The sequence below is a fragment of the Staurois parvus genome, unplaced genomic scaffold (genome assembly GCF_062004578.1).
Source record: "Staurois parvus isolate SC_StPar_1 unplaced genomic scaffold, SC_StPar_1.0 ptg000402l, whole genome shotgun sequence".
In the NCBI taxonomy this organism is placed as follows: Eukaryota; Metazoa; Chordata; class Amphibia; order Anura; family Ranidae; genus Staurois; species Staurois parvus.
The window spans coordinates 6,689,367-6,977,724 of NW_028318198.1; the positions used below are offsets into that span (position 1 = coordinate 6,689,367).

The following is a 288,358-nucleotide window of genomic DNA, read 5'->3' on the forward strand; positions in this document are numbered from 1 at the left end:
CAGATGCAGTAGTGTAAAGCACGCTGCCACTAGACTCTAGAGCAGTGAAGCTGAGTTCTCTGGTGTGATAAATCAAGCTTCTCTGTCTGGCAATCTGATGAATGTGTCAGGGTTTGGTGGTTGCCAGGAGAATGGCATTTGCCTGACTGCATTGTGCCAAGTGTAAAGTTTGGTGGAGGGGAGATTATAGTGTGGGGTTGCTTTTCAGGGGTTGGGCTTGGCCCTTAGTTCCAACGAAGGGAACTCTTAAGGCATCAGCATACCAAGACATTTTGGACAATTTCAAGCTCCAACTTTGTGGGAACAGTTTGGAGATGGCCCTTCCTGTTCCAACATGACTGCAAAGCAAGGTCCATAAAGACATGGATGAGTGAGTTTGGGGTGAAGGAACTTGACTGGCCTGCACAGAGTCCTGACCTCAGCCCGATAGAACACCTTTGGGATAAATTAGAGCAGAGACATTCCCACAGACACACTCCTAAACTTTGTGGACAGACTTCCCAGAAGAATTGAAGCTGTTATAGCTGCAAAGCGTGGGCCAACTCAATAATGAACCCTACGGACTAAGACTGGGATGCCATTAAAGTTCATGTGTGTGTAAAGCTAGGCGTCTCAGTGCTTTTGTCAATATAGTGTGTGTGTATATATATATATATATATATATATATACACACACACACCCTGTTCCAAATTATTATGCAAATTATATTTTTCTCATTTACCTAAATAATTGATGTAAATAACTAGAGATGAGCGAATTATTCAAAAATTCGATTCGACTGATTCGGCGAATTCGTGAAAAAATTTTGATTCGAGTCGAATATATTCGCTGCGAATTTAACTTATAAAAGGGTGTTTCTAGGCTTCAGAGAGCCTTTATATTAGTGCAGAACACTGTACCTTTAATTTAAATGCCCTTGGAGTCTGCTGGGGAAGAGAAATAATACTGACAGTCAGTATGACATGCAGATGAGTGCCGTCGATCTTAGAATCACCGCACACTTCACTCATTTGGGCAGTCACGGGGCCAAAACCAGAGTGTGGAGCCACAGTGTGGCGGTGGAGGCAGCAGCAATGGGAGGCCATACAGCACCCTATGACAAAAATGGAAACCACCAGCAGTGTGAGGAGACCTGAAAGTGGCACATGGCAGAGTGTGGCGATGGAGACAGCAGCAATGGGAGGCCGTACAGGGACCCATGACACACTCTGGACCTGGCAGCAGCATGAGGAGGCGGTACAGGGGCCCATGACAGATTACGGGCCTGGCAGCAGCATGAGGAGTTGGTACGGGGCCCATGGCAGATTACGGGCCTGGCAGCAGCAATGGGAGGCCGTACAGGGACCCATGACACACTCTGGACCTGGCAGCAGCATGAGGAGGTGGAACAGGGGCCCATGACAGATTACGGGCCTGGCAGCAGCATGAGGAGTCGGTACGGGGGCCCATGACACACTCTGGACCTGGCAGCAGCATGAGGAGGCGGTACAGGGGCGCATGACAGATTACGAGCCTGGCAGCAGCAACTTGGACAGGAGGATGTTCAGCTTCTGCACCGTCGGGTGCGTGCTCGCAAACTGTTGTCTCTTGGAAACGGATTCCAAGAAAGACTGCTGACGGAATCCGTGAAGAGGAGTAGCAGGAGAAGGAGCATCTGAACGAGCGGAATATGCCAACAAGCGACAACAGGGGCCCATGACAGATTACGGGCCTGGCAACAGCATGAGGAGTCGGTACGGGGGCCCATGGCAGATTAGGGGCCTGGCAGCAGCAATGGGAGGCCCGTAATCTGCCAGCACCCTATTACAAAAAATGGAACACACCAGCAGTGTGAGGAGACCTGAAAGTGGCACATGGCAGAGTGTGGCGATGGAGACAGCAGCAATGGGAGGCGGTTCAGGGACCCATGAGACACTGTGGACCTGGCAGCAGCATGAGGAGGCGATACAGGGGCCCATGGCAGATTAAGGCCTGGCAGCAGCAATGGGAGGCCCGTAATCTGCCATCACCCTATGACAAAATGGAACCCTGGGCTGGGGCAGGCAGAACCGCCGTATCTTTATCACGGTTTTCCCAGGCCACCGAATGGCGACGCTGCATATGCTGACGCAACGCTGTAGTCCCAACATGGGCCACCTGGCCACGCTTGACTTTCTGGCCACATAGTCGACATACGGCTACGTTTACTTCCTCGGGCGGCTTGACGAAAAATTGCCACACCGCCGAGTAGGAAACTTTACCCCGGTACTCCTCACTGGCTGACTGCTACTTCCTCCGTGCACACCGGCACCACTACTGGCCGTGGTGGTAGGCTGCAGTGGAGCTGGTGCTCTACTCCGTGGCCGTTTGCCTCCACTGACACTGCTGCGACCCTGCTGCCTCCTGGCAGCAGCAATGGGAGGCCGTACAGGGACCCATGACACACTCTGGACCTGGCAGCAGCATGAAGAGGTGGTACAGGGGCCCATGGCAGATTAGGGGCCTGGCAGCAGCAATGGGAGGCCCGTAATCTGCCAGCACCCTATGACAAAAAATGTAACACACCAGCAGTGTGAGGAGACCTGAAAGTGGCACATGGCATGAGACACTGTGGACCTGGCAGCAGCATGAGGAGGCGGTACAGGGGCCCATGGCAGATTACGGGCCTGGCAGCAGCAATGGGAGGCCCGTAATCTGCCAGCACCCTATGACAAAAAATGGAACACACCAGCAGTGTGAGGAGACCTGAAAGTGGCACATGGCATGAGACACTGTGGACCTGCCAGCAGCATGAGGAGGCGGTACAGGGGCCCATGGCAGATTAGGGGCCTGGAAGCAGCTATGGGAGGCCCATAATCTGCCAGCACCCTATGACAAAAAATGGAACACACCAGCAGTGTGAGGAGACCTGAAAGCGGCACATGGCATGAGACACTGTGGACCTGGCAGCAGCATGAGGAGGCGGTACAGGGGCCCGTGGCAGATTAGGGGCCTGGCAGCAGCTATGGGAGGCCCGTAATCTGCCAGCACCCTATGACAAAAAATGGAACACACCAGCAGTGTGTGAGGAGACCTGAAAGTGGCACATGGCAGAGTGTGGCGATGGAGACAGCAGCAATGGGAGGCCGTACAGGGACCCATGAGAGACTCTGGACCTGGCAGCAGCATGAGGAGGCAGTACAGGGGCCCATGGCAGATTAGGGGCCTGGCAGCAGCAATGGGAGGCCCGTAATCTGCCAGCACCCTATGACAAAAAATGGAACACAACAGCAGTGTGAGGAGACCTGAAAGTGGCACATGGCATGAGACACTGTGGACCTGGCAGCAGCATGAGGAGGCGGTACAGGGGCCCATGGCAGATTAGGGGCCTGGCAGCAGCTATGGGAGGCCCGTAATCTGCCAGCACCCTATGACAAAAAATGGAACACACCAGCAGTGTGAGGAGACCTGAAAGTGGCACATGGCATGAGACAGTGTGGACCTGGCAGCAGCATGAGGAGGCGGTACAGGGGCCCATGGCAGATTAGGGGCCTGGCAGCAGCTATGGGAGGCCCGTAATCTGCCAGCACCCTATGACAAAAAATGGAACACACCAGCAGTGTGTGAGGAGACCTGAAAGTGGCACATGGCAGAGTGTGGCGATGGAGACAGCAGCAATGGGAGGCCGTACAGGGACCCATGACACACTCTGGACCTGGCAGCAGCATGAGGAGGCGGTACAGGGGCCCATGGCAGATTACGGGCCTGTCAGCAGCAATGGGAGGCCCGTAATCTGCCAGCACCCTATGACAAAAAATGGAACACACCAGCAGTGTGAGGAGACCTGAAAGTGGCACATGGCATGAGACACTGTGGACCTGCCAGCAGCATGAGGAGGCAGTACAGGGGCCCATGGCAAATTAGGGGCCTGGCAGCAGCAATGGGAGGCCCGTAATCTGCCAGCACCCTATGACAAAAAATGGAACACACCAGCAGTGTGAGGAGACCTGAAAGTGGCACATGGCATGAGACACTGTGGACCTGGCAGCAGCATGAGGAGGCAGTACAGGGGCCCATGGCAGATTAGGGGCCTGGCAGCAGCAATGGGAGGCCCGTAATCTGCCAGCACCCTATGACAAAAAATGGAACACACCAGCAGTGTGTGAGGAGAAATGAAAGTGGCACATGGCAGAGTGTGGCGATGGAGACAGCAGCAATGGGAGGCCGTACAGGGACCCATGAGAGACTCTGGACCTGGCAGCAGCATGAGGAGGTGGTACAGGGGCCCATGGCAGATTACGGGCCTGGCAGCAGCAATGGGAGGCCCGTAATCTGCCAGCACCCTATGACAAAAAATGGAACACAACAGCAGTGTGAGGAGACCTGAAAGTGGCACATGGCATGAGACACTGTGGACCTGGCAGCAGCATGAGGAGGCGGTACAGGGGCCCATGGCAGATTAGGGGCCTGGCAGCAGCTATGGGAGGCCCTTAATCTGTCAGCACCCTATGACAAAAAATGGAACACACCAGCAGTGTGAGGAGACCTGAAAGTGGCACATGTTTGGGGCATGATTCATGGCGGATTTAGTCAGTTGTGTCAGGAACTGGTGGTTTGAAATCCAGACTAATCCACGCCTGATTCATTTTCACAAACGTGAGTCTCTCCACACTTTGGGTGGACAGTCGTGTCCTCCGCGGAGTTACAATACCTCCTGCCGCACTAAACACGCGCTCCGATGCCACGCTACTGGCCGGGCATGACAGCCTTTCAAGGGAAAATTCAGCTAGTTGGGGCCAAAGGTCAAGTTTCGTTGCCCAGTAGTCAAGGGGATTGTCTACCTCGGTTGGCAGGGTGCTGTCCAAGTAGGCCTAAGCCTGTTGTTTGAGGTCCTGCTCCAGGTCCACCTGATGCTGCTGCTGCTGCGGCTGGTTAGTAGTTTCCTCACTGCGCTGGTGAAGAAAGCTACTCATCATCGACTGCAGACTGAGGCAGCTGCTGCTGGTGGAGCTGCCACTGCTCCTACCACCCCACCCCTCCCCTGCTGCCATGGCAGCGGAACGCGAGCGCACAGGGCCCACAGTGTCTGAGGATGGACATTGGCGCAGAAAGGCAGAGACCAGCTGACTACATAGGTGGTTTTTATAGTACGTTATTTTGGCCTCCCTCTCAGCAGGTGTGAAAAAGGCCACCATTTTTGAACGGTAGCGAGGGTCCAACAAGGTGGACAGCCAAAAGTCATCCCTCTGTCTGATGGTTATTATTCGGCTGTCGCTACGCAAGCAAGCGAGCATGCTATGGGCCATTTGTGCCAAGGAATGTGAGGGACTCCCTGCCTCCATCTCCACAGCATACTGCCACGGTGCGTCTGGGTCCTCTGTCTCCTCCTCCTCCTCCTCTACCAGATGCTCCTGCTCCTCCACTCCTGTCCGCTGAGTGGAAAAACCACCCATTTCACTCAATAATTCCTGAGCACCAATGTCCTCCTCCACCTCCTCCTCTTCTTCCTGTCCTGCCCCCACAGGGGTCATGTGGCGTTGAGATCTGTGCGCCACGTCTACCGCACCCTGACCAGCCATTGTTAACAGCATTTGTTCCAGGACGTGCAACAGAGGAATGACGTCGTTCATCCCATAGTCCTGCCGACTCACGAATAGCGTGGCCTCCTCAAAGGGCCTGAGCAAGCGCAGGTGTCACGCATGAGCTGCCAATGGCTGACATCTAAGTTACACAGGGAGTACCTTTATCCGCTTGTAACATCAGGAAATCTGTGATGGCCTTTCGCTGTTCGTAAAGGCGGTCTAACATATGTAGGGTTGAATTCCACCTTGTTGCAACGTCACAGCATGAGGAGTCGGTACGGGGGCCCATGGCAGATTACGGGCCTGGCAGCAGCAATGGGAGGCCCGTAATCTGCCAGCACCCTATGACAAAAAATGTAACACACCAGCAGTGTGAGGAGATCTGAAAGTGGCACATGGCAGAGTGTGGCGATGGAGACAGCAGCAATGGGAGGCCGTACAGGGACCCATGAGAGACTCTGGACCTGGCAGCAGCATGAGGAGGCGGTATAGGGGCCCATGGCAGATTAGGGGCCTGGCAGCAGCTATGGGAGGCCCGTAATCTGCCAGCACCCTATGACAAAAAATGGAACACACCAGCAGTGTGAGGAGACCTGAAAGTGGCACATGGCAGAGTGTGGCGATGGAGACAGCAGCAATGGGAGGCCGTACAGGGACCCATGAGAGACTCTGGACCTGGCAGCAGCATGAGGAGGCGGTATAGGGGCCCATGGCAGATTAGGGGCCTGGCAGCAGCTATGGGAGGCCCGTAATCTGCCAGCACCCTATGACAAAAAATGGAACACACCAGCAGTGTGAGGAGACCTTAAAGTGGCACATGGCATGAGACACTGTGGACCTGGCAGCAGCATGAGGAGGCGGTACAGGGGCCCATGGCAGATTACGGGCCTAGCAGCAGCAATGGGAGGTCCGTAATCTGCCAGCACCCTATGACAAAAAATGTAACACTCCAGCAGTGTGAGGAGATCTGAAAGTGGCACATGGCAGAGTGTGGCGATGGAGACAGCAGCAATGGGAGGCCGTAAAGGGACCCATGAGAGACTCTGGACCTGGCAGCAGCATGAGGAGGCGGTATAGGGGCCCATGGCAGATTAGAGGCCTGGCAGCAGCTATGGGAGGCCCGCAATCTGCCAGCACCCTATGACAAAAAATGTAACACACCAGCAGTGTGAGGAGACCTGAAAGTGGCACATGTTTGGGGCATGATTCATGGCGGATTTAGTCAGTTGTGTTAGGAACTGGTGGTTTGAAATCCAGACTAATCCACGCCTGATTCATTTTCACAAACGTCAGTCTCTCCACACTTTGGGTGGACAGTCGTGTCCTCCGCGGAGTTACAATACCTCCTGCCGCACTAAACACGCGCTCCGATGCCACGCTACTGGCCGGGCATGACAGCCTTTCATGGGAAAATTAAGCTAGTTGGGGCCAAAGGTCAAGTTTCGTTGCCCAGTAGTCAAGGGGATTGTCTACCTCGGTTGGCAGGGTGCTGTCCAAGTAGGCCCAAGCCTGTTGTTTGAGGTCCTGCTCCAGGTCCACCTGATGCTGCTGCTGCTGCTGCTGCTGCGGCTGGTTAGTAGTTTCCTCACTGCGCTGGTGAAGAAAGCTACTCATCATCGACTGCAGACTGAGGCAGCCGCTGCTGGTGGAGCTGCCACTGCTCCTACCACCCCACCCCTCCCCTGCTGCCATGGCAGCGGAACGCGAGAGCACAGGGCCCACAGTGTCTGAGGATGGACGTTGGCGCAGAAAGGCAGAGACCAACTGACTACATAGGTGGTTTTTATAGTACGTTATTTTGGCCTCCCTCTCAGCAGGTGTGAAAAAGGCCACCATTTTTGAATGGTAGCGAGGGTCCAACAAGGTGGACAGCCAAAAGTCATCCCTCTGTCTGATGGTTATTATTCGGCTGTCGCTACACAAGCAAGCGAGCATGCTATAGGCCATTTGTGCCAAGGAATGCGAGGGACTCCCTGCCTCCATCTCCACAGCATACTGCCACGGTGCGTCTGGGTCCTCTGTCTCCTCCTCCTCCTCCTCCTCTACCAGATGCTCCTGCTCCTCCACTCCTGTCCGCTGAGTGGAAAAACCACCCATTTCACTCAATAATTCCTGAGCACCAATGTCCTCCTCTACCTCCTCCTCTTCTTCCTGTCCTGCCCCCACAGGGGTCATGTGGCGTTGAGATCTGTGCGCCACGTCTACCGCACCCTGACCAGCCATTGTTAACAGCATTTGTTCCAGGACGTGCAACAGAGGAATGACGTCATTCATCCCATAGTCCTGCCGACTCACGAATAGCGTGGCCTCCTCAAAGGGCCTGAGCAAGCGGCAGGTGTCACGCATGAGCTGCCAATGGCTGACATCGAAGTTACACAGGGGAGTACCTTTATCCGCTTGTAACATCAGGAAATCGGTGATGGCCTTTCGCTGTTCGTAAAGGCGGTCTAACATGTGTGGGGTTGAATTCCACCTTGTTGCAACGTCGCAGATCAGGCGATGCTGTGGAATTCCGTTCTGCCGCTGCAGCTCAAGGAGGGTGTGCTTTGCTGTGTAGGAATGGCTGAAATGCATGCAAAGTTTACGTGACATTTTAAGGATGTCTTGCAGTGGGATGGTGGACTTTAGGAACCGCTTGACAACCAGATTGATCACGTGAGCCATGCATGGCGCATGGCACAACCTTCCTTGAAGCAGAGCAGACACCATGTTCTTTCCGTAGTCGGTCAACATGGTTCCGATTTTCAGTTTGCGCGGAGACAGCCATCTGTCGCTTTCTCTGTTCATTACACTGAGAAGTTCCTCCCCTGTGTGACTACGTTCGCCAAGGCATACCAGGTGCAGCACAGCGTGACACCGTTGCGCCCTGCACATGTGATATGCCGGTCGGGTAATGGGACTTGGCACGGGGGTGGCTGCTGAGGACACGGCGGAAGAAGAGGTGGTAGAGGCGGACATCTTTGCCGGACCAAGGACGTGCAAACGTGGAGGCAAAAGCGGCGTGACCTGTCCAAGTTGCTGGTGCGGCTGTGACGGCACCACGTTCACCCAGTGGGCCGTAAATGACATGTACTGTCCCTGACCGTAGTTACAGCTCCATACGTCGGCGCTGCCGTGCACTTTGGCAGAGACCGACATGCTCAAAGACTGGCCCACCATCTCTTCTACATGTGAATGCAGGGCTGGCACTGCCTTTTTGGCGAAGAAATGACGGCTTGGCACTCTCCACCGCGGCGCGGCACAAGCCATCATTTCTCGGAAAGGTGCTGAGTCCACCATTTGGAAAGGGAGGGACTGCAGCACCAGCAACTTGGACAGGAGGACGTTCAGCTTTTGCACCGTCGGGTGCGTGCTCGCAAACTGTTGTCTCTTAGAAACGGATTCCAAGAAAGACTGCTGACGGAATCCGTGAAGAGGAGTAGCAGGAGAAGGAGCATCAGAACAAGCAGAAGATGCCAACGAGCGACAACTCCCCTCAGCAGAGGTGTTGGAGCCTTGACTGGCTGATAGAGGGCGATTGACGTCGGGTGACGGAGCAAGTAATGGAGCGGGTGATGGAGCGGGGGCTGGGGCGGTCAGAACCGCCGTATCTTTATCACGGTTTTCCCAGGCCACCAAATGGCGACGCTGCATATGCTGCCGCAACGCTGTAGTCCCAACATGGGCCCCCTGGCCACGCTTGACTTTCTGGCCACATAGTCGACATACGGCTACGTTTACTTCCTCGGGCGGCTTGACAAAAAATTGCCACACCCCCGAGTAGGAAACTTTGCCCCCGATACTCCTCACTGGCTGACTGCTGCTTCCTCCGTGCACACCGGCACCACTACTGGCCGTGGTGGTAGGCTGCAGTGGAGCTGGTGCTCTACTCCGTGGCCGTTTGCCTCCACTGACACTGCTGCGACCCTGCTGCCTCCTGGGCAACCCACCGACTGTTTTGCTCGCTGGCAAGCTGCCACCCTCTTCTCCTGATGATGCGGAAGCAATAGCCTGATGACGACGAGGCTGCCAAGTGCGATCAGCCTCATCATCATCAATTAGGGTCTCCACCTCACTACTAGCCCCCTCGGCTGCGTGTGGGTCAGGAGACAGACCTGTCTCTAGACCGGCTACCGAGCCACTCTCCTCGCCACTACTTCTTCACCTGGCTGCTGAAGAGGCGGATGTCTCCCCCCGTTCCTGACCGCCCTCTGTTAGCTCTTCCTCACTGTACAGTGGGGCTGAGCCCACAGCATACGATACTTCGCTTGGTGACGGAACACCAAAGGACAGGGGCAGGTCGAGGACACGTGATTTCAGTGGGCTTGCTCCCGGGCCATGCTAACTAACGTTTGTGTCTGACGTACCCACCGACCGTTGGCTGTAGGTGTCAGAGGTGACCTGGGAAGAGGAAGACGACCGAGCCAACCAATCGATGACGGCAGGGTTGTCGGTGGAGACACGACCGCTGGATGACACCGGGAGCACTGGCCTCTGGCTGGAACTAGTGCTGCCTCGACCCCTTCCTCTGCTGCCACGTCTGCTCGCTCCTAAAACATTGCCTCCTCTGCCACTCCTATGCATGTTGTCTGACATACTCTTTAATTAAACGATTCTGTGTCCCTGAGTAACAATTCTGTGTCTGTCCCTGAGTAACAATTCTGTGTCCCTCAGTAACAATTCTGTGTCCCTCAGTAACAATTCTGTGTCTGTCCCTGAGTAACAATTCTGTGTCTGTCGCTGAGTAACAATTCTGTGTCCCTCAGTAACAATTCTGTGTCTGTCCCTGAGTAACAATTCTGTGTCTGTCCCTGAGTAACAATTCTGTGGCCCTCAGTAAGAATTCTGTGTCCCTCAGTAACAATTCTGTGTCTGTCCCTGAGTAACAATTCTGTGTCTGTCCCTGAGTAACAATTCTGTGTCCCTCAGTAACAATTCTGTGTCTGTCCCTGAGTAACAATTCTGTGTCTGTCCCTGAGTAACAATTCTGTGTCTGTCCCTCAGTAACAATTCTGTGTCCCTCAGTAACAATTCTGTGTCCCTCAGTAACAATTCTGTGGCCCTAAGTAACGATTCTGTGGCCCTAAGTAACGTTTCTGTAGCCCTAAGTAACGTTTCTGTAGCCCTAAGTAACGTTTCTGTGGCCCTAAGTAACAGTTCTGTGGCCCTCAGTAACAATTCTGTGTCCCTCAGTAACAATTCTGTGTCTGTCCCTGAGTAACAATTCTGTGTCCCTAAGTAACGTTTCTGTGGCCCTAAGTAACGATTCTGTGTCCCTCAGTAACAATTCTGTGTCTGTCCCTAAGTAACAATTCTGTGTCTGTCCCTGAGTAACAATTCTGTGTCCCTAAGTAAAGTTTCTGTGGCCCTAAGTAACAGTTCTGTGGCCCTCAGTAACAATTCTGTGTCCCTCAGTAACAATTCTGTGTCCCTCAGTAACAATTCTGTGTCTGTCCCTAAGTAACAATTCTGTGGCCCTAAGTAACGTTTCTGTGGCCCTAAGTAACAGTTCTGTGGCCCTCAGTAACAATTCTGTGTCTGTCCCTAAGTAACAATTCTGTGTCTGTCCCTGAGTAACAATTCTGTGTCCCTAAGTAAAGTTACTGTGGCCCTAAGTAACAGTTCTGTGGCCCTCAGTAACAATTCTGTGTCCCTCAGTAACAATTCTGTGTCTGTCCCTAAGTAACAATTCTGTGGCCCTAAGTAACGTTTCTGTGGCCCTAAGTAACAGTTCTGTGGCCCTCAATAACAATTCTGTGTCCCTCAGTAACAATTCTGTGTCTGTCCCTAAGTAACATTTCTGTGTCTGTCCCTGAGTAACAATTCTGTGTCCCTAAGTAACGTTTCTGTGGCCCTAAGTAACAGTTCTGTGGCCCTCAGTAACAATTCTGTGTCCCTCAGTAACAATTCTGTGTCTGTCCCTAAGTAACAATTCTCTGGCCCTAAGTAACGTTTCTGTGGCCCTAAGTAACAGTTCTGTGGCCCTAAGTAACAGTTCTGTGGCCCTCAGTAACAATTCTGTGTCCCTCAGTAACAATTCTGTGTCTGTCCCTAAGTAACAATTCTGTGGCCCTAAGTAACGTTTCTGTGGCCCTAAGTAACAGTTCTGTGGCCCTCAGTAACAATTCTGTGTCCCTCAGTAACAATTCTGTGTCTGTCCCTAAGTAACAATTCTGTGTCTGTCCCTGAGTAACAATTCTGTGTCCCTAAGTAAAGTTTCTGTGGCCCTAAGTAACAGTTCTGTGGCCCTCAGTAACAATTCTGTGTCCCTCAGTAACAATTCTGTGTCTGTCCCTAAGTAACAATTCTGTGGCCCTAAGTAACGTTTCTGTGGCCCTAAGTAACAGTTCTGTGGCCCTCAGTAACAATTCTGTGTCCCTCAGTAACAATTCTGTGTCTGTCCCTAAGTAACAATTCTGTGGCCCTAAGTAACGTTTCTGTGGCCCTAAGTAACAGTTCTGTGGCCCTCAGTAACAATTCTGTGTCCCTCAGTAACAATTCTGTGTCTGTCCCTAAGTAACAATTCTGTGGCCCTAAGTAACGTTTCTGTGGCCCTAAGTAACGATTCTGTGGCCCTAAGTAACGATTCTGTGGCCGTAAGTAACGTTTATGTGGCCCTAAGTAACGTTTCTGTGTCCCTAAGTAACGTTTCTGTGTCCCTAAGTAAAGTTTCTGTGTCCCTAAGTAACGTTTCTGTGGCCCTAAGTAACGTTTCTGTGTCCCTAACTAACGTTTCTATGTCCCTAAGTAACGTTTCTGTGTCCCTAACTCTCTCCCTGAATACAGCCAGGTCTTCCTCTGTTGAATGACTGGAGGCAAATGGAGAATTCTAAAATGGCCGCCATTTATAGCTCCACCATTACACAGTGCTGGCTGGCTGGCTGCTGATTGGCTAATGCGATCACATGTCATGAATGAATGCATTATGGGTCAGCGCGCCTTGTCTGCGCGCCTTCCCAGACATCCCCGCTCCGTCGCCGCACATGTCGCCTCCATTTTAGGAAAAATTTTGATTCGCGCATCCGAAGTCTGCTTATTTTCGGATTTGGCGCGAATCGAAATTTTTCTAATATTCGAAGCGAATTCCACTTCGCCTACTTCGATTCGCTCATCTCTATAAATAACAGTCAGCATAATTCTCATGTTATCAACTATTAAGAGTACAATTCAAATTTTATTGAACAAACCTCTTAATGATAACAGGATTTGTTTTAAACATAAAAAACTTACAATTCACTGTTCCAAATTTTTACGCACAGTAAGTTTCAAAACACTTTATAGGTTGTAAAGAACTGAAAATTGTCATTTGTTGTGTTTGCAGCATATTTACTGAAATCAAAAGCTATTTCAATCAAACTTTTAACAACATTTTAACTTTTTAAACATTTTAACAGGTCACATTACATTTTAACATAGAAATTCTGAAGGACCTTGTAGCTCTCCCCATTGTGTCTTTTCCCCTTTGCTAGCATTGGGTCCACAGTAGCATTTGCGTAGGCAGGGCAGAGTAGGACTGGCCATAGAGGGATTACTTTGACGCAGTTGGCCAGTTTAAGCATGTATTGCAATATGTGTGAACTAAATATCCTTATTTATTGCATAGTCTGCTTGAAAGGGTATATACCAGTGTGCAGAGGGTCCTTCAGAATTTCTAGTGTTAATATGTGGTTACACCCCTTTAACACCTGATGGATAAATGAATGCACTAGTTGTTGGGATTTGAGCCCAGGTATCTCTTGTTTGTTATATTTTAACATAAGACCCCTTATTTGATAGCAGCTTCACAAGTCTTGCATCCATTGAACTTGTGAGTTTTTGGACAGTTTCTGCTTGAATTTGTTTGCAAGATGTCAGAATAGCCTCCCAGAGCTGCTGTTTGGATGTAAACTGCCTCCCACCTTCATAGATCTTTTGCTTGAGGATGCTCCAAAGGTTCTCAATAGGATTGAGGTCAGGGGAGGATGGAGGCCACACCATGACTTTCTCTCCTTTTATCCCCATAGCAGCCATTGATGCAGAGGTATTCTTTGCAGCATGAGATGGTGCATTGTCATGCATGAAGATGATTTTATTACAGAAAGCATAGTTCTTCCTTCTGTACCAGGGAAGAAAGTGGTCAGTCATAAACTCCACATGCAGAGGTCATCTTTACACCTTTGGGGACCCTAAAGGGGCCGACCAGCTCTGTTCCCATGATTCTGGCCCAAAACATGACTCCACCACTGCCTTGCTGACGTTGCAGCCTTATTGGAACAGGGTGGCCGTCCACCAACCATCCACTACTCCATCCATCTGAACCATCCAGGGTTGCACGGCACTCATCAGTGAACAGGACTGTTTGAAAATTAGTCTTCATGTATTTTTCTGCCCAATGCAGCCATTTCTGCTCATGAGCATTGGTTAGTGGTGGCCAAATAGAAGGTTTATGCACAGTTGCAAGACTCTGGAGGACTCTACATCTTGATGTCCGTGGGACTCCAGAGGCACCAGCAGCTTCAAATATCAGTTTGCTGCTATGTAATGGTATTTTATCAGCTGCTCTCTTGATCCAATGCATGGATCTGGCAGAAATCTTCCTCAATGTGCCTTTATCTGCACAAACCTGGCTGTGCTCTGTATCAGCCACAAATCTCTTAATAGTGCGATGATCACGCTTACGTTTTCATAAAATATCTAATGTTTTCATAGCTCGTCCAAAGCATTGAACTATTTTACTCTTTTCGGCAGCAGAGAGATCCTTTTTCTTCCCCATATTGCTGGAAAATGGTGCTCTGCTTAATAATGTGGAACACCCTCCTTTAGTAGTTTTTCTTTAAATTGGGCTCACCAGCCAATCTAATTATCACAGGTGTCCAAGATTGTTTTCAGTGATCAAAAGAGCCCTGAGACACAATGCCATCCATGAGTTAAACCAAAACAAAATATTTAATCTTTGTGACACTTAAATAGAATTTGCATAATAATTTGGAACACGGTGTACATACACACACACACACACTGCTCAAAACAATTAAAGGACCACTTTGAAAACAGATCAGATCTTGATGAGGAAAAATATCATGCTGTATATCTATACTGATATGGACTGGGCAATGTATTAGGAACTAAGGATGCACCATCATTTGATTTTCGGTGTGTCTTTGAATTCAGTCCTCTGTAGGTGGATAATTTTAATTTCCTTTCCATCAAAGTGAAAAAATAATGCAGGCTGTCCATTTTGCTGAAATTTAATTGCAACAACTCAAATGGTACTCAGTAATTTGTATAGCCCCCGTGTGCTTGTATGTATGCCTGACAACGTTGACGCATGCTCCTAATGAGACAATGGATGGTACCCTGGGGTATTTCTTCACAGATCTTGACCAGGGAATCACTGGGCTCCTGGACAGTCTGAGGTGCAACCTGGTGATGTCAGACAAACTGAAACATGAAATCTCAGAGGTGTTCTATTGGATTTAGGTCAGGCGAGCATGGGGGCCATTCAAGGGTATCCATTGCTTCATCCTCCAGGAATTGCCTGCATACTCTCGCCACATGAGGCAAGGTATTGTTGTGCACCAGGAGGAACCCAGGACCCACTGCACTAGCATAGGGTCTGACAATGGGTCTAAGGAGTGCCATTGTCAAGCCTGTAGAGGTCTGTGCGTCCCTCCATGGATATGCCTCCCCACACCCTTTCATGTCTGTCACATGTGCTCAGGGTGAAAATGCTCTCATCTGTGAAAAGCACAGGGTGCCAGTGGCGGACCTGCCAATTCTGGTGTTCAATAGCAAATGTAATCAAGCTCTATGGTGCCAGGCACTAAGCACAGGGCCCACTAGAGGACATTGGGCCCTCAGGCCACCCTCATGAAGTATTTTTCTGATTGTTTGGTCAGAGACATTCACACCAGTGGCCTGCTGGAGGTCATATTGTAGGTCTCTGGCAGTCCTCATCCTGTTCCTCCTTGCACAAAGGAGCAGATATTAGTCCTGCTGATGGGTTAAGGACCTTCTACGGCCCTGCCCAGCTCTCCAACTGCTTGTCTCCTGGAATCTCCTCCATACTCTTGAGACTGTGCTGGGAGACCTAGCAAATCTTTTGGCAATGTCATGTATTGATGTACCTTGCTAGAGGAGTTGAACTGCCTGTGCAACCTCTGTAGGGTCCAGGTATCATGTCATGCTACAAGTAGTGACACTTCCCCTAGCCAAATGCAAAACTAGTGAAAAACAGTCAGAAATGATGAGTAGGGAAAAAACTGTCAGTGGCCTCCACCTGTAAAACCATTCCTGTTTTGGGGGTTGTCTCATTGTTGCCCATCTAGTGCACCTGTTGTTAATAACATTAACAACAAAGCAGCTGAAACTGATTAACAACCCCCTCTGCTACTTAACTGACTGATCAATATTCCATGGGGGTTAATTGACTTGATGCTATACTTTCATTAAAAAGTGTTTCTTTAATTTTTTTGAGCAGTATATATATTAGGAATGGGTAGAAGCAGATGGGATGTTTATTTCCACCAGAGATGGGCTTTGACTTCTGTCCCAATAGAATGTACGTTAACCATTGCCTAAAGGGGTACTTTTTCTGTAGCACATATGTTAAAATCTGCAATTATTTTTTTTGCTAGAAGTTACTGTAAAGCAGACACCATGAAGAATAGACGTGTGATTTGTTTTGTTATTGATAAAAAGTCAGACTAAATTCTTGTTATTTAGAGATTCAGATGTATCCGATTCTCCAAATCACAATAGTAATGAATTTTAATGAATCCAACAGAACCTGTGAAAACATCATTTGTTTCATTCAATTTGCAAATTCAGAGGGTTTTGTTAAATAATATGAGTCACACTCTGTATTGTTATGATTGGCCAAAGTTGCAAAACATCAGAATTGCAAGCAAGTCACATTGAAATTGCAGGCAAATGCAAGGCATCCAAGTCATATCGAAGTTGCAAGCAAGTCACAAACAAGTTGCACTGAAGTCACAAGCAAGTCGCAATGCAAAGTTGCACTGGAAACTTACCAAATTAATCTGAATCTTTCATAATAACTTCCAAAAATACAAATTAATTCAGAACAATAAATATATGAAAAGAATCCAAATATACAAAAAGAATAAATTCGGAAAAATAATACTGAATATGATGAAATGAAATGATTAGCTTAACAAATTAATCTGGAGCAAAATTAAAGCAGAGCTCCACCCAAAAGGGGAAGTTCCGCTTTAAGCCTTTGTCCCCTGCTCCCCATTAAGGACTGGCACCTTTAGAGAGCAGATACTCGCATTTGACAGGTACCTGCTCCCACTTCTGCTGCGATTGCCTAGACAATCGGAAGCGGACGTTGTCCTCCCCCCTCCCTCCCTGTAATCTTCTGGGTATACCAAACATGTAAAGTCTTAAAATTGTACACACGGTGAAATCTTAAAACACGCCGGTGGAATCACACACAAAAACAGTACCCCAAATTCTCCGTAGGCAATGCTCTAAAATCCTTAACAGGTTATCAGTTAACCATGAACTATGGCCCCATGAGTGCTGCTGGCAGGTTGTTCCTCTTGGAGAGCCCTATAAATGTGATTGGACAACTCTAGAGATCACTTATATTGGAAAGACCTTCACCAGCTCTGAAAGCCAGTACCAAGCTCACAGCTGCAGCAGCAGCTGTGAGCTTGATTTAACCACTTGTCTACTATGACATTTATAAAGGTACCTTGGTACACAAGTGGTTGAAGTTGAACTCTGGGATAAGCAATTATTTTCTAAATATGTACGCACAGTAGGCATGCATATTCTTACTTGAATCTTGGTGTGTTTTGGGTATTCCTACCTCTCACATCCCTTGATATACCATCATCCTTATCACTAGAGAATGCTGAGAGGAAAAAGGTGTATATTAATGGTAGAGGTGGAAAGTAAAGGAGCTGGAATGAGAAGGAAGTGTGTGGCCCTTCTCCTGATGACTAGCATTCTGGTGCTGTTCCTGATAAGCTCTCAATGTCTCGTCGTGCCTCTCATGTGGTGCCCAAATGGCAGATGGTCTTGAAATTCTTATTATGCTATAGACAGAGATTGTACATAACAACAGTGTGGTCTGCTGCAAATGTAATGAAAAGGCCCACATGGGTGAGTGCATGAGAGGGCAGCAATGCTCTGCACCTGTGGAGCTTTGCCATCCGATGGAACTGGGATGCTGCTCTCTTCACATTTTTGCCACCTGCCCCTGGATGACATCCTGCTTTGCTGGGGTTACGCCTTTCCCTCAGTGCCCTCCTCTCTCCTATAGGGCACCCAGGCATAGTGAGATACCTCATAGTCACCCCTTCCCTCTTCTTTTCTTGAGCCAACTCAGTAATATGTTGCAGTTGTGGGAACATAACTACCAATTGGTTTTCCATTCCTGGAGTCCCCTCTCTCTATGCTGCCATTACCCTCCTCTTCAGACTTGAATCCCATTCATTCCTGTGCATCTTCTTGCAGCAAGTAGCTAATGTGGTTCTCAAGTAATTTAGCAGACACCTCCATGACAATTAGAGGGCCAACAACAAGAGTAGCTGTGTAATGAGAAGGTGGAATAGGGTGCTTTGGCATAGGAGCTATAACATTAACAGCACAAGGAAGAGTTAATGGGATGCAATTGGGTTTAAAACAGTTCTATGTGTAAACAATAGTTCTCTTTGGCAATTCACCCGTATGAGTTAAAGGATAAGTTCACTTTGCAGGTAAAAAAAATGTGCATTTACTTTTTTTTTTTTTTAGGAGCCTGGAAAGCACTGTGCCAGCGAATAGCAGATCACTGGTGCCATGCAGGACTACTGCAGACTGTCAGTGTGAGCTGTATGGGAGTTTCCCACTAAGAGGAAGAATCAAGTTTCCCACTGAGAGGAAGAATCAATGAACTACCACAGCGCTCAACAGCACCATGGTAGCTCATTGAAAACTACAAGCCAACAGCTGCAAAGGCTGTCAGCACTTGTAATTTTCCATTCATCGAACTTTTATTTTTAAACTGACAGGTAGCAGGGAGAGAAGATCCATTGCTTGCTGTCACAATGAGTGACAGAGTCCTTTTGAATGTGCTAAAGTCTATTGTCATGAAAAAACTTAGAAAGGAAGATTGGGTCAATATAGCCAATGTATTCTGGGAGCGATGTAACTTCCCTAGTTGTGTTGGAGCAATAGATGGAAAGCATATACAAATCATCAAACCCATCGGCAGTGGAAGCAGATTTTTTAATTATAAAAAATTTTTTCATTTGTGTTGTTAGCAGTCGCTGACGCCAACTATTATTTGACCTACTGTACATACACATTGGAGCATACGGAAGCTGCTCTGATTCACGTAATTTCAGTTGCTGTTCCTTTGTTCAAAAGTTACAAGACAATGGACTTGACTTTCCCTCAACTGTGCCCTATCAGGAACTGAGGAATCTCCTTTACCCTATGTTTTCATAGCAGATGAAGCTTTTGCATTGCAGATCCTTAACCCTAATCCCCAAACCTAACCCTAATATATAACCCTGACCTCTAACCCTAATCCCTAACACTGTCCCCTAATCCCAATCCCTAACCCTAATCCTGACTCCTAATCCTGACCCCTAACCCTAATCCAAATCCTTAACCATAATCTAAATCCTTAACCCTAATCCTAATCCCCATCCCTAATCCCAATTCCAATCACTAAACCTAACCCAGACTGCTAATCCCTAATGCAAATCCCTATTCCCAATCTTTAAACCTAACCCAGACTCCTAAACCCTAACCCTAATCCCAATCCCTAATGCCAATCCCTAATCCCAATCTCTAAACCTAACCCAGACTCCTAATCCCTAACCCTAATCAAAATCCCTAATGCCAGTCCCTAATCCCAATCTTTAAACCTAACCCAGACTCCTAATCCCTAACCCTAATCAAAATCCCTAATGCCAGTCCCTAATCCCAATCTTTAAACCTAACCCAGACTCCTAATCCCTAACCCTAATCACAATCCCTAATGCCAATCCCGAACCCAGAATCCTAATCGTAATCCAGACCCCTAACCCTATTCATATAAAAGGTGAGTACTTACTTTTTTGGGATTGAACACCCGCTGGCAGACTGCTCCAGTGTTTATAATACAGTTCTACCACTTAAAGCCAGGCTGCATGTTTTTGGTAACGGTCCTTATAACTGAGATGCTTGGAGTTGAAGATAGCTAGCCTCTCCTTGACCAGCCTAAGAAGTTCCTCATTACAAAGGACTGATCTTTTTTTGGGAGCTATTTTGTGGTCACCTCTCTCTCCTCACACAACTCTGGATCATGTGAAATGTTACTATGCAGAGGGGATGTGGTGAGGGGCTGTACTTGTGACAGGGGGGAACAATGTGAGGCTCAAGCTTGCACAGGCAGAGACAGTAGGAAAAAACTAATACAAAATATCACACATGGCACATATTTAGACAAAGTTGCGATTTACAGTGCGATTTCTATTGTAGTCTATGTATGTGAAATTGCAACTGACTGCAGAAAAAAGAATGCAAGAACTACTTTAGAAATCGCACTACAGCAAATTGCAATGGTTAAAACACTCACATTCACATTCATTAGATGTGATTTCAGGTGCAATTTCAATTCCCAAATCACACCTGAAATCGCAGCGGTGTGACCGGGGTGATATTTGATCTGCAGATGAATATGCTCAGCATAGAAGTAACAATGTTACTTTGTGTCTCTTGATCTTATTTCTGAACCATATTTATAAATACGGTGTCAAATTATGTTTGTTTGTTTTTATATCAGCAGATATTACAGCTGCTGTATTTACAAAGCAACTCCTGACTGTCAATCTGACAGCTGGATATTTCCAGCAAGTGTGAGTGGGTGGGCATGGCAGAGGAGCAGAAGGACAAAACATATTATACACACCCTGTGACCATTGATGAAAAAAGCCTACAATAATAATAACAAAAAAGTAACAAAATTGTTGATTGCCCAAAATGCTTTGCAGTTCGGCAGGTTTTGCTATTCTTTTGCAGCAACTTCCAGTAAACTAACTCTAAGGCTGCTTTGTGCATCTTCTTTTATAGTGAGGGAACTGGCTTATCCAAAGACCCTTCTAAGCCTACTAGTCATAGTTAAAAAGCCATGCAGTGCATTGTGGTTTAAAAAAAATTAACTGGGTGAATCTGCACTAAATTGCCCACAGGATTCATCACAAATTCTGGGTAGTGGTGAACCCTATTCTCCTCCTTAATCATAATACAACTGCTTGGCATATTTTGACAGTAGGGAAAAAGGAACAGGAGAGTAACAGTCATCTCAGAAACCTCTGCAGTTTCTGTAAGGTTGGTGACCGAAAAAATGGAAAATGGAGTGGGATATATCCATTCATAAATGATAAGATTGCTTAGTAGGGGTGTGTAAAACTGAGTTTTATTTTCCCTTACATTCTGAAAATTTGGTGAAATTTCACCCATCAAAGTGCATTGGAGTGGGAGGCAATGTTTTGTGATTATAGGGTTCCTGTGGGATTTAAATTATTCCTAAGGGTTGCAGAAGCTGCTTTCAAATATTCTGGACCTGTTTTCGTGCCATGTAAAAAATGAAACAACAGCTAGCAAAAAATAATATAATAATGATAATAAAATGTTTAAAGGAAGAGTAAACAAATATATCTTGCAAAAGTAATGAAAAATACCCATAATGTTTGCATTGTGTATGTAATGTTAGTATCTTTTTGTTGCCTTTTGTTGGGCAAATGTAACACTGCCTTATCCTTCAATACGAAATGGAAAGAGCCATTAAGAACATTTGATTATACGAGTTCAAGAACATTCACTAATAGAGAAAACAGCTTAACAGTATAGGCCACATGCAGCTAGAATGGGAAACAATGTGAGGCCACTGCACTGTAGTTATAGAAAACAAAACAAAAAATCAAGGGTTCTCTCCCTTAAATCCATAGCAGACTCTTATTCAAGCATGCAGCCTATCTGGCTAGGAAAGAGGGAGGCAAACTTGCAGTCCCCATTTCCTGAACCATATCAAGCCACATGCTCTCAACTTTGCGGGGATTATGCCATGGAGCCCCTTGGCAAAGCACCTTGTCCCCATATTTGTGAGGGCAAGGGCCTCTTTCCCACAACCCTGGCCCAGGGGTTGTGATTGTCTGTGGGTGGGGGTTTATCAGAATCTGTAAGCTTCCTTTGACAATAAACCAGATACCGCCCTTCTACATAGTACCTCTACTCATTTACAAAAAAATCAAAAATAAATAAACAAATTCTTTATTTAAAAAAAGTCCCATGATGTAAATCACATCTTTCAGCAATATAGATCCACGTCAGTCATGAAGCATGATGAACACCAACCCATTGAAAACAAAAATGGCCTCCCTCCAACAGATCCAAACATCTCGCTTGACTGATGCTGAATTACACCTCCCTGTCCCCACTGCTAGAGTGGCTATTGGTAAAGTTCATATTTGGTCAGTGATGTCATCCAGGAGATGCTGCCCATTAGTTTGCTTTAATCGCAGGATCTCCAAGATGTAAATTGGCAGTTGTCAAACAAAGGGTTCGGACATTTCGCTGGGCAGTAGGGTTTTTTCTTTCACCGGTCATTGAGCATCATGACTGAAATAAATCATTATCACTGGATGATTTAACAGCAACTTTTTTCATGAATGACTAGAAGCACTATATATTCTGTACTCATTCCCGGGGGGGGGGGGCAGTATATGGGGCCTCCTTTATTGTTACAGAAGGCTTACAGATATCTGATAAGCCTCCACTCCACAGACCCCCACAATCACCCAGCCGGGTTTGTGTGCAAGAGGCCCTTATCCTCATCAACATTGGCTCTAAGGGTCTGGTATGGCATATGGGAGGAATCCATGTCATTTTGTTTTTAATTTCATAGGGTTCCCTCTAAAATCAAAACCAGACTTCCAGGGTCTGGTATTAATTTTATGGGGGGCATGCTATCTTTTTTTCGCACTGACCCTACCCCATTATTTACATTCACTTGTCATTCAAGAACCTTTTAGCCAGCATCCTAACAACCAGGATCTTGGAACAGGAAATGTTCAGTAGTAATACTGCTACTAAATGTCTCAGTTCCTTTTGCAGCTAGAGGTTCAGCTCAGCCAAACACCCATTCGATCCTCCCAAACAATGAATTAACCTAGGAGTTTATAAACATTGTACGCAGTGCAGAGATCTCATATTATTTGCCCTTCTGGTTAAATGTTCTTAGCCTATTGTGTTAAATTAAGGAGGGTCCTCCCCTGTGTGCTATTGTATTCTGACAGTGGGACACCACCCAAACAAGTATTTTCCAACATTTTCATTTGGGAGAAGCTGATTGTTAGATTGATTTCTTTATAGCTGGAAAGGCCATAGATGGATCAAAATTTAGCCAGTCCCTGCAGAACTGGCTGAATTTCCATCCATGACCAGTTTTAGGCTGTTTTCTCTATTGGATGACTGTTTAAAGCTTATAGTTGAATGTTTTTAAGGATTTTTTTTCTCTTAGGATGAAATGTTAATCAAGTTTCATCCATAGGCACTAAAAACTGACATTTCACACATATTACAAATGTCATGGGTATTATCCATGACTTTCGTGTGATTGCTGAGACATTCACAAAGCAAAGCTCTTGTACATAGACCCCACCATCTCTAAATAAATAGATTTAAATTAATTAAAAAAAAATAGCTCTTTTCTTTACAAACTAATTTCACCTAATCAGCTCAGTAAGCAAAATTTAAAAATGTACAGTGATTAGTACAGTGCTACATAATAAATAGTGCCTAAATTATATATAAATTACAAACATTTGTGAGCAAGTCCATAAATATACATTATATTGCTTCCATCCTTCTTTCCTTAAACAAAAACCAAATGCTCCAAACCATACAACCAGATGTCTGCTCAGCTTCAGCAGTGTGACCTTACATAATATCATGTTTGGTCTAAATGTGCTTTTTGTCCCAGTGCGGACACTGAAGTTCACTTTGATGAACCCCAAAAGACTTTCACAGCTTCATAGGTAACATTATCCATCCATCATATCACCTGTATTGACTGTATATCAAAGATAAAATGTGCACTAACATGTGGTCAGCATAAGCTCCTGTGCCCAGGATCTGCAGTCCTACGCAAATAATTTTTCCATGTCCTGCCCATGTGGCTATCAATATGTAGGATGGACCAAAAGAACATTAAAAGAACGGGTGAAGGAATATATTTATATTATAGGTAGAGATGAGCGAATCGAACCAGGCGAAGTGGAATTCGTTTCGAATTTCAGGAAAAATTCAATTCGCGTCGAATCCGAATATTTGCATACTTCGGGTGCGCGAATCGGATTTTTCCCGATCAGCCGGCAAAAGTGTCCCTGCAGAGAGCTCCGCTATTTCTGACAGTTCTCTGACAGTTCCTTCACATGTACAGCGGTTGAAACATTGTATCTATTTGTTTCCATTTAGGATACAGATGTTTTTATTCGGAAATAAATAGATACAATGTTTCAACCGCTGTAAATGTGAAGGAACTGTCAGAGAACTGTCAGAAATAGCGGAGCTCTCTGCAGATACACTTTTTGCTGTACTGGAATACTTCTTCTTTTCATTCTTCTCATTCTTCTTTTCATTCTTCTTCTCATTCTTCTTTTCATTCTTCTTCTTTTCATTCTACTTTTCATTCTTCTTTTCTTCTTCATGAAAAGAAGAATGAGAAGAATGAAAAGAAGAATGAAAAGAAGAATGAAAAGAAGAAGAAGAATGAAAAGAAGAATGAGAAGAAGAATGAGAAGAATGAAAAGAAGAATGAGAAGAATGAAAAGAAGAATGAAAAGAAGAAGAAGAAGAATGAAAAGAAGAAGAAGAATGAAAAGAAGAATGAAAAGAAGAAGAAGAAGAATCTTTTCATTCTTCTCATTCTTCTTTTCATTCTTCTTCTTCTTCTTTTCATTCTTCTTCTTCTTCTTTTCATTCTTCTTCTTCTTCTTCTTTTCATTCTTCTTCTTCTTTTCATTCTTTTCATTCTTCTTCTTTTCATTCTTCTTCTTCTTTTCATTCTTCTTCTTCTTCTTTTCATTCTTCTCATTCTTCTTCTTCTTCTCATTCTTCTTCTTTCCATTCTTCTTTTCATTCTTCTTCTTCTTTTTTTTCTTCTTCTTCTTCTTTTCATTCTTCTTTTCATTCTTCTTTTCATTCTTCTTCTCATTCTTCTTCTTTTCATTCTTCTCATTCTTCTTTTCTTCTTCATAAAAAGAAGAATGAGAAGAAGAATGAAAAGAAGAATGAAAAGAAGAAGAAGAATGAAAAGAAGAATGAAAAGAAGAATGAGAAGAATGAAAAGAAGAATGAAAAGAAGAAGAAGAATGAAAAGAAGAAGAAGAAGAGAATGAAAAGAAGAAGAAGAATGAAAAGAAGAATGAAAAGAAGAAGAAGAAGAATCTTTTCATTCTTCTTCTTTTCATTCTTCTTTTCATTCTTCTTCTCATTCTTCTTTTTATGAAGAAGAAAAGAAGAATGAGAAGAATGAAAAGAAGAAGAATGAGAAGAAGAATGAAAAGAAGAATGAAAAGAAGAAGAAGAATGAAAAGAAGAATGAAAAGAAGAAGAAGAATGAAAAGAAGAATGAAAAGAAGAATGAGAAGAATGAAAAGAAGAAGAAGAAGAATGAAAAGAAGAAGAAGAAGAAGAATGAAAAGAAGAAGAAGAATAAAAAGAAGAAGAAGAATGAAAAGAAGAATGAAAAGAAGAAGAAGAATCTTTTCATTCTTCTTCTTCTTTTCATTCTTCTTCTTCTTTTCCTTCTTCTTTTCATTCTTCTTTTCCTTCTTCTTTTCATTCTTCTTTTCATTCTTCTTTTCATTCTTCTTCTTCTTCTTTTCATTCTTCTTCTTCTTTTCATTCTTTTCATTCTTCTTCTTTTCATTCTTCTTCTTCTTTTCATTTTTCTTCTTCTTCTTTTCATTCTTCTCATTCTTCTTCTTCTTCTCATTCTTCTTCTTTCCATTCTTCTTTTCATTCTTCTTCTTCTTTTTTTTCTTCTTCTTCTTCTTTTCATTCTTCTTTTCATTCTTCTTTTCATTCTTCTTTTCATTCTTCTTTTCGTTCTTCTTCTCATTCTTCTTCTTTTCATTCTTCTCATTCTTCTTTTCTTCTTCATAAAAAGAAGAATGAGAAGAAGAATGAAAAGAAGAATGAAAAGAAGAAGAAGAATGAAAAGAAGAATGAAAAGAAGAATGAGAAGAATGAAAAGAAGAATGAGAAGAATGAAAAGAAGAATGAAAAGAAGAAGAAGAATGAAAAGAAGAAGAAGAATGAAAAGAAGAATGAAAAGAAGAAGAAGAAGAATCTTTTCATTCTTCTTCTTTTCATTCTTCTTTTCATTCTTCTTCTCATTCTTCTTTTTATGAAGAAGAAAAGAAGAATGAGAAGAATGAAAAGAAGAAGAATGAGAAGAAGAATGAAAAGAAGAATGAAAAGAAGAAGAAGAATGAAAAGAAGAATGAAAAGAAGAATGAAAAGAAGAATGAGAAGAATGAAAAGAAGAATGAGAAGAATGAAAAGAAGAATGAAAAGAAGAAGAAGAAGAATGAAAAGAAGAAGAAGAAGAAGAAGAAGAATGAAAAGAAGAAGAAGAATGAAAAGAAGAATGAAAAGAAGAAGAAGAATCTTTTCATTCTTCTTCTTCTTTTCATTCTTCTTCTTCTTTTCCTTCTTCTTTTCATTCTTCTTTTCCTGCTTCTTTTCATTCTTCTTTTCATTCTTCTTTTCATTCTTCTTCTTCTTCTTTTCATTCTTCTTCTTCTTCTTTTCATTCTTCTTCTTCTTCTTTTCATTCTTCTTTTCATTCTTTTCATTCTTCTTTTCATTCTTCTCATTCTTCTTTTCATTCTTCCTTTCATTCTTCTTCTCATTCTTCTTCTTTTCATTCTTCTTCTTTTCATTCTTCTTTTCATTCTTCTCATTCTTCTTTTCTTCTTCATGAAAAGAAGAATGAGAAGAAGAATGAAAAGAAGAATGAAAAGAAGAAGAAGAATGAAAAGAAGAATGAGAAGAAGAATGAAAAGAAGAATGAAAAGAAGAATGAGAAGAATGAAAAGAAGAATGAAAAGAAGAAGAAGAATGAAAAGAAGAATGAGAAGAAGAATGAAAAGAAGAATGAGAAGAAGAATGAAAAGAAGAATGAGAAGAAGAATGAAAAGAAGAATGAAAAGAAGAAGAAGAATGAAAAGAAGAAGAAGAATGAAAAGAAGAATGAAAAGAAGAAGAAGAATGAAAAGAAGAATGAAAAGAAGAAGAAGAAGAATCTTTTCATTCTTCTCATTCTTCTTTTCATTCTTCTTCTTCTTTTCATTCTTCCTCTTCTTTTCATTCTTCTTTTCATTCTTCTTCTTCTTCTTTTCATTCTTCTTCTTCTTCTGAGGATGAGGATGAAGAAGAAGAAGAAGAAGAAGTAGGATGAAAATAAGAAGAATTCCAAGCCGGCAAAAAGTGTATCTGCAGAGCTCCGCTAAGTGTATCTGCAGAGCTCAGCGGTTGAAACATTGTATCTATTTGTTTCCATTTATGGAAACAAATAGATACAATGTTTCAACTGCTGTAAATGTGAATGTCAGAGAACTGTCAGAAATAGAGGAGCTCTGCAGATACACTTAGCGGAGCTCTGCAGATACACTTTTTGCCGGTTTGGAATTCTTCTTATTTTCATCCTACTTCTTCTTCTTCTTCTTCATCCTCATCCTCATCCTCAGAAGAAGAGGATGAGGATGAGGATGAAGAAGAAGAAGAAGTAGGATGAAAATAAGAAGAATTCCAAGCCGGCAAAAAGTGTATCTGCAGAGCTCCTCTATTTCTGACAGTTCTCTGACATAGAACTGTCAGAAATAGAGGAGCTCTGCAGATACACTTTTTGCCGGCTTGGAATTCTTCTTATTTTCATCCTACTTCTTCTTCTTCTTCTTCATCCTCATCCTCATCCTCTTCTTCTTCTGAGGATGAGGATGAAGAAGAAGAAGAAGAAGTAGGATGAAAATAAGAAGAATTCCAAGCCGGCAAAAAGTGTATCTGCAGAGCTCCGCTAAGTGTATCTGCAGAGCTCCGCTATTTCTGACAGTTCTCTGACATTCACTCCATACAGCGGTTGAAACATTGTATCTATTTGTTTCCATTTATGGAAACAAATAGATACAATGTTTCAACCGCTGTATGGAGTGAATGTCAGAGAACTGTCAGAAATAGCGGAGCTCTGCAGATACACTTTTTGCCAGCTTGGAATTCTTCTTATTTTCATCCTACTTCTTCTTCTTCTTCCTCTTCATCCTCATCCTCATCCTCTTCTTCTTCTGAGGATGAGGATGAGGATGAAGAGGAAGAAGAAGAAGAAGAAGAAGAAGAAGAAGAAGTAGGATGAAAATAAGAAGAATTCCAAGCCGGCAAAAAGTGTATCTGCAGAGCTCCTCTAAGTGTATCTGCAGAATAGAGGAGCTCTGCAGATACACTTTTTGACGGCTTGGAATTCTTCTTATTTTCATCCTACTTCTTCTTCTTCTTCCTCTTCATCCTCATCCTCATCCTCTTCTTCTTCTTCTGAGGATGAGGATGAGGATGAAGAAGAAGAAGAAGAAGAAGTAGGATGAAAATAAGAAGAATTCCAAGCCGGCAAAAAGTGTATCTGCAGAGCTCCGCTAAGTGTATCTGCAGAGCTCCACTAAGTGTATCTGCAGAGCTCAGCGGTTGAAACTTTGTATCTATTTGTTTCCATTTATGGAAACAAATAGATACAATGTTTCAACCGCTGTAAATGTGAATGTCAGAGAACTGTCAGAAATATAGGAGCTCTGCAGATACACTTAGCGGAGCTCTGCAGATACACTTTTTGCCGGTTTGGAATTCTTCTTATTTTCATCCTACTTCTTCTTATTCTTCTTCTTCATCCTCATCCTCAGAAGAAGAAGAAGAGGATGAGGATGAAGAAGAGGAAGAAGAAGAAGAAGTAGGATGAAAATAAGAAGAATTCCAAGCCGGCAAAAAGTGTATCTGCAGAGCTCCACTAAGTGTATCTGCAGAGCTCCGCTAAGAAATAGCGGAGCTCTGCAGATACACTTTTTGCCGGCTTGGAATTCTCCTTCTCATCCTTCTTCTTCTCATCCTTCTTCTTCTCATCCTTCTTCTTCTTCTCATCCTTCTTCTTCTCATCCTTCTTCTTCTTCTCATCCTTCTCCTTCTTCTCATCCTTCTTCTGCTTCTCATCCTTCTTCTTCTTCTCATCCTTCTTCTTCTTCTCATCCTTCTCCTTCTTCTCATCCTTCTTCTTCTCATCCTTCTCCTTCTTCTCATCCTTCTTCTCATCCTTCTCCTTCTTCTCATCCTTCTCCTTCTTCTCATCCTTCTCCTTCTTCTTCTCATCCTTCTCCTTCTTCTTCTCATCCTTCTCCTTCTTCTCATCCTTCTCCTTCTTCTCATCCTTCTCCTTCTCCTTCTCCTTCTTCTCATCCTTCTCCTTCTTCTCATCCTTCTCCTTCTTCTCATCCTTCTCCTTCTTCTCATCCTTCTCCTTCTCCTTCTTCTCATCCTTCTCCTTCTCCTTCCTCATCTCCAAGGGCATTTAAATTAAAGGTACAGTGTTCTGCACTAATTTAAAGGCTCTCTGAAGCCTAGAAACCCTTTTTATAAGTTAAATTCGTAGCGAATAAATTTGCATCGAATTGAATTTCTTCCTCAAATTCGGCGAATCAGCCGAATCAAATTTTTGAATAATTCGCTCATCTCTAATTATAGGTGTGGGAAATCCTAAACATTTCTTGTTGAAACATTTTTTAGATGTACATAATAAGTATTTTTCAGGTTTGCAATTTTGGGGGATAGAATCCTATAAAAGAAATTGGAGGGGTGATAATAAGATTCGGCAGTTAAGTGAGAGGGAGTCCTTCTGGATTCATGAGCTAGAACTTTGGCCCCCAGGGGATTAAATAGGGACTTTGACTTATTGTAAACAAACCATGTGAGAGGAGATTGAGAGAAAAGAGAAAAAAAAAAAGGTTGAGAAGATACAGAGAGGGCCAAGGGGTCAAGAACCCCAGACCCCCCCAATCCAGAAAAGACAGAAAAAACAAAAAAGGAGGAAGAGAACAGAAAGAAGAAAGAGACAGACCAGCAAAGAAAAGAAGTTCACCTAAGGGGAGAGCCAAGAGACATGATCCCCACATAGAGGGATTGAAGAGGCAAATCCCAACACATCAAAGATTAGTGAGCTGTCAAGGTCCTACCTTTCCTCAGAGCTTGTGCTGCTCCATGTGCTGGCATCCATCTTAGGTTTCTGCAAAGCATTGTGGGTTCCTTTATGCTCTCAAGCCTCTGTGGCTCCTCCTCCAGGAGGTGGTGGCTTAGCACATTTAAGCCTGCTGTCTGCAGCTGCTCTTTGCATTTGTGTCCTGTCTCTTGCACAGCAACAAGCTCCTGTTTAGCTACTCATTGCTTTCCTGGATACTGACTCGGCTTTGGCTAAGACTCCTCCTGGCTTCTGACCCCAGCTCTGGTGACCATTCTTCCTGGCTCCTGATCCCGGCTCTGGTGACGATTCTTCCTGGCTCCTGATCCCGGCTCTGGTGACGATTCTTCCTGGCTCCTGATCCCGGCTCTGGCGACAATTCTTCCTGGCTCTTGATTCCGGCTTTGGCTACGATTTCTGCTGTTGGACTTGCATAGACTCTTGTCTTATATTTATATTAATAAACCTACCTTTAATTGCACCTCCTTGTGTGTCTGGCTCCTCACTCCCTGACATGAGCTTTGTGGTAAAATGAGAAACTGGATGGTAGTCCACCCAAGGTTGCCAAATTAAAAGAAACTTATTGTGATTATCCTCCAACACCGCCGTCAATTTTTTAATGATAAAGAAGCCTTGGATCCTGGACCTGACCTCCTCAAATTGTAAAGTTGGGGACTTCCAAGAGCTGGCAATAGTCTGCTTAGTAGCCATAAAAAAAAATGACCAGTGAGCGGGGTCTGTGAGATAGGCCACAAATTGGCCTAAAAAGTAAGGCTTCAATAGGGTCTTTTTTAAGGTTAATGGACGTAACTGAATAAATAAGATTATAAACCCTAGTCCACAAGTGGCGGGCCACTGGACAGGTCCACCAAATGTGGAGCATTGTACCCTCTAGAGAGCAGCCACGAAAACACCGAAAGTCATAATCTGGTATAAATTTAGCTAATCAAGATGGGGTAAATACCATCTCGAAATTACTCTATAGGAGTTCTCTAATGCGGTATGTTACGAGAGCATTGAGAAACTGCTACATAGGCCCCCAATCCTCAGCAGAAATTTCCATCTGAAGCTTCACACTCCCTTGCACACATTAAGCAGATAGAGGTTCAGCCATATGATTCTGGATTGATAAATAAACATGAGAGGGCACCTTTAGTGGAAGCTGACGACTTACAAAGTGATTCAAAACCAGAGAAGGTGCGGGAGGAATCTCATCTACAAATCAATGGTGCAACAAAATGACATAATTGCAAATAACAAAATAACTCTGAGGGAGGAATAGCATGACTCTCTCGAAGCTGCGTGAATGTACGCTTACCCCAACCCGCGATTAATGAGTGAAGAGTCATAAAACCATGGGTTATCCACCAATGAAAGGCCATCTTATCAGAGTCCCCTGGGGGAAAAAGCGGACAGTTGAATAATTGTAAAAGAGGTAAATGTGGGGAGAGTAGACCCACCGAGTACTTACATGAGTCCCAAATTTTCAAAGAATGAGCCAGGAAAGGATTCAACAGTTTAGGCCACAAGGAAGACAGGGCAAGGCAGAAGGTAAAAAGGGGATGTGTGTCCAAAGTGTCTATCAAAGCCCACAAGGGCAAGTCTCTGACAGAGAATATCTGAATAAAAGGAGTAACTTGGGCCGCAATATAGTAGTGATGGACGTTTGGGAGACCAAGACCACCCCAAATACGTGGGCGGTAAAGCAACTGTTTAGACCAGTGGTCGGCAAGCCGCGGCTCGCGAGCCACATGCGGCTCTTTACAAGCTTAAATGCGGCTCTTCTGTGTGCCGGGCGCCCGCTCCCCTCCCTCCCCTCCCTCCCCTCCCTCCTCTCGGACGGGCGTGTGCCGGGCGGCCGCCCCCTCACCTCCCCTCCCTCCTCTCGGACGGCCGCCCGCTCCCCTCCCTCCTCTCGGGCGGCCGCCCCAAAAGTCAGGACTCTGCAGCTGTCAGGATGTAGGCGGGGCAGCCAGGATGTAGGTGGGGCAGCGTGACGAACTCCTCTCCTCTCACAGTCCACCCTGAAGACCAGAACGGCGCGGGAAGCACGGCGAGAGGAACGCGCGGAGCAAAGGTAAGTGAATTGACACAGGGGGGACTTACTATATGGGGGATGAATTACTATATGGGGGACTTACTATATGGGGGGGACTTACTATATGGGGGGGGGACTTACTATATGGGGGATGAATTACTATATGGGGGACTTACTATATGGGGGGGGACTTACTATATGGGGGGGGACTTACTATATGGGGGGGGACTTACTATATGGGGGACTTACTATATGGGGGGGGACTTACTATATGGGGGATGAATTACTATATGGGGGACTTACTATATGGGGGGGGACTTACTATATGGGGGGGGACTTACTATATGGGGGGGGGACTTACTATATGGGGGACTTACTATATGGGGGACTTACTATATGCGGGATGAATTACTATATGGGAGATGAATTACTATATGGGAGATGAATTACTATATGGGGGATGAATTACTATATGGGGGATGAATTACTATATGGGGGATGAATTACTATATGGGGGATGAATTACTATGGGGGATGAATTACTATGGGGGATGAATTACTATGGGGGGGATGAATTACTATGGGGGGGATTAATTACTATATGGGGGATGAATTACTATGGCGTATGAATTACTATGGGGGGATGAATTACTATGGGGGATGAATTACTATATGGGGGATGAATTACTATGGGGGATGAATTACTATGGGGGATGAATTACTATGGGGGATGAATTACTATATGGGGAATGAATTACTATATGGGGGATGAATTACTATGGGGGATGAATTACTATATGGGGGATGAATTGCTATGGGGGATGAATTGCTATATGGGGGATGAATTGCTATATGGGGGATGAATTACTATGGGGGATGAATTACTATATGGGGGATGAATTACTCTATGGGGGATGAATTACTATGGGGGATGAATTACTATATGGGAGATGTATTTTCAGTTTTAAAAATGTGGCTCTCAAAATAAATTTCAATCGTGGTTTTGGCGAGATTTGGCTCAGTTGAAAAAAAAGGTTGCCCACCACTGGTTTAGACAAACTGGGACATCCCGAAGACCATACAAACCTCAAAACTTTACGTTGTAAAATGCGGAGTATATGAGGTGGAATCCCAACAGGGAGCACTCGAAAAGGATAAAGTAGTTTGGTAAGGCAGGTCATTTTAATCACTTGAGCCCTACCAAACCAGGATAAGATCATGGATTACCAAGAAGAGATCAACTGGGTTAGCTGAGAAAGCAGAGGAGGAATGTTTGCCCGATGCAAAAAATCATAGGAAGGTGTAAGCTTAACTCCCAAATAAGGAAAAGAGGAGGTCCATTGAAATGGAAATTGGGATCGAAGGTGTGTCACAAGAGATTATGAAAGGGTGATATTCATAGGTACTGACTTAGTAGGATTCACATGCAAACCCGAGAGATGAGCAAAATCAGTCAGACGTGACAGGAGATTAGGGAGAGAAACAAATAGAGAGATACATTAGGATATAGTCTGCAAAAAGGGCAATCTTATGATGCAATCCCACCAACTCGAGACCTGAAATGTCTGGATGAAGTCAAATACGAACAGCGAGTTGTTCTAGGGCCATGATGAAGAGAAGAGAAGACATGGGGCAACCCTGATGCATACCACCCGAAATTGGAGTCCAAGAGGATTCAACCCCATGATAGCGGACCGTAGCAGACAGAATACTATAAAGTCTATAAATCCACTGAAGAAAATCATCTCTTACACCCCATCTCTGCAAGGCCCTCTACAAATAAGTCCAGAAAGATTATCAAAGGCTTTAGTCATATCCAAAGACAAAAACATAAGATCATGGGACCCCATTTGAGCAAAATGACTGATTAAAATTGAGCTTCGGATATTGTGAGCCGCCTGGCATCGAGGCACAAAATCTACTTGATCTTTATTGATTAAGGTAGGGATTAACACGTTCAGTCTATTGGCCAGAGTTTTAGTCAGAATCTTCACATCACATTTAACAGAGAAATAGGGCGGTAGTTTGACCATGATTGCTGATCTTTCCCCGGCTTAGGAATCATCACTATCTGAGCCTTCAGCATTTCTGAAGTCAGCTGACCATCTCGCTTAAGCTGATTGAATACCTAGGGCAAAACAGGGACTACAACATCACTAAATTTTTTTATAAAAAAGAGCCGTGAAACCATATGGGCTGACATGTTTATACACCTTCAAAGAATTATTTGTTTGCCGAAGTTCGTCCTGCGTAATATCTGCACCCCATATGTCCCTGTGAACGTCTGTTATATGAGGTAAAGGAGTCTCCCAAAGGAACATATCAATGACATCTGACAGGGCATCCCCCAAGCCGGCATAAAGTTTCAAAAGATGGTGAAAAAACTCATCCACTATATGCCTAGGATTAGAGGTTCTCAAACATTTCCTTGTTTTCAGGGTATAATGATGTTGTCGAGGAGCGAACAAAATTAACTTATTAGCTAACATAGTCCCTATTTTGTTGCCATTCACATTAAATTTCTGACGAGACCAGCGCAAATGGTGCTCAGCCTCATCAGTCAAACAAAGGTTTAGATCTGTACGAAGACGATCCACCTTTCGTCGGACCTCAGCCGTTGGGGACCACTTAAACAACACCCGCTCAAGCTCACGTTCCAAAACCTGCCAATGATGATCCCGTTCCCTACACCGCCTGGAAGCCAATTGTCTTATATGACCTCTAATAAGCGCTTTATAAGCTTCCCAAAGAGTAACAGACGAGGAAACCGTACTCAATTAATTATGAAAGTAATCCAAGGAATAAATCTGAACATCCTCAACTACAGAGGAAAAAGAGAGAAGGGAATCATTAAGATACCAGGTGGGAGCCTGTGGACACTGAGAGGGAACTGAACACTGTAAAACGATAGGATCATGGTCAGACCAAGGCACCGTAGGAATCCTAACCAAGAATAAATGTGGAAGGAAAGAAGGGGCCACAAAGACGTGATGAATACGAGAATGGCTAGAATGAGTTTTTGGGAAAGAGGTATAATCTCTAGAAGTGGGATGAAATTCCCGACAGGCATTGATCAGATTATGGAACCTGAGAATATGCCCAAACTCCACAGAGAGTGGAGAAGAGTCTGCTGAGCCTGCAGAAGATTTATCTAGTTTAGGACTGAGGACTAAATTAGAGTCGCCTGAAAGCATAAGATGGCCTTTTTGATGAGCCTGAAGAACAGACAAAAGATTAGCAAAAAAAAACAGGTTTGTCTCTGATTGGGCGCATAGTACGTACAGATTGTAACCTCCACATCCTGTAGAGTCCCTACAACTAATGGGGGTTCGCAACTACTTTGTGCTCTTGAAAAGGCAAGGAGTTGTCAACCACCAAGAGGACCCCCCCTCTTCTTGAATGGAGCCTAGGCAACAAAGACCCGGGTATAGCGACCATCTAAAAAGCGCGGGGCAAAAGAGGAAGTCAAAAGTTCTGACCGCGGCCAGGAGAAGCATTCCTATGTGTTGGTTATCTTCTACTCCCCCTTCATTGCCGATTTTGTACAAACTTATTGCTGATGTAAGACAGATGGAATATTTGACTGCATTACATAGTTGTTTGTTTGCTGTGTTTGAGATGATTTGGCTCCCATGGGATACCTTCATTTCCTCTATGCCGGCCCAAATTGTAAGGCCCTGATAACTTCCACACTGTTATTATATGATTCCGCTGGTCCTGATCCTATGTAGTTTTGCCATCGATGTACCTTTCTGTTATGCTTATTTTCTTTCCTTATCCTTTTTTAAACATACTGTTTGTACTTGCATGAAAACCAATAAAAATTGTTAATACAAAAAAAAAAAAGAGGAAGTCAAGTGAGTCTCCTGCAGGCAAGCTATATCAACTTTGGAGGAACAAAGATATTTAAAAAGTTTAGTCCGTTTCTGCGGTGAGTTCAAACCTTGAACATTAAGTAAGTGACAACCAAGTGAGAGTCATGGCAACACACAAAAATCACTCGACCACAGGGGCGCCCCAAAAGCGCATCCCCCACTCCCCCCGAGGTGAACAGAAAAGAGAAAAAAAAAAAGAAAGCAAGGAAAAAGGCTACCATCAAGATGAAAGGAACCATAAAAGGAGAGAGAACTTCATACACAAATGGGAATGCCGCAAAGATGATGCATCTAATGGAACCCACGGAGCACGAAAAACTGTACTCCACATCAGGGAACAAGAGAGGGTGGCATGCATCACCCTGGGCACAACCCCCCCTCCCCCCGCTCATATCAAGCAATATACAGAATCCTCAAAGGAAGAGGAAGACAACCACATACAGAGAATCAAGGTACATGAGGATAAAATAAAAGTGCACAATGACATAATAGTAATGGTAACATCCTTTCAAGGGGGGACATGAAGTTAACAGGGGATTAGACAAAATCACCCAGGCACAGACGCACATGGCAAACAGTGTGCAAATGAATGGGTAGAGCAAAACTCTAACTCAGCAATGGTCAGGACACAAGGCCAAAAGTCGACTGACAGCATACCCAACTGGGTTCAATGCGATCACCAACTCTGGGGCCCCCAAGCAAATTAAACTAGTATAACATCACACCAAACCAACCTAATTGAGAGCTTAGACCTGAGTAGGGAGAGAGAAAAGGGAAAAAAAAAAAAAACACTGAGCAGGGGAGAGGAGCCAGGAGTGCCTGAGGAGGACGTGAGAAGATGAGGATTGGGGCTGCTCTGTGCAAAACCATTGCGCAGAGCAGGTCAGGATAACAGGTTTGTTGGTTTTAAAAAATAAGCCTTTAGTATCACTTTAAGTTAATTTTAGTTATATAAGGTTTTGATAATCTCATAGGATTCTATGTTCAGTTTTCCTAGTGGTGAAAATTTTTCTAGCTGAATGTGGAAAACCTACTGCACTCAGGTGTTGAAATAATGTTCTCAAATTCTCAGGGGACAACAGTAATGTTGCTCTTTAATTCGAAAGTGTTATTAATGGTTATTCCAATGTATAAGCGGAACTATTTCCTAAAGTAGCAGACTCCTGGTTTCATTTTTTAATTGTAGGTTGGAAGATGAAGCCAGCTGGCTGCTATGAACACAAATTCAGTTTTTGTTTTACTTCAGTTATTAGAAATCCACCCTTTTAAATTAGTAAAGCAGGCACATTTTAAATCTTTTTAAATTCCCAGTTTATGAATGCATATGTAGGCATTTAATAAGTTTTACTGCACATTGCCAATGTAATTCATTCTCAGTGTGGAATGTATGTGGTAACACTGCCAAATAAAGCATAATTTTTCTAATCAAATAACTTAATGAATTTGATATGCTAGGCTACAGTTCAAATGCTGTTGCTTTATAATTTATACACTACTGTGTTCCAGCAAGTGATATTAAAAACTACAGTTGTAATTTTGATAATATTAGAAATAAAATGTTAAAGACAAATTTTATTTCTTATTCTATTTTTGTTTGGCCATACAATTCTGTTGTTCTACTGCATAAACCCCTAAACACACACACACCACCATCCAAATAAAAAATCTTCCTTTACGGTTTGCCCTTGGCAATATTATTATACTGTCTAGGCACCTCACCTCATAGAGAAAAAAATAATAATTTGTGTCTTTCATCAGCCTGTATGGTTATCAATAGGATAATGCTGGGACTGTGTCAGCAACTGTGCTCTCATCTGCTTTGTTACCCACAACTGAAATGTGTAAAGAGAACAAACACAAACCCCTCTACTAAAATTATTCTTAATGAAACCTGTTCAGTTATGATTTTGCAACTCTCATGTATGGCTAGTTTGTGCTTCAGAAATGAGGCTGAAACATGTTTTCCCACTTCTAAGTGCCTTCATATTTCTTCCTTCATCACAGTGGATGTGCAGAAGCAGGCTGTCAGTTATTACCTCCCCCTGCCCCCAGGCCATGCACATGCCCTAGAATTAATTCCCAATGCTAACAGACAGAAATAAATATCCTTGTTTTCAAAAAGTGAATGTTATTTTCAGGGCAAAAATATAAATTGAAGTGCCACGTCACTGCTAAATGGTCCAGATAATAAAGGTCGGGGGGACATTAGTAAGAGTATCCAAAGCAATTTAGGGGTCCATCAGGGATTCAGATTGAAAACAATGAAAATAAACTAGAAGTGCCCTGGAACCAGATCACCAATAAGATAGGTCAAGCTTGACCTTATGGGTCAAGCTCTATTTTTCCACTTTCCTAAGCTTAGGATTTTCAGGATTCCAGTGAGACTTGAAAATTATGGTCGTCTGGCAAAATAAAGATCCTTCTCTTTGTGTTAGAGCTTTGTGAATTAAGCCCCCCTTAGTAAAACTGAATCTAGCTTTTTTGGCATTAGGTTTAGCAATCGTGATTATTCTCCTGTATTTAATTCACACTTGGGATTTTAAGGCAGATATAGTACAGTATACCCATGACACGCTTCTATTATTTAGCAGTTTCCATGTATAGTCACTGTGGGGCTTATTTACTAAAGTAATTAATCAACAGCAGGGATAAATCATTACTGAATGCTTACACTGAGGATCCACATGTCTGTGTGCAGATATACACAAATAGCAATTGCGATCCTTGAACCAAGCTAGATGATTGTAAACTGGTGTTCAATCTATATGGTGTTAATTTGCTGTGCACATTGATCATCTAAATAATTCTGCTTCTGTGCCTTCTGTTTCTTTACATGTTATGTCAACATTTTACTAATTTAAACAAAACACATTTGTTTAAAAAAGTAATGTAACTGACTTTCTATGAAATGCACCAAGTTAAGCGGCATAAAAAAAAAAATATCTGCTGTGCCATCCATATATATATGGATTTTTCTTCAGTTTCTTAAAAAAACAGTCATGCATAGTTGATGCGGTTTTATAGTTACACGGTATATGTCTTTAAATATGCTTACAGCAGTTAGACATAACTAACATATTAAACAAAATCATGTTTTATTTTAGAGATGCCAAAAATTGGCAATTTGCAAATTCCGTATAAACCACACTTGTTAGTAAATTCAATATACTATATAGTATACACGTGTAGCCTGTTCACCTGTGTGTTCACATTGCAGGTGCTAAACTAGCATCAATGGGCTGGTGTTTACACATTAGCTTTAGTAAATCAGGCCTGTGTGTCTCAGGAGAATTCAGCTAGCTGTGTATTGGCAGTGACTTGTGCCATACATCAAAGGACAAGAGGATGGAGAGTAAAACAGATGTGATATCTTAGGCTATATACCTCAAATGCACAAGCATTTTGCAAGTGAGTAACTAATGTCACCTCTAAATGTATATATTATTAATTTGCCACACAGCTTCAGTACAGATACACTTTAAACAGGGCTTTGACAAAGCACTAGCTTGCTCATTTATGCATTATGCTGTAAAGGTTCATATTTGTTGATGCCTGAAGACTGCATGAATGTTGTTTGGTTCTATTTAAATAAAAGATAAGACATTTTAATTGGAACCAACCCCCTATTGTGCTCACATCCTTACTTTTAGACTGAGATTCTATAAACTCAGTACATATCAAGACAACTAAACAAAAGTCTTTGGAAATCTATTATGTTCAGAAAAAACACATAATAACATTATTAGTTCTGTTAAGTATAATGCAACATAATTTTTTAACACTACATGCACTTTGGATTCTGTGAAATTAACTTTTATGAGCTTAGGCTTAATCAGATGTGAAAATCACTCTATAGTTTTCAAGGTGTCCCTTTAAACCAACAGCTTTATGTCAACAAAGTCCCTGCACAGCGACTTTGAAACCCTGGAACATTTCTACAAAAGAGATTTTCAGGGCTCTTTAGAGAAATCAAATTTCCTTTTAAGTCATGCTGTCTTATTCCTATTTTTTCTGAGTCTGTCATACTGCTTAATGCATACTTGCCTTGGAATAATAAATCAGAATGGAAAGAGAACAGTACTACATATGGCTGAACAACTTTTCAATATATAACTTGATAACTGAAGGATATTGAATAAGGTTTACAAAAAGAAGACTTGTATTTTTGGACCCTCAAAACTGTGTTTCTCTAAAACTTATGCTCTCAAGAACTAGAGATAATACCTTATCACCCAAGTTAATATCCCTGTTTATTTTTTTGTGGCCAATAAATTAAACCGTACTTGCTTTATTGGATTTGCCATGTTGCAAAACCATTACGACATATATTACTTCCTTATTATGATTTAGTGATGTCCAAATGTGGGCAGTTATGTAATAATAACCCCATAATACCATTGACACCATAATACATTGCCACTCATAACAAGTATACAATTTTGATTGATCACAGCTATTTCCTGAAAGAAGGAGCCCTTTGCTTGTTCACATAAAGTGTACAGTGTGTAGTTGTAACTTTTATTTTTATTTTGGATAATGGAGGGAGAAAAAAAAATTCTTGTCACAGAGATATAACCAGTAGAAAATTTCTATAAAATTAAAGTATAACTCAAGGTAAAACTTTTTTTTCTTTTCAGACAGAGTGGAGATGGGTTAGAACACCTGTTAGGTCTGTGCCCCCTTTAGTTAGATTAACTTCTCTGTTTGCCCTGTTCACCATTATGATGAAAGTGAAAGTAAAAGAAACCCCAAATTTTGGGGTGTCCCCAGAAAGGTAATAGAGAGGGAATTTTCCAATGGAGACACTAGTTCTGGTGACTTGCAGGTCCCCAGGGAATTCACCTAATTTTCAGAGATTTTCTCACTTCCTATTTTGTCTATGGGAAAAGACGTGAAGGTAAAACCCCCTAATGGGACACAGATGGCAAAACATTAACAGGGGTTATAACCTTCCTTACTCTATCCAAAATAATAAAAAAAAAGTTTTGCCTATAGTTCTACTTTAACAGCAAATACTGGCTTTCAAAATGATAGCTGGGAAGTGTTATGTACTATATAGCAGAAGCAGCTGTCAAAATGCAACCGCTCTTGTGTAAAATGAAACTCGCATATACTGTAGTCTGCAGATATAACTGACTAGAACAGTGTATTGTTACATTGTATGAACTATTTTATTCATATGTAGTTCAAAGGTGTGACCTTTGATTTGCATGTGATGTTTATAAAAGAAATCTTACTCCAATCAGCCCTATTTAAACACTTTGCTTCTAATAGCTATTATTTTTCTGCTAATTTGTTTATCATCAATTTTCCCTTTTTTTTTTACATTTTCCTTTGTGTGTTATGTGTTATGTACCAGTAACATAGTTTTGGTGTCATTTCAAATAGGGTAGATCATAATCATATGTTTTATTTTGTTGTAGAAAGAGGCTGTCAGAGCTCCGGGTATGACCAGAGGTGTGTGTACTGACACAGGGAAACGCAGACTTCAGATATGGTATAAATAAGACAATTTATTAAGACTAACAATACAAATATAAACGCAGTGCACCAAACCCCAAGCTAACACAAATACATACAACAAGGTGAAACAAACCCAAACCTAAACTGATATAGATACACAGGTACATACACATATAGAGCACAATGTAGTCAGGCAGGCCGGGTCGATAACTATCGGGCAGGTAGGTACAGGAGGAGCAGGCTGAGAGTAGTCAGGTCACGAGCCGGGTACAGCAACTAACGGACAGGTAGGTACAGGGGGTCAGGCAGAGAATGGTCAGGGTCACAAGCCAGGGATCAAACAGGAGAACTCAGCAGAGGTCAGGATCAGGCAGGGTCGGCAACAAGTCAAGCAGAAACAGGAACAGGAATGCAGATACAGGGGCCCATGGAAAAACACACACCAAGGCACAGACTGCAGGTCTGGCCATCCCTTAAATACACCTGCAATCAACCCCAGGTGATGGCTAATTGCCGAAGCGAACCTCTGGTTGTTGAGAGCACCCACTGGCCAGCCCTGGTACTGCAGCCCACAAGGCAGGCGAGTCCCACCACTATTGGCAAGTCCATTCCTGACAGAGGCACAAATACATTGTACAGATAGATGCCCAAAAGCTGAGCAACCAGCATATCAAAACAATATTGGTCATATCAAGGTAATACAAACAACAAGGTATCATCAGTAACATAGGTTCAGAAGTGAAAAACAGATCAGAAAAACGGTGGCTATGAGGCCAGTATGGCAAAATGGCCTTGTTGTCTAGCATCAATCCACCATTGCAGAACTGACTCCCAAGAAGAATAGAGATAAGAGAAAAAGACAGAGAGAGAAGAGAGACAAGGTAAAAGATCTCCCCCCCCCAAGGAAGAAGGGGGGGTAGGGGGGAAGTGGAAGGGTTGGAAGGAGGTAAGGGAAAGGATGGGAGGGCGGTAAGGGAAAGAAGAATGGGGTGTGAGCAGTGGGTACCCAGTTCACTAGAAGGCCTCTTACAGAGCTGCCAAGCTCGCCAAGGAAATAAATGGGTGTCTGTATGTGAGCCATGCACGCCATATTTTTAGGGGGTTGACAAGAGTATTAGTAAGAATACTAGTAGTCAGTTGTTTGTTAATAAAAATGACATCTAGGCAAGATTCAGCTTCTGAGAAATGGGTAAATCGCCTCTTGCATGCTTTAACAATTGTGAGCTTAGTGGCTAGCAGGACAAAACGACCAATTTAAACTGGCATTTAGTTATGTCTGGGGGTTTGAAATGCAGGAGGGCCAGCCAAGGGTCCTTAGTGAGTGGCATTCCTAGTAGCGCACGCAATAGTTAAAAGACTCTGGACCAAAAAATGGCCCAGCATAGGGCAGGTCCGCCATATATGTAGAACAACACCAGTGGAACAAGCTGGAATGGCCAGGGAAATAATGTGCTGATCTGGAAGGGACCATGTACCATCTAGTCATCACTTTATATACAGATTTGTGCATGGTGACATTATTGGAGCACGAGGTGGTGAAGGACAAAACAACCTGCCAATGTGGACTTGTGAGCCTTCAAAACTTCCTCCCACTGAGTCACATAGGCATGGGTTGTCGATGTGGGTAGTTAAGTTGATAATATACCAATGAGATAAGCTTATAAGCCAATGGGGTGCACTGAGAAGTATGTTCAAAGATAGTGAGCGGAGAGATCCTTATCCCACATAAGACCAGAAATTTAGCGTTTAATCTGAGTGTGTAGAAAGCTTTGACGCTGGAGCTTTAAATCATTCTCGAATGGTTTGCCAGGAGACGGTGGAGCCCTTCTCCAAAAAGGAGAGCACAGTATTGAAACTGTGTGTGGTCCACCAACAGAATGTGGATCCAAGACTTGGGTGAAGAGAGGATTGCCCATGAGAGGGAGTAAAGAGAGATAAGGGGAAAGAAAATTGTTTGAGTATGTAACACCATCCCAAACATTTAGTGTTTGTTCCATGAGAGGGCTCAATGCAGAAGTGCGCAAGAGAAGTGGCATCCATGGTAAGGATTGTAGATTCACAGGACCACACAAATTAGCCTCTAAGTGTACCCACTGGGGGGCCTCTCACATATAAGGCCATGAGGAGAGTAATCTGAGACGCTTGACACTATTTTACCAGGTTCAGGATGCCCAAGCCTCCCTGGCATTGGTGGATATACATGGTGCCATATGAAAGATTTGATATGGTTTTGAAAAGATGGCAAATAAATGGCAAAAGAGGGGATTGGGATAGGGAGGGTGCAGAATAAATACACATTTTTTGAAAGAATGGTCATTTTGACAGCATTGATCCTTCCCATCCATGAGGTGGGGTAAGTGGACCAGATGGCGATTAGGTGTGGGTTAACGTCCTGATCACCACCATATCCCATACCAGCATCCTGATCACCCCATACCAGTGTCATGATTACTGCCATACCTCATGCTAATGTTCTGATTACCGCCATACCCCATAACCCATACCAGCATCCTTATCACTGCCATATGTCATACCAGCATCTGGCATTTTAGGATCTCATCTGATCAATTTTCGAATATATATCCCATAGCTTTCACACAGACTAAATATAATACACAGTTTTGGGTTATTTTTAACACCAAAAATGTAGCAGAATACATTGTGCCCTAAATTTATGAAGAAAATGATGTATTTGCAAACTTGTATAACAAAAACTAAGCAAAATATGATTTTCTTTATTTTTCATTTATATAGCAAAAAATAACAAATCCAGAGGTAATCAAATACCACCAAAAGAAAGCTCTATATGTCTAAAAAAAAGATACAAATTTCATATGGGTAGAGTGTTGCATGACTGAGCAATTGTCAAAGTGTGATACTGCTGAACTGGAAGGGGGTGAAAGTGTCCAGACTTGAAGTGGTAAGGGAAGGAGGTAGTTGGCTTGATATATGTCTGAATAAGATGGGGTGAGGGGGATACCTAAGTAATTAAGCTGTTTAGTGGCCCAAGTAAATTTATATGATGCTTCAAAGCTATTTTGTTTAAACTAGCTCTGGTCACAATAGAAAAAAAAGTATTTTGTAATTTTTATGTTTTTTTTCTATAGAATATATTAAAAAAAATTAAATTGTCAAAAAAGCATAGCTTGTCCAAACAAAAGACTATGTATTATTTTTTTATCCTTACACATGCCATTTTAAAAACACTGATACAGCTCCGTTCAGCCTTTCCATGCAGCAATAGATTTCTGATGGTAGCCAGCAATAGAGTGCAATTAGAAGTTAGCTGTTGTTGCAAAGCTGCATGTGGTCTGGATCTGGTTTCCACCAATCAGATCCAGACCTTTCATGTTTCACAAAAGATTTATTGGGTTTTTCCAAAAATATTACAAGAAAACTGTAAAACGTTAGTTGTAGTACAGTATATCAGTACACATGAAGGACCGAAGTAAGACTTGTAAAATGTAAATTGCAGTACACTAGGAAAGGACACCAGCTAGGATGAATTATATAAAGCAGCAGAGTAGTTGTATGATGAGTAGTAGGATGAGCAACATATAAAAGTTTAGTTCAGTATACTAACCCAAAACAAGAATACTCTTTGCTAGCAATAAGGGGTGCCTTGTGAAAAGATAAAAAGAAAAAGTCCACCAGCTCTTGCAATCACCAAAGAAAAAGAGGCGGGTTTGGATAAGGAGAGATAGGTGTGCCTATCTCTGTGTGAAGGTCTATGGAAGAGTTAGAAACAGAGAAAAGTAGGCAAACTTGCCTGGGAGAAGAGGGAGGGAAGAGAGGAAGTGAGAGGGGATCCTCATGGTTCAACCAGGGGGGTCATTACTCATAATCAAAAGGGTATGCAAAGAGAGCAGGTTACAATCTATATTCATCTGAGCATTGTAATCAATCCAAGGATTCCAGACCTTGAGGTACTGGGAGTGTGTCCTCTAGCATAGATGTAAGCTTCTCATGTACCATAATGCCCATGAGTCTCTGTTTTACATCAGCAATATTAAGGAAAGACTGTTTCCAACAGCCTCCTCTGGTTCCTTTTCTGGTTCCTTTACAATATTGGCTCATGTAGCAGGGCCTCCCAGGGGTTACGAGCCAAAGAGACATCAGAAATAGACAGTATCATGGCATAGACTCACATCCAGAATAGAATCACCTTAGGGCAGGTGCACCAGATGTGAAGGAGAGTGCTCCATTCCCTGAAACCCCAAAAAACACATTGGGGATACTGAGGGGGTAAATTTGGAGATACGGTTAGGGGTCATATATCAGTGGGAAAGTAACTTGTAGACATTATCTTGGGAAAAGATATTCCAAGAATATTTAAAGGAGGAGAGCCAAATCTTTGCTCCAGTTGTGTGACCAGGGTTTCTGTTGAGGTACACAGCCCATTTGGCTGTATAAGGAAGAGAACGTGAGTTAATTGAGTCAGTGAGGGAGGTGTATAGATTGGAGACTAAGCCTCTTAGATGCAGTTTCCTTCCATCATCAGTTCTCAAAGGAAGTTAGGCATTTAGGCATGATGCCTAAGAAAACTATGGACATGATAGTGAATTTGGATATACCAAAAAACTCGACCACTGGCAGGATTCTACACCATCAAGGGCAAGGAGTTCATAAACATATTTAACATGTCTTGTACATCACAATCCAAAAGCCAATGGGTTATTATAGGCAGGAACAAATTTGGGGGTGTCTAAGATAGCAGAGAGAGGCAGGTGGGAGGAAATAAATCCACTGGAATATTTGCTAAATTCCACAGAGGTAGAGAATGCAGCATATATAATTTGCATAGTTTGTGCCAAAAGCTGGGTGGGGTCCAGAGAAGATTATAGACCGGTAATGGGGAACAGTCAATGATTGTACAGTGAACCCAAAAAGGCATTTTGGAGGTAGCATGAAATGAAACAAGAGGAGCAATTTGAGCAGCAGTGTAATAGTATTTAAGATACTGTACTGCCAAACCACCAACCAACCTGTATTGGTATCAGAGATGAACATACAGGGGTCATGGGGTCACAATTGTGACCCGACCCCATGCTCCAGAGAGCCTGTGTGGCCCCCTGTACACCTGGATATGAGGGGCGGTGGGGGGCAGCACATAGAGGGACTGATCCCCTCAATTTTCCTCTCGAAGACTTTCAGCAGCTGCAGGAGGAAAATGCAGGGGATTGGTTCCTCTACATGGAGCCCCACTGCCCCTCCTATCCACCTCCTTCTGCCTTTGGGCTTCTGTGTGGTCCCACAGTCCTCCTGGTCCTGAAAACAGGATGAGCTTTAACACTTATCACTTCTGGTACCAACATTCACATAGTAAATGTTGTTCTAGGCTGGTAGCAAAATGTTTCTCTAGGTCATGAAAGACTATATCTAGTAGAGTTCCCAACTTGACCTTTGTACTCAACCACATCCTTCGTGCAATCCAAACTTGCATCATTAGCTTGCAGGTTATTGTGCCAACTGATATGCCATAGTACCCCTTGATTATTTAAAATTAGTTGTGCAGCACCCCTCCTCTCTGGTCTCTAGTGAAATGACAGTTCCTCTTTGTCTTCTACAGATGCTTGTGGAGTAACATTGACTACATATGTACTGTGTCTTCCACTACTGCCTCCTGGTAAACAACTTTTCCTCCCACAGAACCACCTGGTTCATAATGGATACTGAATGCAAAGCACCAGTCAATCTTTACCTTAAGTCCTGATCCTTTTCCCTCACACTGCATAGTGCAGGTGAGTGTAGGATATGCACATGTATTTTTTCAGAACTATATTGGTTTCATTGTCTTTATTCACGTCTCTGTGCCAGGGACTCATCTGCCAATAGTTATTGCAAAGAACATGCTCCATCATCTCCACCTAATCATAAACAATCCCACACTGTCCAGCCACTGGATTTACTGCCAGCACAGAGTCTTACAGGCTTATCTAACTTCAGCCTGTGGGAAGCTAAGGGAAATGAGAAGGCTTAGATGTTGAGTACTTCTCTGAGAATTATCTTGTGATTCTGTGTGATGTGAAGAAAACATTAAAACATTCCCTGCCAACGTAACAAAGATACAAAGGACACGTGTATGAAAATTCTGTTTACCATTATTGTGTTATAATATTTAAACATTTTGTTTATCCATATTTCCCAATTCTGTGTTGAGTGTAAGTACAAATCAGCCTGATACACATATCCATCCATTTTACTGTTAGACAAGGTTGTCACATTGTAAATGTATTTCAGACTAAGTTGGCAAAATATTTCCTAACACTAAGAAATTTGCACAGGTCTGTCATTAAAAAATATGCAGCAATAATATTTTCTCTTGTATAAAGGTCACTAAAATTAACAAAATTACACTCATGTGAAAAATAAATTTTGCATAGAATTGCATTCACTAATGAACTGTAATCCCATACACCTTTTTTTGTATTGAATTCCGAAATGATTTTGTGAGAATATAAAGCACACACTGACATATTTGCTAAACCCCAACAAAAAAATTAACTTGTTGGTCAGGATGGTAAACTCAGTACATGGGTCTCCACATGTTTGGTAAACCCTAACAAAAAAACATTAACCTGTTGGTCGGGATTAAAAGCTCAGCACATGACCCTACATGTTTGCTAAACCCTAACAAAAAAGATGAACCTGTTGGTTGGCATAGTGGCTCTCCACAAGATATCAACAAACAACAGGAAGATAAATAATGATTTTCCAGCACTCATAATGTGCCATGAGTCTCCTAAAACTACATTAACATTTATTTGCAGTGATTGATCCTGTTAGTGACAAACTTCATGTACTAGGGAAATACTCCTTCACTGTACTTTGCTTATGAAGCAGCAGCATAGTTACCCTAAGACAGGAACTGTGTTGGTACTACAAAACAATTCCCCCTCCCTCTTCTCCATAATATAGATGGTGTTAACTAGTTCTAACATGTTTCCTGCTAAAATTGTCTAAGATATGACTGCAAAGTGCGCAAAGCACCCCCTGGTTGACTAAAAATCACTGCATGTGTAAAATACGTTTAACTGTGGATTACTATCAGTAAATATACACACATCCGTTTAGTGGTAAATGCTCCTAATCTATTAGTACGAGTTACAATTACAATTTAATATAAATGGGCACACAGCTGGTAGATTACAACACAGTCTGCTAGACTAAGCAATAATTATGTTAAATCGGCAAAAATCTGATTTTATACTCCTAACTAAAATCAGGAGGTTAACCCCTTCACACCTAAGGGTAAAACAAATCTTAAAAGCTAAGCACAATCTTGCAACTTTGACGTGTTTAAAACCCTACATATAATCACAACTATTTTGTACATCCAGGTTAATTATATCTTGTTGTTTCAGGACACATTGGGCTTTCATTTGGTGGTAAATGGTAATGGATATCTCCTGATTTCATTTTATTATTGAAGAAAACTGGGCCAATATAGTAAAAAATATATATTTTGTAAATTTAGCTGTGTGTTTCTTTTTACAAACATAACCTACCACCAAAGAACAACCCAACATAAATTTTTCAGCTCTTGATGATCGCAGCGATATCATATATGTGTATGTTATTTGTACCCACAGTACAGCCCAGAAACAAAAGTGCACATTTTGTTTTTCACCTAAAACACACTGACACTAGGGGGTTTATTTACTAAAGCTGGAGAGTCCAAAATCAGACTCCCTTCTGCATAGAAACCAATCAGCTTCCAGGTTTCATTGCCAAAGCTTCATTGAACAAGCTGAGGTTAGAAGCTGATTGGTTTCTATGCAGAAGGGAGTCTGATTTTGGACTCTCCAGCTTTAGTAAATAAACCCCTAGGTGACACTGATACCAATTAAAAAAAAAACCCTGACCTTTGACCCAAACACTTACCCTGGCACTGAACTAGATCAAAACTTGATTTAGGTATTTTTTCTTTATTTTTTACTCTATTTTATAATATTTATTTATCTTGTTTTTTCCTCTATGCAAAGAGAGAGAAAGAGATACAATGTATCTTTCTCCTACATTCATAGAGAAAAAAAAAACAAGGCGGGCAGGCTGTACAGTGACTGATCACTGTGATAGCCAATCAGAGGCTATCACAGAGATCATGTGACCCGGAATCGGAAGTCACAGGTCCCGATCGTTAGAACGGGACCCGAGGCTCTCAGTAAGACCCCTGTCTTTGTGCAAATATTCGGCCCCACGGAAAAAAGCCCAGTTCTGTGAACCCGCATATTTGTGTTACGTTGGCGTCAAGGGGTTACGTTAGTAGATCAGCAATAAATATTTGTAAACATCAAAGTGGTTGGGATATAGAGTCTCTTAAAAGGTACCTCATACTAAAAATAAATACATTTAAAAAAGTCTCAGAGCAGTAACTGTTCGGGGCAGTCTTTAGACACGACTCTTTAGCTGGCTAAACCGCTGGCAGTCAATAAGGCCTGCAGGGAGTATTAGGGCTGGTAGGTAATTGCTAATGGCTCAGTCACTAATGGTGGTAACAAGTAGCACCCACAAAGCCCTCTCACCAGACCCAGCAACACAGCAGCAGTGTCCTCTCCAATCAGGGATCTGCTCACTCGGGGTTGCCTGTGATGACTCTGGTTGGTAGCTTCATCCCTCAGTACTCGGGTCACGATCTGTATCTTCTGGCTGTCCCTCATATGGCAGTGGGGTTTGCTGACCAGGTTCTTTCTTAGGCGGAGTTTCCTTGACAATATCCTGTCACACTCAGCTTCTGTCACACTCTGAGGATAATACATTTTCTCTTCTCCTTACTGCTGATTGGTAGGTATTGCTGTTGCTAGGGGAGAGGAGAAAGAGAGTCCACACACACAGTCCTCTCTTGTTGCCAAACTCTGTACTGCTGAGAGGATGAGGGGGAACAGCGGGGAGTTACACAGACAAACTGCAGCTTACCTCTCCCTTGTCACAGTTCAGCTGGCTGTGTACACAGTAAACAGGTAGAGAGGGCAGGCAGATGAGCCATCTCATCAGAAAGTCACAACCAGATCCCAGATTTCAAGATGGTGGCACTGAGGACCTGCAGTGGTGAAAAGTATAACCTTTTGAAGACAGTGCTGGACTCCATGGACTGATAAGTACCTGATTTGTAAAGGTCATCAGCTACAGTATTTGTATCTGCAGATTTTTTTTTTTTAATAAATGGATGAACTTGCATTCCCTGCATTAAAGTTAGAAATATGTTAGTACTTGCTGTGCACCCTCCCCCCCGACACTTATCTGAGTCCTTTATCTATCTGTCCAGCTGTATCCTGCTGCATCTCTTGTCTCTTCACTCCCTGCTCCCACAAGAGACTCTGAGAGCATCAGGGGCCATTGTTTCCAACTGCTGTCAGTCAATTACTGTGAGGAGGAAGAGGGGGGCAGGCAAAGCTACACTATGTGTGTCTATGAACACACAGAAGAGGAAGAGGAGAAGTGGGGAGTACTGTCAGGGTGCCCCAGACAAGGGGATAAGGGACCATGTTGTGCAATAACATTGCACAAAGCAGGCATGTATAACATGATTTTTTTTAAAGAAAAAAATGCCTTTACAACCGCTTTATGTGAAAAGATCTGTATTGGGAAAAAGGACCAGGGATAAACAGTAACTTACCTATAATGAAGTAAGTCCGAGAAATCTTGCAGACTGATGATTCATGTAGAAATCCTCCCTTTACTGATGCTGGTCCTCTTCACAGTGGTGAACTGCCATCTTGGCTGCCTGTGTGATCCTATCCAGATACTCTGACTATGCCTTTACCTACTACCCCCTCCACTTATAGAACTCTTTGCAATATTTTCAAAGAATTCAAAACTTTCTGTGAGTGGAGGAGTGGCAGATGAATGACAGGATCCCACGCCTTCACCCAAAGTATGTTTTGCAGTCTTTGAAAAGAATGCAATGTGGTGGTTTATGTAAGGATATATATTATTTATAAAGGGCGTGTCCCTTTCCCTTAGATGAAATATTACAGTGCCTCCAGCCGTTAAAATACGGCAAATATTTAGTAAACCAATAATTTGGACACCTTGATAATTTGATCACCACTTATTATTATACCTTGAATTCTTTTAGCCAATATGATTTCGTACCATACACACAAAATTTGCCTTGTAATAGATAAATATAAGAATTTATTTATGTACAAAAATTATATATATATTAACACAAAACGTAAAAGACTGGTGATAAATGAACATTGGTACACACAATCAAAAATATATCCTACCAATGTAAGACACAATAATAAGGTTTCTAACTAATTACATCAATATCACAATTTTTAAATGATATGATTATTTATTAAATTTATTAATAATTAATAATTTCGAATATCTCAAAGGTTATATTCTCACAAGCCGTGGCCATAGGATTGCAAGAAGCAAGCCCTTGATATATGATACTCTGGTTATTAATATTCAATAAATTATGAAATATGAAAAAAATTATAATATGGCAATAAACAATTTTTAACAGTAAAACAGGATCTCTCTACATATATCTAACTACCCAATATTGTTGTGATACACTAAGATAATTTTATGATTCCACACAACGGAAAAAAAAGGTAATACAAAATCAAATAAACATCTCACCACACCCGGAATTCAGACTAGGCAACTCTCCCGTGGATTTAGCTGGCAGTGGAACGCCTTTAGACTGATATTATAGGGCAAGTGATAGATATTCAGTAGGGGAGAATGTAGGAAGTTATAAGGTTAGAGGTTTAGAAATTTAGTTAAAGTTTTAGGAAGTTTGAAAGTATGAAAGAGTAGTTATTCAGCAGAGATCTTCTTCAGATGTCAGGGTCTTCTTGTGATGAGGTCTCTTCTTGAGCTTTTTCTTGATGAGCTTTTTTTGTTAAAGGTACAAAGGCTTTTATATCCACTAATCCATTGTTCTAAGATACCTTCCCACCAGGCTTCCTGATTGGCTAGTTGAGAAATGTGTGTACATAAGCTATTTCTCACCTGCCCGCCAGGTGGCGGTCATGTATCATAGAACAATTTGAGTATTTGAGATGACTCATACCTTGGGTGGAATCTTAAGGTAATTTCAGGAATCAAATATACGTCTTTTTCCAGATATAAGTGATCATACCTATGATATTCTAAATAGGGACCATGGAATATAGGTGTATATTCAGTTATTCCTTCTTGAAATACCATCCTGTTTGTTTCCTGATAAGACATGTAACTAATGCTAGTTTATAATACATCTTACTTCCCATCATCTCAATACTCAAGTTAGTGATATATAGTTCCCATTTCTGAATATTTAGTGGTGTGTAAAATCCATAACATCTCATTTATAATATGTTTTTGTAATATATTTTTGTAATTATATACAGTCAACTTTTAGACTTTATATACAGTCAACTTTTAGACTTAAATGTCCTAAATTTCACCCCTTTGTTTTAGAATCAACATTTTCTCTGTGTAGAAAAAAAAACTTTCTGTTTGCCTGGCCCTTGTGTTGGACTCATGGTAAACAACTGTTAATGCTTTCACCCTTGGTGAACAATAGCATATTTCAGAGGTCTGTTGGTTCATCACACTCTGCACGTTTTGGTTAAGCTTTCAACCAGTTGAGTTCCCGTCTCATTATTGTTAAAATGTTTGAAAGTCGAAGTCCTATCTGGCTATTTGTTTGACTTTCTGTATCTGCATTCTTCTCAACCTCAATATACAAATAGTCCTTGATGACAGTTCAAACAGTCTTATTGTCTTGGAAAAGTCTCACTTCCCCCCTTCTCCATTTCTTAACTAGAATCCTTGATGGTTCAACCAAGACAAAATTAACTCTTAGCATCCGGCTATACTGAGCTGTTTGCCATATAATATTATGTCTTGATAAAGTCATATTTTTGAGACATAATTCAAAAGGTCCACAACAAATCCCCCTATTTTTTGGGGTACAGGCACGTGTAGAGGGGTGTCTGTATCGAAAAACATGAGTGGGACTTTTGGCTAGAGTGATCGTTCGTCTTCTCCGGTGAAGTGAATGAAATAATAAAAAAAAATAACTTTTTTTTTTTTTTTTTTTTTTTATAATAAAATGGCAGCGGTGATGCTGGTTGGTCCTCAACTTGACTCGGCGTCTTTAGATGGACACTTCCGATGACGATCCTGGTCTTGTGATGAGGCCGGCCTGGCCTGGCACATCCACCTTGGGGTCCATGGGTCCTCCGCACGACAGGTCTCTTAGACGGTCTCCTAGGCGGGTCTTTTCCTCTGGACTGGCCCTTGGTGGCCTGGGACGTCAGGTTATCGTCTCCGGATCGATCTCTGGCATCTGGTCTTTCCCACAGGACATTATAGCTTCCTTCTAGGGTCCGGTCGTTGACACCTCCGATCGCCGGTCTGGTCATAGTCTGGGCCTTCCTTTCTAAATTATTAAAATGAACAGTTTAAGTATTGGATATACATAAAATTATATTACTGGATCCTGTAAGGCAAAAGATGGATTATATGTTCAAAGGAAATTTAATAATGATCTCAATATCTCCAGATAGGAACTGGTGGGTTAGTCTTCCAACAACTGCAATTGAGACTTTGGATGGCAAGCACGTAATTGATTGATGTGCACCCATCTATCACTGATTTCACCATACCGGGTAACCTGCAATTTATATGCGACCGGAGAGATTTTATCAATGATAGAGAACGGACCTTTCCAAGATGGAAGGAATTTCCGTTCCTTGATCTGGTCTCTTGCAAAGTTGTATAGATAGACTTTGTCACCAATCTCATATTCCTTCTTGGAGGTTTTGAGATCATAGTATGTCTTAGCACTAGTTGCAGCTCTTTCCAAATTTCGCTGGGCAAAGGCAAAAGCATATTGCAGATGTTTACGTAAATCCTCTTTGTACTGGTGTGTGGTGGTAGCATTGATCAAATTTTGATCTGTAGTGCGATACAATAAGTGCTGGGGCAGTACCATCCGTCTACCTGTCATCAGTTCAAAAGATGACATTTTTGTAACTGTATTCGGAGTAGCCCTCAACGCCATCAGGACCAGCGGGAGTTTGACATCCCAATCTTTGCCTGTTTCCTTACCAAATTTCTTAAGGACGTTAACGATGGTCTGATTGTATCGTTCTACACCACCACTAGAGGCTGGCTGATAGGCGATATGCAATTTCCTTTTTACCCCCAAAATTTTCCACAATTTGGCCATCACTTCGCTAGTGAAGTGCGATCCTCTATCAGACTCTATCCTCTGTGGGAGACCAAAACGAGAAAATACATGATTTATTAGCAATGCAGCACATGTCTCGGAGCTATTATTTGGTGCTGGTATACATTCGACATACTTGGTGAATAAACATGTAACTGTTAACATATACCGATTTCCTCGTGAAGATTTTGTTACGGGCCCAATAAAATCCATTTGAAGGTCTGACCAAGGCATACATATCCCCCTCTTCTGGAGAGGTGCTCTGTGAGTTGGCTTGGTAGGTTGAAATTGGGGACATATTAGGCAACCTTGGCAGTACTCCTTCACATCACGTAACATATGAGGCCAGTAGGCATAATCCCGCAGGATCTCATACGTGATCTTTTCTCCACGATGACCGGAAGTGGGAGCATCATGGGCATGCTGTAGCATCAAACCTCTAAATTTAAGTGGGACGACCCATTGTTGTACGCCACCCTTTGAGGTTCGTATCAACAATCCCTGGTATAAAGAGAATTGGGATTTGGATTTCATTAAGATACGTAAATCCTCCTTCCCACTATATACTTCCTTATTTATGGGATTTTGGTTGGGATCTTCTATATGACTATAAAACAAGCCAATTATTGGGTCTTCTTTTTGGGCAGTAATTAAATCCTCACTAGGAGAATCGTGACTCCACTGTAATGCATTCGGATCACCAGTTGTTCTGGCCTGTTGCCTGGTGGCAGCTTCAACCTGTACGGTACCTAAAAATTGGTCAATGTCTAACAGTTCACCGGTGATTGCCCCTTCCTTGGCTAGAGAATCGGCCAGATCGTTCCCTTCTTTCTCGGCACCTAGAACCTTGGAGTGGCCTTTGGTCTTCTTGAAGTGCAGGGTGAGATCATTTGACCTTACCAGTTCATCGATGTGACAAAAGAGCTTACCATGTTTCACGGGTTTGTGATTACTCTTGTTCATGTTGTTTCGCTTCCACCTAGGGAAATACTCCACAAAACTATTCCTGACATAATTGGAATCGGTTATGATGGCACACTCTTTGATGTTGAACTCTATAGCCATCTCAACTGCTCTAAGAATTGCAGTAAGTTCAGCAACCTGACTGCTTTTTGGTCCAAGTTTGTATCCCACAGAAATTGGGGTGACACCTTGGGTCCAAACGATTCCAATACCTGCCACTAGTTGGAGCTGTTCCCCATCCTTGTGATGAAAAGCACAACCATCCACTTATACACACGGCAGCTGTTTACAGTATTCTTCATCGTAAACCTTGTAGGGAGAGAACAGTTGTTCTTCCAGAAAGTCAGTGTCCGGGCCCTCCATAGCAGGCGTAGTTGCGGAACAATCATGGAGCTCGGCTAGGCCCTGGGCTACTGGACTTTCCTTGTTCTGTTTGTACCGAATTTCAAGAGGCCACCCTTGCAAAGACAAAGTCCAAGCAGTGATGCGGCTATTAGACACATTTCCTCCCTTGATACGTTCACTCTTTAAATACTGTAAAGGCTGGTGTGCCGTTTCAACAATGATTCTCTCTCCCTGAATGTAACTGCGGAAATTCTGTAATGCCCACACGGTGGACAATAGAGCTTTTTCACAGTCACTGAACTTTACTTCAACCGGGGACAAAGTTTTACTGGCATAGGCAATCACCTTACTGACATCATCACGTTTCTGGTAAAGAACAGAACTCATACTTACCTGCGTAAACCCTGTCTCTAGATAGAAATTTTTACCCCCTTCGGGATATCCGAGACACGGGGCTTGTGTGAGACGTTCCTTTAATTCCTTCATGGCGTCCTCCTGTTTCTTACCCCACGACCATTCGACATCCTTCTTCAGTAGGTGAAGCAGTGGCTTGCTTATCTCGGCGTAATTATCAATAAACTTACGCGAGTAGTTTACCATACCTAGGAATGATCTCAATTCTTTAAGGTTAGTAGGGACTTTACAGTTCATAACCGCCTCAACTTTCTTCTTTTGTGGGTTCAAACCTTCAGCAGTAACTTCATGGCCTAGGAAGTTTACCTTCGTGCGACACCACTGGGCTTTTTGTAAGGACAGTTTAACTCCTGCTGCTTTTAATTGGCCCAGGACATGCCGAAGTTCTGTAATGTGTTTGGCCATATCTGTACTTTTGATCAGGATATCATCCACATATGCCAACGTCCCCCTTTCGAAGGCGTCTGGCATGGCCTTGTGCATGAACACAGCAAATTCATGTCCAGAATTTGTGAATCCGAAAGGCATTCGCACCCAACAATATTGTCGATTCCCAAAACTGAAGGCCAGTTTGTATTGGTCTTCCTCACTCACCTTTATGGTCCAATACCCCTGTGCACAATCCAAGGCTGTAAAAACCTGGGATCCTTGGAGCTGGGCTAGACACTGGTCTATGTATGGGACAGGCCATCCTGACATGTACACACGTTTGTTCAGCTGACGGAGGTCAGCGCACAAACGCCATTGTCCATTGGGTTTTAAAATACCCAGGATCGGGTGGTTGTAGGAGCTGTGGATGGGCCTAATTATACCCCTTTCATGTAACTTCCTGATAATCTCAGCTAGAGATTCATAGGAAGCTAATGGTAACCTATACTGTCTTACAAATACTGGTGGGGCATCTGGATCTGTTTGGATCCTGGCGATGTGTAGGTCAGTAGTCCCACAATCGTAAGAATCCTTGGCAAAGATTTCTTGGAATTCAAGGAGAAGCTCTCGGAGCAATTGTCGGTCGAGATCATTGGAACACGCATCGGCGAGGGCCACCATCTCTTCCACTAACTCCTTGAATCCAGGAAAGCTTTCCGGCTGACCTATCTCATATGCCTCTTCAAGTTTTGCGGTGAGGTCATTGGGTATGTGATGTGTGTGTGTGTTCTCCTGCCATCCAGGTTCTTTGGGGTACTCTTGTTCTTTGATTGGGTGATCAAAGACAATTGATGTCTCTTCGATTCGACAGGTGCCATCTTTAGAATCGAATGGATAAATGGACTCTATGGTGAAAATACCCTCTGGTAATGAATGGAATGTTTGTTCAATTAATTGTTCCTCCGACAAATATTCATCGGGGATGAGTCCAATCACCTGGTTAGTGACCCCAAAGGTGTAATATTCAGTCTCTACCGCTAGACCAATAAGGGTCCCTTTGGGTAAGACGATGTCCTGATTGGACAGATTATGTATGTAAATGTACATCGGGGATTGATGTGTGTTGACTAGGGGCGTGTGTGTAATGTTCAGTCCCTCCCCCTGCATTTTATGGGAGAGGCATACCAATGCATCTGACCCCTTCAGTCTATGTCCCTTTTTGACTTGGATGGGGAGTATGAAATTATTTATGCCCTTAGGAATTGTAATCTTTTGGGCTACCTGGACTTCAACAGCATAAGGCATCTGTTGCTGGGATTTTAAAGCTAAGTCCAGATTTTGGTATTTTTCGGGGTCCCCCTTTAGTCGACTCCATAAACAGTCATTAATTAGGTCGACTTGCATTGCAAAGCGATGTAATATATCGTTGCCAAAATAAATTTTAGTTTGGGGATTATCCAAGACTAGGAACACATGGGTGGCTGTTTTGTTTCCTACAGTGACGTTTAAGAGACACCTAGCCATTGAATTGTGATCATCAGAGTCATCAAGGGAGTCTGAAATCCAATGACGCTGAGGTGTGGAGAAACGGATCATTTCCATTTCGGTCAGGTGTTTTATCAGCCCATGGCTTACAAAGCTGTGTTCCTGTCTCAAATCTAGTTTGGCATATTTTGACCTATTAAGACCATTTATCCGGATGGGGATAAACAAGTCGCTGTTAACCCTTTCAATACCTGTCAAGAATTGGGTATGATCTCCCCCTTTTCTTGGTTTATCCTCCTGATGAAAAGATATCGTAAGGATGTCATCTTGGAGGGAAATATCTTTTATTTTCTCTTGGGGAATTCTAAAAATGTGTTCCTCATCTCTTCTGATAGGGTTATGGTCATCAGGTTTGATAACCGTTACATCAGGAAGTTGGCTGTTCCTGAAATGGATTTCTAATGATCCAGGCCTTTCTTCCACCAGGTGGCAGTGTTGTCGGGAATGGGGAGTTTTAAGTTTCCCATATTTAATCGGGGTATTTACCTGTGACCACAGTACTTGGTTCACACAGTCAACTATCGTGTTCAGCCTTTTTAGGAAGTCCATCCCAATTATCATGTGGTGCCGGGAGATGCTGGCAATGATGATGGGGTGTCTCAGTTCCTTATTACCCAGTTTCAGTTTAAGCCAGGCGGTACCCATGACTTGTAACGGGTCTCCACCTACACCAATCAATGAGCTGTCAAAGCTTTTAAGTCTCGGCTTGGTGGGCATGACATTCGCCACTTTATCAAAATGTTCCTGTGACATGATGGTTGCTTGGGATCCAGTGTCTATTAAACCGACAATCGAAAGATCACTGGCATCCTACACCTGTACTGTGGCATAATATCTCCCATCAGATTCAGTCAGCTCACACATGAAATTAGTGTGGTTGAAGATCTGTGGGCCCTTCAATAACATATGACTAGCTCTTATCTCACCGCATGTGGTGGACACATTACCCTTATCCTCCCTGGTGGGATTCTTGGACTGTCTCAAGACAGAAGCACAACTAGAAGTTGGTGCTCCGTCTGGCTTGTCAATCCCGACGACTTCCGATGCCGCGACTATATTAGGGGCAATAGATGGACACTGAAAAACAGGAGAATCGTTAATACCCAACAACTGGTCCCCCTTTGCCTGAGAACTAGCTTCTCCATTAGTAGGCGTGTCAGGGACGGTACACACATCTCCTGTCATTCGACTCAGTGTTCTCCCCTGTTGGTTTAAGGCTTGGTTGCCTGTTAATTCTGTGACCCTTGGTTGGTCACAAGAGCTGCTCCTAAAAAAGGATTGGATGGAAATTGAGTGACAAGCCTGTCCATTTGTTCAGCCATTTTGCTGACCTGTGCCTCTATTTGTCCAATACGCTCAGAGGAGTCATTCTGTTGATTCTCCCTTTTCCTATACTTGCGCTTGTATTTTGGACGAGACTGGTAATGAGACTCAGAGTCAGAACTACTGCTCTGGTCCCGACGCCATTGTTCTTTCTGAGGTTTTGGGGTCTCCCTGTTATTAAAGGGAGCCTGGGGTACTGTATCCCCCCTTTTAGCCTGAGGGTGTTCTTGGCGTGGAGGAAATCTTTGGAAGTCGGAGTTCTTATTAAAATTGGGATTCTTATTGTGATTATGGTTCCTGTTGAAATTGGGGTTCCCATAAAAATTCCCATGTTGGTTTTGGCGAGGATAATAGAACCTCCGAGGATACCATTGACTCCTTTGATTCTCATCACTGTACTGACCCTTACCATACTTTTTATTCTTCTCACTTCCACTACCGTAGTTTCCTGGCTTTTGTCTATCCTTTCTCACCCACTGGTTTTGGGGTGCAAAGTTATGGACCTCCTTCACTTGCTGGGTTTGAGGTACAAATCTAGGGGAACCATTGGTTTTACCCCCACGGACTACTTCCGCATATGATTTCTTTTCTGCCTGCAAATTTGGATTTGGAGGGGAAACGGTAGTGGCTGCTACTATCTTGGGGCTATTTTTAGGTTCTCTTTTCATCCCGCCCTCACTGGACTGTTGGATCGAGAATAAATAGTCACTCTCTCTCACCAACCAATCAAGAGAGCATCCCTTTCTGTAATCCTTTGCAAGTCCCAATTTTATGTAAGCAGGTAATGCTTCATAGAATAGTGTCTTGAATTCTGGCTGGTTAGGATTGGGATCCTTTTCAGCCAGGAAATAGGCATTTCTGAGGACAGCCAGAAATTCTGCAGGGCTTTGGTGAGGACCACACTTTAAATTGTAGGCCGCAGCCTTGGCAGAGGTTACAGTTTTATAAGGCCCAAATTCCATGTGGCACTTATGTTTAACCTCTCTCCAGGACTGATTGGAATAGGCCCTCAAGGTCTCAAAGAATTGCCGGTATTTCTCTTCAAACACCCATGGCAGCAATTCTATTTTGGTGTGGTCATCTCTAATGCCCAGAATCTCTAACGTCTGTTCATATGTTTTCATGTGTTCGGTGATCTCAAGGGACCCTTTCTTAGAAAACATAGGAACAGTGTCCTTCAGGAACTTAATGACCTTTGGGGTGTCATATCTCCTGAATGACCCCTGGGATTTCCCTTCCTGCCTATATGAAACCTCATATTTTTCTTCAGAGCGCTCTGGAGTGTATCTTGAAAGTTTAGGAGGTGGCCTATATTCTGACCCTGACTCACTATCAGATACTTCGCTGTGATGCGGGTATCTCCGCTCATCAGCCTCTGGCTTGACTGGGTTGGTCCGTCTTTGGACCCCAGAATTTATTTGGGCCGTCAACCTTATAATCTGCTCCTCCAGAGTTTTCTGCTCAGATTTTATCAAGGTAAGTTCTGACTGGTCATGCTTATCCCCTGGGTGAACTTTAATTTTGACAGGAGATAACCTCTCTGATCTGAAGTACTCCACCTCATCTTTTAAGTCCTGATACTTCTCTTGAAGTTGTTTTAATTCCTGAAAGTTTCTCTCATACAGGTCCTGAGCACTTCGAAAGTCTCCGACCAATTTATCATAATATTTCTCGGATTCGTCTAAACGAATACCGGCATGACCAAGCTTCCCTTTCAAAGACTCAATGTCCTGATTTTTGCTTTCTAACAAGAGGCGGGCCTCTGACAACTCTTCCCTTAGAGTCATGGTCCGCTGGGCAGCTCCAGCGGTCATGAACCATAACATGGGCCAAGCTTCTAGGAGAAGTCTGTCACGGCTTCTATCACTTTCTGCTCCAGCAAATGCTATTAAAAACCCAACAACCTGGCCCTTTTGGTTGAACAGGTCCTCAAAGGTGCTCATGGCCTGCTTTTTCTCTTCATCCACAAATTCATTATTGCTATCCCCCAGACCTAATCTCTTGCGGAGATAATCTATTACTTCACATTCAACATACTTCTGCCAAGCACCGGCAGCTTTCCGGGCTGGCTTCATAGCTTCCTGCTCAATGCCTTGAGCCGCCATATTTTCCTCGTTATGCTTGGAAGAGGTGGATCCGTGATTACTGGATGCCATTTTGATATAAAATATATGTTTGACAAAGTGTACAAATATACAATCACCAGTGCGTTTTGTGTTATGGTACGATTTCTATGGATCTCAGCAGTGCCTCCAAATTTATCCTGTGGTGGTTTATGTAAGGATATATATTATTTATAAAGGGCGTGTCCCTTTCCCTTAGATGAAATATTACAGTGCCTCCAGCCGTTAAAATACGGCAAATATTTAGTAAACCAATAATTTGGACACCTTGATAATTTGATCACCACTTATTATTATACCTTGAATTCTTTTAGCCAATATGATTTCGTACCATACACACAAAATTTGCCTTGTAATAGATAAATATAAGAATTTATTTATGTACAAAAATTATATATATATTAACACAAAACGTAAAAGACTGGTGATAAATGAACATTGGTACACACAATCAAAAATATATCCTACCAATGTAAGACACAATAATAAGGTTTCTAACTAATTACATCAATATCACAATTTTTAAATGATATGATTATTTATTAAATTTATTAATAATTAATAATTTCGAATATCTCAAAGGTTATATTCTCACAAGCCGTGGCCATAGGATTGCAAGAAGCAAGCCCTTGATATATGATACTCTGGTTATTAATATTCAATAAATTATGAAATATGAAAAAAATTATAATATGGCAATAAACAATTTTTAACAGTAAAACAGGATCTCTCTACATATATCTAACTACCCAATATTGTTGTGATACACTAAGATAATTTTATGATTCCACACAACGGAAAAAAAAGGTAATACAAAATCAAATAAACATCTCACCACACCCGGAATTCAGACTAGGCAACTCTCCCGTGGATTTAGCTGGCAGTGGAACGCCTTTAGACTGATATTATAGGGCAAGTGATAGATATTCAGTAGGGGAGAATGTAGGAAGTTATAAGGTTAGAGGTTTAGAAATTTAGTTAAAGTTTTAGGAAGTTTGAAAGTATGAAAGAGTAGTTATTCAGCAGAGATCTTCTTCAGATGTCAGGGTCTTCTTGTGATGAGGTCTCTTCTTGAGCTTTTTCTTGATGAGCTTTTTTTGTTAAAGGTACAAAGGCTTTTATATCCACTAATCCATTGTTCTAAGATACCTTCCCACCAGGCTTCCTGATTGGCTAGTTGAGAAATGTGTGTACATAAGCTATTTCTCACCTGCCCGCCAGGTGGCGGTCATGTATCATAGAACAATTTGAGTATTTGAGATGACTCATACCTTGGGTGGAATCTTAAGGTAATTTCAGGAATCAAATATACGTCTTTTTCCAGATATAAGTGATCATACCTATGATATTCTAAATAGGGACCATGGAATATAGGTGTATATTCAGTTATTCCTTCTTGAAATACCATCCTGTTTGTTTCCTGATAAGACATGTAACTAATGCTAGTTTATAATACATCTTACTTCCCATCATCTCAATACTCAAGTTAGTGATATATAGTTCCCATTTCTGAATATTTAGTGGTGTGTAAAATCCATAACATCTCATTTATAATATGTTTTTGTAATATATTTTTGTAATTATATACAGTCAACTTTTAGACTTTATATACAGTCAACTTTTAGACTTAAATGTCCTAAATTTCACCCCTTTGTTTTAGAATCAACATTTTCTCTGTGTAGAAAAAAAAACTTTCTGTTTGCCTGGCCCTTGTGTTGGACTCATGGTAAACAACTGTTAATGCTTTCACCCTTGGTGAACAATAGCATATTTCAGAGGTCTGTTGGTTCATCACACTCTGCACGTTTTGGTTAAGCTTTCAACCAGTTGAGTTCCCGTCTCATTATTGTTAAAATGTTTGAAAGTCGAAGTCCTATCTGGCTATTTGTTTGACTTTCTGTATCTGCATTCTTCTCAACCTCAATATACAAATAGTCCTTGATGACAGTTCAAACAGTCTTATTGTCTTGGAAAAGTCTCACTTCCCCCCTTCTCCATTTCTTAACTAGAATCCTTGATGGTTCAACCAAGACAAAATTAACTCTTAGCATCCGGCTATACTGAGCTGTTTGCCATATAATATTATGTCTTGATAAAGTCATATTTTTGAGACATAATTCAAAAGGTCCACAACAAATCCCCCTATTTTTTGGGGTACAGGCACGTGTAGAGGGGTGTCTGTATCGAAAAACATGAGTGGGACTTTTGGCTAGAGTGATCGTTCGTCTTCTCCGGTGAAGTGAATGAAATAATAAAAAAAAATAACTTTTTTTTTTTTTTTTTTTTTTTATAATAAAATGGCAGCGGTGATGCTGGTTGGTCCTCAACTTGACTCGGCGTCTTTAGATGGACACTTCCGATGACGATCCTGGTCTTGTGATGAGGCCGGCCTGGCCTGGCACATCCACCTTGGGGTCCATGGGTCCTCCGCACGACAGGTCTCTTAGACGGTCTCCTAGGCGGGTCTTTTCCTCTGGACTGGCCCTTGGTGGCCTGGGACGTCAGGTTATCGTCTCCGGATCGATCTCTGGCATCTGGTCTTTCCCACAGGACATTATAGCTTCCTTCTAGGGTCCGGTCGTTGACACCTCCGATCGCCGGTCTGGTCATAGTCTGGGCCTTCCTTTCTAAATTATTAAAATGAACAGTTTAAGTATTGGATATACATAAAATTATATTACTGGATCCTGTAAGGCAAAAGATGGATTATATGTTCAAAGGAAATTTAATAATGATCTCAATATCTCCAGATAGGAACTGGTGGGTTAGTCTTCCAACAACTGCAATTGAGACTTTGGATGGCAAGCACGTAATTGATTGATGTGCACCCATCTATCACTGATTTCACCATACCGGGTAACCTGCAATTTATATGCGACCGGAGAGATTTTATCAATGATAGAGAACGGACCTTTCCAAGATGGAAGGAATTTCCGTTCCTTGATCTGGTCTCTTGCAAAGTTGTATAGATAGACTTTGTCACCAATCTCATATTCCTTCTTGGAGGTTTTGAGATCATAGTATGTCTTAGCACTAGTTGCAGCTCTTTCCAAATTTCGCTGGGCAAAGGCAAAAGCATATTGCAGATGTTTACGTAAATCCTCTTTGTACTGGTGTGTGGTGGTAGCATTGATCAAATTTTGATCTGTAGTGCGATACAATAAGTGCTGGGGCAGTACCATCCGTCTACCTGTCATCAGTTCAAAAGATGACATTTTTGTAACTGTATTCGGAGTAGCCCTCAACGCCATCAGGACCAGCGGGAGTTTGACATCCCAATCTTTGCCTGTTTCCTTACCAAATTTCTTAAGGACGTTAACGATGGTCTGATTGTATCGTTCTACACCACCACTAGAGGCTGGCTGATAGGCGATATGCAATTTCCTTTTTACCCCCAAAATTTTCCACAATTTGGCCATCACTTCGCTAGTGAAGTGCGATCCTCTATCAGACTCTATCCTCTGTGGGAGACCAAAACGAGAAAATACATGATTTATTAGCAATGCAGCACATGTCTCGGAGCTATTATTTGGTGCTGGTATACATTCGACATACTTGGTGAATAAACATGTAACTGTTAACATATACCGATTTCCTCGTGAAGATTTTGTTACGGGCCCAATAAAATCCATTTGAAGGTCTGACCAAGGCATACATATCCCCCTCTTCTGGAGAGGTGCTCTGTGAGTTGGCTTGGTAGGTTGAAATTGGGGACATATTAGGCAACCTTGGCAGTACTCCTTCACATCACGTAACATATGAGGCCAGTAGGCATAATCCCGCAGGATCTCATACGTGATCTTTTCTCCACGATGACCGGAAGTGGGAGCATCATGGGCATGCTGTAGCATCAAACCTCTAAATTTAAGTGGGACGACCCATTGTTGTACGCCACCCTTTGAGGTTCGTATCAACAATCCCTGGTATAAAGAGAATTGGGATTTGGATTTCATTAAGATACGTAAATCCTCCTTCCCACTATATACTTCCTTATTTATGGGATTTTGGTTGGGATCTTCTATATGACTATAAAACAAGCCAATTATTGGGTCTTCTTTTTGGGCAGTAATTAAATCCTCACTAGGAGAATCGTGACTCCACTGTAATGCATTCGGATCACCAGTTGTTCTGGCCTGTTGCCTGGTGGCAGCTTCAACCTGTACGGTACCTAAAAATTGGTCAATGTCTAACAGTTCACCGGTGATTGCCCCTTCCTTGGCTAGAGAATCGGCCAGATCGTTCCCTTCTTTCTCGGCACCTAGAACCTTGGAGTGGCCTTTGGTCTTCTTGAAGTGCAGGGTGAGATCATTTGACCTTACCAGTTCATCGATGTGACAAAAGAGCTTACCATGTTTCACGGGTTTGTGATTACTCTTGTTCATGTTGTTTCGCTTCCACCTAGGGAAATACTCCACAAAACTATTCCTGACATAATTGGAATCGGTTATGATGGCACACTCTTTGATGTTGAACTCTATAGCCATCTCAACTGCTCTAAGAATTGCAGTAAGTTCAGCAACCTGACTGCTTTTTGGTCCAAGTTTGTATCCCACAGAAATTGGGGTGACACCTTGGGTCCAAACGATTCCAATACCTGCCACTAGTTGGAGCTGTTCCCCATCCTTGTGATGAAAAGCACAACCATCCACTTATACACACGGCAGCTGTTTACAGTATTCTTCATCGTAAACCTTGTAGGGAGAGAACAGTTGTTCTTCCAGAAAGTCAGTGTCCGGGCCCTCCATAGCAGGCGTAGTTGCGGAACAATCATGGAGCTCGGCTAGGCCCTGGGCTACTGGACTTTCCTTGTTCTGTTTGTACCGAATTTCAAGAGGCCACCCTTGCAAAGACAAAGTCCAAGCAGTGATGCGGCTATTAGACACATTTCCTCCCTTGATACGTTCACTCTTTAAATACTGTAAAGGCTGGTGTGCCGTTTCAACAATGATTCTCTCTCCCTGAATGTAACTGCGGAAATTCTGTAATGCCCACACGGTGGACAATAGAGCTTTTTCACAGTCACTGAACTTTACTTCAACCGGGGACAAAGTTTTACTGGCATAGGCAATCACCTTACTGACATCATCACGTTTCTGGTAAAGAACAGAACTCATACTTACCTGCGTAAACCCTGTCTCTAGATAGAAATTTTTACCCCCTTCGGGATATCCGAGACACGGGGCTTGTGTGAGACGTTCCTTTAATTCCTTCATGGCGTCCTCCTGTTTCTTACCCCACGACCATTCGACATCCTTCTTCAGTAGGTGAAGCAGTGGCTTGCTTATCTCGGCGTAATTATCAATAAACTTACGCGAGTAGTTTACCATACCTAGGAATGATCTCAATTCTTTAAGGTTAGTAGGGACTTTACAGTTCATAACCGCCTCAACTTTCTTCTTTTGTGGGTTCAAACCTTCAGCAGTAACTTCATGGCCTAGGAAGTTTACCTTCGTGCGACACCACTGGGCTTTTTGTAAGGACAGTTTAACTCCTGCTGCTTTTAATTGGCCCAGGACATGCCGAAGTTCTGTAATGTGTTTGGCCATATCTGTACTTTTGATCAGGATATCATCCACATATGCCAACGTCCCCCTTTCGAAGGCGTCTGGCATGGCCTTGTGCATGAACACAGCAAATTCATGTCCAGAATTTGTGAATCCGAAAGGCATTCGCACCCAACAATATTGTCGATTCCCAAAACTGAAGGCCAGTTTGTATTGGTCTTCCTCACTCACCTTTATGGTCCAATACCCCTGTGCACAATCCAAGGCTGTAAAAACCTGGGATCCTTGGAGCTGGGCTAGACACTGGTCTATGTATGGGACAGGCCATCCTGACATGTACACACGTTTGTTCAGCTGACGGAGGTCAGCGCACAAACGCCATTGTCCATTGGGTTTTAAAATACCCAGGATCGGGTGGTTGTAGGAGCTGTGGATGGGCCTAATTATACCCCTTTCATGTAACTTCCTGATAATCTCAGCTAGAGATTCATAGGAAGCTAATGGTAACCTATACTGTCTTACAAATACTGGTGGGGCATCTGGATCTGTTTGGATCCTGGCGATGTGTAGGTCAGTAGTCCCACAATCGTAAGAATCCTTGGCAAAGATTTCTTGGAATTCAAGGAGAAGCTCTCGGAGCAATTGTCGGTCGAGATCATTGGAACACGCATCGGCGAGGGCCACCATCTCTTCCACTAACTCCTTGAATCCAGGAAAGCTTTCCGGCTGACCTATCTCATATGCCTCTTCAAGTTTTGCGGTGAGGTCATTGGGTATGTGATGTGTGTGTGTGTTCTCCTGCCATCCAGGTTCTTTGGGGTACTCTTGTTCTTTGATTGGGTGATCAAAGACAATTGATGTCTCTTCGATTCGACAGGTGCCATCTTTAGAATCGAATGGATAAATGGACTCTATGGTGAAAATACCCTCTGGTAATGAATGGAATGTTTGTTCAATTAATTGTTCCTCCGACAAATATTCATCGGGGATGAGTCCAATCACCTGGTTAGTGACCCCAAAGGTGTAATATTCAGTCTCTACCGCTAGACCAATAAGGGTCCCTTTGGGTAAGACGATGTCCTGATTGGACAGATTATGTATGTAAATGTACATCGGGGATTGATGTGTGTTGACTAGGGGCGTGTGTGTAATGTTCAGTCCCTCCCCCTGCATTTTATGGGAGAGGCATACCAATGCATCTGACCCCTTCAGTCTATGTCCCTTTTTGACTTGGATGGGGAGTATGAAATTATTTATGCCCTTAGGAATTGTAATCTTTTGGGCTACCTGGACTTCAACAGCATAAGGCATCTGTTGCTGGGATTTTAAAGCTAAGTCCAGATTTTGGTATTTTTCGGGGTCCCCCTTTAGTCGACTCCATAAACAGTCATTAATTAGGTCGACTTGCATTGCAAAGCGATGTAATATATCGTTGCCAAAATAAATTTTAGTTTGGGGATTATCCAAGACTAGGAACACATGGGTGGCTGTTTTGTTTCCTACAGTGACGTTTAAGAGACACCTAGCCATTGAATTGTGATCATCAGAGTCATCAAGGGAGTCTGAAATCCAATGACGCTGAGGTGTGGAGAAACGGATCATTTCCATTTCGGTCAGGTGTTTTATCAGCCCATGGCTTACAAAGCTGTGTTCCTGTCTCAAATCTAGTTTGGCATATTTTGACCTATTAAGACCATTTATCCGGATGGGGATAAACAAGTCGCTGTTAACCCTTTCAATACCTGTCAAGAATTGGGTATGATCTCCCCCTTTTCTTGGTTTATCCTCCTGATGAAAAGATATCGTAAGGATGTCATCTTGGAGGGAAATATCTTTTATTTTCTCTTGGGGAATTCTAAAAATGTGTTCCTCATCTCTTCTGATAGGGTTATGGTCATCAGGTTTGATAACCGTTACATCAGGAAGTTGGCTGTTCCTGAAATGGATTTCTAATGATCCAGGCCTTTCTTCCACCAGGTGGCAGTGTTGTCGGGAATGGGGAGTTTTAAGTTTCCCATATTTAATCGGGGTATTTACCTGTGACCACAGTACTTGGTTCACACAGTCAACTATCGTGTTCAGCCTTTTTAGGAAGTCCATCCCAATTATCATGTGGTGCCGGGAGATGCTGGCAATGATGATGGGGTGTCTCAGTTCCTTATTACCCAGTTTCAGTTTAAGCCAGGCGGTACCCATGACTTGTAACGGGTCTCCACCTACACCAATCAATGAGCTGTCAAAGCTTTTAAGTCTCGGCTTGGTGGGCATGACATTCGCCACTTTATCAAAATGTTCCTGTGACATGATGGTTGCTTGGGATCCAGTGTCTATTAAACCGACAATCGAAAGATCACTGGCATCCTACACCTGTACTGTGGCATAATATCTCCCATCAGATTCAGTCAGCTCACACATGAAATTAGTGTGGTTGAAGATCTGTGGGCCCTTCAATAACATATGACTAGCTCTTATCTCACCGCATGTGGTGGACACATTACCCTTATCCTCCCTGGTGGGATTCTTGGACTGTCTCAAGACAGAAGCACAACTAGAAGTTGGTGCTCCGTCTGGCTTGTCAATCCCGACGACTTCCGATGCCGCGACTATATTAGGGGCAATAGATGGACACTGAAAAACAGGAGAATCGTTAATACCCAACAACTGGTCCCCCTTTGCCTGAGAACTAGCTTCTCCATTAGTAGGCGTGTCAGGGACGGTACACACATCTCCTGTCATTCGACTCAGTGTTCTCCCCTGTTGGTTTAAGGCTTGGTTGCCTGTTAATTCTGTGACCCTTGGTTGGTCACAAGAGCTGCTCCTAAAAAAGGATTGGATGGAAATTGAGTGACAAGCCTGTCCATTTGTTCAGCCATTTTGCTGACCTGTGCCTCTATTTGTCCAATACGCTCAGAGGAGTCATTCTGTTGATTCTCCCTTTTCCTATACTTGCGCTTGTATTTTGGACGAGACTGGTAATGAGACTCAGAGTCAGAACTACTGCTCTGGTCCCGACGCCATTGTTCTTTCTGAGGTTTTGGGGTCTCCCTGTTATTAAAGGGAGCCTGGGGTACTGTATCCCCCCTTTTAGCCTGAGGGTGTTCTTGGCGTGGAGGAAATCTTTGGAAGTCGGAGTTCTTATTAAAATTGGGATTCTTATTGTGATTATGGTTCCTGTTGAAATTGGGGTTCCCATAAAAATTCCCATGTTGGTTTTGGCGAGGATAATAGAACCTCCGAGGATACCATTGACTCCTTTGATTCTCATCACTGTACTGACCCTTACCATACTTTTTATTCTTCTCACTTCCACTACCGTAGTTTCCTGGCTTTTGTCTATCCTTTCTCACCCACTGGTTTTGGGGTGCAAAGTTATGGACCTCCTTCACTTGCTGGGTTTGAGGTACAAATCTAGGGGAACCATTGGTTTTACCCCCACGGACTACTTCCGCATATGATTTCTTTTCTGCCTGCAAATTTGGATTTGGAGGGGAAACGGTAGTGGCTGCTACTATCTTGGGGCTATTTTTAGGTTCTCTTTTCATCCCGCCCTCACTGGACTGTTGGATCGAGAATAAATAGTCACTCTCTCTCACCAACCAATCAAGAGAGCATCCCTTTCTGTAATCCTTTGCAAGTCCCAATTTTATGTAAGCAGGTAATGCTTCATAGAATAGTGTCTTGAATTCTGGCTGGTTAGGATTGGGATCCTTTTCAGCCAGGAAATAGGCATTTCTGAGGACAGCCAGAAATTCTGCAGGGCTTTGGTGAGGACCACACTTTAAATTGTAGGCCGCAGCCTTGGCAGAGGTTACAGTTTTATAAGGCCCAAATTCCATGTGGCACTTATGTTTAACCTCTCTCCAGGACTGATTGGAATAGGCCCTCAAGGTCTCAAAGAATTGCCGGTATTTCTCTTCAAACACCCATGGCAGCAATTCTATTTTGGTGTGGTCATCTCTAATGCCCAGAATCTCTAACGTCTGTTCATATGTTTTCATGTGTTCGGTGATCTCAAGGGACCCTTTCTTAGAAAACATAGGAACAGTGTCCTTCAGGAACTTAATGACCTTTGGGGTGTCATATCTCCTGAATGACCCCTGGGATTTCCCTTCCTGCCTATATGAAACCTCATATTTTTCTTCAGAGCGCTCTGGAGTGTATCTTGAAAGTTTAGGAGGTGGCCTATATTCTGACCCTGACTCACTATCAGATACTTCGCTGTGATGCGGGTATCTCCGCTCATCAGCCTCTGGCTTGACTGGGTTGGTCCGTCTTTGGACCCCAGAATTTATTTGGGCCGTCAACCTTATAATCTGCTCCTCCAGAGTTTTCTGCTCAGATTTTATCAAGGTAAGTTCTGACTGGTCATGCTTATCCCCTGGGTGAACTTTAATTTTGACAGGAGATAACCTCTCTGATCTGAAGTACTCCACCTCATCTTTTAAGTCCTGATACTTCTCTTGAAGTTGTTTTAATTCCTGAAAGTTTCTCTCATACAGGTCCTGAGCACTTCGAAAGTCTCCGACCAATTTATCATAATATTTCTCGGATTCGTCTAAACGAATACCGGCATGACCAAGCTTCCCTTTCAAAGACTCAATGTCCTGATTTTTGCTTTCTAACAAGAGGCGGGCCTCTGACAACTCTTCCCTTAGAGTCATGGTCCGCTGGGCAGCTCCAGCGGTCATGAACCATAACATGGGCCAAGCTTCTAGGAGAAGTCTGTCACGGCTTCTATCACTTTCTGCTCCAGCAAATGCTATTAAAAACCCAACAACCTGGCCCTTTTGGTTGAACAGGTCCTCAAAGGTGCTCATGGCCTGCTTTTTCTCTTCATCCACAAATTCATTATTGCTATCCCCCAGACCTAATCTCTTGCGGAGATAATCTATTACTTCACATTCAACATACTTCTGCCAAGCACCGGCAGCTTTCCGGGCTGGCTTCATAGCTTCCTGCTCAATGCCTTGAGCCGCCATATTTTCCTCGTTATGCTTGGAAGAGGTGGATCCGTGATTACTGGATGCCATTTTGATATAAAATATATGTTTGACAAAGTGTACAAATATACAATCACCAGTGCGTTTTGTGTTATGGTACGATTTCTATGGATCTCAGCAGTGCCTCCAAATTTATCCTGTGGTGGTTTATGTAAGGATATATATTATTTATAAAGGGCGTGTCCCTTTCCCTTAGATGAAATATTACAGTGCCTCCAGCCGTTAAAATACGGCAAATATTTAGTAAACCAATAATTTGGACACCTTGATAATTTGATCACCACTTATTATTATACCTTGAATTCTTTTAGCCAATATGATTTCGTACCATACACACAAAATTTGCCTTGTAATAGATAAATATAAGAATTTATTTATGTACAAAAATTATATATATATTAACACAAAACGTAAAAGACTGGTGATAAATGAACATTGGTACACACAATCAAAAATATATCCTACCAATGTAAGACACAATAATAAGGTTTCTAACTAATTACATCAATATCACAATTTTTAAATGATATGATTATTTATTAAATTTATTAATAATTAATAATTTCGAATATCTCAAAGGTTATATTCTCACAAGCCGTGGCCATAGGATTGCAAGAAGCAAGCCCTTGATATATGATACTCTGGTTATTAATATTCAATAAATTATGAAATATGAAAAAAATTATAATATGGCAATAAACAATTTTTAACAGTAAAACAGGATCTCTCTACATATATCTAACTACCCAATATTGTTGTGATACACTAAGATAATTTTATGATTCCACACAACGGAAAAAAAAGGTAATACAAAATCAAATAAACATCTCACCACACCCGGAATTCAGACTAGGCAACTCTCCCGTGGATTTAGCTGGCAGTGGAACGCCTTTAGACTGATATTATAGGGCAAGTGATAGATATTCAGTAGGGGAGAATGTAGGAAGTTATAAGGTTAGAGGTTTAGAAATTTAGTTAAAGTTTTAGGAAGTTTGAAAGTATGAAAGAGTAGTTATTCAGCAGAGATCTTCTTCAGATGTCAGGGTCTTCTTGTGATGAGGTCTCTTCTTGAGCTTTTTCTTGATGAGCTTTTTTTGTTAAAGGTACAAAGGCTTTTATATCCACTAATCCATTGTTCTAAGATACCTTCCCACCAGGCTTCCTGATTGGCTAGTTGAGAAATGTGTGTACATAAGCTATTTCTCACCTGCCCGCCAGGTGGCGGTCATGTATCATAGAACAATTTGAGTATTTGAGATGACTCATACCTTGGGTGGAATCTTAAGGTAATTTCAGGAATCAAATATACGTCTTTTTCCAGATATAAGTGATCATACCTATGATATTCTAAATAGGGACCATGGAATATAGGTGTATATTCAGTTATTCCTTCTTGAAATACCATCCTGTTTGTTTCCTGATAAGACATGTAACTAATGCTAGTTTATAATACATCTTACTTCCCATCATCTCAATACTCAAGTTAGTGATATATAGTTCCCATTTCTGAATATTTAGTGGTGTGTAAAATCCATAACATCTCATTTATAATATGTTTTTGTAATATATTTTTGTAATTATATACAGTCAACTTTTAGACTTTATATACAGTCAACTTTTAGACTTAAATGTCCTAAATTTCACCCCTTTGTTTTAGAATCAACATTTTCTCTGTGTAGAAAAAAAAACTTTCTGTTTGCCTGGCCCTTGTGTTGGACTCATGGTAAACAACTGTTAATGCTTTCACCCTTGGTGAACAATAGCATATTTCAGAGGTCTGTTGGTTCATCACACTCTGCACGTTTTGGTTAAGCTTTCAACCAGTTGAGTTCCCGTCTCATTATTGTTAAAATGTTTGAAAGTCGAAGTCCTATCTGGCTATTTGTTTGACTTTCTGTATCTGCATTCTTCTCAACCTCAATATACAAATAGTCCTTGTTGACAGTTCAAACAGTCTTATTGTCTTGGAAAAGTCTCACTTCCCCCCTTCTCCATTTCTTAACTAGAATCCTTGATGGTTCAACCAAGACAAAATTAACTCTTAGCATCCGGCTATACTGAGCTGTTTGCCATATAATATTATGTCTTGATAAAGTCATATTTTTGAGACATAATTCAAAAGGTCCACAACAGCAAGTAACTCTGTGAGTGGAGGGAATTTCTACAGGAACCATTAGCCTTGAGGATGTGGGAAACACTTCATTTACATGTAAATTATATACCTAGTTCTTTTTCCCAAAAACATTTTTTTTATTAAACTTCAAATTTAATGCCCCTGAACAGATGAAATACTGATATCACTTTTATCAGATCATTTTGTAGTTCTAATACATCTCCCAGTGTCTTGTAGACATATTTTGTTCTATTATTAGTATCCATCTAGTTAATGCAAAACAATTAAAATTTACAGCTTATGTATATTTTATGTGTAGGAAAATAATTTTTAGCTGGTGTGTAAGAAAAATTTATATTTCACAAACTTTGTTTGCCACTTGTTATTGAAGATATTGTAAAGTCATTTTTATTAAATAATAAACATATTGTACTGACTTTATATCCATATCTACAATACAGCTCTTCTAGGTGTTTCTATTTCCCCATAAGTGTTTGTTGTAGACCTTTTTAATCCTCAGTCTTGATGTTAGGTGTACAGCACTTAATACCACACATGGTTTGTGTCATCTCTTACCTTAAGGCTTTCCATACTGAAAGCTTGCGCCTTTCAGCATGTCAACTAAGGAAGCCTATTATTTAACAACATGTGCCTAACAGTGTAACACTACAGTCCTTGACCCCAGCTCTATCCTTCCTGACACCAGATGGGCTGAAATTTTAATGACCCACAGCTGCATTAATAGAAATTAAAAAGAAATAAAGAATACATCAGCTGTGGGCTGTTGACCCAATTAATAACCAGGATAAAGAGTTAATTGCACCTTCTCTAGCTTTATTTTAATTAGACAAACAACATGTGACATCCTTTGGCTTGTTTTCTTTACAATAAACATAACATATTAAAACTTAAAGACCAACTAAATAGGAAATAAAACTCAACTAACGAAGGTAAGTTGATAAACAATAGCAGAAACAATTTTACTTTACCTGCTTTCCGACCACCCTATAGCAGAGTTACCGATGCAGGGTGGCAGGGTTCCTCAAAATTATGTATATATACATGATTTTGTAATTCCAGGTAGGGGTTGCGCTCACACCCCACCCTACTTGTGCTGCCTCTTTGCATACCCATAAGTGGTGTGGGATGCCTTTAAAGCCTACACCAGAGGCCTACACACCTCAGCTATCAAATCAGTGAGAGTGGAATTTTCCACACAAGTCACTAGGCTGGAACAGGAAGAGTCTGAGGCTGTTTTAGCTTTTGCACATTTTCCTACTGGAGATAAATACTGTCTACTGGCCCATGCCCTCAGAGAATTGGAACTCCATCTCACATCCCTCACTAACTGCCATACAAGCAGTAAGCTGTTTGGTAAATCATTAGCCAATCTTGTTGTAGACTCGAGACAGCTGACAGTTGTCTCTGAGCTGATCACAGAATCTGGGGAGCGTCTCACAACTACAGCTGCGATTCTTCCGAGGTCTCATTCCTGATGACTACTTTACAAAATCTCTCCTTGATGCCTTTATCTGCCACCAACGCCCTTGACCTTGACAAGGAAATCTCTGTTTTTGAAGTAGAAGTGGCCATCATATCATTTCCCTCAAGTAAAACACCAGGGTCAGATGGTTTGCTCAGGGATTGGTATAAATTGCATGCTGGGGATTTAGCACATAAGCTCCATACAGTGTTTCATGACAGTTATGAGGCCCAGTCTCTACCCCAGTCCATGTATCAAGCTCACATTGTGCTTCTGCCTAAATCAGGTAAGAACCCTAGACAATGTGCCTCATATAGGCCTATATCCCTCCTAAATTATAATTTAAAAATCTTGACTAAAGTGTTGTCCACTAGACTAATGAAATTCCTTCCCTCCTTGGTCAGCAGATTCAACGGATATTAATCTGCGCAGTGTTTTCACTCATCTTCAACTTTCTCAGATAAATCTGATTCTCGGGTCCTTGCATTGATGGATGTTGCAGACATTCAACTCTGTGGATTGGTTTTATATGTCAGCAGTTTTGGAAGTGATGGGATTTGGACCATATTTTTGTAAATGGATCACAATTCTCTGTAAGGTCCCAATGGCCCAGATAAAATTAGGGAGAGCCCTTTCAGAGCCTTTTTCCATCGGTAGGGGGACAAGACAGGGATGCCCCTCCCAGCTCAGTTTGTTCTAATGATGGAACCCATAGCCCAAGCTATATGCAGATCTGCCCTTATTAGGGGTATACAGGTGGGCCCCATAATAGAAAAAGTGTCATTATATGCTGATGATTAAGTCTTGTTGCTGAACAATCCTGATCTTTCTGTTCAGGCTGCACTGAATTTAATATCCTCTTTTTACCCCCTTTCCAGTTTGAAAGTCAACTGGGACAAATCCCAAATTTTACCTATTGATCAGTAAGCATGTGAGCAGGAGGATCCAGGACTAACTTTTGAAATGGACCTCATCTGCTAAATATTTACTATTGTTTGAACCTATTACCTTTATTCCTTACCTTCGCTTTACCACCTGCCCCCTTGACCCTGTCCCCACACAACTCCTACGATCACCCTCCTCCTCCATCCTATGCTCCCTCACTCACATCTTTAATCTCTCCCTCTCTACTGGCACATTTCCCTCCCCTCTGAAGCACGTGCACATCACTCCCATACTTAAAAAACCCTCCCTGGATCCCACCGACCTAAACAACCTTAGACCCATCTCCCTGCTGCCATTTTCATCCAAACTCCTTGAATGCTTAGCCTATAATCTCCTAAGCTCCCACCTCACCAACAACAACCTCCTTGATTCCCTACAATCTGGCTTCTGTCCCCTACATTCTACTGAAACCGCCCTACTCAAACTCACCAACGACCTGCTAACCGCCAAAGCCAATGGCCACTACTCAGTGCTACTACTCCTCGACCTCTCTGCGGCTTTTGACACGGTCGACCACCCCCCCTTCCTCAAAAAACTATACTCTTTTGGCCTCAGAGACTCCGCTCTCTCCTGGCTCTCTTCCTATCTATCTTAACGCTCCTTCAGCGTTACCTATAATGCTGTCACCTCCCCCTCACTCCCCCTCTCTGTTGGGGTCCCCCAAGGTTCTGTCCTCGGGCCCCTTCTCTTCTCCATCTACACCTCCTGCTTTGGTCAACTGATACACTCCCACGGCTTCAAACTACCATCTCTATGCCGATGACACTCAAATCTATCTCTCTACCCCTCGCCTCACTCCTTCAGTCTCTGCCCGAATAACTAGCCTTCTGAAAGACATATCAGACTGGATGTCACTCCACTTCCTCAAATTAAACCTTGCCAAAACTTAGCTCCTAGTTTTCCCCCCAACCCGCCCCCCCGACCTCTCCATCACGACCAACAACGCCACCATCAGCACTACCTCGCAAGCCAGAGTACTAGGTGTAATTCTAGACTCCAATCTGTCTTTTCAGCCCCAGATCCAATCGCTGACAAATTCATGCAGACTCCACCTCCGCAACATCTCCAAAATACGCACGTTCCTAACTCCAGAAACTACAAAGCAGCTCATTCACTCCCTTATATCACGACTTGACTACTGCAAATCCCTCCTCAGCGGCTTACCCCAACACAGGCTATCCCCACTTCAGTCTATCCTGAATTCTGCGGCCAGACTCATCCACCTTACCAACCACTCCGTATCTGCCACCCCCCTCTGCCAATCCCTCCACTGGCTTCCGATTGCCCAAAGCATAAGATTCAAAATATTAACATTGAAGCTGTTCATAGCACTGCCCCAAACTACATCACTGACCTGATATCCATTTAGCACCCAAAACCTACCCTCCGCTCCTCACAAGACCTTCTACTCTCCAGTTCCCTGGTCTCCTCCTCCCATGCCCATCTCAAGGACTTCTCCAGGGCTTCCCCCATCCTCTGGAACTCACTACCCCAATCCATCAGACTGTCACCTACCCTCCTCACCTTTAGGCGCACCCTGAAAACCCATCTCTTTAGAGAAGCCTACCCTGCCCTCACCTAATTGCTGAACTCCTCCGCTCTTCCCACCGCTCCATCCCCCACAGCTATTTCCTCCTGTACCACTCTCCCCTCCCTCCTAGATTGTAAGCTCCAAGGAGCAGGGCCCTCGAACCCCTCATGTATTGAATTGTATTGGTACTGTACTGTCTCCCATTATAATGTACAGCACTGAGCAAACTGTTGGCGCTATATAAATACTGTATAATAATAATTCCAACTGGCTAAAGAATGCATGCCTGCATGGGTACACCTCCCTCTTTCACTTATAGGTAAAATTAACCTCATAAAAATGAAATTGCTTCTCCTCCTTCTTATAAATTCTTAGACATGCCCCAGTATGGATCCCGAAGACATTTTACAGACAGTTTGACTCTGTGCTGACCTCCTTCTGGGGTTCTGGTTAGTCTAGATTTAAACTGGTTACCCTTCAGTGGCCCTGGATGCAGGTAGAGCTAGCATGTCCCAATTTACATGCTTATTAGCTAGCTGTTTTGCTCCCTCATGCTCATAATTGGTCGGTGGCAGCTGAAACAAATGCCACGGTGGTTCTGGAGACAGAACATTTAGGCTCTTAGGAAGCTCTCAAAAACTTACTGTATAGAGGGGTCTCACCTCCCTATCTCATCACAGAATCTATGAAAACATTAATTAAGGCATGGCAATTCCAATTCCAACATTCTGTTTCTGCTAAAGTGTGGTCTCCTCATATGCCTTTATGGTTAAACCCCTCGCCTCCCTGAGTTTGTCATAGCTTCTGATCCTAATATGGGGTCATCTAAGGGGATCAAATACCCCAATAAAATCTGCTCAGAGGGTACCCTTCAAACTTTTGACTCTTTAAAACTGAGATATGCCCTCCCCAATACATATCTGTTCTGGTACCTGCAACTATGTCATGCCTTTGACTTGTTTCGTAACCAACCAATCACACTTGCTGATTCTGGTATTGAATCCCTATTGCACTACGGCACTTTGACAAAACCTCCTTCCAATGTTTACAAATTTCTTCAGCCTACCATTCATGAAGGTTTTGACAAGTTGTTATGCTTCTGGTATGAGGAGGTACCTGAATTAGATTCTCAGGATTAGGAGGATATATGGGAATATCCCATACAACAACTAGACTCCACTCGAGACTGCTTAATTCAATTTTGGAATTAATTTCACTCCCACTCTTCTAAGTATGGGCATTGCACGGAGGATCCAACAATGTTCCTGCATGTCTTCTGGGAATATCCAGTGATAAAATCCTTCTGGATGTTGCTCAGTATATTCATTTTGTGACAACCATCACTATACCCTTATCTGTTGATGTTTGTATGTTGGGCTTAGTTCATCTCCTGGCTGTGTCCAGGGGCTTTTGCTTTTTTGCGCACATAAAATTATACTTCTCAAATGGAAATCCCCACATGCACCTATATCCAATTTTTGGAAACATATAGTTAATAATATTTGGGTATGCATATATGTGGCTTCTCTGTGTCAAGGCCCACCCTCTGAGAGGCCGCATATATGCACGCTTTCTGCACAAATAGGTTAAGGTATATGCTACAAAAATAAAAATATCTACTACTTAGGCAATCCTATAGAAACTCACTTAGTAATTGTTGTCCATGTCTGAATCCCTTGTTGAAGGATTGCACCACCATCCCTAATATTTAAGTTAGTTGCATATATTCACTGTGTATTCATTTAAGCACACCCTTACTACATTTGTTGATAAATCTAAAGGAAATTGTATAATTTATGTGCAATATGTATGACCCACATTACAATCTACTTTAGTTCTAAGATTTGCAGTCAATGTTTCATACAATTTAACCTCTTCACGCCGGCCGAACGCAATTGTGCGGCCTCCCGGCGTCTGGGCCTAGACGCTGAGCGGCCACACATTTGCGTTCTATTAAAAAAGGGCATATGTGCCGAGAGCACGCGTCCTGCGCGCTCCCAGCACACATGTCCAGTACTCACGGAAAGGTCCCGATCTCCTCTTTCGATCGGGACCTTTCCCGGGCATGTGACCGCCGTGATGTCGCGTCACAGCGGTCACATGACTGTAAACCCCGGCCAATTTAACATTGGTAAAGCATCTGATCACACCGATCTTGGTGTGATCAGATGTTTTAGGGGCAGAGGAGATACCTAGAGTCTAATAGACCCCAGATTTCTCAGAAAAGAGTACCTGTCACTGCCTATTGCTATCACAGGGGATATTTACATTCCCTGCGATAACCATAAAAGTGCATAAAAAAATAAAGGGACAGTGTAAAAATAAAAAAGCAAAATAATTATTTAAAAAACATTACTCCCATCCCCCCCTTTGCTCATGCGCAAAGGCGAATGTAAGTGTCAATCCAGTGTCAGTATGTAAACAGAGATTTCACCATGCATGTGAGTTATCACCGCAAACCTCACATTGAGGGCAGTAATTCTAGCACTAGACCTCCTGTGTAAATCTAAAGTGGTAACCTGTAAGGTTTTTAAAGCATTGCCTATGGATATTACAAATTTACAAAGTTTGCCACTGTTGTGCGGCAATTTTAAAGCATGTCATGTTTGGTATCTATTTACTCGGCATAACATCCTCTTTTATATATTTTCACACAATTGGGCAATATATTGGGGTTTTGTTCATTAAAATTCAAATAAGTGTTTTTCAAAAAAAATGTGTTTGAAAAATTGCTGTGCAAATACTGTGTAACATAAAAAATTATAACATCACCCATTTTATTCTATAGGGCCTCTGCTTTAAAAGGTATATAATGTTTGGGGGTTCAAAGTAATTTTCTAGCATAAAAAAGGTCAGAAAAAAAAGTTTGGTATTCAAGTGGTTAGAAGAGTGGGTAATGTGTGGCATAAGCTTCTAATATTGGGCATAAAATTCCAGGATAGTAGAAGCACCCTCCCAAATGACCCCTTTTTGGAAAGTAGAAACTCCAAGGTATTGGCTAATGGGCAGGGTGAGTATTTTGCAGATCTAATTTATTTCCACAGGTTTTTGGAAAATGAAGAAAAAAATTAAAATGTATGTTTTCTTTTCTTATTTTACAAAAATCTGTGACAAAAAATGATATCTGAAAAATACTCACCATGCCTCTTTTCAAATTCTTTGGGGTTTCTACTTTCCAAAAAGGGGTCATTTTGGGGTGTTTGTACTATCCTGGTATTTTAGTGCCTTTTGAAACTGATAGGTATTGAGAAAGTGATATGAGAACATATACCCTTTGAAATCCTGAAGGTGGTCATTGGATTTGGGGGCCTGTATGTGGCTAGGCTACAAAAATTCTCACATGTGGTATCCTCATACTCGGGAGAAATAGCAGAATCTGTTTTGTGGTGTTATTTCACATATACCCATGGCATGTGTGAGCAATAATTCATTTAAGTGACAACTTTGTGTAAAAAAAAAATTGTTTTGCCATTTTCCAAAAATATTTGGCAATACATAAAGTCTTCCATGGATTCAACATGCCTCAGCAAATTCCTTGGGGTCAAAATTATAACAAAATTGGTGCTGTGCCCCCACACTTGTACTTATATAAATAAATAAATCAAAAAGAGGTTTCAATTGCACCCCTAGTGAATCCTCCTGTGTATAATTATCACAAACTCAATTCTTCATATTAATATAGAATCTTATACAGTGATGTTTGATAAACCATATAAAATAAAATATAAATGTGCAAAACACATAAAAACACAAAACATAAACCCACTTGCGTCCCTAAACAGGGTGAAATCAGAAACATGTACTAAACCACACGTGATAAAACACTTGGCATAAATGAATGCCCAGAGGTGCAGTGGAAATAAACTGACAAATGGCACTATTGTGCCTATAGAAACAAACAATAGGACGGTTAGAATAAATTAATCCTGACTATAAGACAATCTACAAGGACTATAATAAATCCTTCAACATAAATGTGCAGCCACCACTAAACAAATGGCCACATGTACCAAAATGTAAATTGCCGTGCTCGAATCCCCAAACTTGGGACTATACTGCTATATAAATAGAAAAAAAAATTAAATCAAATATTAAGTGAATCCACAAATGAAAATCCAGTGACACTCTATGATAAACACATATAAAACATATGCTGGAAGGATGTGTGGGAGCACAGTACCAATTTTGTTTTACTTTTGATCCCATTCTATCCAGTTGTATAGCCAGGTGTCAGCGGCAACCCATTCCTAGAACAGTAGTTTATTCAGGGTAGCGCAGGTGGTTCTCCATTGTTTTTTTATCAAATTCCTTGGGGTGTCCACTTTCCAAAAAGGAATCATTTGGGGGGGAAGGTTTGTACTACCCTTGCATTTTAGCACCTCAAGAAATGTGTTCTCCAACAGGTCTACACTGAAATTTATAGGGCAGTCTAAAATTAGTATATCAATAACTTTCCTAATTCATTTATAACTTTGCTAATAGCACTTGTTTTCCACTTTTACTATAGGGAATGTCATCAGTTAACTTTTACTTGCAAAGTGATTGACTGCTAACTACTAGTAATAGTGACCGACCACTAACCTTACAAAGTATGCTTTGTAATGGTTTTTTGCTATCTGGATGCACATGGCATTATGTCTCACATTCAGATTTGGTTCACACCAACTGCTGCATTGTAGCACAGCTGCTGGTGCGCAGTGCAATCCTGCTGAGCGAGTTTCCTTTTTTTTTTTTAAAACAAACTTTACTGAGATGTCACAAAGACACCCAACACAGTCCCACTGCATCTGGTGTGAATCAACAATAAGGCCACAATTCTTATCCTGGTCCAACCAGGAAAAATGTGCGTCTGAATGTGTTAGGTTATTTCCAATAACTCTGAAATATGTTTAAAAAATTGTTAAAAATGAAGGTTATAACATCTCCCCATCACCCGCATTGCCAATCCACTTGACCTCCTTCATCCCTGTGTTAGCTGAAGCAGCACCCTAGTTGTCTTATCTGTTCAAAAGCTGAGGCAGCATAGTAAAAAAGCTGCAGCTGATATGTTAATATCACATTTTCCTGGTAAAATGATTCCCCGGAACATTTCCTGTTTTATTATCATTCCTCCCATCAGGATGTTATACTGGGATGGCCCAGTCTCACAAGTGATAAATACAGCAATTAAATCTTTGTTAATGGCAAATCACGCCTTTAAATAATAGCAAAGGAGAAGCGTCTGCACATTTTTGTTCTGCAGACTTTGAAAAATCTTTGACCTTATTCACTTATTAAAAAAATAATCTTACAAATTTTGCAACCAAGGGTAAAAAAGCAGACTGAATTAACCATCTATTCAGAGATAAGACAGTACTATGAATTAAATCCTTGCTCTGTAGAGTACTACAAAGCTTTATTTTATCCACAGCTGTATTTTATATTATGCAACATTAAAACAAATACTGTTTAAATGTTTAGAATTCAGTTTACGTGACCTCTAATCTTTTATCAGCAATGAAACAGTGATGTAGCTGGTGGCAGCATCCTGTATAATGCTTTCCCTATGGGTAATCCATGATTTCAGAAAAGTAGAAATAAGGATTAGAATTAATCCCAAAATTCAGATGAAGTTAGATTTGGACTAGATATTAAGAATTCTGAGGTTAAATCCAAATTGCAGTCTTATTTTTGGCATTTTGGATTCTCAAAAGGCATCTAGGAGAATGGAACCGAAAGCTGCTCCAAAGGCCATTTCTGCCTTATATCTGCTTCTGTTGTTGTTTGGGCATGCTTAGCTTGACTGCAACCCACCTATCTTCTTGCCTGTAGCAGACTAAGTGCTAACACATTGTGGTGCCATTTATTTTGAATTGTACCCAAATTTATTAAGGCAGTGCCCCACATTACACAGTAATGCAATAGCAATATGTTGTGGTGCACTGTGCTGAAAGAACTGATGCATATCAATTTTGTCTTTTCTGGTACATTGCCCATTCATTAGAATAAACTGTCCTAAAGCAACACACATTGACACGTAACACAATATGTGTTAATGCTTTTGTATTAATGGAATGAACCAGAATAGAAATGTCAGAAAGGGCCCTGAAGAAAGGGGCTCAGGCTGATTTTTGGCCACATCATCAAGGTTGTTTGGAGCTTCCTAAAACATTCTGCACAATTTTGCATCATTTGATGTTCAGTAATACACCTTTTTTATTACAGCATATTTCGGATTTGTTGACTTTCAGCTCAGAAATCTTTGCAATTTTTTGCTTTGCAAATTTTTTAAAAGTTTGGCCAGATGACAACTAAATAAACTTTTGAGAAGTAGTCCCATCTCTGAAAAGGACCTTGTGCCCCGACTTTTTCAACTATACAGTTCTCTGGTTCCTAGCTAACATAAAAGTTCCTATGTACAGTATTTTCTGTTTTTGAATTGTGTACCTAAAACATAAAAATAGACTGTCCGCCACATTCAAATAACAATAATGTTGATGTACAGTAGCTTACAGCAGCCAGTCAAAAATCATCTATCATTCATTTACTCATTCTAAGCTCCGGAAGCCAAATTCTGATTAGTTGCCATGTATTACTGTGCATTGTGTAAGAGTTTGCATTTCATTATTAACTAAGCTCACATATTTCAAATCCAGTAACTGAAATAATAATGTGTTGCCAAGTAGCTGAGATGCTTATAAAATCATTTGCAGAAAAAGTAATTGTCCAAAAGTAAAACCTGTAAACTTTCACAGCTGGCATATACAACACAAGTCTGCCTGATGGGTGTAAGGTCAATAGGCTCACCCGAAATGACCCCTCTAGTAAAGCAGAAGTTTTTTTTCTTGTTTTTTGGGGATTTGGTTAGAATAGGATGCAGATAAAAATGATTTCAGCTTTTTATTGCTGTCTGTGTTTCCACTGGAAAGATTCACCTTAACTATTGTCACTAGTACAGAACGTCATAGGAAATCCAAAACGTTATGGTTGCCATAGGAACAGAGGGTGTGACAACTTTATTTAGTGGGGAACATGGGAGATAGCTAGTGACAACTGTCAGTCTAAGGAAAAAAATATTATAGATATGCTATGGGGGAGATTTACTAGAACTGGAGCTCTAGTGAAGCTCTGCATAGAACCCAGTAAGCTTCCAGGTTTTATTGTCACAGGTTAATTGAACAAGCAGAAGTTAACAGATGGCTACCATGCACAGCTGCACCAGATCTCCCTCTATATGAAACAACACAACTTTCTAGATGCAAGTCTCTGCACATGTTGCTTTCAAATACGCAGCGCGCTAACATGTACTGCACATAAAATGCATTCACATTATAAATATTGAAGTAAGTCTGAAAAAGAAATATTTGCATCCTTGATTTTCCTTTTATATCTTTGTATTTCAAGTGTGTAGGTTCCCTTGACTTCACATCCGGCCTATTGAAAGCGAGGCTTGGAGCGCACGCTGGCCATACTATTGGAAGTTATACATTACAGGCTGCATAAGCTGGTGCAGGTTCTTTGGGCACCACTACATATGAGTGTATTGATATACATTTATTTGTCATGCCATTTTTCAATAAATCCTACACTTAGAGCATATCTAATATATGTGGTTTATTTGAGCTGCTTGGAGCATCACCTTTATTTTGAGGAGAGCCTAGGTTTATGAATCCATCTACTGTTGGTATACTCAGAGTCTTGTGACCATCCAACTGGGGGCAGTTACTGTATCTCTGATTCCTTGGATCCATCTCTCATATTGGGAGACTGGGAGGTCTGATCCAGGAGAGCTTGTTGATGGTCGTCAACATTTATGATAAGAAAACATTATTTGACCACCTTAACATGGGTCAATTTTTTCTGGTGAGTGAGAAATTCACCTATTTTCTGCATGTGGTGAAAGAGCATATTTTTTTTGGTCTACAGGACTACATCTTCATTGGACTGTCAGTTTAATACAATATGTTCTCTATATATTTTTTGTGTAGGAACATCATTTGTTAGATGATGTTGAGAGTCCACTGTATTATTTAATTGTTTACATTTTTGATACACAATTATTGTAGCGTCTATCTATTCACATATTTATTTGTTCAAGTGTATTTTACTTTTTAGGAGCAGCTGCTAACCCTTTTTTGGCTGGTTCAATACGGGCAACATTTGTTATTGTTTGGTTAATTAGTGATTTAGGAGCCTCAATATTTCAATTATCTATACTCAAAAAATAACCTTATACCAAAAACAATTTAAAAGTAAACACCCCACAGAGCACTTGAATCAATAAGTAGTCGTAGTGACAGATAAATAATCACATAAACATAATAAACCTGTATTGATGAAATACAACCGATAAAATGTGTATAAAGTGACTGACCAATAAATAGTCAAAAATTGATTTGCATAATAAATAAATAAGCAACTCATTGAAATTATCAAACAGACTGCAAAGTGCTTCATAATGACAAATTGCTTAAATGTGCCATAAAATTCAATGAAACCTCAAAGTGAAATCATATAACTGGTGTAAAGTCCCAATATGTGCAATAACAGAATCTTCAATAATCTGTGAATCCACCAGTGAACATCGCTTGTGCTCCTCCACCAGCTAGCATGCACGCTCACCATCAACTCTGACCCATAAAGGGTCATAAACACTTTAAATGAATGTACTCAGAGGTGTTATCCTCGAATGTCCCCTCCGTGATGTATCAAAGAAATCGTCTTATATGTACCATACATGAGTAGAACTGTAGGTAGAGCAGGTTCGCTGGTACTTGTGGTACACCTCTGTAGATGTAGGTAGAGCAGCAATGAGACTGGTGCTTAGCAGGAGCCGGTTAGGACGGCCAGGTTGCAATGGTGAGTCTGGAAACAGTAGGGTCAAGTAGAAGCATAGTCTAGACAAGCTAGGTCACATGTGTGTAGATCAAATACAAACTGTACAAAATCAGCAGCAAGGAAACAGCAGGGTCATAACAAGCTGGGTTATACATGGTATACACAGAGCAGATAAAAGTTGGGTCAAGGCTATTTATTATGCAAATTTTTTTTTACTATTTAATGGTCAGTCACTTTATAGACATTTTATTTGTTGTATTGATTTTATCAATACAAGTTTATTATGTTTATGTGATTATTTATCTGTCGCTAGGACTACTTATTGATTCAAGTGCTCTGTGGGGTGTTTACTCTTAAGTTGTGTTTGGTATAAGGTTATTTTTTTGAGTAGCGCAGCATCATATTATATTTTAAATTAATAGATGATGCATTCATTGGTTTCTGTTTCTTACAACTGGGGAATGGGAGGACTTACAAATGGAAACATACACAGTTTACATCATGTGATCACTGTGAATGCTATGATCACTGAAGATGTCTTACTTCACAGATATCAACTGTGCAACAGCAATCTGATGGTGTTTTCTTTTCTTAATGTTACATAGTTACAGCATGAAGACCTATTGTAACTCATTTCACTCAGTTTCATGCAAAATATAACTGAAACTATAAAAAATACAATGCTCTATTTATTTAGGAATGACATTCAAGGAAATATTGGCTTTTAGACTTCAACACCTTCTCCCCATGACAGCTTTAGGGTGGGTTGGGTTCTTATGCCACTTCCAACCATTGCATGGTATTTTGGTAGATTAGTCAAGCCCTTGAGTGAGAAGTGGATGGACAGGTTACACTGCTTACTCTGCTTTACCTATAACCAGGACTTTTTTTAAGCATGAACGTGGGGGAATGCAGTTCCAGCACTGAATGTATGTAAAGGCAAGGGGTGCTTTGGTGTACCAGAGGGTCTATTGATGCTGGATGGGATCTATTTTTGCATGGTGGTCTATTGTTGCTAAGGGGTTCTATTGCTGATGGTGGGGGATCTATTTCTGCTAGGGTGGTCTTATGGCTCTGGGTCATTTGTTGCTGAGAGGGATCTCTGGGGGGTCTATTGTTGCTGATTGCTGGAGGGTTTATTGATGGTGATTGATGGGAGATCTGTTGTTGCTGCGGGGGTATTGTTGTTGGAGTGAATCTATTGTTGCTGGGGAACACTATTGTTGCCTGGGGGGTCTATTGTTGTTGGCTGCAGGGGATCAATTTTACTGCTTTTTTTGTTATCACTAACACATTCCATACAAATTACTTAGCTTCATAAAATTATACTTAGGTCTGTATTCTTTAAAAGGTGCAGTACTGTAAGGTGGGTAGGGGGTGGAATCAAGGGACAGTACTCAGAGGTGTGTAGGGGGTGGAGACAAGAGTGACTCAGGAGGGAGTTCCTGCACATATTCTTTGAGAAAAATAGCCCTGCCTATGACTAAGCAAAAAAGCCAATACAGCATCCAAGTATGGGAGTTAGCCCAACTGACCAGAAAATAGCAGCTTGTGGCTTTAGAGGTGCACTCCCCACAAACATTTCCCTGTTTCAAATTACACAAGACCTCTCATCAGAATCATGATAAGTAAAACAAACAAGATGCATTCTATATCCTGAAATTATTTCTATATTCTTCATGTTACAATTTACATGATTTGCATTTGAATATAATAATAACAACAGTAATTATAAGTGCAATAAAATCCCATAATTGAAGTTCTACCTTTTCATTTATTCATCATCATATGTTCAGCATTTTCAGCATTTTCTCATTTCTGGTCCATTATTTCTTTAATGGTTGTGTATTCTGTTAATTCCAATTCCAAGATTTTTTATTCTGTATTTGCTTACTGTTTAATCCTAAGGAGGTGTAAGAATGTAGTATGAGTATTTTTGTGACTCTGTAAGGAGCATCGGGTTGTATTCAACCTATTTGTATCTCAGCAGGAGTGATCTCTAAGTGTAGAGTATATTTTCTCTGTCACTTACTGTTTGAGCTAGCTTGGTGTGATAGAGATATATCTGTGTAATAAATGTTTAATGACCCTGACAATCAGCATGTTTGGGGGGCCTAGTAATGCATGCTAGAACCGTAAAATATTTGGCACACTTCCTGTTCTGCCCCTGATCAAAAGGGCATTTCTGAACTCCTGAAAAGCATTGAATACTCTTTGAATGACTTTTATTGAAATAGAGATGAATCTGACTTCTTAGCAGTAGTGTGGTGCTTCAGTTTCCATTTTCATTTCATTACACTATAAACGAAAGAGACCATTGAGATCCTGATGGGGTGCAGAATCTGCCTGTCCGATAACATTATTTACATGAACAGCAATACTTTAAGCTAACAATACCAAGATGACAACTCTTATGAGTTTAGCACTATTTTTCGATTTTCCTCTGGAATCTTATTAGTGTCTGGCCTAGAGGAAACAAGTTGTGACTGTCCCCCAAAAATGAGAGGTGGTAAGTGGCTGATTGAGTGGGATGTATACAAAGAAACCTTTCTTTGTTGTTCTGCCTTGGAACCCACAGGTTAGTATACCACTTGAACCTCAATTGCCAAGGAGCCAAAGCACTGTAAAGAAAGCCATAGATTTTGCAATTTTCTTTCCTTCAACCCATGGTTGTTGTTCAATTCCCCCGTCAACAAAGTCAGTATTAATAAAGTTGTATCTGACTTCTTAGCAGTGCTTCAATTTCCATTTTCATTACATTACACTATAAGCGAAGGAGACCATTGAGATCCTGATGGGGTGCAGAATCTGCCTGTCCGATAACAACATTATTTACATCAACAGCAATACTTTAAGCTAGCAATACCAATAAGACAGCTCTTATGAGTTTAGCACTATTTTTCCATTTTCCTTTGGCCTAGAGGAAACAAGTTGTGACTATCCCCTACAAATGAGAGGTGGTAAGTGGCTGACTGAGTGGGATGTATACAAAGAAACCTTTCTTTGTTGTCCTGCCTTGGAACCCATAGGTTAGGATACCCTTGCTGGTGGCTATAGCTGCTGGCAGTGACTGAAAAAAAAAATGGAAATCCGACAGGCTGGTCATACTAAGTAATTCAATAAATCAACTTCGATACAACCATCCAGCCCATTGATGGATCTGGTTTATGACCAGCCTTAGTATCTAGCCAGCATAGTCTATATTCAGAATGTATACAGAGAGACTTAATCAGAGATTAAATATTAAAAGGAGATTAGAGCTTAGTCTGGTGCTTGATACCATCTATGTTTTGGGGCTATCCTAATTTGAACCTCACCCTCCTTCCCATATTGCTATGTGCAATAAACTAGTTCTTGCTTTGAACTTACTAAAGTGAGTGGCACCAATCCTTTTTACACTCTGGGAAAAGAACCATGGCTGTGATTGAATGTGCCTGGGTTCTTATTGCCATGTAAGAGTGTTTAAGACATTTGCAATATAGCTGTTAGTTATCTAGAAACCAATATTTTTGGAGATCAGTGCCAACGGTCTTTTAAAGGCTACTTATTAAATCTAGGTAATTTTAAAACAGAAATATGTATATAACTCGTCAAAACTAGAGTCATGAGTTTAAAAAAAGTAACAGGATTAGTATTAGTTTCTTCTTTTACAAGGAAATATTAGGTGCATGATATTACCATCAAACAGTTGGTTCAGCAGAATTAAACAGAAGCTCAAATGTGGGCTAAAGTACCATACTGAGAAAAAAGACATTATGGTTGGCTGATAAATCCCTAATCTGACACCAGTATGTCTAAAGTGTAATAATTTCAGAAAGACAGAAAGCTTGGGATGTCTCTGTGCTGTACTTGTCACTGTTAGGATTATAATGAGAACATATTCTATCCAAAGTTAGGCCAAGTGGAAAATTCAATTAAATGAACAAGTGTGCAGTGTTTTTGCAATTAACAAATGAGGCAGTTTTCAGGAATCCTGCAGACCCAGGTTCATAGATATTACCAAGCAACAGGCTTTTTCTGAAACAAGATTCTTAACATCCTTTAAAAGCATGTGTAAAAAGAGCTGCAACAATATGCATATCTTCAATTTACAACAGATTTCAAAAGCAGGATATTGTAAGTAAAGAGCTGTTAAAATCACTAACGGTAACTGTAACAGCTTCCTTGAAATAAAAGAGCTGTTATTTACAGAGAACATGATTAACCACTTGCTTACTGGGCACTTATACCCCCTTTGTGCCCAGGCCAATTGTCAGCTTTCAGCACTGTAACACTTTGAATGCCAATTGCGCAGTCATGCAACATTGTACCCATATGAAATTTGTATAATTGTTTTTCACACAAATAGAGCTTTCTTTGGGTGGTATTTATTTGCCACTGGGTGTTTTATTTTTTGCACTATAAACAAGAAAAGAACAAAAAATTTGAAAAAAAAAGTTTTTTCTTTGTTTCTGTTATAACATTTTGCAAAGAGGTAATTTTTCTCCTTCACTGATGTGCGTTGATGAGGCTGCACTGATGATCACTGATAGGCAGCAGATGGGCACTGATTAGGTGGCACTGATAGAAAGCACTGATGGACACTGATAGGCTGCACTGATAAGGTGGCACTGATGAGGTGGCACTGGTAGGCATTGATGAGGAGGCACTTATGATGCTGCACTGATATGTAGCAATGATGGTCACTGATAGGTGGCACTGATGGGTGACACTGACGGGCGGTGCTGACTGACAACACGGACTGACAGTCCTGACTGGTAGCACTGCCTGATGGCACTGACTGGCGGCACTGATGGGTGGCATTGTTGGGCACTGATGGTTGGCACTGGTGGGAGGCACTGCTGGGCACTGATCATCAGTACCGATCTCCTCTGTGACAGCTGCCGGTAATGAGCAGTACTTTCCTCATGCTGTGACCGCATGGGAAACTGCTGCCGATAACCGGCAACTGTGTTTACTCCACGATCTGCTGTGTCATTGAACATAGCTGATCACGTGGTAAAAGGCTGCTGTGATTGGTCTTTTACCTCATCACGTGATAAGCTGCGTCCGTAGGACACAGCGATCACAGAGATCGCCGGGTGCGTGCCCCTGGGGGCGCACGGGAGAACGTTCTGGTTGGACATCAAAATTGTGAACTTAAATCTACAAATAGCAAATTAAAAAAAAATATATATATACACATATATATATATATATATATACCGTGTACAATTGCAACACAAGTCATATTGTAACTGAATATTAAAAATTACCTTTCCTTTTCAATCTGCAGCACTATAATTTTCTGTAAAATTACAACCTGGAGGCATTCTGTACACAGTTCTGTACACATACAGAACAACCCCAAAAATATAATTTCTTGCTTGTGTGATTGGTTTACTTATTTTCCCAGAAGTCTGCATTAAGTCAGAGTTTGAGCATCCCCTGCAACACAAACAAACTTCTATTTGTTCACAATAACAGAAGGTAGGAATTTGTAACAAAGTTTGGTCAAATCCCTGCAATGTACATAGATCACTCGGAGGGGTAGGGGTGCCCTAAGTACAAAGAAGAAAGGACACATGGCAGGGTGGGTGAGAAGGCAAGAGAAGGGTTAAGAATGGGCGTGGACTGGTTGAAGGATATGATGTAGGGAGCAGGGAGCATGTAGTCATAGCTTAAGGAAATATCAAGGAAGAACAGACAGTGTGCTGAACAAATTAGGCCCACCCGCTCGCTTGGTAAATGTGTGGATATGGCTATGATTGAAAGTGTACAGGTTTGGGGAACTGAGGTATGCAAAGAGGATGGAAGAAAGATTTGGGGCATGTACTTTTGTCACAGCATTTTTAGATCCTTGATAGAGTCTTAAAAGTATGATTGTTAGTAATGTTTGGAAAAGTGGTTTGACCTTTATGGTCAAGAAGGAAGTATTTACTGAGATTTATTCCAGGTGAATAATGATGTTAAAATTACTGGTATGTACCCAGTGAGCTGATTGTAGATGGCTGGTGTCTGGTATGGCTTTACAACGGAATATGTTATTGGGTAGCACTGTCAGGGACCTAGCTTTAAAGGTTGTATCAGAATTCATGTATGATTTTGAAGAATTGGTGTTATAGTTAAATCATGTTATTGTTATTATTTAACCACTTCCAGTCCGGACACTTTTACCCCCTTCCTGTCCAGGCCAATTTTCAGCTTTCAGTGCCATCACACTTTGAATGACAATTGCGCGGTCATGCAACACTGTACCCATATTAATTTTTTAGCATTTTTTGAGACAGATAAAGCTTTATTTTGGTGGTATTTATTCACCAGTGAGATTTTTATTTTTTTGGCCATGTAAATGAAAAAGTCCAAAAATTTTGAAAAAAAGTGTTTTTCTTATACAATTTTGCAAATAAATAGTATTTCACCATAAATCTTGGCCAAAATTTATTCCGTTATCTTTTTAGTAAAAAAAAAATAACCCAAATTAGTTTACAACCAACATTTAAATTTTTAAACATTTTTTTTTACTTTTTTTATATTATTATTTATGTTTTTTTACATACTGTCACCCTAGCAGTACAGTGCCACCATTTTGGGGGGTGATGATGACTTTTTTTTTTTTCTTGCATTCTTGCAGCCATTGAGAACTACTGTGTGAGCTGTGATTGGTCACAGCTTGTTGCATGGTACAAGGCTGTTATGAATAGCCTTGTACCATGTGACCTCTGTGATCATTCACAGATTTCACACATAGTAAGCAATGATGTCACAAGATACATCTTGCTTAGTACTCTGCATGTAATCATTGATTGGCCAATCAGTGATCACATGATCGGGACCTCGCACAGAGGTCCCGTCCGACAATCGGTGTTTCACTGTGTCCGGAGGACACAGCGCGCACCGGATCACAGTGCTGCGCGCTCCCAGGGAGCGCACACAAGCAGGGTGTGGGGAGGCCATTTGTAAACGGCCACCCGACCCTGCACTGCCACCGTCCGGCCCTTTATATACAATGGTCGGATGGGAGGTGGTTAAGTGTTTGATTTTAATGTTCAAAATCTTTTAATATTCAGTATAACACTTCCCCCTCAGCCCTAAACGGGTCATTTTTTTTTTTCTCAACAAAAGTGGGGTTACTTTTTAAATACAGTTAGTTTAGGCTGCAGAACCTGATTCCTTATACAGTGAGAATAGGCTTGAACTGAACAATGAAAGTATCAACCACAACAGATCTAAAAACAATAGGAACGTTTACTCTAGCTAGAGCCTTTAATTTTGTAGAAAATAGCCAGTTGTAGAAGTATAGTTTTGCAGCTTTTTTTTCACAGTAGTGCACTGCATTGTCTAAAAATGTAATAAATTACCAAAAGAAAAGTGCACAAAAAAAACCTCAGAACCATAGCCCTATCCACATGTAAAAAAAGAAAAGGCTCAATGGCGCAAAAGAGAAATAGATGATAATGTTAGAGTCCCAAGGTAAAACAGATCCAAAATTGGAAGCATCATTTGTTCAATGGTTGATGCTCTTCCAGCAGAGTATTGGATGATCTCTTGCACATGGGGCAGCACAGTGGCTAAATGGTTAGCACTAGGCGCACCTGGCGGTACTAGGGTCATTGGTTCAAATCCCAACCGGAATTTGCATGTTCTCCCTGTGCCTATGTGGGTTTCCTACAGGTACTCCGGTTTTCTCCCACACTCCAAAGACATGATAGGTTAATTGGTTCCTGTCTAAGTTGGCCCTAGTATGTATGAATGTGAGTTAGGGACCTCAGATTGTACACTCCTTGATGGTTAGGGACTGATGTGAATGTTATATGTACAGTGAGGAACAGTATTTGAACACCCTGCAATTTTCCCACTTAGAAATCATGGAGAGGTCTGAAGTTCACATTGTAAGTGCATTCCCACTCTGAGAGACAGAATTTAAAAAAAAATTCAGGAAATCACATTGTATGATTTTTAAAGAATTTATTTGACTTGCACTGCTGAACATAAGCATTTGAACACCTAAGAAACAGCAAGAATTCTGGCACTCAAAGACCTGTTACTGTGCCTTTAAAAAGTCCACCTCTACTCCACTCATTAATCTAACTTAGTAGCACCTGTCTGAGCTCTTTAAAGACACCTGTCCAACCCACAGTCAGTCAGACACCAACTACTACCATGGGCAAGACCAAAGAGCTGTCAGAGACACCAGAGACAAAATTGTGGACCTCCACAAGGCTGGAAAGGGCTACGGGGCAATTGCCAAGCGGCTTGGTGAAAATAGATCAACTGTTGGAGCAATTGTTAGAAAATGGAAGAGGCTAAAGACGACTGTCAGTCTCCCTCGGACTGGGGCTCCATGCAAGATCTCACCTCGTGGGGTATCACTGATGATAAGAAATATGAGGAATCAGCCCAGAACTACAAGGGAGGAGCTGGTCAATGACATGAAGAGAGCTGGGACCACAGTTTCAAAGGTCACTGTCTGTAGAACACTACGCCGTCATGGTTTCAAATCATGCATTGCACAGAGGGTTCCCCTGCTCAAGTCATCACCTGTCCAGGCCTGGCTGAAGTTTGCCAGTGACCATATGGATGATCCAGAGGAGGCATGGGAGAAAGTCATGTGGTCAGATGAGACCAAAGTAGAACTTTTTGGTCTAAACTTCACTTGTTGTGTTTGGAGGAAAAAGAAGGATGAGTTGCATCCCAAGAACACCATCCCTACTGTGAAGCATGGGGGTGGTAACATCATGCTTTTGGGGTGCTTTTCTGCGAAGGGGACAGGACGACTGCACTGTATTAAGGAGAGGATGAATGGGACCATTTATTGTGAGATTTTGAGCAACAACCTACTTCTCTCAGTCAGAGCACTGAAGATGGGTCATGGCTGGGTCTTCCAACATGACAACGACCCGAAGCACACAGCCAAAATAACCAAGAAGTGGCTCCGTAAGAAGCATAGGTTCGGGAGTGGTCTAGCCAGTCTCCAGACCTAAATCCAATAGAACATCTTTGGAGGGAGCTGAAACTCTGTGTTGCTCAGCGACAGCCCCGAAACCTGACAGATCTAGAGGAGATCTGTGTGGAGAATTGGGCCAAAATCCCTGTTGCAGTGTGTGCAAACCTGGTCAAGAACTACAGGAAACGTTTGACCTATGTAATGCAAACAAAGGATTATGTACCAAATATTAACACTGATTTTCTCAGGTGTTCAAATACTTATGTTCAGCAGTGCAAGACAAATAAATTCTTTAAAAATCATACAATGTGATTTCCTGAATTGTTTTTTAAATTCTGTCTCTGAGTGGGAATGCAGGGTGTTCAAATACTTCTGTTCCTCACTGTATATATATATATTTTTCAGAAAACCTTTACTTTCCTTTCAGAATCAACATTTTCTATGGGACACTATATTACAAAATACTCCCACAAATGCGGGTCACACAAAAAAGTATTTTTCCTTCATAATAATTTATTTATACAAGAAAGGTGAAGGCTACAGGAAGCTCAACAAAGCATTAATTTATCAGTCAAAATACTGTAGTAAAAGTGACACAAAAATTTAACAAAGATGGAACTGCAACCATTTCACTTACAGGCCATCCATGGAAATTAACACCTCGACAGAAGCATCTTCTGCTGACTAGGATTGAAGAAAATCACCATACAAGTTCACTGCAGTTAGCTAAAGAAGTAGAAAGCCAAACTGGGGCGATTGTTTCCCATGACACAATATGGCGTACACTGCAGAGGAATGGCATGCATGAGTATCATCCACAAAGGAAGTCTCTTCTAAAGCCCATGCACAAAACAGCCCGCCTAGAATTTTCCAGGGCCCAGGCTGAAAAAGAAGAAGACTACTGGGACTCTGTACTCTGGAGTAATGAGACCAAGATAAATGTTTTTGGAACTGATGGCTTCAAAACTGTATGGCATCGTAAAGGTGAGGAGTACAAAGAAAAATGCATGCTGCCTACAGTGAAACATGGTAGTGACAGTGTCCTTCTGTGGGGCTGCATGAGTGCTGCTGGTGTCTTTCATTAATAGTATCATGAATTAAAAGATGTACTGCTCTATATTGAAAGAGAAGATGCTACCATCATTCCATGCCCTTGGTCTTCGTGCACTTTTCCAGCATGACAATGATCCAAAACACACATCTAAGGCCACTGTTGCATTTCTAAAGAACAGGGTGAAAGTGATTATATATATATATATATATATATATATATATATACATATATATATATATACACACACACACACAGTATATATATATATATATATATATACACACACACACAGTATATATATATATATATATATATATATATATATATATATATATATATATATATATACATATATACACACGCACAGTATATATATATATATATATATATATATATATATATATACATACATACACACACACACACAGTATATATATATATATATATATATATATATATATATACACACACACACACACACACACACAGAGGTGAAACTCAAAAAATAAGAATATCGTGCAAAAGTTCATTTATTTCAGTAATGCAACTTAAAAGGTGAAACTACTATATGAGATAGACTCATTACATGCAAAGCAAAATAGTTCAAGCTGTAATTTGTCATAATTGTGATGATTATGGCTTATAGCTCATGAAAACCCCAAATCCACAATCTCAGAAAATTAGAATATTATGAAAAGGTGCAATATTCTAGGCTCAAAGGGTCCCACTCTAATCAGCTAATTAAGCCATAACACCTGCAAAGGGTTCCTGAACCTTTAAATGGTCTCTCAGTCTGGTTCAGTAGGAATCACAATCATGGGAAAGACTGCTGACCTGACAGTTGTGCAGAAAATCATCATTGACACCCTCCATAAGGAGGGAAAGCCTCAAAAGGTCATTGCAAAAGAAGTTGGATGTTCCCAAAGTGCTGTATCAAAGCACATTAATAGAAAGTTATATAGAATGGAAAAGTGTGGAAGAAAAAGGTGCACAAGCAGCAGGGATGACCGCAGCCTGGAGAGGATTGTCAGGAAAAGGCCATTCAAAAGTGTTGGGGACTTTCACAAGGAGTGGACTGAGGCTGGAGTCAGTGCATCAAGAGCCATCACACACAGACGGATTCTGGACATGGTCTTCAAATGTCGTATTCCTCTTGTCAAGCTGCTCCTGAAGAACAAACAAGGTCAGAAGCGTCTTATCTGGGCTAAAGAAAAACGCACACTGCAAGATGCTTGAAGTCCAATGTGAAGTTTCCACAGTCTGTGTTGATTTGGGGAGCCATGTCATCTGCTGGTGTTGGTCCACTGTGCTTCATTAAGTCCAGGGTCAACGCAGCCATCTACCAGGAGAATTTGGAGCACTTCATGCTTCCTTCCACAGACGAGCTTTATGGGGATGCTGACTTAATTTTCCAGCAGGACTTGGCACCTGCCCACACTGCCAAAAGCATCAAAACATATAAAAGGGTAGTGGTGTTATGGCGTCCTATTGAATCCCCCTGAGGAAGCCACGTGACCCTGTGGCGTAACGCGTAGGGGAGGGGCTCTGACATCACAACGCCACTTTCAGCAGAACGGCGAGTACTGTCATTGTGCATAGGCACGCATTGGAAAAACGCTCTGTATTGATTTTTGAAATGTGAGTTCGCATTTGACCGGAGACAAATTAAAACCTTATGAAAAGGATAAAACACTATGTGGGAACCTTTCTTTTTTATGGCCTAAAATTGGAGGAGCAAAAGGGAAGAAGAGGAGATAGGAGATAGAACCCCACAGGACGAGGGGAGATATCCATATCTATCTATCCAGCCCTCATAACCCAGAAGAAATTGGAAGGCCATCTAGTGGAAGGAAAGTAATACTACAGTTTACTTCAACAGCAATATATTTTCCATATATCTCTATATACAAATTGGGACGTTTATATTTCATCTTAGCTAAGGACAATTAGTATATAGTTTTAATCACCATCTTAGGTTGTATAAGTGAGGTGAGCATATCATATCATCTGTATAGTAAGAGGTTTCTTTTTTATTGTTATTTATTATCTCTTATTATTTTAAGAAAAATCTTATATTAATTTGTTTATCATTTATTTATTTTTTTTTATTTTTTTTTTATTTATTTTCTCATTTTTATAGAATTGTCTTTTGTATTTTGCAATTTGGCACATATACGTTTTGCACATATATATTATTAAGCATTTTGGAAGTTTGCACATATACGTTTTGCACATATATATTACTAAGTATGGAGGTTCTCTATATATTGGATTTGATTTATTTCAACATCATGCACATGGAATTTGAATAATTTTACAGTTTTTAAATTATCAATTTTATTAATTTAGTAGAATCGTACCACAATTAATTTCAACACAAGGGGTGTTTTAATTTTAATTTTAAATGATACTATTATGGATTAATATTTATTTAGATTTATTTATTTATTTCTATTTACTTTATATATTAATAACTAGTATAAAGGTCCATATTTTGCACGTTTGAAGAGGAGAGTATTGATAATACAGTTTTTTGAGTAGTGGAGCGCGACACATTTGATATTTTATTTGGTTTATTTGCAAACAGTATTATGAGTATGTGTTTTTTGTGTTGATGCACCATCACATTTTTTAAACAGTTAAGTATTTATAAGTATTATTTCATACCACTATAGTAGCTCACAAGTACACATTATTATAAAATTCTTACTGTATAAACTCATTCACTTGTTCAGAGAAACTATGGAGGTATTCTCATATTTGGAAAACAAAAATATAAATATGGAAAATATCTTTAAAGGAGAAGAAAATCCCGATAATAATATTAATATGTTATTTAGAAAGATTGGACACATAATGGATAAAAAAGTGAACACATGGTGGGACATTATAACCATGCAAAAATATATCCAACAGAAAATGATCCCTAGAAAATTAAGGTGGGAATTACTGATAGCTGATGGACTAACAGAAGAAGATGACATTAAGGAGTGGTATGATTTCTTTAATGAGAAGGGGATGGAAGTCGTACACTTTCTCATTAAAAGAAAGCAGAGGAAAATTAGAAAGATTGAAACAACAATTCAGGAGTATAAAGATAAGATTGAAATGCTCAAAGGGAATCCAAATTTTGATAAACATATGAATGAATTAAATAAAAATGTTCAGAAAAAAGATTTGGAGAACCAAACAAAAAAAGGGAAGAAATTCCAAAAGGTATACCAAGATTACCAACAGAAGAAAGTTTTTAAATGGCAAACGATGCTAATTCAAAATGAAGTAAGATCAACAGAAACTACACCAGAGAAATCAGTAGATTTACCTCTTAAAAAGAAAAAAGAATTGGAATTTAAAACACCAGTAAAAAATACCCCTAAAGGAGAGCAAAGGGAACCCAAACAACAGAACCACTATAATTATATACCACAACAATACAGGAGGCCCAACAACTATTGGAAACAGAATTATAACCAATATAGAGGACCACCCCAATATCCACCACAAGGGGGTAGACCCTATTACAATCATAATTACAATAGGGGTTACCAACCAAGAGGACCCTATAATAATTATAGACAAGGAGATTATAATACAGTGAATCATGGGAATCATGCATATGAACAATACCCGCCTAAACCACAAAGACCTCAATATTATAACAGACCAGAGCATAAACCTTTCATTCCATCCCAACATAACAGTTATTCACCATTGGCGTCACCGGCTCCAGATATGTCTGCACCTAATCCTTTTTTAGGATGGAGCCAATACCCCCAAATGGAACGAGGGGAAACAAAAGGACGACCAACAGGAGAGGGTGCAGAGGAGGAAGAAGGAATAAACAAAAAAAGAAGGAGAGATTGAAGGGAGAAGGAATTTTTAACCTTAGTGGTATCCCCCTAGAGAAGGAAGAAATTCACACACTAGATAAATGTCTCAAATTTGCACCCACTCGAGGCCTTAATAAATTCGACACATACGTGAGCATACACAAACTGGTAAGGAATTTGAACCTCAAAAAATATTACGCCCAAAATCCTATTATTAAGAATCATTTTGAAGTATTGGAAACTACACATCACACTACCCTTAGGAATAAATCGGTTTTTAACCCTAAAATCACTGATAATAAATACATAGATGTTTTTAAAAAAACTAGTAGTTGAAGATTTGGAAGCTCTACAAATTAAAAAATATAAAGAGGATAAGGTCTTATAAATAGGTATCAATAGTTTGGAGAGAAAGAAAAATGTAGTAATTAGACCTGCAGATAAGGGAGGAGGAATAGTGGTCATGTCTAAGGATCAATATGAAAACACCATGATAGACATATTAAGTGATACATCAACATATAAAAAACTTCGCAGTGACCCAACAAAGGCATATAAGAAAGAATTGGTTAAGCTAATACAATATGGAAGTATGAAGGGAATACTGAATAAAAAAGAAGAGAAATATTTGATACCATCAGTATGTAAATTACCCATTATATATGCAGTACCAAAAATACATAAAGATAGTAAAAACCCTCCAGGACGACCAATTATTAATGGTATAGATTCAATGACATCTAGGTTAGGGGAATACATTGATATTCACTTACAGCCATTAGTTGAAAAGACTACAGCATACCTTAAGGATACAAGACACATTATTCAGTTGACTCAAAATATAAGGGCAAATAAAAATACACTATTAAGCACAGCAGACGTTTCATCCTTATATACCAACATAAACCATGAAGATGCAATAGAGGCAGCTAAATGGGCGCTAAAAGATGATTCTGCAACTTCCAATAAGCACAAAAGATTCATTATCAAGTGCTTAAAGTTCTGTTTATATCACAATTATTTCTGGTATAGTGGAGAATATTTTTTACAAATAAGAGGAGTTGCTATGGGCGCTAAGTTCGCCCCTAGCATTGCTAATCTATACATGTCAAAATGGGAGGAGGAATATATCTACAGAAATCAGAAAAAAGAAATACAAATATATAGCAGGTATATTGATGATATTGTCCTTATATGGGATGGCAACAAGGAAGACTTAGAGGATTTTTATAAAAAACTAAATAGGAATGAGAATAACATAACCTTGAGCTGGAATATAAGTGAAGAGGCTGTAAATTTTCTAGATATACTCATGGTAAAAGAAGGTAACACGATATATACAAAAAATTCCTTTAAACAGACAGATCGTAATGCATATATACCAACCACAAGCTGTCATTATCGTCCTTGGATCAACAATATACCCAAGGGTCAATTTATAAGGCTAAAAAGAAACTGTACCAAAGAAATTGACTATAGAGCACAAAGCGAAGTATTAAAACAAAGATTCATAGATAAAGGATATGCACCAGATAAAATTGAGAATGAAAGAAACATAGTAGGCCATATGGATAGAGACATGATGCTGATTGATAAACCTAAAAAAAATTACAAAAAGTATCGAGGTGCCAGTAGTTTTGCATTATAATAAACAATATAAAGCGGTACAAAAAATAATCTCCAAACATTGGAAGGTTCTAAAGTTAGACAAACATTTAAAAGATATAATACCTGATAAACCTAAATATATATATATAAGAAAGCACCAAATCTGAGAGACAGATTGGTAAAAAACATTTTGGAACCCCCTCAATCTAAGAATATCAGCTTTTTTAGAATGTAGGTTTTTACGCATGTGGACGCTGCTACAGTTGTAGCAGGGTTCAGAGTAACCCTAGACGTAGACACATTTTTGTTAACACTCACAATAATAAAGAATATAAGATTAAACAATTCATCTCGTGTGACACGAGAGGAGTCATTTATGCTTTAAAATGTCCCTGTAACCTCATATACATAGGTAGAACCAAAAGAGCTTTAAAAGAAAGGATCAAAGAACGTGTATAACATAAATAGAGGTTACAAGTATCATCATGTATCACAACACTTTCGACAATTTCACAATTCAGATGCTTCCCACTTACAGTTTTGGGGAATAGAGAGACACACTAAGCATTGGAGAGGGGATAACATGATCAGAGAAATTAGCAAGAAGGAGTCAAAATGGATACACGAAATGAGTTGTTTAGCCCCTAAAGGCCTAAATAAGGAATTTGATTTATCGTGTTTCATTAGCAATTATTAGTGCAGGGTACATCATTTTATATTATTTTATAAGATTTAAAAATTTTTTTTTTAAATATAGCATGCTACGGGTAGTGCACACTCATGTGCGTTTATAGACATATGGACATAGGGTGTATGTAGGTATGCACATAGGTGTAGGTTGTGATTGTAGAATGATTCTATTTAAGGGTATGGATTGATGTAGAAAATTTTTTTAAATTTTTTTATACATATTATTATTCTATAAATATTAAATATAAATTTAAAAAAAACTAAGTTTTTTAACATTTCACACAATTTTTAAATATAGATTTCAATACAATAAAATAATATAGGGATATGCAATAAGCATAATACTGATTTGTGTATGACTATAGGATTAAATAACTAGATAGTAAGGGGATCAAGTTAATAATTTTAAATAATCATTAAAAGTATACTCATTTTTTTAATTTAATTTCACATTTTTTTTTTTCTATTAGATTATTTTTATTTTTACATTTTTTATTTATTTTTATTTTTATATTTATTTTTATTTATTTTTCCCTGTAATAATAATAAAATATTTTTCTATTTTTTGCCTTTTCCTTCATAAAACTTTATCCAATATATTTTAGATGAATTTATTAAAAGATTTTTATATTGCATATTATGGGATAATAAGTATGAAGATTATCAATATGTTTTCTGTGTTCAATTTATGTATTTGATGGTGCCTAGCTCGATTACAGTACTAGTGATATAGAGTCAGAGTAAAAAAGGGTGTTCTTTAATAAACCTTGCAAATATAATACAAGTAATGTGTTTCACATATGCACGCATTGCAGGTGTATAAACAATAATATCTGGCCCCATTGAGATGTCCGCCCTCGTGCGGACTCCGAGAAAATGGCGCAGGAACGGCCTATAAAAGGGTAGTGGTGTTATGGCGTCCTATTGAATCCCCCTGAGGAAGCCACGTGACCCTGTGGCGTAACGCGTAGGGGAGGGGCTCTGACGTCACGACGCCACTTTCAGCAGAACGGCGAGTACTGTCATTGTGCATAGGCACGCATTGGAAAAACGCTCTGTATTGATTTTTGAAATGTGAGTTCGCATTTGACCGGAGACAAATTAAAACCTTATGAAAAGGATAAAACACTATGTGGGAACCTTTCTTTTTTATGGCCTAAAATTGGAGGAGCAAAAGGGAAGAAGAGGAGATAGGAGATAGAACCCCACAGGACGAGGGGAGATATCCATATCTATCTATCCAGCCCTCATAACCCAGAAGAAATTGGAAGGCCATCTAGTGGAAGGAAAGTAATACTACAGTTTACTTCAACAGCAATATATTTTCCATATATCTCTATATACAAATTGGGACGTTTATATTTCATCTTAGCTAAGGACAATTAGTATATAGTTTTAATCACCATCTTAGGTTGTATAAGTGAGGTGAGCATATCATATCATCTGTATAGTAAGAGGTTTCTTTTTTATTGTTATTTATTATCTCTTATTATTTTAAGAAAAATCTTATATTAATTTGTTTATCATTTATTATTTATTTTTTATTTTTTTTTATTTTCTCATTTTTTATAGAATTGTCTTTTGTATTTTGCAATTTGGCACATACAGTATACGTTTTGCACATATATATTATTAAGCATTTTGGAAGTTTGCACATATACGTTTTGCACATATATATTACTAAGTATGGAGGTTCTCTATATATTGGATTTGATTTATTTCAACATCATGCACATGGAATTTGAATAATTTTACAGTTTTTATATTATCAATTTTATTAATTTAGTAGAATCGTACCACAATTAATTTCAACACAAGGGGTGTTTTAATTTAAATTTTAAATTATACTATTATGGATTAATATTTATTTAGATTTATTTATTTATTTCTATTTACTTTATATATTAATAACTAGTAAAAAGGTCCATATTTTGCACGTTTGAAGAGGAGAGTATTGATAATACAGTTTTTTGAGTAGTGGACACTATTCTATCCTCCTGCTCCTCGACCTCTCCGCGGCCTTCGACACTGTTGACCACCCTCTCCTCCTTGCCAAACTGCACTCGCTTGGCATCAGGGACGCTGCTCTCTCCTGGTTCTCCTCCTACCTTTCCCAACGCTCCTTTAGCGTCACCTACAACACTGCCACCTCCCCCTTCTCCCTCTTTCTGTCGGGGTCCCCCAAGGCTCTGTCCTTGGGCCCCTCCTCTTCTCCATCTATACCTCCTCCCTTGGCAAACTTATTCACTCCCACGGCTTCAATTACCACCTCTATGCCGACGACACCCAAATTTACCTCTCCACCCCCCACCTCACCCCCTCACTCTCTGCCCGCATCGCCCACCTCCTAAACGACATATCAGACTGGATGTTGCTCCATTTCCTCAAACTTAACCTATCCAAAACCGAGCTTCTGGTCTCCCCCCCCCGCCCCCCCCATCCTCTCCATCACTACTAACAATGCCACCGTCTCTCCCACCCCACATGCCAAAGTCCTGGGTGTCACCCTGGACTCCCACCTCTCCTTCCTACCCCACATCCAACTGCTATCTATATCTTGCAGGCTCCACCTCCGCAACATCTCCAAGATACGCACATTCCTCACCCTAGACGCCACCAAACAACTCATACACTCCCTCATCATCTCACACCTGGACTATTGCAATTCCCTTCTCACTGGCCTACCCAAACGAACGCTATCCCCACTCCAGTCAATCCTAAACTCAGCGGCTAGACTGATCCACCTCACCAACCACTCCACATCTGCCTCCCCCCTCTGCCAATCCCTTCATTGGCTCCCGATTGCCCAACGCATCAAATTCAAACTTCTAACTCTGACCTACAAAGCCATTCACAACACTGCCCCAAACTACATAACTGACCTGATACCCAAATACTACCCTACCCGTGCCCTCTGCTCCTCACAGGAACTCCTACTCTCTAGCTCCCTGGTCTCCTCCTCCCACGCCCGATTGCAGGACTTCTCTAGGACTTCCTCCATCCTCTGGAACTCCCTACCCCAATCCATCAGACTGTCACCTACCCTCCTCACCTTCAGGTGCACCCTGAAAACCCCCCTCTTCAGGGAAGCCTACACCAACCTCACCTAACCTCACCCAACAACTAACCTCCTCCACTCCTCCCACCACTCCATCCCCCACAGCCATTTCCTCCTGTACCAACTTCCCCTCCCTCCTAGATTGTAAGCTCAAAAGAGCAGGGCCCTCGAACCTCTTGTGTATTGTATTGTTACTGTCTTGTCTCATGTTCTGTCCCCCTTGCTACTGTAAAGCGCTGAGCATACCCTTTGGCGCTATATAAATACTGCATAATAATAATAATAAAAATAAAAGACAAAGAAAATCTTAAAAATTCTACAAACACTGTCAGACTCCAAGTCTCCAACACATACTGACTGTATATAGCAATGTATATAGCACTGTATAGCGGCTCTGTATAGAAAAGAAGCAACTAGCTCTCCCAGCAAGCACTCTCTCAGCTCTCCCACTCCAAGCCTTAAAACAGTGACAAAAGACTTCAGGGAACCCTGTTGTTTATAGAGAGGCATGTGGCACATAACAAAACTCCCATTTTTGACCTTCCTAAGCCACCTTACCAGAGCTGAAAGGCCAGAAAATGCATGATTAGTAATTCAATGCTATAGCAGCTAATGGCCACATTAGTTCACTATATTCCCAAACTGCAAATTACTTAGGAACATGAGTTCACCCAGAACCCAAAGCTCATCCCTAAACCCAGGAACTAATTTGTATATTGCTACTTATCAGCCCTTATATGTAGCAGCTGTATTTATTTTTTGTTTGCAAGTAAAAATAAATCCTGAACCCAGTATCCTTGTAAATGTCTGTGTATAGAAGAACTAATATATCAAAAAATGTTATCAGCTTTCCCAGCTACCCTCTGTAAACTAAACAACCCCACCTTCCTATATAATGGAGATGAGATGTTTGTTGTCCAAATCAGGAAAGCAGCAGGGTGACAATAATTTTTCATGGATATAGTATGGTGAGTGAGCTATGAAAGTATGATGAGTGACCATTGACAGTGCGAACAGTGTCATCTTAGGACAGAAGTTACTGGAAGGCTTACAGGGTAACAGTATAGGAAAAAAAACATGAATAACCACTTTCCGACTGCCAGACGGCTTGTACAGGATCAATCATACCTGTACGTCAGGCCCCTGCTTCCAGGTTCAGGGCATGTGCGCACGACCGCCACCCCCTCCCCAGCCGACTCTTGCTTTGATTGGACACAGTAGGATTTTGTCAAGGGGTTTCAGCCAATGATTTATGACTGAGACATGCTGATCTGCTGTGTCCAATTACAGCCCAGAGCCCTGTGTTTACAAACACACAGGGCTCTGTACAGAGGAAACAAACAGATATTTAGTAAAAAAAGCAACACATATTACACATCATTAGACACACAGTTAACATTTTGATCACCCCTAGATGTTCACCCCTTCCCAGCCAGCATCATTAGTACCGTGAATAGCATTATCACTGATCACAGTATTAGTGTCACTGGTGATGTCATTGTCAATCAGTGTACCTCCCAGACAGCATCAGTTAGTGTCAGATTGCTTTCCACACTGTCAAAGTCCAACTATAAATTAATGATCACCCCTATTACTAGTATAACAATAAATAAATATACTATAGTCTTTAAACACTATGACTTTCACACAAACCAATCAATTAACACTTATTGGCAATTTTTTTTTACCAAAAGGTAGAATACATTTTGGCCTAAATATATGAAGAAATTAGATTTTTTAAAATCTTTTCATTGGGTATGTTTTATAAAATAAAGTAAAAAAAAAAGCTTCTTTTCAAAATATTTGGTGTATTTTATTTATATAATAAAATATAAAAAGCCCAGTGGTGATAAAATACCACCAAAAGAAAGCTCTATTTGTGTGAAAAAAAAGGATATAAATGTAATCTGGGTACAGCGGTGCATGAACATGCAATTACTAACTAAAGCAGCACAGCGTTAAATATCAAAAAATGGCTTGATCATGAAGGGGGTAAAACCTTCCAGAGCTCAAATTAATAAAAAAAAAACAATGCAGCCACCACATCTAAGGACTGGCAAGCAATTTTTTTGCCGTCTAGCTGGGATTCATTAACACATTTATTGTAACAAAGCAACCTTTAAAATATGTGGTTCATATTTTTTGGAACCCCTTCTGCACGTATGACAGTGCATAGGTCTGTTCTTCCTGCCTCACTGGTTCCTGTCAGGAGTTATATATAATTTGGCACTACTCCTGCTGTTGATTACTACATTAACCTCTTCACGCTGGCCGCACGCAAATGTGCGGCCTCCCGGCGTCTGGGACTAGACGCTGAGCGGCCAACACATTTGCGTGCAGTTAAGAAAAATGTATGCGTTGACAGTGCGCACATATCTGGTACTCATGGAAAGGTCCCAATCTCCTCTTTCGATCAGGACCTTTCCCGATCATGTGACTACCGTGACGGCAAATCACAAAGGTCACATGACCTTAAAACCCCGCCTCCCGAAACCCTTAAAGAGCTGGGAGGCGCCAAGGGGTTAAACTGATAGAGTTACAGTCTAGGAGCAGGAAAAGCTGCCCAGTAATAGCTTGTACCTTCACCAATATGACAGTCTTCTTGAAGACATACTGTGATGGGAAATGGATGACAAAATGAGCCTAAACAAAAAGGGCAGTCACAGATGCTGTCGTAACTGATGTATCATTTATAAGTGACCCGGTTTTCATTGTGTGATGGATAAGGTTACCTGAGTCTAGATCATCTTTAAAATTAGGGGCCAACCCCCCTGACAAAATCATAAATATGGCTATAGAATTTACACGTAGGGCAGACAAGTAGAAAGTGGCTGCACTGACAATTTTCTCACTTGTTTATACTTTCAAAAATGTTGTTGCATTTAAAAAAAAAAATTTCCATCTTCATTCATCAATACTATAACCCATATGAGACATTCATTGCTGCTCACCCATTCTGCAATGGAAACAACCAGGTCTAAAGAACATTTGTGATGTTATAATATGGCCAGTGTTATATTCGGCAACACCAACTACTCATTAATATTCACGATTTTTAAAAGAGTATATGATTTTTTTTCAGTAATTCATCACTTATCCCCTATGGAGGCCTGCCATGCATGAAGCTGCTCAATCTTCTAAGCCCGTATGTGCCAAAAATTCACTGTGCCGCAAATGAGGATTCTAGCTTAAAACTCTATTTTAAAATTCTGTGTCCATGTGAACTTCCTATAGATTAAAGTAGACATATTCTATGGCAAAAAAATTAATTTGCCATTTCTGGTGAAATAAAATGGCACATTCAAAAGTCTATACAAACTTAAAGTGGAAGTTTAGTCACAAAAAAAGTCCTAAAAGAGCACTTCAGGCTGACCCCTTTTGGAGGTATAGTTATATAAAACTTTAAAAATAAGTTTCCACACTGTTTAAAACCCAGTCATGCACTGTTCAGAAGTAGGTAAACCAAGGAAAATACGCAGCTCAAGCTGGCCCGATATAGGCACGGTGTATGGCCTCAGCTGGCGCTGCTCTGGCTCATGACAACAGTCAGTTATGCACTGTCTGACACTGCACTGTGCCTAAAATCAGAGCCATTTGAGGCCAATCTGCTGACAGATTTAAGATTTACTGTTGCTGAAGAGGGAAGAAAGCAAAGGGAATTAAACAAACTGTGCATAGGGAACACAGATTAGGGAGGGAGAAAAGAAAGGCAGGAGGTGTGACATGACAAACTCTGCTGCAAGGGAGTCACAAAAGAGTTAAAATTACAAGGATAGTGTCTTATCTCCCTATTTTCTCCTTCCTCCCTCAAGGGCACCCTGTGAACTTCAGCTCTGTAAACCTTCTGTCAGTCTTCCTATTTAACTGAGTGAAGACATACAATCAAAGCTGGAAATGTACATTTTTTTTCTTCCAAACAAATTTTATTGGAAAATAAACAACAGATACAAGTAAAGTACTTCAGCATACAATTAAGGTATACATCAGGGGTTTTTGCGAAATAACTGGTAATCAAAACTTCAGAGTAGGGTACAAGTCATTCTTTCAATAGCAAATCAAACTTCTGAAAGTCACAAAGAAACGTGGACAACATTTGCCATTGATATCGTTACAGAAGATTCTAGATTTTGGAGACTGCAATTTCCATCTTCCAGCTAGTGGAGGTATCAACTGCAATATGGCAATAACAAGTTCAACTATTTGCACTGTGCCCAATGCTGTCCTCCAATTACTTAGCTAGTCCAATGATCAGGGGACTCCAGAAAAGAGATAGAGAGAAGAAGGGGGGAAAGGAGGGAGGGAAGAATAGGGAGAGGGGAAAGGAGTAGGGGTGCAGAAAAATTGCTTTAGGAGGGGATGGCGAGATGTGCCAGAGGGGTGGACCGGGGCTGTTACTGAGCTTTATGAGGGGTAAGAGGAGAGGTGTGAACTGCCGTTTCATTGTGTAGATTCTGCATGTGGTATACTCTGCTAATATCAGTTGGTTAGGGGTGTTGTTGATTGAGGTTAGAGGTAGCTGTCATTATTTGGTCAAAATCCTTAGTTGTTTGAAGATGGAGCCAGCAGGCCCAGGTTTTTGTGAATTTAGGGGAGTCTTCGGTAATATGTAATAATTCCTTAATTTCAGACACTTTTGAGGCTTGTGTAATCCATTCTACCAGGGTAGGCATTTTGGGAGAGCCCCAGTGTGTTGGTATGCATGCTTTGGCTGCATTGATTAAAGCATCGCATTTGAATTTTTATAAACCTTCAGAGGAAGTGCTATAAGGTGTAGCAAGTACTGTGCTGGAGAGTAGGTTAAGGCTTCAGTTGTCACCTTAAGAATGATAGAGTTCACAATAGACCTGAAGGATTGAATCAATGGACATTCCCACCACACATGTAGAAGAGTACCAACTGCCTGGTGGCATCTCCAACTTTGATTGGAGTTAGAAGAATTACATTTATAAAGTAAAGTCGGGGTCCTGTACCATCTGGGCAAAAGCTTAAATTTAGTCTCTTGGATCGAGACATTGATCCTTTGTGAGCAATATGAAAAATTTGCTCCCACTCTTCGAGGGATATATCCCGATGGAGATCTTTGGACCAGGTGGCACAGGCTTTTCACGTACCTGGTGGAATACTCTGTCGTAAGAGGTTGTGAATTGTTGAAACAACATGTTGCTGTGGTTGTGCCCTCAGGCATACGTTTTTGAGGCTGTGAGTGCCCTTAACAGAATAGCTGTAGAATGGGAAGACTTCAGAAAATGACTAAGCTGTAGGTATATCCAGTGGGTATAACCGGTTTCAGGCTATCGCAATATCAGCTGGTCTCTTTTCAGAAGTGTGCTGTCAATTAAAAATTGGTGAGCCCGTGGGACCTCGTTTGGTTCAAGCCCAGATAGGAAATGAGGGGATATACCTGGTGCAAAGTCAGGGTTCCCCTGGATATGTGTCATAGGGCCTGGAAGTGAAGATATCCCTGTTTTTTTACATGTCTGATAAAAACAACACATGGTCAGTCCAATAAGTGGATGGTTCTGTAGCACAGTGGGCAATCGTTTTCTTTTAAGCTAAGGAAGGGCTTTTAGGGGGTGGTCAAAAAGAAAGCCTCAAGGTGAATCCATTCTTTAGTCCCACCTTGTGCATGCCAGTTCACAATTCTGGATAGATGGCAAGCCCAATAGTAGTATTGTAGGTCTGTGAGACCTATGCCCCCTTTTGGTTTTGGAGGGGTAAGTTGGCTATAGCTGACGCGTGGACGTTTGTGGTGCCATAGAATCTTAGTGCAAAATTGTTAATATGAGCGTATGAATAACGGAGGTAGTGAGATCGGTACTGCTTGTAAGACATACAGTTGGGCAAAAAAGTATTTAGTCAGCCACCAATTGTGCAAGTTCTCCCACTTAAAAAGATGAGAGAGGCCTGTAATTGGCATCATAGGTAGACCTCAACTATGAGAGACAAAACAAGAAAAAAAATCCAGACAATCACATTGGCTGATTTGGAAAGAATTTATTTGCAAATTATGGTGGAAAATAAGTATTTGGTCACCTACAAACAAGCAAGATTTCTGGCTCTCACAGACCTGTACCTTCTTCTTTAAGAGGCTCCTCTGTCCTGCACTCATTACCTGTATCAATGGCAACTGTTTGAACTTGTTATCAGTATAAAAGACACCTGTCCACAACCTCAAACAGTCACACTCCAAACTCCACTATGGTGAAGACCAAAGAGCTGTCGAAGGACACCAGAAACAAAATTGTAGACCTGCACCAGGCTGGGAAGACTGAATCTGCAATAGGCAAGCAGCTTGGTGCGAACAAATCAACTGTGGAAGCAATGATTAGAAAATGGAAGACATACAAGACCACTGATAATCTTCCTCGATCTGGGGCTCCACGCAAGATCTCACCCCGTGGGGTCAAAATGATCACAAGAACGGTGAGCAAAAATCCCAGGACCACATGGGGGGACCTAGTGGATGACCTGCAGAGAGCTGGGACCAACGTAACAAAGGCTACCATCAGTAACACACTACGCCGCCAGGGACTCAGATCCTGCAGTGCCAGACATGTCCCCCTGCTTAAGCCAGTACATGTCCGGGCCCGTCTGAAGTTTGCTAGAGAGCATTTGGATGATCCAGAAGAGGATTGGGAGAATGTCATATGGTCAGATGAAACCAAAATAGAATTGTTTGGTAGAAACACAACTCGTCGTATTTGAGAATGCTGAGTTGCATCCAAAGAACACCATACCTACTGTGAAGCATGGGGGTGGCAACATCATGCTTTGGAGCTGTTTCTCCGCAAAGGGACCAGGACGACTGATCCATGTATAGGACAGAATGAATGGGGCAATGTATAGTGGGAGTTTGAGTGCAAACCTCCTTCGTTTGACCTCTGTCATTGCCAACAAAGGATATATAACAAAGTATTGAGATGAACTTTTGATATTGACCAAATACTTATTTTCCACCATAATTTTCAAATTAATTCTTTTCAAATCAGCCAATGTACGTAATTGTCTGCATTTTTTTTCTCATTTTGTCTCCCTGAGGGGAACAAATATGGTGGATAGTAGATGCTGCTTTCATGGCTTGCACGGCTTTGGCACAAAGTTTTTATTGCCCTGTTCGTAGAAAAGTTTTTGTGTTACATAAACTTACGTTTGGTTTTGCGGCCAAGCTCATCTAACAGCCTAGCACGTGTATGGAGCAATTCCGAGTAGGCTTGTTGGGCTTGTGTGCATTTATGGGGCTCTTCAAGTTGCTATACTGTTTGTAGCAAGGAATTTTGTAAAGCCTGTGCAGCTTTTTTACGTGTTGCGGACATTACAAGGAGAAGCCCACGTAGCACACATTTGTCCATTTCCCACTGCACAAACGGGGTTGTGTCTGGAGTGTCATTTTCCTTGAAAAAGTGTTGTAAACTTTCAAGAATTTTAGAGGAATTTACACTGTCTGTGAGGAGGGAAGAATCAAGTCTTCATGATTTGGTATGTTGAAGTGTGGTAGGGAATTGGAGAGTCATTGAAATCGGATGATGATCCGAAACTATCATTGCTTCGATCGTGGAATTAGTCAGTAGCGGGAGGTCTTTTTGTGATAAGAAGAAAAAGTCTATTCTAGAATAGTGCCGGTGAGGAGTAAAACGTATAATCTCTTGTGTCCAGGTGAAGTGTTCTCCACGAGTCATGTAGTGAGAGGTAGCTGTAACTTAATTTGTTTAAGTGCACGGAAGGTTATTGAAGAGGAGCCACAGTCTTCTAGTGGATTGAGTGCCAGGTTAAAGTCACCTCCTAGTAGGAGTATACCCGATTGGAAGGCAGTAAGAGTCTGGCAGATGTTCCAAAAGAATCCAACCTGAGCTGAATTGGGACTTGAAATATTCACCAGAGTGATTGCTCTGTTCCAAAGGGTGCCTTTAACGAATAAGAATCTGCCTTCCTACCAACAACGAGTCTTCAAAGTGCAACGGTAAGTGCTTAGAGATCAGGACAGACACCTCCTTGGTTTTGGCAAGTTTATTTGTTGCGTGTAATACTATAGGATATTTCTGGTTTATTAATTTTGGAATACAGTCTGCCTGGAAGTGTGTTTCTTGTATGAAGAGTATATCTGCCCAGAAGTTATGCAAGTGAGATAGGAGCTGTGAAAAAGTTTCAGGTAAATTAAGGCCCTTCGCATTACTGGAGATGACTGTAAGCTTGGCAGCATCGATGGCAGGTGTGGGAGAGGGCATGATAAAGAATATGGTGTAATTAATAATATCGTCAAGGCAGTCCACTAGAATAAAGTGGGGGCAAAGCAATTGGGTGGGTAGTATAGGGTCTATGGGGGGGGGGGGGGTGTCTGAAGGTAAAGAGTGTCTGGCAGAGTATGCGACTAGAGAGAGGGAAAAAAAGTGCGGGAATGGGGGGTAAGAGAAAAAATAAAGGGGGGAATGGGGGGGGGAAGAGAAAGGTTAAATAGTACTCCCTAGGTGGTATAAACCAGCTATCCCACCTTTAATGCCTTGTTTGGAGGGGGTTGACATGATTCAAAGGAATCTGTCAAGTGGTGATGTGTCAATGCGCTGTGATGGGTGCCTGAAAAGGTGTTAGAGTATTGATGTGAAAAGTGTTCTAGTACTCATGTGTCACATGTGAGGTATATCGCTGATGAAAGAAGGAAATAAAGGGGGCTTATTTTGCAAGTGTCGTTAAAGAGGAGATGAATGGAGCATAGATGAGAGAGGAGGCACTATGTACGTGACCACTTTTCAAGTTACTTTTACAATTGAGGTAGCCCTATTTCAAATTGCAGGTTTCATCTCTGAGGGTTAGTGTCCAGGATGGAGAAGCCGTTGTATGCAAGCCATCAAACATGGTAGAGAGTGAACCATGGCAGTATTGAGTGGGTGCCAGCATTCTATTAACTATTAGTAAGGCATACATAATAAACATATTCAAAACTTTAACTATGGTACATTGCGTGAGGTCCAACGTATCATGGAGCTGGACGTTCGCTCCAGCTAGATTGGGGAAGACATTAGGCATTTCTGGAGTTGTAGTTGAGCTCTTAAGTAAATAGATTTATTTCTCATATGAGCCTGTAAGTGGCCTTTAAATACCTATATGGGAGCCTATTTCAAAATTCACTGTGTACCCGGCAGATAGATTTGACTTTCCTATACACTGTGAGCTGATAACCCTTCTGTCGGGCATGCCTTAAAGTGACATCTGAAAAAGGCTAATAACCAGTGATCATTTAGTACAGCCAAAATATATTACATTACTTTAGTGGTAATACAGAGATCATCCATATCCAGTCATAACCAAGGAGGGGAAGGGCGAAGGGGGAGGTACGGCTATAGAGAAGGGGTTAGGAGGGTGTGGAAGAAGACTTGGTTATGTTCAGCATATAACCCACTAATTTTGCTAGCAAAGTAAGCATGACATGGATGGAGCATCTAAAAGGAGAGTGCTGGCACATTAGTGAAGTGATCAACAACAATATCTAGTCAGGTGTGATAATTCAATTTGCAGGTCTAAGTAGTCTTGATATCAGGGGTTTTTATCTTTTTGGGGGGAGGAGAGGTAAGCTCTGCTGAGTGGACCTGAAAATGATCTCCCTGCATGCAATAGTGGAACTGGGGATGTAATCATAGCTTAACAACCTTATAATAAGAGCAAGGACAAAAGAAGTATCTTAATGCTTCGGTATTAGGTGAGGAAGAGTTCCATACTGGATGTATACATATGTATACGCACATCAGGACGGGTGTAAAGGTAGCGCAGGTAAGGTCGTAGTCTATAAAATCATGTAGGCAGGTAACTGGGGATTAGCAAATCCTCTGGAGGGCTCCGTAAGATCTGCCAAAATAGTTGGGGTGAGAAAGCAGACATACCTTGAGTACCTTCTGAGTCGAGGGTCATAAAGTGGAGCAGAGAGGTGGATCTGCGTTCTCCTTACGGTAGGTAACCTGTGTGTTCTTCAATCTCATCGTGCTTTGTGATGAGGGTAGACTATCTCCGTGTGGCGAGTGATGATTGGCTGGCGCTGGGGAAGCATGACGGGGAGATCTTGGACGTCTCGCTGTGGGAGATCTCCCTGGTTGGTGAAAATCCATAGTGTCAGAGGAAAAGATGAGGAAGCCAGGGCAAATGCTCAAATGCGCAATATGGCCACGCCAATTCGCGCAAAGAAGTGCGCATGCGCATAGGCGGGCGACACATAATAAAGCATTCCTGTGCATGAAAACACACCAGTACACGCAGGGTGCACTAATTGCTGACACTCAGTGGCCTTTATAAGGACTGCAGCTCTGCTCAGTGATTTCTGGATTATTGTCAGCCCCTCCTGTTCCTGAGTTTAATGCTGATTACCCATTACCGACCCGGCTTGATCCTGACCTTGTTCCTGTCTGCTGCTCTGTGTATAACCCCGGCTTGATCCTAACCTTGCGCCTGTCTGCTACTACTCTGTGTATGACCCCGGCTTGATCCTGACCTTGCTCCTGTCTGCTGCTACTCTGTGTATGACCCCTGCTTGATCCAAACGTTGCTCTTGTCTGCGGTTCCATATTGATCCTGGCTCTGGCTACTGACTACTCTACCCATCCTCCGGGATCCACGTGTTCTCTGGAGAAACACATCCTGCAACTGGAGCACCCACGGGTTCCATCTCATCAGGCATTTCCAACACCACTGGCAACCCGTGCTTTTTTGGGTACTGCACCTCCTGTTTCCACCTCCAGGGGCGCACTGCACTTATCCGTAAGGGGAGCCCTCTCACTATTGCAGCCTCCGGTCAAGTACGTGACACAGACTCCCCTTTGGGTAGAGTGGACAGGTGTAGGCCAGTGAACCAGTCTGGATGCTCTATCAGAGGTAGCTCTAGACTGTTGCAAAAAGCTCACAGGTCTTCTGATCTCCTCAAGGTAGCTGTACGGCCCATTGCTGTGGATGAAAGGCCAAAAGGGAACTTCCAGTGATATGGTATGACTCGAGTACAGAGGAGATCCAGTAATGGGTGCAGATCCTTCCTGTGCTGTAGTGTAATATGTGAGAGGTCTTGATAGAGTTTGACCTTTGCCCCATGATATAGAATCTGACTTCTGTTTCTTGCCCTCCTCAGGATCTCTTCTTTGGTCTGAAAATTAACAATGCAACAGATCACATCAATGAGGGGATCTGTATCTCTTCCCCTGGGGCAGATTGCCCTGTGCATGTGGTCCATTTCGATCGGAGCTTCAGGGGGCCTGTCAAGCAGGTCATTAAAGATAGCTAGCACTGCCTGGGGTAGACTGCTAAGACCTCTGGTCTCAGGAATTCCTCTGATTCAGAGATTATGGTGTCTACCTCTGTTGTCCAGGTCTTCTAAGTGACGATGTAGCTTGCGGAGGTGTACAGTGTGTGCCTCCGTGACCTTCCAGACATCTTGTATGGCAGTGTCATGGTGAATGGTCACTTCCTCTATTTCCTCTAGCCTCATAGCCACCGCTTGTACATCTATTTTCAGATCCGAGATAGCGGCCGGTTGGGTCTCTTTTATAACTGTGGCAACCGCCTTTAGGTCTTCTAGGTTAAGTACCTTGTTGGCCTGTGAAATGGCGTTGTTCGGCCGGGTCTGGTGTGGTCTCACAGGGCTACGGCTACTCGAGTGGGTCCCTTGCTCTGCTTGCTGTGAGGGTGCCACCTCCTCTTTGGATTGAGTCTGGAAAAGCTCTGGGATGCCACAGCTGGATTGTGTTTCTGTCCCCCCTGGGGGGACCGGGAACACAATGAAGCTGCTTTCCCATGCTGCCGCCGACTCTTCTCTTCAGCAGGGTAATAAGCAATCCTCAATGTGCCGGAGAAGGGCACTTAAGCAGCCATCTTCATCAGCATCCAAGCCACGCCCGTACATATTTTAATTATTTTTTCTTATTATTATTACTATTATACAGGATTTATATAGTGCCAACAGTGTGTGCAGTGCTTTACAAAATGAAGGTAGACATTACAGTTACAATATATTTTGGCACAAGAGGAAACAGAGGGCCCTGTTCGCTAGATCTTACAATCTAGGAGGAAGGATTGAGTGATACAAAAGGGGCATTAGAGCGGTATTTTTTTATGTTTGACCAATTTATAAGACAGATATTTGATTATAAAACATAGTGATATGGATTTAAATCATGTAATTATTACAGAAAATTAAATATAAATTGGTTATTTTTGGTTTTAATCTTGTTAACCAGTATTATTAACATCATTTTAGAAATTGTATATCTATGATATGGCAATCAAACACCAATGATATTCTGTAGTTATTCTCCATAATTGAACATGAAAATGCATGCAGAGAATACAGCTATGAAGTATATTTTGATTTTATCTTGACCATGTCTGGGTGTATAACACTACTCATATACTTGAAAGAACCTAAATAGTGATTCAAAAATCAAAATTTCACTTTGGTGATGATCCAGGGAAGCAAGATATAGTATTTGTTCTATTCAAGTGGTAGAGTGAATGTCCTTAGATTTGTTCAGCAGTAGCAGAACACTATAAGAAGAAGTGGCAAAAATGACCAATTACCCGTTCACTTTCAAGAAGCAGAGTGGTAGCAAAAGTACCTCAAAATTTTAAGGCTACAAGGAAAAGTAAGCCAAATGCCTGTAATCTGCTCAAGGAAGTAATGCCATGATAATGACAATGGTAATCACATATGTCCTAATGCCTGATAAATGCTTGTAAGTGCTTTTTACTTTTTAATGAATTAGGAATTAGAGTAAAAAAATACAGTGTACACCTTGGCACAGTTCCTAACCCTTTCTGCATTTTTTGAAAGATAAATTACAAAATATAGTTTGTGATTTATATACCACTTTACATTAATCAGCAAATTAAATTATAAAAAAAAATGCAATACATAAGAAGATAGGAAAAAAACCTAGTGGGGTAAGTTATTAAATTATTGGTGAATAAATGTGTGCCCTAATCGTCTAAACAAATATACATAAATACAAAGGCATTCAAATGGACACAAACTATACTATCAGTGATAGCACAACACTGCTTGATACCCAGAAACTCAAAGTACACAGCGAGTTGAACAGCTCATTGCATACAATGGTTTTGAAAAATATTTTGTTTGCTTTGTGGAAAAAGGAAGGACTTTGAAGTGCCTAGCCTTAAAGAATAATTGCATAATTATACATAATTGTTACCACTGCTATTTCAGTGATCTCCACTTGGTTCTGAGTCCCATGCTGAGCGAGGTGGAGAGGTGAGGCAGTGACATTATTAAAGAATAATATGCTCTCCATTCTGTCCAATTTGTGAATGCTTTGCATTCATTAAAAAAACACAAAGCATTTTATAAATGGTGCCCGTGCTGAGTGGTCAACCTCCTGTGTTCACAATGCATCAGGCTGGCCACTCACCACAGGACTCCAGAAACAAGTGGAGATCACTGGAGAAGTGATGTTTTCTTGAGTGATTTCCAGATTCTTCTGAAGGTGCTCATTGGTTTTAGGCCCCCGTATGTGGCTATGCTCCGAAAAAGTCTCATATATGTGGTATCCCCATACACTCATGCAGTAGCAGAATGTGTTTTTGGTGTAAGGCCATGTATACCCATGACGTGTGCGAGAAATAGCTCAGTAAATTGACAACTTTGTGTAAAAAAAAATTAAAAAATTATAATTTCCTGACAATAGCAACAGGTTGTATAGCAACTAAGGGGAAAAAAGGTGGAGAATAAAAATCTTTCCAATGGCGTATTAAAATGTCTAACCCTAAAAACCAAGATGTTCTATATTTCAGCTTACCAGTATTTCGATTAACCACTTTTTTATTTTTCAAAAACCTGTGGCAAAAAATAAGATCTTCCAAAGACATAACATGCGACAGCAAATACCTTGGGATGTCTACTTTCCAAAAAGGGGTCATTTTTGTGGTGTTTAAACTATCCTGGCTCTTCAGGGCCTCCAAAACTAGGTAGTCAGGAAATCAAATGAGGCCTTTTGAATTTGGATTTTGAGCCCCTGTACATGGCTAGGCTGCCAAAAAGTCTCTTGTATGTGTTATCCCCATACTTAAGAATAGTAACATAATGTATGTCGGGGTGTATTTCCATGTATACCCATAACATGTATGCAAACTATCTAGCTAAAGTAATAAAAAATGTCCTTTTAAAAAAACTTGTGGCAGAAAATAATATCTTCCATGGACTCTACATGCCTCTCAGCAAATACCTTGGGGTGTTACTTTCCAAAAAGACATCATTTGGTGATGTTTGAACTGTCCTGGCATTTTTGTTTTTGTTTGTTGTTGCTTTTCATGCAGCCCATAGGAACCTAATAGATTTTTCCATTCACATTAATCAATGTGAATGGAGAAATCTCAGCCAGAAAAAAAAGTGAAACAAGTATTTGCTGAAGCGTAATGGCTATCGTCCGCTTATTATCCCACATTCCTAATACTGGGCATTAAAAAAGAAAAAGAACCTAACAGATTCCTTCATTCACATCGATCATTGTTACATAGTTAGTGAGGTTGAAAAAAAAGACACTAGTCCATCTAGTTCTACCAACAAGAGAAAGTTTTTGAAAACCCCCATATACACAATCCTATGCCCACAGTTGATTCTAAAGCATGATACAATTTGCTCCAGTGGGGGAGAAAAAAAATCTTTCTGATCACCGGGAGACAATCAGATATTCCCTAGATCAACTACCCATGGTGTGATGTGGATGAAAAAATCTCTGCCAGAAAAAAGTATATGCTGCAGCATAGGAACTACTGCCCGATGACCACCCAATGCTCCTAATGCTTAGGCATACACATTTTTTTTTAAACTGTGGGTGGAGAAATCTCCCCCTGCAGCACTAGAAGCACTGATGAAGAAAACACAGATCTGTGCTGCAGCTGACTGGCATTCCTGCAAAGTAAAAAACAACAGTGAACAATAACACACAGTAACAATATAACATTACCTCAATAAAAGAACAACTTTTTTACAAAAATATATTTTTACTTTTTTGCGACTTTAACTTTTTACAACAATAACCTTTTCAGCCTGTTAGGGTCTCTATAATGCGATAGACAGTTTTATGACTAGCTAATATCTTTACAGACCCTTCTTGTGCAGAATTATGTGCCCTTTACTGTGCCATGCTGTACCCTAATCTAAAAGTCCACCAGACTGTGGTAGCAATGGAAGCAGTCCTTGATGCAGAGGACAGGTTGGCTAGGACAGGTGGGATATAAAAAAAAAACAAAAAACAAAAAAAAAAACAGGTGTCAAGCCATATTTCGCATCTCCCAGAAACACATCTTTTTTGGAGGTTTCCTTAGTGGAAAATGCCTCTAATGCAGACAGCTAACTACATCTGTATTTGTGCCTTGGGTCACAGCACTTTCTGGATACAATAGGGCTGAGATGATTACTTCCTGAAATTTTAGGAAGGATCCAATTCTTCCAGTAGCTTTGTAAATAAGCAGTGCAGAGTGCCAATTGAAAAAAATATACAGACACTTTTTTGTACCAGTGTCTAGCCCTACAAGTAGCTACATACGACGTCATCATTTGGTCGTGGAAGTCTACGCCTTCCATATTTAGTACACACAGACTTGTAGTAAATTACAATATCAGAGCTCAAAATAGACAGTGGAATCAGTAAGCAAAAATCCATATATGTATATTTCTGGATTCAGGGATCAGTGAAGACATGACCATCTATGACACACAGACTCCAGCAGCTCCTCACCAAGGATCAGATAAATCTCTCACAGGCATGTAAAGAAAGAAAAGCAGGATGCTAGGTCAGTGTAGATAAAAACAATCACAATGCTTTATTCAGCTCACTCACATAAAGGAAACCTGTAGACTGTTCCACTGGCCAGGATGGTGTAAAGTGACGGCTAGCTCCATACAGTGAGACCGACAGCAGCTGGAGGGCAAGATGGGGACCCGCTCTTAGATGGAACTCGGAGGCATCTCTGTCTTTCATCCGCCAACTGACAGGGGATCTGACAGGTACCATGGGCAGACAGATGGATGGGCCACATCGCATTTCTGAGGCCGCACCTCTTTTGTAAAGATGGCCTGCCCCAGGAAAGGTGGTGTATTTAAAAGCTGTCAGATGGCCGGTGGGGACCAAACAAGAAAGGACAAAGGCAGAGCCAAGCTGCACAGCAGAAAATGCCATTAGGAAGAACAGAACAAGACAATGGAAAAGGCAGATCGTCAGCAGAATGATCTAACCAAGTATGGAAAAAAAAACTATTTAAAAAATGTAGTTAACTGGGGGCCGCAGCCAAGATCCTCATGTGCGCAAACGTGTCTCACTTCACTCCTGCTCATTATCCTTCAGTGAATCTTCCCTCTACGACCCTCTTTGAATCCACGGGCACTGATCTACTCCTCTTGGTCTCAGGATGACCAGAAAGGGCCGGGAAGAAGTGGCAGCCTCTGAACACCATGATGGCACCTGCCCACCACTGTGTCAGCGTGCACCATGTGGCCTCAATAAATCCAAGGACACCATGAGTAAAACACCTAAACCCCCTAAAATACAACAGAAAGAGGCTCTTCTAGGATATGATCTACTATGCCGAAAAACTGACAGGTCAATTAGATCTGCTATACATGGACGGACATTCTACTGCCCGAGAACCCTCACCGGCGCCTGAGACAGACGCCCTGCTTGATTCTGGGCAGGCAATACCCATCACCTTATTTGAATTGGGGGATGAGGAACAAGACAAGGGTGACATGGAAAAACCCATGATCAGTGAGATTCTGAAAGCGGTTACCAAATGTGCTGCCTCAGTGGAAATGTTCTGAGAGCAGTTTGGTGGCCTGCAGGTGGAAGTCTCCTTTATTCATTAAAACATATAGAAGATCAGGGAGCTCACTACAGCAGCGGAAGGGTGCATCAGTGATATTGAGGATAATGTCTCTGTCCTCACCAGAGACCTCTGCTACTTTTCCCAAATGGCGATGGCTAATACCACAAAGGCAGATGACATAGAGAACTGGTTCCACCACAATAACATCCATATAGTGGGCCTCCTGGAGCGCACTGAAGGCAGGGACCCCACCAACTTTGTAGAGTATTGGTTGCTGGAAATGTTCGGTAAAGAATTCCTCACTCCCTTGTTTGTTGTGGAAAGGGCCCATCGAGTTCCACCATGGCCTCTACCACCTGGCTCACCCCCACGGCCTATCCTAGCCCGACTCCTGCACTATAGGGATCATGAGGTCAACTTTTGCCTGGTCCACACCAAATCTAACATCCTTTATAATGGGGTGAAAGTCTCCTTCTTTCCTGGTTTTTCTACAGACGTTCAAAAGAAACATGCAAAATTTGCAGAGGTGAAGAAACATTTACAATACCTTCAATTGACCTACGCTATGCTACACCCGGCCATCTTCGGGTGACCAGGAATGGGCAGGCCCACTTTTTGATATGGCCCTGGATGCTTCCGAGTGGCTGGACTTTAGTGAACACAATCTCTGATGCAGAGCAGCGGCTGGTGAGGATGATTAAGCTGCCTAACTTTGTACATGCTTTCTCCCTTTTCTTCTCCTGCACCGCTTCTTTCATCGAGACCAGTGATGTAACCAGATAACCCTGATGTGCCCTTTTTGTAATAAGCTGCTTCAGAGGGCTGTTACCTTTGAAACACCCCAGCAAGAGGATGCTCTATTATCAATGGAACAAGCTACCATCACTACCGTGGTATTGCAATTATTTCTCACATACCCTATAACATTGCCTAGATACATTGTTACAGACTGACTGTTGTAACTGTGTTAGCTTGTGCATATATATTCCTCCCCTTTTTCTAGAGTGGTTCTACACATCCTATTGTTGTACCTTATTGACAAACCTGACATCCCCCTTCTGATTTAGGGGATTTTAACAGCTATCTTGACCCTACCCTGGATAGACATCCCCCAATGGCGCCTACCATACATCAGCAGGGCAAGACCTTGGCGTGCTTCTTAGGCAAAGTGGGATTGCAAAATCTTTGGAGACTTAGATACTTTGACTAAACAGCTTTCCTGTTTTTTCAAAACCAATTCCTCCCTTTCCCAGATCAATCCTTGTGTTGGTACCATATCCATGGTAAACTTACGGGTATTTTTATATCAGAAATTAATGGGATTAAGAAATCTACTTCAGACTTAGAAGATTTGATGGAAAATCAGGTATGACAATTTTAACTAGAATATGTGATGAATGCCTCGGATGCCACATTTAAGGCGTGGATGTTGGCCCAAGCTGCCCTTGATCGCTTGACAACATCGACGGCTGAACGAAAATGTTTCTTTACAAAACTAGCGTTTTTTTTAAAGAAGGGGAGAAAACGGGATGACTATTAGCTAAATTGGTACATTCTCATCAGCATTCTCCTAGTATAGGTGCCATCAGAACTAAATGGGCTCTGTTGTTAATACTCCCGAATTAGTCCTTGCAGAGCTTGCGCAATTCTATGAGGGCCTGTTTGGTTTGCATTCAACCCGCTCCGATGCTGACTTGGTCAGCTATCTATAGCAGGTTCCCCTCCCTACTCTTTCTGCCAAGCAACGAGGTCTCCTAGAGGCACCCCACACCATTTAGAAACTCCAGAGTGCTCCTTCCTTTCTTCTAAAGTCCCTGGGGACGATGATATACCCATGGAAGTATATGCCGAATATGGTGAACAACCCGATTGTTGGAATTATTTAAAAAGGCCAGCGATTCCCAGTGTCTTCTGCCATCTATGTCCAGGACTCAAATTATTCTTCTGTTAAAGCCTGGCAAGGACCCTCTAGACCCAAGTTCCCACAGACCCATATCACTGCTACAGTCTAACATTAAAATTTTAGCAAAGGCTTTAGCCCTCTGATTAAATAAGGTTATATCATCTATAATTAATTCTGACCAAGCAGGTTTTACTCCCCATAAATCCACAGTGATTAATCTTTGCCGATTATATATGAATATGCAAACCCCAGCAGATAACTGTGCGAAATTGGCACTGCTGCTGGATGGTAACGGGATCCAGCCCATGAATCCGTCTTGCCTTATGCCATTAACTACCCAGTTTAATTATCTAGGGGTTACCATTTCCCCAGTCATTCCAGATTTTTGCTCTCTTAACATACACCCCTCCACTCTAGATTTAGGGACAAAATTAGGATTTGGACAAAACTAAAGCTGCCTGTAGTAGGTAGTTAATCAATTTAATTAAAATTATCCTTATGCCCCAACTTCTATACCTCCTGCATAACTCACGGTTGTGCTTCCTCTTGCAGTATTTCACCGCGTTAACTCTCTTTCGCTCCCTGATCTGGAATAACCATCCTCCCAGGCTCCGTTTGGACCAGCTCCAGCATCCTAAGGATGATGGAGGTCTCGCTCTTCCCAACCCCTGGCTATACTACTTAGCGGCACAGTCCCAACACCTCATGGGCTCCATGTCTCCTATCAAGACCCCAACTCCGGTGACTATGAGCCCCTCTTCCCAAATTGCTCTTATATACACACAAAATACCTCTATCCCTGAGGCACTTGAATCACAGGCGTTTAGCAAAATCAATAGACGCTTCCCTAGGTATAACTGGTATTACTGCAGAAAGTTTGGAATAAAACTAGGTACCTGCAGGGAATACAAGGCTTCCCCAAATACAGTGTGGTTTGGTGCAATGCCTCATATGTTGAGCTGGTTAAACTGCAACAGGGCCCATGATGAAAGAGCTATGGAATTACTCACCTCTTCCAAATTTTTAAGGATGGTGCTTTGGTACCCTTCCTCGATTTACAAAAACAATTTGCCCTGCTTTCATCTATGCACTACTATCTACAACTCCAACATGCCATTAAAGCCCAGGACCCCTCTTGTGACTGGCATCTATCCCCTTTCCCGTTCTTTAACCTAATTGCTTCTGTCGAAATCTCTAAAGGGTTTATATCACAGGGATACTCTATGCTACTAACTAGATTCCTTTAGGCAATACCCCATGTGAGTCCTTTCACATTGGAAGAAGGATTTAGGCCTGATCTCAAGCGACCAATGGGAGGAAGCATTTGCAGCTATTACAACTTGCTCACTCAATATGGTGCAGAGCCTTTCCCAATTGTATATTTTGCATCGGGTTCATTATACACTGCAGAGACTGCATAAAATGGGTATCCAGCCAGACCCCTGCTCTATTAAGTGTTTACATAACTGTGGGATCTTCTCCACCTACTCTAGAGATGCCCCAAGCTTCGCCTGTATTAGAAAGGGGTGCTTAACATCATTTATTTGGTTTTTCAATCCTCTGTCCCTTTAGAACCCATATGTTGGCAGCTTAATGTTTTTGGTGAAGTCATTACATGTGATTTCACTCGAGAAGCTATTTTCAGGGCCTTATTTGTGGCCTGCAAGTTAATTTTAACCCATTGAAAGTCAGTCTCGCCTCATCGCTGGAGTTGGTCCAGATGCACATTTGCGAGGCCCTTTGAGTTAATGTATAACTCCGCCCAAGCTACTTTCATAAAATGAATGGTCTGTTTGCTACCCCACATGCGGAGACTTATGAATAGGCATTGCTAACGCCTTTAACCTTGTAACACTGTAGAGATGTAAGAGAAGTGTCCGTAATTGTATTCATCATTTTCTTCCTCATTCAATTGCTGTACAATTTGTCTGCTGTACCCATCGGAGACTATTTTCAATAAAACTCTTCTGATTTAAAAAAAATATATATTTATTTAACCAAAAGGGAAGAGGGACAGAAGGGCAGGGGATAAAGAGCACTAATTAAAGAGAAGAGGAAAAAGGAAAAAGCCATGAAGCTTGCTATTTGGTTTCACCTAATACAAAGCGAACAGGCATATTACTATAGAGTATGAAACTAAGGCCAAACTGGACTAGTACAATCAAAAGATTACATAATGGAATGGCAACAATAAAAATATTTCTAAAATGAAATAACAATAAAATTAATAACTATAAAATGTGCTAAAACAATAGAACTAAGGCAATAAATATTGACTTCTAACAATATATAATATAGAGTGACTAACATAAACGGTATTATTGTAACTCTGTATGTGATACTACAGTATCATAACAGAAAACAATTCACAATAAGGAATAGGGGGGAACCAAAAGAACCTAATGAAAGGTTAGATGATGGTATTAACTTCTAACTCCTTGTTCATACCCTTTGGTGCCAAATGTTAAAGGTAAATATCCAAAAGGTCTTGTGGCTGCAAAGTTTTTGGAACCTTAATGCACTGAGTCAAAAGGTGGGATGGATTCAACCACCCAAACTCCCTCCGTGGACTTGTCATGCTGGATTAGAAAGTGTCTAGGAACACTGTGGCTCTCACTGACGTCCTTAATAAACCTCCTATGTTTCCCAAAATGGGCCATTACAGTGGGAATCCTGCGGCCTATGTAAGGGAGGCCACTGGGGCAGGACAGACAGTAGATCACATATTCCTTAGAGCAGGTAAAAAAGTTTTTTATGACATAAGTTTTACCATGGGAATCTCTGAAACTTTTTTTGCCGATGTGATACAAAGGGACATATTTTGCACTTAGATAAAAGTCGCTTTTCATCAATACCAGATGCTGTGTAATTTAGATCATTGCATCTGGGTGAATATAAGACAGGATGAATACATCCCGTTTGTCCCTCCACTTCACTGCGAGTAGTTCTTCATTGCGCAAGCAGGCTTTCTTCCCCTAAGTGGAGCATTAACAAACCGATGGGGGAAGCCCCTGCGATTGGATTACATAATACCACAGCAGTCAATTTCATTAATGAACAAATGTCTAAAATGTGGCACACTTGCATAAAAGTTGTCTGCATACAAATGGTATTCCATACAGAACAAGAGTGACAAGTCCAACACTATCTTACCACTGCTCCCCATGTAGTCTGAGCATCCAGGGGGCTCTACTTGACTCCACTAAAACAATATGTATAGCCTGTTGCCCTCTCACAGAGCTTATACAGTTTGACCCCATATCTGATACACTTGCTGGGTAGATATTGCTAACTCACAAGTCTGCTAGTAAAATGTACAAGGGACTAGTCTATGCAGATGTTTTGTTGGAGCGTACACACACTTGCAAATTTCTGGGACAGGTAATTTACGAGGGGCCGAATTTTGTGAAATCGATCATAGTCAGGGTCACCCCAGGGATGACAGAGGGTATTGTCATTGACATGCATAAAATGCATTATTGTCTCATATCTATGTCTGGCCATTGCAGCAGAGAACACAGGCATATGATGAATTGGGTCTGTGGATCAATATGACAGCAATTCATAAGTGCCCATGTTAAGGGTTAGCTCCCCCCCGTCCCCAAATTTTTAATTTAGAAACCGTGATAGGGTTCCACTCGAATGGTCTGACAAGGTATGAATTTGAGTTGCCGGCAATGTACTGTTGGGCATAAACATTACTATTGTTCACAATCATATTTTAGAGATCTTTGGTGAAAAACAGCTCAAAAAAGTCAAGGGGGGTTGTTAAGTAGACTGTTTCCACTTGATCCCTGGGCTGGGTTGTAAATGGGGGGGGGGGGGTAAAATGTGCTGCTGAATCTGGGGGAAGCCATTTAGAGTTTGCAAACACTTCTGGAAGGCTACTATAGCCTCTATGGGCCTGTGCTTGAATTCTTGGTGGCTGTGGTTGCATTACACTACTAGAGTTAGCCACCTCACCAGCTTGTACTGCACTTCTGGTGCTCGCCACTTCACAATGACACTATACCATTGGGGACAATAGTACAGTTCTGATCATCATCAAAATATTGATCCGTTCAAATACTATACTAGTATTGGCGTTTAGTGTGACATGTTATAGCATGTTGCAGGCAATCTGGCACTAGCTGACCCTGGCTGAAAGACAAACAAAAAGGTCTCAGGGAGAGAACTGTCCAGAACCTGTGTCTGTGTTTATAAGCAAGACATAGAGCTGTGTTGCGATTGGCTACAGCTGATCAGCAGGTCCATGGCTAAAATCATTGGCTGGGACCTGACAAACTTGTGCTGTAGCCAATGAGAACACAGATTCAACAGGGGGTGTGTACATGGAAGACAGGCGGCGATGTACAGATACATTGTCTGGCTTGCCTGTGCTGCCCTTCCCCTACAGTAAATCTACTGTGGGTGGTGGCAAGTGGTTAAGGTGGCTGTACTTTAATGTTTATTACACTTTCAGAAAGTAAAGAACACTTCCTGTGAGCTAAACTGGATGCATAAAACAATGTCATCTTCCTTCTCTACAAGAATTAGCTTGAATTCAGTCCAAACCTATGTTTATCTTAACCCCAAAGGAAGCGGTCATTGCCAGCCCAATCTTCAGCAGATGGGGCATTACTCGCAAAAGGTCAGGATGCTTCTGATATTGTTGACCTTATATTGCTACATGGCCATATTGGGTCAATTTATTTGCCCTAATATGGCCATGTGGCCATATTAGTTTGATGGTATCACATACATCCCTGCCTGTTTGTGTATGTGGAACTGATTGAGTCGGCACAGTCAGTTTCCTTCGGGTTTTAAACCAAACCCAAGCTCACCCTTACTTCTGTAAACTACCAATCTGAATCCTTGAACAAAGGCAGAGATGTTTCAAGTGTATACTGGGTGGAAACCATGGCTCCCTCCATAATTAAAGCGGAGACGAAACGGGAAATGTGTTATTCACACATTCACCAGGTGAAAATAAATGGTCAAAAAATAAATAAAACAGGCACTTCATCTCAGGACTGACAACCTCCAAATCACATTTTTTGTTTTGGATTTAGATATACTTTAAGTATAAGGAGGTTTTTATTTCATCATTAGCATTTTCTCACTTTGCTTCACTTTCAACCCCAGATGCCATCAACATTCTTCTCTTCTCACGTTCTCCACTTTCCATCTTAACATCTAACATGAAGTGCACTTATGAAATGGTATAATTGTCAATTATATACAGTACATTACATAAACTTTCAGAAAAAAACTTCAGATGTGTTGTTTTGTTTATAATATATTTTTGTGCAATAATGCAATATGCTGTAAATAAAGTATGTCCTTTCACATCCGTTAATTTGTTCTGACAATATTAGACACTCATTCATACTATTAACAACCACAAATTAATAGTTTTTAGTGTGCATTGAAATTCATTAATACTTTCAGTGCTCAGAGGTTCTTAAAAATGAATGATACATGATGCGTATATTCAGATCATGTATGTTTTGAAGATGTTCATGACCTCAGTATAACGAGAATAGAGTGGAATTTGACTATGTGCCACCTCTTTCTCTTAAAACATTGAGAATTACAAAATAAATGAAAGAACGGAGCTGCCACTTGTCCTCCCAGCTGAGCCCTATTTCAGTTTTGGCTCTGAACAGATCCATTCCCAGTGAATCTATAATGTGTCGGGAACCAGGCAGTTTAATTAGAAGATATTGATCGAGTAGAAAACTTTGGACTAAACCAAAACAGACAACACAGCAAAACTTTTTCTTTTAACCATTCATTGGCAAATTTATGAGTGGTACTACTTTTTCCAACAGCCATGCTATGTCATATTACAAAGAAGACTGGGGTCTGCTAAAATATTAAAATAAAATAAATCATAATATTTACATATTGTTCCAGAATTCTATCATGATTTTTGATTAAATCATTTTGGAAAGGGTTCCCAAGTTATCCTGTTACCAAACTGCTGTAAAGACTGCTATCATGCGTCATCAAACAATAGTTTGGCTGTGTATTCCATTTATTAAACTTTTATTATTTTTCTATGAGTGTCTATAACTTTCTGTTTTTATTTATAAGCTTCAAAATTAATGTGGTGAGCTGCAATATCCTGTAAGATGCCATGTTATTATGACAAAAATTCTAAAACACCACAGGAGTAGTCCACTAGGGAAGGAAGATACAGGATATACGTAGGTGGTACTGTAAAGGAAAGTTCTTCTTTACAGGTCCTTTTAACCAACAGGATATGAGTATCTTCCTGAGTGCAGGAATCTGACCAAAGCCAACCAGCTTAAGGGCTCCTATGAGCAAAACCTGGAACGCACAAGAGTGCAAAAAATTAAATACGTGGAAGCTGGTGTCAGTGTTTGACATAATAAAGCCATCTTCTGTGTTGGGTGTGCAAGCATTATTAGAGAAATGAGTTGGTGCTTGTTTTGGTATAGTCAGGAATTGGTGCCACAGATGTCACACAATGGAATCAGCCACGGGCTCTACTTACCACTATTAGATTGCATGAGCTTTTGTGAGCAAAGCATTTATTATGTTCAGACACCCTGATGTTAACTTTGTCAGCAGTCTCACAGGAGTTAAGTAAATGTAGTTTCATCGAGATAAGCTTAGTAGAGAGAATCACTACTCACAGTGTTTAATGGACTGCAAAAGTTTGTGCTGCATGTGATCATGAACAGTGTCATATATAACTCTGCCAAACCCAAGAGTAGGTGGTAGTAAGTAGGGATGAGCTGAACATACCTGGGTTCAGTTTAAGACAGGTTTGGAAAACTGTGCTGAAATTATAATTAATACTAGCCCCATTGAAGTCAAGAAGAGCTGAATATTTAATATCAGCCCTAGTTCTTTTCTAAGTTAATAGGCAAGGGATTATCAAACAGAGGGTGTGGAGGGCTAGGCACTGCCCTGGGGAACATGTCCTAATAAAAAAAAATTGTTTGTTGGGAGCAGTGATTTTAATAATGCTTAAATGTGAAACATTAAAAATTTAAAATTCCCTTAACCACTTGCCGTCCCACCTACAGTAGTTCTACTGCAGGCAGGTGGCACAGCCAGGCACAATCAAGTACATGTACGTCGCTGGCCAGTGGGAGTACTGAATTCCACTTCTACGGCCATTGTGCCACAGCAGACTGCCGTTACCGGTACCTGGGCCTTCGGGATATGTACTAGAAAAAAAAAAAAGCATTCCATTTGTCAAGGAGAAGCAATTTTAATAATGTTTTAAGGTCAATATAAAAAAATGCCAATTTCCTTTAATTAACAATATAGTGTGATTTAGGGAGCATCTACAGTACAAATCACATGTGGTTCAGCTTAGATTACAATGCATTTTTTCATGCGATTTTCATACAGCTACAATTTAGGGTTATGGCCTGGTGTCTCTCCCTCTCTCCCTCTCCCAAGGTCAAAAACACAGCAGACACTTTTCAAAAACACACTAGAATTGCCTTGCTCTTGAGTATGCGGTTTACATTCAGCTCTATGGACCTCTAAATCACATCACTCCAAACACACACAGGACCCTTTTTTAAAACCGCATTGTGTTTAGACTGCACATATGTGACTGGCCTCCATAGAAAACCATGGTATTTACCATGTCATGAGATTCCATAACATCAGGAAAGCATCTAAAAATTCATCAGTGTGAACCAGGGTTAAAATTAACCAAAAAAAGAGTTCTGCAAGAAATGTATTTATTTATATTATGTATTTGTATTGTATTGTATGTTAAAAAAACTATATCAGGAGGAGAAGTCTTCAGGAAATGAACTGTGTTTTGTAAATTAATTAAGAAGCATGCACTTAAAGTGTATCTATGATACAGACTGGGAACTAGTAAAGATTCCTGTGATTATTCAAAAAAGTATACATTAAATAAACTTACCCCTGCTACATTTATGATAATTGGGAAGATAGATGTGAAGAGTACTTTACAAATACTGGGATGTATGAAAGTACAATGGATGATGACAAATTCAGAACTGTGAAATAAGGTTATGTTATGAGTTATTACAATATAATTGCATTCTAGATACATATATAGATACAGATATAGCTAAAATTGCTGAACTACTAAAGAGTTGAAATATAGATAGGTAGGCACATAGGTGAAAAAAATACACTAAATTTACTAAATGAGCTATTCTCTTGCTTGTTTGCCTTTCTGTTTCCATTTCTTGGAGGCAGCTAATATCTCAGCTCTTTTTGGTGGAGAGTCATTTTCAAATCTAAGATTCAGTTGCTTTCTTTTAAAAGATGAATTTTTAGTAAAGAAGAGAACAAACCTTTTGAACCATTAACACAAATGTATATATACTGGCACAAAATACAAAAAAGTCACTTTTGAACTACAGAACACCTAAACACTTGCTGCCAATTTATTGTGAACCATGTAGGATAACTGACACGGTAAGAATCATTCCAGCCTTAAGATAGCCATTGATGATACAATTTTCTTGTCTGCAGCCACTGACACTGTCAGTGTTGATGAGTGAAATCCCTTCTGCATAGCTATTGTGTTCTGCTTGCAGGGGGAGGGGGGTTGAGCTGCTGGCAATAATCACATGACTAATCTGACAGGCTAATTGTATCCAAATTGTACAATAATCGAATTGGGTACAATCAACCTGCTCATAGGTGGTTCAAATCTTGTCTGGTTCCTACTGAACTGGCCAAGATTCAAAACATCTATGGCTGGCTCTAGGCAAGGCAATAATAATTATAGAAAATACATACAAAGGCAAGAAGGTTAGAGGTCAAGAGATCCTGAGGGAATCCTAAGATTCAAAATAGACAAACCATCTATGATTTTCTTCTGAGTTGGTATTTTTACTTACAGCTCAAAATCGATTTGGCTGTCAAAAGTCACTATCACTATAACACCATATCATGTAGGAAAGATGGATGCTACAGGTAAACGGACCAGTGGGTAACCAATTGCCAAAAGTTTGCATAAGATATAAAGTGAGGGTAGAAAGAAGGGAGGGAATGTGAGCAAAGCAAAAAGAAAATCATGGGTAGTGTGGGGTGCATAAACTAAGCAGCGAAAGAACTAGGAGAAAGAAAAAAGCAAAAAGACAGAAAAAAAGAAAGTCCAGGTGCTTGAGTGCCCTCTCAATCTTTCTGTTATGGGATGATTAATTTAGGAAATTACGAGTGCAATTTATCATGGGAGTAATTTAGTATTGCCATTCACCATGGTACCCCTACCTCTAAGAAAGGACAGGTGCTTTTGTTGACTGCTTTATAGTTTACTAAGTGGCCATAAAGATTTGAGGAATCAAAGTCTGCTAAAGTCTATTTACATTTTGTATTGGTTTGTGCGGTAAGGCTTCTCAAGGGTTCCTAGTGAGGTTGCAGGACAATACAGTATTATTTGAGGTATATACCCAGATCTAGAGTTGTTTCACCTTGGGGCAGGTCTGCTATATGTGTGACATAGAACCTAACTGGGTACGTTCCCAAAATCATTTTTTGGGGGGGGGATTAAAACAATATAGATTTATTGGTTCAATAGCTTTCCTACTGTGAAGAATGCACAAGAAACAAAGCTGCTGTCTTCATTTCTGATGAGTATTGCGAGGTCGTCCCGGTTACCAAAAAGGTATTAAATATTGATTTTCACATTCTGCACATGCTTCTAATAACACTGTGGGTCCTTCAATGTGCATTTTTTAAACGGACTGCTGCTATTTTATTATTTAACAGAAAAGGTTAGTAGCTAAGGCAAGCCTTCCTGTCTGACAGCTCCTGTAAAGCAAGACACATTTAGTTGCTTGCTTCACATATGGAATTTTTCAGCTTTTGAATTTCTCATAGAGCATTGAATGTCTTATAACCTGGCCACCTTGAAAGATAGATTTTATGCTCATTATTTAATTATTAAAGCCACAAATGACATGGACATTCATAAAGATTTTTGGTTGAAGACATTTCAACACTCATTCAAGAAGCTTCCTTAGTTCAAATCAATATCAGCAACATACCTTAACATTCAGACTCCTAAATCCAATCACCAGAGTGTTGTATAATCTATCAAGTTTGCTGATGATTGTCTAAGAACATAATGCAAGTTTGTGATAATACCCTGTTCTAAATTAATTTAAATCACTCTGGTACCAGGAATCCTGAGACAGGTGTTAATTGTTTCAGTTTCATAGCTGGAGATGTACTTTATTGAAAAATCAGTGCTGTAAGATAGTTAGCCCTTTGTCTGTTAAGGATGTATCCTATATATCATGGCAATCAAATGGTTAACACAAGCGCATAGCTGCAATATTTTAAAATCCTACAGCTATTTTCCCCCTCCATGGTGCCTTAGTTCAGTTGCTGCTCCTAAAAGTGGTGAAAAAAAATAGCATTGAAAGTGGAGGGTGATTTGATCACTCCAGTGTGCAGTGAAAAATCAAATGTGCAGCTTCTGTCCCCAATTTGCTTGACCTTATGACTCCATAAACAGGACCTGTCACCAACAGATTATGATCGTATAGGGGGGCATTCTTTTCATGGCTCAAGACGATATTTTGTTCAAAATCTTCTGGTCCCAAAACCTGTTGGATATTTGATACCTATCAGTTGGATGATGCCTTCACTGTCCGTACTGTTACAATAAACTGCTTCTAGAAGCTACAATCAACAGCCATCAACACCTAAGGTGGTGTTGGTGCCTCCTGATTGTTTACAGAGGATCTGTATTTGATCGATTACAGAAAATCTTTGAATATTTACAGGAAATCCTACACATCAAACTTGTTGCTCTAATGAGGGCTAAAAATGTCTTTCAGAGGGGAAAGAAACACAAGAGAAAAAATACCCACCTTTTAAAAACTTTAATTCTGTTTCCATTTTTTGTTAACTTGTGGTTCTAAAGGTTGAAGGTTTTCTATCTTTATTCATTATGTGCATGAAGGTGAAAAACCTTCAGTGTTCAGCTTGGCACCTGTAACAGGGTCACTTGCCTTACACATGGGGTAACTTTTGCTTGTGCAGATTCCATAAATGCCCAAGGACAAGGCTGAGGCCACCATCAGGGAATACTCAACCCTAACTTTAGAGATGACCATACACCATGCACACGTTCCTCCTGTTAACTCTTGGGTCCCTGTGTCACTGTACACTTCCACTGTAATTTATTGCAATTAGGAAGGGCACGCTGAGCTTATGCCCACTCCACCTGTCTAGCGTATCTCCACTACTTCATTCCCAGTAATGCACCTAGCAAGGGCTCCATGTGTGCACTTGGCTTAAAGGAGAAGTACAGCTTATCAAAGTTTAGCTGTACTTCTCCTGTGGATCACTCCTGTGACCCATTTTCAGCTGACGGTGGGCTAAAGCCCGCCGTCGGCTGACATCATTCAGTTGTTCCAGGATGGGGATAGATCCAGACTTTAAAGTCATGATCCACCCCAGAGTCTGGAGCAGCACCTGGATCAGCCTCTCAGTGATCTGCTGAGAGCCTGAGCCAGCTGCTCCCTCCCCCTCCACAGTCCAGCAGTGAGTCTGGGGGGGGGTGGGGGCAGAGCAGACAGAGGTGACTGACAGTCACTGCTCTTTGCTCAGAGCGGCTGTGAGAACTCAGTAATCACCGGTCGTGTGATCACGGAGTTCCCACACTTAGAGTCAGCAGGGAACAGATGCAGTATCGGGCCGATGCTGCGTCCACCTAGGTGTATACTTATACTTCTCTTTTAACTCTTGACTTCCCATAACCCTTGCTGCTAGATACTTTCTCATCTGCCACAGGTGCACGCTTAACCACAAGTTGCTTGACTGGCTATTGGCTTCCATTACCCCTGTTAACCATTTGCTGTTTTCATACCCAAGCTCAAGCAGGAGACGTTGTGTGGTGCTAGTTACTTGCATTATACTTCTTTAATACCTTCAGGCCAAGCAACAGGCAAAGTTTCAACATTTCACTTAGAAAAGTGCCAAAAGTCCAAGCACAAGTGACAGTTTTGCACTGTGATAACACATGTAGCTGCTGGCAAACAAAGTTTGATAAACATGAAAAATGTATAACATCATGAAATGATGTAGCGCCAGTGAATATGACAAAAACACACACGAATAAACATAAATAAATAAACTGTGTTCAATGTGCCAAACGTGAAATATCTCCTAAATCAAAGTCTATATATACTAAGATAAAAGTATCTGAGTATATATGGACTTTTTTATATGAGAGACTTCATGATTGACACATTGAACACTGTTTATGTGACGGATCGCCTGGCACCGTGACAGTACCTCCTGCCCTCCAAATCCTTCCATTAGACCGATAGTTAGTACCAGCCCTTTACCCCAGTTATCATACACAGACAAGATGTTGAGGTAAAACCAAAGGAATAGCTGTTTATTAAAATCCAGACACATACTTTATACTCCCAGGAGGACATTCCCCTCTTGGGGATATTGGCATAGATAAGATAAGACATACAACCAGTAAAAACATGACAATGCAACCTTTAAACATTACTCTGTTTAACAGCTAGGCACCTAAACACTTCTTATTAGTATGGCTAGTAGTCACCCTGCCTCTCTTGTATATGTGCTGAAAAACTTGTCCACAATAAGTCTTGATTAGCCCAGGAGTGCCCACGAGGATGCCCACAAATTGTTCTACAGCCCCAGGATACACAAGGTACATTACATGACTCATTTCTAAATGTCCCACCCCAGATCCCGCTTGGATCTAGGATACCAAGTGGCATATGTTTGGCAGAAATAATATAAAGTTGGTAGTAGCTGGGGCAAAATTGGCAAATGCTGCATTATGCAGCTCTTGTGGACCAGCTGGGGCAAGAGAAGAAATACTGTATTCCCAAGAAGAGTTCCATATCCCCTGCTCGTGAAGGTGCGTCTGCACAATCTGTCCAACATAATGTTAGTGCAGACAACCATTGTTCTGGGGACTTTCTGGCCACATAATCCTGGTAGATACTCCTGGCCAGTCAAAGGATATCAGGACCCAACTCTCCTCCATGCTCTGATTGGGAGAAGCAGATGAAATCCCCAGTCTCCTCCATGGGCCATAATCAGTGGGTAGAAGGCTAGCCCATAGTCCCCTCCAAAGGCCATGTCCCGTTTGGGTTTGTCGCAATTTATTTTTTCATTTTTGTAGTTTTTTTTTATATTCACTGATGCTGCATCATTTCATGATATTACAAGTGACAGTTCATTCCTGATCCCTAACCCCATCAGTTGAAAAGTTCATAGGTATCGGTAGAATCTAGCAGCTGTTGTCTTCGGGGAGGACCACATGTCCCATGATGGCAGATTCCTTACATCAGGCAATCTCAGGTAATATCAGACAGCAATTCATCAGACCAGGAGAAATAATCCCAAGGCATACATTTGTGTGCCACTGTCCCTTTTATATCCTGCCAAGCAAAGTAGCCAGGAAACACTATTGACTCTAACCCTCCCATCCAGGGAGCACCTAACTAAGATGAAAACCTGCTTAAAGTAGCTTACTCTGGGGACTCTCAGTGGCAGTGAAGGGGGTTGGGAGCCAGGAGTGCCACAGTAGACCCGGGAAGAGGAGGATCACGTCTGCTCTGTGCAAAAGCATCGCACAGAGCAGGCAAGTATGATTTGTTGTTTAAAAAAAAAAACAATATTTAATGTCATTTTTACATTATTTTTTTCAGAAATTATTAGTTTTCCTCTGGATCAACAATGTGGAATAAAATACTGTATACCAGTGTTTCTCAATTCCAGTCCTCATGGACCCCCAACAGGTCATGTTTTCAGGATTTCCATTATTTTGCACAGGTGATTTGATCAGTTTCACTGCCTTAGTAATTACCACAGCTGTTTCATCTGAGGGAAATCCTGAAAACATGACCTGTTGGGGGTCCATGAGGACTGGAGTTGAGAAACACTGCTGTATACAAAGGTAGCTTCTGTGCATTTTAATATTTTGTCAGCGTTAAAAAAAAAATGTTATGTATACTTTTCAGTACTTTGTTGGCTAGAACTTTTTTTTTACAAATGCTAAAATGTGATTTATGAGAAGACAGTGACATTTTTACCTGAGCAATTCTAACAGTGACCAATGGCATAAGGCGAAGTAACTAAGAGAACATAGTCCTTTTTAACAGCTATTTTTGTACATACAGTGCATTATGCTTTATGGCACTAAATTAATAGGCCTAATTTTTGTATAGTCCATGTAATCCACAGCCAAGGGCTACAAACTTTCTAAATCTGAAAACCTGACCTTCATCTCACTGTTATACAGGAGATCAATATTATTCATTTTCATTTCTTCTGCCATATGCCATATTAATATTTATGATATACAAGAAATGTGAAAATGTGTGAGTGTGCCCACAATGGTATATGGTCATTGGAAACAATAAAAGTTTCACTAAATATAAACAAAATGTAATACTGTATGCCTAAAATCTCCAAGATACGTACTATACAGTAAGAGCACAGCTTTCTGTAATCAAGAATAAACAAATATAAATATATAATTGTGAGCGCACTATAGGCTGCTAAGCACTAACGGTAACCAATAAACCTCAAACAGACAAAATGTAATAAATGCAGTGCTATAAATGAGTACATAAAATCACTGTATTAAAAAATAATAATAATAAAAAGTTCATATAGGGAATAATGACATGAACAGGAATCCTGTGTTCATCTAGAACTTGGTACTTGTGCAGTCAAAAATGAGAAGAATGCGCACTCACCAGAGCGCAAAATGAAATGTGCATTTTGTGTAAAAATCCTGATGTCATCAAAGTCATCCAGGTCTGGACAGGAATGAAGTGAAATCCCTCACTGGGTAAGCCTAGATCCTGAAGCATCTGGTATGTGCTGGGGGGATGTCAGGGATCCCTTTAAGGGATGGATGGATCAGCTCACTGGATATGTAAGGGCTCCCCCTCTGGGTCCTGGTTATCTGCAAAGTGAATCTCCCCAGGGGAGTTAAAGCGGAGAGACCTCCATAGTGTAGTAAGATTGTTTTATTAGGTAAAAAGGCATCCAGATATTAGCAGGTATCCAGGTGAAATGGAAACATCTGTATAACTTGGACTAACCATCCTGGAATCAAGATGGCCGCGGGAGCTCCACAATGCTCCGGCGGCATGACGTCACAGCGTTATTGGATCCTGATGCTGTACTACTTGTGGGGGGTGATGAAGATTTTTTTTTTTTACACTGATTGCTTTTACACCCATAAAGGCTGTAAAAGCAATAATTTCTCCTTCTCTCTGGCTGCATTCTTGCAGCCACTGAGAAATACTGTGTGAGCTGTGATTGGTCACAGCTTTTCAGATGGTACAAGGCAGTTGTGAATAGCCTTGTACCATATGACCTCTGTTATCAGAGGTCCTGAATGACGATCGGAGGACACAGCAGGCACCGGATTATGGTGCTGCGCGCTCCCAGTTAGAGCACACAAGCAGGGTGTGGGGAGGTTGTTTATAAATGGCCACCCCCCCTTCACTGCCACCTTCCGGCCATTTATATACAACGGCCGGGCAGGAAGTGGTTAACTGATTGATTAACTGTCAAATTCCAACTACCAGAGTATAAACCTAGACCACCTTTATGGGGTAGCACATGACTAGGGGCACATGGCTGGGTGGCATTGCAATGATATCACGTACTGGGCACACAAAAAGCTGTGTCTGGTGGCCATGTTGTTCAAGAATCATAGCTCAGCCATGACAGTTTTGTAGAACAGTTACATATTGCAGCCGCAAATACCTAGGAATGCACCTCCATAGTCTTAACTTAGTCACAGTTCAAAGAGCCTGTTATAGCAACTTAGGGACAGCAGACACCAGGACACAGGCATTTACCAGAGCTGTATATATCTAAATGAAGTTCTAGTCTACAGGTTAACACTTCCCTCTGACCTACTGTAAAACTATAGCAAAAGCCATCAGTTCTGTCACCTGTGGTTTGTAGAGAAATTAAAGCCTTTAGGAATACATAGTACGCCATAAACTGTCTACCCAGAACTAATGGGTATGGTAAAAAGGCGGTCAGGGATGGAGGCGATATTTCGGAGTTCTCTGCCTCATTCACAATTTAACAAAATCTACACACAATTCATAAAATGAGACAGGAGCACGACACATTAATATTATTTATATATTTGAATGGGGAATATCATGCCAAACAAATCAAGGTAATACAAGACTAAGCTAGAGCATACAGAAGGGAATATAGCAATCTCCTACCTCCTGGGTGACAGGCCTATCCTTAGACGTTTATTTTACAATCATACGTTTTATTGTTAATCTTGTGGAAGTTTCCAACTCTAAGGTAAAAGTCAGTGATAGCAGTTTAAAGAGTTAATTGCTTAGCTAACTAAACCCAGTAACAATTTCTCTGTCTGTTGACACCTAGATTGTGGTCCTGCAAGCTGAAAAATATTTGTGCAGTGTGGGGTTGACAATGCTATTGTTGCATAAGTGAGAGAGCAGTGTGAGGTTGACCAGCTGTTGTCACAAGCGAAGAGGGTGGTGGTCGGACACCCATGTTTCATCACAGGCATATGTTGGGGTTCGTTCAATAAAGTGGCTTCAATTAAGTGGCACTTCCACTCTGTACTGTATGAAGTGAAAATCTACAGCAAACTATTTTGCTAAACACCAGACAGGCTGCAAGTGAACTCATTTCCCCATTCAGAATTCCTTCCTCCCTGTTATATGTGCTCTCTACTTCTCCTTCTCACAGTTTTGTCCTCTCTTTCTTTCTACCCTCTTCTCCACCCCATAGCCTGCATATATCACCCATGTTTCTGTTCTCTCCTTAATATTGCTCTCATCACCTCCTACTAATTATAAACCCACATGCCAATACAACCCCCAGGATGCTGAGGCATGTCTCTTTATATAAATCACACCCCCATATTACTTCCCTCACCCTTCTTGTTCTCCTAATCTGAATCTGGAGATTCTGTATATCCTCAAAACCTGGGCCTACATCATTTAACTGAACCCAACTCACCTATCACCCCGCAACCTACCCTCTGGCAGCAGTCACCTCTTCTTCAGCTTCTCTTTTCCATGATAGCCTTCTTTGGACTCACTCCCTAGACTCAGTAGACAGAAAGGAGGTTGAGTGGGTATCCTATCCCCACAAAGCTCCTTTCAGGTTCCTCACTCTCCTCCCTCTCTGTTCCTCTCATTGCTTGGAGCTCATTGCATACATCTATGTTCTCCAATTTCTTTAAGAATTGCTGTCATCTACCGCCCCCCTGGACCAGTATCAACCTTCTTTGATTATTTCTATGCCTAGATACCCTACTCTCTCTCTTCTGAAACAATTACCCATAGAAACCTTCACCACTTTAACCCTTCTCTTCTCTATTTTTCTACTGCCTATGTATATGACAAAATCTCACCCCTACACAACTTTACAAACTAGCCATTTCTGTCTACAATAGATCCCTGTCTTCTGCCCTGGACCTGCTTACCCCCCTCACTACACACAAAATCAGGCCCTGACAACCTTGGCAAACCGATGACACCAGCGGTCTCAAAACAAAGTAGCTGCAACCTTGAGCTTCTGTGGTGTAAGGCTAAGTCTAAGAAAGACTTCAACCAATATAAATCTCCCCTCAAAAAATACAATTCCTGCCTTCACACTGCCAAGCAGACCTATTTTTATCACTCTCATTAACACCCTCTTATCCAGTCCCTATCAACTCTTCTCTACCTTATATCTTTTGATCTCTGTGACTGAACTCTTTGTTGGTTCTCATCCTACCTAAGCCACCGCACCCTCAGTGTCACTTACAATTCTACTTCCTCCTCTCCTCTTCCTATTCCTGTCAGGGTCCCCCAAAGTTATGATCTTGGACCTCTCCTATTCTCACTCTACACCTCCTCCCCGGGTCAGCTGATATCCTCCCATGGCTTTCAGTATCTGACTGCACTGCACTGAAAACACCCAAATCTATCTCTCTACACCTCAGCTCACAACATAAGTTTCCTCACGCATCATTCATTTATTAACAGACATATCAGTCTGGATGTGACATCGCTTCCTGAAACTCAATCTATCCAAAACTGAGCTCATAATATTTCCTCCCCCATGTGCCCTTTCCCCTGGCTTCTCTGTCAAGATCGAAGGTGCAACTATCAACCTGTCCCTGCATACCAGGGTACTAGATGTAATCCTGGACTCTGAACTAACTTTACAGCCCCACATCCATACATTTCATTTTGTTTCAGATGCATTTGTTCAATGAAGAATTTTGTTTTGTCACATTCATTATGTTTAACCAATCTGTTTTCAAAATTTGTTTCGTATCTTCTGCAGTCATTTCACATATTCCTTGGTCCAGGTGGATTCGAAAAATTTAGCAGTTTTTCTGGAAGATTGCTATATATTACATATATTATCAAATTGTGTAGATTTGCAGCAGAAGGCTTCAATATCTTCAAATGCTAGTCCAACCCACCAAAAGAAATGGCATGAGATGATTGGACAATATCGACTGGCATCATGTGCGTCCAAATTAACAAAATGAACAAAATGTGCATCCATTCATTCTCCAAATCCAAATGATCAAACTAGTTCACAAATTGAATTCATATCCCCATGGCCCAAGCTACTATTGCATCATGTGACATAATTCGAATGATTGCATTAGCTAATTTTGTAAAACTTTTTTTCAGATTCGTTGACATTCGTTACTATGTCCATTTGGATAAATCCGAATCTCTGAAAATGAAATTTTCATCTGAAAAATGAATTGTAACTAACGGAAATGTCTACTATCTCTTACTCTGTCCACTTTTAGGCAATCCCTGAAAGAGAAGCCTACCCTGCTTCCACCTAACAACTGTATTTTCACATTCATCATCAGGTCATCTCCCACATTTATTACTTTTTGTATCACTTGACCCTCCATGTTAGATTGTAAGCTCTAACGAGCAGGGCCCTGTTTCCTCCTTTATTGAATTGTATTGTATTGTAACTGTACTGTCTACCCTCATGTTGTAAAGCACTGCACAAACTGTGCTATTTAAATCCTGTATAAAAACAATAATATGCTTTATTATGGTTAACATTACAAACATCAAGATAATTAGAGATGAGCGAATCGAAGTAGCCGAAGTGGAATTCGAGTCGAATATCGGAAAAAATTTCGATTCGCGCCGAATCCGAAAAATAGCCTAATTCGGACGCGCGAATCGAAATTTTTCAGAAAATGGCGGCTGACATGTGCGGCGACGGAGCGGGGATGTCTGGGAAGGCGCGCAGACAAGGCGCGCTGACCCATAATGCATTCCTCAACGACATGTGATCGCATCAGCCAATCAGCAGCCAGCCAGCTAGCACTGTGTAATGGTCGAGCTATAAATAGCGGCCATTTTGGAATTCTTCATTTGCCTGCAGTCATTGAACAGAGGCAGACCGCTCTGTATTAGGGACAGGGACAGAGTTAGGGCCACAGAAACGATACTTGGGGACAGAGAAACGATACTTAGGGACAGAGAACTATTACTCAGGGACACAGATTTGTTAATTAGGGCCACAGAATCGTTACTTAGGGACAAAGAAACGCTAGTTAGGGACACAGAATTCATACTCAGGGACAGACAGAATTGTTACTGAGTGCCAGAGAATTGTTACTTAGGGCCACAGAAACGTTATTAGGGCCACAGAATTGTTACTCAGGGACAGACAGAATTGTTACTGAGTGCCAGAGAATTGTTACTTAGGGCCACAGAAACGTTATTAGGGCCACAGAATTGTTACTCAGGGACAGACAGAATTGTTACTGAGTGCCAGATAATTGTTACTTAGGGCCACAGAAACGTTATTAGGGCCACAGAATTGTTACTCAGGGACAGACAGAATTGTTACTGAGTGCCAGAGAATTGTTACTTAGGGCCACAGAAACTTTAGTTAGGGCCACAGAATTGTTACTCAGGGACAGACACAGAATTGTTACTGAGGGCCACAGAACTGTTACTTAGGGCCACAGAATTGTTACTCGCACAGACACAGAATTGTTACTCGCACAGACACAGAATTGTTACTGAGGGCCACAGAACTGTTACTTAGGGCCACAGAATTGTTACTCGCACAGACACAGAATTGTTACACAGGGACACAGAACTGTTACTGAGGGCCACAGATTCGTTACTTAGGGCCACAGAATTGTTACTCGCACAGACACAGAATTGTTACTCGCACAGACACAGAATTGTTACTCGCACAGACACAGAATTGTTACTGAGGGCCACAGAACTGTTAGTTAGGGCCACAGAATTGTTACTCGCACAGACACAGAATTGTTACTCGCACAGACACAGAATTGTTACTGAGGGCCACAGAACTGTTACTTGGGGCCACAGAAACGTTAATCAGGGACACAGAATTGTTACTGAGGGCCACAGAACTGTTACTTAGGGCCACAGAATTGTTACTCGCACAGACACAGAATTGTTACTCGCACAGACACAGAATTGTTACTGAGGGCCACAGAACTGTTACTTAGGGCCACAGAATTGTTACTCGCACAGACACAGAATTGTTACACAGGGACACAGAACTGTTACTGAGGGCCACAGAACCGTTACTTAGGGCCACAGAATTGTTACTCGCACAGACACAGAATTGTTACTCGCACAGACACAGAATTGTTACTCGCACAGACACAGAATTGTTACTCAGGGACACAGAACTGTTACTGAGGGCCACAGAACTGTTACTTAGGGCCACAGAATTGTTACTCGCACAGACACAGAATTGTTACTCAGGGACACAGAACTGTTACTGAGGGCCACAGAACTGTTACTTAGGGCCACAGAATTGTTACTCGCACAGACACAGAATTGTTACTCGCACAGACACAGAATTGTTACTCAGGGACACAGAACTGTTACTGAGGGCCACAGAACTGTTACTTAGAGCCACAGAATTGTTACTCGCACAGACACAGAATTGTTACACGCACAGACACAGAATTGTTACTGAGGGCCACAGAACTGTTACTTGGGGCCACAGAAACGTTAATCAGGGACACAGAATTGTTACTGAGGGCCACAGAACTGTTACTTAGGGCCACAGAATTGTTACTCGCACAGACACAGAATTGTTACTCACACAGACACAGAATTGTTACTGAGGGCCACAGAACTGTTACTTGGGGCCACAGAAACGTTAATCAGGGACACAGAATTGATACTGAGGGCCACAGAACTGTTAGGGCCACAGAATTGTTACTCGCACAGACACAGAATTGTTACTCGCACAGACACAGAATTGTTACTGAGGGCCACAGAACTGTTACTTGGGGCCACAGAAACGTTAATCAGGGACACAGAATTGTTACTGAGGGCCACAGAACTGTTACTTAGGGCCACAGAATTGTTACTCGCACAGACACAGAATTGTTACTCAGGGACACAGAACTGTTACTGAGGGCCACAGAACTGTTACTTAGGGCCACAGAATTGTTACTCGCACAGACACAGAATTGTTACTTGCACAGACACAGAATTGTTACTCAGGGACACAGAACTGTTACTGAGGGCCACAGAACTGTTACTTAGGGCCACAGAATTGTTACTCGCACAGACACAGAATTGTTACTCGCACAGACACATAATTGTTACTCAGGGACACAGAACTGTTACTGAGGGCCACAGAACTGTTACTTAGGGCCACAGAATTGTTACTCGCACAGACACAGAATTCTTACTCGCACAGACACAGAATTGTTACTCAGGGACACAGAACTGTTACTGAGGGCCACAGAACTGTTACTTAAGGCCACAGAATTGTTACTCGCACAGACACAGAATTGTTACTCGCACAGACACAGAATTGTTACTGAGGGCCACAGAACTGTTACTTGGGGCCACAGAAACGTTAATCAGGGACACAGAATTGTTACTGAGGGCCACAGAACTGTTACTTAGGGCCACAGAATTGTTACTCGCACAGACACAGAATTGTTACTGAGGGCCACAGAACTGTTACTTAGGGCCACAGAATTGTTACTCGCACAGACACAGAATTGTTACTCAGGGACACAGAATTGTTACTCAGGGACACAAGTAGTGGCGAGGAGAGTGGCCCGGTAGCCGGTCTAGAGACAGGTCTGTCTCCTGACCCAGACGCAGCCGAGGGGGCTAGTAGTGAGGTGGAGACCCTACTTGATGATGAGGAGGTTGATCGCACTTGGCAGCCTCGTCGTCATCAGGCAATTTCTTCCGCATCATCAGGAGAAGAGGGTGGCAGCTTGGCAGTGAGTGAAACAGTCGGTGGGTTGCCCAGGAGACAGCAGCAGGGTCGCAGCAGTGTCAGTGGAAGCAGTGTCAGTGGAGCCAAACGGCCACGGAGTAGAGCACCAGCTCCACTGCAGCCTACCACCACGGCCAGTAGTGGTGCCGGTGTGCACGGAGGAAGCAGCAGTCAGCCAGTGAGGAGTATCGGGGGCAAAGTTTCCTACTCGGCGGTGTGGCAATTTTTCGTCAAGCCGCCCGAGGAAGTAAACGTAGCCGTATGTCGACTATGTGGCCAGAAAGTCAAGCGTGGCCAGGGGGCCCATGTTGGGACTACAGCGTTGCGGCAGCATATGCAGCGTCGCCATTTGGTGGCCTGGGAAAACCGTGATAAAGATACGGCGGTTCTGCCCACCCCAGCCCCCGCTCCATCACCCGCTCCGTTACTTGCTCCGTCACCCGACGTCAATCGCCCTCCATCAGCCAGTCAAGGCTCCAACACCTCTGCTGAGGGGAGTTGTCGCTCGTTGGCATCTTCCGCTCGTTCAGATGCTCCTTCTCCTGCTACTCCTCTTCACGGATTCCGTCAGCAGTCTTTCTTGGAATCCGTTTCCAAGAGACAACAGTTTGCAAGCACGCACCCGACGGTGCAAAAGCTGAACGTCCTCCTGTCCAAGTTGCTGGTGCTGCAGTCCCTCCCTTTTCAAGTGGTGGACTCAGCACCTTTCAGAGAAATGATGGCTTGTGCCGCGCCGCGGTGGAGAGTGCCAAGCCGTCATTTCTTCGCCAAAAAGGCAGTGCCAGCCCTGCATTCACATGTAGAAGAGATGGTGGGCCAGTCTTTGAGCATGTCGGTCTCTGCCAAAGTGCACGGCAGCGCCGACGTGTGGAGCTGTAACTACGGTCAGGGACAGTACATGTCATTTACGGCCCACTGGGTGAACCTGGTGCCGTCACAGCCGCACCAGCAACTTGGACAGGTCACGCCGCTTTTGCCTCCACGTTTGCACGTCCTTGGTCCGGCAAAGATGTCCGCCTCTACCACCTCTTCTTCCGCCGTGTCCTCAGCCGCCACCCCCGAGCCAAGTCCCATTACCCGACCGGCATATCACATGTGCAGGGCGCAACGGTGTCACGCTGTTCTGCACCTGGTATGCCTTGGCGAACGTAGTCACACAGGGGAGGAACTTCTGAGTGTAATGAACAGAGAAATCGACAGATGGCTGTCTCCGCGCAAACTGAAAATCGGAACCATGTTGACCGACAACGGAAAGAACATGGTGTCTGCTCTGCGTCAAGGAAGGTTGTGCCATGCGCCATGCATGGCTCACGTGTTCAATCTGGTTGTCAAGCGGTTCCTAAAATCCACCATCCCACTGCAAGACATCCTTAAAATGTCACGTAAACTTTGCATGCATTTCAGCCATTCCTACACCGCAAAGCACACCCTCCTTGAGCTGCAGCGGCAGAACGGAATTCCACATCATCGCCTGATCTGCGACGTTGCAACAAGGTGGAATTCAACCCTACACATGTTAGACCGCCTTTACGAGCAGCGAAAGGCCATCACCGATTTCCTGATGTTACAAGCGGATAAAGGTACTCCCTGTGTAACTTCGATGTCAGCCATTGGCAGCTCATGCGTGACACCTGCCGCTTGCTCAGGCCCTTTGAGGAGGCCACGCTATTCGTGAGTCGGCAGGACTATGGGATGAACGACGTCATTCCTCTGTTGCACGTCCTTGAACAAATGCTGTTAACAATGGCTGGTCAGGGTGCGGTAGACGTGGCGCACAGATCTCAACGCCACATGACCCCTGTGGGGGCAGGACAGGAAGAAGAGGAGGAGGTAGAGGAGGACATTTGTGCTCAGGAATTATTGAGTGAAATGGGTGGTTTTTCCACTCAGCGGACAGGAGTGGAGGAGCAGGAGCATCTGGTAGAGGAGGAGGAGGAGGAGGAGACAGAGGACCCAGACGCACCGTGGCAGTATGCTGTGGAGATGGAGGCAGGGAGTCCCTCGCATTCCTTGGCACAAATGGCCCATAGCATGCTCGGTTGCTTGCGTAGCGACAGCCGAATAATAACCATCAGACAGAGGGATGACTTTTGGCTGTCCACCTTGTTGGACCCTCGCTACCGTTCCAAAATGGTGGCCTTTTTCACACCTGCTGAGAGGGAGGCCAAAATAACGTACTATAAAAACCACCTATGTGGTCTCTGCCTTTGTGCGCCAACGTCCATCCTCAGACACTGTGGGCCCTGTGCGCTCGCGTTCCGCTGCCATGGCAGCAGGGGAGGGGTGGGGTGGTAGGAGCAGTGGCAGCTCCACCAGCAGCGGCTGCCTCAGTCTGCAGTCGATGATGAGTAGCTTTCTTCACCAGCGCAGTGAGGAAACTACTAACCAGCCGCAGCAGCAGCAGCAGCAGCATCAGGTGGACCTGGAGCAGGACCTCAAACAACAGGCTTGGGCCTACTTGGACAGCACCCTGCCAACCGAGGTAGACAATCCCCTTGACTACTGGTCAACGAAACTTGACCTTTGGCCCCAACTAGCTGAATTTGCCCTTGAAAGGCTGTCATGCCCGGCCAGTAGCGTGGCATCGGAGCGCGTGTTTAGTGCGGCAGGAGGAATTGTAACTCCGCGGAGGACACGACTGTCCACCCAAAGTGTGGAGAGACTCACGTTTGTGAAAATGAATCAGGCGTGGATTAGTCTGGATTTCAAACCACCAGTTCCTGACACAACTGACTAAATCCGCCATGAATCATGCCTCAAACATGTGCCACTTTGAGGTCTCCTCACACACTGCTGGTGTGTTGAATTTTTTGACATAGGGTGCTGGCAGATTACGGGCCTCCCATTGCTGCTGCCAGGCCCCTAATCTGCCATAGGCCCCTATATACCGCCTCCTCATGCTGCTGCCAGGTCCAGAGTCTCTCATGGGTCCCTGTACGGCCTCCCATTGCTGCTGTCTCCATCGCCACACTCTGCCATGTGCCACTTTCAGGTCTCCTCACACACTGCTGGTGTGTAGAATTTTTTGACATAGGGTGCTGGCAGATTACGGGCCTCCCATTGCTGCTGCCAGGCCCCTAATCTGCCATAGGCCCCTATATACCGCCTCCTCATGCTGCTGCCAGGTCCAGAGTCTCTCATGGGTCCCTGTACGGCCTCCCATTGCTGCTGTCTCCATCGCCACACTCTGCCATGTGCCACTTTCAGGTCTCCTCACACACTGCTGGTGTGTAGAATTTTTTGACATAGGGTGCTGGCAGATTACGGGCCTCCCATAGCTGCTGCCAGGCCCCTAATCTGCCATAGGCCCCTATATACCGCCTCCTCATGCTGCTGCCAGGTCCAGAGTCTCTCATGGGTCCCTGTACGGCCTCCTATTGCTGCTGTCTCCATCGCCACACTCTGCCATGTGCCACTTTCAGGTCTCCTCACACACTGCTGGTGTGTAGAATTTTTTGACATAGGGTGCTGGCAGATTACGGGCCTCCCATAGCTGCTGCCAGGCCCCTAATCTGCCATAGGCCCCTATATACCGCCTCCTCATGCTGCTGCCAGGTCCAGAGTCTCTCATGGGTCCCTGTACGGCCTCCCATTGCTGCTGTCTCCATCGCCACACTCTGCCATGTGCCACTTTCAGGTCTCCTCACACACTGCTGGTGTGTAGAATTTTTTGACATAGGGTGCTGGCAGATTACGGGCCTCCCATAGCTGCTGCCAGGCCCCTAATCTGCCATAGGCCCCTATATACCGCCTCCTCATGCTGCTGCCAGGTCCAGAGTCTCTCATGGGTCCCTGTACGGCCTCCCATTGCTGCTGTCTCCATCGCCACACTCTGCCATGTGCCACTTTCAGGTCTCCTCACACTGCTGGTGTGTAGAATTTTTTGACATAGGGTGCTGGCAGATTACGGGCCTCCCATAGCTGCTGCCAGGCCCCTAATCTGCCATAGGCCCCTATATACCGCCTCCTCATGCTGCTGCCAGGTCCAGAGTCTCTCATGGGTCCCTGTACGGCCTCCCATTGCTGCTGTCTCCATCGCCACACTCTGCCATGTGCCACTTTCAGGTCTCCTCACACACTGCTGGTGTGTAGAATTTTTTGACATAGGGTGCTGGCAGATTACGGGCCTCCCATAGCTGCTGCCAGGCCCCTAATCTGCCATAGGCCCCTATATACCGCCTCCTCATGCTGCTGCCAGGTCCAGAGTCTCTCATGGGTCCCTGTACAGCCTCCCATTGCTGCTGTCTCCATCGCCACACTCTGCCATGTGCCACTTTCAGGTCTCCTCACACTGCTGGTGTGTAGAATTTTTTGACATAGGGTGCTGGCAGATTACGGGCCTCCCATAGCTGCTGCCAGGCCCCTAATCTGCCATAGGCCCCTATATACCGCCTCCTCATGCTGCTGCCAGGTCCAGAGTCTCTCATGGGTCCCTGTACGGCCTCCTATTGCTGCTGTCTCCATCGCCACACTCTGCCATGTGCCACTTTCAGGTCTCCTCACACACTGCTGGTGTGTAGAATTTTTTGACATAGGGTGCTGGCAGATTACGGGCCTCCCATAGCTGCTGCCAGGCCCCTAATCTGCCATAGGCCCCTATATACCGCCTCCTCATGCTGCTGCCAGGTCCAGAGTCTCTCATGGGTCCCTGTACGGCCTCCCATTGCTGCTGTCTCCATCGCCACACTCTGCCATGTGCCACTTTCAGGTCTCCTCACACTGCTGGTGTGTAGAATTTTTTGACATAGGGTGTTGGCAGATTACGGGCCTCCCATAGCTGCTGCCAGGCCCCTAATCTGCCATGGGCCCCTATATACCGCCTCCTCATGCTGCTGCCAGGTCCACAGTGTCTCATGCCATGTGCCACTTTCAGGTCTCCTCACACTGCTGGGGTGTTGAATTTTTTGACATAGGGTGCTGGCAGATTACGGGCCTCCCATTGCTGCTGCCAGGCCCCTAATCTGCCATAGGCCCCTATATACCGCCTCCTCATGCTGCTGCCAGGTCCAGAGTCTCTCATGGGTCCCTGTACGGCCTCCTATTGCTACTGTCTCCATCGCCACACTCTGCCATGTGCCACTTTCAGGTCTCCTCACACACTGCTGGTGTGTAGAATTTTTTGACATAGGGTGCTGGCAGATTACGGGCCTCCCATAGCTGCTGCCAGGCCCCTAATCTGCCATAGGCCCCTATATACCGCCTCCTCATGCTGCTGCCAGGTCCAGAGTCTCTCATGGGTCCCTGTACGGCCTCCCATTGCTGCTGTCTCCATCGCCACACTCTGCCATGTGCCACTTTCAGGTCTCCTCACACTGCTGGTGTGTAGAATTTTTTGACATAGGGTGTTGGCAGATTACGGGCCTCCCATAGCTGCTGCCAGGCCCCTAATCTGCCATGGGCCCCTATATACCGCCTCCTCATGCTGCTGCCAGGTCCACAGTGTCTCATGCCATGTGCCACTTTCAGGTCTCCTCACACTGCTGGGGTGTTGAATTTTTTGACATAGGGTGCTGGCAGATTATGGGCCTCCTATAGCTGCTGCCAGGCCCCTAATCTGCCATAGGCCCCTATATACCGCCTCCTCATGCTGCTGCCAGGTCCAGAGTCTCTCATGGGTCCCTGTACGGCCTCCTATTGCTGCTGTCTCCATTGCCACACTCTGCCATGTGCCACTTTCAGGTCTCCTCACACACTGCTGGTGTGTAGAATTTTTTGACATAGGGTGCTGGCAGATTACGGGCCTCCCATAGCTGCTGCCAGGCCCCTAATCTGCCATAGGCCCCTATATACCGCCTCCTCATGCTGCTGCCAGGTCCAGAGTCTCTCATGGGTCCCTGTACGGCCTCCTATTGCTGCTGTCTCCATCGCCACACTCTGCCATGTGCCACTTTCAGGTCTCCTCACACACTGCTGGTGTGTAGAATTTTTTGACATAGGGTGCTGGCAGATTACGGGCCTCCCATAGCTGCTGCCAGGCCCCTAATCTGCCATAGGCCCCTATATACCGCCTCCTCATGCTGCTGCCAGGTCCAGAGTCTCTCATGGGTCCCTGTACGGCCTCCTATTGCTGCTGTCTCCATCGCCACACTCTGCCATGTGCCACTTTCAGGTCTCCTCACACACTGCTGGTGTGTAGAATTTTTTGACATAGGGTGCTGGCAGATTACGGGCCTCCCATAGCTGCTGCCAGGCCCCTAATCTGCCATAGGCCCCTATATACCGCCTCCTCATGCTGCTGCCAGGTCCAGAGTCTCTCATGGGTCCCTGTACGGCCTCCCATTGCTGCTGTCTCCATCGCCACACTCTGCCATGTGCCACTTTCAGGTCTCCTCACACTGCTGGTGTGTAGAATTTTTTGACATAGGGTGCTGGCAGATTACGGGCCTCCCATAGCTGCTGCCAGGCCCCTAATCTGCCATAGGCCCCTATATACCGCCTCCTCATGCTGCTGCCAGGTCCAGAGTCTCTCATGGGTCCCTGTACGGCCTCCCATTGCTGCTGTCTCCATCGCCACACTCTGCCATGTGCCACTTTCAGGTCTCCTCACACACTGCTGGTGTGTAGAATTATTTGACATAGGGTGCTGGCAGATTACGGGCCTCCTATAGCTGCTGCCAGGCCCCTAATCTGCCATAGGCCCCTATATACCGCCTCCTCATGCTGCTGCCAGGTCCAGAGTCTCTCATGGGTCCCTGTACGGCCTCCCATTGCTGCTGTCTCCATCGCCACACTCTGCCATGTGCCACTTTCAGGTCTCCTCACACTGCTGGTGTGTAGAATTTTTTGACATAGGGTGCTGGCAGATTACGGGCCTCCCATAGCTGCTGCCAGGCCCCTAATCTGCCATAGGCCCCTATATACCGACTCCTCATGCTGCTGCCAGGTCCAGAGTCTCTCATGGGTCCCTGTACGGCCTCCCATTGCTGCTGTCTCCATCGCCACACTCTGCCATGTGCCACTTTCAGGTCTCCTCACACACTGCTGGTGTGTAGAATTTTTTGACATAGGGTGCTGGCAGATTACGGGCCTCCCATAGCTGCTGCCAGGCCCCTAATCTGCCATAGGCCCCTATATACCGCCTCCTCATGCTGCTGCCAGGTCCAGAGTCTCTCATGGGTCCCTGTACGGCCTCCCATTGCTGCTGTCTCCATCGCCACACTCTGCCATGTGCCACTTTCAGGTCTCCTCACACTGCTGGTGTGTAGAATTTTTTGACATAGGGTGCTGGCAGATTACGGGCCTCCCATAGCTGCTGCCAGGCCCCTAATCTGCCATAGGCCCCTATATACCGCCTCCTCATGCTGCTGCCAGGTCCAGAGTCTCTCATGGGTCCCTGTACGGCCTCCTATTGCTGCTGTCTCCATCGCCACACTCTGCCATGTGCCACTTTCAGGTCTCCTCACACACTGCTGGTGTGTAGAATTTTTTGACATAGGGTGCTGGCAGATTACGGGCCTCCCATTGCTGCTGACAGGCCCCTAATCTGCCATGGGCCAATATACCGCCTCCTCATGCTGCTGCCAAGTCCAGAGTCTCTCATGGGTCCCTGTACGGCCTCCCATTGCTGCTGTCTCCATCGCCACACTCTGCCATGTGCCACTTTCAGGTCTCCTCACACACTACTGGTGTGTAGAATTTTTTGACATAGGGTGCTGGCAGATTACGGGCCTCCCATATCTGCTGCCAGGCCCCTAATCTGCCATGGGCTCCTATATACCGCCTCCTCATGCTGCTGCCAGGTCCACAGTGTCTCATGCCATGTGCCACTTTCAGGTCTCCTCACACTGCTGGTGTGTTGAATTTTTTGACATAGGGTGCTGGCAGATTATGGGCCTCCTATAGCTGCTGCCAGGCCCCTAATCTGCCAAAGGCCCCTATATACCGCCTCCTCATGCTGCTGCCAGGTCCAGAGTCTCTCATGGGTCCCTGTACGGCCTCCCATTGCTGCTGTCTCCATCGCCACACTCTGCCATGTGCCACTTTCAGGTCTCCTCACACACTGCTGGTGTGTAGAATTTTTTGACAAAGGGTGCTGGCAGATTACGGACCTCCCATTGCTGCTGCCAGGCCCCTAATCTGCCATGGGCCCCTATACCGCCTCCTCATGCTGCTGCCAAGTCCAGAGTCTCTCATGGGTCCCTGTACGGCCTCCCATTGCTGCTGTCTCCATCGCCACACTCTGCCATGTGCCACTTTCAGGTCTCCTCACACACTGCTGGTGTGTAGAATTTTTTGACATAGGGTGCTGGCAGATTACGGGCCTCCCATAGCTGCTGCCAGGCCCCTAATCTGCCATAGGCCCCTATATACCGCCTCCTCATGCTGCTGCCAGGTCCAGAGTCTCTCATGGGTCCCTGTACGGCCTCCCATTGCTGCTGTCTCCATCGCCACACTCTGCCATGTGCCACTTTCAGGTCTCCTCACACTGCTGGTGTGTAGAATTTTTTGACATAGGGTGCTGGCAGATTACGGGCCTCCCATTGCTGCTGCCAGGCCCCTAATCTGCCATAGGCCCCTATATACCGCCTCCTCATGCTGCTGCCAGGTCCAGAGTCTCTCATGGGTCCCTGTACGGCCTCCCATTGCTGCTGTCTCCATCGCCACACTCTGCCATGTGCCACTTTCAGGTCTCCTCACACTGCTGGTGTGTAGAATTTTTTGACATAGGGTGCTGGCAGATTACGGGCCTCCCATAGCTGCTGCCAGGCCCCTAATCTGCCATGGGCCCCTATATACCGCCTCCTCATGCTGCTGCCAGGTCCAGAGTCTCTCATGGGTCCCTGTACGGCCTCCTATTGCTGCTGTCTCCATCGCCACACTCTGCCATGTGCCACTTTCAGGTCTCCTCACACACTGCTGGTGTGTAGAATTTTTTGACATAGGGTGCTGGCAGATTACGGGCCTCCCATTGCTGCTGCCAGGCCCCTAATTTGCCATGGGCCCCTATACCGCCTCCTCATGCTGCTGCCAAGTCCAGAGTCTCTCATGGGTCCCTGTACGGCCTTCCATTGCTGCTGTCTCCATCGCCACACTCTGCCATGTGCCACTTTCAGGTCTCCTCACACACTGCTGGTGTGTAGAATTTTTTGACATAGGGTGCTGGCAGATTACGGGCCTCCCATTGCTGCTGCCAGGCCCCTAATCTGCCATGGGCCCCTATACCGCCTCCTCATGCTGCTGCCAAGTCCAGAGTCTCTCATGGGTCCCTGTACGGCCTTCCATTGCTGCTGTCTCCATCGCCACACTCTGCCATGTGCCACTTTCAGGTCTCCTCACACACTGCTGGTGTGTAGAATTTTTTGACATAGGGTGCTGGCAGATTACGGGCCTCCCATTGCTGCTGCCAGGCCCCTAATCTGCCATGGGCCCCTATACCGCCTCCTCATGCTGCTGCCAAGTCCAGAGTCTCTCATGGGTCCCTGTACGGCCTCCCATTGCTGCTGTCTCCATCGCCACACTCTGCCATGTGCCACTTTCAGGTCTCCTCACACACTGCTGGTGTGTAGAATTTTTTGACATAGGGTGCTGGCAGATTACGGGCCTCCCATAGCTGCTGCCAGGCCCCTAATCTGCCATGGGCCCCTATATACCGCCTCCTCATGCTGCTGCCAGGTCCACAGTGTCTCATGCCATGTGCCACTTTCAGGTCTCCTCACACACTGCTGGTGTGTTGAATTTTTTGACATAGGGTGCTGGCAGATTACGGGCCTCCTATAGCTGCTGCCAGGCCCCTAATCTGCCATAGGCCTCTATATACCGCCTCCTCATGCTGCTGCCAAGTCCTGAGTCTGTCATGGGCCCCTATACCGCCTCCTCATGCTGCTGCCAGGTCCACAGTCTCTCATGCCATGTGCCACTTTCAGGTCTCCTCACACTGCTGGTGTGTTGAATTTTTTGACATAGGGTGCTGGCAGATTACGGGCCTCCCATAGCTGCTGCCAGGCCCCTAATCTGCCATGGGCCCCTATACCGACTCCTCATGCTGTGACGTTGCAACAAGGTGGAATTCAACCCTACATATGTTAGACCGCCTTTACGAACAGCAAAAGGCCATCACAGATTTCCTGATGTTAAAAGCGGATAAAGGTACTCCCTGTGTAACTTAGATGTCAGCCATTGGCAGCTCATGCGTGACACCTGCGCTTGCTCAGGCCCTTTGAGGAGGCCACGCTATTCGTGAGTCGGCAGGACTATGGGATGAACGACGTCATTCCTCTGTTGCACGTCCTGGAACAAATGCTGTTAACAATGGCTGGTCAGGGTGCGGTAGACGTGGCGCACAGATCTCAACGCCACATGAACCCTGTGGGGGCAGGACAGGAAGAAGAGGAGGAGGTAGAGGAGGACATTGGTGCTCAGGAATTATTGAGTGAAATGGGTGGTTTTTCCACTCAGCGGACAGGAGTGGAGGAGCAGGAGCATCTGGTAGAGGAGGAGGAGGAGGAGGAGACAGAGGACCCAGACGCACCGTGGCAGTATGCTGTGGAGATGGAGGCAGGGAGTCCCTCGCATTCCTTGGCACAAATGGCCCATAGCATGCTCGGTTGCTTGCGTAGCGACAGCCGAATAATAACCATCAGACAGAGGGATGACTTTTGGCTGTCCACCTTGTTGGACCCTCGCTACCGTTCAAAAATGGTGGCCTTTTTCACACCTGCTGAGAGGGAGGCCAAAATAACGTACTATAAAAACCACCTATGTAGTCAGCTGGTCTCTGCCTGTCTGCGCCAACGTCCATCCTCAGACACTGTGGGCCCTGTGCGCTCGCGTTCCGCTGCCATGGCAGCAGGGGAGGGGTGGGGTGGTAGGAGCAGTGGCAGCTCCACCAGCAGCGGCTGCCTCAGTCTGCAGTCGATGATGAGTAGCTTTCTTCACCAGCGCAGTGAGGAAACTACTAACCAGCCGCAGCAGCAGCAGCAGCAGCAGCATCAGGTGGACCTGGAGCAGGACCTCAAACAACAGGCTTAGGCCTACTTGGACAGCACCCTGCCAACCGAGGTAGACAATCCCCTTGACTACTGGGCAACGAAACTTGACCTTTGGCCCCAACTAGCTGAATTTGCCCTTGAAAGGCTGTCATGCCCGGCCAGTAGCGTGGCATCGGAGCGCGTGTTTAGTGCGGCAGGAGGTATTGCAACTCCGCGGAGGACACGACTGTCCACCCAAAGTGTGGAGAGACTGACGTTTGTGAAAATGAATCAGGCGTGGATTAGTCTGGATTTCAAACCACCAGTTCCTGACACAACTGACTAAATCCGCAATGAATCATGCCCCAAACATGTGCCACTTTCAGGTCTCCTCACACTGCTGGTGTGTTACATTTTTTGTCATAGGGTGCTGGCAGTTTACGGGCCTCCCATAGCTGCTGCCAGGCCCCTAATCTGCCATGGGCCCCTATACCGCCTCCTCATGCTGCTGCCAAGTCCAGAGTCTCTCATGGGTCCCTGTACGGCCTCCCATTGCTGCTGTCTCCATCGCCACACTCTGCCATGTGCCACTTTCAGGTCTCCTCACACTGCTGGTGTATTCCATTTTTTGTCATAGGGTGCTGGCAGATTACGGGCCTCCCATAGCTGCTGCCAGGCCCCTAATCTGCCATGGGCCCCTATATACCGCCTCCTCATGCTGCTGCCAGGTCCACAGTGTCTCATGCCATGTGCCACTTTCAGGTCTCCTCACACTGCTGGGGTGTTGAATTTTTTGACATAGGGTGCTGGCAGATTATGGGCCTCCTATAGCTGCTGCCAGGCCCCTAATCTGCCATAGGCCCCTATATACCGCCTCCTCATGCTGCTGCCAGGTCCAGAGTCTCTCATGGGTCCCTGTACGGCCTCCCATTGCTGCTGTCTCCATCGCCACACTCTGCCATGTGCCACTTTCAGGTCTCCTCACACTGCTGGTGTGTAGAATTTTTTGACATAGGGTGCTGGCAGATTACGGGCCTCCCATAGCTGCTGCCATGCCCCTAATCTGCCATAGGCCCCTATATACCGCCTCCTCATGCTGCTGCCAGGTCCAGAGTCTCTCATGGGTCCCTGTACGGCCTCCTATTGCTGCTGTCTCCATCGCCACACTCTGCCATGTGCCACTTTCAGGTCTCCTCACACACTGCTGGTGTGTAGAATTTTTTGACATAGGGTGCTGGCAGATTACGGGCCTCCCATAGCTGCTGCCAGGCCCCTAATCTGCCATAGGCCCCTATATACCGCCTCCTCATGCTGCTGCCAGGTCCAGAGTCTCTCATGGGTCCCTGTACGGCCTCCCATTGCTGCTGTCTCCATCGCCACACTCTGCCATGTGCCACTTTCAGGTCTCCTCACACTGCTGGTGTGTAGAATTTTTTGACATAGGGTGTTGGCAGATTACGGGCCTCCCATAGCTGCTGCAAGGCCCCTAATCTGCCATGGGCCCCTATATACCGCCTCCTCATGCTGCTGCCAGGTCCACAGTGTCTCATGCCATGTGCCACTTTCAGGTCTCCTCACACTGCTGGTGTGTTGAATTTTTTGACATAGGGTGCTGGCAGATTATGGGCCTCCTATAGCTGCTGCCAGGCCCCTAATCTGCCATAGGCCCCTATATACCGCCTCCTCATGCTGCTGCCAGGTCCAGAGTCTCTCATGGGTCCCTGTACGGCCTCCTATTGCTGCTGTCTCCATTGCCACACTCTGCCATGTGCCACTTTCAGGTCTCCTCACACACTGCTGGTGTGTAGAATTTTTTGACATAGGGTGCTGGCAGATTACGGGCCTCCCATAGCTGCTGCCAGGCCCCTAATCTGCCATAGGCCCCTATATACCGCCTCCTCATGCTGCTGCCAGGTCCAGAGTCTCTCATGGGTCCCTGTACGGCCTCCTATTGCTGCTGTCTCCATCGCCACACTCTGCCATGTGCCACTTTCAGGTCTCCTCACACACTGCTGGTGTGTAGAATTTTTTGACATAGGGTGCTGGCAGATTACGGGCCTCCCATAGCTGCTGCCAGGCCCCTAATCTGCCATAGGCCCCTATATACCGCCTCCTCATGCTGCTGCCAGGTCCAGAGTCTCTCATGGGTCCCTGTACGGCCTCCTATTGCTGCTGTCTCCATCGCCACACTCTGCCATGTGCCACTTTCAGGTCTCCTCACACACTGCTGGTGTGTAGAATTTTTTGACATAGGGTGCTGGCAGATTACGGGCCTCCCATAGCTGCTGCCAGGCCCCTAATCTGCCATAGGCCCCTATATACCGCCTCCTCATGCTGCTGCAAGGTCCAGAGTCTCTCATGGGTCCCTGTACGGCCTCCCATTGCTGCTGTCTCCATCGCCACACTCTGCCATGTGCCACTTTCAGGTCTCCTCACACTGCTGGTGTGTAGAATTTTTTGACATAGGGTGCTGGCAGATTACGGGCCTCCCATAGCTGCTGCCAGGCCCCTAATCTGCCATAGGCCCCTATATACCGCCTCCTCATGCTGCTGCCAGGTCCAGAGTCTCTCATGGGTCCCTGTACGGCCTCCCATTGCTGCTGTCTCCATCGCCACACTCTGCCATGTGCCACTTTCAGGTCTCCTCACACACTGCTGGTGTGTAGAATTTTTTGACATAGGGTGCTGGCAGATTACGGGCCTCCTATAGCTGCTGCCAGGCCCCTTATCTGCCACGGGCCCCTATATACCGCCTCCTCATGCTGCTGCCAGGTCCAGAGTCTCTCATGGGTCCCTGTACGGCCTCCCATTGCTGCTGTCTCCATCGCCACACTCTGCCATGTGCCACTTTCAGGTCTCCTCACACTGCTGGTGTGTAGAATTTTTTGACATAGGGTGCTGGCAGATTACGGGCCTCCCATAGCTGCTGCCAGGCCCCTAATCTGCCATAGGCCCCTATATACCGCCTCCTCATGCTGCTGCCAGGTCCAGAGTCTCTCATGGGTCCCTGTACGGCCTCCCATTGCTGCTGTCTCCATCGCCACACTCTGCCATGTGCCACTTTCAGGTCTCCTCACACACTGCTGGTGTGTAGAATTTTTTGACATAGGGTGCTGGCAGATTACGGGCCTCCCATAGCTGCTGCCAGGCCCCTAATCTGCCATAGGCCCCTATATACCGCCTCCTCATGCTGCTGCCAGGTCCAGAGTCTCTCATGGGTCCCTGTACGGCCTCCCATTGCTGCTGTCTCCATCGCCACACTCTGCCATGTGCCACTTTCAGGTCTCCTCACACTGCTGGTGTGTAGAATTTTTTGACATAGGGTGCTGGCAGATTACGGGCCTCCCATAGCTGCTGCCAGGCCCCTAATCTGCCATAGGCCCCTATATACCGCCTCCTCATGCTGCTGCCAGGTCCAGAGTCTCTCATGGGTCCCTGTACGGCCTCCTATTGCTGCTGTCTCTATCGCCACACTCTGCCATGTGCCACTTTCAGGTCTCCTCACACACTGCTGGTGTGTAGAATTTTTTGACATAGGGTGCTGGCAGATTACGGGCCTCCCATTGCTGCTGACAGGCCCCTAATCTGCCATGGGCCAATATACCGCCTCCTCATGCTGCTGCCAAGTCCAGAGTCTCTCATGGGTCCCTGTACGGCCTCCCATTGCTGCTGTCTCCATCGCCACACTCTGCCATGTGCCACTTTCAGGTCTCCTCACACACTGCTGGTGTGTAGAATTTTTTGACATAGGGTGCTGGCAGATTACGGGCCTCCCATAGCTGCTGCCAGGCCCCTAATCTGCCACGGGCCCCTATATACCGCCTCCTCATGCTGCTGCCAGGTCCACAGTGTCTCATGCCATGTGCCACTTTCAGGTCTCCTCACACTGCTGGTGTGTTGAATTTTTTGACATAGGGTGCTGGCAGATTATGGGCCTCCTATAGCTGCTGCCAGGCCCCTAATCTGCCATAGGCCCCTATATACCGCCTCCTCATGCTGCTGCCAGGTCCAGAGTCTCTCATGGGTCCCTGTACGGCCTCCCATTGCTGCTGTCTCCATCGCCACACTCTGCCATGTGCCACTTTCAGGTCTCCTCACACACTGCTGGTGTGTAGAATTTTTTGACATAGGGTGCTGGCAGATTACGGGCCTCCCATTGCTGCTGCCAGGCCCCTAATCTGCCATGGGCCCCTATACCGCCTCCTCATGCTGCTGCCAAGTCCAGAGTCTCTCATGGGTCCCTGTACGGCCTCCCATTGCTGCTGTCTCCATCGCCACACTCTGCCATGTGCCACTTTCAGGTCTCCTCACACACTGCTGGTGTGTAGAATTTTTTGACATAGGGTGCTGGCAGATTACGGGCCTCCCATAGCTGCTGCCAGGCCCCTAATCTGCCATAGGCCCCTATATACCGCCTCCTCATGCTGCTGCCAGGTCCAGAGTCTCTCATGGGTCCCTGTACGGCCTCCCATTGCTGCTGTCTCCATCGCCACACTCTGCCATGTGCCACCTTCAGGTCTCCTCACACTGCTGGTGTGTAGAATTTTTTGACATAGGGTGCTGGCAGATTACGGGCCTCCCATTGCTGCTGCCAGGCCCCTAATCTGCCATAGGCCCCTATATACCGCCTCCTCATGCTGCTGCCAGGTCCAGAGTCTCTCATGGGTCCCTGTACGGCCTCCCATTGCTGCTGTCTCCATCGCCACACTCTGCCATGTGCCACTTTCAGGTCTCCTCACACTGCTGGTGTGTAGAATTTTTTGACATAGGGTGCTGGCAGATTACGGGCCTCCCATAGCTGCTGCCAGGCCCCTAATCTGCCATGGGCCCCTATATACCGCCTCCTCATGCTGCTGCCAGGTCCAGAGTCTCTCATGGGTCCCTGTACGGCCTCCTATTGCTGCTGTCTCCATCGCCACACTCTGCCATGTGCCACTTTCAGGTCTCCTCACACACTGCTGGTGTGTAGAATTTTTTGACATAGGGCGCTGGCAGATTACGGGCCTCCCATTGCTGCTGCCAGGCCCCTAATCTGCCATGGGCCCCTATACCGCCTCCTCATGCTGCTGCCAAGTCCAGAGTCTCTCATGGGTCCCTGTACGGCCTTCCATTGCTGCTGTCTCCATCGCCACACTCTGCCATGTGCCACTTTCAGGTCTCCTCACACACTGCTGGTGTGTAGAATTTTTTGACATAGGGTGCTGGCAGATTACGGGCCTCCCATTGCTGCTGCCAGGCCCCTAATCTGCCATGGGCCCCTATATACCGCCTCCTCATGCTGCTGCCAATTCCAGAGTCTCTCATGGGTCCCTGTACGGCCTTCCATTGCTGCTGTCTCCATCGCCACACTCTGCCATGTGCCACTTTCAGGTCTCCTCACACACTGCTGGTGTGTAGAATTTTTTGACATAGGGTGCTGGCAGATTACGGGCCTCCCATTGCTGCTGCCAGGCCCCTAATCTGCCATGGGCCCCTATACCGCCTCCTCATGCTGCTGCCAAGTCCAGAGTCTCTCATGGGTCCCTGTACGGCCTCCCATTGCTGCTGTCTCCATCGCCACACTCTGCCATGTGCCACTTTTAGGTCTCCTCACACTGCTGGTGTGTAGAATTTTTTGACATAGGGTGCTGGCAGATTACGGGCCTCCCATAGCTGCTGCCAGGCCCCTAATCTGCCATAGGCCCCTATATACCGCCTCCTCATGCTGCTGCCAGGTCCAGAGTCTCTCATGGGTCCCTGTACGGCCTCCTATTGCTGCTGTCTCCATCGCCACACTCTGCCATGTGCCACTTTCAGGTCTCCTCACACACTGCTGGTGTGTAGAATTTTTTGACATAGGGTGCTGGCAGATTACGGGCCTCCCATTGCTGCTGCCAGGCCCCTAATCTGCCATGGGCCCCTATACCGCCTCCTCATGCTGCTGCCAAGTCCAGAGTCTCTCATGGGTCCCTGTACGGCCTCCCATTGCTGCTGTCTCCATCGCCACACTCTGCCATGTGCCACTTTCAGGTCTCCTCACACACTGCTGGTGTGTAGAATTTTTTGACATAGGGTGCTGGCAGATTACGGGCCTCCCATAGCTGCTGCCAGGCCCCTAATCTGCCATGGGCCCCTATATACCGCCTCCTCATGCTGCTGCCAGGTCCACAGTGTCTCATGCCATGTGCCACTTTCAGGTCTCCTCACACTGCTGGTGTGTTGAATTTTTTGACATAGGGTGCTGGCAGATTATGGGCCTCCTATAGCTGCTGCCAGGCCCCTAATCTGCCATAGGCCCCTATATACCGCCTCCTCATGCTGCTGCCAGGTCCAGAGTCTCTCATGGGTCCCTGTACGGCCTCCCATTGCTGCTGTCTCCATCGCCACACTCTGCCATGTGCCACTTTCAGGTCTCCTCACACACTGCTGGTGTGTATAATTTTTTGACATAGGGTGCTGGCAGATTACGGGCCTCCCATAGCTGCTGCCAGGCCCCTAATCTGCCATGGGCCCCTATATACCGCCTCCTCATGCTGCTGCCAGGTCCAGAGTCTCTCATGGGTCCCTGTACGGCCTCCTATTGCTGCTGTCTCCATCGCCAAACTCTGCCATGTGCCACTTTCAGGTCTCCTCACACACTGCTGGTGTGTAGAATTTTTTGACATAGGGTGCTGGCAGATTACGGGCCTCCCATTGCTGCTGCCAGGCCCCTAATCTGCCATGGGCCCCTATACCGCCTCCTCATGCTGCTGCCAAGTCCAGAGTCTCTCATGGGTCCCTGTACGGCCTTCCATTGCTGCTGTCTCCATCGCCACACTCTGCCATGTGCCACTTTCAGGTCTCCTCACACACTGCTGGTGTGTAGAATTTTTTGACATAGGGTGCTGGCAGATTACGGGCCTCCCATTGCTGCTGCCAGGCCCCTAATCTGCCATGGGCCCCTATACCGCCTCCTCATGCTGCTGCCAAGTCCAGAGTCTCTCATGGGTCCCTGTACGGCCTTCCATTGCTGCTGTCTCCATCGCCACACTCTGCCATGTGCCACTTTCAGGTCTCCTCACACACTGCTGGTGTGTAGAATTTTTTGACATAGGGTGCTGGCAGATTACGGGCCTCCCATTGCTGCTGCCAGGCCCCTAATCTGCCATGGGCCCCTATACCGCCTCCTCATGCTGCTGCCAAGTCCAGAGTCTCTCATGGGTCCCTGTACGGCCTCCCATTGCTGCTGTCTCCATCGCCACACTCTGCCATGTGCCACTTTTAGGTCTCCTCACACTGCTGGTGTGTAGAATTTTTTGACATAGGGTGCTGGCAGATTACGGGCCTCCCATAGCTGCTGCCAGGCCCCTAATCTGCCATAGGCCCCTATATACCGCCTCCTCATGCTGCTGCCAGGTCCAGAGTCTCTCATGGGTCCCTGTACGGCCTCCTATTGCTGCTGTCTCCATCGCCACACTCTGCCATGTGCCACTTTCAGGTCTCCTCACACACTGCTGGTGTGTAGAATTTTTTGACATAGGGTGCTGGCAGATTACGGGCCTCCCATAGCTGCTGCCAGGCCCCTAATCTGCCATGGGCCCCTATATACCGCCTCCTCATGCTGCTGCCAGGTCCACAGTGTCTCATGCCATGTGCCACTTTCAGGTCTCCTCACACTGCTGGTGTGTTGAATTTTTTGACATAGGGTGCTGGCAGATTATGGGCCTCCTATAGCTGCTGCCAGGCCCCTAATCTGCCATAGGCCCCTATATACTGCCTCCTCATGCTGCTGCCAGGTCCAGAGTCTCTCATGGGTCCCTGTACGGCCTCCCATTGCTGCTGTCTCCATCGCCACACTCTGCCATGTGCCACTTTCAGGTCTCCTCACACACTGCTGGTGTGTAGAATTTTTTGACATAGGGTGCTGGCAGATTACGGGCCTCCCATTGCTGCTGCCAGGCCCCTAATCTGCCATAGGCCCCTATATACCGCCTCCTCATGCTGCTGCCAGGTCCAGAGTCTCTCATGGGTCCCTGTACGGCCTCCCATTGCTGCTGTCTCCATCGCCACACTCTGCCATGTGCCACTTTCAGGTCTCCTCACACTGCTGGTGTGTAGAATTTTTTGACATAGGGTGCTGGCAGATTACGGGCCTCCCATAGCTGCTGCCAGGCCCCTAATCTGCCATGGGCCCCTATATACCGCCTCCTCATGCTGCTGCCAGGTCCAGAGTCTCTCATGGGTCCCTGTACGGCCTCCTATTGCTGCTGTCTCCATCGCCACACTCTGCCATGTGCCACTTTCAGGTCTCCTCACACTGCTGGTGTGTTGAATTTTTTGACATAGGGTGCTGGCAGATTACGGGCCTCCCATTGCTGCTGCCAGGCCCCTAATCTGCCATGGGCCCCTATACCGCCTCCTCATGTTGCTGCCAAGTCCAGAGTCTCTCATGGGTCCCTGTACGGCCTCCCATTGCTGCTGTCTCCATCACCACACTCTGCCATGTGCCACTTTCAGGTCTCCTCACACTGCTGGTGTATTCCATTTTTTGTCATAGGGTGCTGGCAGATTACGGGCCTCCCATAGCTGCTGCCAGGCCCCTAATCTGCCATGGGACCCTATATACCGCCTCCTCATGCTGCTGCCAGGTCCACAGTGTCTCATGCCATGTGCCACTTTCAGGTCTCCTCACACTGCTGGGGTGTTGAATTTTTTGACATAGGGTGCTGGCAGATTATGGGCCTCCTATAGCTGCTGCCAGGCCCCTAATCTGCCATAGGCCCCTATATACCGCCTCCTCATGCTGCTGCCAGGTCCAGAGTCTCTCATGGGTCCCTGTACGGCCTCCCATTGCTGCTGTCTCCATCGCCACACTCTGCCATGTGCCACTTTCAGGTCTCCTCACACTGCTGGTGTGTAGAATTTTTTGACATAGGGTGCTGGCAGATTACGGGCCTCCCATAGCTGCTGCCAGGCCCCTAATCTGCCATAGGCCCCTATATACCGCCTCCTCATGCTGCTGCCAGGTCCAGAGTCTCTCATGGGTCCCTGTACGGCCTCCTATTGCTGCTGTCTCCATCGCCACACTCTGCCATGTGCCACTTTCAGGTCTCCTCACACACTGCTGGTGTGTAGAATTTTTTGACATAGGGTGCTGGCAGATTACGGGCCTCCCATAGCTGCTCCCAGGCCCCTAATCTGCCATAGGCCCCTATATACCGCCTCCTCATGCTGCTGCCAGGTCCAGAGTCTCTCATGGGTCCCTGTACGGCCTCCTATTGCTGCTGTCTCCATCGCCACACTCTGCCATGTGCCACTTTCAGGTCTCCTCACACACTGCTGGTGTGTAGAATTTTTTGACATAGGGTGCTGGCAGATTACGGGCCTCCCATAGCTGCTGCCAGGCCCCTAATCTGCCATAGGCCCCTATATACCGCCTCCTCATGCTGCTGCAAGGTCCAGAGTCTCTCATGGGTCCCTGTACGGCCTCCCATTGCTGCTGTCTCCATCGCCACACTCTGCCATGTGCCACTTTCAGGTCTCCTCACACTGCTGGTGTGTAGAATTTTTTGACATAGGGTGCTGGCAGATTACGGGCCTCCCATAGCTGCTGCCAGGCCCCTAATCTGCCATAGGCCCCTATATACCGCCTCCTCATGCTGCTGCCAGGTCCAGAGTCTCTCATGGGTCCCTGTACGGCCTCCCATTGCTGCTGTCTCCATCGCCACACTCTGCCATGTGCCACTTTCAGGTCTCCTCACACACTGCTGGTGTGTAGAATTTTTTGACATAGGGTGCTGGCAGATTACGGGCCTCCCATAGCTGCTGCCAGGCCCCTAATCTGCCACGGGCCCCTATATACCGCCTCCTCATGCTGCTGCCAGGTCCACAGTGTCTCATGCCATGTGCCACTTTCAGGTCTCCTCACACTGCTGGTGTGTTGAATTTTTTGACATAGGGTGCTGGCAGATTATGGGCCTCCCATAGCTGCTGCCAGGCCCCTAATCTGCCATAGGCCCCTATATACCGCCTCCTCATGCTGCTGCCAGGTCCAGAGTCTCTCATGGGTCCCTGTACGGCCTCCCATTGCTGCTGTCTCCATCGCCACACTCTGCCATGTGCCACTTTCAGGTCTCCTCACACACTGCTGGTGTGTAGAATTTTTTGACAAAGGGTGCTGGCAGATTACGGGCCTCCCATTGCTGCTGCCAGGCCCCTAATCTGCCATGGGCCCCTATACCGCCTCCTCATGCTGCTGCCAAGTCCAGAGTCTCTCATGGGTCCCTGTACGGCCTCCCATTGCTGCTGTCTCCATCGCCACACTCTGCCATGTGCCACTTTCAGGTCTCCTCACACACTGCTGGTGTGTAGAATTTTTTGACATAGGGTGCTGGCAGATTACGGGCCTCCCATAGCTGCTGCCAGGCCCCTAATCTGCCATAGGCCCCTATATACCGCCTCCTCATGCTGCTGCCAGGTCCAGAGTCTCTCATGGGTCCCTGTACGGCCTCCCATTGCTGCTGTCTCCATCGCCACACTCTGCCATGTGCCACTTTCAGGTCTCCTCACACTGCTGGTGTGTAGAATTTTTTGACATAGGGTGCTGGCAGATTACGGGCCTCCCATTGCTGCTGCCAGGCCCCTAATCTGCCATAGGCCCCTATATACCGCCTCCTCATGCTGCTGCCAGGTCCAGAGTCTCTCATGGGTCCCTGTACGGCCTCCCATTGCTGCTGTCTCCATCGCCACACTCTGCCATGTGCCACTTTCAGGTCTCCTCACACTGCTGGTGTGTAGAATTTTTTGACATAGGGTGCTGGCAGATTACGGGCCTCCCATAGCTGCTGCCAGGCCCCTAATCTGCCATGGGACCCTATATACCGCCTCCTCATGCTGCTGCCAGGTCCACAGTGTCTCATGCCATGTGCCACTTTCAGGTCTCCTCACACTGCTGGGGTGTTGAATTTTTTGACATAGGGTGCTGGCAGATTATGGGCCTCCTATAGCTGCTGCCAGGCCCCTAATCTGCCATAGGCCCCTATATACCGCCTCCTCATGCTGCTGCCAGGTCCAGAGTCTCTCATGGGTCCCTGTACGGCCTCCCATTGCTGCTGTCTCCATCGCCACACTCTGCCATGTGCCACTTTCAGGTCTCCTCACACTGCTGGTGTGTAGAATTTTTTGACATAGGGTGCTGGCAGATTACGGGCCTCCCATAGCTGCTGCCAGGCCCCTAATCTGCCATAGGCCCCTATATACCGCCTCCTCATGCTGCTGCCAGGTCCAGAGTCTCTCATGGGTCCCTGTACGGCCTCCTATTGCTGCTGTCTCCATCGCCACACTCTGCCATGTGCCACTTTCAGGTCTCCTCACACACTGCTGGTGTGTAGAATTTTTTGACATAGGGTGCTGGCAGATTACGGGCCTCCCATAGCTGCTCCCAGGCCCCTAATCTGCCATAGGCCCCTATATACCGCCTCCTCATGCTGCTGCCAGGTCCAGAGTCTCTCATGGGTCCCTGTACGGCCTCCTATTGCTGCTGTCTCCATCGCCACACTCTGCCATGTGCCACTTTCAGGTCTCCTCACACACTGCTGGTGTGTAGAATTTTTTGACATAGGGTGCTGGCAGATTACGGGCCTCCCATAGCTGCTGCCAGGCCCCTAATCTGCCATAGGCCCCTATATACCGCCTCCTCATGCTGCTGCCAGGTCCAGAGTCTCTCATGGGTCCCTGTACGGCCTCCCATTGCTGCTGTCTCCATCGCCACACTCTGCCATGTGCCACTTTCAGGTCTCCTCACACTGCTGGTGTGTAGAATTTTTTGACATAGGGTGCTGGCAGATTACGGGCCTCCCATTGCTGCTGCCAGGCCCCTAATCTGCCATAGGCCCCTATATACCGCCTCCTCATGCTGCTGCCAGGTCCAGAGTCTCTCATGGGTCCCTGTACGGCCTCCCATTGCTGCTGTCTCCATCGCCACACTCTGCCATGTGCCACTTTCAGGTCTCCTCACACTGCTGGTGTGTAGAATTTTTTGACATAGGGTGCTGGCAGATTACGGGCCTCCCATAGCTGCTGCCAGGCCCCTAATCTGCCATGGGACCCTATATACCGCCTCCTCATGCTGCTGCCAGGTCCACAGTGTCTCATGCCATGTGCCACTTTCAGGTCTCCTCACACTGCTGGGGTGTTGAATTTTTTGACATAGGGTGCTGGCAGATTATGGGCCTCCTATAGCTGCTGCCAGGCCCCTAATCTGCCATAGGCCCCTATATACCGCCTCCTCATGCTGCTGCCAGGTCCAGAGTCTCTCATGGGTCCCTGTACGGCCTCCCATTGCTGCTGTCTCCATCGCCACACTCTGCCATGTGCCACTTTCAGGTCTCCTCACACTGCTGGTGTGTAGAATTTTTTGACATAGGGTGCTGGCAGATTACGGGCCTCCCATAGCTGCTGCCAGGCCCCTAATCTGCCATAGGCCCCTATATACCGCCTCCTCATGCTGCTGCCAGGTCCAGAGTCTCTCATGGGTCCCTGTACGGCCTCCTATTGCTGCTGTCTCCATCGCCACACTCTGCCATGTGCCACTTTCAGGTCTCCTCACACACTGCTGGTGTGTAGAATTTTTTGACATAGGGTGCTGGCAGATTACGGGCCTCCCATAGCTGCTCCCAGGCCCCTAATCTGCCATAGGCCCCTATATACCGCCTCCTCATGCTGCTGCCAGGTCCAGAGTCTCTCATGGGTCCCTGTACGGCCTCCTATTGCTGCTGTCTCCATCGCCACACTCTGCCATGTGCCACTTTCAGGTCTCCTCACACACTGCTGGTGTGTAGAATTTTTTGACATAGGGTGCTGGCAGATTACGGGCCTCCCATAGCTGCTGCCAGGCCCCTAATCTGCCATAGGCCCCTATATACCGCCTCCTCATGCTGCTGCCAGGTCCAGAGTCTCTCATGGGTCCCTGTACGGCCTCCTATTGCTGCTGTCTCCATCGCCACACTCTGCCATGTGCCACTTTCAGGTCTCCTCACACACTGCTGGTGTGTAGAATTTTTTGACATAGGGTGCTGGCAGATTACGGGCCTCCCATAGCTGCTGCCAGGCCCCTAATCTGCCATAGGCCCCTATATACCGCCTCCTCATGCTGCTGCAAGGTCCAGAGTCTCTCATGGGTCCCTGTACGGCCTCCCATTGCTGCTGTCTCCATCGCCACACTCTGCCATGTGCCACTTTCAGGTCTCCTCACACTGCTGGTGTGTAGAATTTTTTGACATAGGGTGCTGGCAGATTACGGGCCTCCCATAGCTGCTGCCAGGCCCCTAATCTGCCATAGGCCCCTATATACCGCCTCCTCATGCTGCTGCCAGGTCCAGAGTCTCTCATGGGTCCCTGTACGGCCTCCCATTGCTGCTGTCTCCATCGCCACACTCTGCCATGTGCCACTTTCAGGTCTCCTCACACACTGCTGGTGTGTAGAATTTTTTGACATAGGGTGCTGGCAGATTACGGGCCTCCCATAGCTGCTGCCAGGCCCCTAATCTGCCACGGGCCCCTATATACCGCCTCCTCATGCTGCTGCCAGGTCCACAGTGTCTCATGCCATGTGCCACTTTCAGGTCTCCTCACACTGCTGGTGTGTTGAATTTTTTGACATAGGGTGCTGGCAGATTATGGGCCTCCCATAGCTGCTGCCAGGCCCCTAATCTGCCATAGGCCCCTATATACCGCCTCCTCATGCTGCTGCCAGGTCCAGAGTCTCTCATGGGTCCCTGTACGGCCTCCCATTGCTGCTGTCTCCATCGCCACACTCTGCCATGTGCCACTTTCAGGTCTCCTCACACACTGCTGGTGTGTAGAATTTTTTGACAAAGGGTGCTGGCAGATTACGGGCCTCCCATTGCTGCTGCCAGGCCCCTAATCTGCCATGGGCCCCTATACCGCCTCCTCATGCTGCTGCCAAGTCCAGAGTCTCTCATGGGTCCCTGTACGGCCTCCCATTGCTGCTGTCTCCATCGCCACACTCTGCCATGTGCCACTTTCAGGTCTCCTCACACACTGCTGGTGTGTAGAATTTTTTGACATAGGGTGCTGGCAGATTACGGGCCTCCCATAGCTGCTGCCAGGCCCCTAATCTGCCATAGGCCCCTATATACCGCCTCCTCATGCTGCTGCCAGGTCCAGAGTCTCTCATGGGTCCCTGTACGGCCTCCCATTGCTGCTGTCTCCATCGCCACACTCTGCCATGTGCCACTTTCAGGTCTCCTCACACTGCTGGTGTGTAGAATTTTTTGACATAGGGTGCTGGCAGATTACGGGCCTCCCATTGCTGCTGCCAGGCCCCTAATCTGCCATAGGCCCCTATATACCGCCTCCTCATGCTGCTGCCAGGTCCAGAGTCTCTCATGGGTCCCTGTACGGCCTCCCATTGCTGCTGTCTCCATCGCCACACTCTGCCATGTGCCACTTTCAGGTCTCCTCACACTGCTGGTGTGTAGAATTTTTTGACATAGGGTGCTGGCAGATTACGGGCCTCCCATAGCTGCTGCCAGGCCCCTAATCTGCCATGGGCCCCTATATACCGCCTCCTCATGCTGCTGCCAGGTCCAGAGTCTCTCATGGGTCCCTGTACGGCCTCCTATTGCTGCTGTCTCCATCGCCACACTCTGCCATGTGCCACTTTCAGGTCTCCTCACACACTGCTGGTGTGTAGAATTTTTTGACATAGGGTGCTGGCAGTTTACGGGCCTCCCATTGCTGCTGCCAGGCCCCTAATCTGCCATGGGCCCCTATACCGCCTCCTCATGCTGCTGCCAAGTCCAGAGTCTCTCATGGGTCCCTGTACGGCCTTCCATTGCTGCTGTCTCCATCGCCACACTCTGCCATGTGCCACTTTCAGGTCTCCTCACACACTGCTGGTGTGTAGAATTTTTTGACATAGGGTGCTGGCAGATTACGGGCCTCCCATTGCTGCTGCCAGGCCCCTAATCTGCCATGGGCCCCTATACCGCCTCCTCATGCTGCTGCCAAGTTCATAGTCTCTCATGGGTCCCTGTACGGCCTTCCATTGCTGCTGTCTCCATCGCCACACTCTGCCATGTGCCACTTTCAGGTCTCCTCACACACTGCTGGTGTGTAGAATTTTTTGACATAGGGTGCTGGCAGATTACGGGCCTCCCATTGCTGCTGCCAGGCCCCTAATCTGCCATGGGCCCCTATACCGCCTCCTCATGCTGCTGCCAAGTCCAGAGTCTCTCATGGGTCCCTGTACGGCCTCCCATTGCTGCTGTCTCCATCGCCACACTCTGCCATGTGCCACTTTTAGGTCTCCTCACACTGCTGGTGTGTAGAATTTTTTGACATAGGGTGCTGGCAGATTACGGGCCTCCCATAGCTGCTGCCAGGCCCCTAATCTGCCATAGGCCCCTATATACCGCCTCCTCATGCTGCTGCCAAGTCCAGAGTCTCTCATGGGTCCCTGTACGGCCTCCTATTGCTGCTGTCTCCATCGCCACACTCTGCCATGTGCCACTTTCAGGTCTCCTCACACACTGCTGGTGTGTAGAATTTTTTGACATAGGGTGCTGGCAGATTACGGGCCTCCCATTGCTGCTGCCAGGCCCCTAAACTGCCATGGGCCCCTATACCGCCTCCTCATGCTGCTGCCAAGTCCAGAGTCTCTCATGGGTCCCTGTACGGCCTCCCATTGCTGCTGTCTCCATCGCCACACTCTGCCATGTGCCACTTTCAGGTCTCCTCACACACTGCTGGTGTGTAGAATTTTTTGACATAGGGTGCTGGCAGATTACGGGCCTCCCATAGCTGCTGCCAGGCCCCTAATCTGCCATGGGCCCCTATATACCGCCTCCTCATGCTGCTGCCAGGTCCACAGTGTCTCATGCCATGTGCCACTTTCAGGTCTCCTCACACTGCTGGTGTGTTGAATTTTTTGACATAGGGTGCTGGCAGATTATGGGCCTCCTATAGCTGCTGCCAGGCCCCTAATCTGCCATAGGCCCCTATATACTGCCTCCTCATGCTGCTGCCAGGTCCAGAGTCTCTCATGGGTCCCTGTACGGCCTCCCATTGCTGCTGTCTCCATCGCCACACTCTGCCATGTGCCACTTTCAGGTCTCCTCACACACTGCTGGTGTGTAGAATTTTTTGACATAGGGTGCTGGCAGATTACGGGCCTCCCATTGCTGCTGCCAGGCCCCTAATCTGCCATAGGCCCCTATATACCGCCTCCTCATGCTGCTGCCAGGTCCAGAGTCTCTCATGGGTCCCTGTACGGCCTCCCATTGCTGCTGTCTCCATCGCCACACTCTGCCATGTGCCACTTTCAGGTCTCCTCACACTGCTGGTGTGTAGAATTTTTTGACATAGGGTGCTGGCAGATTACGGGCCTCCCATAGCTGCTGCCAGGCCCCTAATCTGCCATGGGCCCCTATATACCGCCTCCTCATGCTGCTGCCAGGTCCAGAGTCTCTCATGGGTCCCTGTACGGCCTCCTATTGCTGCTGTCTCCATCGCCACACTCTGCCATGTGCCACTTTCAGGTCTCCTCACACTGCTGGTGTGTTGAATTTTTTGACATAGGGTGCTGGCAGATTACGGGCCTCCCATTGCTGCTGCCAGGCCCCTAATCTGCCATGGGCCCCTATACCGCCTCCTCATGCTGCTGCCAAGTCCAGAGTCTCTCATGGGTCCCTGTACGGCCTCCCATTGCTGCTGTCTCCATCGCCACACTCTGCCATGTGCCACTTTCAGGTCTCCTCACACACTGCTGGTGTGTAGAATTTTTTGACATAGGGTGCTGGCAGATTATGGGCCTCCCATAGCTGCTGCCAGGCCCCTAATCTGCCATGGGCCCCTATATACCGCCTCCTCATGCTGCTGCCAGGTCCACAGTGTCTCATGCCATGTGCCACTTTCAGGTCTCCTCACACTGCTGGTGTGTTGAATTTTTTGACATAGGGTGCTGGCAGATTATGGGCCTCCTATAGCTGCTGCCAGGCCCCTAATCTGCCATAGGCCCCTATATACCGCCTCCTCATGCTGCTGCCAGGTCCAGAGTCTCTCATGGGTCCCTGTACGGCCTCCCATTGCTGCTGTCTCCATCGCCACACTCTGCCATGTGCCACTTTCAGGTCTCCTCACACACTGCTGGTGTGTAGAATTTTTTGACATAGGGTGCTGGCAGATTACGGGCCTCCCATTGCTGCTGCCAGGCCCCTAATCTGCCATAGGCCCCTATATACCGCCTCCTCATGCTGCTGCCAGGTCCAGAGTCTCTCATGGGTCCCTGTACGGCCTCCCATTGCTGCTGTCTCCATCGCCACACTCTGCCATGTGCCACTTTCAGGTCTCCTCACACTGCTGGTGTGTAGAATTTTTTGACATAGGGTGCTGGCAGATTACGGGCCTCCCATTGCTGCTGCCAGGCCCCTAATCTGCCATGGGCCCCTATACCGCCTCCTCATCCTGCTGCCAAGTCCAGAGTCTCTCATGGGTCCCTGTACGGCCTCCCATTGCTGCTGTCTCCATCGCCACACTCTGCCATGTGCCACTTTCAGATCTCCTCACACACTGCTGGTGTGTAGAATTTTTTGACATAGGGTGTTGGCAGATTACGGGCCTCCCATAGCTGCTGCCAGGCCCCTAATCTGCCATGGGCCCCTATATACCGCCTCCTCATGCTGCTGCCAGGTCCACAGTGTCTCATGCCATGTGCCACTTTCAGGTCTCCTCACACTGCTGGTGTGTTGAATTTTTTGACATAGGGTGCTGGCAGATTATGGGCCTCCTATAGCTGCTGCCAGGCCCCTAATCTGCCATAGGCCCCTATATACCGCCTCCTCATGCTGCTGCCAGGTCCAGAGTCTCTCATGGGTCCCTGTACGGCCTCCTATTGCTGCTGTCTCCATCGCCACACTCTGCCATGTGCCACTTTCAGGTCTCCTCACACACTGCTGGTGTGTAGAATTTTTTGACATAGGGTGCTGGCAGATTACGGGCCTCCCATAGCTGCTGCCAGGCCCCTAATCTGCCATAGGCCCCTATATACCGCCTCCTCATGCTGCTGCCAGGTCCAGAGTCTCTCATGGGTCCCTGTACGGCCTCCTATTGCTGCTGTCTCCATCGCCACACTCTGCCATGTGCCACTTTCAGGTCTCCTCACACACTGCTGGTGTGTAGAATTTTTTGACATAGGGTGCTGGCAGATTACGGGCCTCCCATAACTGCTGCCAGGCCCCTAATCTGCCATAGGCCCCTATATACCGCCTCCTCATGCTGCTGCCAGGTCCAGAGTCTCTCATGGGTCCCTGTACGGCCTCCCATTGCTGCTGTCTCCATCGCCACACTCTGCCATGTGCCACTTTCAGGTCTCCTCACACACTGCTGGTGTGTAGAATTTTTTGACATAGGGTGCTGGCAGATTACGGGCCTCCTATAGCTGCTGCCAGGCCCCTAATCTGCCATAGGCCCCTATATACCGCCTCCTCATGCTGCTGCCAGGTCCAGAGTCTCTCATGGGTCCCTGTACGGCCTCCCATTCCTGCTGTCTCCATCGCCACACTCTGCCATGTGCCACTTTCAGGTCTCCTCACACTGCTGGTGTGTAGAATTTTTTGACATAGGGTGCTGGCAGATTACGGGCCTCCCATAGCTGCTGCCAGGCCCCTAATCTGCCATAGGCCCCTATATACCGCCTCCTCATGCTGCTGCCAGGTCCAGAGTCTCTCATGGGTCCCTGTACGGCCTCCCATTGCTGCTGTCTCCATCGCCACACTCTGCCATGTGCCACTTTCAGGTCTCCTCACACACTGCTGGTGTGTAGAATTTTTTGACATAGGGTGCTGGCAGATTACGGGCCTCCCATAGCTGCTGCCAGGCCCCTAATCTGCCATGGGCCCCTATATACCGCCTCCTCATGCTGCTGCCAGGGCCAGAGTCTCTCATGGGTCCCTGTACGGCCTCCTATTGCTGCTGTCTCCATCGCCACACTCTGCCATGTGCCACTTTCAGGTCTCCTCACACACTGCTGGTGTGTAGAATTTTTTGACATAGGGTGCTGGCAGATTACGGGCCTCCCATTGCTGCTGCCAGGCCCCTAATCTGCCATGGGCCCCTATACCGCCTCCTCATGCTGCTGCCAAGTCCAGAGTCTCTCATGGGTCCCTGTACGGCCTCCCATTGCTGCTGTCTCCATCGCCACACTCTGCCATGTGCCACTTTCAGGTCTCCTCACACACTGCTGGTGTGTAGAATTTTTTGACATAGGGTGCTGGCAGATTACGGGCCTCCCATTGCTGCTGCCAGGCCCCTAATCTGCCATGGGCCCCTATACCGCCTCCTCATGCTGCTGCCAAGTCCAGAGTCTCTCATGGGTCCCTGTACGGCCTCCCATTGCTGCTGTCTCCATCGCCACACTCTGCCATGTGCCACTTTCAGGTCTCCTCACACTGCTGGTGTGTAGAATTTTTTGACATAGGGTGCTGGCAGATTACGGGCCTCCCATAGCTGCTGCCAGCCCCTAATCTGCCATAGGCCCCTATATACCGCCTCCTCATGCTGCTGCCAGGTCCAGAGTCTCTCATGGGTCCCTGTACGGCCTCCTATTGCTGCTGTCTCCATCGCCACACTCTGCCATGTGCCACTTTCAGGTCTCCTCACACACTGCTGGTGTGTAGAATTTTTTGACATAGGGTGCTGGCAGATTACGGGCCTCCCATTGCTGCTGCCAGGCCCCTAATCTGCCATGGGCCCCTATACCGCCTCCTCATGCTGCTGCCAAGTCCAGAGTCTCTCATGGGTCCCTGTACGGCCTCCCATTGCTGCTGTCTCCATCGCCACACTCTGCCATGTGCCACTTTCAGGTCTCCTCACACACTGCTGTTGTGTAGAATTTTTTGACATAGGGTGCTGGCAGATTATGGGCCTCCCATAGCTGCTGCCAGGCCCCTAATCTGCCATGGGCCCCTATATACCGCCTCCTCATGCTGCTGCCAGGTCCACAGTGTCTCATGCCATGTGCCACTTTCAGGTCTCCTCACACTGCTGGTGTGTTGAATTTTTTGACATAGGGTGCTGGCAGATTATGGGCCTCCTATAGCTGCTGCCAGGCCCCTAATCTGCCATAGGCCCCTATATACTGCCTCCTCATGCTGCTGCCAGGTCCAGAGTCTCTCATGGGTCCCTGTACGGCCTCCCATTGCTGCTGTCTCCATCGCCACACTCTGCCATGTGCCACTTTATGGTCTCCTCACACACTGCTGGTGTGTAGAATTTTTTGACATAGGGTGCTGGCAGATTACGGGCCTCCCATTGCTGCTGCCAGGCCCCTAATCTGCCATGGGCCCCTATACCGCCTCCTCATGCTGCTGCCAAGTCCAGAGTCTCTCATGGGTCCCTGTACGGCCTCCCATTGCTGCTGTCTCCATCGCCACACTCTGCCATGTGCCACTTTCAGGTCTCCTCACACACTGCTGGTGTGTAGAATTTTTTGACATAGGGTGCTGGCAGATTATGGGCCTCCCATAGCTGCTGCCAGGCCCCTAATCTGCCATGGGCCCCTATATACCGCCTCCTCATGCTGCTGCCAGGTCCACAGTGTCTCATGCCATGTGCCACTTTCAGGTCTCCTCACACTGCTGGTGTGTTGAATTTTTTGACATATGGTGCTGGCAGATTATGGGCCTCCTATAGCTGCTGCCAGGCCCCTAATCTGCCATAGGCCCCTATATACCGCCTCCTCATGCTGCTGCCAGGTCCAGAGTCTCTCATGGGTCCCTGTACGGCCTCCCATTGCTGCTGTCTCCATCGCCACACTCTGCCATGTGCCACTTTCAGGTCTCCTCACACACTGCTGGTGTGTAGAATTTTTTGACATAGGGTGCTGGCAGATTACGGGCCTCCCATTGCTGCTGCCAGGCCCCTAATCTGCCATAGGCCCCTATATACCGCCTCCTCATGCTGCTGCCAGGTCCAGAGTCTCTCATGGGTCCCTGTACGGCCTCCCATTGCTGCTGTCTCCATCGCCACACTCTGCCATGTGCCACTTTCAGGTCTCCTCACACTGCTGGTGTGTAGAATTTTTTGACATAGGGTGCTGGCAGATTACGGGCCTCCCATTGCTGCTGCCAGGCCCCTAATCTGCCATGGGCCCCTATACCGCCTCCTCATGCTGCTGCCAAGTCCAGAGTCTCTCATGGGTCCCTGTACGGCCTCCCATTGCTGCTGTCTCCATCGCCACACTCTGCCATGTGCCACTTTCAGATCTCCTCACACACTGCTGGTGTGTAGAATTTTTTGACATAGGGTGTTGGCATATTACGGGCCTCCCATAGCTGCTGCCAGGCCCCTAATCTGCCATGGGCCCCTATATACCGCCTCCTCATGCTGCTGCCAGGTCCACAGTGTCTCATGCCATGTGCCACTTTCAGGTCTCCTCACACTGCTGGTGTGCTGAATTTTTTGACATAGGGTGCTGGCAGATTATGAGCCTCCTATAGCTGCTGCCAGGCCCCTAATCTGCCATAGGCCCCTATATACCGCCTCCTCATGCTGCTGCCAGGTCCAGAGTCTCTCATGGGTCCCTGTACGGCCTCCTATTGCTGCTGTCTCCATCGCCACACTCTGCCATGTGCCACTTTCAGGTCTCCTCACACACTGCTGGTGTGTAGAATTTTTTGACATAGGGTGCTGGCAGATTACGGGCCTCCCATAGCTGCTGCCAGGCCCCTAATCTGCCATAGGCCCCTATATACCGCCTCCTCATGCTGCTGCCAGGTCCAGAGTCTCTCATGGGTCCCTGTACGGCCTCCTATTGCTGCTGTCTCCATCGCCACACTCTGCCATGTGCCACTTTCAGGTCTCCTCACACACTGCTGGTGTGTAGAATTTTTTGACATAGGGTGCTGGCAGATTACGGGCCTCCCATAACTGCTGCCAGGCCCCTAATCTGCCATAGGCCCCTATATACCGCCTCCTCATGCTGCTGCCAGGTCCAGAGTCTCTCATGGGTCCCTGTACGGCCTCCTATTGCTGCTGTCTCCATCGCCACACTCTGCCATGTGCCACTTTCAGGTCTCCTCACACACTGCTGGTGTGTAGAATTTTTTGACATAGGGTGCTGGCAGATTACGGGCCTCCCATAGCTGCTGCCAGGCCCCTAATCTGCCATAGGCCCCTATATACCGCCTCCTCATGCTGCTGCCAGGTCCAGAGTCTCTCATGGGTCCCTGTACGGCCTCCCATTGCTGCTGTCTCCATCGCCACACTCTGCCATGTGCCACTTTCAGGTCTCCTCACACTGCTGGTGTGTAGAATTTTTTGACATAGGGTGCTGGCAGATTACGGGCCTCCCATAGCTGCTGCCAGGCCCCTAATCTGCCATAGGCCCCTATATACCGCCTCCTCATGCTGCTGCCAGGTCCAGAGTCTCTCATGGGTCCCTGTACGGCCTCCCATTGCTGCTGTCTCCATCGCCACACTCTGCCATGTGCCACTTTCAGGTCTCCTCACACACTGCTGGTGTGTAGAATTTTTTGACATAGGGTGCTGGCAGATTACGGGCCTCCTATAGCTGCTGCCAGGCCCCTAATCTGCCATAGGCCCCTATATACCGCCTCCTCATGCTGCTGCCAGGTCCAGAGTCTCTCATGGGTCCCTGTACGGCCTCCCATTCCTGCTGTCTCCATCGCCACACTCTGCCATGTGCCACTTTCAGGTCTCCTCACACTGCTGGTGTGTAGAATTTTTTGACATAGGGTGCTGGCAGATTACGGGCCTCCCATAGCTGCTGCCAGGCCCCTAATCTGCCATAGGCCCCTATATACCGCCTCCTCATGCTGCTGCCAGGTCCAGAGTCTCTCATGGGTCCCTGTACGGCCTCCCATTGCTGCTGTCTCCATCGCCACACTCTGCCATGTGCCACTTTCAGGTCTCCTCACACACTGCTGGTGTGTAGAATTTTTTGACATAGGGTGCTGGCAGATTACGGGCCTCCCATAGCTGCTGCCAGGCCCCTAATCTGCCATGGGCCCCTATATACCGCCTCCTCATGCTGCTGCCAGGTCCAGAGTCTCTCATGGGTCCCTGTACGGCCTCCTATTGCTGCTGTCTCCATCGCCACACTCTGCCATGTGCCACTTTCAGGTCTCCTCACACACTGCTGGTGTGTAGAATTTTTTGACATAGGGTGCTGGCAGATTACGGGCCTCCCATTGCTGCTGCCAGGCCCCTAATCTGCCATGGGCCCCTATACCGCCTCCTCATGCTGCTGCCAAGTCCAGAGTCTCTCATGGGTCCCTGTACGGCCTCCCATTGCTGCTGTCTCCATCGCCACACTCTGCCATGTGCCACTTTCAGGTCTCCTCACACACTGCTGGTGTGTAGAATTTTTTGACATAGGGTGCTGGCAGATTACGGGCCTCCCATTGCTGCTGCCAGGCCCCTAATCTGCCATGGGCCCCTATACCGCCTCCTCATGCTGCTGCCAAGTCCAGAGTCTCTCATGGGTCCCTGTACGGCCTTCCATTGCTGCTGTCTCCATCGCCACACTCTGCCATGTGCCACTTTCAGGTCTCCTCACACACTGCTGGTGTGTAGAATTTTTTGACATAGGGTGCTGGCAGATTACGGGCCTCCCATTGCTGCTGCCAGGCCCCTAATCTGCCATGGGCCCCTATACCGCCTCCTCATGCTGCTGCCAAGTCCAGAGTCTCTCATGGGTCCCTGTACGGCCTCCCATTGCTGCTGTCTCCATCGCCACACTCTGCCATGTGCCACTTTCAGGTCTCCTCACACTGCTGGTGTGTAGAATTTTTTGACATAGGGTGCTGGCAGATTACGGGCCTCCCATAGCTGCTGCCAGCCCCTAATCTGCCATAGGCCCCTATATACCGCCTCCTCATGCTGCTGCCAGGTCCAGAGTCTCTCATGGGTCCCTGTACGGCCTCCTATTGCTGCTGTCTCCATCGCCACACTCTGCCATGTGCCACTTTCAGGTCTCCTCACACACTGCTGGTGTGTAGAATTTTTTGACATAGGGTGCTGGCAGATTACGGGCCTCCCATTGCTGCTGCCAGGCCCCTAATCTGCCATGGGCCCCTATACCGCCTCCTCATGCTGCTGCCAAGTCCAGAGTCTCTCATGGGTCCCTGTACGGCCTCCCATTGCTGCTGTCTCCATCGCCACACTCTGCCATGTGCCACTTTTAGGTCTCCTCACACACTGCTGGTGTGTAGAATTTTTTGACATAGGGTGCTGGCAGATTATGGGCCTCCCATAGCTGCTGCCAGGCCCCTAATCTGCCATGGGCCCCTATATACCGCCTCCTCATGCTGCTGCCAGGTCCACAGTGTCTCATGCCATGTGCCACTTTCAGGTCTCCTCACACTGCTGGTGTGTTGAATTTTTTGACATAGGGTGCTGGCAGATTATGGGCCTCCTATAGCTGCTGCCAGGCCCCTAATCTGCCATAGGCCCCTATATACCGCCTCCTCATGCTGCTGCCAGGTCCAGAGTCTCTCATGGGTCCCTGTACGGCCTCCCATTGCTGCTGTCTCCATCGCCACACTCTGCCATGTGCCACTTTCAGGTCTCCTCACACACTGCTGGTGTGTAGAATTTTTTGACATAGGGTGCTGGCAGATTACGGGCCTCCCATTGCTGCTGCCAGGCCCCTAATCTGCCATAGGCCCCTATATACCGCCTCCTCATGCTGCTGCCAGGTCCAGAGTCTCTCATGGGTCCCTGTACGGCCTCCCATTGCTGCTGTCTCCATCGCCACACTCTGCCATGTGCCACTTTCAGGTCTCCTCACACTGCTGGTGTGTAGAATTTTTTGACATAGGGTGCTGGCAGATTACGGGCCTCCCATTGCTGCTGCCAGGCCCCTAATCTGCCATGGGCCCCTATACCGCCTCCTCATGCTGCTGCCAAGTCCAGAGTCTCTCATGGGTCCCTGTACGGCCTCCCATTGCTGCTGTCTCCATCGCCACACTCTGCCATGTGCCACTTTCAGGTCTCCTCACACACTGCTGGTGTGTAGAATTTTTTGACATAGGGTGCTGGCAGATTACGGGCCTCCCATTGCTGCTGCCAGGCCCCTAATCTGCCATAGGCCCCTATATACCGCCTCCTCATGCTGCTGCCAAGTCCAGAGTCTCTCATGGGTCCCTGTACGGCCTCCCATTGCTGCTGTCTCCATGCCAGGCCCCTAATCTGCCATAGGCCCCTATATACCGCCTCCTCATGCTGCTGCCAAGTCCAGAGTCTCTCATGGGTCCCTGTACGGCCTCCCATTGCTGCTGTCTCCATCGCCACACTCTGCCATGTGCCACTTTCAGGTCTCCTCACACACTGCTGGTGTGTAGAATTTTTTGACATAGGGTGCTGGCAGATTACGGGCCTCCCATAGCTGCTGCCAGGCCCCTAATCTGCCATGGGCCCCTATATACCGCCTCCTCATGCTGCTGCCAGGTCCACAGTGTCTCATGCCATGTGCCACTTTCAGGTCTCCTCACACTGCTGGTGTGTAGAATTTTTTGACATAGGGTGCTGGCAGATTACGGGCCTCCCATTGCTGCTGCCAGGCCCCTAATCTGCCATAGGCCCCTATATACCGCCTCCTCATGCTGCTGCCAGGTCCAGAGTCTCTCATGGGTCCCTGTACGGCCTCCCATTGCTCCTGTCTCCATCGCCACACTCTGCCATGTGCCACTTTCAGGTCTCCTCACACTGCTGGTGTGTAGAATTTTTTGACATAGGGTGCTGGCAGATTACGGGCCTCCCATTGCTGCTGCCAGGCCCCTAATCTGCCATGGGCCCCTATACCGCCTCCTCATGCTGCTGCCAAGTCCAGAGTCTCTCATGGGTCCCTGTACGGCCTCCCATTGCTGCTGTCTCCATCGCCACACTCTGCCATGTGCCACTTTCAGGTCTCCTCACACACTGCTGGTGTGTAGAATTTTTTGACATAGGGTGCTGGCAGATTACGGGCCTCCCATAGCTGCTGCCAGGCCCCTAATCTGCCATGGGCCCCTATATACCGCCTCCTCATGCTGCTGCCAGGTCCACAGTGTCTCATGCCATGTGCCACTTTCAGGTCTCCTCACACACTGCTGGTGTGTTGAATTTTTTGACATAGGGTGCTGGCAGATTACGGGCCTCCTATAGCTGCTGCCAGGCCCCTAATCTGCCATAGGCCTCTATATACCGCCTCCTCATGCTGCTGCCAAGTCCTGAGTCTGTCATGGGCCCCTATACCGCCTCCTCATGCTGCTGCCAGGTCCACAGTCTCTCATGCCATGTGCCACTTTCAGGTCTCCTCACACTGCTGGTGTGTTGAATTTTTTGACATAGGGTGCTGGCAGATTACGGGCCTCCCATAGCTGCTGCCAGGTCCCTAATCTGCCATGGGCCCCTATACCGACTCCTCATGCTGTGACGTTGCAACAAGGTGGAATTCAACCCTACATATGTTAGACCGCCTTTACGAACAGCAAAAGGCCATCACAGATTTCCTGATGTTAAAAGCGGATAAAGGTACTCCCTGTGTAACTTAGATGTCAGCCATTGGCAGCTCATGCGTGACACCTGCGCTTGCTCAGGCCCTTTGAGGAGGCCACGCTATTCGTGAGTCGGCAGGACTATGGGATGAACGACGTCATTCCTCTGTTGCACGTCCTGGAACAAATTCTGTTAATAATGGCTGGTCAGGGTGCGGTAGACGTGGCGCACAGATCTCAACGCCACATGAACCCTGTGGGGGCAGGACAGGAAGAAGAGGAGGAGGTAGAGGAGGACATTGGTGCTCAGGAATTATTGAGTGAAATGGGTGGTTTTTCCACTCAGCGGACAGGAGTGGAGGAGCAGGAGCATCTGGTAGAGGAGGAGGAGGAGGAGGAGACAGAGGACCCAGACGCACCGTGGCAGTATGCTGTGGAGATGGAGGCAGGGAGTCCCTCGCATTCCTTGGCACAAATGGCCCATAGCATGCTCGGTTGCTTGCGTAGCGACAGCCGAATAATAACCATCAGACAGAGGGATGACTTTTGGCTGTCCACCTTGTTGGACCCTCGCTACCGTTCAAAAATGGTGGCCTTTTTCACACCTGCTGAGAGGGAGGCCAAAATAACGTACTATAAAAACCACCTATGTAGTCAGCTGGTCTCTGCCTGTCTGCGCCAACGTCCATCCTCAGACACTGTGGGCCCTGTGCGCTCGCGTTCCGCTGCCATGGCAGCAGGGGAGGGGTGGGGTGGTAGGAGCAGTGGCAGCTCCACCAGCAGCGGCTGCCTCAGTCTGCAGTCGATGATGAGTAGCTTTCTTCACCAGCGCAGTGAGGAAACTACTAACCAGCCGCAGCAGCAGCAGCAGCAGCAGCATCAGGTGGACCTGGAGCAGGACCTCAAACAACAGGCTTAGGCCTACTTGGACAGCACCCTGCCAACCGAGGTAGACAATCCCCTTGACTACTGGGCAACGAAACTTGACCTTTGGCCCCAACTAGCTGAATTTGCCCTTGAAAGGCTGTGATGCCCGGCCAGTAGCGTGGCATCGGAGCGCGTGTTTAGTGCGGCAGGAGGTATTGCAACTCCGCGGAGGACACGACTGTCCACCCAAAGTGTGGAGAGACTGACGTTTGTGAAAATGAATCAGGCGTGGATTAGTCTGGATTTCAAACCACCAGTTCCTGACACAACTGACTAAATCCGCAATGAATCATGCCCCAAACATGTGCCACTTTCAGGTCTCCTCACACTGCTGGTGTGTTACATTTTTTGTCATAGGGTGCTGGCAGATTACGGGCCTCCCATAGCTGCTGCCAGGCCCCTAATCTGCCATGGGCCCCTATACCGCCTCCTCATGCTGCTGCCAAGTCCAGAGTCTCTCATGGGTCCCTGTACGGCCTCCCATTGCTGCTGTCTCCATCGCCACACTCTGCCATGTGCCACTTTCAGGTCTCCTCACACTGCTGGTGTATTCCATTTTTTGTCATAGGGTGCTGGCAGATTACGGGCCTCCCATAGCTGCTGCCAGGCCCCTAATCTGCCATGGGCCCCTATATACCGCCTCCTCATGCTGCTGCCAGGTCCAGAGTCTCTCATGGGTCCCTGTACGGCCTCCCATTGCTGCTGTCTCCATCGCCACACTCTGCCATGTGCCACTTTCAGGTCTCCTCACACTGCTGGTGGGTTCCATTTTTTGTCATAGGGTGCTGGCAGATTACGGGCCTCCCATAGCTGCTGCCAGGCCCCTAATCTGCCATGGGCCCCCGTACCGACTCCTCATGCTGCTGCCAGGCCCGTAATCTGTCATGGGCCCCTGTTGTCGCTTGTTGGCATATTCCGCTCGTTCAGATGCTCCTTCTCCTGCTACTCCTCTTCACGGATTCCATCAGCAGTCTTTCTTGGAATCAGTTTCCAAGAGACAACAGTTTGCGAGCACGCACCAGACGGTGCAGAAGCTGAACGTCCTCCTGTCCAAGTTGCTGCTGCCAGGCTCGTAATCTGTCATGCGCCCCTGTACCGCCTCCTCATGCTGCTGCCAGGTCCAGAGTGTGTCATGGGCCCCCGTACCGACTCCTCATGCTGCTGCCAGGCCCGTAATCTGTCATGGGCCCCTGTACTGCCTCCCCATGCTGCTGTCAGGTCCAGAGTGTGTCATGGGTCCCTGTACCGCCTCCCATTGCTGCTGCCAGGCCCGTAATCTGCCATGGGCCCCCGTACCGACTCCTCATGCTGCTGCCAGGCCCGTAATCTGCCATGGGCCCCTGTACCGCCTCCTCATGCTGCTGCCAGGTCCAGAGTGTGTCATGGGTCCCTGTACGGCCTCCCATTGCTGCTGTCTCTATCGCCACACTCTGCCATGTGCCACTTTCAGGTCTCCTCACACTGCTGGTGGTTTCCATTTTTGTCATAGGGTGCTGTATGGCCTCCCATTGCTGCTGCCTCCACCGCCACACTGTGGCTCCACACTCTGGTTTTGGCCCCGTGACTGCCCAAATGAGTGAAGTGTGCGGTGATTCTAAGATCGACGGCACTCATCTGCATGTCATACTGACTGACAGTATTATTTCTCTTCCCCAGCAGACTCCAAGGGCATTTAAATTAAAGGTACAGTGTTCAGCACTAATATTAAGTCTCTCTGAAGCCTAGAAACACCCTTTTTTAAGTTAAATTCACAGCGAATATATTCGACTCGAATCGAAATTTTTCCACGAATTCGCCGAATCAGTCGAATCGAATTTTTGAATACTTCGCTCATCTCTAAAGATAATAAAAACAGGTAACTGCTCAACTATAATATGGATATTTGAAATTCTCAGAAAAAATTGAGCAGTTACATCTTCTTTCTGAGCATTAAACAATGTAAAATTGTTTTTCACATGAAATTCATGCTATCCCCCACCACTGAACTTTCTGTGCTTGGTAGAGTGTTGTGCTCCTGATCCCACTTGGGCCATTTCTCTATCTGATAACTCTACTGCTTACATTTCTCTTGATGTTTTACTTTTCTGAAAGGGTTAGTAGTTAACCTGTAAAGCGGTGCTTCAGAATCGAGTGACTATAGATAATTTAATGCTTAGAACTTATCATGGTATTGAACATTTTGAAGGCATGTGCTGTTTCAATTTGAATGACCATGCCACCTCTATACAATCACATATACGGGCTTTACATGAGTTGGCCTCAGGAATTAAACAGGATGTTGCTAGTAATTGGTGGGACTGGTTATTTGGATTGATGCCTGGATTGGGAAGTTTGAAGCAAATCATTGGTGGTTTGATAGCATGTTGTGGTCTTATTACATTATGCTGTTGTCTACAATATATTCCCGATTTGGTGACGATGATGCGTTGAGTGAATCACTAAAAGTAAATGGCATGAAGGCCAAATATATATGTTGTCACGTTGTGACAAAAGCGAGGTTGTGAAAGGTTTAATACTTAACTAACTTTTGCTTTGTGCTTACTAGAAACTTACTCCCATGGCCAGGATGTTCTCTGAGGACTGAAATGTTGTTAAGTGTCTCCAGCCTTGAAGGTTTGCACAATTTATTATATTGTTTGCTATATTTTTACACTGCTCAAGAAAATTAAAGGAACATTTTTTTAAATCAGAGTATAGCATCAAGTCAATTAAACTCCTGGGATATTGATCTGGTCAGTTAAGAAGCAGAGGGAGTTGTTAATCAGTTTCAGCTGTTTTGGTGTTAATGAAATGAACAGCAGGTGCACTAGATGGGCAACAATGAGATAACACCCAAAACAGGAATGGATTTACAGGTGGAGGTCACTGACATTTTTTCCCTACTCATCTTTTCTGACTTTTTCACTAGTTTTGCATTTGGCTAGGGTCAGTGTCACTACTGGTAGCATGAGACAATACCCAGACCCTACAGAGTTTGTACAGGCAGTCTATCTCATCCAGGATGGCACATCAATATGTGCCATTGCCAGAAGGTTTACTGTGTCTCACAGCACAGTCTCAAGAGCATGGAGGAGATTCCAGGAGACAGGCAGTTACTCTAGGAGAGCTGGACAGGGCTGTAGAAAGTCCTTAACCCACCAGCAGGACCCGGTATCTGCTCCTTTGTGTAAGGAGGAAGAAGGACCTCCAGCAGGCCACTGGTGTGAATGTCTCTGACCAAATAATCAGAAACAGACTTTATGAGGGTGGCCTGAAGGCCCTACATCCTCTAATGAGCTCTGTGCTCACTGCCCAGCACCATAGAGCCAGATTGGCATTTGCCATTGAACACCAGAATTGGCAGGTCCGCCACTGGCACTCTGTGCTTTTCACAGATGAGAGCAAGATCACCCTGAGTATATGTGACAGATGTGAAAGGGTCTGGAGAAGCTGTGGAGAACATTATGCTGCCTGTAACATTGTTCATCATGACCGTTTTGGTGGTGGGTCAGTGATGGTCTGGGGAGGCATATCTATGGAGGGACACACAGACCTCTACAGGCTAGACCAGTGGTCTCCAAACAAGGAGGCATCATTTCTTCCACTGGCACCAACAATGGGGCATTTTTCCTTCCATTAATACCAATGATGGGGCACTACTCCTCCCACTAATATAAACAATTAGGTACTATTCCTCCAACTAATACCAAGGGTGGGACACTATTCCTTCCTCTGATACCAATGATGGGGTACTATTATTCCCAATAACACCATTGGAGGGGCAATATTCCTTCCACTGATACCAATAATGGGGCACTATATCTCCTATTCCCCACCTTCCACTGACTACAAGCGCTATGTCATTTTTTGTTACTCCTACTGATGCTGGGTCATTTTCTACTCCCAGTGGACACTATGGCCATCCTAGAGTCTGAAGGACAGTAAAACAGCCTTTTGTTTAGAAAGTTTGGAGACCCCTGGGCTAGACAATGGCACCCTCACTGTCATTAGGTATTGGGATGACTCTAAACTGGTGCAGTGGGTCCTGGGTTCCTTCTGGTGCAGGACAATGCCTTGCCTCATGTGGTGAGAGTATGCAGGCAGTTCCTAAAGGATGAAGGAACTGATACCATTGAATGGTCCCCATGATCGCCTGACCTAAATCCAATAGAACACCTCTGAGATATCATGTTTCGGTCCATCCGACACCACCAGGTTGCACCTCAGACTGTCTAGGAGCTCAGTGATGCCCTGGTCCAGATCTGGGAGGAAATACCCCAGGACACCATCCGTTGTCTCATGAGGAGCATGCCCCAACATTGTCAGGCATGCATAAAGTATGTGGAGCCATACAAACTACTGAGTACCATTTTGAGTTGCTGCAATGAAATTTCAGCAAAATGATCTAGTCTGCTGCATATTTTTTTACTTTGATTTTCAGGGTGTCTTTGAATTCAGTCCTCTGTAAGTTGATAATTTTCATTTCCATCAAACGAGGGGGCATCCTTACATTCCTAACACATTACCCAGTACATATCAATATAGATATCCAGCATGATATTTTTCCCATTGCGATCTGATGTGTTTTCAAAGTGTTCCTTTAATTTTTTTGAGCACTATATTACGCACCATATGGTGATTTATTGTAACATCTATAATGTATTCTGGTGCTTTATGGATACCGCTCAAAATATTCTAGGTTGGATGGAGGGTTCCGGCATAAAATTGAGTTGTCCTAACATTTTAAATTGTTAATTTTATTTTCTCCTTTCTCTCTAGGGCTGTTTTTTATGGCCAAATGAGTGGCCTAATAGAGCCATGTGTAATATTATCCAGATTTCTATATACAGTATGCTGGACATAAAACATAAAATTGTATCTATTTATCTATTTGTTCTATGTGGTTATATTATGTGTATCTGCTCTACCTTATCCATTATTATTTGCTTGGTGACAATCATCATTCATAAATCTAACATTAACCACTTGCCCTCCAGAAGATATACCCCCCTTCCTGACCAGGCCTTTTTTTGCTATTCAGTGCTGCACTATTTCAACTGGTTAATTGCACAGTCATGCAATGCTGTACCCAAATTATGTCCTTTTTCACACAAATAAAGCTTTCTTTCGGTGGTATTTGATCACCTGTGTGCTTTTTATTTTTTGCGCTATAAACAAAAAAACGACTGAAAATTTTGAAAAAAAACCCCTTATTTTTTTACTTTCGGCTATAAAAAATATATAGTAAACTCAAAGTTAGTCATAAATTTAGGCCAAAATGTATTCTGCTATATGTTTGTGGTAAAAAAAATCCCAATAAGTGTATATTGCTTGCTTTGTGTGAAACTTATAGCATCTACAAACTATGGTATAGATACTGCAATTTACGCCATTTTTTGCTATACAGCGCTGCATTAATTTAACTGACAACTACGCAGTCATACAATACTGTACATAAATTAAATTTATGTCTTTTTTTCACACAAATAGAGCTTTCTTTTGGTGGTATTTGATCAACTGTGCACTTTTAATTTTTTACGCTATAAACTAAAAATAAAACTTTTGAAAAATTACTATTTTTTACTTTTCGGTATAAAAAATATATATTAAACTCAAAGTTAGTTATAAATGTAGGCCAAAATGTGTTCTGCTACATGTCTTTGGTAAAAAAAAAAATCCCAATAACTGCATAATAATTGGTTTGTTATAGCAGCTACAAACTATAGTATAGATAATGGAATTTACACAGCTTTTACTTTCTGACTGCCTATCACAGTTCTTGAGGTGCTAAAATACTAGGACAGTACAAACAAGCCCAAATGTCCCCTGTTTTCAGAAAGTAGACTCTCTAAGCTACAAGTTTTGGGGAAATTACAAAAACCTTTTTTTTTTTTTTTTTTTTACACAAAGTTGTCAAATTAAATGATATATTGCTCACACAAGCCATGGGTATATATGGAATTACACCCCAAAATACATTCTGCTACTTCTACCGAGTATGGGGATACCACATGTGTGAGACTTTTTGGGAGCCTAGCCACATACAGGAGCCTGAAATCCAATAATCACTTTGAATGCCTTAAGGTTCGTAACTTCCTCATTTCACTTCCTGACTACCTATCACAGTTTTGGAGGCCCTGAAATGCTAGGATAGCACCAAACCCCCCAAATGAACCCTTTTTGGAAAGTAGACACCCCAAGGAATTTAAAAAGAGGCATGGTGAGTATTTTGCAGATCTCATTTTTTTCTCACAAGGTTTTGAAATATAAAAAAATATATATGTTTGTTTTCTTTCTTAATTTTCCAAAACTTGTGGCAGCAAATGAGATCTGCAAAATACTCACAATGCTTCTTATCAAATTCCTTGGAGTGTCTACTTTCAAAAAAGGGGACATTTGGGGGGGTTGATTGGTGCTATCCGGCATTTCAGGTCCTTCGAAACTGTGATAGGTAGTCAGGAAGTGTAATGAGGAAATAAAGCCCTTTAAAAGCCTGCAGGTGCTTATTGGATTTTGGGGTCCTGTACTTGGCTAGATTGCCAAAAAGTATCTCACATGTGGTATCCCTATACTCGGGAGAAGTAGCACAAAAAAAAAAAAAAAAAGAGAAACAGTTTTCTCTATTCACATTGGTCGATGTGGATGAAGAAATCTCTGCCAAAAACATGTTTTTAAATAGCATAGGGGCCATCCACCCTGAAGCTCTTTTTTTTTTTTTTAACTGCGGATGAAAAATCTTATCCAACAGAGCTGCACACACTTTCTTATGTATATTCTGAGAGCAAGTTCCTGTTGCTGTCAAAATAAACAGGTTGGTGCTGCAGCTGAATGGAATTGCTCCAAAGAAAACAGCAATGGTTAACAATAAAACTGTAACAATAAAACAGTAAAACCATAAAAGTAGAACAGTAACTTGACAACAACAAAAAAACTACAACTATTTTTGGTTTTTTAAATTTTAAATTTTTGTTTGTACTTGTACTTTTTATGTTTTTTTGTTTTACTTTAACTTAACCAGACTGTAGGGTCTCTCAAACTGCGATAGCCAGTTTTCTGACTACCTAACATCTTTTGAGACACTGTGCAAATATATGCCCTGAACTGTGCCTTGCTGTACCTTATACAAATACTCCACTAGTGTGTGGTAGTCCTTGAGGCAGAGACCAGGTTGGCCAGGGCAGGAGGGACAAAAAAGCGGGTGTCATGCCTAATTCTATCTCTGCTACAGACACGGCTTTTTTTGGAGTGTCATTTGGGTTAGGGTACCAGGAATGGCATCGGGAAAATGCCTCTCATGCAGCTGGCTAACTGCATCTATGTTGGTGTGTTTGAGCCACAGCACCTTCTGGATACAAAAGGGCCATAATGATCTCTTCCTGGAATTTTAGGAAGGATCCATTTTGTTCAGTTGGTTTGTAAAGCACAAAAGCATTATATAGAGCCAATTGAAATAAATAAATAAACAGACACTTTTTTGTACCAGCATCTGGCTTTTCGGGAAACTAAGTATGGCTTCATCATCTGGTTTTTGAAGTCCACCCCTCCCATGTTAAGGTCATGAACACAGAGGGGCTTCTCAACAACACCAGCTGCCGTGGCAATTTGGATGGTTGTGTCTGTGTGAATGGAAGACAGAACAAAAACATCCTGTTTGTTCCTCCACTTCACTGTGAGCAATTCCTCATTTCTCAAGCAGGCTTTTTCCCCCTTTCTAAGACGGGTATTTACAGGCCGTTGAGGAAGCCCCAGCGATTAGTTTGCATGGTGCCACATGCGCCAATTCCAACATTGTACAAATGTCTATATAGTGCCACGCTTGCATAACAATTGTCCATGTATAACTGGTACCCCATATGAAAATATCATGACACAAGTCCCAAACTATCTTGCCACTGCTCCCATTGTAGTCTGGCCATCCGGGGGGGCTCCATGTGACTATCTTTTCCCTCATAAATCTAGAATTTATATGTATAGCCTGTTGCCCTCTCACAGGTCTTATTCATCTTGACCCCATATCTGGCACGCTTGCTGGGGAGAAATTGTTTGAATGCAAGGTGGCCAAAAAAATTCATAAGAACTCATCAACGCAAATTTTTTGTTAGGGAGCATAGACATCTGCAAATTTTTGGTTAAGATGGTTTACGAGGGGCCGAATTTTCTGGAGCAGGTCAAATTCAGGGTCACCTTGAGGATGACAGAGCAGCAGAGAACACGAACATATGATGAATTGAGTCTGTGGACCAATACAACTGCAATTATTTTTTTTATTAATGCCCATGCTGAGGGTTAGGCCCAAGAAAAATTTTAATTCGGAAACTATAATGGGTTTCCATGCAAATGGTCTGGCAAGGTTTGAATTTGGGCAGACGGCAATAAACTGTTGTGCATATAAATTGCTTTGATCCACAATCAATGCATACAGATCCTCCATGAAAAACAGCTCCAAAAAATCAAGGGGAGTAGTTCTATTTGCGGTTTCTATCTGAATTCCGGGTTGGGCAGTGAATGGCGGGGAAGTACGGGAGCTGCAGAATTTGTGGGCTTGAAGCACATCCAGAAGGATACTACGGGCTCTAAGTGCAAATTCTTGGTGGCTGCGGAACACTACTTGTGCTCGCCACCGCACCAGCTTGAGGGAGGGTGGTGTAAGTAAAGTGCATGCTGAGAAAAAGAGGGCTGCAGGTGAGGTGAGTGTTGAGAGAAGGGTGCTGCATGCACAGAATATGCTGAGAGAAAGACAGCTGCAGGTACAGTTGTTGCTAAAAAAAAAGTGGGGTACAGATGTGGCAAATGCTGAGAAGAGTGTGCATCAGGTACACTGGATTCTAAGAGAATGAGGGCTACAGGCACTGCAAATTCTTTCTGGACCATCTAACATACCATCACCTAGTATAAGGGAAATGGTCCTGAATGTGATTGTGATTGTTTAACTGGTCTCACTCCTTCCCTTACCCCCACCCAGTTATACCCCTCAACTCCCTCCTCTCCCCTCTTTTTTCCTCACCTTTCTCTCTTTCTTGACCTTTTTAAGAATGATCTTAACCTTCTTTTTTACAGTTGCTAAAAGGGCCTGGATTGCAAATAGAGGTGTATATGGAGGATCCTAGCTATTGTGGATATCAAATTATATTTATACTGCATTGCCTCTGCCCTAAAGATGGATCTTTTTTTACAGTATGTTGAACAGTTTCATACCTCTGATTTACTTTGTGTTACATTTATTATTGTTTATGAACCTGTTACTTGGTAGTGTGGAAATATGGGTGCTACAGATACTGTGCAGGAGGGAGGTTTGGTTGAAATTGCAGTGGGGCGCTGTCAGAGAGTGTGGACAGACAGATTATGGGTGGTAGTGGGGTGGGGATCTGGCTGACATTGCAGAAGGGAGTGTTGAGTAACTATAGGGATGCTGACAGCTAGTTTGGATGCTGACAAGTGAGCTTCACATAGGTAGTTGGAAGAAAAAGGGAGGCAAGGGTGTTGTGGGTGCTGAGAGAAGGGGGTTGCAGGCACAGTACAAAAGAGGAGTATGATTGAGATTGCAGTGAGGGCTCCCTTAGAGTGCATGGAGGTTTTGAGTGATAGTTCTGGTCTAAATTACAAGGGGGGCAGTTGGATAATAGTGGGGAGGTAGGGTGGCTGCCATTGAAGTAAGTAAGGTTGAATGATAGTGGGAGGAGGTGGCTAACATTGCAGGTAGGGTGTCGGATGGTAGTGAGGATGGTCAAGAAGGTCCATCCTTCAAAATGCATAAGCCTTAGGATGCTATGGAGATTTTCCATACCACTAACTGGGTACCATGGACCTAGAGATGTCTCGTCTGCATCCTTGTTCAAACTTTTTATTGGGATACAGATATAGCACATACAGTAGGATAAAGCAAACAGTACCATATATGCGGTATAGGTAGGTGTGAGGCTCAGGGCCTTTAAGCATCTGTATGGTTATAACAACTTTATAAACTGAATAAAATAACCAGAAAGAGAGGAGGGAAAAAAGGGAATAAAAAAGGTGAGGTAAATTAGAGAAGGAAGTAGCGAAAAGGGAATGGATAGAATGTGTGACTTCCAGGATGGGGAAAGGGGAGCGGGACCAAACCAGTGCTCCAGAGAAACTTCCAGGGTGGGAAAAGGGAGAAGCAGCGACTCATCGAAACCCTGAGGGAGGAAGTGGTCAACCCAGGGGGACCAGGTCAATAAAAATTTGGGGATTGTGTCTGTGATGGTGGCCTCCACTTTAGCCTGTATCATGGCTTGTATCACCTTATTCCGAAACGCCTGTATGCTAAGCGATGAGGTCTTCCAAGATTTCGCCTTGCTTAGCGGAGGTTGTGATCCGCAAGAGAAGCTTAAACTGAGTTTTAGAAATAGAGGGGGGTCGGAAATTGAGCAAAGCGATGCTTGGTGTTGGCACGATAGGTTTTTGGAAAAGAGTGGATAACATGTGGAAGATTTCTTAGCAGAAGGAGTGGGCTATCGGGCAGGACCACCAAATGTAAAGGTAGGTGCCCCTCATCGCACAGCCTCAAAAACAGTCGGGGGAGTATCCAGGCGTATATTTAGCGACCCTAGTTGGGACCAAATACCATCGGGATAGAACCTTGTAGTTCGCCACTACATTCTGCAAAGAGGATTTAGTTGCCTGCCAGATATGATCCCAATCTTCGGAGCTCAGTTGTGAAGCCAGGTCCCTCTCACACCTGTTGACGTATGAGGGGCAAGGGGAAGATACGGGAGTCGAGAGTTGAGCGTAAAGAATAGAGATAAGGCCACGCCTATGCGGATCTTTCTTGCATGCACTTTCGAAGGTCATAGATCTAGTGGAGCAAGTAGTGGTGGAAAGAGGGGAATAGGTTTGGTGGTATGGTCTAATCTACGAAGTGAAAGAGCTAGGAAAGTATCAGGTTTATTTGCTTTGGTGTAATATTTGTGGCGTGCCCTGTGTAGAGATAGTTCAGCTTCTTCTGTCAGAAAAAGGTCAAGTTCGACGCAGGCTTGTTCCAAAGCACTGTGGTGAGAAGGGGAAGGATTGGCCTGAAATAGGAGGTGGGATTATAGGCCGCCTTAAGGCGGAGGCAAATTTGCTGCTTTTCTTTGCGGAGGAAGGACGATTTACTAATACAAAGCCCTCAGAGGACGGCTTATGCGCTTCCCATAACAGAAGAGGGGAGATATCTGGGGTAGAATTCAAATCTAAATATTCCTTAAGAGCATTCTCGAGGTCAAGACTATGTTGAGGGTGAGAGAGTAAGTTGCCATTAATTACCCAAGCACTGTTAGAAGCTGGAGGGGACAGGGATGAGAGAGATGCAAAGACTGCGCAGTGGTCGGGCCAAGGGATAGGAAGGATGTCAGAAATTAGAAGTCTGGAGGAGGTGCCAACGGTAATAAATATGTGGTCAATGCATGAGAACAATTTATGAGGATGGGAATAGTAGGTGTATCTGCGTTTTACCAGGTGGAGTTCTCTCCAGGAGTCCACCAGGGAGTGGTGATTGAGAAGTTGTTGGAAAAAGCGTGAAGCGGCTGGAGGAAGGGATGGTTGGGGAGATTTGTCAAGAAAGGGGTATATTGTTACATTGGAGTCTCCGCAAATGAGCAGGGTCCCGTGCTTGTGGTGGTCTATAGTAGTCAGCAGGTGGGAGAGGAACGGAAGGGGATCCTGATTAGGGGCATAGTATGAGACAATTGTAACTAAAGTGTCCAGGAGCAATCCTGATAGGATAAGATAATGACCTTCTGTATCTCCAAGTTGAGATTGGAGTACAAAAGGGACTGTGCAATGAAAGGCAATGAGGACACCCCTACACTTAGTTTTCGCAGAAAGTTTTTGGGTAGAGGGGGCCAATGAATTTAGGTATTGAAGTGGGGGTGAAGTGGGTTTCTTGTAAGCAAATAATGTGTGCCTTCTGAGATGCAAAACAATCGGAAGGCTTTGTTTCATTTTTGGGGGATATTAAGACCCTGGATGTTCAGGGTGAGAATATTTAGGGGTCCCATAGTGGAGGTAGGAAGGCTGCTAAGGGAAATTTGATCCAAGGCGGAACACTGGGGGGGTGGACCCAGGGAGAGGAGAGAGGGGGAAAAGGGAAGGGGGTGAGGGAGGGGAAGAAGTCACACAAAGGGAAAGAAGAAAAATAAAAGCCGGAATGAATAGAAGGAAAAAAGGAAAAACTGAGAATGACAACCTGGCCCCCGGGACTAAAGCAATTTGGACAATCCAGGGGGTCAGGAACAGCCCAAATAGTACAAAAGAAATGTACCACATAGGCTGGGAGGAAGTGCACAGTGACAAGCACAGGGGAGAAGCAGCACCAGATAAAAAACAATCAAACAGACACCAAAATAAGAAATTGGTGTCTGGGGCTCCCAGGACAACAGAGGGAGGGTCTGGACACAAAACCGCGCTGAATGGAAATACACCAAATAAAAGGAGTGGTGTAAGAACGGGACTATAAGTCAGGCACAGTCAGGCTCGAGACCCCCCAAACGGTTATGGGAGACTTCCACAAACATAGCCAGCAAAACAGGTGACCTAAGGAGGGAAGTAGGAAGGTTAACAAGTAATATACAACATGACAAGGGTAACATGGAGAATTAAAGCAAAGCGACCCATGCAACTATATTTGGCACAGGATCAGGGGAAGTGGAAGACTACCAGGGCAAATAGATGGCAAATAGATGGCAAAGGGGAAGGGGGCAGGGCAACAGGAGGGTGGTAGTAGATGAGATCTCTTCGGGGGAAGAGTAAAAAATGTGATCGTCTGATGGTGATCATGGGGGGAACAGGTGTCCACGGTGTGAGGAGAAAGTCGAGAAGAGCAGATTTCGGAGACTTTCAGATGTAGAAACTGGACTGGAGAGGATGAAGAAGACTAGAACAGAGTTCAGTCCATGGAGTCTTGAGCAGAGATGAGAGATGAAGAGTCCGCGCTTATGTGTGATGGGTTGACCTGTTGCTGAGACGGAGTGGTGGGCTTTCTGGGGTGAATAGGAAGCAGACCTTCTATGCGATCCCTCTGGAGCATCTGGGGGAGGATGGAGAAGGAGATGGCAGAGCATATCAAGTATTTCCTCGGCGGATCTGCAGATATAGTCACGGGACTGATAAGAAAAACGGACTGCGAATGGAAAGTTCCAACGGTAGGTAATCCCATGTTGTTGGAGGAGTTGCAGATGCGGCTACATGGCTCTGCATCTGGCAATGGTAGCAGGGCACAGGTCGTGAAATAATTGGTAGGTGTGGCCCTGAAAGGTGAGGGTGCCGGCGTTACAGGCCGCCTGGAGAATCTGCTCTTTGGTACGGAAATAGTGGAATTTTGCAATGATATCTCGGGGCGGGCCATTTGGTCTGCGTGGAGCCAAAGCGCGGTATACCCTGTCCAGCTCAAAGCGTTTAATCGGGATTGCGGGGGAAAGCTCTTGAAGCAAGGCAGTAGTCGTAGAGAGGACATCAGTAATGGTTTCAGGAAGTCCGCGGATTCGGATGTTGGAACGACGGGCCCTATTTTCAAAATCTTCAAGGCGGGACTGAAGCATTAAATTTTCGTTGTGCATCACCTCGAGTTCATCTGAATAAGTGTGGACCTCTGCGTCCAGGTTGTTGACCCTGTGTGCTAGCTACGATATGTGGACACCCAGGTCACGGATTTCTTTAGAAAGTATGCCTGTAATGTGGTCAGAGGTATGCTTTAACGCTCTGTGCAGCATTTTTTCAAACTGCTTAAGAAGCTCATGTTGCACAGGGTCAGGATTAGGGCTGGGGAGGTCTGCGGTAGGAGGTGAACTAAGTGTCCCCTTGTCAATACAGTTGTCAGACTCACTCTCTGAGCTGCTGTGGTCTGGATCAGGCTGCAGTGCTGAGAAAGACAGGGAGAGGAGGCAGCGTCCATCTTTGAGGAGGCCTGAGCCAAGGCTTCCTTTATGGACTTCACCTGAGCCTGGTGTTTTGTGGCTCCCCGGACCATCGTGCCGAGTCCCGGGGATGCCGCTTATAGTGCGGAGGCGGTTGCAGAGCTGGAGGGGGCTGGGAGCGGCATATGTGAGGCTGCTTGTCCCGCTCTGCAGCAGAGCCTCAGGCAGACATTTGTGCGCCGGAGATCCCGCGCATGCGCACTCCTCTCGTCTGCATCCTATTTCATGCCTGTATATATGTGTCATGTATCACGTGTTTGTGAGTAGATTACCTATTTTTTATGTTTTAAATATTTTCTTTTTTTGATAATGCACTAGGTCGGTGCGCCCTTTCTTTTATTGTTGATTTCAGGACACTCACAGTCCTGAGAGGGCAGCAAAACCTTTGGCACCATACCCCCTAGCCAGACAGGTGGATTATATTCTTAAGAACTGCAGCTTAGCGCAGGAGGTTGTACCATTGTTTCTGATTGCTCCTTGTATCCTGAATTTACTGTGGACAGACAGCTGCAGCAATAGAGAAGCTGTTGATAATTTTTCATCCACTTGGGCTATATCTACGCCATTGTGATCAGAAAAAGCACAGGTTCTGCGCAAGGAGGGATCACTGCTAGGAATGAATCCAGGCTGGCTGACAGTAATATCAGTATGGTAAGAAGGGCGTTGTGTGTGGGAAGGGATTGCATAAGGGATGTCCCTAAATTGACTGCTTCTAAATAAGGATCTGTAAAGAGCTACAAGGGCAATGGAATCAGAACAAGAGGACAGAGGGAAAGGTCAGGGGTTAACCTAGAATTTTCTTACAATTTGATTGACTAAAAAGGGGAACTGAGGTAGAGAGTGGAAGAGGAAGATAAGGAAGCAGAATTCCCTAATGGCAAAATTAAAGTGTTACTAAACCCACAACAGTAAAATCAGTCTGTATATGTAGTAAATAATACTTGTTATACTCACTGTGGAACTTAAAGGGTTAATCCTCTGCATTGTGTAAAAAGGCTGTTTGCTCCTTACCTCTCTGATCCTCCCCTTCTTCCAGTGTCCCCCTGATAAGACATATTGTGTGGAGTCATTCTGCACATGCTCAGTTTGGTGTGTATCGCTAGAGAGGTTTTTCTTTTATTCGGAGAGTGCATGGGATCAGCGCAGGGCCAATCAGCACTGTCCAGACAGAGGTCAGAGGTTCTGCATCCTCCTTGAGCAAAATGGAAACTCCTCCTACAAGCTTTAACATGTGCTCTGCTGGACACTGATAAAAGTCACAATACTGCTCTAACTACTTTTGAGAAAAGGTATTTAGCAGTTTATATTTACTAGTAGTTGCAATTTCCATGTTCTGCGTACTGTGGGTATCACAGTGTGAGGTCAGTTTCAGAGACCAGTAGCTATAGCAGCAGACCAAGCAACAGGATAGGTAAACAAACAGGTCACCCTGGGAGATGACGCAGGCTCACCTGAGGTGCCGGGTCTAAGCACTAACCGGTATTCACCAGAGCTCCTGATGGTGGAGATGGATTTTCCTGCGTGTTAGTACCAGGTTGCAGTTCTCAGGATCACCCCACCAGGAAGTGAGCAAGCCAGGTTTCCAGTCACTGGTGTGGCAGGTAGGGATCTAGCAGAAGCGTAGTCAGTAAACAAGCCAAGGGTCAGTAACAAGCAGTAGCAGGTTGGGATGAGGCAGAATCGTAGTCAAGGAACAAGCCTAAGGTCGGTAGCGAAGGTATGGACAGCAGCAGGAGAGACAAAGTGAGATGCTGGCTGGAGAAGGCACAATCATCTGGCAAACAGGAAGTGCAGAGACATGGCTAAAATCAGGAAGTTCATAGGAGGAGCAAGGAGTTCAAGGTTCATAAGAGAACAAGGACAGGGCAGGATTGTCCAATAGATCAGGCAGAATGTTGTCCAGCATCCCAGGTAGCTCTATGAGAAGAGTTACTACATGACACAGTAGAGGCCCTAGGTTCAAGTCCAGGCACTGACAGTGGGAGACCAGATATAGTGAATGCAGGGTACTGAGTTTAGTAACACTTTAAATTCTGACTAAGGCATAATCCTTAATGGCAACTGTCCTGAGAAAATGAAACTCATATCTTAGCTTTTATATTATTAAGGATTAACATAATAACTACTCTTTAAACAAATGTTAAAACAAGTACTGTACATTTACCCTAGCACCTATAACTTATTTCAATCTGGAAATTAATATGAATACTTCATTAAAATTATATTTCTAATTAAAAGAGATTACAAAAACACCTAGGACTCCGAGGATCATTTTTTTTCTAACACCAGCTGCATTTGTGTATACATGAATGTGTGCTGTAGTTTTAATTGAAATGTAAAATTTTACTTATTCCACATTATGATATTCTTAGAAAACCAAATAAGTACATTAGATAAAAAAAACATAAAAACAGCCACAAAGCTGTTCATTTACTAAAGTTGGAGAGTGAAAAATCAGGCTCACTTCTGCATAGAAATCGATCCGTTTCTAACCTCAGCTTGCTCAATTATAGGTTTGGCAATAAAATCTAGATGCTGATTGGTACAGTATCTATGCAGAAGTGAGCCTGATTTTTTTTCACTCTCTTTAGTGAAAAAAACCCCACTGTGTCAAGGATTGTGGCTGTTTAGCCCATATGTGTTGTGCATGACTGCAAATGCAAAAGACAGTTTTTGATTTAAATACACTATATTGCCAAAAGTATTGGGACACCACTTCAAATCATTAGATTTCTTAGCAAAAAATTACAAAAATGTGCATAAAATCAGCAACAGTCTTAGTAAGGAGCACTGAGTCGTCTTTGGTGAACCTCCTTAGACCCCAAATGAAATTCTCCTCATCCACCCAGCTGTCTTGAGGGTATCCCTGGGCAAGGGATTCCAAGATCTACTATGGAGTAATCCTAAATGAGAACTAGTTGGGTATTGCACCTGACCACCCTCTCCCTTCTGTGGCCCAGGGGGTGTAGAAGTATTCACATTGTCCTGTCCTGTAGTTTAGTGGGTTGCAGCTTCTTTCAGTCCTTACGCTAGTCTAGCTCCTTCCCTGCTGACAGGCTGTCCTCCCTAGGAGAATGTGGTCCAGTGTAGATACTTCTGTCTAACCTCAGCCTGTATGGTGGCCCCCCTCCCAGGTTCCACACTCCAGCATCTTCCTTCAATCCATCTTCCACCCCACCTCCTGCTGTTCAGGCTCTCCCACATTAAAGGGCTGTCCAGTCACCATGCCAGGCTTCCTGCCTGGGGATTGGCCAGGTTCCCTAAAAAATGCAAATCCAGGTTTCCTCCCCTCCTCTACTTCTCTTCTAGAAAGTTCCAGCAAATTCTAGAAGGGTGGGAGGGCTGCAAAAGCCCTGACCTCTACAGCCTCCCAGCCTGCCTGGAGGTAGCCTCATTGCCTCACTCCCAGGCTGACTCATCTCAAGCTTCTAACAAATCTCTGACTCGCAGAACAAATCCTATCTACCTATAGGATGGTGCAGAGAGATAGAGATAGATAGAAACAGAGAATATAGAGAAATAAGAGCCATAGCTTGACCACCACACACCTGGCTTGGCCAGAGTGCCTTGCAGATAAAAGCTCAGCTTGATTCATCCAAGCCATGCCCCCTTTGTCCAATAGGAGTTGGCAGCTGCCACAATAGCAGAAGAAAGGGAGATCAGTAACTGTAGAAATAAAGTAGGAGTTGCAACTGTGAGGAGGGGAAGAGGCAGGGTGAAAACGCTGAGTGGTGGGCTGAGTAAGAGGACAACAGCAAGAGAGCTGTGTACCAGGCTCCTGTCATTGCAGAGATTCTAAAGTCTCAATGTTTATATGCATGAAGGTAAAAACCTGTGTGTAGCAGCCCCTCCAGCCCCCCTAATACTTACCTGAGCCCCCTCGTGATCCAGCAATGTCCATGAGAGCCTCAGTTCTCCGGGGACTCTCACTCCTGATTGGATGACAGTTAGTGTGCCAACCCTGCAGCCAGAGGACCAGCTGCTTTATGGTTGCAACCAATAAGAAGGCGATCTATGTATATGGCAGAATCAACCAGGTATTTTCTTATGAGGAAAATTTACTTGTCTAAAAACATTTGCACACCGCTTTAAAAAGTTATATACACAACATTTTTGGGTGGTTAATGATACTTTAAATAAGGAAAAAAACACTTCTTTTATTTGTGATGAAAGTGATGGCATGTAAGCGTAGGCTGTGACTGTACATCCTTGATGTAAGTTGGCAGCTAGAGTTTGGGGGTTATAGCGCAAATGGGCTATGTAGTGAGGGTTAATGTACTTTTAATGAAACTACTCTTGCCCTTTAAGTGGAAGATCCTCGTCTGTGGTGAATTAATTGTGCAGTGATGAGATATTTGGATCAAACATGGTGGGTTTTCATAAGTGTCCATGGCAAATTACAATGTATTTATAAAGGTTTAGAAATTCACAATTTTAAGAAATGTAAATGTGATCAATACTAGTTAATGTAACATTGGTCTATTAGAAATACAGTTAGCGCCATTGAAACCTTCATTTCCCATTGTAAAAAGTAAAATTAAGATTTTGGAAAAACTATAGTAAATATGAATTGATCAGGCAAATGCCTAAGGTATGTAGTGTTTAACTTGCATATTTGCGTACCCAATGTAAACAAAAGATGTGCTGAGTGGAGTGTGCTCTCCGGGCACATTTAACCGTGCCTCATGGAAAGGTTCTGATCACTACTCGCTACTATGACAGTCAATCAGGGCTGTCACATGACCCTAAACCCCTCCCCACATCCCGGCGTCACAAACCCCTTACAGGGCTGGGAGGTGTTGGTGCCAAGGGGTTAAGTGCACAAAAAATAATTTGATGGGCATTTGACTATTAATGGCTTTGTAAACATGGTCTTTGGTTACCCATATATACTGTTTAGTTATTGTTTATAAGTAAGCTCTAAGTTAGATAATTACCCTATTTTTTCATGTTGGTTTGGCCTTTTTATGTTAGTTATTATAAATCTGTTCTGGAATTTCAAATCTAAATCAAATTGATAGTCTGCTGAGAGGACAGCTGCACACATCAACTTAAGTTCCTGACTGCTCTAAAGAAAAAAAAAAAAAAAAGCTAAATCAAAACACACATAATTCTATAAAACACTCCCCTTACTCAAAAAAGTAGGAAAAGGAATCATCTCATCTGTCAGTCATATTTTGCCCCCACGTCCTCCATTATATGCTTTTCAAGACCCTCAGATGAAAATTCCTCCAGTGACATTTGAGTGAGAACGGATTTACGATCGCAAGAAACGTGTCAAGTTCATTTCATTACTGCAAGAAAGTAAAAAGCAAATTTATCTATGAAAAAGCAATTACTTGTGGACTGACCGGTTCACAATAACAATATAGCAGAGATCTCTCATTCTCTTCCCAAATCCTCAGCTAGCACAGGGATGTTTGATTTTGCTTTAAAGCAATTTTACCTTGTTTGAATTGCAGAGGCATTTAATCTTCATAAAGTAGGTTATTATAATGGAGATGGGCTCACAAACCAGCTGAGACAAACAGTGACTAGTTATTCATTAGTGCAAGATGCTGTGATGTTTAATATGCAAGGTTCCTTATCTAACCACTCATTCTCTTAGTCCAAACATGGGGATCAGCCATCTCTACATTTGTGTATTGCATTAGGACTTTCTTTAAAGATGTAAAGTAACTAAATGATCTGAAGCTCAGTCTACAAATACTGACTTTCTCATTAGCTGGAGCACCGAAGCTTTTATATTTTATACAGAACTAGCAAAAGTGTACCCAATTGTTGGGGCTGAATATAGAAGGGCACATCACTACAGTGGTGGAGAGCACAGAAGTGTGCATTGCAACAGTGGCAGCAAGTGCTGAGGCTTGCTTTGGGGCAGTGGCAGTTATTGCAATAGGGGTAGCTCATGCATTTGTGAGTGAAGGTGGTGGGAATAGAGGGAGAGAAGGGAGGTCAAGTTCGGTGGTGAGGATTGGTGTGTAGTTGTGGTGTAGGGAAAAAGGTGTGAGTTCAAGAGCACAGGGGGTGGCATAAAGATGCAGTGGTGTTCATGGTGGTTGCAGGCATGGTAGTCTATGGTACTTCTACGAGTAGCTGTAATCACTATCACTAACAACTTACTTGTGGCTTCTATATGTCACATGTGCAGGGATTTGTTGAATTTTAGAGGAGATCGCTACATTGTAAATGCTGGGTCCGAGTCCTACTTCCCATGCATATGCAGTAGAATTCTTTAGACTTCTATGGCTCTGGGAGACAGATTCATCTCCTGGAAATATAGAAGGTTTGCGGTTCTACTGCAGACATAAAAGGCATTAGGAAGAAAAAGCTGCAACCACCACAGGTAAAAGTAAAGCATGCATATTATACTCATTGGGGTTAATCCTCTGCATTGTGGAAAAAGGCTGTTTGATCCTGACATCTCTGCCCCTCCTCTTGTTCGAATGTCCACGCTGATATGATAGACTGAACCTGTAGCCCTTCTGCACATGCTTAGTTTAGTGTGTATTACTTTTTTTCTTCTGAGAGTGCATGTGATCAGCACAGGGCCAATCAGAGCTGTCCAGACAGAGGTCAGGGATTTTGCATCTTCCTAGAGCAGAAAGAAAACTCCTCCTGCAAGCTTTAACCAGTGCTCTGCTGAAGTCACTAGACTGTTCTGTGTACTGTGGGAGACCAGATATAGTTAATGCAGGGCCCTGGGTTTAATAACACTTTACACTTAAAATCTGTTATACTGCATTTCAATATATTTCATTTAAATTCTTTAACAATAAGGCTTCAGGCTTCTAAACACTTTTGTCTTGGCAGGAGAAAAGCACATGCAGAAATTCTCTTAAGCCATTTGGAAAGGAGGAGACTGTCACAGTGAGAAGATAGGACAGTGTGACACAGGATTCACATTTAGGGTGAATGCTATATTCCAGACTAGTGTTTATAGGCAGAGAAAGCTGTGGATTTGGCTCTCTCTGGATTCTGCAGCTCTGGATCACACCCAATCCTGTGTCCGGGTTTTGCTAGAAACCTGCAACCTTTGGTCAGAATATTAATTTATTCTGGGCATTGTAATAAAAAAATGTTCAAGTGCTAAATGAGCCTTGTGCTAACGCACGTTTAGCCGTGTTTTAGGTGTTTTTTTTCTGCCAAATGGTTCTTTCTTGAACACACAAATTATGTTTTTTTTCTGCCTTTAAAAGCCCTTGCCTCTAAATGCCTGTAAACGCCTATTTGTACAGGGGGACATAGATTAACACAGCGGGGAGTTTAGAGGTAGAGAAAAAAAGCTCAAATGTATGCAAAAGCAGTGTTTTTGAGCTCAAGTGTACAAAGGGCCTAAAAACATCCAACCAAATAAAATCTAAACCGCTTTAAAAATATTTCTAAGACCTCAAATATACTATATTTCCACAAGTATTGGGACACCCCTCCAAATCATTTGATCCAGGTGTTCCAATCACCTCCATGGGTACAGGCGTATAAAATCAAGCACCTAGGCATGCAGACTGCTTTTTCAAACAATTGTGAAAGAATGGGTCGCTCTCTGTAGCTCAGTGAATTCAAGCGTGGTACTGTGATGGGTTGCCACCTGTGCAATAAGTCCATCTGTGAAATTACCTTGCTACTAAATATTCCACGGTAAACTGTTAGTGGTATTATAACAAAGTGGAAGCAACTGGGAACAACAACAACTCAGCCATGAAGTGGTAGGCCACGTAAAATGACAGAGCAGGGTCAGCACATGCTGAAGTGCACAGAAGTCACCAACTGTCTGCAGAATGAATAACTAAATACCTCCAAACTTCATGTAATCTTCAGATTAGCACCACAACAGTACGTAGAGAGCTTCATGGAATCAGTATCCATGGCCGAACAACTGCATCCAAGCTTTATATCAACAAGTACAATGCAAAGCGTTGGATGTAGTGGTGTAAAGCACGCCGCTACTGGACTCTAGAGCAGTGGAGATGTGTTCTCTGGAGTGATGGATCATGTTTCTCTGTCTGGCAATCTGATGGATGTGTCTGGGTTTGGTGGTTGCCAGGAGAATGGTACTTTCCTGACTGCATTGTGCCAAGTGCAAAGTTTGGGGAAGGAGGGGGGGTATTATGGTGTGTTGTTGTTTTTCAGGGGTTGGGCTTGTCTCTTTTGTTCCAGTGAAGGAAACTCTTAAGGCATCAGCATACCAAGACATTTTGGACAATTACATGCTCCCAACTTTGAGGGAACAATTTGGGGATGGCCGCTTCCTGTTCCAACATGACTGTGCACCAGTGCACAAAGCAAAGTCCATAAAGACATGGATGAGTGAGTTTGGGGTTGAGGAACTTGACTGACCTGCACATAGTCCAGACCTCAACCCAATAGAACACCTTTGGGATGAATTAGAGCAGAGACAGTGAGCCAGGCCTTCTCGTCCGACATCCGTGCCTGACCTCAAAAATGCTCTTCTGGAAGAATGGTCAAACATTCCCATAGACACACTCCTAAACCTTGTAGACAGCCTTATCAGAAGCTGTTATTGCTGCAATGGGTGGACCAACTCAATATTGAACCTTACAGACTAAGACTGAGATGCCATTAAAGTTCAAATGCATATAAAGGCGGGCGTCCCAATATTTTTGGCAGTATTGTGTATATAATATAGATGTCGAGATTGGATAAGCTAGGAGTTTATTAAAGCATATCAAATAATTCTACTGTCTGCTATTTGGGAAGCACCCTCCTACATACTCATAAAATATTAAGGTCCTCTTCACAATATTTGGTGGTGTGCTACTGTATACGAGTAAACATGTGTTGCATTAAGGCAGTCATTTCATTGAAATGGGCTGCAAATTATTGACAATGAAAATAAAAAAAATAAAATCTGCACTTTTTTTTAACCACTTGACCTCTGAAAGGTTTGACCCCTTTCATGACCAGGGCATTTTTATGCTATTCAGCACTGTGTTACTTTAACTGGAAATTTTTGTCATACAACACTGTACCCAAATTAAATTTATATACTTTTTTTCAGACCAATAGAGCTTTCTTTTGGTGGTATTTGACCAGCTGGGATTATTATTTTTGACTATATAAATCAAATTTCTTCATACATTTAGGCTAATATGTATTCATTTAATGGAATCTACAAACTATGGTATATATACTGGAATTTAAGCAGCTACTGCATAGACACTACACTAATAATGGCTGTGATCAGTGATTTACAATGTGACTGTGATAGTGTGGAAGACAATCTGCCACTAACAGACACTGACTGGTAGGGACACTAACTGACATCGCTAGTGACACTAATACAGTGATCAGATATAATACTGTATTAATGACAGACTGGGAAGGAGTTAACATCAAGGGGCAATAATAGGGTTAACTGCCTGTAATGGGTGTAATGTGTACTGCTTTTACTCACAGATCTGGCTGTTTTTCCTCCCTGCTTTTCAGGGAGAAGAAACAGCCAGATCACTGTTCTGTGTACACAAAGTTCTGTGTGTTTATAAACACAAAAATATGTGCTGTGATTGGCCACAGTCGATCAGCTGGTTTCAGCTGAAATTATTGTCTGATTATTGTCTGATACCTCCTGACAAACTCGTACTGTGGCCATTCACAGCATGGGTCAGCAGGGGGCAAGCACAAAACCTGAAACAAAGGATGCAATGTGAGGGTGCATTGCCTAGCATGGCTCTGCCATACCGCACCAATACATCTACTGTGACCGGGCAGCAAGTGGTTAATGCAGCTCACAACAATACAAGCCATTTTTTAAAAGTCCGGTACTACATTAATGTATGACTTAACCAATCAAAAATTCTGTAAATTTACATAAACTTGTGTATTTTTTTATAAACACTTGTGGAACACTCAAAACAAACCAGGTTTGGAGTGCACCAGTTTTAGTAAATCTACCTCATTACTTCTGGTTATACTTTACTTCTGCATTTCTCACCACTACACACGCCTGGTACACTTCCCGTCTGCTGCATGGTGACATCACCTGTAGCGTGAGTTCAAGGAAACGGGTTTGAAAGAAATGATCACGGAAAAAATTGAAAGCAGATTTGGAGTTACTGAAGACACACGTTTTTCTGCACTTATTACTGAAAGATTGTGATATGTATATATATGTGTGTATGTTGAACTTTTTTTTGTTTCAGGTGTGTTTATGAATAAATACACAAGCATATGTAAATTTAACACAGAGTTTGTGATTGGTTAAATCATGCATTAATGTAGGGCAGCACTTACATATTTATAAAACATGCCTATCATTGTGTGTTGCATTTAAAAGTAAGTGCAGATTTTTTTTCTCATTACCATGATTACCATGATTTCATAGCCCATTTTTATGCAATGACTGCCTTAATGCAACACGCTAATTTGTATGCAGTAACACACCACAATGGAACCAAATAGTGATGTGTGAATCACAAAGCAGTGCAGGCAGGCAGGCCGGGTATTTGAAACACATTGGGTTGGGATAAAACTACAGCATGGAAGAAAAAGAAAGAAATGCAAAGCATGTGCATTGTGGTGCACAGCAATGTGAGTCCATTGGTACGCACTGTACGTGTGCATTAGAGTTCCACTTTTAATGTCACCACACTACACCACATCACTTTGTGTTACCATTGTTTACTGCAACACATAGATCTGAAGTAGGCTAACTATACTTTAAAATAACTTGCTTCAAATGATCTCCCTCCCCATGCTAGCCCTTGTACTTACATTAGATCAAGGGCAATGCATTCTAGAATCCTGCACCATATCAGAAGGCATTCAGTTAAAGAAGCATCCCTATAGACTTGCATATAGTAAGTAGCAAGTAGTAAGCTATATTCAGGCCTATAAAAACCTCAGTACCCTTGGAACTCTGCACTAGGACATTGCATCTCCCTGTCTCCTAACATTCCTACCACTGATGTCCCCTGCACAACTGACTCTGAACCTTCCTATCTCAAGCACCCCTGACACTGCATTCCTAAATCTGAACCTCCCTTCCATCACCCCTATCCCTGAACCCCAACACCATAGACACTGCACCTTTCTTCCAGCTAGCCGTTTCATATTCCACTACAGCTCCTCCTTTTTCCCTTTGAAGGGACATGCAGAGAGGAAGAGAGGTGGAGTCTGGGCACTCTGCAAACTTCCTCCTCCTTCTGATGCCATCACCTCCTCCCCAATGCACCTTGTAGATGACAGTCAGTGTTCACATCTCTTGGAGAGCTGTAGACATTTTCCTGGGAAAAGAAGGAAGGGGGTTGTCAGGGAACTGTCCACAGCAGAGGTGTTTGAAGACCTGGAATTCTTGCCAGTACTTTGCATGGCCACAGGAATTTTCACAATGATGCACATTGGAGCACACAGATGTGTGCTGGAATGCACATGTGCACAGCTCTGCATGCTTCAAGCCCAGTTTGGCACCAAATGGCCTTTATAGGGAAGCCAGTCTCTCTCTGCAATTGCTGGTTGATCTGTGGCTCTCCAGTGCACTTGTTCCTGTTTTCCTTTTGTATCTGTGAATATCTGTTACCAACTTGGTTTGCCCCTGGACCTGTCTTTCGCCTCCTAACGTGACCCCTGCTTGTCTAATGGGTCTTCTCTCTCTGATCTCCTGTGTATGACCCTGGCTATTCTCCTGACTATGTTGGCTCTTGTCCTCAGCTGATGCCTGACCTTGACTTTGAACTGACTTCTCTCCTGTTCTCCTGAAGACCTGCTGCTTCTCACGGGTGCCACCTGTCCGAAGACACCTGTCTAGTGCATCAGCAGTACCCTTGGGCATTCCTCTGACAAGCATCCTAGTTTGAACATCTTTGCAAGCATTCCAACAGGCAACTTGTGCTTCTTTAGCCTTGACTGTTCCTTTTCCAACTTCAGGGGAGTCTGTAACTTAGCCACAAGGGAAGCCCTCTCTCCATTGGCCTCTATCACCAGGTATGTGATAGAGGTGCACATTTCTGAGCTGAGAAGGAAGCTAAACAATGAAACACTCATTACTTTGGAACCCTTCCAATACAGCAGCCATTTTCTAGCAGTCCAACATCAAAATGTATTCTTTATTTCTGTTTCCTTTATGGTAGGCCCTTTTGAAACACAACATCACTATTTTCTACCCAGCCCTCCTAAACTATTGAATTTCTAGTTATGTTATGTTTCTCACATGACATGAAATGTATGTATCAACTTAGATCTTTTTTATTCATGCTCTTTGAGCATTTCCGGAACATTCTAAATCTTCAGACCCCTTTTTTTGTTAATTCAAGTGACAGGGTAGATGCTTTTTTTACCCTTGATTATCCCTCCCCCACCTTTTTTTTGCCTTTCATGCAGACTTTCCTCATAGTCCTTTTTCTCTCCCTTGCTTAGTTTCTGTTTCTATATACCTACTTGTACTATGGCTCCTGTTAGCCTTTGTAAGGCCCTCTGGTCCTTAGCCTGCTAGTTCAGCTGATTTGTTTTCAGTATGTATGCCTTTTTTGCACTGTTATGGCTTGGAATTCTGTATTTTGTATGTTGATTTACTTCTTTACCCTGTGCTATTTGACCAAAAATTAAATAAGAAATATAAATTGTTTCAGAAAAAGTGTCTGAAAAATCTGTGCTGCTTGTAGCAGAAAACTTCAACACATAACTTGTAAGTGAATTGGTGAATTTGCAACTCTACCGAATGATGGAGCAATCATTTGTGGAAAAAAAAGCAATAATAATTTCAGTGATATTTTAACAATATAGTAATATCTTCAAAACAGCATAATTCAAAGACCTCACCACTACTAAACAACAAAACCTATATACTCTGGTAAATATAGTTGTACAAATCATAATCTGTATGTGCATTTGAATTATTTATTCACTTTTTTGTTCAGTGCCTGTTAGAACAAAACAGTAATATCTTCAAAATACACAGTCTAACTACACAAAGGAGATCACAAGATAAAACAAATACACACAATAAACAAAACAAGTAAAAAAAGGCAATCCATATATTTTTTTCACTGATATATTTGATATGTATGTTATATACTGTATATGTCAATTATATAAATACTGTGATTGTGGACAGTGTGTATGTATCACTTAAGCTTCTCACAAACAGGGGCAGAACTGCTAATAGGGAGGTACAAGCAGCCCTCCCATACTACACCCAGACACCCCTTGTAACCCAATGGGGCCCAGGGCTGCCTGTGGGTGACCTTGATGCAGCATCATTTGTGACTCCAGCTCCATCATTGCTGGCTGCCCTGGAGATCCAGCAGGAAACTGAGAGTGGGAACAACCTGTGCCACAACTTCAACAGAGAGGACATGTGTGAACATGAGCCTTTTTTGGTCCACCTTCTGGAGCCTATCTGCTTCTTCTGGTGGAGCAGTAACCTCAGCTGATACCAGGGACCCCTGTGTATGGATTGCCTCCCCTACCTTGATCTATGGATTCTGCTGCTGCCTTTTAGCTGTTGGAGCCCTGGAAGAGATATCTTATAGCATCATAGGGGGTGCTGTGTACTAGTATATTTGTTAAACCTCTACATGTAATACATTGCATACACCTGATCCCTGCACTCAGTAGGTTGTATACTCCTGACCCTTATATATAGTATGTTACATACAGCTGACTTCTGAACTCTGTATGTTACATACGCTTGAACATTGTCGCTGGAGAATTATGTTAGTCTACCTTGGCATCTTCTAGTGAGAAGCTACTATAGGAGCATAGGGGCGCCCAAAACACCTACTTTAAAGCAAGACTGTGGACAAAAACTTCTTTAGTTTTATTGCTGCTTTCTTACCTTCCAAGAATATGTAGTCTGTGCTCTGGCTCACTCTGTAGTTTCTCAGAAACAGCAATGTGTATTTTTTAAATTATCGGGTTAATCCCCTGTGTCTTCCTGTTTGTAAGACCAGTGGCTGCTATGCCTTGCATTCCACCAGCCACTGGTCTTGTCACATCCCCTCTGCACTACTCATGTCAGCAGCAGTGATGCAATTCCTACTGGCTGTAGTGAGCGGACCAGTCTGAGACTCCTGCTCTGAATGTCCCCCAGAGGCAGTGTGCCCCTCATCCCATCCAATAGTAACAGCTGTCAGCAAGCCTGGAGATGAAAGCATTTAACTCCATATATGCCTGGCAACAACACAGGCAGGCTGGGGTAAAGGATTTCAGGAGGAATTGGGAAAGCACTGTGACAGCCCATCAGGGAGACAGACATCGGTCATCACTGTTAACTGTGCCAATCCCAGGGATACACAGGGAGTGATAATGGCATTTTATGGCCACTCTGTATAAGCAGAGGAGAAGAGAGGAGGGAGCTGAGCTGCTACACAGATTTAACCCCATAGCTACTGGGAGGGAGCTGGGTCTGTGGCTAAATTAACTCCTCAGTTGCCAGATACCTTTACACTGTACTACTAAAAGCACCCAAAAAACTGTTTGGCAATTGATGGTTTAACTGTTAGCCCCAGGCACAGCTTCCTTCCTGGCAGCAAAAGTGCGATGGAACATGTGTGCAGAGGGGATATGGGGATGGAACATGTGTTCAGAGGGGATATGGGGATGGAACATGTATGCAGAGAGATTACAGGGATGGAACATATGTGCAGAGGGGGCACAGTAATGGAACATGTCCTGTTTCTGTGACACCACTGGAGGGAGACTTCCTGTTTTTGTGACCCCACTCAAGGGGGACTTCGTGACCCTATGACCCCACTGAAGGGAGACTTCATGTTCTTGTGACCCCACTGGGGGGAAGACTTCCCCCCACTTCCTGACCCTCTGACCTCACTGGAGGAAAACGTTGCGTCTCTGTGACCCTTCTAGAGGGAGACATCCTGTCGGAGATCGCCGCGCCGCTGGGCTCGGCGCAGGCGCAGTACACCTCCCTGTACGCGGGCGCCGGGACTTGGCCGACCGCGGCAACCAGGTTCGCGCATGCGCAGTAGAAACCACGGGTGCGCGCCTGGCACCAATGACAGCGCAGGGCGGGATATTTAAACGGCCCTGAGCTGTCATTCAGTGCCTTTTGGTCTCTTGAATCCTGTGTACCTGTGAACCTGTTTAAAGTAAGTTGCTGACCCAGATTGTGCCCTGACCTTGCTGTTTTCTCCTGTTCTTGACCCTTGCTTGCCTGACCTCTCTCCTGAATGCCCCCTATTGGATCTGACCTGCTGTTGCTGACCTGGCATGTGACCCGACTATTCTTTGCCCGCTGCTCTGTACCGCACCGTCCCCATAGTTACCGACCCGGCTTGTATGATCTTGCACTTGCTCAGCCATCCATCCATCCGTCCCTCTCAACGGGGTCTCCAGACCTCCTCATACCTGGCTCTCTCCCGTGGGAGCCCCTGGCGAATACCCCTACCACTGACGGGTGTCCTCAGTAGTCACGACCTGGTCCTGGGGTACTCCAAGTCCATCCCCACCATCAGGGTCCCTGGTGAACAAGTACTCTGGGGCTTAGACTCCGTGCGCTGGGAACATCCGATCAGTGGAGTGCTAGTGGTACCGCCGGGCGGTCCCTTACAGTACCAAAAGGCCATGACTGAGCCTAGAGGAGGGCCCTCCCCGCTAGAGGAAATTTGCAGGCAATTAGCTAATTTGACACAGGCCGTAACGGCCCTGCAGGACAGATGCATGCAGCTGGAGAATCGCTTCCAGACTGGCTCTATTTCTGACCCTGCCCCACAGGCCCCAGTTTCTGCACCCCCGGCCCTGGTAGCTCAGGAACCAGTCTCAGGGGCTTCCGCCCCGCTCCCTATGGCAGAACCCCGAGTACCCTTACCGGAGCGTTTTCACGAGGACCGCACACGCTTCCGGTCATTCCGTGATTCCTGTCTCTTGTTCTTTGAGCTACAACCCCGTACCTTCCTGACTGAAAATGTGAAGGTAGGATTCATTATTTCACTATTACAAGGTGAACCCCAGGATTGGGCCCACCGGCTAAGTGGAAACAATGATCCTCATCTGGGATCGGTCAATAGTTTTTTTGAAGCAATGGCCATCTTGTATGATGACCCACAGCGGGCAGCCTCTGCCGAAGCGACCTTATATGCGCTCCGGCAGGGCCGGCGGGCGGCAGAGGAATACGCCTCTGATTTCAGGCGGTGGATGGGGGACACACGCTGGAACGAGTTTGCTCTATTGCACCAGTTCCGTACGGGGCTCTCCGATCCCTTGAAAGATGAGCTGGCCCGGGTGGAGGTTCCCGAGTCTCTAGAAGACCTTATTGCCCTGACAATTAAAATTGACCGAAGACTGCAGGAACGCAGGCTCGAGAGGTCCGGCCAGGGTCGCGGAAATACCTGGGGTCCATTCCTAGGCCCCAGCCCACAGAACCCACCACCAGGAGATGTTCCGGAACCTATGCAGCTAGGCCTGGCACGGCCTAAATTACCACCGGAGGAACGCCAGCACAGACGAGCCCAGAACCTCTGCCTTTACTGTGGTGAAGCTGGTCATATGGTGCGATCCTGCCCTCAGAAAATGAGTAAGTGCACCCGTTTTTCTTCCTTGTCTATTAGCAATACCTGTCCTTTGCAATACTTAGTAGTGCCCCTCTCCTTTCAGCTTCCAGAAAAGACCGTGGAGGTGACGGAGTTGATTCGGGGGCATGCAGCTGTTTCCTGGATTTAGAGTTTGCTCACCAGCAGGGTATCCCTCTCCAACACAGACAGAAGGGCTTCAACATCTTTTTGGCCGATGGTTCCCAGATAAAATCGGGGGTAGTTAATCAGGAAACTCCCCCCATTGCCACTTTCATTGCCAGCCAGCACCAGGAATTCCTCCGCCTGGACGCTATTGCGTCACCTCTTTTCCCAGTCATTCTGGGGCTCCCATGGTTACGGGCCCATAACCCCCAGATTGAATGGGAAACCGGGTCAATCTCGTTCCCTTCCCCATACTGTCGGGAAAATTGTCGCACTTCGGGCCCCGCAGGGCCCCGAGTTCTCCTATGCTCCGAAGGAGACTCCGATTTGAAACAGGTTATTCCCGCAGCCTATCATGGGTTCCTGGACGTGTTCAGTAAGCGGGGAGCCGATACCCTGCCCCCCCACCGCCCGTATGACTGTCCAATCGACCTGTTACCAGGCTCTGAAATCCCTTTTGGGCGAATTTTCCCCCTATCTGAGCTTGAATTGGGGGCCCTAAAGGAATATATTGAGGACAGCCTCCAGAAGGGATTCATCCGCCCCTCCACTTCTCCAGCAGGAGCGGGAATCTTCTTCGTGGAGAAAAAAAGACAAAACCCTGAGACCTTGTATCGACTACCGGGAGCTGAACAGGGTCACGATCAAAAATCGTTACCCGTTGCCATTGGTACCAGAACTGTTTCAGAGCCTAAAGGCTGCGGTTATATTCACAAAGCTTGATTTAAGGGGGGCCTATAACCTGGTATGCATAAGAGAGGGGGACAAGTGGAAAACGGCTTTCCGTACCCGGTTTGGCCACTTTGAATACCTGGTCATGCCATTTGGGCTGTGCAATGCACCAGCCACCTTCCAACATTTTGTGAACGACATCTTCAGGGATTTTTTGGATGTCTTCATTATCGTCTACTTGGACGACATACTAATTTTTTCACCCTCTCTAGAGGATCATAGGATGCATGTGGCAAAGGTATTGGGGCGGTTGCGGCAGCATGGGTTATATGCTAAGGCGGAGAAATGTTGCTTCGAGCAATCTAGCATCACGTTTCTAGGCCTGATTATCTCCACTGTGGGGGTCGTGATGGACCCCCAGAAGGTCTCTGCAATTTTAGATTGGCCTGAACCCACGGACAAAAAAGGCGTCCAACGGTTTATAGGGTTTGCAAACTTTTATCGGAAGTTCATCAAGAACTTCTCGGGTCTGGTCTCCCCCATTACTCAACTAACCAAACTTGGAACCCGGTTCAAATGGACACCGGAGGCTCAAGAAGCTTTCGAAGCTCTGAAAAAGCTATTTACCTCGGCACCCATCCTGGGCCACCCGGACGCGGCCCTGCACTACATCTTGGAGGTAGATGCATCGGAGAATGCTGTAGGATCCATCCTGTCTCAGCGGAAAGGCACCAAAGAGTTACTCCATCCCGTAGCATTCTTCTCGAGGAAACTCACCTCAGCGGAGAAGAATTACGATATCGGTGATCGAGAGCTGTTGGCTATCAAAGCAGCGTTAGAGGAATGGAGGTACCTGCTGGAAGGTGCCTCACACCCCATATTGATTTTCACAGACCACAAGAATCTGGAGTATCTGAGGCCTGCCAAGCGTCTACGCCCACGGCAGGCAAGATGGGCCCTGTTCTTTTCCAGATTTAATTTTCACATTACTTACAGGCCCGGATCTAAAAATACGAAGCCCGACGCGCTATCTCGTATGTATGAGGACTCCGAAGAAGAACTGGTACCCGACACTATCTTGTCTTCAGGGAACTTCTTGGCGCTCCAGACGGACCTTCGCTCCAAGTTAATAGAAGCATCTACGGCCACATCAACCCCAGTTGGGGTATCCCTCCAGAACAAGGGGGGACTCCTGTGGAAGGAAGATTCAATCGTGGTACCTGAGGAAGTCCGGACCCTGGTTTTGGGGCATTGCCACGATCACCCGCTGGCAGGACACTTTGGCCCAGTCAAGACTCTGGAGCTTCTCCGGCGCTCTTTTTGGTGGCCAAACATGGCTAAGGATTGCAAGCACTACGTGAGATCCTGTACCATCTGCCAGAAGAGCAAACCATCGAGGAGCAAAGCCTGGGGGCTGTTGCGACCTTTGCCGATTCCCGAACGGCCTTAGCAGAGGATCGCGATGGACTTCATAGTCGAGCTCCCACCGTCGCAAGACCACACAGCAATTCTGGTGGTCAATGATCGCCTATCCAAAATGGCTCACTTCGTGCCACTAAGGAAGACTCCGTCAGCAGCCGAGACGGCGCGAATATTTATCCGGGAGATCGTTAGACTTCATGGAGTACCTGAGGACATTGTCTCTGATCGAGGGGTCCAGTTTACATCTAAGTTTTGGAGGGCTCTGTGCAAGGCCCTGGACATCAAGTTGTCCCTCTCCTCCGCGTTCCACCCTCAGATCAACGGTCAGACCGAGAGGACGAACCAGACCCTGGAGCATTACTTGCGTTGCTACACGTCTTTCCTGCAGGATGATTGGTTGTCACTCTTACCCCTGGCGGAGTTCGCTTATAACAACGCAAGCCATTCGGCAACGGGGCAGTCCCCATTCTTTTCGAATTATGGGTTTCACCCTGTCTTTCTCCCTGATTTGGTCTCTGAATGCCCAGTTCCAGCAACACAGGATGCGTTGACCTTCTTCTCTGCCAATAACAAATTACTCCAGGAAGCCATCGCTCGGGCCCAAGAGGACAATAAGAAGGAGTTTAACAAGAAACGAAGAGGGGATTTGGCGTTGTGGCCTGGGCAGAAGGTGTGGTTGGCCACAACCAACTTAAAGATGCTTTGTCCCTCGAAAAAAATTGGGACCTAAATTTGTGGGGCCTTTTCAGGTAAAGCGGATGGTCAACGAAGTAGCATATGAGCTTATCCTTCCGGACACATTCAGAATTCATCCAGTCTTCCATGTATCCCTGCTGAAGCCAGTGATCCCAGATGCCTTCCCAGAACGAGAATCCAGACCCCCGGAGGCCATAACGGTCGAAGGACAAGAGGAATTTGAGGTGGAAACAATCCTTAAGTTCCGAAGAAGGGGGGCTAGACCCAATTCCTAATTAAGTGGAAGGGCTATGTTTCAGAGGACAATTCCTGGGAACCGGCTCATAATGTCCACGCACCTAGACTAGTCCGGGAGTTTCTTCGTGATCACCCGTGGTGGAGAGATCGGGTGGGCATCCGGAGGTTGCCCGTAGGGGGGGGGCAATGTCGGAGATCGCCGCGCCGCTGGGCTCGGAGCAGGCGCAGTACACCGCCCTGTACGCGGGCGCCGGGACTTGGCCGACCGCGGCAACCAGGTTCGCGCATGCGCAGTAGAAACCACGGGCGCGCGCCTGGCACCAATGACAGCGCAGGGCGGGATATTTAAACGGCCCTGAGCTGTCATTCAGTGCCTTTTGGTCTCTTGAATCCTGTGTACCTGTGAACCTGTTTAAAAGTAAGTTGCTGACCCCGATTGTGCCCTGACCTTGCTGTTTTCTCCTGTTCTTGACCCTTGCTTGCCTGACCTCTCTCCTGAATGCCCCCTATTGGATCTGACCTGCTGTTGCTGACCTGGCGTGTGACCCGACTATTCTTTGCCCGCTGCTCTGTACCGCACCGTCCCCATAGTTACCGACCCGGCTTGTATGACCTTGCACTTGCTCAGCCATCCATCCATCCGTCCCTCTCAACGGGGTCTCCAGACCTCCTCATACCTGGCTCTCTCCCGTGGGAGCCCCTGGCGAATACCCCTACCACTGACGGGTGTCCTCAGTAGTCACGACCTGGTCCTGGGGTACTCCAAGTCCATACTCACCATCAGGGGCCCTGGTGAACAAGTACTCTGGGGCTTAGACTCCGTGCGCTGGGAACATCCGATCAGTGGAGTGCTAGTGGTACCGCCGGGCGGTCCCTTACACATCCCCTCACTTGACACCACTAGAGGGAGACTCCCTGTTTCTGTGAAACCACTGGAGGCAGTCTTCTCCTCACTTGTGTTTCTGTGACACCAATGGAAAGAGTCTTCCCAACAATTTCTGTCCCTATGATCCCACTGGAGGGAGACTACCTGTTTCTGTGACCCCAGTGGAAGAAGACTTCCCCTTAATTCCTATCCCTGACACAGGAACAGCCATAAAAAACATTGGCAGAGGTTCAATGAAACATTGTCAGAGGTTCAATGCATTCCTTGCTGTACTATAAATGTGTATTTGTCTGTGACCCCATGGATTATGTTTCAAGTCATCTTCTGTAGTATGGCTACAGTCTCTGATCAATTAGTTTATTTGCTGTTGTGGCTGGAGGGGGAGAGATTGTACATAAAGATAGTAGCCACAACCAGTAACAGAAAACCTATAGGAGGGGGAATCAAATATTTAATTAAAGTAGACTACGTATAATGAACTGTGTGATGCTGAGCAGTGCGGCTGTTGAATATGAGGGTTGTGATTTATGTTGAAGTGGGCGAGTACACATTCAACATGAACTGGCCTAGTGTACTCGCCCACATTCATTGCAATTCCCAAAGCTTGATAGGAACTGTAGTTTAATTTACAGCAGAGAGAGAGAGGAGAGAATATGATGTAATCCCTGATGTTACACCTCCTCTTTGGCAGAGCAGAAGCTGTTATATTTTGAATTACAATGAAGACTTCCTGGCAATTCATTTAGACTGTTCTCTTCAATGGTAAGGAATTTCACAAATGTATGAACTGTGTAGTGTTTTGTATATATATAAATTACACTGAAATAAACAAGCATATTAGGAATAGGTATATATTTTTGAAACTTTGCTAAAAAAAAATTTTCTTGCCTGGAGTTCCAATTTAAGAAGACAACTCAGTCTTTTTCTTTTCTTCAAAATAATTTTATGGACAGTACATTTGAGAATAGTGATAAAGATATAAAACACTTGTATTATGTATAGGTATTATACATCAAGGGGAATAGGGAGCTTTAAAATAACTTGTATTTCTTTTATACAGGGCATCGTGTATTGAAAACAGGGTGTGTGTTTAAACTACATTGCATCCAGACAGTATTCACAGCGCTTAACTTTTTCCACATTTTGTTGTGTTACAGCCTTATTCTAAAATGGATTAAATTCATTTTTTTCCCTCAACATTCTACAAACAATACCCCATAATGACAATGTGAAAGAAGTTTGAAATCTTTGCAATTTATTATAAATAATAAAACAAAAAAATACACATGTACATAAGTATTCACAGCCTTTGGTCAATACTTTGTTTAAGCACCTTTAGCACCAATTACAACCTCAAGCCATTTTGAGTATGACGCTACAAGCTTGGCACACCTATTTTTTGGCAATTTCTCCCATTCTTCTTTGCAATACCTCTCAAGCTCCATCAGGTTGGATGGGGTGCGTCGGTGCACAGCCATTTTCAGATCTCTATATGTCCAGTCGGTTTCAAGTGTGGGCTTTGGCTGGGCCACTCCAGGATATTCACAGAGTTGGCCCATAGTCACTCCTTTGTTATGTGGGTTGTGTGCTTAGGGTCGTTGTCCTGTTGAAAAATGAACCGTTGCCCCAGTCTAAGGTCCAGAGTGCTCTGGTATAGGTTTTCATTAAGGATGTCTCTGTACATTGCTGCATTCATCTTTCCTTTAATCCTAACTAGTCTCCCAGCATCCCCACAGCATGATGCTGTATAGTATTGGCCAGGTGGTGAGCGGTGCCTGGTTTCCTCCAGACATGACGCTAGGCATTAAGGCTAAAGAGTTCAATCTTTGTTTCATCAGACCAGAGAGTTTTGTTTCTCAAGGTCTGAGAGTCCCTCAGGTGCCTTTTGGCAAACTTCAGGCGGACTTCCATTTGCCTTTTACTGAGGAGTGGCTTCTGTCTGGCCACTCTACCATACAGGCCTGATTGGTGGAGTGCTGCAGAGATGGTTGTTCTTCTAGAAGGTTCTCCTCTCTCCACAGAGAAACGCGGACCTCTTTCAGAGTGACCATTGGGTGCTTGGTTACCTCCCTGGCTAAGGCCCTTCTCCCTCAATTGCTCATTTTGGCTAGGTGGCCCGCTCTAGGAAGATTCCTGGTGGTTCCAAACTTTTTCCATTTACGGACGATGGAGGCTACTGCTCTCTTTGGGATCTTCAATGCTGCAGAATTTTTTTAGTACCCTTTTTTTAGTACCAGATCTGTGCCTTGATACAATCCTTTCTCGGAGGTCTACGGACAATTCCTTTGACTTCATGGCTTGGTTTGTGCTCTGACATGCACTGTTAACTGTGCGACCTTATATAGACAGGTTTATGCCTTTCCTAATTATGTCCAATCAACTGAATTTCCCACAGGTGGACTCCAATCAAGCTGTGGAAACATCTCAAGGATGATCAGTGGGAACAGAATGCACCAGAGCTAAATTTTGAGAGTAACGGAAAAGGCTGTGAATACTTATTTACATGTGTTTTTTTTTTATTATATTTAATAAATTGCAAAGATTTCAAAATTAAGTTCTTTCATGTTGTCTTTATGGGGTATTGTATATACAGTAGAATGTTGAGGAAAAAAATAATTTAATCCATTTTGGAATAAGGCTGTAACATAACAAAATGTGGCAAAAGTTAAGCGCTGTGAATACTTTCTGGGTGCACTGTATACTTGCCCTATTAGACTACCTTTCCTGATCTTAACTAACCAAGCCTCTCCTACTTACTTTACAACAGCACTTTGCGGACCACGATAAATGCTTAGTGGTGTCCAATCAGGCTAACAAGGTCCAATGAATTTGATGCCATAGACTAATGAGGGTGCAGGCTTGAGGAAAGGTTCATTCAGACGCAAAGCACACTGTAGAAATAGGAAGAGATGCCTTCATCGCTGCACACCTTGCCCTGCCTCAGTGGTTAGTAGGTTAAAGCAGCCTCAGCTCGATTCATCCAAGCCATGCCCTTAACATGTTTTATTCTGCCCCCTGGGCTTAATCATGGAGGACCTTGTTGGGATCATGGCTTGGATGAATCAAGCTGAGGCTGCTTTTACTTGCTAACCACTTGGGCTGGGTGAGGTATGCAGCGGCCAAGGTATCTCTTCCTATTTCTACAGCACTTTGCAAGGTTTTCATCCTATTGCCCTGGATCTTCTTCAACCTGTCTGCACCTATGCTGTCAATTCTATTATGGGGCTATCTCCTTAGGCAGGAGCTGAACAGAATACAGACATAAAGAAGCCTACAGGGATAGATTGCCTGAAAAGCAGAAAGAAGATCCTGGTCAGTATGATGTAAACATTGTAGTGCACAGTAAATTCAAGAACCTGGTAAAAATTCAGTAGGATTTTGGGGTTGATAAGTGACCAATTAATTAAGGTTAGGGGGTTAAACAGGGTAAGTATGCATGCTATTTGTGCTTGATGTGTAGCATCAAGCCTTCCCCTCTGTGTCCTGCTGCTGGATTCCTGGTTTCACTGGCATGACAACAAATCACAGAGGAGGTGCTGTTTTATAGGGATAGCTGGTATTTGACTCATCATTAAAAAAGCATTTACACGTTAGCAGCTAGACTGTTCAATGTCTCTGTACTTCTACCCACTATTCCCCAATACCCCTTGAGCCTCCAGAGATCCCCAGCCTGTATCCTGTGACCCTGAACATGACAGCCTTAATTCTGCTTCAGTGGGCTCATGCACACCAGCCTGTCCTGTGTATTGCTCCAGCCACCCCATGCACTCACAGTTCAGGTGCAATCAAGTCTGTTTTGTATTTCCTATTTCAGTGACCCCCGTCTACTCTTTCATGTATCCAACTTTGGTGTCCCTCTATGACCTCACCAACCCCTCTGTGCAATAAGACTCTTGTCTCTGTGTTCTGTTACCTCTGCCACCCCAGCTTGCCATAGACTGCATTTCACCATTTATGTGATTCCAGTGTTTTAGTGCTGCAAGAGATTCTTCCTGTATATTAGCACAGCCACAACCTGGGAGCCATCTGCAGCAAAACCTCTTGTGGGCCTCAAGTGAAAACCAGGATGCTTCTTCAGATACTGCACCTCAATCCTTCTAAAGATTCTCACCTTTGCAGAATGTGCAGGCAAATTAAATTCTCATACTTTGCTGCCACCAATATCTTTTATCTTGCATCTCTTGTACTACTGTGCCCTTCAAAGTACTCTGTGTCTCCTCCATGGTAAATGACACTGGTTATCCAGTCTGCCTCTAGTGAAAAAAGTCTCCCCAAATGTTAGTCTGCTTTTTGCCAAACATAAATGTAAATGCAAAAATGTATCTTGGGTCAGAAAGGTGAGTGTTAGACAGTATAACAGTTTTTTCCCTCAGAATTTGAACTGTATAAGAATGGTTGCTCTCCTGCTTAGTTAAAAGTGCAGAAATGGAGTCTGTGTTAGAGATACTGAGTAGCAGTATCTGCCTCAAGCAAAGTGGCCAGTTCACTGCAAACTTTAACTCATGCCATTCTGTTCGCTCATTCCTAGCCTTATATGTGTATATCTGCCCTACCTTATCCATTATTATTTACTTGATGACAATCATCATTCATAAATCTACCATTAACCACTTGCCCTCTGGAAGATATACCCCCCCTTTCTGACCAGGCATTTTTTGGGGGGATACGGCACTGCGTTACTTTAACTGACAATTGTGTGGTTATGCAATGCAGATGAAATTTATGCCCTTTTTTTCCACAAATAGAACTTTCTTTTGGTAATATTTGAACACCGTTGTGTTTTTTACTTTTTTGTATTATAAACAGAAAAAGACCAATAATGTAAAAAAAACAATATTTTTTATTTTCTACTATAAAACAAAAAAATTTAAAATATCAAATTACTTCATAAGTTTTGGTCAAAATGTATTCTGCTGCATATTATTGGTAAAAAAAATCCCAATGAGCGCATAATAATTAGTTTGTGCAAAAGTTATAGAGTCTAGAAACTATGGGATATACTGCAGGGGTTAAAATTTTGAGTCCAGACCTACTAGCCGGTCACAAAACGTACTCTCCACCAGTTGCCCCACCCAACCTTGTCCAGGTCCTCCCCCAACCCCACCCCCAGCCCACCCAAACCCCACCCCCAGACCAAACCAAACCATGCCCCCTTAAAGCTTATGAAATTACATTTTTCTTTAGAATAAAGAGTCCAAACTATAAAACTGTACACAGTAATGTATATCCCAGCTCCCCTGTACTCCATTATAGTGATATGACATGTATACAGTAATCATTACTGTATACATGTCATCACTATAATGAAGTACAGGGGAGCTGGGATATACATTACTGTATACATGTCATATCACTATAATGGAGTACAGGGGAGCTGGGATATACATTACTGTATACATGTCATCACTATAATGGAGTACAGGGGAGCTGGGATATACATTACTGTATACATGTCATCACTATAATGGAGTACAGGGGAGCTGGGATATACATTACTGTATACATGTCATATCACTATAATGGAGTACAGGGGAGCTGGGATATACATTACTGAGTAATGTATATCCCAGCTCCCCTATACTCCATTATAGTGATATGACATGTTTGTGGGAACCAGTGACACTAATACAGTGATCAATGCTAAAAATATACACTAATCACTGTAATGACACTGATTGGGAAGAGGTTAACATCTATGGTGATCAAAGGGTTAAGTGTGTGCCTAGCTATGTGCTTGGTGTACACTAGGTGGTGCTGGAACAAGAGGAAATGATGGATCATGCTTCCAGCTCTGCAGGGGCACACAATTGATCACTCCCTCCTGTCACAACAGAGCTGTGCCTATGTAAATATAGGTACAGCTCTGTTCTTCCTCCCTGCCTGTCAATCTGCAGGTGCTTGCAAACATATGCCTGCCAGGACTCGCAGATAGGATTCTGCTGTGACAGTTCACAGCAAAAGGGATCTGCCGACAGTGCGCACGTGCACCTGTGAGGCAGAAGTGCAAAATCACGTGTGTGTATATATATATATATATATATAAATATATATTTTTATTATTTATTTCAGGTACTTATATTTACGCAACGCTGTACATTCACATCAGTCCCTAACCCTCAAGGGGTGTACAATCTACAGTCCCTAACTCACATTCATACACATACTAGGGCCAATTTAGAAAGGAGCCAATTAACCTACCAGCATGTCTTTGTAGTGTGGGAGGAAACTGGAGTACCCAGAGGAAACCCACGCAGGCACAGGCAGAACATGCAAACTCCAGGCAGGAGATGCCATGGCTGGGATTCATACCAACGACCCTAGTACTGCCAGGCGGAAGTGCTAACCATTTAGCCACTGTGCTGCCCATATCTATATATATATATATATATATATATATATATATATACATACATGTGATTTTGCACAGGGGAGCCACCCTGTAGCAGTAAAACTGGAGGTAAAGCAGATAAGCAAAGGATATATCGGGGTTGATTTGCTAAAACTGGAGAGTGCAAAATCTGTTCCAGCTCTGCAGAGAGATCAATCAGCTTCCAGATGCACCAGATTTCCTATGCTTCTATTTTAGTAAATCAATCCCCAAGTGTCAAAGAGATGAAAGTATATAAAACCATCTTGAAGCGAATCACAAAAATGTCTGTTATTACACCACAAGCTAAACATGCATCAAAGCAGATCACTTTCTCTACATCACTTCCCTTTGAAGCACTTCATACTAGAAAAACAACACATGCGCATTTAACAAGCATTCTTAATGCTTTTTTAACCACTTGCCCTCCTAAGGATTTCCCCTCCCCCTTCCTGACCAGGCCATTTTTTGCGTTACGGAGCTGCGTTACTTTAACTGACAATTACACGGTCATGCAACACTGCACCCCAATTAAATTGATGTCCTTTTTTTTAACAAATTAAGCTTTATTTTGGTGGTATTTGATCGCCAGTGCATTTTTTTTTTTCGCTATAAAATATATATATATATATATATATATATATATATATATATATATATATAAAATAAAAATATTGTGGACTTTTTTCTATTACCCCCCCGGTGGTATATATATATTTATATATATATATATATATATATATATATATATATAAATGTAAAATATATGTAATAAAAAAAATTAAAAATAAAAATATTGTGGACTTTTTCTATTACCCCCCCAGTGGTATTTCCGAGTGTAGCTCGGGGTTAACTTTCAGAACCAGAAGCTACACTCGGAATTACCTTCACTTCCGCGTTGTCCCCCCTGCAGCATCCCTGGTCATCTCCTCCGGCCGATGCCGGCATCTGTTTTCCGGGTTCCGGTCCCTGCGAGCATCGAGATGTACGGGGGACGGAACCGGCGGGAAATTCTAAAATTTTAAAAGTGACATTCACTCAATACACTAAAATCTCATAGTATTACATTACTGTATCAAACCATTTCACATACATTTTGTCCCTAGTGCTTTGTCCTGTGCCCTGCCTGAATTTTTACTGTTCTTTCTGCCTGGAAACTGAGAAACATCCATGGCGTTCAAAAAGCGTCCCTTTAGGTCAAAAGCGGTTTTAGACCAGCTAGAGAACAGCGATAGTAAATCAGAAACACTTGCAGAATTGAGTAATAATGATTCTTGGGGAAATTCATCATCAGACACTGAAAACGATTCTGCAACTGCGCTCAGTGATGTGCGAACTTGGCGCTATATTTCACATTTCAGTGTTTTTGGTTTGATTATATTATCGAATTACATTTATTATTATATTATTATTTTTTATGATTATTTATTATATTATAATTTATAATTTCGTGTTTCACAGTTTATCATATCCGGGATGTTTACTAGACTCTTGTTTGGACAGATTTCAGTGAGTTATTCCTAAAAATGACAGGCCTACAATAAAAAAAACATATTTTCATGCAAAAAAATGTACCGCTTTGAGCACAGAAATACTGACATAATCAGTCCACTTGGAAGGTTAACATGTTGATTAAAAAATTTTAAAAATCAAATTTCGGCATAAATTTAGGCCAAAATGTATTCTGTTACATGTCTTTGCTAAAAAAAAATCTCAATACGTGAAAATTAATTGGTTTACGTGAAAGTTATCGCGTTTACAAATACAAGTATAGATACTGGAATTTTTTTTCTAGTAAAGACGTGATCAGCGAATTATAGTGGGACTGTGGGACTGCGGCGGACATTCTGATACTGGGGGGGACTGACTTGGTGTCATCGAAAAAAAAGCACTGACACTGAAGTAATGGCACTGGGTAGAAAGGGGTTAACATGAGAGGCGATCAAAGGGTTAACTGTGTGCTGGGTGTGTTTTACTAGGGGGCGGTGTCAGTGTGCTTCACTGTAAGCACACTGCTTTGGATGGCTGTGCTGTGCACAGCCATCCAATTCAGTGTGCCCAAGCTGACAGGGAGGAGAACTGTTAGTATACAAAACAGTCCTCCTCCCCATCAGAGATGCTTGGTAATCTCCAGGCACTGGCGGGTAATATCCCGGCCAGGACCCATTGATTGACAGCAGCGACCGCAAATTGCCCCCTACCCGAAAATGCAAAATCACATATATATATATACGTGGTTTTGCACACCCCTGCCACCCTGTAGCAGTATATCTGCTATAGGGTGGTGGCAAAGCAGTTAATGCATCAAAACAAAACAAAAACACATCAAAAACATGTCATACAGTATATGCTATAGTTGCATTAATGAGCATTACTTCATTCTTCATAATCAATACATGTGAAGGATTCCTAAAACTCTTGAGATACCAGTCAAGGACTGCACAGGCACACAATTTTAATTGCCCTGTTCACATGCGAATTTTAACACACTTTTGAATGCTCTAAAATGCATATGCTATCAAAGGCAATAGTATAGATAGTCTATTAACGTCTGTGCAGATTAAATCATTTAGGTGGATATAAGGAGCAGATAATCTTCACCTAGAAATTGTGTGGGAATTCAGTTTGATTATCCAGTCATATGAAATATGTAAACTAACTGTTTATTTCACAGAAATTAGTGATGTGACTCATAATGCATATATGTTAAAGGTAATTGTATTATTGAAAAAAGAGATAATGGGCAGCAACATAGGTCTTATGGTAATAATGGCATGCACTAATCAGTTCAGGCCTAGTAACTGATAGATGTATATCTTCCCTGGAAATGATAATCTGAGTGGCACATCACTGTGAGCTGCATTGTTAGGTGACAGAATCATGTCAGTAACTAGATATTATTCCAGCCAATATCTATATGACATGAGAAATTGGGCATTCTGACAACAAAGAATTTGATCAAAATATGGACCTGATTCAAAACAAATAAATAGAATTAGCATATAGTTTCTTTAAGTATTATGTTTAGCTGTAAAAACATACATTATAATTTTTTTTGGGGGGAGGGGGTGAATATAAAATATTGCATAACAATATTTAATATTTATGCAGGCCGCAGGCCGCAGGCCGCAGGCCGCATGATCAGTAAGTCTCATACTCCAAGGTTGCCATTATCTGGTTTATCGTTGACTGTAAATTTTTCTATTTGACTGTAAATATTTTTTATAGTTGTGTCTTAGACTATGCACACAAAATGGAATGAATCAGTTGAATGACTCAGAGGAGGGACACACAACAATAAAAAGATATAAATTATGTAAAAGATTAGTCTACAAACTTTTAAATAACTTTTAAATAAAGTTAACCACCATAGCTATCTTTTAATATATTGTGATTTTGTAATTTGTGTTACAGAACAGCAAAATTTAAGGGGTCTATATATAAAGGTTTTAACCCAAGATTCACAACTTTCTCCCAGCATTCACACGTTTTTACAACTGAATCCAATCCAATCCAATCACGGGTAAAAGATTCACATTACAATGGCAACACCATGATATATTAGAACCTTACCAACCTTATCTGTCACTTTATGAGTAGTTGAAGCAAGATGTAAGAGAAAAGCAAACTTAGATGACACTGTTATTTAACTTTTTTGCTCAACAGGAAATGTTGGCTGTGGTTTTGTGCATTTTTGTTTTATACCTAAGAATTTCCTGACCAACTTAAAAACTCAACTTTTTGTTTTTAGCCTAAATTGGGTTAGTAATGAGATAAAAACCATCAGCCTAAATAATTCTTAAAGTTTCTGTTTGGTTCTTATAGTGGTCTCTTGCTTCTTCTCCCAGTGTATCTCAAGGAGTGACAATTACGATCTCACTGGGACAGAAAAAGTGTTTAAGCCATAATCAATAAACTTTTTTTTTCTGCAGTGTTTTATACTTTTACAGTATACGAAAAAGACAGAAAGAGCGTATATATTAACATTCTATTGTCATTCTTTGTTGATGCTGGGTAAGAAATAATAGCTGTATTTTGTGCATTACTGTTTTTATCAAGAGAATGTCTTGCCAAAATGAAAACCCATTTTTAATCAATTCTGCAGTATCTCAGATAAATGTAAACACATTTTCTTGCAGAGAACAATCTCCAACATTAGTTAAAGAAAGCTGATGCTTGATGCTTCTGTTCAAAGTGCTAAAAGTATTTCCCGACCCAATTAAAACCATTTATTCTACTCAGTGAATTGCTTCTCTTTGTGAAAATGCTACAATGTTTGGTATTTGTATATCCACAATTCAGATTCTAGAAGCCAAAGGCAGCCAGGCAACCAATAGTTTGAGAAGCAGGTCAACAATGGCAGTCCTCATTTTTTCTCTGTACATGTTTCTTTAAATGATTCTCAGAAGTCTGTCTGTTAAATGTCCTGCAGTATCTCAGATAAATAAAGGCCCCTCTGCAATGGTCAATTTCCAACATTTGGTTAGAAATACAAAGCTTGATGTTTCTGTTTATTGCCATTGTTAGCAAAAGTACTTCCTGTACCAACTAAAATTATGTATTCTGCTAAATATACAGTATTGCTTCTCTTTATGGCATTGCTAGTTGCTAACCCAACGGGTCCATTTACTTTCTGAGTCACTGACCAGGAACAGGTATTTACAGTTATGTATATCAGCTGTTTCGATTTCAGAAGCCAGAGACAGCCAGGCAACCAATAGTTTGAGAACGAGATTGTGAGTCCATATTTTTTCTCTATACAGAATTCTTTTGAGGGGCTCTCAGAATCCTGCCTGTTAAACAAAGTTAAGTATTCTACTTAAATATATCAAACTGTTTCTCAATAAAATAGAATTCCTGTGTCTCAATCGATAGAACATTCAATCACCAATGCAGGTTGTCAAATAAAATATAATAAAATTATTAATACAGAGTATGTGATGTGACTTTTAGAGATAAGCCAACCAGTTAGTCTTCAAGTAAGAAGAGTGGTAGTAGACATGGCAATAGCACACAACATCCTAGTGCCACCTTGCCTAACATTAAAAATGTTGAGGGATTACTGGAAATGGAAGCAGCAAAAAATATGGGCTATAGTATCCAGAAATTCCAGAATTTGTCATGACAAAGTATGAGAAACAGACCTATTTAACCCTTTCAAGCAGTTGATACCATAGACAGAACAACCTGTTCATATTCACAGTCACACATCAATGTTAAATCTCAGACTGTGAATTTAATTTAAAGAAAAGTAGAATGTGTGATTTAGTGTTACTAAACCCAGAACCCTACAGTCACTATATCTGGTCTCCCACAGTAAACAGAACATGGAAGTGCAATTGTTTTAGTAAATATAAACTGCTTTTCTCTTCAGCAGTTAGAGCAGTCTTGTGACTTCTATCTGTGTCCAGCCCACTACTAGCTAAAGCTCATAGGAGGAGTTTTATTTCTGCTCTAGGAGGATGGATATCCCCTGACCTCTGTCTGGGCAGTGCTGATTGGCCCTGTGCTGATCACATGCACTCTCCCAAGGGGAAACAAAAAAACCTCTCTAGCAATACACACCAAATTGAGCATGTGCATGCCTACGGTTCAGTGTGGATATAAGTGGTGGTCACTTGAAAAAGGAGAGGAACAGAGAAGAAAGGATCACACAGTCTATTTACACAATGCAGAGGATTAACCCCTTAGGTTCCACAGTCAGTATAACAAGCATGCTTTACTGCATATACAGGCTGATTTTACTGTTGTGAGTTTAGTAACACTTTAATCAACACATCTGGAAGATGAACGTTAATCAACAAATCTGGAGAATTTTAAGATATTGACTCTAATTATTACCAAAATGGTTGATTTAAACATGTAACCTTGAATATGAGTCTAATCTCTCTCAGGTGCTTTTAAGTGGGCAAAGCTACATTATGGAAAGTTAAAGAACAATGCAAATTGATGAAGTAAAGAAAGCTCTTCTCTACACTCAACACCATTTTTAACAAGGGTAACATACCAAAAGGCCATGTAAATTTTTATCTCAATGTCCCTTAAAATTTTAAATGACCCCACTGAGATTTCATTCAGTTTACTATATGTCTCCTCATATTACTCCAGTTGCATGTGGACAACCCAACCTGCAGTTGCAGTGTTTTGGAACAAATAATATCCAAAACCTAATTTTTGTTTGCTGTTTCCTGGAGTTAAAAATTAGCCTAAAATGTTGACATTGAATGTTCTTTACCTCTTCTGGTTGAATGTACTTGAGGCTATATTTCTTAGGAATGGATGCTAAGCAATAATACATTCATGATGCAAAAAAATTAAATGTACATTTTACACATATTACAAACTTTACAGGCATTATTCACAAAGTGAAAAATACACCCCAAATGTTTCTACAAACTGTTTCTCATTTGGCATGTTTTTGTCTTTAATGCAGGCTACATTATACTGTTTGTATCTATCTTTTGGACCTGCTTGAATGCATTGGCATATTCTCACATATTTGGGAATACACACTATTTTAAGTGGTGTAGACCAATCATGACTAAATAAAAACAGCACAATCTCACTTTGTGCCTTAGAAATTTGTGGCAACAATTTTCTCTTTGTAACAAGCAAAATAAATTTTTTGTGTAATTAAAGATGGAGTCTGCCTGTTCTCTCCCTCTCTTTAGATTTAGTGTCAGAAAAAATTATATTCTAATTGAATATTTTTGGCTAAAAGTGACATCTCTATGCTTTTACAATATAATTCTATTTAAAAGATAAGATGCTGTGCATCAAATCTTTTTAATTTGTATACAGCTTTTATAAAATAACAATGTAATTCAGTGTTTTTCTGTCTGTACCAGTAAAGTCTGATCAAAATTTTCCTTTCGTGTTAACATTTTTCTCTCTGAAATATGCCTGATCTCTGCTTCTGAAATTGCCTCCAATTAAAAAAAGATGAAATTCTGTACAGTAAAGCAATTATTTTAATAGAATGAAGAATTACAGTCTAGTCTCAGTGATTATATCCAGATAAAATATGACATCTCTTTGCTTCTGAACTTGCCCTATATTAAAATAGATGCAATTCTGTACATTCTGTGTCTTAGGAAAAGAACATTAATGTAATATTTTGGGCTGTTATATTCCTGCTCTCTGCCTCTACAATTGTCTCACATTCAAACCGATGATGTTCTGATCAGCAAATCTATACAATTTGTGTATAGAGTCTTTGACAAAATACAGTTTCACTTAATAGTTCTGGATAAAACTAGCCAGTTCTCTGTCTCCTAATTTTTCTTACATATCATCTGTGTCTGATATTTTTGTCATATTTCTAGCTGAAATAGACCTACTTTGTGCCAATTTTGCCTCCTATTAATCAGCATTTGATTTTTTGCAGCAAATTACTATTATTGTTATAGTCTGGCTCTTCAAAAGTACAATCTTATTTCATATTTATTGACAAGATCTGCTTGTTCACTTTTTCAGAAATAGTGGCCTATCCCAATAGGTTTAAAAGCAGAAAATCAAAAGAGAAAATAATGTAGAGCTTCTGAATAGAATATTACAAGCTTAAAGCATGTGCTAAACACAACATTTATAATGTGCAAAAAGCATTCACAATATTCAAAAATGAAAATAAATCAATGTAATTAAAATCCAATACAAAAAGGTCCAAAATATGTGATTGGACTTTTTTGCATTAGACTTTTACACTGATTTATTTTTCATTTTTTGAGTATCGTGGATGCTTTTTGCACATTATAAATGTGTTTAGAGCATTCTTTAAGCTTTTAATATTCTATATTAAGAGGTGCTGAATTATTTTCATTCTTGGCTTGTTTGGGCATTATATATTTCTGTATTGCAAGCTGCCCATTTCTTTTTATTGCTGACCTCCTTTTTTATGTTTTCAAAGCAGAAAATGCAACTCTAAAATAGGGTTTTTCTATCATTTAAATTAATAAGAATAAAAGTGTTAACCCCAGAAACAATCTGTCTGTTTTATCACTCAGAAAACAAACTGCTGCAACTCTTTAAATTTTTACCTATTTGCTTCTTACAATAAAAATTGGGTTATTTTTGCTGAGATACAATCTGCTTGCCCTCACATACAACAGCCTGTAAAATAGGCTTGGAAGCTGTGTTGCAAATCTGTTAAAATGTACCATCTTCATTCATTCTTGGGACAAAACACAACAATTTCTCACTTGCAGCTTCAATCTTCTTGCTCTCGCTGTCAGAAATAAAGGTCTGCCTGAAAAGTATTAAACACTGTGAAGTAAATCTGTAAAATGTGTCCTTCAGTTTGTGAAAAAGAAACCTAATTTTGTATTAAAAAATTCAATCGACTTACGCTCTTCCTCACAAAATGTGACCTATTTAATTAAGGTAAGGTGTGGTGCAATGCTGTACAATGTTTATTTTTTTAAAAACAAAAGAGTATATTTTTTATTACCAAATACAATATGACTGGCCTGTCACTCAGAAGTTGCAGCCTATCCAAATAGTATTAGGAGCTATTGTGCAAATTTTCCCAATCTTCAGTCTCTGAAACACGATATTGATTTTGTATTCCAGATGCAATGGGTCAACTCAGTCACTCAGAAATGATGGCCTGTCCATACAGGATGTATAATTGTGGTCCAAAAATGACAACAATTTTTAGAAGAAAACAATGTTTTATCTCCTGGTTCAATGTGTTTTCGCTCTCCCACAGAGATTATGGCCTGTCCAAAAAAGGCTTTAATTCTGCTGCAAATCTGTAACTAATTTTTCAGTTAACCTCTCTAGAGGTCTGATTATGTCAGTATTTCTGTGCTCAAAGCGGTACATTGTTTTCAATGGAAATATGTTTTTATTTATTGTAGGCCTGTAATTCTTAGGAATAAATCACTGAAATCTGTCCGAACAAGAGTCTAGTAAACATCCTGGGTATGATAAAATTTGAAACACGAAATCATAATTTATAATATAATAATCATAAAAAATAATAATATAATAATAAATTTAATTCAATAATGTAATAAAACCAAAAACACTGAAATTTGAAATAGAGCGCCAAGTTCGCACATCACTGAGCTCAGTCGCAAAATCGTTTTCAGTGTCTGATGACGAATTTCCCCACGAATCATTATCACTCAATTCTGCAAGTGATTTCAATTTATTATCACTGTTCTCTAGCTGGTCTAAAACCGTTTTTGACCTAAAGGGACGCTTTTTTGATGCCATGGATGTTTCTCAGTTTCCAGGCAAAAAGAACGGTTAAAATGCAGGCAGGGTACAGGACAAAGCACTAGGGACAAAATGTATGTGAAATGGTTTGATACAGTAATGTAATACTATCAGATTTTAGTGTATTGAGTGAATGTCAAATTTTTACATTTTTTTAAATTCCCACAGGTGCCGCCCCCCATACGTACCAACGCTCGCAGGGAACAGAACTCGGAAGATGGATGCTGGCATCGGCTGGAGGACATGGCTCGGAACGCTGCAGGGGGGACATTGCAGGACCACAGGACAAGGTAAGTGCTCGAGGGATCAGTAGAGAAGTGTTGCAGTGTAATCCTTAGTGTAGCTCGGAGTTACCGCTTCTGGTACTGAAAGTTAACCACGAGCTACACTCGGGAATACCGCCAGGGGGGTTAAAGACCAACAACATGAATTATTGATTTCAAGATGCATTATACCTGCTTTATTCCTCAGAAATTGTGGCCTGTCCAAAAAGGCTTACTAGCTATGATGCAAATTTGTAAAATGTTTGTTATTTTAGAAAAAATATGAAGCTACTTTAAGATCAGAGGTGCAAAACTAACATTTATCTGTCTTAAATCTGAAAAAAGACACTAATTTTCTATTTCAGATGCAATCTGCTTGTGCTTACCTTAGAAATTGTGGCTTTTTCAATAAAGACTTCAAAGGCCAAAAATCAATACTATTAAATTGTGAACTATCCAATAAAGGATTCAAATGAGTGCTGAAAATCTGTAAAAAAGACACCATTTGTTTTTCCAAGTTGCAATATGCCCTTTTAATTGCTCAGAAAATATGTCCTGTCCATAGAGGCTTCATAGCTGTGGTGCAAAACTAAAATATTTTTCTGTCTTCAGTCTCCCAATCAGGACACCAAGTTTTATTTTCAGATGCAATATTAAAACAAAACTTATCAGCGCTACACGTGGAAGAACCTTCAATGCTGTAAGATCAAATAGTGATCCAGAAACAGCTCCTCTTCCCTCTTGTGGAACCAGATAAAACACAATCACCAAAGGGAGCCTGGACAACACTGAAACAAGAGTAAATGAAGAAGGCTCACTGGCCTAGTGCAATACCATAAGTCCTTTTATTATCAAAACAAATTCCAATGTACTCACAAAAGTACAGGATAAAAAACGCTGTAATCTCATCCATCCAATGAGGTGCTGCTTACACATTTCAAGGGATGTACCCTCTTCATCAGAGCTCTGTGTATATTTGTTCTGTGGCTTTAAGTAATTTTATATCCAAAAATGCTGATTTTAACGTGTGTAAAATCATTTAAAACAGTTAAAAATTCTCCAGAAGGAAAGTGGTTAATGCATGTCTAGAAAGAATAAAATAGGAGAAACACAATTTAAATTGATAGTTTATCCCTAAACCTTTTTTTTTTGAGGGGGGCGAGAGTGGGGAAGATTTAAACCCATGTTAAGTTTTTATTGCTGTCCCCATAGGGGAAATCCACTCTTCTAGCCACTATCACTGAGAAGGAAGTCAGAAAAAATCCATCATTTTAGCATTGTCTATAGAACAAGAGGTGAGGCCAAATATTACAATGAGGGCACCTGTTCCAGGCAAAGCAGGACATTTCCTCTAACTTATTGAATCTCTGGGACATAAATCAAAATGGAATCTCCCTAATAGTATACAGTCAGCACGTGTGTGTGTTTGAGGGTAATGACAAAACCTTTAAGGCTAGGTTCACACCTATGCAGTTAGCGTTTGATCCATTTCTGCAGTGCGGTTTGTGGTGCATTTTGTGTTTTTGTACCTGCGTTTTTGATGCATTTTATTTTGGGGTTTTTTTGGTTTTATTTTGGTTTGCCAATAAGAAAAAGACACTGGTTTGATGTCACAGAGTGTCAGACAGTATTTTTACTTCGTAATTCCTGTCTGTAGACTGTGCATTCTGCAGATCTGACACCATCATGGCTGCAATCTCCTTATCCCTGGCAATTGCCACATTGACAACTACAGTCATGCAGGAAGAGGAAGAAGAGGAGCAGAGGAGAAGACACAGATATTGGATACATCCGGTGATAGCCAATAGACAGCAGAGGACAATTTTGGATCATATATAACGATCTGAGAGCACATGAGGAAAAATGTTTCTGATACACACGGATATCTCCAAAAAGGCAAGCACAAGTTTAGAACATGTCCTGTAGCATATCCTTGTATGTTTGTCGTAACCTCCCCCTACTGCTGCTACCCCTCATTTCCTTTCATTTTTTTTTGGCTTATGGTTTCTTACTTTGTGTTTCTTCTCTTGTTTTTCTTCTTTTCACCTTCTTTTTCTTTTTAATTTTTTTTTTTTTAACCTCCCTAGCGGTATTCCCGAGTGTAGCTCGGGGTAAAATGTCAGTACCATGCGGCGCTGCATAGGGAGTCCCTGCAGAGCTTACCTTGTCCTTCGCTCCCGCGATGTGTCCCCCACAGCGTCCCCGGCCATCTCCTCCGGCCGATGCCGGCATCCGGCTTCTGTGTTCCGGTCCCTGTGACGTCGGGACGTACGGGCGCCACCGGCGGCGGGAAATTTCAAACCATTTCACATACATTTTGTCCCTAGTGCTTTGTCCTGTGCCCTGCCTGCATTTTGTCTGTTCTTTCTGCCTGCAAACTGAGAAAAGTCCATGGCGTCCAAAAAGCGTCCCTTTAGGTCAAAAGTGGTTTTAGACCAGCTAGAGGACAGCGATAGTAAATCAGAACCACTTGCAGAATTGAGTGATAATGATTCGTGGGGAAATTCGTCATCAGACACTGAAAACGATTTTGCGACTTTGCTCAGAGATGTGCGAACTTGGCGCTCTATTTAAAATTTCAGTGTTTTTGGTTTGATTATATTATTGAATTAAATGTATTATTATTATATTATTATTTTTTATGATTATTTATTAAATTATAATTTATGATTTTGTGTTTCAAATTTTATCATACCCTGGATGTTTTATAGACTTTTGTTCGGACAGATTTCAGTGAGTTATTCCTAAAAATTACAGCCTACAATAAAAAAACTACATATTTCCATGCAAAATAATGGGCTTTTAGCACCAAAAATCTGAAATAATCATACCGCTAGGGAGGTTAATTCACTAACCCTTTTTTTTAACAGTTTTGATGAATGGCTGGGTCTCCTCAGCAGCAAGCTGGAGCGACAAAACACATTCGTCAGGGACTCCATCCTACCAGTAGACAGGCTGACGATCACATTAAGGTAAGTGTTTATACTCTAAACTTTACAAGTAATAATCAAAACATATATTGAATTGCAAAAAAACTTTTTATTTTGTTTTTTTACATTCACTTTTGTGCAATAAAATAATAAATGCAATAAAACTATAGAACACTTTTTTTTAACTTTTCAAGTTTTTTTTATAAAGAAACACAAAATGGCATTGTTGTCAACATATTATGGCATAAAATTGTACAAAAAATTTACAGGATCTTATAAACTCACTCCTCCTGGGAGGCATCTTGTTGCTCAAGGTACTGGGGCTTGGGCTCTTTAAAGCGTGGTGTAGGTTCCATGTATCTCTGGGGAGCACATGCCAATTATCGTTTCACTTACATAGATATTGGGTGTTATGGGAGCAGCTCAGACTTAAGTATTTTCTCACACTCCTCATTTGGGCAGATGCTTCAAAACAATGACCTGGCCCTGCCACCAAACAGTCCACTACCAGGAACAAGGGGTCCTGTTCTACCATATGTATTTGTAGGTGATGAGGTATTTGCCCTCAGTCAACTTCTGCTAAGGCCCTTTTCCAGTCACTTCTTGGATGTTAAGGGGAAGGTATTTAACTATCGCCTCACTAGGACCTATAGAGTTGTGGAGTGTGCTTTTGTCATCCTTGCCAGAAAGTGGCATTTGTTGCATACTTCCATCCACCTAAACATGCAGCATGCTATAAAAGCTGTTAAAGCAGCATGTGCCCTGCATAATTTTATTTGGGAATGGTATAGTTTTCAGTACAAGGACACAATTAACCATAACATGTCAAGTGCAGATTTACCAGCACCTCGGGGCAGCAGGAGTGGTGCCGCTATCAGGGATTCATTCTGTGCCTATTTCATGTCTCCAAATGGTCAGGTGCCATGGCAACTTGACGCTATTTAATATTTTTGGTCCTGGTTTGGAAGACAAAATTACTGCTGTGCTACTGCTGTTGTGAACAACAATACTGCAATGTAAGGTTGTGAAATTAGCATTGTTTAGTTAGCAAAACTGTTTCTTATGGTAAAAAACATTGTTTTTATATTTTAGGAGAAATAAAGATAATAAAAAAAGTAATTATATTTTGGACTTGTGTTTTTTTTTGGTAATCAAAAAAAAAAGGTGCAGCAAACATTAGCTATGCTAAAACCAGATAATACAGATAGTACTCACTTTTGTTTTCTTTCTGTTTCTTGGTAAAGGAATCCCATTTGCTAGAATAGAGTTCTTTGGCAATTTCCACCCATCCCTGTTGCTGCTTTGACTTGTTCTTCTGCTCTGGGTCGGAATGGCTATATGGGGCCTCACCTGCTGTATGAGCACCTCTGCTTGCACCATGTTGCCTTGTCTTGTATCTGACTTCCTGGTTTGTAGGGCAGTATGGGAAGTCTGTTGTCAAGGGGAGGTGTTAGTAGTGAAGCATGTAAAAAATGCAAAACGCATCTAAAATGTTAACAAAACGCACGCAAAATGCAGCACTTGCGTTTTATATGCAGCTACATTGAAGTCTATTGGACCAAAAATGTAAACTGCAGTTGGAAAAGAAGTCCCTGACCCTTTCCAAAAAAAGTGCGCTCAAAAAACGCATAGATGTGAATGTGATCCATAGGAAACCATGTTAAATGGCATGCACTCTGTTCCCGCACAACACAAAAAGAAATGCACAGGTGTGAACCTGGCCTAATAAAGTATAGGTGCTGGAGGTTGGTGATAACTTGGATAGCCTCGGGTTAATTTTGTAATTCTAATTATCAATTTAATCAAGTGAGCTGCAGTACTGGTAAAGGCTGAAGAGGTTGTGTGGTGACATTGCATTACAGCATGGTTATTTACCTGAAACATCAAAGGAAACTTGCCTCTGAAGATTGTTAGAAAGCGGTATTGCTATATCTTTACAAATGAATAATTTGCTAAGAAAGCTACATAAGAATATATGTGAGGATAGGGGTGGGGCGGGGCCAGCAGCCAAGGCGTATGGGCACATAGCAGCTGAGCTCTTGTCCACAGCAGAAAACCAGAGTAGATTGCATCATCCCTAGGCTTCAGAACACAGCAGTTTCACTGCCTAGAGCATTGTGCAACATCAGCCATTTCCAAAAATCGTCAGTAGACCGATTGTAACAGTAAGAAGCCTGACTCAAAATGTAAGACCCATTTCATTTCTAAATGTAGACTTAAATATTTATGCTAAAATAATCGCTGCCAGAATTGCCTGTTTTTTTCCTACTTCAGTAAAACAGGACCAAGTGGGTTTCGTGACAGGTCGGTAAGCACCTAACGTAACTTGCAGAATTCTCAACCTTTTACACTTAGCAGAATCCGTGAAGTCTCCTTCTCTGCTTCTATCTCTAGACACAGAGAAGGCCTTCAACAGTATAGATTAGGGATATTTGAAACATGTCTTACATAATTTGGTATTACAGGAGTGTTAGGTTTAGCTATACACATTACAAACCACCCTCTCTGCTTAAGTATTTACGGAAGGCATACTCTCTGATAGTTTCAGTATAACTAACAAAACAAGACAGGGCTGTCCTTTCTTTCTGGTAATTTTTGTCCTATTATTGGAACCACTGGCCAATAAAATTAGATCCCATCCAAATATAAGAGGCATTTCTTCTCAGAAACAAGCCCACTCTATTGCACTTTTTGCAGATTACATGTTTTTTTCCCTCTCAGAGCCAAATATTGCACTTCCAGCTGTCCATGATGTCTTGGACCAAGTTCAACACTTCCCTACTCCAATAACTCCATACAATATTTGAGCATAAAGTATACCACCCCAAATGCCAACGTATTTAAAGCTAACTTTATTCCACTGATTCCTACAATACAGAACTGGATAGACTTAAATCTTTCTACCTCTCCTTGTCAGGCAGATTAGCTATTTACAAGATGCTAATACTACCAAAAATATAATATTATTTTCCAGCATTACCTATATATCTACACACTACTTTTTTAAAAAAACTTTACAATCACAACTCTCTAAATTTATATGCGCAGATAGAAAACCAAGATGTTCCTATTCCATTTTATTAAAATACAAATTCCAGCTGGTGGAATGGGGCTACCAATGTTGCAGGATTACTGCAGAGCAGGAATTTTAGAACAGACTAATTTCTGGCTCCAGACATCACCTTTGAAACACTGGGCCTTAATTGACAGTTATTGGATGTATCTTAATACTCTATACTCAACATCATTAGCTCCTTTTCAGGCGTTTTGGCAACACCCCATTCATCTCATTCTTCAAGTAGTTACTGATATCTGGAATCATTTCTGTTCCGTATCCTCCCTGGCGGTATTCCCGAGTGTAGCTCGGGGTAAAGTTTCAGTACCACAAGCGGTAACCCCGAGCTACACTCGGACTTACCATGCGGTGCTGCTCCGCGATCCCTCGATCACTTACCTTGTTCTGCGCTCCCGCGAAGTCCCTCCTGCAGTGTCCCCGGCAATGTAATCAGGTGGATGCCGGCATCTGTCATCTGGGTTCCGTCCTCTGCGAACATCGGGACGTACGGGGGACGGAACTGCGGGAAATTTGAAAATGACAAAGTGACATTCACAAAAATCACCAAAATCACATAGTAAAACATTACTGTATCAAACCATTTCACATACATTTTGTCCCTAGTGCTTTGTCCTGTGCCCTGCCTGCATTTTTACTGTTCCTTCTGCCTGGAAACTGAGAAATGTCCATGGCGTCCAAAAAGCGTCCCTTTAGGTCAAAAGCGGTCTTAGACCAGCTAGAGAACAGCGATAGTAAATTAGAACTACTTGCAGAATTGAGTGATAATGATTTGTGGGGAAATTTGCCATCAGACACTGAAAACGATTTTGCAACTTTGCTCAGTGATGTGCGAACTTGGCGCTATATTTCAAATTTCAGTGTTTTTGGTTTGATTATATTATTGAATTAATTTATTATTATTATATTATTATTTTTTATGAGTATTTATTAAATTATAATTTATGATTTTGTGTTTCAAATTTTATCATACTCGGGATGTTTACTAGACTCTTGTTCGGACAGATTTCAGTGAGTTATTCCTAAAAATTATAGGCCTACAATAAAAAAAATACATATTTCCATGCAAAAAAAGTACCGCTTTGAGCACAGAAATATGGACATAATCAGAACGCTAGGGAGGTTAAGACTCACTGCTACAGGTCTGACTGATCTTTCAACACCTTTATCATCACCTTAAGATGCATATTCTAGATCTTCCCTTAATGAACTGACAAAGGAAAGGCACAACATGGGTGGCTAACCTTTTGAATAATGGAAAATTCATCCCATTAAACACATTTGCCCAGGAATTTTCCCTACCAAGCACTGATTTCTACATCTGTTCTAGAACAGCATCGCTTCTCAAACAACACTCCTGTCAAGATACCCCGTAGACCTTGGAGTTTCTGGAATGACACACATCTCCTTGTTTTAAAATCTTTTGCAAATAAAAAAATTGTCTTTGAAAAATCATCCGACATTCAAAGGTGGGAATTAGAACTCCCAGCTTCCTTTAGTGAAGACCAATGGAAAAAAATCTATAAAATATAACCAATGTTACACAAAATCGGACAGATACTGGGAAATAGCACAAAAAATACATGTTAGATAGTATCTCACCTTATATCTTATATCACAGAAAATTTTCAACCACAAGGGTCTAATGAGTGTTGGAGGGGGTGTGGTCAGGTGAATATGCTGTCTTACATGCTCTTGGTGCGTCCACGCTTTCATAGCTTTTGGAAATCATACTATCTACTGTTACAGGTGTGATTATTAAAGATAATTTTGAGCAGGCGATCTTAAGCATAGACCAGCACTTATAGACCAATAACAATGCATATTTTCCTGGCAGCTAGATTAACTGTACTATGCAACTGGAAGTTCAATGTAATTTCTCGCCTGGGGGACATTATCAGACAAGTAGAGGTAGCCTGTCCCCATGAACAAATCATGGCTCATAACGATGGTAAACCCAAGCTATTCTATAAATAGTGGGAATCATAGATCGTTTTCAGACAACATAGATAAATGTAGTATCCCCTGGCATAACACTAGAAGCTTTCACCTGAGATGTGAGGAACAGACAATATGTCCTAGATAGTATTTTAAGATTTTCTTGTTTATTTGTTCACCAGTTCATTGTGTTCACTTATGAATCCTGGTAGTTGTTGCATTTTCTCTCTTAAGGACTCTTTATTTCATTGCATTTACATTTTTTATATGAAAATATACCACAAGGCCAGCATTGTTTAGTATCTGCACCTATGCTGAGTCCTACGTGTTGTATACATATTGGCATTGTGTATTACATTCCTTTTTTTTTATGCATATTTTCACTGCTTGTAAAGTGTACAAAGACACAATTGTTATCAATACTGAAAATTATTATTTTTAAACTTCAATAAAAAAAATTGAAACCTCAAGAATATTTGTGAGAAGCAACTGACTTGCTAAACTATTCTTACTTCTCTGAAACATACCTTATTCATTTGAATTCATATTACTCACACACATATAATTCAGTCTTCAATTTCTCCACTTAGTTCCTTTATACAGATTTATCTTTTCCCAGTTTAGAAACTGAAATCAGCAATTGCATTATTAAGATATTGTAGACTTACGTACAGTATGTCCACCAATTATTTGATCAACATATTCTACAGGAAAACTCTCTCGTCACAAATCTAATACCATCTTCAATCAAGCTGTTATTGTAGTGTTTGAAAATTGCTAAATAATATGCACATGTTTGATTACATGATTACACGAAGGAAAGCACAGGAGTCAAACCACAAATTATATAAGACATCTCAAAGTATAAACAGCAGACCTGGCCTGAGGCCCTACACATCTGATCTAATGACTTATGTTTGTTTGCATGTATGCAGGTTGTAAGTAAAGTAGTTTGCTGGTACATCTAATACTCCACCCAGACTCATAATGCTGCTGTCAAAGGGTGCCCTTGTGCTCCTTCAATGGAGTGAGGGCACTCTAATACAGGAGGTGTGTTACTGGCCAGACCACCAGGTGAAACAGAGAGAATAAAATCTAAAAAAAGAGAACTAATGCAGCCACCACATTCAAAGACTAGTAAGCTAAAATATATTACATTTTTTGTTTTCTGGGTTTAATAGCACTTTAACATCTCTTATTTGATTCCAGTTGGCCGAATATACCATTGAAAATGTTTTAATACATTGGTTCAAAAAATGCAAATATTGATCTGTTGATCCTGCCATAAATTGATTGAGCTGCAAATTTCATGTGCATCTTTCTCTGCTGATTTTTATCAGTTGGCATTGTTCCCAGTTCTCTTTGTGGATGTCAGAACATTTTGCCTATGTTAAAGAGATGAGGAAAGGGGGAGTCACTCTGTAGTCATAACACCCTTCTTGTTCTAGGGTGACAATACTCCATAGATACAGCAAAGTGATTGAGTGCTGTCACCCTAAGACAAGAGGTATGCTGGTGTCAAGACCACTAGATGAAAAATAAATGTAAAAAGCCAGAAAGGAAAGAACAAACACAGCTACCACAAGCTATAGTATGTTATATGTTTATTATTGGGTTTAATAAGTCACAAAGCACTGAGCAAACTGTTGGCGCTATATAAATCCTGTATAATAATAATAATAATACAATTTTCAAGTATGGTACATGTGGATCTACAGTCCCTAATATTTGCTTTCGGAGCCATTAAATAGGCTCATTAGTAGATTAACTGGACATGGCTATGAATCCTCAGGAGAAAAAGGTAAATGTAAAAAAACTCCATTGCTTCTGTATGCTTGCAGTCTTGACCTTCTAGAAATAAAAAGTTTGAATAGATTTAGGTAACATACATAAGCAAAGTCAAATGTTTACCAGTTCTCATGGCTGACATTGGCAGTTGTAGACTATCATGCAGCATACAACCATTCTCAGAAATTTTGGGATATACAGTATAATCAAGAAAAAAAATATATAATTTTTCTTTATCTGAATTCAAATTATATAATGTATTGTGCAATTAAAGACATACTGTATCTAGTTGCGTATAATGTTCAAACACATTAACAGCTTACAGGGCAGAAAAAGATCATCAAGTTACTCCTTAATGTATACCATTGCACTGCCTTCGTGGAAATTACTTTGAAAACAGGACACTATCATTTTTTCTTCTATGCTTCTATTCTAAGTGCTTTTAACAGGTGTGTGGTTTGCTATAATGGCTGCAGGGCTGTTTTCAAATCTTGTTACACACATTAAGGCCAAATAGCAGATCTGGATGAAATATATCCCTGACAGTCATCGTGGTTTAGATCTGTGATGATTTACCATGCAAACATCTAAAATGAATTTGTGCCATGTCAAACTGAGTGTATGGTTTATAGATATCAAGAGGACAAAAATTAAATGACATTAATAAAACAAGGACCCAGAAGAACTGTTAAAGTAGACCTGAAGTGAACTTGAAAATGTAAAGATTTTCTATATAGAGAACATAACAGCTTCTTTCGGGACACAGTCCAGTGAGTGAGTTTGCACCTCTCCAGACCATGTCCCTTGTAGTGAGGTTCTGTAAGCAGATTCCAGCAAGGTCCATCCAGACCCTCAGCTCTGGCACCCTGAGGTCTCAAGAGTAGTTGTATAGTCCATTAGCTGCCTGAGTGCAGCAGCACCTTTGGCCCTGCAACATTCCCATATGGAAGAAAAATATATTTGAAATATATTTTAAAAATATTCTTCGCAAATATATTGACATATATTTGAAATGCTACAATTTTGGCCATATTCAATATACAGTATATATAATATAAAAAAATATATTTTTAAAAATATTTTTTTTAAATATATTCAGATTTTTTTTAACATATAAAAAGTCATTAACATACATTTTACATATATTTGTAAATGCATTCCAAAAATGTAGATTTGTATTTTTAAAGACATGCAGTATATTTGAAATGTATTTTTAAAAATATTTTTCATATATTTTGTAATAAAAACACATTTCAACATGCAGTGTATATATATATAAACGCAGTGTGCATCTAGAGCTCATGGATCCTCAATCCAGAAGGGGATAAAGCTGGTCCAGTTACAGGAATGGTGGATCCCTCCTCTGTGGATGCAGCAACAGATCCTCCTCTCTCCAATAAGGTGTAGGATTCCAAGATCAGGATTCTGCAAGCAAAAGCTCCTCAGGGGAGTTTTAGGGAAGGACACCCATAGTGTAGTAGGTTATAAAAAGCAGCTTTATTAAAAATTATAGTATCCAATTCAAAGTAGGCAGGTATCATAAAGATGTGTCAGCAAGACAAACTAACCCTGACACTCTGAATAGTGGCCGCCGGGCCTCCACGTGGCTCCGGCGGCGTAGCGTCTCGACGTCCAGGCTCCTCCTTACGCGTTACGTGCGCACGCACATCTTCAGAGGTATGGAACCATTGGCGTGATGACGCGAATAGGCGCATATATACAAGCATAATGACGCATGCGCGGTTGTGTATGCGCCAGTGTGCAATAACTAAGGCGCATGTGCGTGGCTCCGTCTTCCATTTTAATGGAGCTCAAAGACACAGGATAGAAGGGCAAGAATGCCCTATAATTGACAGATGAATGTCAATGAAGACAAGTTCAACAACGGTGTGAAATACACCTATTTGAAAGACAATCTGATTCAGATCTATATAAAAAATATAAAATAGGCGCGATAGCGCCAATGTGTTGAACTTATTCCAATTAAGTAGTATAATTTGAGTATGTGTAAATACATGCGTCATTATATCTTTGCAAGTTAAAAATTTATCAACATACAAAAAGACATCATATGTATAAAAGTTATATACCAGAAAAAAGTTCTCAGAGGATAAAACTAAAATAAAATAAAATAAAACTGCAGAACTAAATCTGCACTAACCCCAAAACTAATGACACATGTGAGAATCATTAAAAGATCAATAGAAATTGCTTAGATAGAAACGCATGTGAGAAGGTCAATCCATGCGTCTATAAAAAGGAACAAAAGGAAGAAATTGATTGTTTAAATTTACGTCACCCATTAGCAATGAAGCAGTTAAGATCTAAGTCTATATTAAGCCCCGCTGGATGGGAAGTACCCAATTCGAAAATATGTTTAGTCTCCAGCTGGGAAACTGCTCTCACTTTATGTGTACCTCTCCAATGTGGGGTGACTAAGTCGATCCCCACAAACTTGAGTGATGTGGGATCCCTATGATGGAAACGTCTGTAATGTAGGGATAATGAATGCTCTTTATATCCTTTTCTGATGTTAGCAATGTGTTCCCGAAGGCGGTCTCTAAGCCTCCTGGTGGTCCGGCCAATATATTGTTTGGAGCACGGGCATTCAAGCAGATAAACTACAAATTTGCTGTCACAACTTATAAATTTATCTATTTCATATGCCTTGTGTGTTTGACTGGAACTATAGGTATAGATTTTCTTCTTTCTACTTCCATTGCATTTGCAGGCGATGCACCTATTACAGGGGTAAAATCCTTTCATATTAAACAGTGTGAGTGATTTGACAGGAGGGTTAATAATGTTAGGAGATATTTTATCTCTAAGAATGGCTGGTCTCCGAAAAATTACTTCAGGTGTATCAGGAAGTATGTTGCTCAAAACTGGATCTGATTTTAATATATTCCAATTTTTCTTGATGATATGTTTAACCGCTCTATGTTGAACAGAGAAGGTAGTGATAAACGGACAAAAAATGTCATTTATTTTCTTAGAGTTAGTAACTAAAAGTTCCTCCTGACTAATCTGGGTGATTTCTGTGATAGTACTATCTAGGGACACCCCATTATAGCCCTTCTCCAAAAAACGTTCTTTCAAAATATTAGCTTGTATCTGAAAATCTGTGGTGTTTGTACAATTTCTTCTCAGTCTTAGCAATTGTCCTTTGGGGACATTAGCAAGCCAGCTGGGATGATGGCAACTATCCAAAGGAATATAACTATTCCGATCCGACAACTTGAAAAACGTTTTGGTGATAATTTTGTTGTCTACCCTCACCAAGGTGAGGTCTAAAAAACTAACTTCTTCATGACTGAAGTTATAGGTGAGTCTGATATTGTGATTATTATAATTCAAGGTAGTAAAAAAGTTTTCTAGCGATTGTGTATCCCCATTCCACAACAAAAGAATGTCGTCAATGTATCTCCTATAGAAGACCAATTCTGGCCAATCCCTGGAGTATATAATCTCTTCCTCCCAGAAGGACATAAATAGATTGGCAAGACTGGGGGCGAATTTCGCCCCCATAGCCACACCCTTTATTTGTAAATAATATTTGCCATCAAACCACATGTAATTCTTAACCATTGCAAATTCAAGTAGTTGTATAATGAAATCAATATGTGTAGAACCAAGAGGGCTCTGCTGTCTTAGGTAACATTCTGCGGCTCTCATTCCATCTGCATGGTTAATGTTACTGTACAGCGATTCAACATCTGCTGTAACCAATATTGTAGATGGAGTGATAACTACGTCTTTAATGGCATTTAGGACTTGTTTAGTGTCCTTGAGATATGAGGGGGTGTGGACTACCAGTGGCTGAAGATAATGGTCTATGTATTGCCCGATCTTGGAGCAAAGGGAATTGATCCCGCTGACTATTGGCCTTCCCGGGGGTTTCAAAGGGTCCTTGTGAATCTTAGGTAGGATATAGAGGATTGGTATTTTAGGTGCCTTGGGACAGAGAAAGTCCCTTTCCTTTTTGTTGATGATATCTCTCTCAAAGCCAGTCTTAATGATAGCTTTCAGGGCGTTCTTAAAGGTCGTTGTAGGATTATGATTGAGGGGAAGGTATGTGGAGGAATCTTTCAAAATGTTGTATACTTCCTCCATGTAATCCTGCTTATTAAGGACTACTATTCCTTCACCTTTATCCGCAGGGCGGATGACCAAGTCGTTTTTTTCTAACAGTGTTTTAGTTGCACGTTTAAGACTTGCATCTGCATATACTTTTTTAATCTGTAATTTCTGTAAGTCTCTTAAGGTTTGATCTCTAAAAAGGCCCACTGCAGAATTAGTTTGTGGTGGAGGGTTGAATGTAGATGCATTACTGAGGTTAGAGGAATTCCTATTTTTATTCATAGTTACATCTTTAGCAATGGGATTAGTTTGGAAATGTCTTTTTATGGACAATTTTCTAGCGAACTTGTGCACGTCTATGAACGTCTCAAATTTGTTAAGGGATCTAGCAGGTGCGTACTTTAATCCTTTATCTAGGAGCTTCAGTTCATTATCTGAAAGGGTTGTAGTACTCAGATTAAAGATACCTTTACCTATTATACCTTCCTCCTTTTTTGGGTATCTATGTATTCTTCTTCCTCCTCTCTTTCCTCTTGGTCTGCGCTCCTCTTTCTTATCCTGCCTGATCCTAAAAAATGTTGTTCCTGATTATTATAATAATGATAATTATTAGTATTATGGACCCTAGGAGTTACTGAAGGGTAATAGTTAGGAGCAGGATTTCTCGGAGGGTTGTAAGATTTTTTGTGTGGTTTTTTATAATTCTTTTTCTGATTTCTTGGAGAGGGGTAGTACCCTCTATCATTAGATTGTATCTCAGGTCCCTTTCTGTAATACCCCCCATGCTGAGCTGGTCTAGCAGGGCTATGTTGATAGTTCCTCTCAAGAGGATAAGGTTGGTTAAAATTTTGCGGTGTATGGTAATTATTGGGGTGCCACCTAGAGTCTCTAAAACCCACATTAGAGTCAGGTAGATTGGATAATGGTTCAAACCTATTAGAGGTTTTGATCTGATAGTCATTCTTATTGCTATTAGCATTTCTATTCCTATTTTTATTTGAATTTTTCCCTTTTGGGAACGATGACTTAGGTATAGGAGGTTTTGGGGACCTAGGTGTAGGTGCTGTGACAGATATCTGCATGACATCTTGGGGGTCCTTTTGCCATTTAAAAATCAGTTTAGACTGGTAATCGTTTAGATCACGTTGATATTTTTTTCTTTTTTTATTCTTTTGTTCATTTTCTATGTGCTCCAGGTGTTTCTTTAATTTGTTAGACTCGGAGGTATATTCCTCATTATTTTTGTAGGGGATTAACCTTTCCCTAACTATGTTGATTTCTTTGTCTAACATGGCCAGTTTCTTTTTCTTTCTGGCAATGATGAACTTCAGCAGATCTAAACCAGCTAAGTTAAAATACTGGTGCCATTCTGCCACTGCTGCAGTATCATCAGAGTCAGGAGTAACATTCCACCTAAGGGCTCTCGGGACCATTTGTTCTCCAACGTATCTCTCTAGAAAGGAGACGTCCCATAGAGTTTTAACCTCAGTAGTGGTGAGATTGTTCAGATGTAAAAAAATACCCCTAAGGTCATTTGATTCATGGGTATGGGTGAAAAAATCAATAGATATGGCAGCTCTTGAGGCTCTAACATCAAAGATATCACCCATCCTAAATAGGAAAGCAGCTTCAAACTATAAAATCGGTAACAGACAATCAAATAGAAAAACACAACAGTGAGCGCTAGTCCTGAAAGCGGCTAAGCACTCTAAGCAACCAATATGTACTTAAAATGGAATAACATAAAATTAGTGCAGCGCTAAAAGTAGTGATATTAAGAAAGATATAAGTCCACTGAAAAGTCTTGGTATTGGACGTGTCAAGTGACAAATGAGGATTCAAAATTGGTGATCCGTGTGGAAACGGCTGAAAAACGCACTCACCAGAAGCAAGACACATAAACGTAGTGTGCATCTAGAGCTCATGGATCCTCAATCCAGAAGGGGATAAAGCTGGTCCAGTTACAGGAATGGTGGATCCCTCCTCTGTGGATGCAGCAACAGATCCTCCTCTCCCCAATAAGGTGTAGGATTCCAAGATCAGGATTCTGCAAGCAAAAGCTCCTCAGGGGAGTTTTAGGGAAGGACACCCATAGTGTAGTAGGTTATAAAAAGCAGCTTTATTAAAAATTATAGTATCCAATTCAAAGTAGGCAGGTATCATAAAGATGTGTCAGTAAGACAAACTAACCCTGACACTCTGAATAGTGGCCGCCGGGCCTCCACGTGGCTCCGGCGGCGTAGCGTCTCGACGTCCAGGCTCCTCCTTACGCGTTACGTGCGCACGCACATCTTCAGAGGTATGGAACCATTGGCGTGATGACGCGAATAGGCGCATATATACAAGCATAATGACGCATGCGCGGTTGTGTATGCGCCAGTGTGCAATAACTAAGGCGCATGTGCGTGGCTCCGTCTTCCATTTTAATGGAGCTCAAAGACACAGGATAGAAGGGCAAGAATGCCCTATAATTGACAGATGAATGTCAATGAAGACAAGTTCAACAACGGTGTGAAATACACCTATTTGAAAGACAATCTGATTCAGATCTATATAGAAAATATAAAATAGGCGCGATAGCGCCGATGTGTTGAATAAGTCCTTAATAAGCAGGATTACATGGAGGAAGTATACAACATTTTGAAAGATTCCTCCACATACCTTCCCCTCAATCATAATCCTACAACGACCTTTAAGAACGCCCTGAAAGCTATCATTAAGACTGGCTTTGAGAGAGATATCATCAACAAAAAGGAAAGGGACTTTCTCTGTCCCAAGGCACCTAAAATACCAATCCTCTATATCCTACCTAAGATTCACAAGGACCCTTTGAAACCCCCGGGAAGGCCAATAGTCAGCGGGATCAATTCCCTTTGCTCCAAGATCGGGCAATACATAGACCATTATCTTCAGCCACTGGTAGTCCACACCCCCTCATATCTCAAGGACACTAAACAAGTCCTAAATGCCATTAAAGACGTAGTTATCACTCCATCTACAATATTGGTTACAGCAGATGTTGAATCGCTGTACAGTAACATTAACCATGCAGATGGAATGAGAGCCGCAGAATGTTACCTAAGACAGCAGAGCCCTCTTGGTTCTACACATATTGATTTCATTATACAACTACTTGAATTTGCAATGGTTAAGAATTACATGTGGTTTGATGGCAAATATTATTTACAAATAAAGGGTGTGGCTATGGGGGCGAAATTCGCCCCCAGTCTTGCCAATCTATTTATGTCCTTCTGGGAGGAAGAGATTATATACTCCAGGGATTGGCCAGAATTGGTCTTCTATAGGAGATACATTGACGACATTCTTTTGTTGTGGAATGGGGATACACAATCGCTAGAAAACTTTTTTACTACCTTGAATTATAATAATCACAATATCAGACTCACCTATAACTTCAGTCATGAAGAAGTTAGTTTTTTAGACCTCACCTTGGTGAGGGTAGACAACAAAATTATCACCAAAACGTTTTTCAAGTTGTCGGATCGGAATAGTTATATTCCTTTGGATAGTTGCCATCATCCCAGCTGGCTTGCTAATGTCCCCAAAGGACAATTGCTAAGACTGAGAAGAAATTGTACAAACACCACAGATTTTCAGATACAAGCTAATATTTTGAAAGAACGTTTTTTGGAGAAGGGCTATAATGGGGTGTCCCTAGATAGTACTATCACAGAAATCACCCAGATTAGTCAGGAGGAACTTTTAGTTACTAACTCTAAGAAAATAAATGACATTTTTTGTCCGTTTATCACTACCTTCTCTGTTCAACATAGAGCGGTTAAACATATCATCAAGAAAAATTGGAATATATTAAAATCAGATCCAGTTTTGAGCAACATACTTCCTGATACACCTGAAGTAATTTTTCGGAGACCAGCCATTCTTAGAGATAAAATATCTCCTAACATTATTAACCCTCCTGTCAAATCACTCACACTGTTTAATATGAAAGGATTTTACCCCTGTAATAGGTGCATCGCCTGCAAATGCAATGGAAGTAGAAAGAAGAAAATCTATACCTATAGTTCCAGTCAAACACACAAGGCATATGAAATAGATAAATTTATAAGTTGTGACAGCAAATTTGTAGTTTATCTGCTTGAATGCCCGTGCTCCAAACAATATATTGGCCGGACCACCAGGAGGCTTAGAGACCGCCTTCGGGAACACATTGCTAACATCAGAAAAGGATATAAAGAGCATTCATTATCCCTACATTACAGACGTTTCCATCATAGGGATCCCACATCACTCAAGTTTGTGGGGATCGACTTAGTCACCCCACATTGGAGGGGTACACATAAAGTGAGAGCAGTTTCCCAGCTGGAGACTAAAAATATTTTCGAATTGGGTACTTCCCATCCAGCGGGGCTTAATATAGACTTAGATCTTAACTGCTTCATTGCTAATGGGTGACGTAAATTTAAACAATCAATTTCTTCCTTTTGTTCCTTTTTATAGACGCATGGATTGACCTTCTCACATGCGTTTCTATCTAAGCAATTTCTATTGATCTTTTAATGATTCTCACATGTGTCATTAGTTTTGGGGTTAGTGCAGATTTAGTTCTGCAGTTTTGTTTTATTTTATTTTAGTTTTATCCTCTGAGAACTTTGTTCTGGTATATAACTTTTATACATATGATGTCTTTTTGTATGTTGATAAATTTTTAACTTGCAAAGATATAATGACGCATGTATTTACACATACTCAAATTATACTACTTAATTGGAATAAGTTCAACACATTGGCGCTATCGCGCCTATTTTATATTTTTTATATAGATCTGAATCAGATTGTCTTTCAAATAGGTGTATTTCACACCGTTGTTGAACTTGTCTTCATTGACATTCATCTGTCAATTATAGGGCATTCTTGCCCTTCTATCCTGTGTCTTTGAGCTCCATTAAAATGGAAGACGGAGCCACGCACATGCGCCTTAGTTATTGCACACTGGCGCATACACAACCGCGCATGCGTCATTATGCTTGTATATATGCGCCTATTCGCGTCATCACGCCAATGGTTCCATACCTCTGAAGATGTGCGTGCGCACGTAATGCGTAAGGAGGAGCCTGGACGTCGAGACGCTACGCCGCCGGAGCCACGTGGAGGCCCGGCGGCCACTATTCAGAGTGTCAGGGTTAGTTTGTCTTGCTGACACATCTTTATGATACCTGCCTACTTTGAATTGGATACTATAATTTTTAATAAAGCTGCTTTTTATAACCTACTACACTATGGGTGTCCTTCCCTAAAACTCCCCTGAGGAGCTTTTGCTTGCAGAATCCTGATCTTGGAATCCTACACCTTATTGGGGAGAGGAGGATCTGTTGCTGCATCCACAGAGGAGGGATCCACCATTCCTGTAACTGGACCAGCTTTATCCCCTTCTGGATTGAGGATCCATGAGCTCTAGATGCACACTGCGTTTATGTGTCTTGCTTCTGATGAGTGCGTTTTTCAGCCGTTTCCACACGGATCACCAATTTTGAATCCTCATTTGTCACTGGACACGTCCAATACCAAGACTTTTCAGTGGACTTATATCTTTCTTAATATCACTACTTTTAGCGCTGCACTAATTTTATGTTATTCCATTTTAAGTACATATTGGTTGCTTAGAGTGCTTAGCCGCTTTCAGGACTAGCGCTCACTGTTGTGTTTTTCTATAAATATAAATGTATTTTAATTTTTTTTATATATTTTTAAATAAATTTACTAAGGCCAAAATTGCAGCATTTCAAATATATTTTTCTTCCATGTCAATTAGGGATGACTATGAGTAAAATTATGTCATGCCTTTTTCTCATTAAATAGTTACATGATATAGGTAACCAGAGTGGTATACAAATCTCTATTATTTTATCTTCTGTCTTTTTATTGGTCATGATTATAGGGCTGTCAATTATTTTATAGGGCCAAAAGGCATGCTCAGGAGCAACAAGTGGTAAAGCTACATGTACCAAAATAGAGATTTAGCTGTTTATCTCTGCAGCTGAAGATAACTCCTGCATATACTGTTTTCATTGTATGCCCAGGATTGAGATGCGACGTTATAGATGATATAAGTGAAGATTCATGGCTATGCGATGAAGACAAATTAGTTATATATATACCAGATTTTAAACTTTTAAAAATATCATGTGGGTGTAGACATTGGCCTGATTTACTACAGGGAATTAATATAAGGGATGGATTGTTATGGTATGCTTGCATTGGTATTGGTACTTATTTTTGAAGCCTTTATCTCTCTCTCCCCAAGTGAGCTACAAAATATGTGGATAATTACTTTAAAGCCTAATTCCAGGAATTCTGTGACTTTAATAGTTTGTGTGAAGGAAGTTGACCCAAACAACCAATTTCCATTGCTAATCAGCTTAACGGCTGTCAGAGCTGTATAAAAAAATGTATTTGCTGGCGTATAAAGCATCTGGGTGTATAAGACAAACCCCTAATTTTCCAGTTAAAACATTTTTGGTTTTGGGCTATACACGCTGAATAAGACTACCCTCCTTTCGAGGCAACACCATTTAAAAACATCAGATTTAAATAAACATCAGATTTGATTAAATATAAACCCACTAATTTGTCAGCCTGCTAGATGTGCGGTAATACTGTATGTACGGTAGCTTCGGCTACATACAGTATACAGTATACCGCGCTGAGTCAAGCTGGCTCAAAACGTATGTCCATAACCTGTCAGCCTGCTGGATTTGTGGTAATACTGTATGTACGGTAGCTTCGGCTACATACAGTATACAGTATACCGCGCTGAGCCAAGTTGGCTCAAAACGTATGTCCATAACCTGTCAGCCTGCTGGATTTGTGGTAATACTGTATGTACGGTAGCTTCGGCTACATACACTATACAGTATACCATGCTGAGCCAAGCTGGCTCAAAACGTACATAGTATATGTATTACTGTATACTGTATGTAGCTTAAGCTACCGTACATACAATATTACCGCACATCCAGTGGGCTGACAGATTAGGGACGTTTGTTTTGAGCCATCTTGGCCCAAACGAACTACAGGTTCACATTGTATACCCCACGTATAAGAAGACCCCCGATTTATGGGGCATGTTTTTAAGTATAAAAAGTCCTCTTATACTCCGGAAAATCCGGTATACCGTATGTCCCTAGTTCTTGTCCCATTCCCATAACAAAGTCAGGTTGGTCTGAGTGCTGCTCAGCCATTAACAGGAAGTCTTTTATTTTTATGCATGAATAGAAGGTTAACTTTGATTTGCTGAGGTGGAGATTGTGACATCATCTTCCCACCTTCTGAGGAAGTCTTGTATTCATTCAAAAAATACAAGGATTCCTTTGAAAGACTGAGCAGTAATCAGCCCAACTCAGTTTTGTTCGAGAAATGGAATGGCAAGTCCATGTATATGATTTATACAGGGCTAACAGCCGCTGCATTGATAAAAAAAGGAAATAGTTTGTTGGGATAGCTTGGCCTAAAGAACTATCTAAAGTCATAGTATTCCTGGAGTTAGGCTTTACCCTAAAAATGAGATAAATTGGTTGTTGTATTAATTGCATCATTCAGATCATATACTGTAATTGAACAGCCAGTTTGAATTTGTGTGTAAATGATAAATTACCATAAGGGGTTTATATTATTATACAGGATTTATATAGCACCAAAAGTCTGTGCAGTGCTTTACAACATGGGTGCAGACAGTACAGTTTCAATACAGGAGGAATCAGAGGGCCTTGCTCATTAGAGCTTACAATATAAAAGGGAGGATCAAGTGATACAAAAGGTAATAACTATAGGGGGATGAGCTAATGGAGAAAGTGGAAATACAGTTGTTAGATGGGGTGGGATAGGAGAGGCTAAGGAAAGTTCTTGAGACAAGCATGGGTGAAGGTGACAAGGGAGCGAGAGAGGAGGAAGTCTTGACAGGAACAAAGGGAACCATTTGGTTGGTATTTTGAGACTAGGTGAGTGATGTAGCTCAGGGTTGAGTTGTGAATGCTTTGTAAGGTATGGTTAGTAATTTGAATATAATTTGTAGGGTAAGTGGAAGCCAATGGAGGGTTTGGCAGAGAGAGAGGTAGCACACACTGAATAGTTAGCGAGGTGCAAGTCTGGCAGCAACATTCATGATGGAATGAAGGGGGATAGCCTATCTAAAGGTATTCCAATGATGAGGGAGTTGCAGTAGTTGAGGCGAGAAATAACCAGAGAGTGAATTAGAAGTTTTATGGTGTCAATGGTTAGGAAGGGGCGTATTTTGGAGATATTGTACCATTTAAGGTCGCAAGCCTTGGACAGTGATTGGATGTGGAGCAGAAAGGAGAGGTTAGAGTCTAGGATTACACCTAGCATCCTGGCACGGGTTCATAGTTGTGCCATTCATCTTGACAGAGCAGTCAGGGGAAGGGGCACATGGGGGGGAAATTTTATGATCCTGGCAGAATGACCACACCAAGAATCTTAAACGACGCAGTCGTGCACTGGAGCGATTATTGCGCAAAACCAGATGCCAACAAGCGTTTACCCTATACAAATCTGCCTTCCTCACCTACACCTCCTCCCTCCACGCCGCCAAACAAGCCTACTTCGTAACCCTCATCAATACCCTCTCCTCCAGTCCTCGCCGGCTCTTCTCCACTTTTAACTCCCTACTCTCTCCCCCCCCCCACCACCTCCACCCAGTACCTCACTCATCGCCCACGAGATTGCTAACCACTTCCAAAACAAGATCGATGCAATCCGTAGGGACATCCCCAATGCTCAGACCTACACCCCACCTAGCCTCCCTCCCATGATAACCACCTCAACACCCCCCTCCTCTAACCTCGCAGCTGCCCAGACCCCCATCCCATCTAACATCCCGCACACTATAACCCCCCCAACACTCCACTCCTTCGACCTTGCTACCACTGAAGAGGTCACTAAGGTCTTCTCCGAAGCCCGCCTCACCACCTGCCCCCTTGACCCTGTCCCCACACAACTCCTACGGTCACCCTCCTCCTCCATCCTATGCTCCCTTGCCCACATCTTCAATCTCTCCCTCTCTACTGGTGCATTCCCCTCCCCCCTAAAGCACGTGCACATCACCCCCATACTCAAAAACCCTCCCTGGACCCCACCGACCTGAACAACCTTAGACCCATCTCCCTTCTGCCATTTACATCCAAACTCCTCGAGCGCTTAGTCTATAATCGCCTAAGCTCCCACCTCAATGACAACAACCTCCTTGATCCCCTACAGTCTGGCTTCCGTCCCCTACACTCCACCGAAACCGCCCTACTCAAACTCACCAACGACCTGCTAACCACCAAAGCTAATGGCCACTACTCGGTCCTCCTACTCCTCTACCTCTCCGCGGCCTTCGAAACAGTTGACCACCCCCTCCGCCTTAAAAAACTATCAGAGACTCTGCTCTCTCCTGGCTCTCCTCCTATCTATCTCAATGCTCCTTCAGTGTTACCTATAACGCTGCCACCTCCCCCTCTCTCCCCCTCTCTGTTGGGGTCCCCTAAGGCTCTGTCCTCAGGCCCCTTCTCTTCTCCATCTGCACCTCCTCTCTTGACCAACTGATACACTCCCACGGCTTCAACTACCACCTCTACGCTGATGACACGCAAATCTACCTCTCTACCCCTCGCCTCACCCCTTCAGTCTCCGCCCAAATCGCCTGCCTACTGAACGACATATCAGACTGGATGTCACTCCACTTCCTCAAAGTAAACCTTTCCAAAACCGAGCTTCTAGTTTTCCCCCCAGCCCGTGCCCCCCCCTAACCTCTCCATCACGACCAATAATGCCACAATCTGTCCCACCCTGCAAGCCAAAGTTCTAGGTGTCACTCTAGACTCCAACCTATCCTTCCAGCCCCATGTCCAATCGCTGGCAAATTCATGCAGGCTCCACCTTCGCAACATCTCCAAAATACATTCGTTCCTAACCCCAGACACTACTAAACAACTCATTCACTTCATTATTATCTCACGACTCGACTACTGCAACTTCCTCCTCACTGGCTTACCTCATCACAGACTCTCCCTGCTTCAGTATATCCTGAACTCAGCGGTCAGACTTATCCACCTTACCAACCGCTCCGTATCCGCCACCCCCCTCTGTCATCCCCTCCACTGGCTTCCGATTGCCCAACGCATAAAATTCAAACTACTAACATTGATATACAAAGCTATTCATAATACTGCCCCAAACTACCTCACCAACCTGATATCCAAATACCACCCAACACGTACTCTTTGCTCCTCACAAGACCTCCTACTCTCCAGTTCCCTGGTCTCCTCCTCCCATGCCCGACTCCAGGACTTCTCCAGGTCTTCCCCCATCCTCTGGAACTCACTACCCCAATCCATCAGACTGTCACCTACCCTCCTCACCTTTAGGTGCACCCTGAAAACCCATCTCTTCAGGGAAGCCTACCCCGCCCTCACCTAACAGCCGATCTCCTCTACTCCTCCTACCACTCCATCCCCCACAGCCATTTCCTCCTGTACCACTATACCCTGCCTCCTAGATTGTAAGCTCCAAGGAGCAGGGCCCTCGAACCCCTCGTGTATTGTATTGTTACTGTATTGTCTCATGTACTGTCCCCCACTATAATGTACAGTGCTGAGCAAGCTTTTTGGCGCTATATAAATACTGTATAATAATAATAATAATAATCTTGGTTTCGGATAGATTGAGCTTGAGGAAGTGGTGTGACATCTTGACCGATATGCCCGTCAGTAAGTTAATGCAGCGTGAGGAGATTGATGTTGTCAGCTAAGAGGTGTAGAGATAGATTTGGGTGTCATAAACGTAGAAATGATATTGAAATTGATGGATGCTGACAGGAAAAGGAAGAGGCGAGGAGGAAGTAGAATTGTAAGTGACAATGAAGGTGCAAAGGGATAGGTAAGATGAGAACCAATGAAGAGCAGAGTCACAGAGACCAAATGAGTAAAGTTTTTTTGAAGAGGAGGGGGTGGTTAACTATATCAAAGGCGGGCAAAAGGTACAGAAGTAGGAGTACAGAATAGTGTCCATTGGTTTTAGCTGTTAGTAAATTGTTTTTGGGTTTTAGGAGAGCAGTTTCTGTGGAGTGTTGAGGGAGAAATCCAGACTGAAGGGGATCAAGAAGGTTATTCTTAATGAGGTAGTCACTCGGTTGTAGACCAGACATTCAAGGAGTTTGGGGGAAAAGTGGAGCAAGGGGATTGAGTGAAGGTCGTTAAGATTGGTGGAATCCAAGAAAGGCTTTTTAAGTATAGGGGTGACTACTGCATGTTTTAGAGAGTTGAGGAAGATGCCAGAAGAGAGGGCAAGATTGAAGAGGTACGTTAGAGAGTACAGAATAGAGCCAGAGGGAAGCAGTAGTATTTGAGAGGGAACGGGTCCAAGGGGCAGGTGGTTAGATGAACATTAGAAAAAAAGGTTTGTAATCTTGTATATATTAGCTGGGTTAAATGAGTTATGTGTTGAGTGTACCTGTAAACATGGGGTGTTAAGTAGGGGAGATATCTGTACAGTGGAGATCTCATCACGAATTGTATGTCTTATTTTTTAGGTGATTTGAGATCTCCTGGGCAGTGAGTGGAGGCAGCGAAGGACAAAGTAGAGAGTTAAAGGAAAAGAAGAGTTGATGGGGACTAGATAGGAAGTTATTAGTGAGAATAATAAAATAGGTCTGCTTGGCAGTGTGGAGGCAGGAAGTATATTTTTGGAGGGTAGATTTACAGTATATTGGTTAAAGTCTTTCTGAGACTCATTCGTAAGCCACAGAAGCTCAAGAGCATGGCTTTGTTTTTTGAGACTTCTGGTGTCTTCTGTTTGCTAGGGTTGTAGGGGTCAGGTCCTGGTTCTGTGTGTAGTGAAGGGGGAGAGCGCATCCAGGGTGGAAGACAGGGATCTATTGTAAACAGAAGTGGCTAGATTGGTGCAGGACAGGGGTGAGATTTTGGTGAGATGGGTAGTAGCCGAAAAGTGAAAAGAAGGGGTAAAGTAGCAAAGATTTCTAAGAGTAATTGTTAGGCAGTTAGAGGGAGAGGTGGTTTAAGACAGGGAGAGAGCAAAACAAATAAGTTGGTGATCAGAGAGAGAAAAATGATTGTTGGAGAGTTTGCATGGAGTGCAAAGGTAGGAGAATACAAGTTCAAGGGTGTTGCCATTAGAGTGAGTAGAAGTATGTATCCATTGTTTCATGTCAAAAGAGGAGGTTAGTCTGAGAAGTTAAGAAGTATCAAGAGTGTTGGTTTTAGCAGGGATGTTGAAGTCATCGAGAATTACTTGGGATTTCAAATAAGAGAAAGTAGGGTAGCCAGGCAAAGAAGTCATCAAGAAGAGTTGATACCGGTTCAGGGGGCAGGTAGATCACAGAAATTCTTAAAGAATTGAAGAAAATAGATGTAAACAGTGAGCTTCAAACAATGAGATGGACAGAGAGGGAGGAGAGTGAAGAACATATAAAATGCTCTGTGGAGAAAGATGGATTCCCACTCCACCTCCTTTCCATCCACTGGATCTGGGGAAGTGAGTCAAGAGAAGACCACAATTAGAGAGTTAAACAGGAGAAACAGTGTTAGTTTCATAAAGCTACATTTTGGTAACAACAAGTAGATTAAAAGAGTTAGCAAGGGGCCGTTTCAAAGGGTGCAGAAGAAGGGGAGGCTGGTTTTGAGAAGAAGAGGAATAGAAACTAAATTGTGCTGACTGCTGCTGCTGCCAAAGGGTGCTGGGTGAAGGTGGCGATGGGTAGATTTAAATGATGGAGGCCCAGTGTTTATGGGTTAGATCTCCAGAGGTTAGGAGAAGCAGAAGCATGAAGGAGGTAATATGTGAGTGTGATTCATATTAAGTGTCATGCCTCAACGTTCTGGGGATTTAATTAGCATGTGGGATTAGAATTAGGTGGAGGTGATGAGTGCAGTACTAAGGAGAGGACAGAAGTGAGGGCGATATATACAGATTGTGGAGAGGAGAAGAGGGGTGAGTTTTAGAATTTAGGGAGAGAGGACACAACTGTGAAAGGGAAAGGTAGAGAGAGTATGTTACAGAGAGGAATATCTAAATGTGGAAACACATTTGTGACGATCGCGACCCCTGCCCCTTCTCACCAAACTCGTGACCGAAGAACTGGTCAATCTAAAACCGCAATGTCACGTGCGTAACAATACCCCACCCAGCTGCGCCCTGAACAACGATTTTCCAGCTCACTGGACCACAAATTGATGTACCGGCAGCCTGAGCGTGATTGTTACTGGGTCAGGTTAATTACGCAATTAACCCTTCACACTGCCACCACCTCCTTTTTGTACAGAGAAAGAGGAAACTCGGCAATATCAGCAATAACACTGTAATGTTTAGATAATCGTCTGTACGCCATTATCACCACAGACAGGTTATACAGGGGGTTAAACACACATAGTAGCACTCTTCAGCAGCAGGAATTTGTAAGTTGCATTAACGAGCTATAGAAACAGTTCAACACTTTCAGAAAGAAAGATTTATTACTAAAAGGTCAAAAGGGTGCAATAAAAATATTTACAGAAAAAAGATGTAACCAATATATATATAAATATACATAGAACAATAGCACAGCAAAGAGGTAACAGAAAGGAGGTTAAAGGGTTAAAGTACTTGCCAATCAGCCTTGGGTTAAGCATATCAAGTTTCAGAACAAAAGGGCACCATCTCCCAAGTTGGTTCTGATGTTAAACGGGAGAATTCTTCAACTTCCACTCTTAGGTCTGACAGCCTATTATGTAGTCCCCCAGCAGGGGGTGTCTCTGAAGCCAAGGACCAATGCCTCATTTGTGGAGGGGTTGCCTTGGCGGAGACCCAAGCTAGAACCAAAATCCCTCATAGCTTATATTTTGGCTTATAACTTTTCCTAGGCAGAAGTAACATTCCACCAGATTAATATGCAGACGTATCTGCGGAGCAGTTAGATATGAAATATAAATTACAGACTTGAATGGTTCAAGAGATGTAATTTTCTGCTTTCCAATATATTCCAGCCAAGGAGAGTGACATATCGTACTGTTTGTCTTCTCGTGCCCAATCTGAAGATATGCCTGTTTTTTATAAGTCATATTTCAAGATATGAGACATGGGGAAAAATTGTTATGAAAAGTGTTATCTAGTTTCTTACTCCTCTGGAATGTCTTTGAACTCAGGGGAAGGCTTGGGTTATCCTTTTACGATGTGCCAGATTGCACAGGTTCTTTAGACAGGGAGGCCCCAGGTCCCTTGGGGATTTTATAGCTCGGAGCTTCCTGCTGTGTTCTGGCCTCCTGTGACACTTCCAACACACACTGACCAAATGTCACTGTGGCTGTCAGAGAGGGAGAGGGATGATCCAAGAGGGGGAGAAGGATCTACAAGATGGAGGGTTTGGAGCAAAATGGTTGAACCGCGTCCATCTCTGTGGGCATGATTGCAAAAAACCAGATTGCAGGTGAACGTTGTAGCAAAGTAGTTTTCTGTAGAATTTCACTTTGTGGAATTGCTGAAGTGGAAGAGCAGAAGTGCCACTTAATTAAAGAACCCCACTTTCTTAAAAGAACCACAACATGTGCCCTCCTAACATGTGCTACTTCATAAAAGTGGTCTAGATTTATAAAATCAATCAGGAGTTAATAATAGGCAAACAGCTAGCAGAACAAACCATGCCACAATCACAATGCAAGAGAACCAAGAGGGCAGGATTGTAAAGATTAACCCCTTCACGCCTAAGGGTAAAATAAATCTAAAAGCCTAAGCACAATTCTGCAACTTTGACATGTGTTAGTAAAATCGTACATATCATCACAACTACTTTATACATCCAGGTGGATTATAACTTGTTTTTTTGCAGGACAAATTGGGCTTTCATTTGGTGGTAAATGCTAATGGATAGCTCCTAATTTTTTTTTATTCTCAATGGAAAACTGGCCCACAATAGTAAAAAAAATAATTTTTTTTTATTTAGCTGTGTTTCTTGTTACGACCATAACCTACCTCCATAGAACAATCCAAAATAAATTCTCCAGCTATTAACGATTGCAGCGATACCATATATGTGTATGTTATTTGTTGTTTGTACCCGTAGTACAGCCCAGAATCAATAGTGCGCATTTTGTTTTTGTCTTTTTTTTAAATCTAAAACACCCTGACACTGACATTAACGCTAACTGACACTAATACCAATTTTTTATTTAAATCCTGACCCTTGACCCTGAACTTTGACCCTGACCTTGACCCAAACACTAACCCTGGTACTGAACTAGGTATTTTTCTTTATTTTTTATTTTATTTTTTAATATTTATTTATGTTTTTTTTACAAACTTTTTTTTATCTCTCTATGTCAGGAGTTAGAAAGATACAATTTATCTCTCTTCTCCATTCATAGAGAGAGAAAAAACAAGGGGGCCGGGCTGCACAGTGACTGATCACTGTGATAGCCAATCAGAGGCTATCACAGCGATCACGTGACCCGGAATTGGGAGTCCCAGGTCCCGATCGTTAGAACGGGACCCGGGGCTCTCAGTGACACCGCGGTTTCTGTGCTGGGAGCGCGCCGAGCGGCACGCTCCCAGCACAAAGACAGATACGCAAATATGCGGCCCCATGGGAAAAAGCCAAATTCCGTGAGGCCGCATATTTGTGTGCCGTCGGCGTCAAGGGGTTAAGATCAGTCCATAATGTAATTAAGACGCTAAAGAAAAAATTAAACATCACAATAATGTGAAAAAGACTACAGATGGTGAAAGCAGCAACATAGATGCTGGGTTTACCATGAAGACATTGAGGTATGTCAGTCTCTATTCAGTTGTAACTGGATGTGAAGCAGCAGCATAGAGTTTACCTGTGAAGAGACAGGGAAGAGATGTTCATATGAGCAAGAGCGGAAGTACCACTTAATTAACTTCCTACCGACCGCGCATAGCCGAATGACGGCTTCACCGCGGCCGGCCAGTTCTGAGTGGACGTCATATGACGTCCTCCCAGAACGCGCTCTCCTGCGCGCCCCAGGGGGCGCGCACCCGGCGATCTCCGTGATCGCTGTGTCCTACGGACACAGCTGATCACGTGATGTGGTGAAAGGCCGATCCCACCGGCCTTTTACCACGTGATCAGCGGTGTCCAATGACACGCTGATCACAGGGAAATGCAAGTGCCGGTTCTCGGCTGCACTTACCTCACGCTGTCAGATCGTGAGGAAAGTACTGCCGAGAACCGGCAGTTGTCAGAGCGGGGATCGGCACCGATCATCAGGGCACTGATGATCAGTGCCCTGATGATCGGTGCCCAGCAGTGACACCCGCAAGTTCCGCCCAGCAGTGCGCCCACTAGCCCCGCCCACCCGTTCCCAGCAGTGCCCCCGCCTGTGCCCAGCAGTGCCCCCACCTGTGCCCAGCAGTGCCCCCACCTGTGCCACTCTGCAGTGCCACCTACCTGTGCCCAGAAGTGCCACCTACATGTGCCCAGCAGTGCCACCCACCTGTGCCCACCCACCAGTGCCACCCACCTGTGCCCACCAGTGCCACCCACCTGTGCCCACCCACCAGTGCTGCCCACCAGTGCCACCCACCAGTGCAGCCCAGCAGTGCTGCCAGTCAGTGCCACCAGTCAGTGCCCAGGGGTTGTGCCAGTCAGTGCCGCCAGTCAGTGCCCAGAAGTGATGCCAGTCAGTGCCGTCTATCAGTACCCATCATCAGTGTCACCTATCAGTGCCGCCTATCAGTGCCGCCTATCCGTGACCCCTAATTAGTGCTGTCTATCAGTGCCGCCTATCCATGCCACCTCATTAGTACTGCCTATCAGTGCCCTTTAGTGCTGCCTATCAGTGCCCATCAGTGCCGCCTATCAGTGGCCATCAGTGCCGCCTCATCAACGCAAATCAGTGAAGGAGAAAAAATACCTGTTTGAAAAATTTTATAAAAGAAACAAATAAACTTTTTTTTTTTTTTCAAATTTTTTGCACTTTTTTAAATTTATAGCACAAAAAGTAAAGCGCCCAGTGGCGAATAAATACCACCAAAAGAAAGCTCTATTTGTGAGAAAAAAATGATCAAAATTTCATATGGGTACAATGTTGCATGACCGCGCAATTGTCAATCAAAGTGCTGCAGCGCTGACAGCTGAAAATTGGCCTGGTAAGGAAGGGGGTATAAGTGCCTGGTAGGCAAGTGGTTAAAGAACCCTGCTTTATTGAGAAAAAAAACCCAGCATGTGCCACCCTAGCATGTGCCTCCTTTAGCATTTTGAGCTTCAGCTCAATCCAGGAATTACATATTAGACTATAAACAGCAGAGGAAGAAATTCAAAAAAGAGGACAGTCCTTGCGGACTTCCAGACCAAGACGAAACAAGTGTGGAAAAACTAGAATTCCTATCACAAACATCCAATAATAGGGCAATCCACTTTTATTTTGCTCTAATAATATCTTAAAAAGGGGGGTGCTTACCATGAATATCAGGTAGGTGGTGAAGGTCACAATCACCTGTAAAATAGGATATTGGCAAATTATAGATTATGGATACAGGGGGTATAGAAAAGATTCACCCCTAAAATAATCACATTTTTTTTAGCTTTGCAGCCTGAAATGAAGACAGACACAATTTTTGTTTTATCCAGCTGTATTTACTCTGTACAACTTATAACATCCAAGTGAAATACAGAACACCAACACGTCAGAAAAAAAATTCAAAAACAGGATCACTTAGTTGGAAGAAGGATCACCCCCTCCTAAAAGGTGTAGCTAATAACCTACTCAGTGGCACACAAATCCACTCGACTTTCAACTAGACATGTGCAAAACAAAATTGTTTTGTTTCATTTCACTTCATTATTTGCCTAATTTAGTTTTGTTCAATTCATTTAATTTGTTTCCAGAATTCTTTGTGTTTTGTTTATTCAAATTTGACCGAATATGAAATTCGAGTGGATTCAAATATAATTCTAATGGTTTAATTCTAATTGTAATGGGTTTGATAATAATTCTAACATTGCAATCCATAATCCACAATCAATGTGTTTTTGATGGTATAGGGGCTATATGAAAAGTTGTGTGACTATATTGGAAATTTCAATTTTTTTCAGCAAAATTTTCACATTGCTTTTGTTGATCACTACTCACGTCACCATAGCGCAGCTCACAATTTTTATTGTTTTATAAAGTATTCTATTCCTTTATTTCTATTCTATTCTATAATTTTATATTATATTCTAATATATTCTATTTGAATTCAAATTCATTCTACTTGAATTATAGAAGACAGTTATATTCTATTTAATTCTATTCTATTATTCTATTCTATTCTGTTCTGTTCTATTCTAATTGTTTCTATTCAATTCTGTTATTTTTTCCTCTATTCTTTTCTATTCTATTCTATTATTTTACATTCCATTGTAATGTATTCTATTCAAATTTAAATTTATTCTATTCAAAATTCAAATTTTGCAGGATCGTTATATTCTATTTAATTTTATTCTATTCCGTTGTTATTCTATTCTATTCTATTCTTTGATTCTCTATTCTAGTCCTTTCTATTCTGTTATTTTCTATTATATTCTTTGATTTTCTATTCCATTCTAATCTTTTCTATTATATTCTAATTGATTCTATTATTTTGTATTTTATTGTTTGACTTTCTATTCTAATTTTTTTCTATTCTATTCTTTGATTTTCTATTCTATTCTTTGATAATCCATTCTAATTGATTCTATTATTTTCTCTTCTATTTTGTTCTGTTTACTCTATGCTTTTCTATTTTTTTCTTTTGTATTCTGATCTATTCTTTTATTTTCTATTCTGTTTTTTTCTATTCTATTCTATTCTATATTTTAATTATCCATTTTATTTTCTTCTATTTTATTATTTATTATTCCTTTATTTTCTAATCTATTTTATTCTGTTCTTGTTTTCAAATTCAAATTTGTTTTGAATTTGTTTTCAAATTCAAATCGATTCATATTTTGTCTGAAATGTGTGTCATTCATTTAAATGTGTTACTATTGTAATTCTGAATTTGGATACATCCAAATCTCCAAATAATGGAAAAATTTGTCTGAATTTAGATTGGGAATTAAACAAATTGCACATGTCTACTTTCAACTGTGACCAGCTGTGGTCATTTTGATTACTTTGTCATGAAAAGAGCATCCATGGAGCATTTCAGTTCCTAGTAGCGCAACTGAAGCAAGCAATGAATTATAGGTGACAAGGCACTGTCAAAAGATGGATACAAAAAAATGTCAAAGGCTATTATTAAGAAGTGAAAGGTATTTGGTACAACACAGACCCTCCCTGGATCAGGACTTTGCTCCAAACTGGATGAAAGACCCAGGAGGAAACTGATCAGAGAGGCTACCAAGAGGCCTAGAGCAACTCTGAAGCAGTTGCAAGAATTTATGACAAAGAGTGGTCACCATGTGCAACAATGTTACAAATTCTCCACAAATGTGGCTTGTATGGGAGGGCTGCAAAGCCACTCCTCAAGAAAGGCCACATGCAGTCACAACTGAGCTTTGCCAAAACACACCTTATAGATTCTGAGGCCACATAGAAAAAGGTGTTATGGTCAGAAGAAACTAAAATTGAATTATTTGGCCTCAACACTAAGCGATGTCTGGCGGAACTCCAATACAGCTTACTATCCAAATAACACCATTTCTACAGCAAAGCAGGGACTGGAACACTTGGCAGGATAGAAGGAAAAAATGGATGGGGCAATATACTGTCAAATTCTGCTGCCCTCTGCCAGAAAGTGGTCAATCGAAAGAAGGTTTACCTTCCAAAATGAGATTGACCCAAACCACACAGCAAAAAGGACCATACATTGATGGAAGGAAAACCAGGTGAATGTATTTGCATGTCCTAGTCAGAGCCCAGCCTTAAACCCCATTGAAAATCTGTGGAATGACTTGTCTGCAGTCCACAAACGGTCACCATCAAATTTAACTGAACTTGAGCAGTTCTGCAAAGAAGAGTGGGCAAATATTGCAAAGTCTGAATGTACAAAGTTAGTAGAGACAGATCCCAACAGACTAAAGGCTGAAATTAAAGCAAAAGGTGGTTCAACAAAATACTGACACAAGGGGGTGATCCTTTTTCCAAATCGGCGATTCTGTTTTTGAATTTTGTGATATTTTTTCTGACATGTTGGTGTTATATCTTTCACATGAATGGTATAAGCTGCACCGAGTAAATACAGCTGGACAAAACTGTTTTTGTCTTCATTTCAGGCAGCAAAGCAACAAAATGTGATTATGTTAAAGGCGGGTGATTCTTTTCTGTACCCACTGTAGATTATAGTCAATATCATATCAATGTCTAGAAATTCCCATTGTGAGACTTATAATCTTTGGCCATTTTTATCCACTACCTATATCTACGAAAGAACTGCAAATGTAAACCAACTTTCAATGTTGTAAAGCATTGTCCTCAGGAGACCAGAGATAGATTTATTATTTCTCTAGCCAAGAAGTGTGTACACTGTGCCACAGGGGACAGTCTGTTAGAGCACGTTTACAAGCCCACAGATTTCCCCAAGGTTATAAACTAAAATATACTTGATGAAATTGTGCTCAAGTATGACACCTAATACATATCCTTTACTTACTCATCAATGGGCCCAAGCTAAGTCTCTTTTTAAATGTTTATGCCCATCAATGCTGTCACTGACTATAAATGAATATCTAAAAGTAATGACACAATACTTTATTATGAATAGGCCACCTGATCTTACTAGTGTGTCTAAAACATATCCACTTCATCGGAGCATACCTTAGTTCATCACCAATGCAGTCACAGAAGTTAATATCTATCTATCTATCTATCTATCTATCTATCTATCTATCTATCTATCTATCTATCTATCTATCCTCAGCTTAATAGAGTCAACCATTACAGCTCTATTCCTCCATTTGTATCTCCCATCACCTACTCAGCCACACCCTTATTGACACATAGGCCTACCCCTAGCAGGTCAATGACAATGTCACATATGTAGACTTTGACCACCAGACCTGGTGATGACATGGCAAGCACAGTAAATGTTAAGATTTTTAAAGTGGAGCTTCACTCCACTATTTTAATCTTTCATATTTCTAATATTTTAAATATTTAATATTTATAATAATATTTAATATTTTATATATTTCTTCAGTTACCTTTTGGTTTCCAGACCTAGGCAAATGATGGTATACATCCCAGGAGTCTTCAGGAAGAGAGGAGGGGTTTTCACAGCTAAACACATCTTCCTAAAGCAGGAAACAGTAAAAAGCAGGGCACTGAGGTTAATACCAAGCGAAAAACTCCTTTATTAAAAGCAGCACACTTACATTGCAGAAATCCCCAATCCACCTGTGGATAATGACACAGCAAGTTGAGACACCAGATCTGATCAGCTGAAGGTACAAAGAGGAACTAAATGGCCGCCAGACATGCAATAGCTGGGGCTACAAAGGGCCAGCAGATAATGTGGATAAAAAGAGAGCTGATGGCATCTCCAGCCGCACTGTGTGAATGACAGCTGTCAGAATCCTTAGGTGATGTCAGGAGTGGCAAGCTTAACGTGTGTCAAAGGTCTCAGCCCTCTTTTTCAAATGCATAGGGAAAACCTGTAGCTATCAGTTTAAATAGCCACTGGGGTGGACAAGTGGAAGTTGAGGGGATGGGAAGGCACAGAGACTGAGCTGCTGCTTTTCGGCAATGTACCAATATTACAATACACAGGCACATTATGGTAGGCAATCCACAAAGTGTACACAGAGAAGTATGCATGAAACTGATAACATTTGTAAACTACAATACTAAAAAGTGCTGCATCAGAAAATACAAAAAGAGAACAAGGATAAAATTACATATATTTAAAAAATATTAAGAAAACTGTGATGTATTAAACACTTGCTCTGTAGAGGATTTACCCCCCTTCCTGACCAGGCCATTTTTTGCGATACAGCGCTGCATTACTTTAACTGACAATTTCATGATCATGTAATGCTGTACATAAATGAAATTTGTCAATTTGTCCCACAAATAGAGCTCTCTTTTGGTGGTATTTGATCACCTCTGTGGTTTTTATTTTTTATGCGATAAACAAAAAAAGATTGACAATTTTGAAAGAAATATATATATTTGACTTTTTGACATCCAATAAAAAAATTAAAAAATACAATGTCATCATAAATATAGGCCAAAATGTATTCTGTTAGATGTTTTTGCTAAAAAAAAATCCCAATAAGTGTATATCAATTGATTTAAGTGAAAGATACAGCGTCTACAAATGACGGTATATGTACTGGAATTTTTATTTATTTTTATATATTAGTAATGGTGGCTATCAGCAGCTTATAGCAGGAATGTGGGACTGCGGCGTGCAATCTGACACTGACTAACTGCCACTGACATCCCCAGTGACACTAATACAGTGATCAGTGCTAATAAAAAGCACTGACACTGTACTAATGACACTGGGCAGGGTTAGAATCTAGAGAGATCAAAAGGTTAACTGTGTGTTAGGGAGTGATTTTACTGTGAAGAAGCGAAAGGGGACATGTACAACGCATTTCAGAGGCCCTGCTTCCTTTATCAAGTACAATACACAGGACAGGAGTGGTTTTTGTACTGGTGGCTGAAAGCCATTAAACAGGAAGAGAAATTAGTGGGAGATGAAAGTGAGGTAACAGCTTTGAAATGACCAATCCACAGGCTGACATGCTGCTGTGTATATATGTCAATGACCTGAGGCTCAAAACAGAAAAGACAGAAATGTTTTCTAGAGGAAATTGAAGTGGATATGGGGAAAATAACACGTGTACACTGTTTTAAAATGTTTAAATGACAGAATGTATTCTCACACAGTGAGAAACTGAAACAAAAAGGAAGATCATGGCAGCACGCGCAGGTGGGGTAAAATTAACAGATCTGTGCGAATACACACAGAAGCAAAGTGGGATAGATAATAGCTAAGCACATGGGACAAAACACAAGCGTAGGTATGGGAGACAGATAAAGGAAATGTCTGCAGAATGAGGAATATTAAAATACAATCCAAAGCAGCATTAAGACAATTATCCATCTAAATCCCAAAAATAAAAAAGTGAAAACAAAACCTATATATATATATAATGGTATTAATAATAGGTGACTCTAATCTTAAAGAAATAATATCCCGAATGAGTAATGGTGTAATAATAGAATGATAGGTAATGATAGGGTAAAGATCCAAAAAGTTTTCACGTTTACACAGCTGATGAAACCTTTCTCTCAAAGTAAAGAGAATGGGGAATGGATTCTATAATCCATATTTTGAGACCTGTTTTGATTTGTTATGTTTAAGGGTGAAGTGTCTGGGCACACTGTGCTCAACATTACCTTATTCAATGAGTCTTCTGTGTTCACCAGATCTGACAAAGGCAGTATGGATGGTGCGGTCCACATAGAGGAGTCCGCATGGACATGACAGACAGTATATTACAAAAGCAGTGGAGCAAGTGAAAAATTGATTTATGACAAATGATCTGCCATCACAATCAAGGAAGGATTTTTGTCGATGTTGGACAACTGGACACATTTTACAGAGACCCTTTTTACAGCATTATTTACCTATCAGATTGCAAAAAAGGGTCATGGGATGAGAACTGGGGGAAATTTGAAGTTTGCTGGGTGAAAGTTTGTTTTTAATGTTGGGGGCCCTTTTACATACAAAACTGGGTTTGGGGGGAATAACAGAAAGGAGTTTGGGGTCATGGAGCAAAAAATTCCAATGACGGGAAATTATATTTTCCATCTGTGTGGATTTACAGTGAAAATTGGTAATGAATCTAACATCAGATGAGATAGTCAATTTATTGCCCTCATGAGGACTGTGACATGGGGACATTTGACTGTGGTTCATGTACTAAGTTGAGAGAACTGAGAGACTTGCTTTTTTATTCCCATTGGTATGAGGCTTGTTGTATTTTAATTATTCAAAGCCTATATCTGAGCTTTTTTCTTCAATTTGGTTCACTGGTGCTGTAGAAGTATATTGGGATGTTTGATTGGGTTTTTGCTATGTAACCCTGCACATTTCAATACAGTCTACTCATCATCTGTATATTCTCTATATTACAGCAATATATAATTTTTTTGTGATACTATGGCTGTGGCTTTTAGAGGGGTAATCCGGAAGTGACGTATTGGCCTCTGTATAAGCCCGTAACATGACAGCCGCAGCATCACGTGACTCAGTTAGCAAAACACGTTGATGTCACAACGTCATCACGCTCGTGCTGTGCCATGCTGCCTCATGCTGGTTCCTAGTGCTGGACAGCACAATTAATTTACACTGAGGCGCTACATACTGGCATTAGAATATAGATGACCAGGAGTGTCTGATCCGGATCCACCATGTCTGGAGTGGTGAGTTTGGTGTTGCTGATACAACTCTTCAGCTTGCTGCTTCTGCTACATTCAACCTATTCACCTTTCTATCTTTGGCTGCCCCTGTAATGTGTCTATTATGGTTACCGGTGCAGTATTATAGATCTACTGTCTGATATTACACCTTGACTGCTGGTCCTCTCTTTATGGATGACCTACTATTATTTTTGAATCCCAGCATATCTGGACTCTAGATTACTGACAGCTGTGGGTAATGGACTTTGGAATTACATACTCTAGATGTCTCCCACATTTATATCCCAGCGCTGTTACTACCATATGAGGCTCCAGCTCTCACAGCTAGTCATAGATACTTATACAGGGATTAAGGTTGATCATCTATATTGATTCCTTGTTGGATTACTCCTATATTTTACTGCTGTTAGTCTCCATTCAATTCCAATTGCTGCTTAACCTGCATTGTTGTTAATACCTATGAGTGTCTGCTTTTGTATGCCTGTGAGCCCGGACTGTGTTCATAACTCCCTATGACAACATTGTCATTGATTTTAATTGTGTTTGGTGAAGGGTTTTTTTGGTTTTATGCTAATGCAATATTTGTGAATGAATAAATTAATAAATGTGTATTTTTTTCTAAGCCGCAGTTTAGTTCTCTTTGGAACTTCTTTTAATGTGAGTTCCTTGCTTGCATTATTTATTTTGGTTACAAAAGGCATGATTTAGCCTGCATCAAATCAAGAAATGTGCCCACAGAGAAGCAGCATGTAAAAACATAGGGTGTTGTCTTTGTTAATGTCGATGCACCTTAATACAATGCAAACATTAAAGGCTAAGTACACTTTTTCAGGCAGAATTTTAATTTTCATAATAAATAGAAGTCTTTTTGTAATGGCTTTTCTGCCCAAGCCATCCCAGTGTGTGTATTTCTCACTTAACTTATCCATAGCAGCTTTGACTTTTTACCTCTCAGTTCAAAAGTTAAAAAAAAAAATGGTTTCTCCTTCCACCGCTTCCTCTAGATTATGTGGAAATCCAAGAAGCTTCATAGCTCGAAAGAGCAGGGCCCTTGACCCCCTCGTGTTTTGTTTTGTTACTGTATTGTCTCATGTTCTGTCCCTCACTATAATGTACAACGCTGAGCAAACCGTTTAGCGCTATATAAATACTGTATTCTAATAATAATAATAATAATATCCCATTATGCCCTGCCTTACTGTATTACAGAATAGCAAGTGTGTATACCAGTCTGGACCATACCTCTCGCATTACTGTAACACCTCTTGTTTTATTTCTACCCACTTTCATACTTCATCCTTTAACCTCCCTAGCGGTATGATTATGTCAGTATTTCTGTGCTCAAAGTGGTACATTTTTTTGCATGGAAATATGTTGTTTTTTGTATTGTAGGCCTGTAATTCTTAGGAATAACTCACTGAAATCTGTCTGAACAAGAGTCTAGTAAACATCCAGGGTATGTTAAAATTTGAAATACAAAATCATAAATTATAATTTAATAAATAATCATAAAAAATAATAATATAATAATAAATTTAATTCAATAATGTAATCAAACCAAAAATACTGAAATTTGCACATTATTGATCTTAGTCGCAAAATCGTTTTCAATGTCTGATATTGAATTTCCCCATGAATCATTATCACTCAATTCTGCAAGTGGTTCTAATTTACTATCGCTGTTCTCTAGCTGGTCTAAAACCGCTTTTGGCCTAAAGGGATACTTTTTGGACACCATGTTTCAAGCAATGTTCCTCAGTTTCAAGGCAGAAAGAACAGTACAAGTGCAGGCAGGTCACAGGACAAAGCACTAGGGACAAAATGTATGTGAAATGGTTTGTTACAGTAATGTTTTACTATGTGATTTTAGTGTATTAGTGAATGTCACTTTTTAAAAATTTTAAATTTCCCGCTGGTTACATCCCCGTACATCCCGATGTCACAGGGAACGGAACCCGGAAGACGGATGCCAGCATCGGCCGGAGAAGATTGCTGGGGACGCTGCAGAGGGGACATCGCGGGAGCGAAGGACAAGGTAAGTGATTGAGGGATCCCAGAACAATGCTGCAGGGTATTCCTGAGTGTAGCTTGGGGTTACCGCTTGTGGTGCTGAAACTTTACCCCAAGCTACACTCGGGAATACCTCCAGGGAGGTTAAGGCGGTCATACACTGTACAATCTGATTGTAAAATCTCCTTTTAATGTACCATCAGCTGTGTAGTGCAAGGGCCTGTCTGATTTGATACAAATTGAATGGATTGTTTAGGTGGGTCCTCCTATTCCTTAGTTTTGGTAAATATAAAGTAAATTGTACAGACAGAAAAACGAAACCAGCGCTCCAATCCTCATGCAGACTTAAATATCAGGATGCCAGACAAAGAGTTGCTGCCTTTCAAAGATTGGGAAATCTGACCACTGGTAAAAAAGAACAGACAAGGGCGCACTCTCATCGTGCATTACCCTGGTATACCACGTGTTAATTAAATAGACAAATGGATATATACTCACAAACCAACGATATTAAAAGCAGTGTATGTGGTCCACAAAAACAGTCACAAAGATGTTGTGTCCTTCAGTATCAATCTCTCAAATGAGACAAAGGAATCCTCCCATAGTGCAGTATTTTTAATTATACCATAGGGACAGATAACATTTTAGCATTAAAACTTACGTAGCAGCCAGTCCAAGAAAACCTCATGCTTTCAGATGAGGATATATCTGTTTGGGTGTACAGCTATATACACAGGTGTACCAAGATGGCCGCTACGCCGGAAATACGTCACTGCTCTTATATCAAATCATATAACCTCCATTTTAATTGATAGAAAACGAAATTTTATTATATATATATAAAAATCAAAAATATATTGTTTATTACATTTAAAATTAAAATTAAAAAATATAAAAAATATAAAAAACCATCTCTCCCATAAGGGGTGGGATAATATATATATTTTTAATAAAAATAATTTTTAATATTTTTTCATTTTTATTTGTTTTTATTCAAATTTTTTGGAGATAATATACTTAATTGAGGGCAGGAATATGTGTGTATATGTGCGTTTTTTTTATGTGCACATGTATATATGTCCTTCCAGATATTTATAAAAAATTATATTTTTTGTAGATTCCTTATATATGATAGGTGATCATATGCTGATATACATTATTGGAATGATTGAGAATAGTTTATGGAATTATGGGAGAGATGGTTTTTTATATTTTTTATATTTTTTAATTTTAAACAATATATTTTTGATTTTTATATATATATAATAAAATTTCATTTTCTATCAATTAAAATGGAGGTTATATGATTTGATATAAGAGCAGTAAGTTTATACATGTTTTTTACAAGGATAAGGTATATAGATTGTAGTAGGTGCATTATTATACAGGGTTCGGTGGATCCCTGTATATATGTGCCCGCTGTAGTTACTAGCATTTAGTATTGACATAGGAGTCCCCAGTGGTCTTCAGTGTTATGGCCACGGGAAGTAGTGGTGGAATGATGATGAGGAAAACCCCTCCCACGAGGGTGGTTCCTCTCAACAGGATGGGTATTTAAAGCGAGATCGTCACTGTGATTGACAGCCCTGAGGAAGTCACATGATACTGTGACGCAACGCGTCGGCTCGCCGTGGTGACGTATTTCCGGCGTAGCGGCCATCTTGGTACACCTGTGTATCCAGCTGTACACCCACACAGATATATCCTCATCTGAAAGCATGAGGTTTTCTTGGACTGGCTGCTACGTAAGTTTTAATGCTAAAATGTTATCTGTCCCTATGGTATAATTAAAAATACTGCACTATGGGAGGATTCCTTTGTCTCATTTGAGAGATTGATACTACAACTTTTCCTGGAGAAGAGCCAGAGTGGGAATACTGAATTCTGAGAAAACTGCCTTTGGAGTGATTTGGTGCTTGGAGGATCCGTGAGAGGGATCCACTACTGCTCTTTGACCCGCAAGGGTCGAAGGGATGAGGTGAGAGGCTAATCCAGATGGTGGTTGGATTCTCAGATTTGTACACACTCAGAAATCTGCACGAGTTTCACCTATGGTCACTAACAATATTATTTGGAAGCACCGTTTACTGTTTTGTCACCAATAATATTTTTTGGACTTTGAGATACATTTTCGTTTGTACCATTATTATGGTTATTTCACTTCACAACAGGCACGTGTGATTACATCATATATATGTGTAGTTTTGTTTTATGCATATATATATGGATATGGTTTTTTCATATGTTTTTTCACATGTTTGGAGTTATCTATTATATTTGTGTTGATGGTATTATTGATGAGCACCTATTAATATTTATTGTTAACACCGTCACATTTATTTAATTTATATGATATTTTGGGATCCCACATTCACATATCTTTATGATTTGAATGTAGCACTGCATTCCTTATTACTTTTATCTATCATAATCACTGGTATATGATTTAATGTTAGCAGCTCCCTTTGGGATTTATACACATATTTATTTTTCAGTTTAAAACACTTGGGAGCGCAGGAGGTTCACACCATTTCTGGGCACTGGTGAATCTTTTTTCCATTACAATCCTCATTCCCCCGCTGGTTAAATGCATGTTCAGAAAGCACACAATGGTGTCAGAATAAAGTGATCTCTGAAACACCAGGACATCCTCTGTTTCCTCCTGCTGTTGTGCCTCTAGTGCCTGGCCAGGTACACCACACATTGTGTGCTCCAGCAGGAACACTATAGGGATAGAATCACTGATTGGGATGACTAACCATTCTCATTGCCTCCTCAAATGGTGACACAGTACATGTGGCGCTGGCATGGTGAAAAACACTTCTGAGCTTTTCCCCATGCCATACTAGGACATGCACTCATACTGACGTATGAGCAGCAGCTGCATCATGGCCAACATCAGGTTCCGCCTGGTGGGCATATCACATACCAAGTATTTTGTGAGCAGGAGGGGCTGGTACTGAATTTTGTCCCAGCTGAACACTGGCTGGGTATGACTGCCTGAAATGATTACACATTCTTCTGGCCCGCCTCGGAAAATTCTGTAAGAAAGGGTGCCTGAATGGGAATCATTGCACCACCAGGTTGAGGATATATGTATCTCAGGCAAGGAAAATGTTCGAATGATCCCTGTGAAAGGACAGACAGCAGATTAATTAGGTTTTGACACATGACCTTTTGTGGAACAAGATGGTATGGGGCTAGTCACCTCTGGACCTGCCCTGCAGATCCTACAGAATATCAGCCCCAGTGTGGCTCCTGTCCAGTAGCATACCAGATGCAAAACAGCGTTGCATAATTTTTCAAGAGCTGTTGCATATCATTTTGGTGTATTAATCTCTTTGATGTGTTAGGAAGCCTATTCAAATAAATGGGCCTCATTAACACAATGCGCATTAACTCAGGTCTGTTAATCACCACATTGTATAAGCATGCAATGCACAAAATGGACCTGTATTCCCCCCCAACAATTAAGTTAGTTACATAATAGTAATGGTGGTGATCAGCGACTTATAGCAGGACTTTGGGACTGCGGCGGGCATTCTGACACTGGGGGAACTGACTAACTGCCACTGACATCCCAATGACACTAATACAGTGATCACTACTAATAAAAAGCACTGCCACTGTACTAATGACACTGAGCAGGGAGGGTTTAATATCTGGGGTGATCAAAGGGTTAACTGTGTGCTGTGTGCTGTTTTACATCATGTGCTGTGTGTGTTGTACTAGGGAAACATGCTGCTGTGTATGTCTCTGCTCTCCAGCTTTCTACCCTCTCACTTCCTGTCCAGTCTCCCTGGCTTCTGTATATAAATGCTCCTCCCCCTGCCCAAATGCCAGCTCCTCTGGGAATTGCAGTTCTCTGTTACACTGCTCCAGAGCAAAGTCCTGCAGTTCCACCTACAAGGTCCATTTGCAGTTCTACAGAGTGTGAGTGCCACTGAATTGCAGGACACTACTATATTGTGTTTCTCTTAACATCCTGCAACTTGCATTATAGCAGGATGTTACATAGAATTTACAGTAGCACTAAATTATAAACGGTTTCCCCTAATGCTTTCTCTGCATAGGGTAAAAAATGCCCCAACACCTGTCTTACCCCCCTCTGTCCTTAAGCACTTACTCCATGATCCAGAACTATCTCTAGCTCCAGCACTATTCCTCCCACTTCCTGATTTTACAGGAGAAACTAAGAGCATTGGAGCCATAGGCTCCTGCTGTCATCAGTCAAACTCCTGTGAGGAGCGAGTGGATATGTGGCTTACTGGCTCTGTGTGTATCTATGGATGAACACATCCTGGCTTGGGACCCAATGGAAGCGCACATACATTAATGCCTCCTTGGCACCCAGGCACACAGTTTGCTATAGGAGGCAACCTAAGGAGGGAGGAGCCAATAGCACTAATGGTTGCTACCAGAAGAGGGGGAAAATGTGCTTTCTGTGCAATATCATTGTACAGAGCAGGTAAATATAACCTTGTTTTTATTTGACAAATGCCTTTAGTATCAGCTAAACTGTAGGTAAACCGTTTGAAAGTAAACAGATTAAAAAAAATATAAGGGAGCTATTTTACCTGCCAGAGAATTTGTATCTCTGTCCATCCATTTCTGAGATTTACAAAGTACAGCCAGGATGAAGACACAACTTCCTCTGCTACAGGATACAGCAGTGTCCTCTCTTCATCCCAAGAATGTTAACTGGACAGTAAAAAAGCAGCAGCAGACTGATATGGTCACCTCTACATTTGCATGTAGCATACGTGATTGGATCCCAGTCTAAGTGCTGCTGAGTAGAGAATTGAAGGAGGATGATACTACATAAAATTTAAACACTTATATTAGTTGTATTTGAAAAATAATTTTAAAATACTTTAAATAGTTATTAATAGCTATCCAGCTGCAGCAATTTCTCTTTTATAGCTGCCTGAATGTCAGCTTTAAGATCACGATGTATTAGAAATATAATAGTAACTTTGGTGTTTAAGACAGTGTAATACAATGTTTGTAATTTTACCTTACATAATTTGTGCAGTTCTTAATAGCATCAGATACTAAACTCTCTGATGACTTGCCTTCAATATTCTGACAAATTACACTACATAAACATGTACAAGGGTTATTCTGTTAGGATCGCCCTTAGCCCTTTTTGAGAGATGTGCTCTGCCTCTGTTGTTCAGGGATAGCTTAGTCCTTCTTTAGGCTGCAGGAAAGTGACAGACATTCTAAGCCTTAGGCAGTGGCATATTGTAGGTTTAACCCAGGGCACTTTAAATGAAGGTATCTAAAAGGAAATTGGGACACCAATGTTAACCGATGGTTGCTCAGACTGTTAAAGCCATATTGTCTTTTGTTTGTTGTAAGCTAATTAATTCCTTCATTATAAATGTGGAGTCTGTATTTGGGGAAATGCCATTGGTTTGCACTTAGAGTAGTAAATTTCTGGTTTATATAATGTCAGCATGAAAAAAATCCATCTAATTAAACCAATAGAAAAAAAAAATACATTGAAAAAATAAATTGAATCCCTCCATCTGATCCTATATCCACAGTTGATCCAGATGAAGGCAAAACAACCTGTAAAACATAGCCCAATTTGATCTAATGGGGCAAAAATAAGTTATTTTTGGTCCTTCAAAAACCAAGCAGTATTCCCTGAATCAACAATCATTGTAGTTAATACCTATAAATTGTAATATCGAATTATATTTTATAGCTCTTTTTTTAACCACCTCCCATCCGGCCGTTGTATATAAACGGCCGGATTGTGCCAGTGCAAGGGCGGGGGGCTGTTTATAAACGGCCTCCCCGCCCCCTGCTTGTGCGTGCTCCTTGGGAACGCGCAGCACTGCAATCCGGTGCCCGCTGTGTCCTCCGGACACAGTGGAACCCTGATCGTCAAACGGGACCTCTGTGCGAGGTCCCGATCATGTGATCTCTGATTGGCCAATCAGTGATCACATGCAGAGTAGTAAGCAAGATGTCACTTCTGACATCATTGCTTACTACGTGTGAAATCTGTGAATGATCACAGAGGTCACATGGTACAAGGCTATTCACAACAGCCTTGTACCATGTGACAAGCTGTGACCAATCACAGCTCACACAGTATTTCTCAATGGCTGCAGGAATGCAGCCAGAGAGAAGGAGAAAATGATTGCTTTTACAGCCTTTATGGGTGTAAAAGCAATCAGTGTAAAAAAAAAAATCTTCATCACCCCCCACAAGTTGTACAGTGTCACCATGGTGACACTGTACTGCTAGGGTGACAGTAAAAAACAAAAAAAAAACAAATAATAATATAAAAAAAAATTTTAATTAAAGAAAAAAATTAAACAAAATTATAATTTTTGGTTATAAACTAATTTGGGTTATTTTTTTTTTACTAAAAAGATAACTGAATACATTTTGGCCAAGATTTATGATGAAATATTATTTATTTGCAAAATTGTATAAGAAAACACTTTTTTTCCAAATTTTTGGACTTTTTCATTTATATAGCAAAAAAATTAAAGTTCCAGTGGTGAATAAATACCACCAAAATAAAGCTTTATCTGTCTAAAAAAAAATGCTAAAAACTTCATATGGGTACAGCGTTGCATGACCGCGCAATTGTCATTCAAAGTGTGATAGCTCTGAAATCTGAAAATTGGCCTGGACAGGAAGGGGATAAAAGTGTCCGGACTTGAAGTGGCTAAACAATCTACTGAGCTGGCAAAAATTAATTATTAGGAGAGTCTATTCCCTATTTTCACAGGTCTTACTGTGAAGAAGCTTTTCTGTATATGGCTCTTAAATCTATTTTCCTCCACATAATAAAATCTCCCTTGTGCTTTGTAATGATCTTAATGTCCAATATATGGACCACTTATGTATACTGTATATACATGGTGATCATATCCCCCTTTAGGACAACATTTTGTCCCTTGATCCATTAGCTTATCCTTTTTCTGCATGCAAGACTGCAGAGATGAAATAGCAATACAAAGAGATCATGCCTATTTATTTTACATGAATACCTTGTAACTCTGCATCCACAAAAGTCTGTGATTATAGAGACATCACAGTAAAAAGTATATAAAGAGGATTATTGCTGAAAACGCACCATTCAAACACGTGTGCCATTAGATTATGCATGGGCTCAGTCATATACAGTACCTGCTTTGTTAGGCTGCCAGCTCTACTAAAAGTTAATACCTGCAGGGGCGGACTGACCATTTGGAAACTCGGGCACTGCCCATGGTCCCGGGGTCAGTAGGGGGCCCCATGAGATGCCCCTTGTACCTTTTTCATAGGCTTTTCTGAGTTTGGGCAAGGACACAGGGGCCCCATAATCCCCTATTGCCCAGGGGCCCCATGAGTTTCCAGTCCGCCCCTGTCTGCCTGGTTTCCATGGTTTACTGTATATAAGTGTTCTTTGCGTGAAAAACGATGAAAAGTCCAGTAATTTCTAAAATGTTCCACTTTTTCCAACATTTTAAGGTTTTTGCATTGCGGGCATTATGGAACACTGTTAGCAAATAGCAATAGATCATCAGCAGACAAAACGAGCACTGAAAAAATTTAGGATCACAATTAGCAGCAAAATTCCATAGTTATTTAGGCAACATTTTCAGCACAATATTGATTGATATTTTACAAATGTACTAAAACTGAGTGCTTAAAGACTTTTCCCTTTCTGCTAAGGGTTGTAGCAAAAACATTTTTCATCTCAACATGTTGTGCATAAGTATAAAGTGGAGGAATTGTTTATTCCTATTTCAGTTAAAAGTTGGAACAGAAGTAAGATGTAGACATAACTCTATCATGATAGTGTCTTTAAGGACTACAATCGCAAGTCTCCTTTAAAAGACAAGTTCACTCCTTATATAACCCCTTTCACTCCCTCCCTAGCCTCCTAAACTGCCCTAAGCTGAACAATCCCACCTTTCAGGTACTTGCTTAATTCCTAAAATGGTAGCAGCCTCCCCTGTTTCCATTTCAGCCAGCAAAATCTACTGTGATGCTGTAGAGATAACTTAAGTCTGTGCAAATCTGACTGATCCTGTCTTAACCATTTGACACCCGGCCTATGGCCAAATGGCGTCCGCAGAAGTGCATTACTTTTCCGGGAGGCCGCCATATGGCATCCTCCCGCACATGCGCAGTTTGCGCGCTTGCAGAGCCGCGCAGCGGCGCGATCTGTCACTGGCCGTGTACCTCGGACACGGCCGATGACAGATCTGAGTACCGGCCCCCATTGCCAGTACCATGTGACCTGCTGTGACCAATCACAGCAGGTCACATGACAGTTGTATACAATGGATGGCTTCATTCATGCCATCCATTGTATACTACTGCCTAGCTGTGAATGGTCACAGCTAATCACATGCACATGTCATGTGATTAGCTGTGGCCAAATCACAGCTAAGCACAAAAAAAAAAAACCCTTAATGAATCAATGTCATTCAGGTAAATGCTTGCTTATAACAAAGTAATTCTTTGCTATAAGCAAATTGTGTAAAAAAAAAAGAAAAAAATACTGATCACTTCCCCAAAGTAGTACAATGTTACCATGGTAACATTGTACTACTTTGGACATAGTGAAATAGGAAAAAAATCTTAAAAAAAAGAAAAAGAAATTTAATAAAAAAAAATAAATAAATAAATAAATAAAAAAAAATAAAAAAAAATTTTTTTTACACTGTCACCAGTCAGTGTCCCTGATCACTGCCATGTCAGTTATATGATGACACTGTATTGCACTGGTGAGAGTATGTAAAAAAAAAATAGTGAAAATAATTTTTTTTATTTTTTCATTTTCCGAAAAATTATGACAAAAGAAATACGACTTAAAAAAACTCCCCATTCCTCTTATGAAGTACGTCGGACTGTCTACTCTGCAAAAAGGGGTCATTTGGGGATATCTGTACTATTCTGACATTCTTGGACCTCAAGAAATTAGATTGGCTGTCAGTACTTCAGGATTGATCAATATTCAGATCTATACCATAGTTTGTGAACTCTATAACTTTCCTACAAACTAAATAATACATCCTAATTTGGGTTATTTTCACCAAAGACATGTAGCAGAATACATCTTGGCCTAAATTTATGAAGAACAATTATTTATTTGCAAACTTTTATAACAGAAACAAAGAAAAACGTGTTTTTTTTTCAAAATTTTCAGTCTTTTTTGTTAATTTAGCAAAAAATAAAAACCCCAGCGATGATTAAATACCACCAAAAGAAAGCTCTAGTTGTGTGAAGAAAATGATAAAATTTTAGTTTGGGTACAATGTTGTATGACCGCGCAATTGTCATTCAAAGTGTGAGAGCCCTGAAACCTGAAAAATGGCCTGGGCAGGAAGGGGGAAAATTGCACGGTATTGAATTGGTTAATGTTACAGTAATAATTTATGCAAACATATGTTTTCCTTGTCATTGCAGCTAGGAATGAGCCAAACTGCCCTGGAATTGGTTTGAGTGTTGTTCATCAGAATTCAAAGTTCAGATGCCAAACCTCATTACAAACCTCATTGCAAATCAATAGTAGGTGAATCTGTCAAATTAAAAATACCCATTTTCTGGGCTAATAGACAAGGGGATATCAAGGGGGTATCAAAAAGTAGCATGAAGGTGGGAACTGCCTTGGTGAATATGTACCAATGCAGCATAAATAAGTAAATGAATAAAAATCCCATGCAACCAGGAGCATGTGTTCTTTTAAACACTTAAAGTGAAACATTATAAATTACCAGTTCCTTTAAATAACATGCATAGGAGATGCCTAAATCCTGCCTGTGAAGGGACACTCCTCTGTAATGTACAGAAAGTGTTGCAGCAGCACTGACAGTTACAAAGAGATAAAGGGTTTGAATTACTAAAACTGGAGCGTGCAAAATCTGGTGCAGCTGTGCATGGTAACCAATCAGATTTCAGAGTTCCAGGATTCTTTAAAAAAAAAAAAAATAAAATAAAATAAAGCACACACAGGGAGCTGTCATTAGCTATATAAGGGAAGGGGCTGAAAAGTGGTGACATCAATGTCAAAATATGGCCATGGCCATATTTGAGCAGTGATGTAACCCCCCTCGAACCCTGCCCATTTGCTTATGTGGTCAGGGATTTATGGCCATATAAGTGAATGGGCCAGCAGATGTCAATGGCAAGGATGTGGTGGGTGCAAGCAGCTGTTGCTTCCTTAGCAACTACTGACAGCCAGACACTTTCATGCTAATTCACACCGAACCCCCTAAATGTTCAGGGATGAGACGAATGTCCAGACAGCCAGTATTTTATTTATTTATTTTAGGTACTTATATAGCGCTGTCAATTTACGCAGCGCTTTACATATATATTGTACATTCACATCAGTCCCTAACCCTCAAGGGGCATAGAATCTAAGGTCCCTAACTTACATTCATACATACACATACTAAGGCCAATTTAGACAGGATCCAATTCACCTACCAGCATGTCGTTGAAGTTCACTCCTAACTTACGTTTTGACGTAACACTGAGCTCTTCCCTAATTTTAATGTGATGTATGTTGAAAAGAATAAACGCTCTATTAAGTGTAAAAGTGATCTTTGGCGTTGAGCCTTTCCATTGCTCAGATACATAAAGCTGAATTAATAAATAATGGTTATCTTGAAAAGGCTTTGCCAGTTTTATTTTGGGGTAAATATCTGTAGGATATTTACTTAAATTACTTAAATAAATTACAGAAAAGTGAATTTTTTATCATATTCCTTTATTTCAACTAAAATAATACCTAAAAATTAAAATAAAATATGTCCAAAAATTACTACCTAAAGCCTTGAATTCCAAAGAATGTGTTGTTAGCCCTTTCTGCATAATTTCTAAAGATTTACAAAGAGCACAGACCTCTCCTCACCTCCATAATTCATCCTTGTATACAGGAAGTTATCAGAGTTCTGTAAAACCCAAAGGTGTTTGTTGGCACTTAAAGAAACATATATAACGAATAATGTGTTAGGGTGTATATACACATTACGTGGTTAACCAATATTGGTAGCGTTTGTTTATGTTTCCAGGCAGTTTAAAAAATAATCATTTACCAGCAAGTAAGTGGTAGACACAACATGATTTTTTCATTCCTCTTTAAAAATACCAACTCGATGCTCTAAATCTCTATTGATGTGATATGCTCAGTGAACCATGCATTATACTTGTAATGGCAGGTTACACTAACCACAAATAATAATAATAATTTACAATAATAACATTCAAATCTGCTCTTAGCATTATTTGACTTTAGGTAACACTCTACGACCTGCCTAAAAGACTAATAACATCTGTTGATGCTCCTGTTCTGTATTTTCAAAAGTTAAGGACCTGGACATTGAATAAACAGATATTACAATACTTTGTAAGATTATGATGGGCTCAAACACTCCTGCATGGTATTAAATGTGGACCAAGGCAATTGTAATATACAGGGTAATTTGCAGGCACTGTTGAAAGGGATATTTCTGTACGAGGAGAATAACACAGCTATTGCAGGTCAGTGAAGGGTTAGGAACATATAATCGGTGAAATAAGCTAGTGGTGGGTGAAAAAGATATAGCATTCAGCTCGCCAATTTGTACATGACCTATGTTTTATTGATAATTTCACACAACACTCTGTTGTTAAAATGAGTTCTCTGATGTGACCTCTAAGTCTTAAAATTATATTTTAGTTACAAAAAGTTTAGCAAGTGTTAATCTTTTTTTTTTTTTTGTTAGCACATGGAGAAACATTTCAATGCTAAAACTATGCATTTGTTTACAGTCATGTGCTCAGGAAGCATGAATAACATTATACCTAAACTGTATTAAAAAAGGACCTTGCCTCGTGGTAAGATGTCAGCAGTAGAAAAGCAATAGAATTGAGAATAACGCGCAGCAATTTTTTTTTTGGTAGACTACAACCAATTATGTTTTTTGCAAGATGTTTAAACTCAGCTCTCCACCTAAACTATATTTGTGGCTTTGCACAGAAAGCGAAAAGATTTTGTCAGATTTTTATTGCTGTATATGTGGAGGTAGGGAGCTCTGCACAAATTGAAACCTACCATAAAATCAAAAGACAAAAGTTTAAAACAAAATCAAATCAAACAGAAACAAAAGAGGATAGGAGAAGAACTTCACAACTCCAAAATAATAATAGGTACAATAGTATATAAAGAGCTTCAGTTGCCCAGCAGAATCCACAATATGTGTAGAACAGAAATGTTTGTTTAGTTTCGTTTCGGGTACATTTATTAGGTTACTAAGTTTGCTTCATTATTAGTTTTTGGAATTCATTTCATTTTGTTTTGTTTCGTTTGTTAATTTTCTAACGAATGCCGTGTCCTTAACAACCGATGTCTCATCTGCTGTCAGCAAGATTTCCCTCTGACAGCTGAATGTAAAAACAATTGCCGGCAATTAAAAATTATGAAAAAAAAAACTGCTTGGGAGGGCATACATACTAGGCCCTTATCTGAGCATGCAGCCTGGCAAGCCAGGAAAAAAGGGGATGAGTGAGCGCCACCCCTCCTGAACAATATCAGGGCACATGCCCTTAACATGAGGGGGTGCTTTAGGGTAGGGGGGATCCCCCAAAACTCCT

At 43.2% G+C, this 288,358-nt stretch overlaps 1 protein-coding gene across 1 annotated transcript; it reads left to right on the forward strand.

Moving 5' to 3' along the window:
- Nucleotides 1–18,560: 18,560 nt before the first annotated feature.
- LOC149455152 (uncharacterized) lies at nucleotides 18,561–239,425 on the forward strand. Its single transcript, XM_089686561.1, has 3 exons — nucleotides 18,561–18,771; nucleotides 227,969–227,980; nucleotides 238,851–239,425. Exons 1-3 carry the CDS (start codon nucleotides 18,561–18,563, stop codon nucleotides 239,423–239,425), a joined length of 798 nt encoding a protein of 265 aa, XP_089542687.1.
- Nucleotides 239,426–288,358: the final 48,933 nt, after the last annotated feature.

Coding starts and splice junctions, on each gene's coding strand:
- LOC149455152 (XM_089686561.1), top strand. CDS start 18,561: ATGAGTGACAGAGTCCTTTTGAATGTGCTAAAGTCTATTGTCATGAAA.